This window comes from Canis aureus, chromosome 14, assembly GCF_053574225.1.
Source record: "Canis aureus isolate CA01 chromosome 14, VMU_Caureus_v.1.0, whole genome shotgun sequence".
NCBI lineage: Eukaryota > Metazoa > Chordata > Mammalia > Carnivora > Canidae > Canis > Canis aureus.
The window spans coordinates 40,045,517-40,269,150 of record NC_135624.1 but is presented as its reverse complement, the minus strand read 5'-3'; the positions used below and the strand labels follow the sequence as shown (position 1 = coordinate 40,269,150).

The following is a 223,634-nucleotide window of genomic DNA, read 5'->3' as shown; positions in this document are numbered from 1 at the left end:
CCTCCACCTCCTCCACCTCCTCCACCTCCTCCTCCTCCTCCACCTCCTCACCTCCACCAACTTCTATCATCACCGTCACCACCACCTCTACCATCACCAGCACGAGCACCTCTGCCACATCACCACCACTACCATCATTGTCACCACCACACCCACCCCTGATCATCAATGCATAATTTATCAGTGCTTACTGTGATGCAGCGTCTTGGTAGATTCATGATCATCTAGTTGGAAGACAAGACAAGACCTCTGGAGTTTCTGAGAAAAATTAAGTACCAAATTAACTATTTTTTCCATAGCACAGTATTAAACAGGGAGGTATCCCTGGAGGCTGGGATGGCCGAGGGCCTGGCCACTACGGCTGACAGTCTGGAAGAGCACTTAATGAATTGAAAGGCATGGCCAGAGAGGTCAGAGAGCACCCAGGACAGGAGCACTCTAGATAACCTGCAGCCCAGGGCAGAGGCTGCAGGGGGAAGCAGACTCACACAGGCCTGCTCCAGAATCCAAGAGAAAAGGACGAGGGTAAAGGCGTGGCCTCTGCTCTGGGGGAATCCGGGCCATGCACCCAATCTGCCTGGGACGAAGTACCTGCAGTCTGAGGACAAGGCAGGTTCAGGTAGAAACTGGGAGGCTAGAGTGGAGTGGGGAGGACTCAACCCCGGAGACCTGGGGGGGACTGGCCTGAGAATGTGGACGCACCCCCCACCCAGGGCTGAGGGTCTCCCCGTCCCACTGCCGATGGCCAGGGTCTTTTCATGTGTCTTTTCTGGTCAATAAACCTTGGCTCCTGGGGAGCCTGGGTGTGGGGGCTGATGGCGCCGCCCTGCCCCCACCAACGCCACTCTGTCATAATTAAGTACGCGCAGCCTAATTAATTGAGTGGTCAGGATGCTAATTAGCAGCTTGATTGAGACTGAAGGAGGGTGAAGGGCACCCTTGCCAGCGAGCACACCTCCTGGTGGGGTCTGCACTCTGGGTCCCGCCCTCAGCGCATCTCCCCTGCCTCTGCCTCCTCCCCACCCCCTCCTGCTCCCTGGGCCCTCTTCAGTCACCTTCCTGGCCTTCTCTGCACCTGCCAGCCTGGCCCCGCCTTGCCCTCCAGCCAGCCCCTGTCTGTAGGGCCCTGCCCCCGGGCCCATGGCCTCTCTTGTCCCCCTCTGATGACTCAGGGCAGGACGCCTTGGCCGCTCGGTCTCCTGCTCAGCATCCCTCCCTATGGCATGGCCAGTGTGACGTGCGCCGGCCCAGTGACAGCCCTCTTCTCAGGCCGCCATCTCCGCAAGGCTGTGTCTTGGAACCCCTGGCCACCCCTACCCGGGCCTGGCCCACCGGTGACCACCCAGGCTCCTCTGGGCTTTGGATCCCCTTGCCCCACTCAGGTAGCCACAGACCCATGAGGCACCTGGACACAGCGGCGGGACAGGTGTGGTCGGGCCCAACACCCTGGGCCATCCCCTCGGCGCCGCCCCTCCCCCACATCCGGGAGCTGGAGCGGTAAGAGGGGGTAGGAGGGCGGGGGGGATGAGAGGGAGGCTGGTGGCGGGGAAGGTCCCACAATTCCCCTACTGTATCCTCACACCTCCTCCTCCTCCTCCTCCCGGCTCAAGAAGCCAAGGGGCTGTGCGAGCCCTGCACGGGACAGCGCTTTCCTGGGGAAGTGGGTGCTGGTGACCCGCAGGGCGGGGGGATGGGAGCAGAGCTGGCGGGACTCAGGCCCCTCAGGGTTCTGCTGAGCCTGATTCTGTGGTGAGGACCAAGGGGGCGGGCTGGCAGGGAGCCCCACAAGCAGCTGGGCACAGGGCCCCCAGCCTGACGCTGGCACCCCAGCCCTGGGGTGCCTTGCCCTACGAGGGGCTGCGGGCTCGGGGAGGGGGGTGGGGGGTCCAGAGGCCCCGGGGTGCAAACTGGAGGTGAAAGGCCTCAGGCCCCCCAGGAGCCTGGTAGCACGGGGGTGGGGCACGCAAACGCAGGGGCCGGGGGACAAGCTGCACCGAGCGGTGCAGGAGGCCCCAGGAAGCCGGGGAGGAGCGGCGGCTGCGGGGTGGGGGGGCGCCCCTCTCCCCACCCGCCCTCCTGCCGCCCCTAGACGGCTCCACGGTCAGGCCCAGCGGCGGGGCCAGGCCTGCGGACTCGGGGCGGCTGGGGACGCTCGGGGTCCTGGCCCTGGCCAGGCCGACAGATGGCGCGGGCGGGTGGGGCCGGCGGGCGTCGGGGCGTCAGATGGCTCGGCCCGGGGACCCCCGCCCGCCGCCGAGGAGGCGCGCTGGGCCCCGGGCTCTGCGCATCTGGAGCGGCCGCGTGCCCGCTGCGCCGTGCGGGTGGCACGGAGGTGACACGCCGCCGAGCTGCCACCGCCGGTGCCCGGGGCGGTTGCGGGCGGGACGAGGTGGGAAGGGCGCGGGCGGCGCAGCTGTCTCCCCGCATCTGCGGCCCCGAGGCCAGTGCGCACGCGCGGCGGGGGGCGCGGCGGGGCGGGGTGGGGGGGGAGGGCGGCCCTGGAGGAGCGCTGGCGTCCCCTCCCCACCTCCCGGGCCCCTCAGCGCCCCCAGCCCGTGGCACCCCTCCCCCCGCCGCTCTGGGGGCCCCCCATCAGCTGCACTGTCTGCCCAGGGGAGGGGGCCACTGCCCGCCAGGCCTCAAGCAAGGACCCAGTGGGGGTGGTGTACGGATTTGAGAGAATGCTTCGGAAACCCAAAGGATAGGACAGTGGAGATTCTTAGACATAAAACAGAAAATGCAGGCCCAGGAGGGCAGAGTAGAGCGGGTGTTCAGGGGAGTGGAGGGGCGTCCTGGCGCGGCTCCAGGAGGACCTCCCCTCCCTCTCTGGCTCAGCTTCCCGCCGCCCAACTGACCTGTCACCCTCCCTGTCACCCTCTCTGTCACAAGTGGAAAACACACCCATTTTCCTGGGGGCTGTGTCCCCACCAACACTCCACACCAAGGATGGCGCTGGAAAGACACCCCATAGGGAAACTCGATGTGCGGGGTGGCCTCCACCATGTCCCATGGAAGCTTCCCGAAGGTCCAGCTGAGCCCAGCTGGAAGTTGCTGCAGGAGAGCTCCCTGGACAGGGCGTCAGCGGGCAGCTCAGCGGCCATCCTCCGGGCAGGAAGGAGAGGGCTCAGGCCTGCCTCGAGTACCAGGCCCCGCCTCAGGTCCCTGAGGACCCATGAAGTGAGCCACTCCACCAGCCCCGTCCTCACCATGGGGGCGGGGGGCGGGGGCTGCTATGTCTCCTCCAGGGCGTGGAAGTTGGGCCTGCCAGCTGCGCCCAGGGTGGTGGGAGGGGTGTATGAGGGACGCAGGGGCCGGGGATGCGCAGCTTCTAGCGCAGGGCTGCGGGGACACCATGGGACAGGGAGGGAGTCCCAGATCGGTGGCTTTGCTCCTGTGTCGTGGCTCCGGGGTCCAGCAGAAGCAGCCCCCCGCCAGCCTGGGCAAGGCCGTGTCTGTGAGCACCCGGAGGCCCTGGGTGGGGCGGCGGGCCGGGCGGCAGCAGGGCAGAGCTGGGGCTGGGTTTCCCTGAGCACAGAGCCTGCCTCCTGAGGCCTCACCTCCTGCCTCCTGCGCCCCTGGCCGTGTGCTGAGGGGGCTTCCCGGAGGGAGTCGGGGGCACAGGAGCCGGGGAGGGAGAGGCGGGGGTGCGGAGGGGTCAGTGTGCAGGGCCCCAGGGCAGAGCTGCCAGGGAGGCCAGGCCAGCCCCAGGACCCCAGGCTGAGTGGACCCACCCCTACCCTGCTGGCTGCTGTGGGGGGGCCCTGTGCTGCTGAGGAGGGGGGCGCTCGTGCCAGGGCCTGGGGGCCGGGGACTCCCAGAGGGGTGGCTTCCTACCAGGGCCTGGACGAGATGTTGGCAGCGTCTGCTGCGGGGAGCACTTTGAGTGGGTGTGGCCTGAGGGGAGCAGGCCAGGTGGGTGCTATGGGCAGCTGGGGTCAGGCTGGTCTCGGGCCTCATCCTGTGCCTCCTGAGCAGCATCGGGGGTCCCTGGCTGTGATGAGGACGTCTCGACAAGGCTCCTGGAAGGAGAGCCCGGGGACAGATTAGCCACTTACTTGAGTGCCGGGGGTCGGGTCACAGGGTGACACGCTTGGACGCACGTGGCTGGTGTGCGGCCAGGAGCTGCAGAAGAGGGCACCTGGGAGGGGCTCTGGAGTGAGGCCTTCTTTCAAAAACCACTTGCGAGGGCCGCCTAGGGGCTCAGCGGTTGAGCATCTGCCTTTGGCTCAGGCTGTGACCCCGGGGTCCCGGGGTCCCGGGATCGAGTCCCGCATTGGGCTCCCCGCAGGGAGCCTGCTTCTCCCTGTGCCTGTGTCTCTGCCTCTCTCTCTCTCTGTGTCTCTCATGAATAAAAATAAAATCTTAAAAAAAAAAAAAAACATGGGGATCCCTGGGTGGCTCAGCGGTTGGCGCCTGCCTTTGGCCCAGGGCGCGATCCTGGAGTCCCGGATCGAGTCCCGCGTCGGGCTCCCGGGCTAGAGCCTGCTTCTCCCTCCTCCTCTGCCTCTCTCTCTCTCTCTCTCTATGTCTATTATAAATAAATAAATATTTAAAAAAACATTTGCACCAATACATTTTTATTAAAACAAATAGAATTTAATTTTAACACACATTTACTCTGTTTTCTCAAAGCAATGAAATTCAGCTCAATAGGTTTCCCCAATCCAATCCATTTGACCACAGTGGAATATATTTATCACACGTAACACGGTTTGGGGAGGGTGGCAGCGAGCAGGGGTCCTCAAAGCTTAGAGGGGCTGCAGGAGGCAGTGCGGGGAGCCAAGGCTGCAGCCAGGTCTCCTGGCTGTAGGTTCCGACCCTGCCAGATGCAGTGGTTCCGTGGGGCCTGGATCCACAGGGTGGCTGGGTGGGTCCCCAGAGCCTCCACAGCAGTGCCCGGCCTCGCCTGCAGCCGGAAGGTACAGGACTTTGAAACACCCCAGGGCAGCCCGGTGGCGCAGCAGTTTAGCGCCACCTGCAGCCCGGGACGTGATCCTGGAGACCTGGGATCGAGTCCCGCGTCCAGCTCCCCGCAGGGAAACTGCTTCTCCCTCTGCCTGTGTCTCTGCTCTCTCTCGCTCTCTCTGAATGAATAAATAAATAAATCTTTAAAAAAAAACAAACACCCCAGAGATCCTGCTCCCCACTCTGCTGGGGACACCGGGCTTCAGGCCTGGCACGCAGGCCAGTCCTCGGGGTAGGGTGGTCTTGCTGGGGTGGGCATCCGTGGGTGTTCCCAAGCAGGGGTGCCTCGTGTGGTGGAGCAGGCCAGCTGCGAGGGATCTGCCCCAAGTGTGCCCTTGGGGGTGTGGAGAGGGAGGTTCAGAGGCCGGGCTGAGCACATGGCGAGAGCGCGAGGGACGGGAGGGTGGAGGGCCAGGGGCCAAGAAGGAGGGCTTCCAGGGGATGGGCATCTGGAGTGACCTCACAGGTGACCACAGACAGGGCAGAGCAGCTGGAGGCCAGCCTCCCGTGGAGGGAGAGCGCAGAACCCTGGCTGGGTGACACCGCGCAGTGTTCCCCACCCCCCAGCCCTGTCCCATTGTTTCCGACCTCACCTTCGCCTGCCTCACCTTCCCTCCCTGTGGAGGGAACCGGAGCTTCAGGGTTGGGTTTCAGGCCGCTCTGCTGGCCATGAGTAATGCAGCTGGCCGAGATTGGAAGGTGACCTCAGCCCGGGGGTGGGGGACACCCCCAGAGCCTCCTGCCTGCCCCAGCCTCCCCGCTGCTAACCCAGACACTGGGGTTCCCAGCCCCCAGCCTTGCTGAGGATCCAACCAGTTGCCCACTTCTGCCCTGGCCTCCCTCCGCCACCAGCCAGGTGCCCCGGAGGCGTGTGGCCAACAGCAGGGGGCAGGACCAGGCAGCTGGGGGCGGTGGGGCCCCACTTTGCATGGAGAGGTTGGGGCCTCTCCAGTGGGCCCACAGCTGGTCCTCCAGACAGCCAGGAGGATCTGGGCCCACTTCCGCTGAGGCCACACGTTGGAGCTAGAAGATCCTAAAAGCTTGGGGGTGGGGGCAGGCCCCATTCTAGAAGACAATGAGAAAGGGAGGCCCCAGGAGGCAGCGGAGGGGCCTGAAGGGCGGATCTGCCACCAGAATGCGGGGAAATGACACTTTAGGGCATGAAAATCTCCCCAAAGATCCACCTTCCATGTGTCTTTTCTGAGCAAGTTGGAAGACAGGAAAGGTGACAGCCTGGAAGGAGAAGGACAAGGCTTGCAGGGAGGATAGAGGATAGAGGTCACCCTGTGAGAGGGGCCAGTTGCACACAGCAGGGCTTGGGAAGACCTGGGGCGGGGGCGCAGACACCAAGTGTGGCGTGGCCAGGACACGCGTGAGCCTCAGGAGGGGCTGGGGCAAGGGAGGGGCGGCTCCGGAAGGCACCGCGAAGCCTAGGGTGACGCTGGGGACCCTCTGTGCAGTCCCAGTGACTCAGCCAACCGGAGGCGGTGCTTGACCACGGATGGCAGAGAGGGGGGATGGGACGGGGAGCCAGCGTGAGGGACTAAGGCCCCGCTCCGGGGAGAAGGCGGAGGGGCTGGGGAGGGGCTGCGGCTGGGAAATCAAGAAAGAGCCACACCCACAGATTATTCAGAAATATAGAGAAAACAGCCCACGCCAGGCGCGGGAGGGGGGACGCCAAGCAGCAGGGGCGCGAGCCTGGGCACTGGCACACAGACGCCCCCCACTCCAAGGCTTTGCAGTTTCTTGCTCTTTGCATAAGACCTAGGAATCGTGCTCCCTGGGACTCCCCAGCTTGCGTCCACACAGCCCCTGCACGCAGTGTTTAGAGCAGCTCTGTTCACGATCGCCCGGAAGCAGCCAAACGCCCGTGGGCAGGTGGACAGATGACCGCGGGCCGACCCAAAGCGCTCAGAGGACAGGAGCTCGCGCGGGGACCACGTGGGGAGGCTCGGCTCGTGTCAGGGGGTCACAGAAGCCCGCCTGTGTGACTCCGGGTCCGCGACGTTCTGGGGATGGCGACACTGTGGAGGCAGATGAGGGGTCGAGGGGCTGGGGGAGGGCAGTCAGCACGGAGGGTCCAGGGCCTTGAAACCATCTGTGTGACCCCCCAGTGCCAGGACACGTGCAGACCCACAGAGGCCCGGCCCCCGGGGGAGCCCTCGGGAGCGGGGCGCTTCCTGAGCGCCAGCACTACCCACCTGAGCTTCCAGTCCTACCCCAGGGCACCTGGAAGCAGCTTTCTCCTCACTTGCGTAGCAAGGGCTGCTCCAGAACGCCTGACTCCCGAGCAGGGGCTCTGGGGGCTGCGCTCTGCTTACCCCAAACCCACCCACCTGACACCCATCCCTTCTGATCCCCAAGTCACAGGAGGGGAAACCGCCAGGGGAGGCCTGGGGGTGGACTGGCCTCGCCGCTCCCCCCCCGACCCCCCCACTCCCCCCGCTCATTCGTGTCTGCGGGATGGTCTAACTTGGGTGCAGGCCTCATTCAGCAAGGCCGCCCGGCCACTGGACGCCCCGCCCACTGATGAGCCACGGATGAGCCCACAAGGGGCCCTGCCCCCAGCTCTGGTGGCCTCTCAGTGGGTGTCGGCCTGGGAAGGCCCAGGGATGCCTCGGCCCACAGGTAGAGCCCAGGGGGGACTCGTCCAGCCGAAGCAGCACCCCATCAGCACCCTCACCCCACCTTGGGCTGCCTCCTTGTCTTGGACGTGCTCAGACGGCCGCCCTTCCTCCCCCAGCCACCGGGCCCCCGGTCGCCCCCCCTTCATACACCCTGGATCCTCCCTTGCCTTCCTGCCGTGGCCCTGCCCCTCACCCCTGCCGGGCCCCCCTTGCACACCCCCGGCGATGGCGATCACAGAGCTGCGCCCAGGGCCCACTGAGCGCCCCCCTGGTGCCCCCTCCTGCCCAGAAGGTCCCGCTCTGTGTGTAGCCCTGGGAGGGTCTTCGAAGATGGAGGGAGGGAGGAAACCACCCTGACCCCCTGGGGCTCCAACGAGGCCCCTCCGTCCGCCCCCTGTGGGCCGGCCTGGTGGCTCAGGGGTCCCGGAGGCCAGTGCTCATGCCACCCGTCTCGGCAGTACCTGGTCGGGTCCTCACTCAGGCTGACACGGGCCTCTCCTCCAGCTGTCCACACGGCCCAGTGTCGTGTCGGAGGTGGGCAGCCTGGTCTCGGGCTTTCCCGGGGCCCTGCCCGGAGGTGGGGGTGGGGCACCCTGTCTGCAGGGCCCTGAGGCCCTCCTCACCCCCTCCCCTGGCACAGAGCTGCCCTGGTCCCTGGGGTCCCTGGGGAGGCAGGCTGCCCACCCCCAGCACTGAGTGGCTGCCCAGCCAGCCTGTGGTCCCACATCTCCCAGGGCCCCCATCTCCCTGCACCTCTGGCCTCCTCTGCCCGAGTCAGACCCCTGGCCTGGGGGCAAAGCCTCCCCGGCCGTGAGGAAGGGTGCGGCTGCTTCCAGGGGCCACAGTGATGGTGGGGTGCGCGCTGAAACCCAGCCCCTCCTGGGGAGCCCGGCCCCAACAGAGGGGCAGGCCCAAGGTCAGTGGCCTTCCTGTGGACAGCATCCCCCTACCTCAGGGCCGCTGGGGTCGGAGGGAGGGATTCGGCTCCCACAAGGACATCTTGTGAGACAGTAAATTTGGCCACTGCCCGGCAAGCAGACATCGCTACATGAACGGCTAATATGAACATTGTCCTTCTCCAATTAATCCGGGCCGCGGGGGGCGGGGGGCACAGGGCGGGAGGGAGGTTGAAACCGGAGGAGGAAGCAGGACAGGCCTGCATCGCAGCAGGGCAGCCAGCCGGGCTGCCTCTCCTGGGCTCCCAGCAGGTGCTGGCAGGTGCTGCCCCGGTTCCGGTTCCGAGGGCAGCCAGATTGCACAAGTAAAAACCCAGGAGGCAGTTAGATTCTAGACATCTAGGTTTCAGATCAACAACGAAACGTCCTCATTATAAATATTTCCCATGCTCGGGGTGGGGGTGGGGGGGGTGGGCGGTACCTATGCTAACGATTACTCACAGCCCCAAGAAGCTCATGCCCTGCCTGGCGTGCACTTTCTCTGGTCACCCAGCACCGAGGAGTCTTGTGACTGTAGGGCCTGAGAGGCTCCAGCACCCGCCCCCCCGGAGTGCTGGGAGCAGGGCCAGGCCGTGGGCTCCCCATTGACGTGACTGTGGGGAGCACCGTGGTGACTCGACTCCCCTAAATAGCCCTCACTCGTGTGGCTCCGCTTCCCCACCCACAGGGAGGAGAGGGCACCCCAGGGACCACTTCCCAGGGTGCTGGACATCAGCCACCTTGGTGGTGAGTGTGCCCCTCTTCGGTGGGGCCTCGAGCGTCTCAAGGGCTTAGCACCCACCTCCCTTGCCTCTCCGGCCTGGAGTTCCTAGTCTGAGTCTGGGCACCACCCAGCAAGAGCCCTATAAATAAATAAACTCTGTTGTATAAATAAACCACAGCCTGCTGGGCAGTCCTGACCCGGGGCAGCTGCTGCGCCTGGCTAGGCCGGCTCTTGTGCCCACGGCTTGCCCGTGGCCTCCGGGAAGAGTGCGGGAGCTGCCAGCCCCTTCTGGCCCGCACCCCACAGCCAGCGGCAGCTAAGCCCAGTGAGGTTGGTGGCTGGACCCTGTCCCGGGCACCCTGGGGCCTGGCCGGCCTCCCAGGCTCCCTCCAGGCCGGCAATGGGCATACAGGCCCAGAGCCCAGCAGGGGCGGCCCCAGGCCCCTCCTGTGGGTGGGCCATGAGGCCTGAGGTGGCCAGCCAGCCTGACCCCGGCTCCCATGGCCCAGGCACCTGCTCCCGCAGCCCGCCCGCCCGCCCGCCCACCAGCGCTGGGGGAAGGCCTTGTGGCTGCCCCTCCCTGCTCAGGAAGCCACCTCCCTCGGGCATGTTCCGAGTCCGAAATGACATCCTTCCCAAACAGTCCTCCTGGGGACCCATGGGGGGGCTGCCCTCAGAGGCCCCCAGCCCAGAGCAGGGTGGAGGAGCCTGCAGACCCAGGGCCCGTGATTGATGGAGACCTGGGGGGCTCAGCACGCACTAAGCTGGGCAGACGAGAAGCAGCTGTCAGCACCTAATGGGCCCTTGACAAATAGGACGGGGTGCCGAGGGAGCTTCCTATCCGGCCCTGCCCCCGGCAGGGCCCCAAGGGCAGGCGGTTCCAGCCCGGCGAGAAGGGGTCCGCACGGGGTTCGCCCTGGACTGGACACCACGGGACGGGGCCCCACACCCCCTCCCCAGTTCTCTGCCGGGTTCTAGAGGTCCTGGGGGGAGGCGGGGGGCTGGGAGCAGAGGGCTAGGTGCCTCCCCACCCCCAGCCTCACAGGGGGATGCTGAGCTCAGCGCTGGCTGACCTAGGGCTTTAGGGACCATTAAAAACGCTCTGGGCTGCTGGCCGCCCGGAGACATCAATTTGCTGCCGCCACCCGCCGCCCAATAGTTCCCGGGGCCCCTCCTCTGCCTTCCCCACCCTGTCCCCCTGCCCTCTGGGCCTGACCCGCAGGCCTGAGCCGGACACCTGCCGCCTCCCTGTGGCCCAGGGCAGGTGGCAGGTGCCCACTCCGGCAATTGCTGTGGCCCCGGGGCGGGGTGGGGTCGCCGTTGAACACTGGGAAGATGGGAAAGTTCTGGAGCTGGACAGGGATGAAGCTCGTAGGGCCCTGTGAGTGCGCTGAGTGCCCTTGCGCTGTGCACTTAAAAAAGCTTAAGACAGGGGACAGGGGGTCCCTGGGAGCTCAGCGGTGGAGCGTCTGCCTTCAGCCCACGGCGTGACCCCGGGGTTCCAGGATCGAGTCCCGCCTCGGGCTCCCCGCAGGGACCCTGCTTCTCCCTCTGCCTCTGCTTCTCTCTCTGTGTCTCTCATGAATAAATAAATAAAATCTTAAAAAAAAATCTGCCGTCCTGTGTCTCACCCCCTCCAGGCCCTCCCAGGCCCAAGGCCCCCGGACAGGCAGGACCGGCCCCACGGGGGGCTCCTTAGGGGACCGCATCCGCCCACAAGCGTGAGACTCTGGGGTCCTGGGGGGCGGTGCTCAGGCCTGGGCGGACCTGGGCCGAGGATTTGGGACTGAGCAGGAGAAACTCCGTCCCAGGCTGGCCCCCCTTTCAGGGTCGCAGCTCTCGGTCCCGACGGCAGGATGCCACCAGCCTGCGGAGGGTGTCCAGGCCCGTGCCTGGAGCCATCACAGCCCGGCGGCTCTTCCAGGGTCTACGAAGCTGCTTGTTGTCCCAGGTAGGACGACAGCCACGTTCCGGGGTAACTGACCTGCCTCCTTAGGAATATTCACAACACTGGTGCCAAGGACAGGTGAATCCCAGTCCGCGCGTCACATCAGCCAGGTGGTCGCAGCTGCACACAGCTCCCGCACGGCCTCCCTCCTTCACAGGGGCACCGTCCTGCCTCTCCTCTCAAGCCCGCCATGCACCTGGGGATCACCCAGGGCAGGGGATGTGGAGGCAGAGGCTGGGCCTGCCAACCCCCCCCGGACACGGATTCCAGTCAAACCCCAACAAATTGCCCCAAATGGGCCCACAAGTGAGTGTCTAATGTACCAAGCCCTGCCCAAATGCTGTGTGACCCTGGGCAGATCTCTGAACCTCTCCAGCACTAAAGCAGAGCCTAAGGCTGCCCCACAGACCTGAGAGGCCGGGCCAAGGTTCCGGAACACCTCCCGGCTGCCCCTTCAACCTACAACCGACACAGCAGCCTTGCTGGGCCTTCTGAGGCCGCCAGGAGCCAGCTGGCCCCCCTGAACCACCTCTCCCCTGCCTTCTCCCACACCAGCCTGTTTCAAGCTTCTTCATTCAGCGCACAGAACTCTTCTTTGTTGTTTTTTTTTCAATAGGCTCCACACCCAGCACAGAGTCCAACATGGGCTTGAACCCAACATGGGGTTTGAACCCATGACCCTGAGATCAAGCCCTGAGCTGAGATCAAGAGTCTGAGACTCAACCAGCGGAGCCGCCGGGGCGCCCAGCCTACAGAGCTCCTACTCATTCTTCCAAACCCTTTGTGGCGCCTCTCCCAGGCCTCCCGTTCAGGTCACCCATCCTGCCGCGTGCTGGTCCCTGGGCAGCTCCTGTGTCCCCGGCCTGTAGAGCAGGGCGCTTGCTGACGGCCGCCCAGAAGCCCGGGCTCTCCTGTGGGGGCCAAACGTGTCCCTTGTTAGTTCATTTATTACCAGTACCCATTGCATGGATGACGGTCCACCTGGTGGCCGCGCCTCTGCTTTGGGGCGACCCTGCCTGTCCCCGGGCAAAATGGCCAGGCCAGCTTGGGGCTTGGGGCAGACATGGGGGCTTCTCCATCAGGGTGCCCTCCTCAGGATCCGGGAAGTGCCTGAGATGCCCCCGGGGAGTCAGGTCAGGCAGGGGGAGGGGCGGCACACGGGGTGGGGAGGGGCCCCTGGGCCCTGTCCCCCATCCCCCAGCGCATGAGAAACGCTGGGGGCTCAGTGGGGGCCAGCGCAGCAGGCCAGAGGGGACGGAGGCGGGGTGTGGGCCTCCGGAGGCGGGGGGCGGTGGCCTACACCCTACAGCTGCCCATGGCTCTAACCGTGACCCCATTCCTCACTGGCGGTGGGCCTTTGGGGGCCTGTGGGGAGGCCGAGGGCTTTGGCCGCAGCCGCCCGCCCGGGGTGGCGCCTGGCCGGTAGCCTCGATGCAAGGCTAGCCAATCTCTTCTCGGGGTGCTCCCTGTCCTTGGGTGGAAGGCCCCACCTGCGCGGCCAGGGCTGCTCCCTGGAAGGCAGGGATGTTGTGCACACGCTGTGTGTGGAGCTCTGTCCTCTTGGGGACTGTGGGCATTGGGCCTTGCCCAGGCCGGGCTGGGTGCTATCAGGGCCATTTGGTCTCCTTGGGGACAGCCCTGTCCATGGGGGAGCTCACCCCTGCATGTCCCCACGTTATCTGGGGTGGCCTTGCTGGTTGGAACTCTCTCCAACCCGAGACGGATCAGGCCTGGGAACCCCTTTTGGGCCTGTGGGATGCTGGGGCTCGCCGTCCCTCCCACCGCAGGGTGATGCCTCAGTGGCCGGCGGTCAGCAGTCCCAAGGGAACGCAGGAGTTCTGGGAGTGAGGCCCATCGGAGGCCCCCGGGCAGCCTTGGGGTGCCCACCCTGCCAGGCCGTTGGAGGCCACCTGCGAGGTGGGTGGGGTGGTGAGGCTGGGAGCCTCCAGCTGACGCCCGCTCTGCTCCCAGGGCCGAGACCCCCGGTGGCTGCAGGGCCAGCAGCTGTCATGCCGGGCTCCCCAGGGGGCTGAGGACAGCACGCCGGATGACCCGCTATTGATGAGGCAGGGACAGGATGGGGCAGGCGGCCTGGGTCAGCAGATCTGCCCCGGCTCAGGATGTGCCCGGCCATTGATCGGATGGACGTGGGCCTGGCTGGGACCTGAGGGAGGTGGGGGCCGCCCGTGTGGCATTATCAGCGGGTGAGTACAGATGTAGAGATGACGCCCCGAGCCCCAGCCCCCACCATGTTCCACGGGGCCCACCGTGAGGGCCGGGGACGGGTCCCTGATGCTGCCCTGGCTCCATCCCGGTGGGGAGAGCTGAGGCCTGTCTGGCACTGGGAAGCCAGTGTTCCTCTGGCTGCAGTGGCCCAGCTCCCAGGCCTGGCGGGAGCCCCAGATGCCCCGGAGCACTGTCTCTGCCGGGCGGGGGGTACCCCCACCCCAGGCAAGGAATGGGACTGTGACCTCTGCACCCAGCAGCCACACTGCTGGCCTGTTCTGAGGGGCCCCCTGAGCTGGAGGGCCTGACACCCTGCATGGGCGGCTTTGGGCACCCAAGACCCCTGAGGTATCAGAAAGTACAGGCAGGACACCCGGTGGGAGCCAGAGGGAAGGGGACCCGGCTGGGGCAGCGGGAGTGCGTGCACCCAGGAGACAGCCACAGGCCACGGAGAGGGCGGAGCAGGGAGTGGAGAACCCGGGGTGGGGGGGACCCAGAGAAAGCAGGGGCCAGCAGGAGGGCAGCAGGGAGAGGGTGGGGGTGGCTTGGCCCCCACCGCTCTCAGGTGCCCCTCGGAGGTGGGACCAGGCTCAGGTCACCTTGGGCCAGCTCCCCGCTGGCCCCTCTCGAGCCGCCTGCCTTCCGCCAGCCCCAGTGATTCATGGTTGGCGCGTCGTCCACCAGATTGATCATCTGAGGCAGGTTCGCTTGATGGGGCCTGGGAGCCTCTGGAGCCAGGTGGCCAGGCCACCCGGAAAACCGCAGACGGGGCCTCGGCCCCCTGCCCACACCCACCCTCCCGCCCCCACCTATGCCACTAATGAATTGGGATTTGGTCCACAAAACCGCAGCCCGCCGAAACCGAGACTGTCTGGCTCCAGCAGGGCCGGGGAGCCGTGCCGCGGAGCCCCCTGGGCGGACTGTGCCCCCTGCCAGGCCACGGTGCCACGTGCTCACGGCTCAGTGCAGTGTCACCCTTCTGGTCTGCGGCTCTTCACGCCACCCCGTGGGAGGGCCCCTGGGTGAGCCCCCCTCCCGGCACCCGGGCTCCGAGCGGGCGGTCTCCTGCACTGAGACCCCAGCTGGCGGGTGAGCTCGGGGGTCCGTGGGGTCCCTCCAGCTGTCTCAGCCTCCCAGGACCTGGGGCCCCAACACTACCCTCCACCTGCGTCCCCAGGCCCTAAGCCCGGCTACCACACCTGCTGCAAACCCACCCGTCAGCTGTGGCCACTCTGCCCCCCACCCCGGGAGTCCGCCTGCCCCCAAGGGCCCTGCCTCTTACCTGCCAGGGGCCAGCAGCCCACCCGCTCACGGGGGCAGGGGCCAGGACTCGGCCCCCTGGGCTGCTGGCCCCCCGCAGGGCAGGACCAGGAGACAGGATGAATGAGGGCATGAGGTGGGAAGAGACATACCCAGCATGGGAGAGCAGCACCCCAGGAGCCCCAGAGAAGAGGAGCTCCTTGTAAACTGCGGGACGGGAGGTGGGGGGGGACGGTAGACCAGAGGCCGCGTAGCTGGGACTGGGGCGAGCTGGGGCAGGGAGCCCCTAGGAGAGGGACCCGGGGGGGGCTGCCTGCCCCTCCCCGCCCTGCCCGAGATCAGGCCCGAGGGAGGTGGGCGCCAGGGGACAGGATGGGTCAGGGTGGGAGGGCAGCTGACGGATGCAGCTGTCAGGGAGGCAGTTTCAAGGCAGGATTCCAGGAGAAAAAGAGAGAGATTTGCCAATTTAATGGAAAATCGATCGAGCGTCCGGCCGGCACACACCCTGCTCCAGGCAGAGGGGCTCCGCAGCTCACCCTGGGGCCTGCCCCTGCCTCCTAGTGGGGACGGGGTGCTCGCCAGCACCCGCCTCTGTCCCAGCCCCCAGCCCCGGCCCCACGGCCTCCGCAGAGTGACAGCGCCCAGGGCCTGCCCGCCGCTAGGCTGTGCCCAGGTCGAGGTGCCCGGGCCCGACGACCTGCTGCCCACCTGCATGTGGGGACATCAGCAGCCAGCACGGCCACCAGCCCCGTGACCACCGCCTGTACCCACCGCCTGAAACCCAGACCCTCGGGGCTGGCGCCCCTCAGCCCTGTGGCCGCCAGCATCCCTCGTACCCCGCCCGCCAGCACCCTGCTGCCATCTGTACCGCCTTCAGCACCTGGGTGAAGGGCCCCTGGGCCTGTGCGTGGGGAACCCACGGTTGAGGCAGCCTTGGCCCGGGCTGGGGCCTCCCGGGGGCTCTGGGTAGAGAGCCCTGGGCCAGCGGGGCCTGGGTGCCCGGGGCGGGGGCGGCAGGTGTCCTCTCAGAAGTAAGCGGGGGTAATGAATAATGGGGGGGGGCGGTAGTTAACGGCAGCCATCGGATTGCGTGGCTCAGCCTGTAACCGGCACATTATGAAGCCTAATGGATTTTTGAGGCCAGATTGATTTTTCATTAATTTGGTAAAAATCTTTTTCCTCTCCCCTATAATTCTGTCTTCAAACGCTCCTCCTGACAGCTCGATAAGTCACTCGGCCTTAATGCACGTCTGGCTCGTGGTCCGTGGGGGAGCGGGGGAGCCCAGGAGGCTGGGGGGCTGCCAATCACCTCCAGGTAAATACTGCATTATGTATGGCCCCGGAGCCGCCGCCACCCCGCGGAGCCCGCCCCCAGGGTGGGCCTTGGCGTAGGAGCTGCCGGGCCGCAGGGTGCTGACAGCACAGCCACCTGGGGCGGGGCCTGGGGTTCAGGGAGAACGCGAGAAAGCGAAACCCCACTCCCAGAGGGGGAGGCCTGCTGGCCTCAGAGGGCCCTACCGCCGCTGGGGTCTGCCCAGGACTCTGGCCCAGCCCCCGCCCACCCGCCTGGCCCTGGGCAGCCTGAGACCAGGGCCCGGCCCCGAGACCCGCACCTATCGCCATCCTCCGGAGGGGCCTGGGGCCACAGCTGAGGGCCCAGCTGACCGCTTCCTCCCACTAACCCCTCCTCTCCTCCCACCGGCTCCCCCCTCCCTCGGCAGCTCCTGTGTCCTCCCTCCGGTCAGTGCCCCTGCCCCCTCCTGCCCCCAGGTCTCCAGGTTGCTCCTGACCATCTCCCAGGGCTCCAGGTGACCCTCCCGCCCCGGGGGGCCGTGCCCAGCAGCCGGCTCCTGACTGGAGCTGACCCCATTTCAAATGCGCCTGACCTCCTGCAATCACGGTCCCAGACCTGGCCCAGGCACCCCAGAGCCTCGGCCAGCTCCTGGGGCTGATTCTTGAGGTGTGGGGGTACAGCGGAGGCGGTGGGGGGATGGAGGCCATGGGGGTGCAGAGGGTGTGTGGGGGGGTGGAGGCCCACCTGTCCGCTGGCCCTGGTGCGGCCTGCACGGCTGGGGGGACAGGGCAGTGGGGGGGTCCCTCCCACTCCCTGGAGCTGACCGAGTCTGCGTGCCGTCTGTCCATCAGGTGTGCAGGCTCTGACGCGGGGTCTGTGGGGCTGATGGGCAGGCTGACTCCCGGGCATGAGGGGGGCTCGGGAGGAGCCTGTCTCCTCACGAGGAATTCAGGGCATCCCCTGCAGCAGAGCTCCCATCAGCCCCTTGTCAGTTGGAGCTCAGGCAGGGAAACTGAGGCCCAGACACACACTCCCAGGTGCTTTCTCAATGGGGAGAGGGCGCCCTCCGTTCCGGGACAGGCTGTCACAGCAGAACCCTGGGCTCCAGGTGGGTGCCCCCCTCCACCAGGGGCCACCTGCCCTTGGCCTCCCACATCCCGCCTGCACTCCCCTGGGTGCAGGTGAGGAGGAGGCCCCCGCCGCAGGCCTGCTCCTCGGGCAGAGGGGAGCCAGGTGCCAGTGGGAGTCCTGGCTCCCTGGAGGGGGAGGCTGGGAAGGTGGAGGCTGAAAGGCAGGGAGAGAGCGGGAACGGCTAGGGACAGTCTCAGGCGGGGCACGGCTGGCATCTGGTCCCCCACGGTCACTGGCGTAGGAGGCAGGCTTCGGGTCAGAGGCATGGAGCTGATGGCCCCTGGGCCTGGCCTGGAAGGGGCGCGCTCCTCCGGGGATGGGAGGGAGCGGCCTCAGGGGTCAAAGATCTTCCCCAACCGGTCGGAGCTCTGGGTGCGCCTTGGTCAGCGAGAACCCGGGCAAGTCCCTGTCCTCGCCACCCTCCCGGCTGGACTGGGAGCCAAGGTGCCCCGGCCCCAGGAGCCTCTCAGCGCCCCCCAAGCAGAGGTGCGGCCGGGGTCGGCCGGGGGTTACAGGAGCACGGATGGCACGGGCGGTTCTGCTGCAGCGGACACAGGGGGGCGGCGGTCCTCTGCTGTCCCCAGGGGACTGTGGCTTCCCAGGGCCCTGAGGTGTGTGTCAGGGCGGCGGCCCGGGGCTGTCGCCTCTTCCTGCACCAGGAGGCAGATGGCCACGCAGCCAGCAGCGGGCTGGGGGACACTGGGAGGCTCTGGGCGGCCCCCCACCTGCCTCCTCGGGCTGGGAACGGTGGCAGTCTCTGGCCCATGCACTCTGTGCCCTGGCAGGGCCACCCTCACCCCGCGGGGACAGCAGCATTGAGCTGGCACCTCCCCGATGGGCCTCCGGACGTGTCCCTGTCCTTTACCCCCCAGCTGTGGCCACACAGACAGACGGACAGAGGCAAACTCTGATCCGCCCTGGGAGCCCCTGGACCACCTGGCCGTTCTGGCTGGGCCCTTGGGGCTCCCTCCACCCACACGGGCCACCCCCCTGCCCCTCAGGGTCTGGGGCTCGCTGAGCTCCATCCCTTGCTGGCGGGCTCCGCCTTCGGGCCCAGCCCAGCCCCTCCAGCACCCAGAGAGCCCCGCGATCACCGCTACCTCCACCCAGGCCCGGGCCGTCAGCACCCCCGCTCCGCTTCCTCGGATGGTCCCACTGGGTCCGTGAGCCCACAGGGAGTTTGGGGAAGTCCACTCAGCTGTGCGCCGGGCGAGCGCACAGACCCTCGGCCTTCGGCAAGCAAGGACCTGGCCGCAGGGCTGGGGTGGGGGCAGTGGGCCGGGCAGCCCTGCGGGCCTCATGCCCCCCGCACGGCCAGGGGGTTGGGGGCTGTTCTGAGGCCCTGATGTGGCTCCACATAGGCCACAAGTGACTGCACAGTCCTGGGCCGAGGCCTCCCCGGCCACCCAGCCCCGGCCCCTCTGTGCCTGTCTCAGTCTACCCCTGATCCCCTAAGAGGTGGGGTTGGCCCAGGAGCCTCCAGCTGGGCCCGAATGAAGGCCACCCCCTGCCTGAAGGAACCCCGATGTGCCGTGACCTGCTCCCTGCCCTCGCCCCACGGACACCAGCCCTGTGCTGAGGCCACAGGAAGCACTTTGGGGACGCAGGGTGGTGTGCAAGGCAGGGAGCTGCCCGCAGCCCCGCAGCCTCCTGGAGGCGCTCCGAGGCCGCGGGGGCGGGCGGTGGGAGGCCCGCGGCCATTTCACCGCTCGGTCACTCTAGCTGGACGCCCCCAGATGTGGGTGCTCCGGCCACGCAGCCCAGCGCGCCTGCAGATGCCGGGTGTGTGTGTCTGGGGCCGCCGGGGCTGAGCCCACCCCACCCCCCGTGGGTTGCAGCCTATTCCACAGGACACACTGAGGCCCAGACATGAGGACGTGCGTGAGGCTTCTACCAAACGACCATAAACCGAGAGGCTTTAAACAACAGACCTGTCTGGGCCCCAGAAGTCCGAGGTCAGTGTCTGCAGGGCCACGCGGCCCTCGGGGGCTCCCTCCTGTCCCCTCCAGCTTCTGGTGGCCGCAGCCCTGCAGCCTCTACCCTCTTCTTCGCATGGCTCCCCTCTTCTGCCTCCTGAGGGACACCAGTATTCAGGACGATATCATCCGCCTACACTTGCTCTCCCAGGCACAGGGTTGGCACTGCTGCGTCTCCTACTTACCACCTCCCACACACCTCACTCTGGGTCCCCTGGGGCCTGGGGACTACCCTGTGGTGCTGTGTGAGCTCAGGGCATTTCACCCCCCTGTGGACTCGTGGTGTGTTCCCGGAGTGCCACCTCCCATGGCCTCAGCCCCGGGGTCAGGGTCCAAGGGAGGAGGGTGTGAGGCCACCCTCTTATCGGGGTCCCTTCAGGCTGGGCAGTGGCATCGATCTAGGCCCAGCAAGGAGGCTCCTGGACCAACCCCGCCTCTTAGGTCTTAGGGCATCAGGGGCGGGCCGGGCTGCAGTGGAAGCACCCCAGCTGAGCCAGGCGGGGACCGGAGGAGAGTGAGTGCCGCCCCCCTCCCCCCCTCCTCTAGGGCCCCGCCCCCAGCCGTGTCCATTGGCCTCCCCTGCTGCCAGGGCTCCCTTCCACCAGCCTCTGCTCACATTAATCTCCGCGAGGCTCACTGCTGACCCAAGCGAAACTGAGTTTGCCTTTCCCCCTCTCGGCAGTTTTCTGTTGGCAAAGCAAAAAGGATCACGGCGCACACTCACCCCGACCTCCCTGCCCGGGGGGACCCGCTCTGGAAAATGAGATGTCCCTGCATGGAGCATGGTGGCGCACGGACGTGTCCCTGCACATGGGCCCTGCGCGGTGCTGGGCGCCAGGGAGGCGGGGGCTGCTACTCCGGGAAGTGCCCCGAGTGCTGACCCACCCTCCTCAGGGGGCACACGCGGGACCCTCCCGGGCATTCAGCCACTGAGCCCCCCGTGGCGTGTCTGTGACACACACATAGGTGGTACGCTTGACCTAGAACTGGGGGTCGGGTGGGGAGCCCAGAGCCCCGGCCATGAGGAAGGCTGGGGGGCTCCAGCAGGACCAGAAAGCTGGAGAGCACAGGCGCCCCACACACCTCACAGCAGGCGGACCGGCAGGTGCACCAGGCTCACACCTGGGCACACCTGTCGGGGCACGGGCAGCACGAGCCAGCCCCACTCAGGACAGCCGCTCACTGGAGGAAGGCCTTGGTCCCGGTGGGCTCTCCCGCTCATGGCCACCCCTGCCAGCACACCCAGCAAAGCCCCAGGGCCTCCCGGGGCACGGAGCCACCACCCGCCCCTTGAGGCCAGTACCAAGGCCACTCGGGGTGGGGTGCGGCCACCACTGACCAGCGGGGCCAAGCTGCGGGCCCGTCGGGTCCCCGAGCGCATTCCCGAGGCTCCCGGAGCTGCTCTGGGACGCCGCTCCTAGGGTAGCCTCGGGGAAATGCTGGGTGGCGGCCAGGGGCCCTGGCCCTGTGAGCTGGACGCGGGGGGGGGGGGGGCGGGGGGGGGCATCCCCTCAGGGCCCAGGACACACCGGCAGGCCTCTCGCCCGGCTGGACTGGGCCCCTCGCTCCCCAGCCCGCCACCCACCTCCCTCCCTGGGAAAGGGGTCCTGGCTACGAGAGGCAATCAGGGGCCCTCAGAACCCCCAACCCAGGGGCAGAGCCTGGCAGCAGGACCTCAGAGACCCCCTTGGGGAGCTCCCGACCACAAGGATCATTGACATGGACAGGGGTGGGGGGGAATGGAACGGGGCCCACCCGCCGCAGCCCCCAGCCCCTGCACCCTCGTAGCTCCCCCCAGCCCCTCCAGCCCCCCCATCCCCGCCCCCCCAGCTGAGGAGTCCCAGGCACGAGGCCTGTGGTGCCCGCGTCCTCCTCTTGGGTCCAGACTCCTGTCAGAGGTAGGGGGTGGCAGCATCCTCCTGGATGAGACCTGCCACCCCGTCATCCCTGATTAGCAGGTAATGGCCTCCTTGACGCGCAGTTTTATTAATCGAATTAGTAAGCACAGAGGTGACCTTGGCTGGTGGCACTGAGGGGGGCGTCCTCCCAGGAGGGCAGGTGGGTCGGAAGGAACGCACCTGGCCGCCCTCGCTTGGTTCAGTCAGGGGAGCCCTGCCCCCCACTCAGAGCCCCCCCCCTTACCACCAGAGGGGGCCGGGGGGGGGGGGGGGGTGGTGGTGGTGGCAGGGAGGAGGCTGCCCCAGCAGGTGGCGGCGCGCTGCAGGCCCCGGCCCGCCCCTCCCCAAACGCTGCCTCCAGCGGGACAGCGGTCGCCCCCTGGTGGCCACGCGGACTCCGGGCCAGCCGGTCCTTCACCCTGACGCCCGAGGCCTGCTGGACTTGGGGCTCGCGGGGTGGGGGTCAGGCCCAGCAGGAGGCTTGGAGGAGGCCCAGACGGCAGTGGTGGGGCGGTTCAAGGTCCGTGCCTGGCGCTGAGGCATGACCGGGGTGCAGAGCAGAAGCAGAGGCCTGCGCCCGGTGGGGACGCTGCCCACAGGGCGGGTGGTGCAGCAGGCGCCCAGAGCCCTGGCTGGCCGCTGGGGTGCCGTGGGGCTGGGTCAGTGGCGGGGTCGCTGGAGGGTCACAGCGCCGGCCCCAAGGTAGGATGTGGCCAGGGTACGGTCTGTCCAGGGGCGGGGGGACGGGGCACTGAGCATCTGGGCTTCAGGGACCCACCGCGACACATTACCTGACCTGCCCCACCTCTCCAGGACAGCCCTCCTCCATCCGGGAGGCTGCTCTCCTCGGTGGGGGGGGGGGGGCACTTGGGGGATGCGTGAGGACAGGGCAGCCAGTGGCAGCGTTCTGGCATCTGGACTCCACGCCCAGAGGAATGGTGACACTCCCCGTGGCGGGTGCAGCGCCCGGCCACCACCACTGGGCTCACACACACTGTACCTGACATTGTCTTTAATGGGCAGCTCCAGCCACTGGGATGGAGGAGGGCATAGGGGCAGGGGAGCTGGCCCCTCACTGCCGCCCTGGGCACCCCCAGGGGGTGGGCGGCCCGCGGCTCAGGGCTGTGGGGACAGCCTCCCTCTGCTCTTGCCCCTCTTGGCCTTGCGACTCCAGCCAAGGAAGGGCCTGGGGCTGGCTCGTGCAGGAGCTGGCGTCCCACCCCCACACTCCTTCTGGCTCCGCAGAAGCCCCCCCAGGGCTGGCCGGTGGTGTCCCTGCAGTCGAGATAGAAAGGATTAAGTGAGCACCCCTGCTTGCCTGCCTGTGGCCAGCCCGGGGAGTGTGACCGGGGAGACGGCTGGTGGCCGTCTGGACAAGCTGGGGTCATGAGGGCGACAGCGCAGCAGCGCCCCCGCTGTGGGCCACGCTGGGCTGGGCGAAGGCAGCTCCAGCAGTGAGAGCGTGGGCACACCAAGCCACAGAGGGCAGGAAACGGCACTGGGTGGAGGCCAGAGCACAGGTGGTGCTGCCCACAAAGCCACCCAGTGAGGGTGAGGGTCACCCGCATGCAGCCTCCTCTTCCCAGGGCCCTCCTGGCATCTGGGGATGTTGGGGCCCAGGGGAGGACCCTCCCAGGCTCACCGTGCCGGGTGGCTCTGCCCGGGGCAGCAGCGTCACCACCTGCAGGCTCACACCCTCGTCGCCCACACCCTTCAGCTGTGCCACCACCTCGGCGTGCTTCCACCACTTGCACGGCTGCCCATTCAAGGACACGATGTAGTCGCCCTCCTGCAGGCCGGCTGCCTGCGGGGAGACGGGGGTCTGGGAGTGGGCACCCGCCACCTCCGGCCACAGTCCCATCTGCCCGCTCCAGGCCAGGGGCCTCAGCTCTGGGGGTGGGGCAGGGGCCTTACCGCGGCTGGGCCCCCCGGGATGACAGCGGCAATGAGGACGGGCGCGTCTCCTCGCAGCGTGAGGCCAAAGCCAGCCTCTCCCCGGGTCATGTGGACAGGCCCCACCAGCCGCCAGCAGTTCTTGGCTGAAAACACGGACAGGGGTCCCTGGGGGTGGGCGACGGGGCGTCAGCGGCCTGGCCGGGCCCCACAACACCTGCCACCCCATCTCTACATCTTGGGTCAGAAACCAGGTGCAGCAAAGGGCGGGGGCAGGCTTGGCCACCACCAGGCCCAGGGTCCTCCCCCAGGGCAGGGCCACCTGCCTGAGCCCCTGCTGAAGGAGAGGGGTGGCCCGGGCAGGGGACGCTCACCAGCCGGTGGAAGATGTCGGTCACCTTCACGCTGGAGAAGCTGGGCGCCCTGATCTCTGGCTTCTGCTGTGTTTTGGCTGAAATGACAAAGGTAAGGCGATGTCAGGGCTAAGCCTGAACTCGCGGACCCTCAGGCTCCTGGGCCGCAGCCAGGACTCGGGTCAGCCGGAGCCGAGCAGGTGTCCTGAGGAGCCATGCCGCAGGCACAAGGGATTCCTGGGTCCGCGGCTCCCCCCAGCCCGGTGGTGGCGGGGTGTCGCCGCCCTCTGGCCATCCAGCCGGCTCCCGTGGAGCAGGTGCTGCCCCGTGCAGGTCTGCCTCCCAGGCCGCAGCTTGCAGCCTCCCGGGGGCAGGAACCAGCGGCGGCGGGGATGGCGAGGCCCCCCAAGAGCGAGGGAGTGTGCCCACATGGGCTCCCCGCCAGGGCTCAGCCCCCCGCCGTCGTCCCGACGGGCCGGGCTGCTCACGCTGGATGTCAGGAGCTTCGCTGGTCTCCAAGAAGTCGTCCTCGCGGTCGAGCTCCGAGTACTTGGCCAGTGAGCAGCGCAGCGCCCGGGCCAGCACGGCTTGCAGCAGGTCCACTCTGCGCAGGGCCCGGCACACGGCGTGTAGCCGCAGAGCCTCCTCCTGGCCCAGGATGGCCCGCTTCAGGTGCGCCTTGCCTGCGGGGACACAGCGGGCCGTGCCCGTAGGTGCCGTGGCCAGAGGGCAGGTGAGGGGTCTGGGTCCATCCCGAAGGCCCGCCAGCCGCTCCGGGACGGGCTGCCCCCCGCAAGCACCCGCACAAGCCTGGCCTTCCCGCCCCGCCTGGGCCACGCAGGGGACATCCCAAAGGTGAGCTGGTGACTGTTCCCACCGGTGCTGGGATACCAGGCGTGCCCGTGACAGGCGACTCGTGAAGGCTGGGTCACTCAGTCCCCTCCGCACCCCCCTCACCAAGCTTCCTGCGCTCCTCTGGCTCCTCAGGCCATGCGGAGCCCCAGGGCTGGGACGTGGCTGGGGGCCTGCGGAGGGGCTGCTGGAGCGCCGGGAACCCCGCCTGGGCCGCTGCAGGGGTCAGAGACGGAGAGGGCCGTGAGCCCGCGCACTGGGGCCTGTGCGGCACACAGATGCGGGGCCAGGGCACTCACGGGGGCTGTCGCAGAGGGCCACGGCCGCGTGGTAGTGGGCCAGGGCGCAGAAGTGCTCAGCCTTGACGTGCACCAGGGCAGTCCAGGGGAAGGGCACGTAGTCTCGGACAGGAGGCTGGGCCATGGTCTGGTGCACCAGCCTGTACTCAGCGGCCACCTGCCGGCACGTCATGTGACACTGGGGTTTCATCTCGGGCTCCGGGAGGAGCCCAGCAGCCTCAGCCCCTGCCCCTCACCACCCTGGGGCCTGGCCCCTACCTGCCCCACAGCCCGAGCTGAGCCAAGCTCAGGGGTCTGGCCCCAGTTTCCACTCTGCTCAGTGTTGCCCCAGGGGCAAGGACTCAGGGCACTGGGGTCCTGCCTAGCCCCAGAGACCAGGCCAACAGGAGACACAGCCATGGTACCTCGCACCCCTGCAGGGACCCTCGGTCCAGGCCCTCCTGCTCGTGCAGCCACCACACTTGTGGGATGAGGGCTCCCTGTTCTCACCTGGGCAGCCTCCTGGGCCAGGCAGAGCTGGGCCACACCATCCTGGGGGGTCGCAAGTGGCGGCAGCAATAGGCCCTCAAAGATGCACTCCTGGGCCTGGGCCATCATGAGTTGCTCCAGCATGGAGAGCGAGGCGGGGCTCATGTCCGGGCTGGGCGCTTGGGAAAAGTTCTCCCGCAGGAGACTGAAGGCCCCTGCGGAGGGGCGCTCACAGCAGGCGGCCAGGGCTGCCGGTGCCCCCACTAGGCCTGCATCCCCCAGGAAGGGGCTGTGTGCGCACCTGACCCCCTGCACTCGGGGCCACCCCCGCCAGCTCTGGTCCCGGGGAAGGGGCTCTTCTACTTGCAGATGCACACCTCCCCCCAGCTGTGGCTATGGGGTCCGGGGTCTGGGCTGCCCTCACCAGCAGCCCTCTGAAAGGCCTTGATGGCGCGCCTGGTGCCCTCAGGGCAGGAGCGGTCCTGGCGAGCCCCAATCTGGGTGTGGAGAGCCCCAATGTTGAAAAGCACGCTGCCCTTCTCGAAGGCGAGGGCCCGCTGCTGGGCCGGGACCCCCGTGAGCGAGTCATACCTGTGGGTGGGGCAGGCTGGCTGTGGTTCCCATGGCAGGCAGCCGCAGCCGAGAGTTTCAGAAGGGCCTCGGGGCAGTTGGTGGTGGTGGGGACCCCCAATGGGTCTCCCATCCTACCAATGGAAGAGTAGCCCGAGGCTCCCGGCAGGGGCAACGAAGCGTGTGTCCAGGAAGCAGAGCTGGTTGTAGTAGGCCATGAGCAGCTCCAGGCCCGCCTCGCTACGGCTGGGCGTCCGAATGGCCTGCGGGGTAGGCAGCAGCTGGCCCCAGCACCCGGGCCCAGCCCAGGGCACCCACACCACCCGGCAAAGTCCCTCAGATGTCACAGCCCCGTGGGAGCACTCCAGGGTCCGGGGGGGGGGGTGCACAAGGTCACACTGAGGCACACCTGTCTTCTCTGGGGCTGCTGGGGCCCCACCCTGGGGATGGAGAACACAAGGGAGAGGCCCGGGCAGGGTCCCCAGGAGGAGACAGCCACAGGGAAGCCGTTCCTAAAGGGCCAGCAGCGTGTGGTGAGGACAGGACCTCCCTGGTATGCAAGGAGCATACCGTTTGTGTGCCCCGGGTGTGCACCTGTCTCTGCGCTGTCCCCAGAGCTGCCCCAGCCAGGGACCCCTGCACTGTGTGTGAATGCCTATACCGAGCTCCTCTTCCTGAGCTTCAGTTTCCCTTGTGAGCTGGGAGTAACTGGTCTCCGGGGAGGGGAGAGGGGGAGAGTATGGGAGGGGAAGGGGGAGTATGGGGGGGAGGAGGGATGGAGAGAGGGGAGTGGAGGGAAGGAGAGGAAAGGGGAGGGAAGGGGGAGGAGGGAGGAGGGAAGGGGGAAGAGGAAGAATGGAGGGGAGGGGAGGGGAGGGGAGGGGAGGGGAAGCGGGAGGGGAGGAGGGGAGAGCCCAGGCACCTGCCGCAGGTCTTCCAGCTCCCTGATCTCGGCCCCGTAGGAGGCACCGTCCTCTCCGAAGTGCCCAGAGATCAGCTCCTGGGAGGGGAGGGGCAGGTGCTGGCCTCTGGTCACCCAGCGCAAGGCGGGCAGTCAGCAGTGGAAGGAAGCCCTGGGCCCTGGGGCAGGGTGTGTAGGGCCGTGGGTCCCCTCCCTGGCCCTGGGGCTCCTGCCCCACAGACACAGGGTGCAGAGGCGCAGTCCCTTATGCCCCCGAGGCCGTGCGATCTGCCGAGGCTCCTGGTCTGAGGCTCCTGGTCCGGCTAGCGCCCACTCTGACTGCAGGCCCAGCCCCCAGGCACCGGGCTCTCGGCGACAGAGGGATGACCCGCGCTGCCCAGCCCACCGGGGTGCTCCTCTCCAAAGCCCAGCCAACTGGAATCCCCCCCAGCCTGGGCAGCTGGGTGGCCCCGGGCCACTCTTCCTCCCTCTGGCTGGACCGGGAAGCCTCCCGGACCCCTCGGACGCCAGGGCAGCCCCGTCCGCCAGCCCCAGGGCCCCAGTCAGCACTTACCTTCAGGGCCGTGGACCAGTCCAGCTCCTTGGTCTCCTTCAGCCCCAGGGGGATCATCGGGACTGTGATACCTTGGCTGCAGCCAGAGGAGCAGAGCCGCGGGGTGCTCGCGAAGGCTGGACAACACCCCTCACCCCCGCCCTGACCGGGGCCACGTGGTCCCACGCGCACCTCCCGGGCCCGTCAGCCTCCACGCTGCCGTTGAGCTCCTCCAGCTCCTCCTTCAGCAGCTGCAGGCTGGAGTTGACGTAGCTCAGCTCCAGGACCACCGTCTCCCTGACCTGGGCGTTGCTGGTGGCCCTGTGGGAGGCACGGGGTAGGGCTCTGCAGGGGGACGCGTGCCCCGGGCCGCCCCACCCCCCGTGCTCACAGCCCCAGCGCCCCCCCCACCTCCCTCTTCTCCTGAGTCCCCCTGCAGTTTGGGGGACTCCCGTGCACGCATACATATGGCGCCTCTGGCCCGGGCACATCAGCTCACACCCAGGCCACCCAGGGCACAGGCTCTCGCCTCCCACCACCTCTCCCCCGGAGGCAGGCCCCGGGGCACCCTCCACAGCGACACAAAACCAACCTCCCTGGAAGGCTGGGGTCAGACCCTCTCTGTGCCTATATCGGAGCACCTGACAGAAGGGGCGGGGAGTCCCCGGAAGGCCAGGCTGACAGCAGGGACGGGCTGCCAGGGTGGCAAAGGGTTGGAGGACCCCTTGCACCCAGCAGACCCTCACCCCGGAACCTGTCGGCTGGCCCTGCACACACCGGCTGTGGCTCTACAGGTTGGACCACGTCCCTGGGCCATCGCCCATAGAGTGGGCTCCTGGAGACACGGGTGAAGGTCTGAGCAGACGTGCAGCTCACTGTTCCAAGGGGGACGCACCTCTTTGGCCTAGAGGACACTTTCCCGGGGCCACAATGTTGGGGCATGTGTCACAGCTCAGCCTAAACACTCCCTCTGCCAAGAAACCCCTGCTGTCTCCACGCACAAATCAGGGGCTCCCACACCACACCCCAGCCACCTCCGGCCCCACGTGGAACTTGGCTGACCCTGAGCTGACCCTCGCCAGTGAGGCCCACCAAGGCAGGAGCCCAGGTGGTCTGTGAGGGTTTCAGTTGTGCAATATGGCTGCCCCAGACTCCAGGGGGAGGCCCAGCCTCTCCTCCTGAGCCTGCAGCGGCCACAGTCACCTGCTCACGTGTCCATCTCCCAAACCAGACCACAGGAGCGGGCACCCAGCTGGGCCACTGCCTTGTGTTCAGCACAGGCTGGTTTGCAGAGGGCCTCAGGGAGCAGCGCCACCACCCTCCTGAGGGATGGGGATGGCCACCGGCACTCACCTGTAGAGGTTCTCGGCACCTGTTCGCATCCGTAGCTCCTTGGTGATCTGCTGGTGGACCCGAGCCCTGCGGCTCTGCAGGCGGCCGGGCGCTGTCTGGGCCAGGGGGTCACAGCCCTGTGGAGAGGCTGCAGGTCACAGGGGCCAGGCCAGGCCTCTGCCAGCAGCTCCCAAGGGCCAGAGGACTCTTGCAGGCAGGGAAGGGGGCGGTCACCACAGGTGAGTGTGAGCCAGCTCCACGGACAGCAGCAGGCAGGCCTGGCGGAGGTGCATGAGCACAGAAGCTGGGCACAGCGCGTGATGCCAGAAAGGAGGGGCGTGAGGGCAGTCAGGCCAGAAAGGACAGAGTGGGGGGGACAGGGCTGGGACTGGGGCCCCAAGAAGCAGCTGGGCCTGTACTGTGGGGCCAGCACCAGTGCAACGGGGCTCTGGGAGCCCCTGGCAGGAAGTGGCCAATTGCTCACCATACAGCCTTCTGCACTTCTTTTTTTAAAGATTTATTTATTGGGGCACCTAGTGGCTCAGTCAGTCAAGCGTCTGCCTTCAGCTCAGGTCATGATCCCAGGGTCCTGGGATTGAGTCCCATGCCAGGCTCCCTACTCAGTGGGGAGTCTGCTTTTCCCTCTGCCCCTCCCCCTGCTTGTGTGCACACGCATGTGTGCTCTCTCTCTCAGATAATTATTTTTTTAAAAAAATATTTTATTTATCTACTCATGAGAGACACAGGCAGAGGGAGATGCAGGCTGCATGCAGGGAGCCCGACATGGGACTTGATCCCAGGTCTCCAGGATCATGCCCTGGGCTGAAGGTGGTGCTAAACCTCAGAGTCACCCAGACTGCCCTCTCTCAGATAATTAAAATAAAAAAAAAGATTTATTAATTTTAGAGAGAGGTAGGTAGTGTGCTCGCACACACACGGTGGGGTAAGGGGCCAAGGGAGAGAATCTCAAGCTGACTCCTCTCTGACCATGGAACCCCATGTGGGGCTTGATCTCACAACTCTGTGACTGGAGAATGGGGGTGGGGCAGGGAAGGTCAGGGGCTTCCATAAGACCCAGGATGGGGAGTTGGAGCAGCTCGCAGGGCCCAGGCCACCACGTCTCCTCCTGGCCAGTTAGGAACCTTCTGTTTGGGACAGTCACCAGCCCTGGAGCTCAGAACTTCTCAGGATGCACCTTCCCTGAGCTAAGTCCCCAAATATGGTCACATGGCCCCTGAACACAGTGGGGATGAAGACGGTGCCTCCCAGGACCCTGCCCTGATGCAGCGACAGCCTCCTTGGTGTCTATCATCTTCCACATGCTGCAGGAAATGGGGCCTATTTTCCTTGGTGTGCACCCCCCAGTCAGGCACAGGGCAGTTTCAGACGCTTTGGGGGCTATATCTTGTTCTACTCCCTCGAAGAGGGCATCCTAAAGAAAGCCTCCCACCCTCCCACGCTGAAGGCTCCTGGCACATGGCCACCTTGGATTATGCTCAACACCTCGCCCCCACTCCAACATTCTCAAGAGAGATCACCAAGGAAGCCCTCCCGGGCTGTCTCCCCTCCAGGAGGCCTGAGACCCTGGAGGGGCGGGGGGGGGGGGGGGGTTGCAGGCCAGAGCCAAAGCTCCATCCTTCCCCTTCTGAAGGTGCGACCGCAAAGCTGCAGCAGGTTCTAGAGGTTTGGGGCCAGCAGCCATGTCCATCTGCCCAGGGAGGGGGTGGTCCATGTGCTGGGCAGAGGCCATCAGCTCAGGAGGGCTGTCTTCATCAACACTGTTCACCTGGTCTCAGATGTCGAGTGCTCCTGGAGATGTGCTGGAAGGGGGGGGGACCTGCAGCCTGGGAGCCAGAAGCTACTCTGAGCCCTGTAGTGCCCCGCATGGGCCTGGTAGGGACACTGGGATAGCCTCTCGTGGCCCCCAGGGAACGCCTAGGCTCCAGGCCCCAGACAGGCAGCCCCCTCCCTCTCAGCACTCCCATCCCCTTGCAGAGATTCCCCAGTACTCCCGGGAATGGCCCGCAGTCCTAGTCAGCGCCCCAGGATTAGGGACCTCAGACCGGGGGGGGGGGGGGGGGGGGGGTGCACGGTGAGGAGGAAAGGACAAACTGCCCAGCTGTGAGGTCCTCCTGCCACTTCCTGTCCCCGGGAGGCTCCCGCTGCGGGCGCGGAAAGTTTCGGTCAAGACAGAGCCAGGCGCCCGGGGCAAGGCTGAGCAGCCCCGGCGAGAGGGAGGGAGAAGCTAGGGAAGGAGTGACGGGCACGGGGAGCTGGCACGGGGCCGCGGCCTCAGACCCGAGCCCAACACCTGCCGAGCGGGGCCGCGGCGTCCCCGAGCGGCGGAGAGGCGCTGAACTCTGCTGAGCCGCACAGGCTGTGCCCCGGACGGGATGAGGGGCGCCCAGCGCAGGCAGGCGGGCGGGGCCGGCCTGTGCGCCGTGCCTCAGTTTCCCCGGAGGGCAGCCTCCGGAGGGGGGGCGGGGGGTGGGGGGAGGCTGCCACAAGTCTTGCAGCGCACAGACCTGAGAAGCCGCGCCGACCCCGCAGCCCCGCGCCCGCCGGCGGCAGGTGGCAGCCAAGGTGGGCTGGGGTCCCCGACCTCCCCTCCGGCCCCCGGCCCCGCGGACGCGCCCACCTTTCGAACGCTGCCTGCTGCCTGCAGCCTCGTGCTGTCCTCGCCGGCGCCCGGGCCGCCCGGCCTCTCCTCGGGGATCATCGCCGCCCACCGCCCGGGCCGCGCCCGCCTGGAGGCCGAGGCTCGCGCAGGTCCCTCCCGGGGCCGCGCGGGGTCCCCCAGCGTCCTCCCCTCCCGGGTGGCTGGCGCGGGCCGGCGGGGGGGGCGTGGCCCCGAGCCGAGCGTGCGAACTTGCCTTTGCCCAATCGGCGGCCGCGACGACGCCAACGAGCAGCGGCCTCAGCCAATCAGAGCGCGAGGGAGGCGGGCCCGCTCGGCCTGTCCCCGCCCGCGCGGGCGCGGAGTCCCGGGAGAATGCGGTCGCCCCTGACAACCGCCCGGCCGGTCGCCCCGCGGCCGGGCGGGGCGTGGACTGCGCATGCGCCGCAGCGTCCGCTCAGAGTGCGGAAAAGTTAGAGTAAGAGGAAAAAAGACAACTCCTAAACTCAGCCGGCCCGCCCTGCCCGGCGCCCCTGCCCGGCGCCTCTGCTCGGCCTCCGGAGCCGCTCCACCGGCTTGCACTGTGCTTTCTCGAGAATGCACGAGCTTGCACGCGCGGTTTGGTCCCGCCCCAGGGAAATATAACGGCGGTGTTAGAGCTGGTGCGGATCCTTCCTCTCCGCTCGCTCGCAGACGCCGGCTCGGTCCGCTGTCACGGCGGCAGAACCCGCTTCCAGAACCTTCCTTCGAACCCCTCCCTGGAACCCGACCCGGCAACCTGCTTGTAGAATTGTCTTCCGCAAACACCTTCTAGAACCAACTTGGCCTCCAGGACCAGCCCGGCCTGCAGAACTGGCCTGCTTCCAGGATCAGACTATGTCCAGAGCCTGCGCTCCCTGCAGGGTTGTCCCAGCAATGTCACTCCATAACTTCCCTGAGGCCCTGGTGGCCCCGGAACACACGCAGATTCTCTGTGAGGCTCGCCCCACCTAACGGCACGCCTTTTGTAGGGCAGAAACACCAGGGCACAAGCAGTAAGCAGTGGTCATAAGGCCCTCTGACGGGGCAGGCTTTCCAACCTACCCATCGGCTGGGTCCTGCAGGGCTGCGCCCCCGGGCTCCTCTCCCGCCCCCGCACGCGGGCTCGCAGGCTAAGCCCTGCACACTAAGCTGCTTGGCCGGCCCTGGCCATCTGACACAACAATAGCAACAAAATAAGACAGTGACGACTAGGAGGAAAATAAAAAGTAATCACAAAATACTACCTGAGTCAGCTGTGCATTCCTTTCCATTGCCTTAATAATGTAATCAGACATCCTCCTGGCATCTTGACCCCAGGGCAATTAGAACTTGAGTCTATTAGGAGGAGGGGAGAGGTGAAGGGGGAGGAAGACAGGGCACGGTGGAGGGAGAGATGCTGACACTTCATCCTCCTGAGCCTAAGTCAATGAGAAGCCACAATTAAGAAACAGCGCTGCAGAAGCATGTTGTTCAGAATTGTGGGACTCAGTCCCAACTCACCAACTCCAGGAGTCACAGGGGTTGTACCTGGGGAGGGGCAGCGGGGCGCAGGGGGATGCTGCTGTTTCGCTAAGCAGTTCTTGCAGAACTATGTGGTTGGTGAAACTGTGCTCCTCCAACAATAAAGCAACTCCAAAGCTTGTTTTTAGAAAGTAAATGTTTAGAAGATGGCAATAAAAAACATCCAATGGAAAACATAACCATTCTAAGTGAGGAGATCTTTTGTTTTTTTTAAGAGTTTATCTACTTATTTATTCATGAGCAACATGGAGAGAGAGGCAGAGACACAGACAAAGGGAGAAGCAGCCTCCCCAGGGGGAACATGATGTGGGACTTGATCCCAGAACCCCGGGATCACGACCTGAGCAGAAGGCAGATGCTCAACCACTGAGCTACCCAGGTGCCCCAAGGAGATATTTCTAAAAAAGGTTTGAATTGAAAGAAAGTTACAACACAACTGCATGTTACCTAAAATGTGACTAGACGGTAAATGACATTATATAAAATGTATGGAATAGACCAAAGGAAATTCTGCAAACCTAGGTAACTTTACTGCCTATACACAGGTGTGTGTGTATATACATATATGTGTATATGTGTGTATATATGACATCAATTCACCAAATCAAAAGAAAATACAAAGAGGAAATTACTAAAGATTAAAAGTTGACATCAGTCATATAGCAAAAAAGCTGAGCATTTGGGAAAAAACAAAGATGACAAATCCTTGGGGGCCCGTCAGTGAAAAAAGAGACGGACAGATCAAGGAGGATTGGCCTCTGACCGCATGGGATTGGGACACAGTTGTGTCTACAGGGAGTGAGATGTTTATGATTTGTCCCCAGACCACCATTCAGAGTGTGTGGCAGAGGCACGGGGTGAGACCCAGGGTACTCACTCCCAGGCTCCTGTCCTGTGCTTTCCATCTCGTGAGAGAGATCAGATATTCCTCCTCAGGCCTCATTTCTGTGTTTTCAGGAAGGAAAAAGAGAAAAGAAGTGTCAAAAAGGAAAGCAAGGGGATCCCTGGGTGGCGCAGCGGTTTAGCGCCTGCCTTTGGCCCAGGGCGCGATCTTGGAGACCCGGGATCGAATCCCACGTCAGGCTCCCGGTGCATGGAGCCTGCTTCTCCCTCTGCCTATGTCTCTGCCTCTCTCTCTCTCTCTCTCTCTGTGTGACTATCATAAATAAATGAAAAAAAAAAAAAAAAGGAAAGCAAAACATGTCCCCAGCTCCCCATGACTTTGTCACTTTGTTAAACACGGCCACACACGGTGCAGGGGAGGCCAGGAGTTGCAGCTGGCGCCTTGCTGTTTCAAACAGAGTCAGGTCCTGTGGATCAGGAAGACAAGAATGGCTCTGGGGTGACTGTGAGTCGTGCCTTGGAGGGAAAACACAAATACACCCCGCATGAAGAGAGGGAAAAGAGCACCATCCAAGCCACAGGGGGGATTTTACAAACTAAGAAAACATCATAAATGTGAACTGGAAGATCTAGAGAAAATGTAAGAGTCTGTATCAAGACTTCAATGGTCAAAGTTGACCCAAGAAAGCAGAGAGAAGAGGAGTAGACCAGTAGCCATGGACTAAACTGCTAAGACGGGATCTGGACTCTGACAGGCATGCGGCGGGTCTACCCACCCAGGCAGCCCAGAACACGGGCTTTCTCCACTCCTCGAACTGAGCCCCATTACCCAAGGGATGCTGCCCACCTCCCCCCAACAGCTTGCCAGCCTAAAACCCCAGGTCTGATGAAGAGAGGGCACAAGGCACTGTGGATCACTCTCATCAACAAACATAAGCTGCCGGCTTTGTCGGTGGTCTGGCCCACTTGCCTCGCCCCTGTCATTAGAGTTTTGTTTGGCTTGTGTGACCACTTCCTTAGTGAAGCCACATGCTCTAGGGAAGGATGGCCAGTCTCAGTCCCCGGAGGGGGACCACAGCCGTATAACCAGAGGGTGTTGGAACCATGGGGTGGGGGCACTGTCAGAAGCTGGGGCTGTGAAGTGGCCTGTGATGCCTGGGCACACAGGTATAGGCTCACTGTCCCAGATGCCAGCAGGACATAGTGACCCAAAGAAGTCACCTTGGGCCTTGTACCACTGATGGATCTGCATCCAGAGGCTCAGGATGCAGTTGGTCAAGAGGGGAGTCTTCAGAGTACCCCTGGAAGGGTCCCACAGGAGGAGGCCGTGTCTCCCTGCCTCTGGACACTGTCATTACATTAGGTGTAATGCCAAGCACCGTGTGGTCACCTTGCACCTTGGGTGGGAGCCACAGATATACTGAGGGTGGCAGAGAACCCAGGCCCTGCTCCTCTTCTCCTGAGATAACCAATCTCCTTCCCATCCCAGTCCCTTCAAGTAGGGCTTTCTGATACTTGAAGCCAAATGTGTCCCAACACAATGTATATATACACCTTGAATATAAATAACAGCAAATGAGATCCAGCAGTGAGCTCATGCACGACCTGCCCTGACCAAGTAGATCCCATGTCAGGAACCCACCAGCCAAAGCGATCTCACCAACAGGTTCACAGAGGAATCTGCCATGCGGTAACCGGCATAGGGCCCCCGAAACATCTGAACAATTCAGCCGCTCTTCTATACAAAAGTCCAAGTACAACAGAAATGGAAGGGACTCCTTAAATTTGATAAAGACAATGTATCAAGTGCTGACAATGAGTATATTACATATTGAAATCTTAAATCCATTCATGTTTATTTATTTTATTTTTTTAAAGATTTTATTTATTTAATCATGAGAGACACAGGCAGAGGGAGAAGCAGGCTCCATGCAGGGAGCCCGATGTGGGACTCGATCCCTGGACTCCAGGACCATGCCCTGGGCCAAAGGCAGATGCTTAACCACTGAGCCATCCAGGGATCCTCTGCCTCGTCAGAAGAGACTCAGAGCTGGCTGGCTCTCTCCAGCAGGCCAGCCCAGGCGAGAAGGCGGCCATCCGCAAACCAGGGAGACGGCCCTCGCCCAGAGCTGAAGCAGCGGGCTCCTTGATCTTGGCCTCAGCCTCAAGAACGGTGAGAAAATTAATTTCTGCTGTTGTAAGCCGTGCTGCCTGTGGGATCCTGTTGCAGCAGCCTGAGCTGATTAAGACACTATATAGAGACCAACTGTTTAACACACACACACACACACACACACACACACACACACGACTACAAATAGAAAAACAGAAATCAGGAATACCTTGTCACACATGTGACAAGTCTATAGGATGTCTAGAAGAAACTTAGTAAGAAATATACCATCTATGAGATGTGTACCCTTTTACTCAGCACCTTAAAGCCAGACTTGAATTGTGGTTGCACGTACCGTGCACCTTGGTGAAAACATGGACCTGCTGTAAAAATGTCAACTCTCCCAAGAGGTGGCTTAAAGATTCCCGTGTAAGCAAGCAGACTGCCAACGATGTGACAAGAAAAAGGAGATCATTTGAATGAACCCAGGGTTGAAGGAACACTTTATATCGAAACAGAAAATCTGGATGCTGTTGAAAAAGTTGTATGATATAAAGATTTAATATTTCTATACACCAAAAGACATCAGGAAAAAGTCAAAAGCCAAAGAAGACAGAGGAGAAAATTGCAACACATGCAATAAAGGAGTGAGCGCCCCTAATAACAGCCTCTAAAACTGATTCCAGAATAGTCCAAGGTGAGCACAGACAAGGTGAGGAAGGTGGTGTCAGTCTGCGTGGAGCCGGGAGAGCACACACCACCCCAGCTGTTTCAAAAAGAGGAGACTGAGCCCAGCACGGGTGCGGGGTTATGGGACAGCGCCCAAGGGTGGTGGTGGCCGGCGGGACGCCCCAGGGCCCCGGGGGGCGGGAGCCAGCGCTGCTGCAGCTGCAGGCGGCCGTGACCTCCCTCCCTCCGTCCCGAGGTCGCCGGGCAAGGCGGACTCCAGCTGTGGCCTCCGTGCGGTACAGGTAGGTGGAGGGTGGCCGGCGTGGGGCCGGGACCAACGGGTGACATCCCACCCAGGATACAAACACAAAATACACACGAAAACATGCTCTCCTGCGCCAGGGGTCAGGGCAGGGCGAGCCGGAGCAGCGGGACGCAGGGCTTTTCCATGGGCTCGTCAGACACGGGGAGGGCGGTCAGGGGCTGCTGGCATCGGGAAGGCAGGCCCAGCCGTGAAGAGGTAACGCCTTCCAGGTAAGTCGTCTTGAAGGAGCTACTGACGTCTAGAATATGCACACTCTGCTTCCACGAACCTGCTTTTAGAAATCACACTTTTTGTTTTTTGGTTTAAGATTTTATTTGAGAGAGCCAGCACGAGCAGTGGGGAGGGTCAGAGACAGAAGCAGGCTCCCCTCTGAGTGTGGACCCCGACGTCATCACCTGAGCTGAAGGCAGATGCTTCATCCACTGAGCCCCCCAGGTGCCCCCAGGAATCACATCTTCTGAAGTAAAAATGTCAGAATACAAAAGTAAAACAAACTGCAGAATACCATCTGTATGGGAAAAAAAATCCCACTTATTTTAAAAAGAAAGACCTGAGTGGCCGAGTGGGTGAGCACCCACCTTTGGCCCAGGTCATGACCCTGGGGTCCTGGGATTGAGCCCCGCATCACACTCCCTGCTCAGTGGGGCACCTGCTTCTCCCTCTCCCCCGGCACCCCCCTCGTGCTAATAAATAATAAAATCTTTAGAAGACAGACAAGGACGATGACTCCCAATACGCCTCTGTTTGTGTAACTGGCAGCACCGCCCGCCCAGTTTGGCTACACACCCTTCTGTGTTATGGGGCTTGTTACAGCAACAATGCACTACTGTACCTCTGAAGTTAAAAAAAAAAATAAGAGGAGAAAACGAGAGAATGGGAAATGAGGACGTGGAGAATTTGGTTAGAAAAGGCAGAGGGGATGGCGGGCCGGCAGCTGGAGGGGAGGAGGCCACCACGGAGGTTTCCGCAGGTGGAAGCCGTGCTGGGGAGTCCGCCTCATGCCTGCACACAGATCAGTACTTCACAAACCCGCACCCAAGAGGCTCTTGACGGGAACGTGAACACTCAGCCCGCCAAGCCAGGAGGAAACTCCGGCTCCTTTCTGAGCCTCTGCAATTCCCATGAGAGGACCTGGTGGCGGCAATTCAGAGACTTGCCCGAAGCAGCCCGGCAGCCACGTGGCAGGAAACTGAAACCTGGATCCCTGCCGGGTCCAGCACCTGCTACCCGCACCAGCCCCCCTCCTGGTAGGGACCGGCTGTGGGAAAGGCCGCTGGAGAACCGTGGTCGGGGGCCACTGGTGTAGATAGAGAAATTCAGGTGAAAGCAGCCGATTCCGGGCAGCCCCGGTGGCTCCGCGGTTTAGCGCTGCCTTCAGCCCAGGGCATGATCCTGGCGGCCCGGGATCGAATCCACGTCGGGCTCCCTGTATGGAGCCTGTTTCTGCCTCTCTCTCTCTCTCTAATAAATAAAAATCTTAAAAAAAAAAAAAAAAAAGAAAGAAAGCAGCCGATTCCAGAAAAATCCTCCCAGTGCCTGGGTTGGGCCACTTCCAGGACTATCCCCAGAGGTGCTAAGAGATTCGGGTTTGGGTGTTTCGGCTCAATCTTGAATGTCAAGGAAGTGGTGGCCCTTCAGTGACCTTCTCTCCTCCCGAGTCTCCATCAGGCGATGGTGCCGACCCTGTTCATTTACACTAGCATTTCTTCTGAGTGGGAGGCAGGGGAGGCAGGCTTGGGAGACACAGGATCGGGGGAAAGCCAGATAATTTAATTACACATGTGTTTGTTTACAGTGTGGCGCGCTCAGACTCTGGAGTTTCGCTGTGCACCTGTACTTAGAGGGTACACGACACAAATTGAAAAACAAATAATGGTGAAGCACGAAGAGGACATGATGTACTGCAGCGTGCGAGCCACTTGTCTGTGACAAATGGAGTAGCGGGCTCCGCAGGACCACAGGAAGCCTTAATCAATGGCAGTAATCGCCCCCGATGCATCAGCACTGGGGGTGTCATGGAGGGACGCTGGAAGAGAATCAACAGAACGTGAAAAATGAATTGTTTGTAAATACTATCAACAATTTTGTGTTTGTGAGCGAGCCATTCATCATTCGGAGACCGCCTTCAGTAAAAGATGCACCTGGCTTCCTGGTGAGACGGCGCAATCAATCCCACCCAAGTCAGGGGGCCAGCTCGGGGCTGTCAAAGGCCCCAGAGGACAGACACACATATTTATTCTTATTTGAAGACGAGCTGAGAGTCATTTGGAGGGGAGCAGGAAGAGCCACTGGGAAGAATGGCTTGCTGTGGGCAAGACGTAAACAGCCGTTTGGGGGTGCCTGGAGGGCTGTCGGTTGTGTGTCTTTGTCTCGGGTCATGATCTTGGGGTCCTGGGATCCAGCCCCACGTCGGGCTCCCTGGTTGTCCCTCTGCCTCCCCTCACTCATACTGTCTCTCAAATAAATAAATAAAATCTTAATTTTATTTATTTATTTATTTATGAAAGTCACAGAGAGAGAGAGAGGCAGAGACACAGGCAGAGGGAGAAGCAGGCTCCATGCACCAGGAGCCCAATGTGGGACTCGATCCTGGGTCTCCGGGATCGCGCCCTGGGCCAAAGGCAGGTGCCAAACCACTGCGCCACCCAGGGATCCCTAAATAAAATCTTAAAAAAAAAAAAAAGTCATTTGGGAACACAGAGAAGTCCTTAAAGCCCCCTTCCCAGGGTGTGTACCCAGGGCCCCGGTGGGAGTGGGGTCTGTGGGCGCTGAAAGCCCACCACACTCTAGAATCTTCTCTCCTGGATATAAAGGTGCAGGGTGTTGCATGGGAAGGAGGGAGGAGTCCTGCTCCGGGCGAGGAAGTTGGCTTGCCTGCTGACTTCTGGGGAAATGGCACTTTTCGGGATTGAGGTCTGAGGACATAGGGAGTGGGGGAGAATGATTGTCCAAGTGGCTGGGCCCCATGGGCACTTTTCTGGCCACTGTGGGGAACTGGTTCCATCCTTAGTACAGCACAAGGCTGAGCACTGGTGTCAGTGGTTGGCATTTACTGGTCTGACCACAAGCCAACAGCTGGTCGGCTTCCACCACTGAGCCCTGCAGCAGATCCTACTGCTGAGGAACCACCTTGGGCTGGAGGAGGCAGGGAGCTCTGGAGGGGCAGCGGATGGGTACGGAACAGGGTGCTGAGCTGGAGCCTGGGTGAGGGTGCGGGCAGAGCCACATGCGGCTATCTGTGCTGTGTAGCCATCAGAGAACACTCAGGGACAGGTGGCGGGTGAGCTCACCACAGTGGTCAGGAGGAGGAAGGGCAGCCTGGAGCAGCAGGGACCAAGGCAGATGGTACCCAGAAACCTGTGGAGGGACGAAGTCCGAGGAGAGCCAGTGACTGCTGCCTCGTGTCATGCTGCTGGCGGGTACGGGGATGAGACCAGGAATGTGCTGGAGACTTCTCAGGGGAGTGTGCACAAAAGGCTGCTCTGATCACGATCAAAAGCGAGCTGGAGAGGAAGTGGACACAGGCAGTGAAGACGTGTCTGGGGAGTTCTGCTCTTGCGGGAGCACAGAACTAGTGACCCCAGGCCATGGGGTCAGGGAGGGCCACATGGCCGGCTGGCCTTTAACGGAAGTCCTAGCAGTCCACCCACAGAACAGAAGGCAGTGGAAAGGGGGATGCGGGCACAGCGCACGTGGGTTGGGAGGGTGCAGGGGCCCTGTGGACTGTTTCTATGTGCTGGTGGCACAGGAAGCAAGGTCCCCACTGACAGAGGGCTTCGGAGGGACAGGGGAGGTGGTAGGAGGGTGGTGCTCTGTGGGGAGCGAAAGGGCACGGGCCAGCCAGATGATGCCTTGGACAGTGACTGCACCCTACTGATAGCTCGTGACACGGAGGAAAGAAACCCCTCAATTTCAAAAAACCATGATTCATTTGCAACCTAAGCCAGAAAGACTCAGATTCCACAGGGAGGGAACTCTGACGTCACCACCGCATACCTTGTTGTCAGATAGTTTGGGACACGATTTATAACATGTCTTTGACGTCTGCCCAGCCAGTCACCTGAGAACAAGGCTTTTACCTTACCATGTCCCAAATCTGGGACCACCTAGACATAGCCACCCGCAAAAACATATATCATCAGAAAATATGCATCATTCATCTACCGAGCAAAAAAGGGGGCATTATTCAGTGGAACCAAAGCTTCCTTCTCTCTGAAAACCTGTTTCTATTTTCCACGTATGACTAATTTTTAATCTTAGTGACTGAGCGGTAATGCCATTGTCACTGATGCTGACAAGGGGGTTTTTTAAGAAGCATATGATAGATGTTGCCTTCACGGTACCCTTTTTTGGTTATTGCTCCCGTGGCGTCCTGAATACAATGAGTTCAGGCTCCGCGGGGCTCTAGCAAATGCAGGCACAATTGCAGATTAGATGCCATCTTCATGCAAAGCGCTGGCGGCACCGCTGGCAGGCGGTGTGAAGCCCCGGCCCGGCCGGACAGAAGGCCTCCGTTCGGCCACTGCTCACCAAGGCAGGAAAACAGCTACGTACTGAACGTCCATTTGTTCGGAAGGCAGGAAAACGGGGTCTTTAATAACCTCACAAAAGGCACTAGAGCGTATGAAACACTCCAGCTGCAATGCGGGGAACGAGTGCGGGCCTCCTCCGTCGTGTCAGGAGGCTCTCCTGGGGGGGGCAGGGGGCAGCCGCCGGCCACCCTCGCGGACTGGCACCTGCTGCGCTCCTGGCCCCGGCGCCTCCGCCCTCACTTCTGCGTCCCGTTGACCGGGCTTCCAGCTTCCCGCGGGCCTCCCGGCCCCAGGAGCGCCGCCCAGGAGGGCCCAGGAAGGGAGGGGGACGGGCTTCTGTTCCCTGGGTGCTGCCCGGGGCACCGAGCTCCCAGCACACGCGCACGCGCACTCACACGCAGCTCGGCCGACGCTCCCAGCACCCTGGCCACGGTCCCCACGCGCTCCCCCTCCCTGTGCAGGCACCTGTGACCTTCACGGGGACCTCAGCCCGAGTCGGGGCCCCAGCCCAGGGCACCCAGCGGCCCTGGGCCTCGCCGGCCCTCTGTCTGGGGCCCTGCTCCCTTACCCGCGCTTCCCGGGCCCACCTCCCCAGGAAAGTACTTGCACAGACAGCGTGCGGCCGAGGGACCGCAGCGTCACCTGCGCCCGCCATGCCCGCGGCTCCGCCCGCACCCGCACGCCGCCTGCCAGGAGCCCACTCCGCCCCCCAGACTCAGTAGGCGTCGCCTCTCCCGACTGTCCCAGGGCTCGGGCCTCGGGGACCCTGAGGAGCAGCGGTTGGCCTCACCCGTGCACCCCCCCCTGCTCCGCGCCCCTGGGGAGCACCCTGCACGCCCGGCCAGGGGGGCTCGGCCTCCGACCCCTCCGTGTGGCCCCGCCTCGCCTGCGCATGCGCCAGCCCGCCACTTTCCCAGAGGCCTCCGCGGCAGCCGGAGGCGCAGCACGTGGCGGGGGAGGCTGCGCAAGCGCAGAACTGGCGGCAAGGCCAGGCCGGCTGCGGGAGGTGGGCTCACGTGGCGGGTGGGCGGCGCCCCGAGCGGGTGGGGCCGGGCCGAGGGGGCGGGGGCGGCGAGGGGCACCGGGGGGCCTAGGCCTGTGCCCGGCGCTGACCTCATCCCTCTCGGTGGCCCCGCCGTGCCCGCCGCCCCCCGGGGTGCCTCCTGCTCCGAGCCCTCCCCTCCTCTGCACCCTGTCGCGACCTTGTGCTCTGCCCTGGCAACAGCCCCTCCCCCCAGCCCTGCCCCCCAGCTCCAGGTGGGGGTCCCCTCCCAGGGACGCTGACTCCCCCGCCCAGCCGCGCCGCCCCCCGACTGCTAGGGAGCTGGTGTTCCCCGTGGGCCCCTCCCTGACGCCCACCGGCCTCCCTCCTCTTCCGGGCCTTGCTGGTCACGCCCTGTAACCCTGCAGCACCCTGACTTTACAGGCGTTTTTCCCCTTTTCTCTTGATCTGACGCTTCTAAAGCCGCAAGTACTCAGCTCGGGTTGGCAGATGGGCTCCTTTCAGGGCCGCCTGCCTGCATTCCCATACTTGCTTGTAGGGATTAAAGACACAGGTGTGCTAACCTAGAAAACCCGGGAAGATGCTCAGGACGCATCCACGGAACCGTCCTTAGGTAAGGAGATCGCGGGGGTCAGGGGTAAAGGCCCCCTGTGGACACCGTCGGGGCCTGCGGCCCTCCCGGCCCCTGCGCCTTGGCTGTCCTCGGGCTGCGGCCGAGAGCTGTGGCCGTGTTGGGGCGGGACCCAGCTGGCTGCGCCCTCAGCTCCCGCGGGACAGGCCGTGGCGGGTGGGCCACGTGGGGCCCGGCTCCCCTGGGAGCTGGCCGGCGCTTGCCCTGGCGTCTTCCAGGCTGCGCAGCCCGTGTGTCGTCTTACAGTCGGGGATACGCAGTGACAGGCCAGGAGGGGCCGTGGGACAGGCTCAGGTGTCGGATTTGAAGCCGCTCTTGGCGGATAATAAAGTTGCTCTCCTGAGGTAACAGGACACGTGGGGAAGCAGAGTGGCCTTTGCCGGGTGGTGGTGGATTTTGCTCGCCAGCTGTCGGGCTCTCGCAGGGCCCTAGGCTAAGGAGCCCTGCCTGCAGCGGGGGGCGGGGGACGGGGGGCCTCAGGTGCGCCACGAAGTGACCTTATCACTTCTCCTTGCAGTTTGTGTTTCTTCCCCCCAAAGACACTGTTCCAGCCTTGGCTTTGCGTTTCTCCCCTTGGGAGTCACGTTGAAACGTTTCTTTGATTAGAGGAAGAAGAGAATACTGAGGGGATGAAGCTAGAAACTCAAAGAAATAGAAAGGGAAGCAGCCAAACAGGAAACCCGGGAAGATGTGGGAAACACCAGGTCTGGGTCTGTTACCCGCGCTCAGTGTTTCATCCCGAAAGCCACAGTCTTCCGTGCGTTGCATTCTTCTTTTTTTTTTTTTTTTTTAAGCTCTGAGCCTTTCTTAGTTTACAGGTCATCTTGTTAATTTAAAAATAAGTACTTTGTGTTCGTGTAAGGTACATTTATTTCAAATTTCAGAAGGTGTGCTGCCGCTGTGCTGTATGCGGGGCAGGATCAGGCCTCGGAGGGGTGGGTGTGGTTGCCCGCTGGCCGGATGCTGGGGGGGTGGGCAGCCACGGGCAGGGGGTCAGGGTGACCTGGACCGCGTCTCACATCTCAGGGGCCACATCAGTGGTGGCCTTTTTGGTGTTTTCACAGAAGTTCTAACCACTGATGGTGACGGGAACATGCTCATGGGGAATGGATGCCCGGTCATCTTGGGGCTTGCAGCGGTGCTTGAAAGTACATCCTCCATCTCAAAAGAGAATCCGGGCCAGGATAATCTTGTTATCAGGTAGGGTTTGTTCACAGCCCTCTTTCTCTGGAGGAGGGGGGGTAAGGCCGGAGAGGACGAGGTGAGTGCTGGGAGGGTCCTCCGCCGTGGGGCTGGGACCTGCACCCCTGTGTTTAGACTTTGCTTTGACTCTAGCAGAAGCAAGAATCCAGGGCAGCCCGGGTGGCTCAGCAGTTTAGCGACGCCTTTGGCCCAGGGCGTGACCCTGGAGACCCGGGATCCCTGCATGGAGCCTGCTTCTCCCTCTGCCCCTCTCTTTACCTGTGTCTTTTGTGAAAAAATAAAATAAAATCTTTAAAAAAAAAAAAAAGAAGAAGGAAGACTCCAGTCCAACTAGAATGTAGACAGAAGCCTAAAGGCCTGCCCTCTCTCAGCTGCCATTGGTCCCTTTTTGGCTTTGTTTTTGTTTGAAATAAATGATTTTGCGAGAAACAATTGTAAAGTTGGTAACAGTAGGTGTAAGCACGTGTTTTCCAAAGAATAAAACCAAACGTGGTTAACACAGCAGGAGGTACCGTGTTGTCCCTGACCCTTCTCTCCCTCTCCTGTTTGTTCTCTGCCTCCTTCTTGTATCAGGTGATAGCCTGAAAAGCTCCTTTTGTCCAGGGAGACAAAGAGGAAGCCTGATGGCGAGCCTGAGGTGGAGTCTCCTTTGAACCGTCTGGTGCTGTGAGCTGTGAGCCAGGCCGGCGCAGGGCTCGCCTCGCGCTGACTGGGATGTGCGCTTTAGAATCCGGTAGCTTGACTTACGTCGCTCTGAGTGTATTTCATGTGTTTCATATTCATTTTGAATGAGGCGCCTGGCCTTGAACTAGGGGACTTGTTTAATTTGATGTGTTCTCAGAGCTATGTCAAGTTGAGTTTACTAGTTTTCTATAGTTTCCGAGGAGAGGCCGGGGAGGTGGGCTGAGGCCTCCCGCAGGCACCCTGCGTGTCCCCGCTGGGAGGTGTGTGCTCACCTCCGCGTGGGCATGTGTGCATCAAGGCTCACACCCTCCAGGTTGCTGATTTGTGCAGGTGGCAGAAATGCGGTTGTAAGGAGGACATGATCCAAACGGTGAACACTGCTGACATTTTACGGAGCTGCTTGGTCCGCCGGATGGAAACACGTGTGCCGTGGATTCGGCTCCTGGGCCAACTGTGTTCAGCCTCATGCTGGGGCGGAGGCTCGGTTTCCCTCTGTGCCTGATGTTCCGTTCCAGCTCTCTTTTTCTCTCATGGAAAATGTCAGAAAGTTCCAGAAGCCTTTATTTTGTGTTTCTTTTAATTGTGATAAAACGGGATCCCTGGGTGGCTCAGTGGTTGAGCGTCTGCCTTCAGCTCAGGGCATGACCCCAGGTTCCTGGGATCGAGTCCCGCATCAGGCTCCCTGCGTGGAGCCTGCTTCTCCCTCTGCCTGTGTCTCTGCCTCTCTCTGTGTCTCTCATGAATAAATAAATAAAATCTTAAAAAAAATAAAAATAGAAGTTCCTTTTGAAGGACCATGTTTCTAAATTGACGTTATCTGGTTCTCCTGAAGCCCCAGGAGGTCGGCTGTGGGCCGGCCAGAGATGCTCCTGCAGCTTCCTGCTCCTTTCTGCTTTGACTAGAGTTGTGCTCTTCACAGATTTGCTGTCTCTTTACCAAACCTATTTATAAAAACAGAAAAAAGCCTGTTGAAAAGACTGCAGACTTCTAGAAGATTTTGAATCTTTCCCTGTTCCTAAAATGACAGCCTTTCACGTGAGCAGCAGGTTTATGTATTTATGTACAAATTTGTGTTTTAGATCTGCATAGGTCACTGAGCTAATGTAGATGAATAACCATGAAAAGCCATCCAAGAAAAAAAAAAACGCCATGAAAGCATCTTAAAGTGTGGTTCTCATGACCAACTTTATAAACACTCACAGGGGCATGAGGTTTATTTTTCCAAATACGGGAAGGGAGTGCGTGAACCTAGTGCCTAACTTTCTAGCGGGGATTTTCTGTGAAGTACGTGGGTGGAGGCTGGGTGGCAAATGGGGGTTTGGGCCTGCGGGGGAGCCTGGGGTGGGGGGTCCAGGCCGCGGGTGTGTCCCAAGTCTGCCGCGCCGCCCGGACCCAGGGGTTCCCCGCCCTGAGAACCACGCTGCACCTGCTGGTTCGTGCGCCCCTCTGACAGGGGCGCTGTGGGGGGGCGGCAGGTACCATGGGGCCCAGCGCTCCTGGGAGCTCCCACTGGAGGCTCCGCCGCTGCATCGTCCCCCTCGCAGAGTGTTCTCCTGCTCTGGGGACCCACGAGGTGAGGATGGCCCTTGGTGGACCTGAGGGGTGCCTGATGACGGGGCCTGCAGACAGGCCGGGAGGGACCGGCCCCGGGAGACAGAAGCTCGGGTGGGAAGCTCCTGAAGACAGAGGACCACGTTAAGTTGTTCTTTCTTTTCTCATTAAAAAAATTGAGTTCTGGGGGATCCCTGGGTGGCTCAGCGGTTTAGCGTCTGCCTTTGGTCGAGGGCGCTGTCCTGGAGTCCCGGGATCGAGTCCCACGTCGGGCTCCCGGCATGGGCCTGTTTCTCCCTCCTCCTGTGTCTCTGCCTCTCTCTCTCTCTCTCTATGTCTATCATAAATAAATCAATCTTTTTGAAAAAAATGGAGTTCCACGTGCACCCGCGGGACCTCCCTGGAGCAGGGCGCCCGGCCCGCTGCTGCCCTGTGCGCTGCGAACCCGCTTCCATCTGTCTGTCCGGTGATGGTGCTTGGGGAGGGCGGCTGCGGGCGCTGAGCCCTGCGTGTGCACCGTGCGGGAAGGAGCAGACGTCTCCGCGGGGAGGCCTGTGGGACCCCAGGCTTGCAGGGGGGGCTGCTCCTGGCGGGGGGGGGGCACCGGGCGCCTCTGCTCAGCCCCACCTGCCCCTGGGGCACGTCTCCACCAGCACCCCCTGCACCCGCTGTGTTCAGCCGGAGGTGGGGAGAACGGCTGCTGGCCTCGTGGCCAGGTATTTCTCATGGGCTTGATTTGCATTTCCCCGATGGGCATCTTTTCTGAGCTGATTGGCCGTTTGTCGGTCTTCTTTGCAGAAATATCTGTTCTGAATCTTTTAACATTTTTTTAATTCATGAGAGACACAGAGAGAGACAGACACAGGCAAAGGGAGAAGCAGGCTCCCTGCGGGACTCGATCCCAGGACCCCGGGGTCACGTCCCCGGCCAGAGGCAGATGCTCCACTGCTGAGCCACCCGGGCGCCCCTCTTTAAAGATTCTTTCAGCCGTTCAGGGTCCCTTGAAATTCCACTGAATCTGAGGGTTCCGCGAGCTGGGTTCTGTTAGGGAACCCCTGGGGTATCTTTCAAGATATTTATTTCTTTTAAAATTTCTTTCAACAAATTTTTGGAGTATAAGTTCTGTACCTTTTTTGGGTTAGATTTGTTTGTTAAGTATTCTGTCTTTGGTGCTTTTTTTTATTTTTATTTTTTTATTTATGATAGTCACACACACAGAGAGAGAGAGAGGCAGAGACTCAGAGGGAGAAGCAGGCTCCATGCAGGGAGCCCGACGTGGGACTCGATCCCAGGTCTCCAGGATCGCGCCCTGGGCTAAAGGCAGGTGCCAAACCGCTGCGTCACCCAGGGATCCCGGTGCTTTTTTTTTTTAAAGTTTTATTTTATTTATTCATTCATTCATTCATGAGAGACACAGGGAGAGAGAGGCAGAGACACAGGCAGAGGGAGAAGCAGGCTCCATGCAGGGAGCCCGATGTGGGACTCGATCCCGGGACCCCAGGATCACACCCTGGGCTGGGGGCATGTGCCAAACCTCTGAGCCACCAGGGCTGCCCTTTGCTGCTGTTTTAAGTGGAATTTCCTTGACTTCATTTTTTGGGTGTTTGGCTGTGAGCTCTGCGGCGTCCCCAAGACCACCCCAGTTCTCCCAGGACCTGGCACCACTAAGGTTGCTTCCGGGGAAAGGGCAAAGGCACGAAGCTCGAGAAGCCAGGTGTGAACTTCCAGGGTCGACCTTTTGTCTGGATTCTGTGCACCGGGGACGAAAGCCTCTCCACGAGTATTCCCAGGGATGGGCAGGACAGACGCTGAGTCCCCACGGTTCACAATGGCATTCTGTCAAATGTGTGTGCGTCTCTCTTCTGATGACCCAGGAGCTGTGGAGATAAGCTCAGCTGCATGTGACAGTCACCGCCCCCTGGGTGTGCGCGGCACCAGCGCTGCCTCCACCCCTGCGGATGGTACTTACCTGGAAAGTGTTAGGTGGAGGGGGAGACGCGGGGCGGGGGGGGTGCCCACCTGCAGGACTCATGCAGGGACATGCTCAGTGTCCATGTCTGTCCACATGGCTCATCGCACACACCTGATTTCTGTTGCCCCGGCCCCCCCATGGGCATCTGCAGGTGCTCCTGCCCGTCCAGCTGTGTGGGGTTTAGCTCCCCTGGAGGGTTGTCCCCAGTCTGCACAGTCCCCTGGGCCTGAGGCCTGCCCTGCGGCGCCGACATCCCACAGCTGACAGTGCTGGCTCTGTGCCCGGGAGCTGGTCCAGACCAGGTCTGTGCGTTGGGGATTCCAGGGAGACCCGGGGCTCCCCTTGCGCAGCGCACAGCAGACACCTCGCAGCCTTCCCCTCCCTGGTGGGCGCGTCTGCCCGGAGGCCAGAGCCTGACCTGCTCCTTCTGCCCCGAGAGCCCAGCTCCAGCAGCTCGGGACTCCAGGGGCTCTCTAGCTGGGCACAGGGCCTGTTTCCCCAGAGACTCCGGTCGGCGACAGCCTGCTAAAAAGCCATCATTTGGGGACTGAGAGTTTCAGTTCTGACCCTCCACTGGCTGCGCCAAGCAAGGCTGTGGCGTTCCACTAGGTGTTCTCTTGGTGCTTTTTCTGGTTGGGATGATCCCTCTAGCGTTGATGAAATTATAAGCATTTAACATTTTATATCCATTTTATGCTATATTCGGGGGTGCAGCACCCACAAAATAAAATGTCATCACAAACACCCCATGTTCTCTTGCTGCAGGTGTACTCACACCCCGACAGTTACGGTCTCCCGGGGATTTTGGCAGTTGCTTTTTCTGCATCTCTTGGGATGATCCTGTGTTTGTCTCTCCTATCGACAGGGGGTCTCACGTTGGGAGCCCTGCCTGCGCCCCTGCACCACTTGGTCGCGGTGTAGGATCTTTGCTGTGTATTGTGGGATTTGGTTTACTAGGGTGGGGTGGGGGACTTCGGCTTCTGTACTTAAGTGGAGACCAGTCTGTGGCTTTCTTGTGATGTCTTTGGTTTTAGTATCAGGGTAATGGTGGTCTCAGACTTGGGAAGAGCTGCCTGCTTTTGTTTCCTTTTTATTTATTTAATTTTTTTTTTAAGATTTATTCATGAGAGACGCAGAGAGAGAGGCGGAGACACAGGCAGAGGGAGAAGCAGGCTCCCTGCATGGAGCCTGATGAGGGACTCTATCCTGGGACCCCCAGGGTCACACCCTGAGCTGGAGGCAGGCACTCAACCGCTGAGCCCCCCAGGTGCCCTGAGAGTTTTCATTTAAAAATTTTTTTCGGGATCCCTGGGTGGTGCAGCGGTTTAGCGCCTGCCTTTGGCTCAAGGCGTAATCCTAGAGACCCGGGATCGAATCCCACATCGGGCTCCCGGTGCATGGAGCCTGCTTCTCCCTCTGCCTGTGTCTCTGCCTCTCTGTGTGTGTGTGTGTGTGTGTGTGTGACTATCATAAATAAATAAAAATTAGAAAATAAAAGGAATCAGCTTTATAAAAAAATTTTTTTAAATAAATAAAATTTTTTTCAAGGTTTATTTATTTATTTCAGGGGAGGGGGAGGAGCAGAGGGAGAGAATCTCAGCAGACTGTCCGCTGAGCACGGAGCCAACGCGGGGCGCGATCCCACGACCCTGAGACCATGACCTGAGCCGACAACAAGAGGCTGACGCTCAAGCGCCAGGTCACCCAAGCGCCCCGGAGGGGAGCTCTTAGTCTGGGGCGTGTGTAAGGAAGGTCAGAATCAGAGCAAAGACTGTTCGTATTCAGTGGTGAACAGGCTGCAGCCACCCCGCCCTCCGGTCCCCCACCTGCTCCCTCCGCCCTCATCCTCTCCTCCCTGTGAATAGCAGCCCTGGGTCCCTCGCTGTTTTGTGCCCAGAGCTCTCGTGGCCTGACCGTGGCCTGACCATGGCCTGACCGGTTGGGACAGACGACCAGTCCACTGCGGTGGCTCCTGGGGCTGCGCTGGCCTCAGCGGCAGCGCGTCACATCCACTGTGCAGTCAGGCGGAGCTCCTGGGGGAGGATGGGCCGCAGCCCATGCACGGCCTGCCCTGTCTCTGCCCCTGCCCTGGCCTCTGCCTCTGCCCCTGCCCCCACCCTGGCCCCTGCCCCTGGCCCCGCACTGGCCCCTGACCTAGCCCTTGTCCTCTGTCCCTGCCCCTGTTCCTGCCCCCTGCACCCTGTCCCTGTTCCTGCCCTGGCCCCTGCCCCTGGCCCTACTCCCTGTCCCTATCCCCTGCCCCCTGGCCCTGTCCCCTGGCCTTGTCCCCTGCCCCCTGGCCCTGTCCCCTGGCCTTGTCCCCTGCCCCCTGGCCCTGTTCCCTGCCCCCTGGCCCTGTCCCCTGCCCCCTGGCCCTGCCCCTGCCCTCACCCTGGCCCCTGCCCCTGTCCCTCCCCCTGCCTCGGCCTCTGCCTCACCAGTCACCACCAGGAAAGCAGCCTTGGTTTTGAGACATTTGGTTTTCTTTTAAAAGGTGGAACCAAAAAATAAATAAATAAGTAAATACATAAAAAGATGGAACAGAGGGACGCCTGGGTGGCTCAGCGGTTGAGCATGTGCCTTCCGCCCAGGGCTTGACTCCGGGGTCCTGGGATCGAGTCCCACATCAGGCTCCCTGTGTGGAACCTGCTTCTCCCTCTGCCTGGGTCTCTGCCTCTGTCTCTCTGTTTCTCTCATGAATAAATGAATAAAATCTTTTAAAAATGAAATAAAAAAGGTGGAACAGAGGGCAGCCCTCTCAGGTCCCCTCCCCGCGGGGCTTTGTCCACCACTCACTATGGCTCAGCGAACCTCCCCCTGCTGCCCACCACATGCGAGACAAAACAAAAGGGGAACGTTGCTGAGCACCTGGGCTCGGGAGGGCTCTTCTGTTTGCTCCTTTTCTCTCTGGATGTGGCCTTCACCTGTCGTGTGGCCAATGGCCACACTCTCCCGCCTGTGATGTCTGGTGCAGGATGAGGCCTCCACCCCGCTGAGGGGCCCTGTCCCCCTCCTAGTTCGGGAAGCGTGGCCTCCCTGCGTTTGCCAGGTTCCTGGAGACGCGGCAGGGGCCGCTGCTGACATGGAGCACGCGGGCTGCAGGCAGAGGACAGCGAGTGCGCGGCCCCGGCCACATCCATGCTCAGCTGCCTGGAGCCCCGCTCAGCGTCCCCTGCTTCGTGGGCCGCACAGGTGCCCCCAACTGGCATGCCTCCAACGCCATGCCTGTCATCGGACCTCCCTCCCGCAAAGCCTTGGGAACCTGCGCATCGGGGGTGGCACCCCCGCCAGGAGGTGGCCGCGGGCCTGGCCGACCCGGGGAGGCTGGTCCCCAGGCCCCTGTGCAGCCCTGGTGTGTGGCTGTGCCCCGGGGCCGGAGGAGTGGGTCCTGCCGCCCTGGGGTCCTGCCCTGTGTCCTGGGCTCTCCCCGAGAACCTGGGTCTTCTCGGCAGGTTTTGGGGGCTTGGGTGTCCATGGAGAAGACGGACGGGATTGGAGGGGACGTTGGCGTGGCCCCCTGACGGACGCCGCAAGCAAACACCTTGCATTCTAAGTGCCCGGCTCTGCTCAGTAGGACGTCCTTTGTGTTTTCCTCACTGTGGAAGCAGCACTGGGGACCGTGTACAACGAACTGCTTGTTGCCATCACGCGGGGGGTCGCCGACCCCGTGCTGTGTCCTTTGCGGCGTGTCCCCTCCACCGAGCTGCCTCTCGGGCTCTCTTCACAGAGGGACCGGGGGAGGCTGTGCCCGATGGGCTGCCTGGCCAGGAGCCAGGCCGTGCTCCCATCGGTTCCCACACAGGGAACCTGCCCGGGACCAACAGAGGGCGTCCCCAGTGAGGGTGGACCCCAAGCCCTTGACTCGGGGGACAGTGTGACGGTCCGTGCGAGGCCTGTGTGCCACCCCTCCCCCCATCCCACTGTGGGCAGGGCCCCCCAGACAGGCGGGCAGGAGGGCCCCGGGGCAGGGCTGCCACGCACCCACCGCCAGGCTCTCCCTCCAGGTTCTGTAGCTCCAGGGGGGCAAGGGATGGGAGGTTTTTAAAATCCAGTTGCAGGGGGATCCCCGGGTGGCTCAGCGGTTTGGCATCTGCCTTCAGCCCAGGGCGTGATCCCAGGGTCCTGGGATCGAGTCCCACGTCGGGCTCCTTGCGTGGAGCCTGCTTCTCCCTCTGCCTGTGTCTCTACTTCTTTCTCTCTCTGTGTCTCTCACGAATAAATAAATAAAATCTTTAAAAAAAAAAATCCAATTGCTGAAGGTCAGATACTTTTTCTTTGTAGTTTATAGGTCTGTCTTAAGAGGCATCTCCTCTACCTCCAGACCTGATGGAAATCATGAGACTCGATTAGCCTTGGTGCCTGATATGGCAGCTGGGTGGGACTTTTGGTGCCATAAAAGGGGTAGGTGTCGGGGCGCCTGGGGGCTCCATCTGTGAAGCATCAGCCTTTGGCTCCGGTCATGATCTCAGGGTCCTGGGATCGAGCCCCGTGTCAGGCTCCACGCTCAGCGGGAAACCCACTTCTGCTTCTGCTTCCATCCCCCACTGGCTTGTGCTCTTTCTCTCTGATAAATAAGTAAAAATCTTAAAGAAAGGGGGGAATCCCTGGGTCGCTCAACGGTTTGGCGCCTGCCTTGGGCCAAGGCGCGATCCTGGAGTCCCAGAATCGAGTCCCACATCAGGCTCCTGGCATGGGGCCTGCTTCTTCCTCCTCCTGTGTCTCTGCCTCTCTCTCTCTATCATAAGTAAATAAAAAAATATTTAGAAAAAAAAATCTTAAAGAAAGGGGGGTAAGTGTGTTCTGCATGTGGAAGGACAGTAAATAACAGTGCCTGCAAGTGAGCTTGGCAACCAGACCTGGCCCCCGACCTCTGCTTTTGCTCCCGCCACCCTGGGGCCATCCTCCACCACCTGTGGAGCCCTGCTCCCTGGAGCCCCCTCGCTCCTCTCGCACAGGTCCTCCGTGTTCTGGAGATCTTCTCGCGGCGCCTCCTGGAAAGATGTTTCACAAGAAGTCATGACACATTTTTTGGTCAATTTGCAGACTGGAAAATAACGTTTAACCACCAGCATCACGAGTACGCGGCAGCTTTTAGGCTACAGGTTATTTTCACGTGTAATGTGTTTTTTTTTTTTAATTTTTATTTATTTATGATAGTCACACACGGAGAGAAAGAGGGAGGCAGAGACATAGGCAGAGGGAGAAGCAGGCTCCATGCACCGGGAGCCCGACGTGGGATTCGATCCTGGAGACCCGGGTCTCCAGGATCGCGCCCTGGGCTGAAGGCAGATGCCAAACCACTGCGCCACCCAGGGATCCCCATTCACGTGTAATGTTTAAAGCCTCCGTCCACTGCCTTCTATCTGCACAGTGTGAGGTCCCCCAGGGGTTGCCCCGAGTGTGCTTCTAGGCCTCTGCACGTAGCCGCCGGCCCTGCAGTGCCGTGCTGCTTACTCACAGGGGTGCCGGCAGGTGCTCCCACCGCAGCGACACGGGTCGTCCGTCCTGGGGAGGATCGCAGGAGGTCCCTGGACATCCCACTCCCACCACCTTCTGTTTTTTCCTGGAATTCTCGCTGGTCATAATCTGTCTGCCTCCTCACTGGCCTCTTTGCCTTTTCCCTTTTGTAATATTTTTTAAAGATCTTAGTTTATTTGCGAGAAGAGAGAGCAAGCAAGCATGAGCAAAGGGAGAAGCATATGCCCCCCTGAGCAGCGAGCCTGATGTGGGCTCGACCCCCGGACCCCAGAATCATGACCTGAGCCAAAGCAGGCGCTCCAGCAATGGAGCTGCCCGGGCACGCCCTCCCTCTGGATTAATTTCTCACTTGCACGTCAGAACGTTGCTTGGATGCCTGGGACGCTGGCTCCCCACCACGCAGGAGCGAAGGTGGTCAGCAGTCCGCGGGCACAGGCGACGCTCACTGGCCACGAGCCCCCGGTACAGGCACAGCAGCTCCCGGCCCGTCTCTGGGCGGCTCGCGGTCTCCCGTGAAGGACCCGGACTCCAGGTGTCGTCAGGCACCGCCCGCTTCCCGCTGCAGCCTAGCTCGTCATCCGTACGGCCGCCTGCGTGCGACATCGCTCCCTTGGTGGCCTCACGCCTCCGTCTGCTCCTGCCTTCACATACACTGTGGTCCTGTATCTCAGCCGACATTGCTCTTATATACGGAGTGTTTGGATGGAGTCCACTTGGTCATTTTGTTTGCTCCCCGTTCTGTCTCCTATCAAGGACCATCACCTGCGATCATTTTCCCTCTTTGCTGTATAAACTTCAGAGGTTGTTTCAGTGAAAGTTCCTTACTGATAAACGATCTTGTATTTCATGTATCTATGAATGTCTGTTTCCATCTTCTTTACGAAAAATAATGTTGCAGGGCGTGCAGTTCTAGGTTGGCAAGTGTTTCCTCCCAACACATCGAAGAGGCCGAGCCAAATGCCACTTCTGTGTTGCTCACAGAAGTTTGCTGATGGTGTGACTGTGGCTCCTTTGTGGGTGATCAAAGCCTTTCTCTCGGACGTGAACATCTCTTCTAGTCTGTGCTCTCACCATGCTGTGTCTGGGTGTGGATTTCTCGTTTTCTTGCTTCAAATACATTATGCTTCCCAGATCTGTGAATTTATGTTTTTCATTAAATAAGGAAAAGCCTGTAGGAACACTATAAACAGGGGCCCAGAATAATTCTGTCCTGTAAAATGCAGAATCTTGTCCTTGTGAGGAATGAAATGAGCCTGTACAGATGCCAGGCCCCTCCAGGCACTCTGAGCTGAAGACTGGCACTATTTGTTTGCAGTTGTCCTCTGTGACTCACATGTTGAAGGTGGTGGTTCCGGGTCTGGAGGAGGGCTGGAACTTCCAGTGTACTGGTAACGAGTTCAGTGTCCTCTCCTTTCATGATTTGGTTTCCGGATTATGGGGAGACTGGGCCAGTTAACACTGTGATGCAAACACTCATCTTCCCCAGGTGGAGCTCGCTGCTGTCTCGCTGCCTGACCTCACCTTCAGCTCCATTCTCAACCCTGCACAGTATGAGAACTTGAGCCTGGATGGAGAATGGGACGGGGTGGGCTGTGGTAGCCAGGAGCTAATAAAGTTGGGATTTGCATCATCATGGGGTGCATCATCGCAGGGCCTCACCTGTGTCCTCTCCTTCACTCTCTCCTCCTGGGGCTCCTATCAGCTCCACGTTGAGCCTTATTCTGTTTTACAAATCCTGTCACATTCTCTCTGGATTTTTCCTCTCCTTGTCTGTGTGGTATTCGATTTCCTTGGATAGATCTTCCCCCACACTAATGCCCTCTTCAGCAGCGTCTAATCCATTATTTAACCCACCCCACTGAGTTCTAGTCCAGCAATTGTATTTTTCATCTTTAAAAAGTTCTTTAAAAACTGCCTGTTCGGGATCCCTGGGTGGCGCAGCAGTTTAGCGCCTGCCTTTGGCCCAGGGCGCAATCCTGGAGACCCGGGATCGAATCCCACGTCGGGCTCCCAGTGCATGGAGCCTGCTTCTCCCTCTGCCTATGTCTCTGCCTCTCTCTCTCTCTCTCTCTATCATAAATAAATAAAAATTAAAAAAAAAAAAAACAAAAAAACTGCCTGTTCATGCCTGATAGTCCCTCATTGTTTTCTCACTGCTGTGACTGTCTTATTCCTGTACACACGTCATACATAACTATTCTCTTGCCTACGTTACTGGCAATGTCATTATCTGCAGTTCTTTGAGGTTTATGTCTGTTTGCTATTTTGTTGACCCTCATTCAGTGAGACCTTCCTGGGTGCTGGGTGCTCTCTGAGGTCATTGCTTGACCTTCTCAACAGGAATACAGCAGGTCTAAGTAGCACAAGCTCTCCTCCAGAGTGACTGCTTTGATTTCTACTGGTATCTGAGAGGAACCATGAACCTGGGACCCTTCAGCCTATCTGAATATTTTGGCTCAGTGTGGGAGTCCTGGGCTGTTTCTACCTCACCCTTGGCCCAAGAGTCAGCAGCCCAATGTCTGTGGTGTCACTGAATCCAATCTGAGGGCAACTCTGCATAACCCTGGGCCTAAGCCCACATCTGAAAAAGAAATCGATGCCCACAAGAGCCCTAGACTTGTACTGCTATTTTGGAGGTCCCAGCCAGTTACAGGACCCACAGTAACTCACAATCAGTGGTTAAGTTAGAGCAGATAATAACCATGAAGTAGCATCAAACCATAGCCTGACCACGGCAGACTGGGATCATGAAGCTGGACCCTAGGACGCATGGCCAGGTGACTGCTCAGATTGATCTTAGTGGTTACAGTAAACTTTCAACAAAATGACCTCATCCAATTCATTACGGCAGAGTTCTAGAATGTTCAACGAAGACACTTTGCCCCTCCTGACAAATAACAAATATCCGTATCCACGACCCTGTCATGATGTGATGTAAAATGTTAAGTTATGAATAATGAATTCACTTAAATTTTACTTTCTGGTTTCTCCGCAGATTCCAAGGTTCCCTGAGTGAGCACATTTCTCATACCCTTTCACACCCCCAGCACACCCTGACCTCTGCTTCATACAAAACATTTAGTCCATCTGTTGATTAAATATTCTGAAGAACCGGCTCAGGAATCACCACTCCTGGGAGCTCATCCCAATTTCTTTCCCCGGCCCTGATCATCTGTGTGCATATCCTATGTTTACTTCCCTGGAGGTACTCCTGTTACTGGGCATTTTATTGGGCATGACACGCATGGCTTTCCTCATCTCTTTCACTCTCTAACCTGTAGAGTCCCTGAATGCACGTGTCATGGTGGTTTTGTCTCAGAACAGTGGTAGAGAGCCTGGGCAATTAAGTGCTTAGGAAACATTTATTGAAAGTACAAATATCTTTTCCTTTCTTTTTTCTTTTTTATCTCTTTCTAGAGCATACTAGCAGGGTGGGGCAGAGCGACAGAGAGAGGGAAAGAATCCCAAGCAGACTCTCTGCTGAGCATGGAGCCAACACGGGCCTTGATCTCATGATCCTGAGATCACACCTCATGATCCTGAGATCAGACCTGAGCCCAAAACAAGGTTCAGACATTCAACCATCTGAGACACCCAGGCAGCCAGAAGTTACAAATATTGAATTACTGAATTCTACTTCAGAAACCAGTGCTATACTGTATGTTAAGTAAAATATAAAAAAAAGGACAAATTTTAAATCTTAAACTTCCTTTTCTTGTACTGCCTTTATGAGGCTGAGCAGAGTTCTTCAAGCTACATACTTGGTGTGAAAACACAGCAGATCTGTGTTCTTGCCTCCTCTGCTCAAGCTCGCTGTCTCCTCTGTAAGCATCTTTCACATACTCCCCTACATATTTCACCAACACCCTTTGGTGGAAGGTATTCTGCTTTGGCATACTCTGTATGGAGGGCTGTGTTAAAAATCATTCTGGTTGGGGGATCCTTGGGTGGCTCAGCAGTTTGGTGCCTGCCTTTGGCCTGGGGCATGATCCTGGAGTCCCGGGATGGAGTCCTGCATCGGGCTCCCTGCATGGAGCCTGCTTCTCCCTCTGCCTGTGTCTCTGCCTCTCTCTCTCTCTGTGTCTCTCATGAATGAATAAATAAAATATTAAAAAAAAAATAGGGCAGCCTGGGTGGCTCAGTGGTTTAGCACCACCTTCAGCCCAGGGCCTGATCCTGGAGACCTGGGATGGAGTCCCAACGTCAGGCTCCCTGCATGGGGCCTGCTTTTCCCTCTGCCTGTGTCTCTGCCTCTCTCTCTGTCTCTCATAAATAAAATCTTTAAAAAAATAAAATAAAATAAAAATCATTCTGGCTACAGGAGCTCCTACCTTGACAAGACACACAGATACAAACACAGAGCTTTGATACAAAGTAGAAAGTGACTCTTGCCTTTTAAAAAGTGCTATGGAACTAAGAAAAACAAAAAAACAAAAACCAAAAACCCCAGCAACCAGCAACAAAACCCAAAGCAAACAACTCCTGATAGATAAGTCTCAAAAACGTTAAACAGCGGGAAAGAAGTCAGTCGGAAAAGTAGATGTTGAATCATTCTATTTAAGTTCTAGAATGAGCAGAAAGAGTGACAGAAAGATCACTGGTTGCCTTGGAGGCTAAGGGGGTTTGGTTTGAAGGTGGGATGGAGACCTCACGGCAGTTCTCAAGGTCAAAACAGGCTATAGTTGTCATATCTCATAAAACCCGGCCTTCAGCTCTATGCACTTCACCCTATGTGAATTGCACGTCAGCAAGAAGTGTTAAAGAGGTGAAATTCGTTTTGGTGGACACCTCTTCCTCCTGCGGGGAACTCCGCATTCCCCGCCCAGGAAAGCAGCCTTCCCTGGGCCTCCTCCTGGCCCGACCGCTGGGCCGGGGCAGCAGATGCCCCGGGGGGCTCCCCATGGGCCAGACCTCGGGGCACTGGCTCCCTCCCCCTCCACCCGCGGGTAGGACGAGGGCCACTGCCCCCCCCCGGGCATGCAGGGTCCAGGGCCTGCTCCCCGTCCCCCCGGGGGAGGGGGGGGTGCTCACTCCGCACCGTGGATGTGCTGGTGCTGGATCAGGTGCGAGCTCAGGCGGAAGGCGCGGCCGCACTGGGCGCACTGGAAGGGCTTCTCGCCCGTGTGGACGCGCCGGTGCCGGAAGAAGCCGGACAGGGCCCGGAACGCGCGTCCGCACTCGCCGCACGCGTAGGGCTTCTCACCCGTGTGGATGCGCCGGTGCTCGCTGAGGAAGGAGCTGCGGCTGAAGGCGCGGCCGCACTCGGGGCAGGCGTACGGCTTCTCGCCCGTGTGCACTCGCCGGTGCTGTAGGAGGTTGGAGCTCTGGCTGAAGGCCTGGCCACACTCCTGACATTCATAGGGGCTGTCGCCGCGGTGTGTGCGCTGGTGACGCACCACGTTGGAGCTGTGCAGGAAGGCCTTGCCGCACTCGCTGCAGGCGTACGGCCGCTCGCCCGTGTGCGTCCTCTGGTGCTTGGCGGCGTCGGAGCGCTGCCCGAAGGCCTTGCCGCACTCGGCACAGCCATACGGCTTCTCGCCTGTGTGAGTCCGCTGGTGCCGCACCAGGTTGAAGCTCTGGCTGAAGGCCCGCCCGCACTCCTTGCACACATAGGGCTTCTCCCCGTGGTGCGTGCGCTGGTGGCGGACCACGTGTGAGCTGTGGATGAAGGCCTTCCCGCAGTCGCTGCAGGAGTATGGCTTCTCCCCGGAGTGAATGCTCTGATGCTTCGCCGCATCCGAATAGCATTTGAAGCTACGGTCGCAGGTGCTGCACTGGTAAGGCCGCCCCCTCCCAGGGCCTCTTCCGCCCGTGTCCGGCAGAGCTCTCAGGGCGGCCTCTGACCCTGGCGGCGCACTGCTCTCATGGCCAGTATCCCCTCCGGGTGTCTCAGAAACCTCTGGAACCCTAGGGGAACCTCTGGGGCTGTCTCTGGCCCCCTCGTTCCCACAGCGGTCCGGGGGCTCATGTGTCCAGGGAGGCCCCTGTGTGCTCTCTCCATGCCATGTCCCTTCTTCCTCCAAAGCCTCCTGCCTTACCGTCAGCTCTGCGCTCTGCGCCTGCGCCCCACGCTCGGCCACTGAAGCGGCACAGCCAGAAGCCTGGCTGTCACCTGATGCCGGTGCCAGGGAAGCTGGAAGAGAGGGTCAGACAGGTATGACTGGGGGCCTAAAGAAGCTCTGATGGTACGCAGCCACGTGGACTGGTGGTGGCCATCTGGGTAAGACGCCGCTGACAGTAAGGGTGGGCGGGCGGGCGGCAGACACCTGTAGTGCCAGCCCATCCCTGCCCAGTTCTCCCCAGCACCGGATGCCCATGGTCCCAGGAGTGGGCAAGGGCAGGAAGCTAATCAATCAGGACCCTCCGCTGGGACTCTACGGTAGCCTGAGCCTCTACCCTCAGGCTCAGGAGAGCAGGAGACAGAAACCCAGAAGGCTCTGGGTGCCCCTGCTTCTGCTGTACGGCCTGGAAGGCAAAGACAACTGGCAGCAAAGCAGGGGTCCTGGGTGGCACACATTCCGGCCCCAGAAGCTCACTTCTGCAACCCTGGACTTCCCAAGACAACTCTGTCCCTGACAGCTCCCCACAGCCCAGCACAAAGGGCCTCTGGTCCACACAAGAGAATCCTTACTCAGAGGTCAGTGCCGAGAGTAAGCGACAGCCAGCGACAGGAGACAGAGCCGGCTGGGCTGAGGGGCACCCGTCCTGGCTGAGCACAGCCTGGCCCCACTGGCTCCTGGGCACAGACCGCGCGCCCATTTAAATAAATGACTTTAGGGGTGTGGTCGCCAAACACTGGGCAGTTCTTGCCACCTTTGCTGCACCTACAGGGGCACCTGGGAGGTGAGACAAGGATGCCGCCTTGCACTTGGCTCAAGGAGGGCACCCCCCAGGGCAAGCCCATTGACCTCAAGAGCAGCTTTCCACAGGGGCCATGCCCACACCGCAGCCACACTTCTCAAGGGCTGCGGCAGCCCAGGGGGTAGAGGCCTCTGCAGGGCAGGGACAGGGGCAAGGCCAGTGGTCCCCGGGGCAGCTTAGCACAGGCAGGCACCCACAGCCACTTTCCATGGATTCCCTAATGCAGGGGCTGTCCCACTGAGCACCTGGAGATGGGGAGAGGCCCCAGGCACAGGCCGAGGCAGGAGGCCTCTGGGAGCCCCCCCCGCCCCCGTGTCTGGTCTTGTGGTTTGGCACACTTAGATGTTCCAGAAATTGACCCCTAGCACTGAAGCAGGAGTTATTCAGAGTTAAAATGGGGGGAGGGGCACACACACCCTTTCCAGCTCCTGTGGGTCAGGCTTCAGGTCCCTGAACTGCCTGCCCCGAGGCCATCCCAGGCACCAGCAAGGGGGGGGGGTGGGTAGGGGAAGGGCATTCTTACAGTGACAACCTCCCAGGGGGCACCGAGGAGCCCTAAACCTGGAGCCCTCATTCTCAACTGGGGCAGTTTGGCTACATCGGAAAATATCTTTGGTTGTCCCAGCTGGGAGGGGGCGTTACTGGAATCCTGTGGGCAGAGGCCAGGAACGCTAAGTATCCCATGATGCACAACACACCCTGACAACGAGGAGTCTTCCATCCCAGAATGTCCACTGCCAAGGCTGAGAAACCCTGACGGAGGGAAGTCTTCCCAAAAGGTTACAACGTGGTTTCTAATTAAGAAATTCAGTCCCCTGGCCAAGAAGCCAGTCTCCAGAGTGACGCACACCAGACCTGTCAGGCCCACCACTGGCCTCACACTTGCTTCTATTCCACTTCCAGGCCACGGATCCTGTGGCAGGTGCGAGGAGCCAGCAACCAAGAAGGGTGCTCTTTATTCCCTTTAAAACTCTGTGTTTGGTTGTAACCTGTTTCTCTTCCACCTCTCTGGGTAAGTTGATATTTGCTACATTATTATTTAGTCTCAAACCGCAGGGTTGTGGAGAAGCGCGCCTGGGCCGGGCCAGGATTAAGGTCAGAGGAGGGAGGCAGGGAGGGAGAGGCACAGCCTAGATGTCCAGGACTGGAAGGGCAGCTCCAAGGCAAAACCCAAAGTAGGGGTGAGTGCTGTTCGTGGACACAGGTTAGCTGAATCACGGGACACAGGGGTTCTCTGACTTCAAAGGAGAACAGGTACAGGTGTGTGGGGGGTGTGCAGTGTGTTCTAGGAGCCATGGCCGTACTCCACGCAGGCTCCCACTGCCGAACCCGACACATCAGAGTATGACAGTGAAGAGCCTGAGGCAGTGCGGGCATCCGTGCGCAGGGGAGGACATTGTTGTCCTGAGCACTGGTTGTCTCACGGTGTAGTAACACCAACAACAATAAACTGGATAGGAGTCCTCAGCTCCGACGACCCATAAACATGGCCTTAAACCTTCAGAATAGAGAGGGGCCTGGGTTTTCACTCATCACACTCTTCAGGGTCACCTAGTCTGAGGCTGGCCGAGAAACAGGGCCAGAACTGATAATCTCATTCTAAGAAATCTCCAGGCAGGGGGGCCAGAGAAGAGACAGGGGTGCAGACGTTGGTCAGGGGAGCAAAGGGATGGAACAGGGAGTGCTGAGGCCAGCAGGCTGAAGGGGTGGGAGCTGTGCCAGGCAAAGAAGGGGACAGGGAGGTGCTGCCCAAGCCCAGCTACATCCCCTAGCAGCCAGGCAGGTGGGCTCTGGAGCCCCTATTCCTAAGCTGTCCCCTCCTCCCTGACCCCACCTGGCTGTCCACCCCTCACCTGCATGTGTGTCCACCAGGGTAGCCCTGTCCATGGTGTTCTGGAGACCCAGGCCTGCGGGCTCTCCTTGCTGTGCCTTGCAGAAGCACCAGGAGTGGGGACACCTGCCTGAGTAAGAAAGAAGACAGGGGAGAAAGTGATGGGAAGTGAAGGGAAAAAAGTCCCTTCTCCTGGGGACTCCACTGGGCCTGTTCTGTAGCCAGAAATCAAAGTCATGACTAAACAGACTCCCCAGTTAGTAGTGTTCCATAAGGTACCCTCTGGGAATGCTGTCCTGACTAGGCTGGCCCCCTGGGCCCACCCAGGCAGGTGCAGAGCACAGGTCTAGCCGCCTGCTCTGGTCCTGCCCCACATCTCTGGTCAGTCCTCAGATGTCTGGAGACATAGCTAGGGATTTAAAATGCTTCTTGATAATTACAGAGGTTTGAATATAAAAATATGAAACCAAAAAAATAAAAATTTTAGTAGTGCAGTTTTGGATTGTGGAATGTTTTTTGCTGTGATTAACACCAAAGGTAAAGTCTGACAGATTTAACTACACAAGGAAATTTAATGTAAAAAAACAAAGAAATGAAAAAAGAAAACCCGAGGGACAAGGTATATTTATAACATAAAGATTCATGTACTTAATACATAAGGACCACTACGTATTAATGAGAAAACAAGAAAAATCAGTAAGGGTCAAGTAATCCACACAAAAAAGCTGACAAAAGGCCACTGTATTTTTAAATATAACTCCCTCATTTGTAATTCAGAAAGGTAACATAACTATCACTTTGTACTTTAAAGGTAGCAGAGGGGATCCCTGGGTGGCGCAGCGGTTTGGCGCCTGCCTTTGGCCCAGGATGCGATCCTGGAGACCCGGGATCGAATCCCACGTCAGGCTCCCAGTGCATGGAGCCTGCTTCTCCCTCTGCCTGTGTCTCTGCCTCTCTCTCTCTCTCTCTGTGACTATCATAAATAAATTTTAAAAATATTTAAAAATAAAGGTAGCAGAGACTTCAGGATGGCCAACACCTGCAGAGCAAGGAGATGCGGGAGACACCCAGCAGCTGACGACCCACGGGGCCTCCAGGCACCCTGACGTCTCGCTGGTGGGGAGCTACCGCACAGAGATCACAGGTGCTCACTGTATGACACTGCACCTCTGACTTGCTTTGGAACAAACCTTGGAAGCAACGTAATCTTAACTAAAAAATAGGGCAGGTTAAAGTGTGCAAACAACTGGGAATGAAGCAACCCCTGGTGACCGTCACAAATATCAGGTGAGGCTGTCCCAGAGGTTGCTGCACTGGTCAAGGGGAGGAGGTGTAGGGGTCCTCAGGATGGTCGGGGGAGGAGGTCGGGGTCCCTCAGGATGGTCAGGGGGAGGAGGTGCAGGGGTCCTCAGGATGGTCAGGGGGAGGAGGTCGGGGTCCCTCAGGATGTTCGGGGGGAGGAGGTGCAGGGACCCTCAGGATGGTCGGGGGGAGGAGGTCAGGGGTCCTCAACTGTCAGGGGGAGGAGGTCGGGGTCCCTCAGGATGGTCAGGGGGAGAAGGTCGGGGTACTTCAGGATGGTCAGGGGGAGGTCGGGGTCCCTCAGGATGGTCAGGGGGAGGAGGTTGGGGTCCCTCAGGATGGTCAGGGGGAGGAGATCTGGGGCCCTCATAGTGGTCAGGGGGAGGAGGTCCGAGGCCCTCAGAGTGGTCAGGGGGAGGAGGTGCAGGGTCCCTCAGGGTGGTCGGGGAAGGAGGTCTGGGGCTCTCAGGATGGTCAGGGGGAGGAGGTTGGGGTCCCTCAGGATGGTCGGGGGGAGGAGGTGCAGGGTCCCTCAGGATGGTCGGGGAAGGAGGTCCGGGGCTCTCAGTATGGTCAGGGGGAGGAGGTCGGGGTCCCTCAGGATAGTCAGGGGTAGGAGGTCTGGGGCCCTCAGGATGGTCAGAGGGAGGAGGTGCAGGGTCCCTCAGGATGGTCGGGGGAGGAGGTTGGGGACCCTCAGGATGGTCAGCGGGAGGAGGTCCGGGGCCCTCAGGATGGTCAGGGGAGGAGGTCGGGGTCCCTCAGGATGGTCAGGGGGAGGAGGTGCAGGGTCCCTCAGGATGGTCAGGGGGAGGAGGTGCAGGGTCCCTCAGGATGGTCAGGGGGAGGAGGTCCGGGGCCCTCAGGATGGTCAGGGGAGGAGGTCGGGGTCCCTCAGGATGGTCAGGGGGAGGAGGTCCGGGGCCCTCAGGATGGTCAGGGGAGGAGGTCGGGGTCCCTCAGGATGGTCAGGGGGAGGAGGTCCGGGTCCCTCAGGATGGTCGGGGGAGGAGGTCGGGGTCCCTCAGGATGGTCGGGGGAGGAGGTCGGGTCCCTAGGATGGTCGGGGGGAGGAGGTGCAGAGTCCCTCAGGATGGTCAGGGGGAGGAGGTACAAGGGCCCTCAGGATGGTCAGGGGGAGGAGGTGCAGGGTCCCTCAGGATGGTCGGGGGAGGAGGTCGGGGTCCCTCAGGATGGTCGGGGGAGGAGGTGCAGGGTCCCTCAGGATGGTCAGGGGGAGGAGGTGCAGGGTCCCTCAGGATGGTCAGGGGGAGGAGGTCCGGGGCCCTCAGGATGGTCAGGGGAGGAGGTCCGGGGCCCTCAGGATGGTCAGGGGGAGGAGGTGCAGGGTCCCTCAGGATGGTCAGGGGAGGAGGTCGGGGTCCCTCAGGATGGTCGGGGGAGGAGGTGCAGGGGCCCTCAGGATGGTCGGGGGAGGAGGTCCGGGGCCCTCAGGATGGTCGGGGGAGGAGGTCCGGGGCCCTCAGGATGGTCGGGGGAGGAGGTGCAGGGGCCCTCAGGATGGTCGGGGGAGGAGGTGCAGAGTCCCTCAGGATGGTCGGGGGAGGAGGTACAAGGGCCCTCAGGATGGTCAGGGGGAGGAGGTCGGGGTCCCTCAGGATGGTCGGGGGAGGAGGTCGGGGTCCCTCAGGATGGTCGGGGGAGGAGGTCGGGGCCGCCGCGCTGGTCAGGCGGGGACTCCCCTGAGGCTCTCACTCCGCACGGCGCACGTGCAGCTCTTTCGAAGCGAGAGCCCCGCATCAGCACACGGACCCGCGCCCGGGCCCCGGGTTCCCGCTCCGGCACCGCCCGCAGCACCTCAGCGACACTCACCTCCAGCCCCACCGTTCGCCGGAAGCGCTCGATCCCCAGCGCGGCGGCGCGGCACTTCCGGTTACGCTCTAGGCCGCGGGAGGCCGTGCACTCGGCTGCTCCCCGCGCGGGCTCCGCATCAGGCGCGCTGGTCCTTCCTCCCGCGCGGGTCTTAGCCGGGACCCCCCGCTCCCGCCCGCCGGCCTCCAGCCAGGCCCGGGTGCGGTGACCGAGTGGGCGAGGCGGTGCGGGTGGAGAAAGGTGGAGGCGCCCCCGGCGGGGGTGGGGTGGCGGGACTGGGGAAGGGAAGCCCCCGCGAGGGACCCGGGCCGCGAGGGTCCACGGACAGGACGGAGCACCGCAGCGGCCCCTTCTCCGAGGACCGCGCTCCCTCCTGGCGCGCGGACCCTGCTCGGCTGCGGAGAGCCCCCCTGCACCCTGCACCCCCCACCTGCACCCGGCACCCTCCCCACCTGCACCTGGCACCCCCCATCTGCACCCTGCACCCTCCCCACCTGCGCCTGGCACCCCCCACCTGCGCCTGAAACTCGCCACCTCCACCCGGCACCCCCCACCTGCACCCAGGCCCGGCCACCACTGGCCTTCACTGCCTGTCCAGTCAGGGCCCGAGGACCTGGGGGCGGCCCCAGGACCAGCCGAGAGGGCTCTAGGCCTCTCACAAGCCAAAGGCAGACGCGAGCCAGAGCAGGTGGGGCGGCTTCCTGCCGGGTGTGGGTGACAGAGAAGAGCTTGCACAGCTTCTGGGAGACCCCGGGGCGGGGCGGCCGTCGTCCCTTGGGGCCCGGGTGCTGTTCCTTCGGGACTCCAGGGTACGGTCCCGACAGAGGTGGTGTCAGGGGACAACAGGTGTTCTTTCATCAATCATCAGGGGTTGTGATGATGCCAGCGGGCGGGTGGGTTTTCAGCTCTTGTCCTGGGCCCCATGTGGGATCTGGTACCGGGTTTGGGGCCAGGACAACCTCAGAGAATGGTTAGCTTTCCTGCGGCCCCCTCGGAGTGGGGACAGGGCTCCTTTGGTTTATTTAGAGGCAAATACGGATCATGGGCCTAGCAGAAAGGCAGCAGAGAGATCATGGGTCCCTTGGCGGGCCAGCCGCTTAGGCTCCGGATGGTGAGCCTCTGAGCCCCGCATGGGCCCCTGCTCAGCGGGACATCGGCTTCTCCCTCTGCCCCTACCCCAGCCTCGCCAGGCCTGTGCTGGGGTCTCCCCCAGGGCCCAGTGAAGGTGTGGGTGGGGGCTGGGGCCTCCTGAGGCTCCTGGGGGAGCCCCTGTTCATAAGCTCACTCGGTTGTTCCTTTTCCTCGTCACTGGACAGGGTCCGGCGTCTGCAGAGGGGATACCGCAGAGAGGTGCCCACAGCACCCCATGCGGAGGCCCACCGTGTCCATCAGCTCTTCACTGGCGAGTGATCGTTGTGACATGTGGTCAGATGTCGCCTGTTGTCTTCCCTCCTCAACCAGTAAGCCATCCTGGAGGAGGAAGGCCGAGGGAGCGCGGCCAGGGCAGGGTATGACGCCAGGAAGGACACTGCCGGTGACCCCAGTGGACACGGTCCACGAGGCAGAACTGGAGGCTGTGCTGGGCTCAAGGGTTGGATCCGTGCGCCTGAATTTGGTGACTGTCCTGTGGTTTCGTAAGAGAACACCCTTGAGAATCGGGAGCGCACAAAGGCACTGCGAGGCCGAGGGTTCCCAAACCGTTCTACAAAGGGTTGGGAGAGGGACGCCCGGGAGGCTCAGCGGTTGAGCATCTGCCTTGGTTGAGCATCTGCCTTCGGCTCAGGGCGTGACCCCGGGGTCCTGGGATCGAGTCCCTTCTCAGGCTCCCTGCATGGAACCTGCTCCTCCCTCTGCCTCTCTCTCTCTCTCTCTCTGTCTCTCATGAACAAATAAATAAAACCTTTAAAAATAATAATAGGGAAAAATGGGTTTGGGTTCCCCTCCTGGCTTGCATGAACTACTCTGACAACCAGGGGCCAGAAGAGGGCTTTTTTGTTGCCGGCCACAGCCGTGACTCCATCCTGACGTTATTTTCTGGCAGGTTCCAGGGTGTGTGTGTGAGGGGGCCACTGTTTGCATCTGCTTGGGACCCTCTGGTTGGAGCAGCCCTTTCCTCCCGGGCAGTGGTCCCCTCCCTCTGTTCCCCGAGGTCATTTGGAGTCTGAGGCCACACAGGTCCGGGCCTGCAGGGGAGAGGAGAGGTGACTGCCAGGAACCCCGCCTGCCCAGCGTTGCTGAAGCAGCTCCTCACCCTGTGGGCTGCCCCCCAGCTTCCAAGTCGGTGTGCGCCCCGGACGGTGCCAAGGACTTGCTGCTGCTCATGCTGCTGCTTTGGCGGGGGTCCTGGACAGTAAGGGCCCGGCCCTGGGTCAGTAGGGCCTGGCGGGGCTGAAGGCCAAACACACCGACTGGCCTGTGCCCCAGCCACGCATGGGGTCTGTCCCTCTGCTAGCGCAGCCCGTCTGTACCCCGTCACTGCGTCAGTCGCCTCTCCTCATATTAAGAACCCTGAGGGGGAGAGAGAGATGGACGGGGGTGGGGGTGGGGGTGGGGGGTTACCTTGCAGACGTGGAAGAGGGGATTTCGAGAGGAAGGACCTGGCACAGGGAAAACGGAGGTGGCCCTCCCTGGGTCAGGATATCTTATTTTGTGCCCACAGACGCTCCCAGTCTCCGTGGCTGGAAACCACAGAGGCTGGCGCTCAGGCCCCGTGGGCGGGCTCTGCCCGGGCGCCCGCCTCATTCTGGGGCCGGGCCGGGAACAGGCGCCGTGGGAACCTGGGAGAAGGCCCGCGGCCCTCCCAGTCCCCTATTGGGCAACGCCAGCACAGCCGGGCCCCAGGGAGGTGAGGTGTGTGCAAGCCCCCCGGGGCCAAGGGAAAGGGTGGTCCAGACCCCGGAGGACGCCTGGCAGGCGGAATGAGCCCCGGTCTGAGGCCCCACCCCCGCCAGGGCAGTGCCCATTCCCAGGATGTCCGAGAAGGGGGCAGGACGGGGGCGGCTCCGGAAGCCTCCTCAGCACCTGCAGCACCTGCGGCCTCCCGCACCGCCTGGGCCGGCCCTGCAGCCTCTCCTCCTCCTGCCCCCAAGGGCCGCCTGCAGGCACCCCCCCCAACCCTGCATCTTCCCGGCAGGTGGCACCCGGAAACCCCCACCGCGCTCTGCAGTGTTTCTTTCTCATTAATTATTAAAAGACACAGAAAATAAAACATTAGGGACGCCTGGGGGCTCAGCGGTTGAGCACCTGCCTCTGGCTCAGGGTGTGACACCAGGGTCCCCGCAGGGAGTCTGCTTCTCCCTCTGCCTGGGTCTCTGCCTCTCTCTGTGCCTCTCAAGAATAAATACACACAATCCTAAAACAAAAACAAAAATTTAAAAGGATGATCTCGAAGAAGTGAAGGTTTCCCTCCACATTCCGGTGGATCACCTCGGGTATTCCAGAAGGCCACTCCTCCCCCGTCCCCCCTCCCACTGGCCAGTCCCCCCTCCACCCCGCCTCCGCCTCCGTCGCACGGGGCCCAGACAGGTTAGCGACCCTGCCTCCTCCCACCCCCGATGGGCCCGGGCAAGCTGCGCGGGGGCCAGTGTCAGGCTGGGGCAGGACGGGACCCTGGGGCACACACGTTCTGCAAGGGGTGGGACAGCACAGGCGGGTGGCATCGCAGCCTTTGTCATAACCCTCGGAAAACCCGAGGCTGAGGGTACCCAAGGGGGGGCAGGGATCCTGCGCCCCCTGGGTGCCTGTGCGCGGCTGGCCGCCGGGTCCTCATGGGTGGAGGGCAAGCCGCGGCGGTGGGCGGCTGGGCTCCAAAGCTTGTCCGCACTGCCCCACCCGTGGGAGCCGCTGCCCCAGGGAAGCTGCGGAGCTGGGCTCCCCGCACCTGCCAGTCCCGAGTGGCCCGTCCAGGCTTCCGGGGCGGTGGGGGGGAGCACCAGGTGAGACTCACGGGGAGGCTGTCCCCCTCCCCCGGCTCACGGTCGTGGCTGCATCCAACCTGGGGCCCCAAGGCCTTCTGCAGGACCCAGCAGGTGCTTAGCCTGCTGGCCCCCCCACGCCCTACACCGCGGGGCTGTCTCCTCCAGGGTTTCCCACAGAACAATGGGCTCCTCACTCTGGGGTGCCGGGTCCGGGTCTGAAAGCCGAAAGGGAGGAGGTAAACTTCACCAGACTCAGCCTCAGCTGGAGCGGCTTTGGGGACAGCAGTGTCTCCTCTGGGCCGGGGGAGGGAGTAGGAGGCAAGGACAGACCCGGGGTAGGAGGGGCGGGTGTGGGGGGAGGAGGCCAGGCCAGAGGCAGGATGGAGAAGAGCCGGGGCAGGTGGCACCCGGAATGCTAAGGGCCTGCGCCCGCCTGCGAGGCTCCTGCTATGACGGGAGCAGGGCTGGCAGGTGCAGGTGCGGCAGCCCCCGAAGCAGCCAAAGCAGCCGGGGAAGCGGAGAAGCCCGCGGGCCCCAGAGCCCAGGTCTGCCCCCCCCACCCCCCTCCCGGCACCGAGCAGGGCCGCCAGGTGTGCCACGGCTGTTGGTCTGCCTCCTGCCCTCCGCGCCGACGTGACAAGGCAGGCTCTCTGAAAACATCTAAGATCTGCTTCCTTCTCTTAAAAATAAACCAGGACTGCTGCTCAGAGAGAACCGCGTGCCGGCCTTTCCCTCACTTTCCCCCCAGAAAACACAAAGCGATCACACAGAATGGAGGCATGAGGCGAGCCTGAGAGGCCCCCCTGCCACTGCTGGCTCAACCGGTGGGCTCCAGGCACTGCCCCCGGGCTGCGGGCCTCGGACGGGGACCCCATGCGTCTGCGGGGGTGCGCCCACCTGTGCAGCGGTGAGGAGGGAGGCCGCCGCCCCCGGGGACCTGGCCGGCTGGCGACAGGGGCAGGCACTGAGCCGGCGCCATGGCTCCACACGCGACCATGACATCACAATTGGTGCTACTGACAAAAACGAGGATCTCAGACAAAGGAACCCCACGATGCAGAGGACCCTGAGTCAGCAGGACGCGCAGAAGAAATGGACAGAGAGGCATTCGGGTCTCCGGGAGGAGAACCCCGGGATCAGCCCCACAGCGGCAGGGCCTGGGGTGCTTCCTGCGCCCCAGAGGACAGCGGCCAGCCACAGGCCGCAGTGGGCCCACCCAGTGAGGGGAAACCACCTGGAAACGTGCAGCGGCGCCCCGAGCACACGTGTCCTTGTTGAGAAGCTATTTAGAATTTTTAAAATCCTCTTTGAAACACAAGTTAGAATAGTTTGCTAGGATTTCACTGTATGTTCATTTCCCGGTGATGCTTCCTTAAGCTAGTTTTGTGAAAAAGGAAAATGTATTTAATGGTTAGATTTGATGAATGTTTATTCCTAGAAGACGAAAAGGCATCAGAAGTAAAACCCACATTAGACGCGACAGGACGTTGAATGACTGTAAAGGAGCCTCACACAGTGACGCAGAGGTGGGGGACGTCCTCGGGCCTGCGGGACCGAGTCGCGGAGGGGCGTCGGCCACGGGGTCCGACTTGAAGCTCGGGGAGAGCGCCCGCCCAGGGTGTTGAGGGCCGGGTCTGCAGCGCCCCGGGCGGCAGGTGCTCCCCCCACCACCACCCCGACCCCCACCCCGACCCCGTCGCCCGGCCCCTGCGCAGATGCCTCACGGCGGGAGCCCGGGGGCCGCTCGTCCGAGAAAACCGAAGTCCGGTCTTGCAGGAGCAGATTTTAGCGGTTTGGGAGTTCGTTAATCCTTGAGAGGCAGTCACGCCCTTTCCAGACGCTTGGACCCTGGGGAGGAACGGAACACGCCCGCAGCCCCCGTGCGCCTTGCGCCCCCAGCACCCTGACCTCCAGGCGGGAAACTGGCTCAGAGAGGACCGCGCAGCCTGGGTGCGCTCCCACCTGCGCCCCACCTGCGCCGGGTGCCAGGCCCCAGGTGTGAGGTGGAAAGCCCTGGCCCCTGCCCGGGGGGAAGCCACACAGCCCCGGGGCTCAGGGCAGCTAACGGGACAGGTGTGCACAGGTGCCCACGGCCGGTAACTCAGGACTGCCCGCCCTGTCCTAGGTCTCAGGCAGGTGAAGTCATCTGTCCAAACTATGCAGCTAGTAGCTGCCCTTGCCAGCATCTGACCCAGGTTCCCTTACTGCCACCTTGCATTCTGAGAGCAGCACCACGGCAAGGCCGCCGCCCCTCCACGCCTGACCCTCAGGCTGCCCCATGGGACGAGGTACCCCCTGGCGTGGGGCAGCAACCAGTCACCGAACGGTGGACAGTGAACCACGGCTGGGAACGAGACTGAGTGATCTGTGGGCACAGGGGGCAGATTGCTTCCTGTCCCCGATCCACTTGTCCACCCAGCAGGTCCGTCTGCCACCACCTGCCTGGGAGAGGGCACCATGGCATGGAGCAAGAGGAGACTTCATTTAAGCCTCGAAAGCTCTAGAACATTCTCCATGGTCCTTACACTTGACGGGCAGCTCAGGTGCCTGTAACATTCTTGGGGCGTGTTTGTGGTCTGGGGTTTTTCCTCGCAGGTGTCTCCTGAGCTTGTCCCATGTCATCACTCTTTCCTTGCCCCTGAACTTGAGCGTCATCAGCTCCGTGGGACACTATTGACTCTTCCTGAGATGTACTGCTTAATATTTTTATTTTTTTAATTTTTAAAAAATATTTTATTTATTTATTCATGAGAGATACAGAGAGAGGCAGAGGGAGAAGCAGGTTCCACGTGGGGAGCCCCACGTGGGACTCGATCCCAAGACCCAGGGATCTCACCCTGGGCTGAAGGTGGCACTAAACTGCTGAGCCACCAGGGCTGCCCATGCTTAATATTTTTAAATGTTTTTTATTAGGATATAATTTGACATATTTAAAACTCCCACAACTTAAGTGTCCTGCTTGACTCTATCTACGTTTCTTCTTCCTGTAAAGCCACTCAGGTCAAGACAGAACTTTCCAGAACCTCCTGGGCAGTCAGTACTCCCAAGGTGACGGCTATTGGAGCTGGAGCTTCAGGTGAATGGGATGGTGGCAGGTGCCCAGCATGGTGCCGGACTGCTTGTTCAGCCGGGTGCTCTGGAGGCTCCAGCGGCGGGTCTCCCTTGCGGCCCACCGCCACCCCCCTGCTGCCCCAGCTTTACTCGGCATTCAAGGCCTGGGTCAGGTCGTCCGCCATCCACCTCTTCAAGTCTTCCAGCCGCTGTTCTCCGCCGCCCCGAGCCCCGAGCCCGCAGAGCAGAGCCGCAGGTGCACCCGAGCCCACGGGAGGCCCCGCCCCGCCTGCACTTCCGCGCGGCCTGGGGCGCCGGAGCGCCCGAGGGCGACTGCGCATGCCCGGAGCTGTCCGAGGTGTAGGGTGGCCCGCGGCCGTGGAGCCTCTGAGAAATGGTCGGGGACGCGGAGACCCGGAGCGAATGGGCAAGGGGACCGGGCAGGCAGGGCCCTGAAGGCTGCAGGAAGGAGGCAAGCAGGGGCCCCAGCGGGCGTCTGGCTCTAGAAGGGCCCCCGGTATGTGGCTGGGAAGGAGCCCCGGTGGTTGCAGTGCTCTGGGGGGGAGGGCGGGGGCCGCGCATCCTGCAGCCTGGGCTCGGCGGGGGGGGGGGGGGGGGGGGGGCGCATCGCTGTCCACCGCTGCGGCCTGCTGAAGATGCTGAGTGCTTGGGAAGGAGCCTCGGCTGCAACAGCTGGACGTAAGCACAGCCTCTGGCCCAAGCCCAGCTGAGCGTCCAGCAGTTCCAGGGCCTGGCCGGTGGTATCCGGGCTCCTGTGCAGGTGCTCCTCCTTTCAGGGCAGGTGAGACCAGAGGTCCCCAGACCTGGAACGCCGTCACTATCACTGGGGGGTGTTGTAAGTAAACCCAGATTCCCCACTCGACCTGGGCCTGTCCCCCCACCCCCCACCCCCTGGCATCTAGCAGGCCCTCCAGGTGAAGTAACCGTGTGGCACCTCAGTGGGTGCTCACATCCCTGAAAAAAGATCCTAGAAAATGCGAGCCAAGGGGCCTTATGGGAGGCCAGTGCCTCGTGAGAATTCGTTGAGCTCAGCATGAGATCTCCAAAGCCAAGATAGGGGGTGCGTGGGGCTGCTCCAAGGAAGAGGCCCAGCCTGGACAAAAGGGAGGGCAGGCTGCAAAAGGTGGTTGGACATGTACCCAGGGTGTGAGAAGACTGTAGACAAGCCTCCCTCTCTCGGGCTGGTTGGTGGGACCTGTCGCAGTGGCCTGACAGCTCTCTGCTTCCTGCAAGTGAGGGTAGCTGCACTGGGTGTGGGAATGAGGTCACAGCCCTTTGGGGTCTCCACTCTTGTTCTTGAGTGTCCCCAGTGGGCTCCCAGCATCCAATGTACAATAGACAGGCCAAGTGTGGTGATCTCTGCAGTCCTGTCAACTGGCAGTGCGCGCCCACCATGCCTCAGAAATCACCCGGTCTCCACGGAACACGCGCCTTTCTAGACCACCACCTGATGCAGCGCTCCGGCCTGCAGGCCTTTCTCCCACAGGCTTGCTTTGGAAGGAGTGCTCTGGCCATGGCATTGGCGTGACCACGAGGGAAGGAGAGCTTCACCCCCAGCTGCTTCCCTGCAGAAGGTGCCGCTGTTTCGGGGCTCTGCCTGAAGGCGTTGCCGTGGCCCCGCACCGTGGGGGGCGGGGGCGCGTCCTCCCAGTGACACTTAGATGCTAAAGCTGCTCAGTGACGGTTTTGTCCTGCATGGTGGCAGTGATGAGGTTCCCTCCAGCACAGCCTACCAGAGCCTGTGTAGCCGCGCACCTGCACGCTCCCCGCGCCCAGCTCCGCTGTGAGCCAGCCCCCTTTCCCACAAGCACAGCATTCACAGGGTCTCTGTCCACGTGAACCCTGGGCCCCCACAGCCTGAGCCCCACCAGAGGCTCCGCCAGGTCCTGGTCACTCACTGGTTTCTTTCCAGTGTGGATTCTCTGATGTGGAGCCGGCAGAGGCGAGCACGCTGGACCCCTGGCACGTCAGTGACGTTGGTGAGGCCCTCGCCCCCCGACTCTCCAGGGCGTCGCTGCAGCTGCTGGCCGACTAAGGCTCCGTCCCCCTAGGCGGCGGGCGCAGGGCTCCTCTGTGCCCAGAGGTCTCTGGCGCCGCCCAGCCGCCCAGCGGCCCGTGCCCCCGCGGTCACCACGGCCGCCTGGACTGTCGAGCGCACCTCGGTCTCCAGCTCCACCGGGCGCCCGGCCGCCGCGGCGTCCCGTGTGGTGTCCCCGGGCCTTCGGGGCCGCGCGCTGGCTGCAGGCGGGCCCGGTCTCCTGCACGTCGCCCGCGGCCGCCCGCCCGCGCAGTGACCCCGCTGTGCCTGCAGCACGCACCGCGGGGGTCGCTTAGATGCAGCGAGCGCCCGGCCTGGGATGTTGTCGCTCAGCGCCCCCCCCCGCCCCCTCCGCGGCCCGGGCCGCCCGCCCGGCGAGGATCCGCCGCTGGGGGCGCCAGAGGGGCGGGCGGCGGGCGAGGGGGGAGGGGCCGCGCTCCTGCCGCCGCACTCCCGGCCGCCTCGCCGCTTCCGGGTCGCTGGCGGCCGGGCCGCGCTCCTCCCCGCTCGGGCGCTGCCCTCCGCACCTGCGGACCAGGATGCAGCTTCTCCGCCGTCGCAGCTAGTACAGTCGCGCCCCCGAGACCCGGCCCCGGCCTCACCCCTCCGGGGGTCAGGGTCCAGCTCAGACCCCACTCAGACATTCCTCCACAGGGATCTCTGGGAAGGGCAGCGTGCCTGGTTCCCACGGGCTTGGAAAAACCCCGCCGGACCTGGTTTAGCGGAGAGCCTTGGGCGTAACAGTTAAAGCGGGGGATCCGAGCACTGATGGCCTGGGTGACCCCTAGTGAGTGCTTGTGGTGCAGCAGAGGCACAGAGCACCAGCCCGGGGGCCCTGAGGCCCGCGTGGGGTGAGACCTGCTGTGGGGACGCCCAGCCCAGTGCGGGTGCTCAGGAAGGGCTTATTGAGCGGGTGAGCCAGGAATGCGTAGACCTAATAAACGATCTTGGGAAAGATGTAATTCCAGGTGGAGGCCATGCACGCTAGGAGCTCCTGCTGTTACCTCCTGACTGGCCTGTGCTCTGCTGCTTCACCTAATCCCGTGGAGCGCTCACACAAACACGAGGTGGAGAATCATGCCCAGACCAGCGCAGGCGCAGGGTGTGTACCCTGCCCACGACGGCACGGAGGCGAGTGGCAGGGCGGGGCCACCACGCAGCCTGAATGTCCTAGGAGCTGGATGCAGGGCCGGGGCTCCCGCCTGCCTGGGGCACATCACACAGCAGGTGATCCCGTGCGCCTGGCGCCAGTTTCCACTTCTGCGCTCGCACTCATCAATCAGGGTCCCAAGGACAAATCCTGGGGGAGCCCAGTGTGGAAATCAACTGAAGACCAGCGTCTGGAGGACACTTGGTTCAGTCCACAGATCCCGGCCAGCCCAGCTGGCAGGCGGGGTGACGGGAAGTCGGGCTGCGCAGCAGTCAGTAAGCCCAGCTCCCCGGGTCACAGCCCCTGGCCCAGGGGTGGATGGTGGAGCCCATGCCCCTCTCGTGGCTGAACTAGAAAGACGTTCATCTGGGGCTGTGTCATGGTGAGAGCACACCTATAGCAGGAGAAACTAGGCCAACATTGCGGCCTCAGTAGAATTCTCATCCGTGCTTGTGGAGGTGAATATTATGTGCCCACTTGACTGAGCCCTGGGGTGCTTAGATATCTGGCCAAACCGTTCTGGGTGGGACGCCCGGGTGGCTCAGCAGTTGCGTGCCTGACTTCGGCTCACCGCGTGACTCCGGGATCCCAGATCGAGTCCCATGTCGGGCTCCCTGCGTGGAGCCTGTTTCTCCCTCTGCCTGTGTCTCTGCCTCTCTCTCTCATGAATAAGTAAATAAAATCTTAAAACAACAACAACAACAACAAAAAAACCCAAACCATTCTGGGTATGTCTGTGAAGCTGTTCCTGGATGAGATTAACATTTCCGTGAGTAGACTGAAACAGGCCGCTCTGTCCTATGTGGGTGGGCCCCACGCAATCAGTTGAAGGGCTGAATAGCATAAAAGGTCCCCTCCTACCCATGCAGGCCCTGCCCCGCCCCATCCTTCTAGACAGGTGCACGGGGCACAGGCGTCTGTGGAACGGTCTAGGGCCAAGTGGAGGACCTCCAGGCCCTGCCCTGGGTGGCCGCCGACCGGGTTGGGTGGTGGTGCTGGCATCTGCGTGCAGCCAGGCTCCTGGGCTCCCTGTGAAGCCCAGCGGCTGGGGGAGCAGCTATGGGGCGGAAGGAGCCAGAAGGCGGCTTTTCCGCCTCTTTCAGGCCACAGTGCACCAACAAAGGCGCCTGAGCAGCTGCCTTGAGCCCCGGAGCTGATGTCCAGAGACTGCCTGATGTCTGCTCCTGTCCCCCATGGCTGCTCCCACCGTGAGTGGGGGCGCACGATGGGGGTGTGGCCCAGAGAGGTGGGCAGCTCAACCACGGAGCCCTGGGGACGGAGTCCCAGCCCGAAGTCTTGAGAACTGGGGAGGGGAGGCTCGGAGTTGCGGCCGCAGGAGCTGGGCAGCTCCTCAATGTGGGCGCGGGTGGGGTCCCAGAGTGTTCAGGAGGGGGCAGGTGGGGCGGGAAGGCACAGGCTCCCCCACCCAGCCAGGCCTGCGCTGTGTTGGGCTGACGTCCCAGAGCTCAGGGCAGATCTACGGTCTAAGCCAAGGCCTGGCTGCAGCCGCCTGCACCTGTCCGGAGGCGGAAGCCCGGCGTGTTCCCAGGGGCTGGAAGCAGCTGCCAAGCCTGGGCAACTCCTCACGTGGCTCGGGTAGTGGAGGGGCACCTTGCCTTGGGCGGCCACCAGCTGACCCCACCTGCCCCTCCTCGGCTCTCTGCATCGGGAAACACCTGGCTGCGCGTCCAGGGAAGTCAGGGGGGCTCCAGGCCTCAGGCGGGTCAGTGAGGACCCAAGGTCGGCCGCTCCTCTGTAGAGACAGGCAGGGGCGACCCCTATTTCCATCCATGAAAAAGCATTTATTTGGGCGGGGGGCGCGGGGCTGGCGGTGCGGAGGGGCCGGGGGAGGCGGGGGCCCGCCGCCTGCCGCCCGCTACTCCCGGTAGTGGACCCTCTGGTGCTGGATGAGCTGCGAGCTCTGGCCGAAGGCCTTGCCGCAGGCGCCGCAGGCGAAGGGCTTCTCGCCCGTGTGCGTCCGCAGGTGCCGGAAGAAGTGCGAGCGGCCGCGGAAGGCCTTGCCGCAGTCGCCGCACTCGTAGGGCTTCTCGCCGGTGTGGATGCGCTGGTGCTCGATGAGCACGGAGCTCCAGATGAAGGCCTTGCCGCACTGGCTGCAGGCGTACGGCTTCTCGCCCGTGTGCAGCCGCTGGTGCCGCACCAGGTTGGAGCTCTGGCTGAAGGCCTGGCCGCACTCGCCGCACTTGTAGGGCTTCTCGCCGTTGTGGATGCGCAGGTGCTGCGTGAAGTGCGAGCTGTGGCTGAAGGCGCGGCCGCACTGGCCGCACTCGTACGGCTTCTCGCCCGTGTGGATGCGGTGGTGCTGGATGAAGCCCGACCAGCCGCGGAAGCGCTTCCCGCACTCGTGGCACGCGTACGGCTTCTCGCCCGTGTGGATGCGCTGGTGCTTGAGCAGCAGCGACTTGTACTTGAAGCTCTTGCCGCAGGCCTCGCAGCGGTGTGGCTTCCCGCCCCGCGGGCCCCCCTGCCGCGCCCCGGGCCCCGCGTCCCGGCCGCCCCCCAGCTCCGCGGCCCGCGCGGGCTCCCCCGCCATCCCGGAGGCCCCGGGGGCGCGCAGCGTCGTGCACCAGGGGCCGCTCTGCTGGGGGCGGGGCGCCGGGCCCGGAGGCTGGTGGCCTGCGGGCCGCTCCAGGCTGGCCTCCTGCCCAAAGCGGTCCCCACACTTGGGTCTACGGGGCAGGCTCCTCAGAAGGGTCCTCAGGGCCCCCCCGGCCTGGTCCACCTGGTCCTCGGGGCGGCGGGGGCGGGGAGACGACGCGGCCTGCGCGGGTTCTGCCTCCGAGTCTGAAACGATACACGGAGGGGCGGGTGGATCCCCGGCGTCGGCCTCTCCCTCCGCCGGGGGGTGCCGGGACTAGCGGGGAGCGCAGACCTAGGTGGGCAAGGCCCCCACCGACCTGGACCCAGAGGGAGACAGCAAAGCCCTCTGCTCCCAGAGGTGCCACCCAGGCTCCTGGCAGGGATGTGGGGTGGGTTGCCCCTCTCCTGAGGTTCTGCAGCCTAGGCCGCAACAGGGCACTTCCAGGAACCAAGTCTAGGTGGCAACTGTCCCCTGCCCCCCCCCGCCCCTCCCCTGCGCTGCTCACCTCCAGACACCGGCAGGGTCTGCTTCCAGGGCCCTGACCTGACACCTCTAGGATCTCCCGGTTAGGGGAGGCAGAGCCCAAGGGCTTCCCTGGGGGGGGGGCGGGTGCCGCAAGGGGCTGTGGGGAAAAGGGGACGCAGACCAGATCCTAGCAGAGGACTAGTGCAGGCGGAGGGCTCGGCCGGGGGAAGGGCCCGTGCCTCCGGGGCTGCCAAAGGGCTACAGCTCGGGCTCAGCGGCAGACCGCGATTGAACAGGGCAGGGGCCCTCGGGGACAGAGCGAGACACTGTCCTGGCGACGGTGCCCAGCACCCAGGGCACTGCGCGGAGCCTGGCATGTGGCAGCACAGGTAGGTCCACCTGGGCAGGGATGGGGAGGACTCCGCTCACTCACCTGGCCAGCAGGTATCTCTGCCAATCTGGACCTCCTCCACATCTTGGAGATCCAGGTCGGACAGCTCCTCCTCCTGCAGTGGCTGGGAGGGCACCTCAGGGCTGCAGCCAGGGGAGTCTGGGGGCACAGGGGACGGGGGCTCATCTCCCCCTCCTCCCAATCTAGCCCGGGCCTCGTTCAGCTGCCTGTAGAACGCCACCTGCTCCTCACACCACGCACCTCCTCGCCCTCCTGCTGGTCCCATGCGTCCCAAGGGTCGAGGCACTTGGGAGATGGGGGTGCAGCCATGGGACAGCCTTCCCTGAGGGGCCCCAGGGCACCGCTTGGCTGCTCTGGACTGGGGGTGGGGGTGTGTCCCAGCAAGAGCCACCAGAGCCTTCCAAACGCTCCCAGCACCTCCCCAGGGTCGGGCAGTCCCAAGAACGTGAGCTTTCTGGCTGCGACATCCACACGTTCCTCTCCCTGGCCCCCCCATCGGTTGCCACCATCTCTGAAAACCCTGGGTGCTGGCTGGGCTGTCCCCCACACCTGCTCTTGGGGTGCCATCCTGAGGCACCCACCCACTGTGTCCCCCAACCCTGGGCACCTCCAGGGAGGCTGGGACGCAGCACGGGATAGGCTTGCTGTGCCTCAGGGGAGGCCCCCAGCCTGGGCCGCTCCTGGACACCACGCTGCTGGGGCGGGCCTTCCAGGGGGTGTTGTTCTGGGGCCATGAGGGCGGGGGGGGGGGGACTTTTCTGGCTGGAAGAGGTGCTCTTTGTAGGTGAAAATGGCAGAGAAAGTGCATGCTTGGACGTGGACACGGGGACAGAGTTCAGGTCTCAGGTGCCAAGGCCAGGCACGCAGCTCCTCCCCACCCCAGGAGCTGCACATCCTTCTCCATCATTGCTCCTGCCCAGACTGCCCCTCCTGCTGCAGGGTTTCAGACCATACCTTCCAGAACTTGCTCTGGAAGCACAAGCTATGGCGGGCACAGCATTGCGCCAGGCCCCTCGGCCAGCCCAGCACAGCCCTGGCTCCCAAAGTCTGTCCTGTTCCACAGCCCACCTGCCTAACTCCCTGCTCTGGAGGTCCGGAGCGAGGTGGCCTTAAGCTCTTTGCTGCGTCACCTCACCCGCTCCATGCCCGCCCCATCCCCAGGGCCCAGGCCAAGTGCCCTGTGCTGCTCCCTGCTCCAGGATGCCCTCTGCCCCCGACGCCCTCCAGCATTGTGCCCAGCTAGAGACTTAGAAACTGGCTCTCATGTGAGGTGGATGTGGGAGACGATGGGACCCTGACCGGGGAGGGACCCCAGGCTTCACAGGGTAGACCCCACCTCACCCACTCTGGTGTGGGAGCCGGAGGCTGGGGCTCCAGGGGGCCTGGCCTCACCAGCTGGAGGGCCTGGGGCAGGCTCCTGAGATGCTGGGGTCTTTCCTCTGAGGGGGTCTGTGGACCCAAGCACCAAGGAACCCACCAGTGGAGGAAACGAGGTCCAGAGGCAGCGAGGGGTAGCCTCTGTCCTGGAGAAGGGCTTGGTCCTGGGGCCCAGCTCTCCACGCTGGGCTGGTCTCCACGAGGACGGGATGAAGGCACCCTCCACTCCTCCCTCTGGCCCTCCTGCAAAGCCTGCTGGAGGCCCCACGGTCTCTTCCTCAGGGCTATCCTGGTTTTCCTTGCAGACGCAACCCCCTTCCCCCCCCTTTTCTGATCAGCACAAGGAGTGCTGAAGCTGCTGGCTGCAGCCCCCACTCCCTCTCACTGGGCAGGGCCCCTGGGCACTTGAGGGCGCTTGGCTGTGACCCAAGGACAAAGCCTGGCCGTCCAGGCTCTTGCTGGATCAGGGGCAGCTCCAGTCTGCACTGGGTGAGGACCTGTGTCCCGGGCACCAGTCTTCTTCTCCAGCAGAACTGGCCGGGTCAGCGGGTCTTCCAGACAGCCCCTCCCCGCTTCTGTTTGCTGGGCGCACTGGGGGAGGGGGGGGGGTTCAGGAGCCAGACTTGAGCCAGACTGATGTGTTCTGAATCCCACTGGCATCCACAGGCTCCTGTCTGGGCTTCCATGTCCCTGTCAGGAACACAGGAATAGGAGGTCCTGCCTTGCCAGGCTGCTGTGAGGGGCGGCATGAGAACCCAGAGCTGAAGAGCGGGCCCCGGAATCCTGACTGCGTGGGGACGGAGGGCACAGCCTCGGGGATGGGGGGGAGCCCTGGGCAAAGCCCTGAAACCGCCCTGCAGGGAGAGGCCTCTCTGCCAGCGAAGGCCTGCAGAGTATGTGCTGCTCCTGGGCAGCGCCCAGCTCCATGCCCACCCCACATCCCCAGTGTGGCCCACCACAGGGCTGGGCAGGAGGCTGGGAGCTGCTCCTGTTCGGATCCTGGACTGAGCCATGTGCAACCTGTGAGCCTCACCGTCCTCATCTGTTAACGCCCTGACAGGGTGGTCACTGGGATTCAGGATAACCTGCGCAGAGCCCCTGGCACAGAGCCCTCGGCCCAGAGCTAGCACGTCTCAGCTGTCATCACATCACTGTGTCACGCCAGCACTCACCAAGGGTGAGAACCCCGCACGCAGAGCGAGCCCTGCCCCCTGGGCTAGCTCTTTAGGATGCCCAGACTCTTGACCTGTTGTCACTGGCTCATCTGTGTCGTCAGCTGTGAGGAGTGAGGCCTGGGCTCCTGTGGCACGTGTGGCATGGTTAGAGCCCTGGGACTTCCTGATGGCTGAAGTGAGCAAGACCCACCCATGAGCATCAACCAGGCACTGGCTACTTCCATGGTTTTGACATCCTGAGACCCTGTCAGGAGAGTGGGACAGGCTGGCAGCTCCACCCCTGCAGATCCCTGGGGGCCCCAATCCAGACCAGCCTGCCCAGAACTCTGGGTGCTATTTTCTGGGGCAGGGGCAAAGGCTCACAAAGGGAGATGGGAGTACACAGGGCCCTGCACGGGGGCTGCTCTTCCCTGAACCCCAAACACAGCCCTGGGGGACCACGGGGAGCCATTGCTCACAAGGCTCGGTCTGCAGCCTCAACCACTGCTGCCCGCGGCCCGACCCCAGTGCAAGGGTGCAGGAGCCCCAGTGGCCAGCGAGCTGCCTCTAGTCCAGCCTGCAGTGCCGGTGGTGGGTGGCGGTGGAGGGAGTGCAGCGCAGGGTGAGTACCGTGTTGACGACCGTGCAGGTGAAGCCGGGCCTCGCTGTGGTGGGGTCCAGGTGTCCCTGGTGATGCAAGATTGACAGGGGACGGGACACGGGGGGGCTCCTGACCGTCCCCCAGGGTCGCCATCTTCCCTGGGGCCTGCTGAAGGTGTGCACACCTGGGACCTGGGGAAACGAAAACCATGGCAGGCTGAGGGGGGCCAGGGCAAGGCCAGCTGCCCATCAGCCCCAGGGGAGCGGGGAGAGGGCCAAGGATGCCAGGGTGCCGTGTGGGACCTGGGGTGGCAGCCGGGCCACACGGGCGGCACCAGCGCCGCTGCGGGGCCAGGCCAGGCCCCGTAGGAGCGGGTGTGCGGGGCCCCAGCCCAGAGCCTGGAGCAGGCGGGGACTCCGGGGAAGGGGCCCTGGAGGGTCGGGAGGTGCGGGGCGCGGGGCTCCTGGCCGCAACGCCGACGGAGCGCTGGGGAGGCAGCGCCTCTCTGACCCCGCGCCGCGGGCCCCGGTGCCCCGAGCCGCCCGGTCCCCTGCTCCAGCTCGGTCGCAACAGTGGTCCGGTCCGACGTGACAAGGGTTTTCCCTGGCGCTGTGGTGACGCGGGGCTCCCCGTGGGGCGGAGAAGGACGCCGCTAGCGGGCACGGGGCGCCGCGGGCAAGCTGCACCGGCCTCGGGGGGCGGGGGCGGTCCCGGCCACCCGGAGGGCACCGGCGCCGCGCGGCGGGGCTGCGGGAGGGACCGGCCCCCCGCAGGGACGGACTCGGGGCGCCGGCCGGCCCGCACATGGACCCCGCCGCGGCCCGCCCCACCGAGGCCTCGTCTGCGCCCCGGGGTGCCCACCCGCGACCCCCGGCCGGGCCCGGGCCGAGGTCGCGGCGGCGCGGGGGCGCGGGGGCGAGGCGGCGGCCGCGGTGGGGCCGGGGGGACGACGCGCGAGCGCGGGCGGGCCGAGCATCCCCGCCGCCGCCGCCGCCCGGCGCCCACTCACCTTCCGAGCGGGAGGCGGCCGCCCGCGCGCCGGCCGGAAGTGCGCCCGCGCCCGGCCCCCCGCACGCACTTCCGGGACGCTCTGGGCGCCGGAGGACCCCGCCTCGGTGGCGCGGGGCGGGGCCCGGGCCCGCGGCTGCGGGCTCCACGGCCAAGTGCCCCAGGGCAGCGGCCTCGGTGCCGCCCTTCTCCCCTCGCGGGGTTGCTGCCGCCGGCCGGCAGTCGCTGGAGAGCTTGCGGGGAACGAACTCTTCCTTCCGGGGGGCGCCAAACACCCCTCCCGGCGGCCCCCCGAGTTCCCGAGGCGTGGCCGGCCGAACATCCCCGAGCCCGCCGCGGGGTCCCCCGGAGCCGGAGTCTCCCCGCCGGCCTGTTCTGACGACCCTGAGCCCCGAGCCCGGCCGGCGGGCAGCACAGGGCAGCCAGGGCAGCCAGGGCCGCGGGGCGCGCGGCGCGGGGCCAGGCGGGAGAGAAGCTGGGTGGTCGGGGCGAGGAGGGCCCGGTGACCGCGGGCAGGCGCCGCCTCCGCCTCCGTGGGTGGGACGCGGCCGAAGCCCTGCGCGGCCGCTTCCCCCCGGGCAGCCCCGCGCCCGCCGGACCGCGCTGCTCCCCACCGCCGACCTAATGCCCGGCCCAGGCCAGCAGCCGGGGTGCCGCTGGGAGCAGGGCAGGTCCCCGCCGCAGTGGAGCCCACGTTCCTAGTGTGCGGGGTGCGGGAGAAAGCACACAACAAACGGGAACACGGCCGCACCCACGCCGGCGTAAGCGCCCCAAGGAAGCACGCAGGGAAGCGCCTAGTGGTCCGACGAGGGCTCCCTAAGCAAGCAACACGAGAGGAGAGGGAGGAGAGTAGGGCAAGCTAGTCACTAGAGGGAGGAGATTCAAAGCAGGAGGAAGAGCATGTGCCAGGGTCCTGAGGCATGAGTGTCCCCAAGGGTTTGGAGGAGAACAAGCAAGCGGGGGCGGGGGTGAGGGAAGGAGAATGGGACATGGGGGGCAAGCTGTCTTGAAGCCGTGATTAGGAGCCCGGATTTGATCTGCACCAGGAGCCACTGAGGGTCCTGAGCAGGGGAGTGACGCCTGATGCACATTTTAAGATCTGTTTAGGGAGGCAGGAGGAGGCAGGTGGTTTAGAGTGTGGGCTGGGTAGGGCCGTGCTGGGGACCAAACTGACATTACCTGCTGTTTGCTGGGATGTGGGGCACGACAACCTGGCGTTTGGGCTGGAGTGTGGCAGCTGGCCCACTTTCTGGGATGGGGCAATGGCCACAGCCGAGTTCTGTTCTGGACACATGGCCCCCAACGAACGCACAGAGGTGGCTGGGGCTCGCCTCTCCCACCCCCTCCTCAGTCTCCCCTCACCCCCTCCTGTGTGGCCCTTTAGTGGGGTGCCAGATGCCTTGGAGGCTCGGCTCCCGCTCTTCAGCCTCAACAGGCCTCCTGTCAAGTGTCTGGGTCTCTGCAGAAAGCTGCCTGGCCCCTGGTTTTGCCACCCAAAGCCCTGGCCCACAGTGCTGCTCCTCTGTCTGCCCTCGGGCGTCTCCCCATCACCTGACTGTGCGGGGACTTTGCAGTCCCATCCTTGGCCTGGTCCTTGCCCCCAGGCATACTGTGCTCTGCAGGGTCTGGTGGCCCCTCCCCTCAGCGGAGACAACCAAGAATGTCTCCAGGTATTCCTGTGTACCCTTCTGGGGGGCAGGGCTGCCCTCAAGAGGACAGCTCTTCCTTGGAAGGCAAACGAGCAAGGGTATGGGACAGGGGCCCAACCTAGGCTCTTCAGCACTCAGTGCTTGCAGGGCATCATCCCAGGGTCTCACGAGGTCGGGGTCTCCCAGACCCCCTCCAGGGTTATGACCGCAGGCATCAGGCAACCAAGGAACCTCTAGTCCCCCAGAACCTGGGGCCGGGACAGCTGTGTCTACAGAGGGACACAGTATTTTGTCCCACAGGAGTCACTCTCATCCTAAGTCAGTGGATTCCTTCTCCGATTATGTCAGTCTCTTACAAGTTTGGTTACCTTGAGGCAGTGGCCAGTTGGGTGTCTGGCTCTGCAGGCCTGAGGCCAGACCCAGCACCTCCCTGGGGGGTCCTGACTGCACCCCCAAACTGCAGGGAGATGACTGGACCCAGTGAACAGAGCAGACTTTTTTTTTTTTTTTTTTTTTTTTTTAGAGCAGACTTTTATTACAGAAGAAAATCTTATCCATGAGCAGCAGCACAAGGGACACGTTCTGGGATGAGTGCTGGGGAGGCAGCCAGAAACGAACCAGTGCAACACTCACCTGGATTAAGAAAGCACCACGTGAAAGGTGAACCACAGAAACCACAGAACGAGGACAACACGTCCCCCAGACGTGCAACATACTCGCTTTCTAAAGACTGAAGAAGTGAAGAGATTATAACGTCAAAGTTCATCTGACGTGCTTGGAAAGTCATGTCTCCCGTGTGCACGACCACCAGCGGAGTGAGAGCATCTAGCCCCGCAGCCACCTCCACCTGCCAGGTGTGCGGGGTGTGAGAATCCCACGACGCCCAGTGCTCAAGCTGACAAGTAAACAAGTGCGTGATAAAACCAGATTGCCCCGGGCTGCTGCAGGGACCTGGGGCGCACAATGGGACAGGGCGCTCTTGTGGACCCCAGTCCGGGGGCGACGTGTGCGCTGGGGCCGAGGGACCCTGGGTGCTCACCCTACAGGCCTCGGAAGCCCACGCCTCCGGAAGCTGCAGACAACCACGGGCAGCAGCGTCCACCTGCCCCCGTGGGCCAGCCTGGATCCCGGCAGGACTCTGGTCAAGAGGGCCACTGGCGCTGTGGGCTGTGGAACAGGCAGTTGTGAGGCGGACGCGGGAGACACAATTGCTAAGCTCAGCGCAGAGGTCCCTGGAGGCTCGGAGCAGAGCTGTGTCCTCAGGCAGGAGACACGGAGCCTGCCCATCATCTTTGTGGCTGCTCCCACCCTGCGCTGGCCCTCAGCCCACTCCCTTTCCGGTCCCAGCGCTGCTCCCTTGGCCCTTGGGGACACCTCCTTTACCTGGCTGCGAACCTGCCCTCACTTGTCCTGCTCCAGAGAAAATGTCCATGTGTCCCCAGTGTCACAGGCGTCTGTCATGAGCACCAGGACTCGGGCGCCCTGGGCTGTCCTCCCTGGAACCGAGGCCGCAAGGCTGCGCTCAGTCCAGCCGTCCTCCGCAGCGTGTCTTGGGGAAAGGAATGGTCACAAGTCTTGGTGTCCGGACTCGGGATGGACATGAGAGGTCACTAGAAATCAAGCCCAGGTGACACCCTGGTGCCTACAGCTCCCCAGGAATGCAGAGGACCTGGCAAGGGTGACCAGAGGTCAGCCCCCCAGTCTGTAGGGAGGGGAGGAAGCAGAGCCCCACTTGCGATGTGGACTCACTGCCCAGTCTCCCACAGCGCTGGCTCCCACCTTCCCTCAGATCGAGGTCGGCATGAGGCCCGTAGGAACAGATCCCAGCGTGAAGGGCGATCTACGGCACGTCCCTGGGACATCTGCTGGCGTCCCCGTGTCCATTCCATTCGAGGTCCTCCGTGGCTCCCCGCCAACCCAGCGCCCTCCATGTGGGCCAGGTGCCGAGGTGCTCCGTGGATGCTGCTGTAACTGCCCTCTGGCAACAAGAACCATGCTCAGCGGGGGGCACCCCAAAGGTTCTCATGTGGAAGAAGCATTTCTCTGGGACATTCCCAGGACTCCAGGGAAGCCGCTGACTTTGCTGGTGGGGTCCCTCCCAGGCTGGGCAGGCTCAGGATTACCCCTCCTGGGTGGGCGGGGCCAGAGGTGTGCCGGCAGCGCCGGCAGCGGTGCAAGGTGAGCAAGGTGGATATGGTGGCCTTTGGAGCGGCTGAGAAGCAGCGAAGGCCCCTGGGGGGTTCAGCGCCTTCACGGGGCTCTGGGAGGAGGTGGGAGGCAGACGGGGCCCACCTGCAGCACCCCCGCCCCCCGTGGACTTCCTGGCCGGGCCCCGATCCCACCGCCCTCGGGCGTTGCCTTTCTGCTCACCCAGGGGCCTCCTGGCCGCCTCCTCAGTGGCCTGGGCGCCTCTTCGGGGCTCAGGACTGGGGAACCTTGTTAGCTGGGAGGTTCCCTTCTATGCACGCTTCATCGGGAACTTCTTGACAGGTGAGCTGCTCTCACGGAAACACCTTCTGAACAAAGAAACGCAGTTATCACCTGGCTGGCAGCAGGGAAGCTGCGAGCACACAGGTGGGGAGGGCTGGAGAGGCCTGGAGGCGGGACTGGCCGGGGCTCCACCCACGCACCCCAGGCCTGGGCCCGGACAGACCCGGGAGGAGAGCGCTCGTTTCTGCAAAGTTAAAGTTAGAACAGGAGTGTTGCAGACGCACGTAGCCCTTGGGTGAACGGGACACACCGGAGGCCACCGAAGCCGGGCGCCCAGTCCCCGCGGGCCGCTGCTCCACCCCGTTGGCTTCTGCGCTTCATCAGCAGCATCTTGGGCGACCGACTTCCTTTGTTCTGAGCCACAGACATGGACGGGCATCTGCTTGCTTCGCTGCTGACGTACATGTGGGTTATTTCCAATTTTCCTGACATCCCACACGCGCTCTACAGATCGCTGCACGGACTCTGGGCGCACATACCAGAGTGCCCCCACGGGATTTTGATGACCCAAGTTTCTGGGCTAGCACCCTATGGCACATCCTTAACTTGCCAAAAAAAGCTACTTTTGTTGCTAAAAATAGATTGATAGCTTTTTATTTTTTAAAGGTTTTATTCATTCATAGAGACAGAGAGAGAGAGAGAGAGGCAGAGACACAGGGAGAAGGAGAAGCAGGCTCCACGTGGGGAGCCTGACGTGGGACTCAATCCCAGGTCTCCAGGATCAGGCCCTGGGGTACAGGCGGCGCTAAACCGCTGCGCCACCGGGGCTGCCCGATCCATAGCTTTTTAAAACTGCATTTTGCTAACAGCACAGCAGATTCATTAGCTGTTTCCGCTGTGGGGAATACACGTTCTGTTCATTGTTTTAGTGAACACAGCAGCAGCAGCAGCAAGTGCAATGCTGGGCACCCCCCGCGCCGACACCGACACCCGCAGCCTCTGTATTGTTCCCAACAGAAACCCTGCGTCCGTCCCCCTGCACTGTCCGCCCAGGAGTCTCTCCTATGCTGCTGTGCGCGGCGCTCTGGGCCCTCCAAGCCCGGGCCACACCAGCCGGCTTCTTGCGCTCGGCAGCAGCTCGTCACCAGCTCGTCACCATCTGGGCCTCATTCCCTGTCCAGGCCGATGCTGTCCCCGCGTCTGGGCTCCGCGCACCGTGTGTCCGTTCGTCCAGGGGGTACCACAGGCCACGGCGCCTGGGGGCTCCTGCTTCGCTGCTTCTGCACCTGGGCCTCTGGGAATTCGGATTCTGACCTTTGCCCTGGCAAGCCTGCTAAGCCCTTACTAATCTCCGTACTTGGAGTCGATTTTCAGATTCTAGTAGACGTGGTATCATCTGCTGATAACACACTAAGGGTTTTCCATTATAATCTCAGGTGTGCCTCTTCGTCCTCGTGTGGCCCCTGGGCAGCGCGAGCGGGGGGTGCGGGGGGAGCCCCGAGGGTGGGTCTCTTGGCTCCTGCGCTCGAAGGGGACACAGATACCCGGGACCCCAGGCTGCAGTGCTGTCCCAGGTTCTGATAGATGTTCTCTACCAGGTTTAGACAATTCTAGGATGGTGCATTTTGGGACATAGTTTCACAACATTTAAGATGATAATATGGGGGGGTGCCTGGGTGGCTCAGCGGTAGAGCGTCTGCCTTCAGCTCGGGGCGTGATCCCGGGGTTCTGGGATCGAGTCCCACATTAGGCTCCCCGCAGGGAGCCTGCTTCTCCCTCTGCCTCTCTGTGTGTATCTCATGAATAAATAAAATCTTTAAAAACATAAAAGATGATAATATGCCCCTCCCTCAATCTGTTGATGTGACACATCAGTTTTGAGCCTGACTTGCCTTCCTGACAGAACCTCTGGCCCCATTCCACCATCCCTTCCTGCCGCGTTGGAGGCAGTTTCCAGCTCTGGGCTTGAAACTCGCACACACTCGCGGCTGTCCCAGCTCATAAAGTAAGGGGAGGTGTCTCCGCTTTTCAATCTCTGAGCCCGAAGGAGACTGGAATAGGTGCCTGAACTCAACTTGTGCGCCATCTGGACTCGCATCCTTGCGCGGCGGGGGGGGGGGGGGGGGGGGGAATTAAGCTCCGGACACTCGTGTGCAGCGCTTACAGGTCTTTGGGCCACTGGCTCTCGGGCGGCCTCCGCAGCTCATCTGTGCTCACATTCCCTGGCGCGGAGTTTTGTCTTTTCTGATCTCTGACGCCCCTGCTGTCACTTCTCAGCATTTGCGGTGGCGCGTTTGCTCCCGTGGCCTCCTGGCCCCACACTGGACTGCCGGCCAGGACGGGGCCCCCCTGTTTCCTTCCCACGACAGCCTCCGACACACTGGTTTTGCTACTCTGTCACTCTGCATTTATTCCGCTGTGTTTTTTATAACTTCTCAAGCCAGAGGCTCAGCTTCTGGTCTCTAGCTGCTCTGCTGATGAGTCCTGAGTGCTTAGGGCTGCATGTCCCCACGTGGCTTTAACGGCTCCTGGGGAAGCTCTGGCCAATCCTGTTTCAGTGTCAGCAAGGTCTCAGTATTTTAGAGCCTTCGCTATGTCTTTTCGTTTGAGTCTCATTATTGGGAGGGTTTTCCTTTTCCTAGGATAGGAGCTTCATTTGAACTGAGAAACCCTCAAAACAGATTCACGGGGAAGATCTGACTTCGGTGTGTGGTGGCGGGATGCGGTGGCGGGGAGCGCAGGAGACACCCCCTGCCTTGCCAGAGCCGTGCCAAGGCAAACAAGACCACCAACTGATCTGAGTTTGATTTCGTGATTTTTCTCATGACTGTAAGACTTCCAAGTCTCATTTTAAAAGAAGTATTTTCCCATTGCTCTTTTTTCCTGCTGATGCAGGTGAAGTCAGCTGTGGTTTTCCTGGAGGAGGCGCCAAGGGCTGTCGGCGGGCATGGCCACCTCCCATGCCTCGCTACGAACATGAACACCCGGCAAGAAGCCCCACGCCCACTGTGGGACTTGAACTCACAACCCGGAGATCAAGAGTCGCAGGTTCCACCCACAGAGCCTGCCGGGCGCCCCCAGAGCCACCATCCTTAAAACAGTTGGGGTGAAGCAGCAGTGCCCTGAGGACTTCACGTGAGTCACCGAGTCAGGTTAAGCACCGTCAGCATCCCACGTCATGCCTGCGGAAACTGAGGCAGCACGAGGTTAAGAGAGGCCCAGGTCCCACCTGGGCAAGGTCACTAACCCCTGTGTTCTTCACCACCCACCTCCTCTCCAGAGAGCAAAGCCATATTGGGTGGGAGTCTATTTCTTTGTCTCCTAACAAACTGGCACGGACGAAAACGCACCTGCCTGCCGCTGGAGAGGAGGGCAAACCCGCTGTCTGTGCGCTGCCGGGGCGCCAACCGCCACAGCCCGGAGAAGGGTGCCGGCCAGGCTCATCTCCACCGTCGTACCACGTCTGGAGACCCATCCTGCTGCCCTGAATACAGAAAAGGTATTTATCTCCACACTATTTGTAACGCCCTGAACCAGAGAGAGCCCACATGCCCCCCATAGGAGACCTTTCTCTTGGGTTCACCGCGAGGCCGTGGTGCCCAGGAAGCTGGCGGCCGGGAACATGCTGCAACACGTGACCCATGTCACACAGCACATGCATCCTGGGACGGGCTAAGGCAAAGCGGATGCCCCTGGGTCCGGACGCCCACCCAGGGTGAGCGTCCCCACCCCGTCCTCCGGCACCCTGGGATGAGCACCCAGCCCCCGCAGCCCCCCCAACCCCGGTCTCTTTCCACAGGCCTCCAGCACAACCTGGAGGGGGGACTCTGACCCTCATGCACCCTTCACCTAGAGCGGCCCCCTCTGGCCACCACCCGTCTCTGTGAATGAAGCTTTTCTGGCACACGGCCACACTCGCTCACTTCTGTGTCATTGGGGACTGTGGCCCCAGGTCACAGTGGAGAGGAGTGGTGACAGGCATCAGGGCCGTGGAGCTGACAAGTTGCCACCTGGGCCTTTACAGAAAGCGTCTGCCAACTGTGCTCTGGACGCAGGAGCCGCTGACACCCAAGCAGTGTGCTTCCTCGCACCCGGTGCTCATACACGTCTCCTTACTGTCTCTGCCGAACATCTGAGAGTAAATTGCAGACCTCGTGCCCGTGTCCTTGGAAAGCTTAGTGTGCGTCTCTGACAACCAGGATGAGGCCCGGGATGACCACAGGCCACAAGCCAAGCACGGAGTGCGGAGACAGATGCAGCCCTGCCACCCAGTGGACAGCATGGACATAAGGTTTGCCAAAGGTCCCAGGAAGGTCCCTGACAGCTATGCTCCCATCCGGGGTCACACACTGTGGCCCCCACCCCCCGGGATCTCCTGCCCCACCTGGGGCGATCTGAGTCGGGTGTGGGAGGGCCTGCTGTGCCCGGGGGCTGGGGGACAGGGGTGCCCAGCTCAGGTGTCATACAGCACAGCTTTTAGAAAGGACATGAGTGGGCAGCCTGGGTGGCTCAGCGGTTGAGGGTCTGCCTTCAGCTCAGGGCGTGATCCCAGGTCCCGGGATCGAGTTCAGCATCGGGCTCCCTGCAAGGAGCCTGCTTCTCCCTCTGCCTGTGGCTCCTCTCTGTGTCTCTCATGAGAAAATAAGTAAAATCTTAAAAAAAAAAAAAAAAAAGAAAAGAAAGAACAGGAGCAAACACCTACCAACCTGGAGAAGCATTTCCGCTGAGAGCATCTGCCCTTTGGCGTCTGTGACCTGATGGAGAAACGTCTCTCTTGATTCAGGACCTTCCTGCAGGATATATTCCCCAAAGACCAAGGCCATTCTGGGGCTCCAAACAGCTGAAGTGCATCATTTCCCTAGTAAAAGCCCTGTTGCCTCCTAAGTGACTGTCACATCACCCTCCTCACACCGTTGGAAACTCTGGGACCCCTGGCAGCTCTCTGCAGAGCGAGGAGCCCCATGTGGATCACTCCTGGAGGGCAGCCTAGGGTGGGCACGGAGTGGGGACTCGCCCGGGGGAGATGGGGCCTGGGGACCAGGTGAGAAGACGTGAAACTGACCTGGACGCTGACCCCTGGGGGGCAGGGCGCACTGGCTCCCTTCTGGACACCCCCGTGGCAGATGCAGGCTGGCCTGAGCTGCCCTCACATCCTTGGGGCCCCCACATGTCCAGGGCAGGAATTGCCCGCGATGGCAGCCCGTAGATCCTGGGTGATCCACACGGCGCGTCAGGCCACTCACCGTGGCAGGGGCTGGGCTGGGTGGAGGCAGGAGGGGCCAGTTCCCAGGGACACGGGGTGAGGGCAGGGGTTCCAGGGCTGGTGCTGCACGGCTGGAGGGGGGAAGCCGGGGCACAAACCGCAGGACTGTCACCACGGCCAGCCTCGCAGGGACAGCAGGTGGGTGGCGTGGCACCAGGGCACGACCGCGGAGCACCGCTGTCTAGCTCAGCGCTGCAGGCTCCTGCCTGGTGCACAGGGATGGGCTCGGGGCCTGGCAGGTCCACAGTCTGCAGACTGGAGTCCCCCCAAGGAGCAGGTGAGAGGGCGGAAAGCAGAGCAGACGCCACGGGCAGAGGCTGCAGGTGCTGGGCCGCTCCCCGGAAGCCGCGGCCTCCGGGCACAGACAGCGGGGGATACCCCGTCTCTGGTGCCGCGGCCACAGGTGCCTCCCGCGTTATCACGGGATCTTGATCCAGGGCTGCTTCGCACCGGAGAGGTCTGTACCACGCTCGGGCACTTGCTTACTGTGCAGGCTGACTTTCCTGATGACGGCGGGGCGGCGCGCAGGTGCACGGGGCTCGGGGCCGCCCGGCACCCATCGGGCACTCAGGAGGGACAGCGGGCGCGCGGCCCCCACGGGCCCCATCGGCACAGGCAGTGGCTCGGCAGCTTCCTACACTCAGTGCTTCTTCCGCGGGTGACGCTTCCGATGGCGGATGAGGCAGGAGCTGTAGGCAAAGGTCTTCCCGCATTCCTGGCACTCGTACGGCTTCTCCCCGGTGTGCGTCTTCCGATGTTTCAGGAGGTTGGAGCCGCAGTTGAAGGCCTTCCCGCATTCGCTGCATTTGAAGGGCTTTTCTCCAGTATGGATTCTGTGGTGCTTGGTGACGTCGGAGCTGTGGCGGAACGTCTTCCCACACGCGTCGCACGGGAAGGGCTTCTCTCCTGTGTGTACCCGCTGGTGGCGGAGGTGGTCTGTCTTGTGCTTAAAGACGCGGCCGCACTCCCCGCACTCGTAGGGCTTCTTTCTCTGGAAAGGAGTGAACACAGGGACCCCCTCAAAGTCATCTTTAAACGAAGCATCGAAGGCGTCAAATAAATGTTCTTCATCCTCGGGGCTCAGGCTGGCTTCCTTGCTGTGCTTCCTCGCCACAGAGGACCTCCTGGGCTTTTTCCCCCCAGACACATTCTCTTCTTTGGGAGCGTCCTTCAGCACCTCTACTTCTTCCTTTGGGGTCTGTGCCTTCTTTTTGCCCGTGGGCTTCTCCATCTTTCTCTGTTCCCAGCAGAGAGGAAGGACCACCGGAAGCCAGGAAGGGCTAGGGAGAAAGGCCAGGGCCTGGACTCCCCACTTCTTCGGAAAGCTCTCCCATTAGACACAGCTCTTCGTTTTCCCGAGCTTGTAACGAGAGCTCCGGAGCAGAAAGCTTGCACCAGAGAGGGGACGCCACCAATCCTTGTGCTGCCGGAGAAGCCAAACCATGAAGGTTAGATTACAGGCGTGTGTGGGGAGGACATAGCTGTGGGCTCTTGCGGTACGGAGGAGCTCAGGGACGGATGACGGGGGCCACCGGGGACCTTGGCCCCTTCCCTGTCCGTGTGTTCCCTTGGACATGAGCCTTTCACACTGGACGTGACCAAACAGAACACTCGCCCTAACCCTCTCCTGGGGGACGGGGTCTCCATGCCTGTGTCCAGGGGACCAACAACTCTGTGTGGTCCCCACATTGGAGGTTTCCCCTCATTTCCCCCCTCCTCCTCCACTTCGTGTATTTGGGACCAGATGATGTGCTTCTGGAGCCACAGGCTGCAGGATGCACCTGCGTCCCCCCTTTGGGAGCTGCCCTCCTGTCACTTAGAGCCTGGAGTCTGAGATGGACCAAACTTGGGGCTGGCTCCCTAGGGGCGCCCCTGCCCTCCTCCCATGGCCTGTCTCCGTACGGCGGCCGCAAACCCCCACCATGTACCTGCCCCGGTCCCCAGGGGCGGTCCCCAGGGGCCTCCCTCATACTGAAGAGCCCTATACCCTGACCTGGCCTGCTCTCTGGCGCTGCCCCGCCTCCACCCCCCCCCCCCCGGGTGCCCAGTTCCGCTACAAATTCAAGTGGGATCCAACAGCCCCCCGGGGTTCGCAGGAGCATCACCCGCAGGGCTCCTATTTCCTTGGTTGGGATCTCTCGTCTGTTTTGTTTCTGCATCATCCCTGAGCTCCTGAGCTGCATCTTCTCCGTGCTAACGGAACCCCAGCATGGCCTCCGCACACTTCAGACTCTCCACGTGCTCGTGGAAGGCATCTCCAGGAGACTGAGAAAAACCGTTTTTTTTTTTTTTTTTTTAAAGCTCCACAGGCCGGTCCTGTTCTGATCCTCCGAACATTCCTTGCAAACAGGGTTCTCAGCAAGGGCACCGTGGCCTGTGTGATGCCCTAGTAACACTCCCGGTGATGTAGATTCACCTTTTTAATCTGCGTCTATCCAACTGCTGTGCGTGAAAACACCATTGCTTTTTTTTTTTTTTTTTAAAGTAAGCTCTATGGCCAACATAGGGCTCGACCTCAAGACCCTAAGGTCAAGAGTCACAGGCTCCACGGATTGAGCCAGCCCGGCGCCCCCTAGTGATGTTTTAAGGAATAGATGCTTTGAATCGTCAAAGCCACCGGGGAGGTGCCTGGGCTTCCCTCGTCTCCCGCAGGCAAAGGCAGGGAGCCCAGGACGTCGGGACAGGGGGGTGGGAGGCTGGCCTCGGGCCACGTCGCCCGCAGGCCCTGCTGCAGGCCGGCTCCGGGAGGCTGCGGTGCCCACCAGGCGGGAGCCGGAGCTGAGGGCACCGGAGGCCCAGGGGCTGGGGAGCGTGCAGAAGTAGGGGCCCTCCGCGGCACCCGATCGACCCCCCGGAGGCCGGTGTCCGGTCGGCAGGGAGACAGCCAAGCGCAGAGCCGCCGCGGAGACGCCTCACGCCGTACCCACCGCTGCCGGCCGGCTCCTCCGCGCTCCCGGCTCCTGCAGGCGGGACCCCGAGGGACGGCGGGCGGCGGCCCGGGGCCTCGGCCGTGTCAGCCCCGCACCCCTAGCTAGGGGCCGGCGCCCGCACGGCTGCTGCTCGGGCATCGTCCTAGATACTCGTCCGGTCGGCCCCGTTCAAGCTGCCCGGTGCCCGGCGCCAGGAGGACGCCCAGCAATGGGACCGTCGACGCCGCAGCCGCCCCGCGGGGCCCGGGACGAACCGGCGGCTCCCCCGGCTGGATGCCAGGGGTCCGGGAACCGGCGACCCCCGCGCCCCGCCCCGCCGCAGCCCCGCCGCAGCGCCGCCGCAGCCTGGACCCCCGCGCCAGCCGCCCGGCACGGCGCCCCCGGAAGGACCCGCCCCTTCCGGCGCCGCTCTAGGGGGCCCCGCCCCTTCCGGCGCCGCTCTAGGAGGGGCCCCGCCCGGCTTCTCGGTGGTACGCCGCGGACGGCTCCGCCCTCCAGCTCGCCGCCTCCTTTCCGTTTCTGCCAGGACCGCCCCCGAGGCCCCGCCCCTCCGCCCCGCCCCTCGCTCCCCCCACCCCCCCCTCCGCACAGCAGGTGCCCCGGCGTCCCCGCCGCGTCTGCCCCGCACCCTCGTGCCGCCCGCCTGCTCCCTCAGCTCCTCCGAGCCCAGGGACCACCCCACGTGTACTCGTTTCCTGGTTCCCTGGAACTGCGCCGCTCACAACGCTTGTTGATCCCCCGTTCGCGGGGGACGGGTGTCCAGGCTCGGCTGCCCTCCCCTGGCCGCGCCAGGGCTGCCGTCTCAGCGGGAGGCTCGAGTGTCGCCTCCCCCGGTGGTTGACAGGACAGGACCCATCTCCTGGGGGCCGCGCCGCCGAGGGCCTGCTTCTCATTGGCTGTTGGCTGGCTGAGGTGGGCCCTGGCCCCCCCCCACCGGGCCCTGCCATGCGGCCCCCTCCCAGCGTGGCTGTTCGCGGGGAGGGGGAGTCTTGTAGAACATAGTGCGAGTGACTGCTCGTGACCGTCCTTATACAACAACATAACTACAGGAGTGACCTCCGGTCACCATCATACAACACCACCCCACTGCAGGAGTGACATCTTGTCTGTCCCGCCGCCATACTCTGGCTCAGAAGCAAGTCGCAGGTGCCGCCCGCACTTGGGGAGGGCAGCAGGCTCTAGACACCACAGCCTCCCCAGCCTCCACACTCCCCCACCCCGCCCTGCAATTTTTTCAGAGCACATTCCAGTGTGTGACATACCCTGTCCTCTCCTGGTTAGCGGGTTTCCCAGGCCCAGGCCCACCAGGAGCGTGGGGCAGGTGGCGCTGCAGACCTGCGCAGTGAGGGCGGCCACGCGAATGATTGGTCCCCGGGGAATCAGGGTCGTGTTCACACTGAACTCTAGTCCGTGAAGCCTGCGGCTGCAAAAACACGATGTCCACGCCCTGGTCCCAGAAGGCGCCCTCTGGTTGACACCGGCCACGGTCACCTGAGCTATTAGGGAGCCCGCCCTCCTGCTGCTGGAGGCTCTGCACAAGCTGGGTGGGGAGCAAGTTCTTGAAATACGGCAGAATGAGGTTCCCACGTCCACGGCCGCTTCCTTTCATGAACGCTGTCTCTGTGGCGAGTGATGCTGTTTGACAGCATCTCACTCTGGACCGCGGTAAAACGGTCACTTAGAATCATCTTAGAGTCCTTTAAAAAACCTTTTTTGCAGGTGCCCTGTAAGAGCGGGTGAAGTCTGCCCCGGGGCCGTGGAGGCCCCCGGTGGCCACCGCAGTCGGTGAGCAGGCCCCATGGAGCAGGTGTGCTGGTCAGGCCGTCTCTGAAACCCCCGCAGAGCTCCAGGTGCTACCGATGCCACCTCCAGAGGTCCCAAGTGGCACTGGTATAACTTGAGAGCGCTCCAGATGGTTCTACTGAGCAGCCAGCATCCAGAACCGCTGTCCCGACACAGGCCGGGATGCAAGCAGGGGCTCAGTGACACCTCGGCCGCCGAGCAGGGGGAGACCCAGGAGTGGCGCCCTCAGGTTTCGTATTCTTCCAAGAAACATTGGTCCCTCACCTGGGGGCACGTTCTTCCACTATGGGTCACACCCGTTTACACAGAAAAGCTAACCCGTTTACCCCTCGAGCCTACACTTTAGGACAAGCCGAGTGGGAAGGATGCTCCTCCAATTACACGATCCTCCCCGTGTTCATCGGCTGACAGGCTTAACATTCATTCGTTCATTCACTCACTCATTCATTCATTCATCACTAGGATCCACACCCAGCACGGAGCCCAACCCGGGACCTGAACTCATCACCCTGAGATCAGGACCCGAGATGAGATCAGGAGCCCGATGCTCACCCATCTGCACCATGTGGGCACCCCACTGACAGGCTCACAGGGAGGGGCATTATGAGGGTGTTGGCAGGGTGGCAGCAGGCCAGGGGGCGTTGCCCACTTCCCTCCAGTGGGGACTCCCAGTTCCCGGTCAGGCCCGCCCTGGGCCCAGAGGCCTGGTGGCGCCTGCGCGGCTTCCCTTTCTCCGTGACTGTGGGGCTGTGTGACCATGTGGCCGGCAGCCATCTGGCACGGAAGGCTTTCCTGCAGCCGTCGTCTCCACAGCTGGCTCATCAGAGAATGCTCCCAGGTCAGGGTTTAGGGGACTGGGCCCCTCAGGGGCGTCCCCTGAGGCGGGGAGGAGAGCTGAGTCTTGGCACAGGCCGGCCGTGTTCACTGCTCATCTTGGGCTCTTTCTGGGAGGATGTGGGGTGAGGGGAGCCATGCAGAGACTTCCCCCCAACCCTTGCCCCCTGTTCTCTGAGACCCTGCAGCCAGCCACCAGCGCCCCACCAGCCCCCCACAGAGCCCTGTGCACCCTCCCTGGTGCGCCCTCAGGCAGGACACGCGTCTGAGCTGCGAGCCTCCCCGGAGGCCCAAAGGCCTGAGTGTCAGGCAACATGGAGCCACACGGGAGGTGGGAGGCTCCAGGTGGGCCCGGGGTCCATCAGCTCCTGCAAACCCGGTGGTCACCAGAGGGCCAGCGTTCAGTAAGCTGCATCCTCAGGGACGTCCTGCTTTGGGATCAACACCTCATCCTTGGTTCTCATAGGGGGAACAAGGACAGGAAATGCACCGTGGCCACCTGCTTCCTGTTTTGGGAGAAAGGAAGTCCTGAGACCACCCCAGGTGGCGGTGAGGGGGGTGCGTGGACAATGGCAGCTGACCCAAGGGAGCCAAGGGTGGGCCGGAGAGGGGAGGAGTCCCAGCGACCCCTGGGGAGGATGGAGGCTGCAGGGGCAGAGTGCCCAGGGAGTGTCTGCGCCCCTTGTTCCAGCTGACAGGTCCTGGGCTTGCTCCGGGGGACAGGACTGGATGGGGGCACACAGGGCCCTGAGGTGGCCCCAGGGGTGGTGAGACAGCTTGGGTAGGGGCCCCTCAGCCCAGTGTGCTTGTTTGTCCTCTCCAGGTCAGGGGCCATTGTAGGGGAGCAGAAGGGAGGGGGGTGACCGGATGGACTCAATGCTGGGAGGGGCAAGAGTGTGAGAGCCTGGACCCCCTGCCCCCTCCCAGGAACAGCTCCAGGGGTCAGAGCAGGGACCACCACATCACCCCTGGCACTAGAGCACCAGAGCCTGGCTGCTGGTACCTTTGGCAGCCTCCACGGGGATCCCAGAAGATGGGTCCTGCTTTCCTCCAGTTTTGTGGGAAAGGGCACTGAGCCCAGAGAGGCTATGTGGCTTGCCGAGATCACCCAGCTGGGAAGTGGCCTGTTCCGACGTGAGGCCTGGCCAGCATGTGAGCCCTGGGGCTGCACGGGCTCCTTATTGTCTTAGCAGCTCCCAGGAAGATTCTCGACAGCATCCAAGCCGCAGGGCAGAGCCTTGACCCATGCCATCTACTCCAGAAGTTTCCAGCATTAGGCCCTTAAGGAGCACCCTCGGGGGTTCAAGGACCTGCACGTGTCCTGGGGTGAAGGGCAGGCTCTGGAGGCTCACCAGGTGGGCCAAGGCCCTGCGGCCTCTCCCTGTCCTGTGCTACCAGCCTGTGGTACACAGGTGTCCTTCCTCGTCCACGGGTAGGCAGGGCTCTTGGAAGGGGTGCCTCGTGCCCCCAGCTCTCAGTCTAGACAAGAGGATCTGACGCAGGTGCCTGCGGTCACCCACTGCAGCACCAGCACCGGGCACGCTTTGCCCAGGAGGCCTGTCCAGACCAGGGGCTCTGGCGTCTGGAGGACAGACTACTTTGGGCGTAGCCGCGGGGTCAGGGGTGTGCCGATGGAGGCTGAACATCCTTGCTGCTTTGAGGAGGGAAAGTGCGGGGCTCCAGCACCCACGGCTGCCACGACCTTCCTAGGGGGGTGGGGCGGGGCGGGAGTGCCGTGATGCTGATTCCAGGGCAGAGGCGGGGCCTCTGCATGATTCCAGCTTAAAAGTAAAATTTCCAGGGACACCTGGGTGGCTCAACGGTTGAGCCCTTCCCTTGGGCTCAGGGCGTGATCCTGGGGTCCGGGGATCAAGTCCCACATCGGGCTCCCTGCATGGAGCCTGCTTCTCCCTCTGCCTATGTCTCTGCCTCTCTCTCTATGTCCCTCATTAATAAATAAAATCTTAAAAAAAAAAATAAATAAAATAAATAAATAAAATCTTTAAAATAAAAATAAATAAAAATAAAAAATAAAATACATTTTCCAGTTATTTTACCAGTAAAAATGTTTTGTTTTGTTTTGTTTTGTTTTATTTTGTTTTGTTTTGTTTTTTCAGGAATGGCAGAGAACTGCAAGCCAAAGCCAGCAAAACCACAGGCAGGTGTGCCCCGCAAAGGATGAAGTGGAGCGCCGAGGGGCTGCTGTCAACTGAAAGCCCATTGGACTAAACTGGGAGCTGGATGTGTGACGGCTTCTCATTGGCTGGGCTGTTGCCAGGGGAGGAGGAAACCTTCCTTCCTCCCGCCCTGAGGTGAGGGAGCAGGAACGCAGTAGCGTGGGGAGGGCCGCTCCATTCCCATCGGATTTGTGGTTCGGATTTGTGGTTCGGATTTGTGGTTGGTGAGGGTGGGAGGGCATGAGAGCTCCCCCTGCCCAAACTCCCGACTTCCCTTTTAGTGAGGTTTCCTTTTACGAATTTTCTCAGTAGGCCTGGGGTGCGGTGGGAAAGACCCCGGTAGGAAAGTCGTTCTGGCCGGGAGGGGCCCCTGTGGGGCAAGCACTGGGGTCCGCAGGCACACGGCAGCACAGCCCCTGCAGCTGGAGCCAGCCCAGTCACCGTAGAGACCACCGACTCTGCAGGGGGGGCACCCTGGGGAATCCTGGTGGTGGGGGTAGGGTTGCTGGGGGTCTGAAGTGGGGGCTATAGGTAGGACAAGCAGCCGTGACAGGTCACTGGGCACCCTGATAGACAGGTGGACAGTACTGAGGAGGCCAGCAGGAGGCCTTGGGTAGGGCCTGGTGCTTGCGAGCTGAATTCCTGTGCTCCGGCCCCCCATCTCTGTGCAGGTCCCCACCTGGGCCAGGCCATCACCACTAGGCCCCATCTCCCCCATCCTGGCAATCACCACCCTAAGCTCAGCTCAGGCCTGACGCCACTCTGTGCGCCCTCATGGAGCTAGCTCTGTCTCAGGCCCTCCTTAGGGGCTGGATTGTGTCCCCCAAATCCATCTGCTGAGTCCTGGTCTCAGGACTTCAGAGGGTGACTGTGCTGCAGGAGGTGATCAAGGTAGAGGAAGTCACTGAGAGCCCTGATCCACGCCCACTGGTGTCCTTACAAGAAGAGACCAGGATGCAGACAAGCACCGTGGGATGACCCTGTGAGGCCACAGGGACAAGACGGTGTCTACACACTGAGGAGAGAGCCCTCAGGAGGGACCGGTACCGCTGGCACCTTGATCCTAGCCTTCTTCCTCCAGGACTGTGGGATGGGACGTTTCTGTCATTTCAGCCCCCAGGGTCTGGTGCTCCCGGCAGCCGGAGCTGACTAGTGTACCCCTCAACCCTGGAGTTTCCTTCTTCAGCCTCCGGCAGGGCAGGGTACCCCCTGACACTCCGGTGACACAGGGCCCCACATGCAGCAGTGCCGTCTGCATACCCGGGAGAGGCGTGGTCTGAATCAGTGCCCCTCGGGGGGTCATGGTCCCCTGGGGCTGCCCCCCACCAGTGCCAGCCTGAGCCTGAGGTCTGGTTGATGGAGGGCAGCTGCAGCCCAGGGTAAGGTCTCGGGCCAGGAGCGGGGTCCCTGGAGGAGCCGACTCCGTGGATTCTGAGTGAGGATCCGGGCCCCGGGGTGAATCCCCGGACCTGGAAGCCGGGCCCTGGAATACCCAGGGCCTGAGGCGAAGAGCTCCGCGGCCCGGGCTCCCAGGTCCAGGCTGGGCTGGAGTTTGCCTCCACGGCGGCCACGAAGACCACACGCTTGCTCAGGAGATGGAGTCCACCCAGAGCGTTCCCCTGCTGAGTCCCGGGGGTACCCCGGTGCTTGGGCTCCTGGGCTCCATGCTCCCAGGACGGGGGTCCTTCCGGGTGCAATTAGATGGGTCTCCTGCTCCTCAAAGCTGACGGCACTGGGGACTGTCCCAGTCCGCAGACTAGGGGAGCCAAGGCGTCCTCTTGGGTGAGCACAGAGCCTGAGGTCCAGAAGGCCCTTGCTGGGGCCCAGACCTCAGGGGCGGGCACGGGCGGGGCGGGGCGTGGAGAGGGCGGGCACGGGCATGGCGTGGCGTGGGGAAGGCGGGCACGGGTTGGGGGGAGGGCGGCATGGGCGGGGCGGGACCGTGGGGAGCGTGGGCACAGGTGGGGTGGTGCCACCTGTGTTTTTCCTCTTCCTTCATCTTGCTTCTCCGCGGGAATGTGGAGATGGGCCCGGGCTCCTGGGGCTACAGCCTAGGACCCCTTGCCTCCATGCCCCCTGAGCCAGTCCCTGCAGCCACCGACCACCCGCACGTGCCCTGTGCGCCCCACAGGCCCGCCTCTCTGGGGAGGCCTATGCACGCTGAGGTCAGTGAGTTAGAGACAACCCGCAGGTGTGGCCAGCCCCATTCCCCAGACTTGCGCTCCAAGGGAGGGTGAGCGCTGGGGTAACCTTGGCAGCCCCAGTGCCCGAAGGGGAGTGCCTTCAGGGGGGGCCTGTCACCCTCTGGCTCTGTCACTGTCTCCCCTGCACCCCTGGGACCTGCCTGCGCCAGGCACCCTCCCCACCCCCACCCCCGCCCTGGGGCCCTGCATCCTCAGTGGCATCTTCCTTGGGGGTGTTAGATACCCACGGTCCCCAGGTGGTCAGAGCTCCGGGGAGGGAGGTGTGGTTAGGGTTGGTCCCACGAGTTGGCCTCAGGCACCACACCCAGCTCAGCGACAGCCAGCGCTGGGGGTGGGCGCTGGCGCACCAGGTGGAGGGAAGGGTGTGTGCGAATTGGGGGACTGCCTCTTGGAGACACGCGAACCCCGGCAACTCTGCCACCACAGGCGGAGGGTGACACAGGGGGGCCATGCCCCGGGGGCAGGGTGGGGGAGCCTGTCCCTCCCCTGGATGGTTTGTCTCCCCTCCCCCACCGACCCATCGTATATTCAACCTGGAAAATCCTGGTTCTCTAGAAGCTGAATCTAGCAACAGGCAAGGCAAGGGTAGCTGAGGCGCGTCCGGACGGCAGGAGATCTGCTAGGGGCCACCCGCGGCTGAGACTTCGGGCTGTGGCCCCTGTGACCAGGTGAGCCCTTCTGCAGGCCCTGGGCCTGGGCTTTACCCGCCGTGGGCCCGAGGCCCAGCACACAGCCAGCGCGGCAGGTGTCCGGTGGGGCGTCTGCTGTTGGGGGGTGCGGAGTCCGTAATGACTGGCTGACACCCGCGTTCTAGTCCCCGCAGACTGGGAGTGTGGGCTCTCGGGCAACGGGCAACGGGACTTTGCAGCTGTGATGCAGATGTGGTCTCTTGGGATGAGAGATTGTCCTGGATTAGGTCATCACAGAGGCCTTCAGGATGGGGGTGGAGGGAGATTTGAGGGAGAAGGAGTGAGGGGTGGGAGGGTGGAGGAAGTGCTGGGAGCTGCGGGTCAGGCGGCCAGGAGGGAAGGCCGGAGGCCCTGCTCCCCTAGAGCGAGGTGCGCAGCTCCCCAGAGAGGCGGGCCTGTGGGGCGTGCAGGGCAGGTGTGGGTGGTCGGTGGCCGCAGGACTGGCTCAGGGGGCGTGGAGGCGAGGGGTCCCAGGTTGTAGCCCCAGGAGCGTGGGTACTGGCCCAGCTGGAGCCTGGAGGCCTCAGAAGTGGGAGCCGCGGGGTCTGGGGCAGCTCCAGAGGGTGGAGTTGCCCTTTCCAGCTTTTTGTTCCATTTGGGCCTCAGTGGGTTGGGTGAGGCCCACCCGCGTGGGCAGGGGCCCTCTTTTTACTCAGACTCTAATGTCTTCTGGAAAGCTGTCCCAGACACGCTGATTCACGGGCCTCCCTCCACCCAGGGAGGCTAGTGCATGAGGTGGACCCTCAAAGACCCCGAGAGGAACATGGCCCTTCATTTCAGACCTCTGACCTCCAGAGCCCTAGGGAGCGCGCTGGGCCCCTGGGTTCGCGCTCACAGCGATGGCAGTTCTGGGACACGGATGTGGCGACCCAGCAGGACGTGCTCCCAGGCCGGGAGGATGCGGCTGGCTGGGAGGCAGTGGCCCCACGAACCACCTCCTGACCTGCGGCCGGCAGTTCCTTCCTGGGCCTAAATGTCGTGCTGGGGACAGTGCACTGGGGCCTCGGGCTGGACCTGGCCTGGGATCCAGCTGCGTCCTGGCCCTCGTCTGGCCCCACCCCTGTGTCGGGCTTGCTGGGGCGCCACCGACCTGCCACCTAGCAGACAAGGAGACCCAGCTGGGGCAGTGGGGGCGTAGGGAGGTGAAGGGGTTCGTCTGGGTCACGGCGCAGGCGGGCACGGCTCACCCAGGTGGGGGGGCGTGGGGCGTGGCCTTAACGAACATTTAAACCAGACAGGGTGACCCCCGAGCTGTGCTTTATCTGCTGTGCTTTAGTGGGCACTGTGTGGGTGAGCGTGTGTCGGTGAGTGTGCGCCCTGGCGGAGGGAACACGAGAGTGTAGGTACCTGCAGGAGTGCGTGTGTGACAGTGTGCAAGGAGGCAATGGCAGAGACGTGACTGGCTTCAACCCCACAGCCATTGGTTTCCCTCCCAGGGAGAGGGGTCCCAGGGTAGGCAGTGTGGGGCTCCTGGTCACCAGCGATCTCCACCCCTTCCTCCATGCTGCCCCACCAGCCTCTTGTGCTGCCTCATGGTGCAAAGTGGCTGCGGAGCCCCAGCCAGCATTCCAAGCAGCAGGAGGGAGGAAGGAGAGGAAAAACACCCCTGTCTCCTCCACCCCAGGGATTTGCCCCCAGGGAGGCCTTGAGCTTTTCATTAATAAGGAAAGAAGAAAGCGGAGAGTGGGAGGCTTCTCCACCTGCCGGAGCTACCTGATGTGCAGGGCAGGCCTCGGGGCTTCCCTCCCCAGGGGCTGCTGAGTTGGTGGGGATCGAGGGGTCCTGTAAGCCTGTTCAATACTGCTCTGATGGGGAAACTGAGGCCCAGACCCAGGCCTCCTCCCTCCTATCCCAGGGTCCTGTTGGGCACCGGTCAAGGAAGGCCACGAGCCCAGCAGCCAGTGGTGGCCGCCTGGCTAGAGAGGGCACTGGGCACCCCCACCCCCCGCCCAGTCCTCATCTTAGGAACCCTGGCAACAGTCGTGGGTGGAGGTGTTTCAGGGGTGGGAGGAGAATGTGGCCGCCTTCCTCGGCATAGGATGCGTATTTTCTGCACCCGGGCTATATGGACCTGCCCTGGGAGCCCCCGAGGCCTGGCCCTGGCCCCTCACCCTGCCCCCGGCAGTGGTAGGGGGGGAGGAGGAGGAGGAGTGGCCGGGAGGCCAGAGGGGCAGGAAATAGGAAACGCCGAGGGGCTGAGCAGAACCAGGGCTGGCGGGACCGTGCACGATGCTCCGAGTTTATTCACCACAGCTGGGGTGGGGGCCGGGTGGGTGAGGCACTGGACAACCCTGTGGTTGAACCCGTCCAGGGTGTGAGCCAGGCCGTGGTGGGGGTATGGGTGGGGGTGGGGGTGGGTCCCCCTTCAGGACCCCACGGCCTGGAGGCCGGGGAGAAGGCTGAGCAGCAGAGCAGTGGCCACCATTGCAGTGTCGCCCTGGGGGCTACCCGCCCCGCGGCCCAGGGGGTCCTGCCAGGGTGGGAGGTTGCAGAGGGCCGACTGGCAGCAGGTCAGGGTCATCAGGGTCCCCTCCAGCGTCTTGGTGATGGGCTTACAGGCGTCCGCACACCACGCCGAGTAAGTGGTCAGAGGGCCCGACTCTGGGAGGGATGGAGTGGGGCGACAAAGGCGCCGTCAGGCTGGACGGCTGGGCATGGGGAGCAGGTCCTCCCGGGGTGCAAGGCCTTCTGGGTGGGGGTGGGGGTGGGGGACGGGCTCACCCGTGTTCCCGTGGGAGATGACGGCTTTGCAGAAGCTGTGGCTGCGGATGCAGTTCTGAATTCGCCCGCAGCTCTCCCCGCTGTGCAGGGACTGGCACGAGTAGCACCGCAGCAGCGCTGGGGGCACAGGGTGGGGGCGGGGGGGGTCAGGCCCAGGCCCAGGCCCTCCTGCTCCCCTCCTCAGGACTGGCCTGTCCCCCCTCCCCTCCCCGCCCTGCCCACCAGCCCGGAGCCTCGAGGGTGGGGGGGGGTCACCCGTGCTGGGCCTCCCTGCGCCCGTCTCTGCCCCGGGAACTCCTGCTCAGCCTCCCTGCCCAGAAGCCACCCCTGCTCCGGGCTCCCTGCTCTGGGTGGCAGCTGAGGGTCACAGCTGGTGCGCGCCGTTAGGGCTCTTCTCTCCTCTCCCCTGCCCTCCGGCCCCCAAGCCAAGGTCACAGGCGGAGGCTCGGTCGGTGTTGCCAAAGAGGGGTGGGCGCCTGAGCCCTGGGGGGGTGGGCACCTTGGCCCCTGCCGCCGGCGTTCACACTGGCTGCCTCCTCCTCCTCGTCGTCGTCGTCATCGTCGTAGCCGTCCAGCCCAAAGTCTGCGTCGTCGTCCTCTTCCTCCTTGTCCTGCGCCCGCCCTGTGTGGTGCCACACAGGGACGCCCGTAAACCCCCACGGCTGGCCCGGGGCCCAGTGCTGCGTCCCCGCCTGCCCTGCCCGGCGCCCCCTCCGCCGCCTCCTCCCCACTCTGTCCTCCCCGTGGGCTCCCAGCTGGTGGCCCTGCCAATTCTGCCGGTCACTGGCTGTGGGGGCCTGTCCCTTCCAGCACCTGTTCCCCCCCCGCCGTAAACCCTGCTTGTTTGACAGAAAAGGACACTGAGGGGGGACAGGCAGGGAACCCTGAAGCCTGCCTTTCAAAGAGGTGGGGTCTGGGGACCCACGTCCACCTCCCTCTGGCCTCAGACTCCAGCCTCGCCCCCTTCTCCCCATGCCGCGTCCTGCCCCCAGGCCGGGTACCCCGAGGCCCCCGCTGGCCGCACTGAGCTGTCCCCTCTCGCCGCAGGGGTGGCCCTGCCCGGTACCTGGCCGTCCGCACAGCAGCAGGGCCAGCAGGACAGTCGGGAGCGCCGTCATCCCGCCGGGCGCTGCGGGGTCTGCGCGGTCCGGCTCTCGCTCGGGCTCTGAATCTGTGGGAAGTGGGACAGAGGCCATCTCAGGGGCTTCCCGGAGGCCCCCCCCAGCTCCAGCCTCAAACAATGGGCCTGACACTGACCCCAGTGCCAGGCAGCAGGCCAGGGACGGCCATTTCCCCCCTGACTTCAGGGCCCTGGGGGACAGGAAGCCATCGCGGGGGGCGTCCTGCCCCCCTGCATGCTCGGCCGGCCCGGCCTCTGCTGGGGGGGCACGGCCAGCAAACCTGGACCCGTGGGAACCAGGCCCTGGCTACGTGGTCACCGGACCTTGCCCTCCTGGACCCTCTGGTTGCACATCACTCACCCGTCCCCTGAGACTCAGTCAGCCTCACCCACTGTCCAGGGATGCATGAAATGAAATGAAAACACAGGGGGTGTCCTCCCTGTGCCTCTGCTGTCCCCTGTCCCCTGTCCCCTCACCCCTCACCCCTGCCTGGAGGGCTAGATCCCCATGGCTCATCCCCTCACCTGCTTACACGTCACTTCCCAGACTCCTTCCAGCCATCACCCATCCCCTGCCCTGTCCCTGCCACCTTAGGGTGCCCCTGCCCTGGGGAGCTCTCTCCGTGCTGCTTGCTGGCTGGAGCAGGTGGTGGAGGGGTGAAGCTGCCTGCGAGTGAGTGCACCCCGGGCCTGCCTTCCCGGCGCCTTGGCCCCTGCCAGCTCTCTCTCTGCGGGCACAGGCCTGAAGGCGTCCTGAGAGCCGCTTCCCCCCACTGGGGGCAATGGAAAAGTGGGGCTGGGTTATCGGGGAGCCGCCTGGGGCTTGGTGCCTCAGCGCCTGGCCCTCCCGGCTCCCCTGGGGCCACTGTCCCGGTCAGCAGGCGGGTGGACACTCTGTGCGGCCACCTATAGCAGGGCTGAGGCCAGCTGGCCCTGGGGCCTGGCTCCTTCCCCCTGAGCCTGGGACCGCCCCCTGGTCCCCTGGTCCTCAGGGTCGGCAGAGGATGTCTCGGCCCTGGGAGCGGTGCCCGTGGGCCTGTAGCACAGCGCCTGCCTCCATCCCTCAGGACACTTCTCTGAAGTCTTGGCTTCCCCGAGGTGTTGTCCCTCCTTGAGTCCTCGGGAGCTAAGCCCTCTAGCTGTCCCCAGAGCCACCTCAGTTTCTGGAGGAAGCCGCCCCCAGTCCATCCTCACACCGGGACCGAGGACACTCCCCAGCCAGGGTCCCATCTGTTGGGGGTCACGGCTCTGTACCCCCCGTCTTCATTCCTCAAGGGGAGGCTGCGCCCCCTGCCCCTGGGCTGTTCCCAGGAAGGCCCAGGGGGTTCCCCTGCCCCCGGTGTCCCTGGTGCCCCCGGTGCCCCTGCCCCCCAACAGGCCAGCACTTGTGAGGAGCCTGCAGGGATCATAACAATCCCGCCTACTTCACTGATTAAAATGAACTGCTGTTGGGGCTGAAGGGGCTGTAGGGTTCAGGCCCAGCTACCCCCCTGGCCCCCGTTCAGCCCCGCCCCCTGCAGGTACTCTGGTGCCCCCTGCCCCATCCAGGGTAGGAGCAGGTCCAGTTCTGCCCATGCAGATGCAGCAGGTGGCCAGGGCTTTTGGCCCATGTGTGTGCACGAGGTCCGTCGAGGCTGGGGGAGCTAGGGCCCCTACCCGACACCCTGATGGCAGACACCTGGCATCCTTGGGACCCCAGGCCCCCAGGTCGGGGTGTGTGTGCACCCATCCCTCTCCCGACCCAGGCTTCTTCAGACGTTCTGGTCCAAAAACATGCCTGATAGGGGCCCCTCCCTGATCCCAGGCTTCTGGGGCAGGGGCACCTCCTGCAGACCCTCAACGCAGGGACTCGGCTCCTGAGACACTCCCAGAGTCAGGACTCTGGGCTGGTGGCCCCACGGGCAGCTGAGGCCCATGTTAGAGCCCACATGCTGACTGGCCTGGGCCCTGGGCTCAGAGCCCTTGTCCCTTAGCCAAGCCCACATCCAGAGGCAGCCCCAGGGCCCCAGACCCTGCCCACAGAGCCCTGCACAGTGTGGACCCGGCCCTGCCCCTTCCGCCCAGCTTGGCAGACCTGGCTCTAGGGGGCGGCCTTGTGGATGTTGCTGGTCTGGGGCTCCCCCGCCCCCCAGGCCTGCTGTCCTCCAGCCGAGAGAAGCCCGCGGGTCACCCTGCTCTCCCTGGCAGCAGCAGCCTTGGCTCAGACCTCAGTGTCACCGTGGGCAGGGCATGCCGGCCAGCCGTACTTGCTCTTGGCCTGGCAGAGGAGATGGGGGGCGTGGGCCCTGCTTTCCTCAGGGATACGGTGCTGCTCTGTCTCAAGCTCTGAGTCCCTATTCTGTACCTCCTCAGCCTCCCCACGTTGAATCAGACCCAGACCCGGAGAAGGGTGAACAATGTTTCTGACGGAAGGGCAAAGGTCTAGCAGCTGTGTGGACAGGAGGGGCACCTGGCTGGCTACTGTGCACAGACACGGGGGAATGGGGCTTTGGGGGGCCGTGTGGGCTGCAACTGCCCCGGGGAGGAGCTCCCCACCCTCTCTGCAGATAATGCTCTCGGTCCCCAGGAGCAGAGGAAGAGGCTTCCTTCTTGGAGCAGAGGCCAGAGCCTGTCACCCAGGTGGGCAGGGGGCCGTGAGGGGTCTCTCCTGGGGGGTCTCTCTCATCCAGGCAGGCCGCTCCTGGGGTTTGTAAAGCGGCACAAGCCCCCTTCTTCCCGGGAACCCAGGCCTGAGAGACAAGCAGCCGTGGGGGGCGACCCAGGGACAGGCCACACCAGGAGCCTGTGAGCGGACTCTCCGGGTCTCAGAAGCTCAGCCATCGGTTCCCTCGGGCTTGCAGTTGTTCATTCGGTCAGCCTGTGTCCCCGACCCCCCTGGCACACATCCGCACCCCAGTTGTCTCTAGTCCTCGCCCCCCCGGGCCCCCCATATCAACCCCGGGACTCCCAGCTCCCCGTTCCCTGTGAGCCCCACGTGGAGGGGGTCCGGGGGTCCCTGGTGTCTGGCACCAGCTCTGCAGGGCTGCCCACGGCCCCCGGCGGCTCCTGTCAGCGCTCCCGTTGCCCCACCTTCCCCACCATCCACCTCTGGAACTTTCTATCGTTCCAGACCGATGCTCTGCCCGGGAAACACTAGCTCCCTTTGCAGCTCCGGGCAGCACCGTCTCCCTGCGGTCTCTGAACCTGGTGACTCGCAGCCTTGTGGAAGTGAAACCGGGAATGTGTGTCCTCTTGTCACTCGGCGTCATGCCTTCAGGTGCACCCGGGTCGGAGCATGGGGCAAATTTCCCCTCCTCTTTAACGCTGATAATACTCCATTTGATGGATCCACTGCATTTTGTAGTGGAAGTGCTGGGACCCTGGCTGGCTTTGGCTGCGGTGACTCGCTGTGCGGACCTGACCCGGGACCCCGTCAGGACCCTGGCTTCACTTCCTGAGGGGGCAGTCGGGGTGCAGCTGCTGGGGTAGACGGCGAGCTATGGCTAACTGGTTCTTCTCCTCCCACGTGTAAGCACGCCTGCGGGTCTCGTGAAACCGCACTGAGCACAGGCCTCCATCAGAGCATCCTGCCCACCGGCCGCCCCGCTGCTCCTGGGGCGCTGGAGGGACCCCGGGCTCTGCCTCCCCGAGACCTGCTCCCCACCCCCCACCCCTGCGGAGGGGCTCTTTGGCAGCCCCCAGACGCCTGGGGTGCCAGTGCTTTACATTGGGGTTCCCTTGGGAAAATCTAAGGTCGGGGGCACGTGGAGCGTGTTGTTTACGTTGTCTCGATAGAAATCAATCTCCCTCATGCTGACATGACAGAAAAACTGAAAAGAAGGATCCCTGGGTGGCTCAGCGGTTTGGAGCCTGCCTTTGGCTCAGGGCGTGATCCTGGAGTCATAGGATCGGGTCCTGCGTCGGGCTCCCTGCATGGAGCCTGCTCCTCCCTCTGCCTGTGTCTGTGCCTCTCTCTCTGTGTTTCTCATGAATAAATGAATAAAATCTTAAAAAAGAAAAAAAGAAAGAAAGAAAAACTGAAAAGAATGTGGCAGGGGTTCTCTGCAGCCACATGAAGGCACGAAGAAGCTCTTTGTATCCTGAGTCAGGAAAGTATTACCTGCATACAGCAGGCGCTGAGGAGCACGCGCACGTGCTACTGTTTGGATGAAGGGGGAGGAACAGGAGGCCGTGCAGGACTCCCAGCACCCTGCACCCAGGTCTCCCAGCTGCCGTCTTCCATTCGAGTTACCCCCCTGGGCCTGTGCACCGCCTGCAAAGGAAGGAGTGTGTGTGTGCCTGTGCAAGCCCTGGGGGCCTGGAAGACGGACACTGATGGTGGAGCTCCAGGTAGGGGTCTGCACGTGGCGGGGGTCACGGAGCCAGGGAAGCCCCAGGCTGAGCACGAGCTCCCTCCTAGGGCTCCGGGCTGGGGCCGGACCGCAGGCCTAGCGGGTTGCCCAGCTCCTCCCAGCAGCAGAGCAGCTGCACTGCCCCCAGGGGGGTGACACTGCCCCCAGGGGGGTGACCGGGCCCGGAGAGGTCCCATGTGGATTCGTGGCAGCCACGGTGGCAGGTCTTCACCTGCATGGTGTGCAAATTAATAAAAGGAGCCTCCCCCTGAGAGTGGAGCCTGGAGGCCAGCAGGGGTGCCTCAGCCCTACTTCTCTCCTCAACTGCAGGCCCAGCACCGAGAGGTGCACCTCACGGGCAGTGAGTGCTGAACCACCCCACACAGGGAGGGGTCCTCCTCCCAAACCCCACGAGAGACTGTCACGGCTCAGCTGATGAGGGGCCACTATGCTTCCTGCCAGCCTGCCCCTCTCCCTATGGAAGAGCCTCCCCTGCTTTGTTCTGTGGAGGTGCCTCCTGCTGGCCCCTAATAACTGGTGGTTTTATTTTTAAGTGTTAAATACAATTCGATGGAGTAAATGTGAAGATCTAGCTGGCTTGATTAAGCGATGTGTGATTCAGGCACCATCCCATCGTCTAGCAAGTAGAGGGAAGCAGGGAGAAGTTGTGCACGACGGAGGGTTCTTGCAGGAAGGAGGGTGAGGTGGGAAAGTTGTAAGCTATTAGCCTTAAAAAACAAGGTTTTATCTGAAACCTGTTTGTTTAATTAGAGGCCGACCGCAGGTGCCCTTTCGTGTTTGGACTTTACCGCGGTCTGGCTTGGGAGGTGCATCCACATTGTGGAGCTTAGACGTCCTTCTTTTTTTTTTTTTTTTTTTTTTTTATTTTTATTTTTTTTAAATTTTTATTTATTTATGATAGTCACAGAGAGAGAAAGAGAGAGAGGCAGAGACACAGGCAGAGGGAGAAGCAGGCTCCCTGTGGGGAGCCCGACGTGGGACTCGATCCTGGGACCCCAGGATCATGCCCTGGGCTGAAGACAGACACTCAACCACTGAGCCACCCAGGAGTCCCAATGTCCTTCGTTTCATTTCAGTGCTGGACACTGCTGTGTCCTGGGAACACATCATGGTTTTTATATCCACCCTACAGCTGCTGAGCTGCGGGCAGCTTTTGGTTTTTGTCTGTGAACATTCTAGCACATGTCTTTTTGTTACATGAAAAAGATTGTGATAAAATGTTCATACAGCTAAGTGTGCAAACAGTAAGTGTACATGTTGATGAAAACACATGTATATACAGTAACAACCACTCATACCAAAACACAGAGCATTCTAGAACCCAGAAGGGTCCCTCGGTCAGTGTCCAGCACTGAAGGTAACCACTGCTCTGACCCCGAATACTATATGTTGGTTCTGTTTCCAAACTTCATGTAAATGGCCTCGTACAGTATCAGCTGCTTCGTGTCTGACCACTTCCACCAACCCTGGGGCCACGTGTGTCCGAGGTTTGTCCACATGCATTTTTGTTGCCAGGGGGTGTTACGCGGTGCGGGAACTCCAGGCTGGTGTTTGATCTAATGTGGGTGCACTGGGCTTGTTTCCAGTCTGGGGCTTTTATGAAGCAGGCTGTTCTGCACACACGGCACACGTGCTTTGGTGTAGACAAGCCCTCATGTCCACTGGGTGAACACGGGGCTGAGACTTGCAGGTGCCAGCTGTGTTATGGACTGCCTTTCACCTCCCACCACTGCTGCAGGATTCTCACCCACTGTCTCCACTGCTGCTGTAGTTCTTACCTATTGTCTCCACTGGTGTCATAGGAGTTCTTAGCCACTGTCTCCACCCATGTTGTAGGAGTTCTTACCCATTGTCTCCACTGATGTTGTGGGAGTTCTTACCCACTGTCTCCGTCACTGCTGTAGGAGTTCTTATCCACTGTCTCCCCTGGTGTTGTAGGAGTTCTTACCCATTGTCTCCACCCATATTGTAGGAATTTTTACCACTGTCTCCACCCCATGTTGTAGGATTCTTACCCATTGTTGTAAGAGTTGTAGGAGTTCTGGTGTTGTAGTTCTTACTCACTGTCTCCACCTGTGTTGTAGGAGTTCTTACTCTTGTCTCCACTGATGTTGTAGGAACAATCTTACCCACTGTCTCCACTGGTGCTGTAGGAGTTCTTACCCACTGTCTCCACCCCTGTTGTAGGAGTTCTTATTCATTGTCGCCACTGGTGTTGTAGAGACGATCTTACCCACTGTGTCCACTGGTGCTGTAGGAGAGCTCCAGTTGCTCCACAACTTTACCAACACTCGTATTGTCAATTTTTAAACTTGTAGCCATTCCAGCGGGTGTAGTAGTGCTTCACAGTGCTTTTAACTTCTCGTGTGTGGAAACTGATAAGCAGATTCCAAAATTTATATGAGACCAACCATACATTGGAGTCCTCTCAACTCTCTAACTTTGCCTGCTTGTTTCTTTGTCACCCAGGGGTGGCCTCGGCTTTAACTGAGGTTTGACCTTGACCAAGGTCAAATCCTCAAGGTATCAGCAATCACAAGGCATCATGCACTCGGGAGACTGGCTGTTTAGAGGGTTGGTCTGCAGATCTGCTGTGTCTGGATTTTCATTCCTCTTGTCTTTATTATTTCCCTAGTTCTCTAGAGTTTAAACAAGATGGTTTCTGTGATTTATCTGGCTCTTCTGGAGTCAGTGGGAGCATTAGCCACTGCAATGACTTTACCTTGAGAAGTCAGCCATCAGGGAAGCAAGGGGGTGGTGTGGTGCTCATTGCCAATGTCCAGTCAGAATGATGCTGGCGTGCATGACCTCTAGGGCAAGGTTGGGGGTGCAGTTCCATGCCAGGAGCTGGGGGTGTAGGGAAGAATCATGTAAGTGTTTATGAAGCTAGGCATTCTACCAAGATTTCTACCTGCACCTGCTCACTTAGTGCAGGTACTGACCCTGTGCATGTTTCCCATCTTCACATGGGAAAGCCAAGGGAGCAGGCTCAAGGTCACACAGCTGGTAAGCAGAACCACTGGGACCTGAACACTGGTCCTTCTACATCAGTTTTATAAAATGTAAAGGTTCTTTTGATGGTGGGACACAGGAGGGTGACACTGGGAAAGATGGAAGTCAGATCTCTGTGACTTATAGGGGCACCACCAGGGGCTGTGCCAGCCAGGAGGCTGCAGGAGTGGCTACTGAATGGCCATCAGGGCTGGGTAGCTGGGTTTTACACGATCCCTGCAGACTGGCTTGTTCAATAATTTTGGCATCTCTAGGCACTGGGGCAGATCCTGGTTGTCTGGTACCCAGCCCTGGGACCAGAGTCTGAAGTGTGGAAGCCTGATGAGAGATGTGTTTGGGATGTGCCCATGAGAGGGAACTGACAGCCGGGACTCAACACTGGGTCAAAACTGCATAATAAACACTATTACAGCCGAGCGGGGCCCTGGGATCAAGCTCTTCTGTGCCCCATGTTCCTGTTTTCCCATGACTGGTCCCAGAATCCCCTTTCTGGTGTCTGGGACTCTGTGTACTAACTTTAAAGAAAACAGATTCAGTTAGTGACAGAAGTTTAGGTAACTTGTTTTTTTACTTTCCTCATGCAGTCGAGGAGATGCATGGGGACAAGGTCTAGCCCTGCTCCACATGTAAACGTTTCGTTATGAAAATCTCCAAGAGTCACAGTAGTAGAGCATTGTGGTATTGTGATTTGTAACAAGAAATACCGACAGGAACACCTTGTTTTATTGGGCTTTGTAGATACTGTGGTTTTTGTTTTTTTTTTTTTTTTTTTTACAAATGAGTTTGTGGCAACCTTGCCAGCAAGTCTATTCACACTTTATCCGATAGCATTTGCTCACTTTGTGATTCTGTGTCATATTTTGGTATTGAAAGTAGGCCAGTTAATAATCCTACGATAACCCCTCGTGCTCCAGGGAAAGGAGAAGTCACATATCTCATTTAAGTCAAAAGCTAGAAATGACCAAGCTTAGTGAGAAGGCATGTGGAAAGCCCAGACGGGTGGAGAGCCAGCCCTCTTTTCTTACACCACACGGCCACACTGTGAACACACAGGAGACGTTCTTAAAGGAAATCACAAGTGCTTCTCTAGTGAACACATGAAGGATAAGAAAACCAGCCTTATTGCCGATAGGAAGAAAGTCTTCCTGGTCTGGATAGAAGATCACATCAGGTACAGCATTTCCTTGAACCAAAGCCTAACCCAGAGCAAGGCCCTCACTCTCTTCAATTCCAAGAGGGCTGGGAGAGATGAGGAGCCTGCAGGGGAAAGCTGTAAGCTAGCAGAGGTTCTCGAGGTTGAAGGAGAGAAGTGAGAAGTTGTCTCCAAACAGGCAAGTACAAGACAAACCAGCAGTGCTGACATCGGAGCTGCAACCAGTTCTCCAGAAGATCAGGCTCAGATAATTACTGAGGGTGCTGCACTAAGCAACAGATTATGTACTGGAAGGAGGTGCCGTCTAGGACCGGCGTGGTTGGAGAGGAGACGTCACTGCCTGGCTTTAAAGCTGCCGCTACAAGCCGACTCCCTTGTTAGGGGCTAATGCAGCTGGTGACCCTCAGTGAAGCCAGTGCTCACTGACCATTCTGAAAGTCCTAGGGCCCTGTCAATGGAACAAGAAAGCCGCGATGAGTGTCATCTGTTTACAGCATGGTTTACTGAAATTTTTAAAAGATTTTACTTATTTATTCATGAGACACACACATACACGCAGGGGCAGAGACACAGGCAGAGGGAGAAGCAGGCTCCATGCAGGGAGCCTGACACGGGACTCGATCCCAGGACCCTGGGGTCATGACCTGAACCAAAGGCAGACGCTCAACCCCAGAGCCTCCCAGGCATCCCTCTATTTTTGTTTTTGTTAGGACGTCAGTCCTGGTCAGGGTGTCCTTGGGCTGAGTTCTCATATGTTCAGGGTGCTCGTGCTTGACAGGTTGGCACATTATTTTACTCGTGGTTCCTCCCAGGATTCAATGTGTTTTTCTGAGTCTGATGCCTGGTCATGTTAGCCACTGGAAACGGGCCTGGGGTGACCCAGGCTGGCCATGGACAGTGCCTCCTGAATGCATATGTCAGAGCCGACTGCCCAACAGGGAGGAGGGTGCACCGCAGTGTCCCTGTGGGGCAGCCCCGTGTGACTTAGGGTGTCTGCCCACAGCGATGAGCTGAGGGGCTCACCCTCTCTGGCACAAGGTGGATCCCAGGGTGAGACTGGGGTGGGGACCCCAGAGGGGGTGGGCTGGGCCCCAATCCCAGAGTTGATGCAACCGTCCACACACTCCTGTTCTGGGACCTGGGGCTTGAGTGCGAGAGGAGGCTGGCAGTTCCAAGGGGCTGAAAAAAGGACTGTGATTGGAGCTGAGGCAGTGGGTTCAGCCCTGCAGCCCTGTGGGCCCCGCAGGGAACTTTGGACTTTATCTTGACAACAGTCGGGAGTCCCCAAAATGTTTAAACAGGGATATTTGCCGAAGCCGCTCTGGCCTCCCCTAGAGAATGGGTCGGCGTGGGTGGGAGTGAGTACAAGGAGCCCAGGTGAGGCCCAGTTAGGGGTCCAGGTGAGGGATGCTTGAGTCCCCACCAGGTGAGGCCTGGGGAGGATGACAGATGGATGGAGAGCTCCCAGAATACTGCTGGGCCAGCAGGCAGATGGAGCTGGCTCGGTCTCCCCTCTGGGCCTCGACCCCTGCCCCCATCTCTCCCTTCAGCTGGGGCCACCCTCCCACCGTCCCACACCGGGGGGTGTTCCCCAAAGATGTGGGCTTTTCTAGTCTTTGGGGACAAGTGCCTGACTCCGTGCATGTGTTTGCATGTGTGTGTGTTTGCACATGTGCGTGCAGGGTTCTTCAGAGGGTGTCCTAGGGTCTCCTGCCCTCCCCACACCGCTCTTGGAGCACCTCGTTCAGGGAGCAAGAATCCTCAACATCAATTGTCCCTCCACTGAACCCCCTGGGACATTCAGGGGGGCTGAGGCCCTGCAGCCGGGCCCGTGTGCTGGCTTTCTGCACGGTGGACCGGGGAGTGGAGAGCAGGGGACACGCTCCTCTGCCTGGGGTCCCTGCTGGGGTCCCTACATGGACCCCGGGGGAGCTCAGCGCCAGCTCCTCCCAGGGGCGGGGGCAGGGAAAGGTCAGGCCTGGTGGGGGGACCCCATGGGAAAGCCAGGGGGTAGGGCTGCAGCGGAGGTGGGGGCAGAGGAGCTGGAGGGCTCTGAGAGTGGCCCGCCCTCTCCCCATGCCAAGTGAGTGTCGCTCTGGTAGGGGACTGGAGGCCATGTTAGGTGGGCAGAGCTGGCTGGCTGGGGTTGTGCCCTGGGGGCGGCCCTGCGGGTCCCGGGGGGCCTGGGGGGAGCCCCCCCACCCAGAGCTGGAGCCCTGCTTCTTTCCCACGTGGAGGCTCTGCTGTCTGCCCTCCTTCCAACGCCCCTCACCCCAGCTGGGGCCTGGCCAGGACCTCACTCTGTTGTTTGTCTGGCCTGGAGGCGTCCCTGCGCCTCACCTCATGCAGCCCCTCAGACCCTGAGTCTGTTTCCCGCAGCAAATCACAGTCGTGGGGCCTGAAAACCGCAAAGACGCGCCAAGTCTTTCCTGCTCCTTCAGGCACCTGGTGGCTCCAGGCGGTGGGCGGCCCATGGCCACAGCCCTCCTGAGAACGTGTCACCCTTCCCGTGTGTTTATGCCTCAACTCTCTCCTTTCCTGGCCAAGGGCGCCAGGTGCTGGGGGCAGGGCCCACCCTAAATCCGGGGGGACCTCATCTCCAGGTCCTTAACTTACTCTCCTTCACAAAAGACCTTCCCACAGAAGTTCACATTCTGGGGGTCAGGATTTGACATCTTTTTGGGGCCACCATTCAGCCCAGCACACAGCGTGCCCCCACTCTTCTGGGGGGCTCCTGGGGTCAGCAGCCTTCTCCCTCCCTGAGGCTGGATGGCCTCGGGAAAGGCTTGACGTGTGGCACACGTGTCCCTGCCGCCCCTTGGCAGAGAGGCTGGCCCTCCCCATGAGGCAGGGCAGTCTTTGGGGAACTGCAGCCATGTCGCCCACCGTGGCTGGCTGGGAGGGCTTCTGACAGGGTTGGCCAAAACACAAGGCGGCTCTGGGAGCCTGTCTCAGGCAGGACCCCAGCATCGGCCCCTCCTGCGGGGCCTGGCCCAGTGGCCTGTCCTGCTGCCTCTGTGGCCTTAGGGGCTCCGGTGCCTCCTGACGCTGTCCCTGGTCCTGACCTGGGAGCTGCCTCTGCTGTGGGACGGCCCACTGGCATCACCCTGGCCCTGAGGGTAAGCTGGGGATTGGGCTGCCCGGCAGGGGGAGCGCCTCGGCTCCTCCCCAGGATCCGGGGGCTGGGGGGGGGGTGCGGCTGGGAGGACAGAGATCAGAGCCTCCCCAGCTCCAGAGGGCAGGGCCAGCGGCACAGGGACTCCTCGGCACGCTTACCCGGCGCTTACTCAAGGCTTCTTCCAAGAAAGCCCTCTCTAATCAGCTGCTAATCAGGACTGATTATTATTCTTTGTTTGCAAAGATCCTGATAGGGTGAAGCTGACCCACATGCACTGGGAGGAAGCTGAGCAGCTTGGAAACTGGGTTAGGAACCAGCATCTCCCTGGCAACCAAGCCCACCCAGCTCGGGAGGGCGAGGGCAACGGCTGTGCTCTCTGGGGAACGGCCCAGAGCCGCACCCAGGCCTTGGCGCCAGCCTCCAGAGCACCAGTCCTCAGACACCTACATCTGCTCCCTCACGTCATGCCCACGTCAGGCCCTACCCGCCCGTGCTATCCTTTGCTACATTTCAACTTACCCCAAAATTCAGGGGCTTAAGACAATACGGTTCGTGCTCCTGGGTGGGTGTCTGAGGGCCAGGAATCCAGGCCCGGCCTCGCTGGGCCCTCAGGATGCTGCTGTCCGCTGTTGTCAGGGCTGTGGTCTCATCCGAGGGGGCCCTGGGCGGGGGTCAGCATCCAGCCCCCTTGGGGGGTCGTTGGGGAGCCTCACTCCCTCCGCAGGGCAGCTGGCTTCCCCAGGGTGAGTGGTCCAGGAGTGGGAGGGAGCCTGCGTCAGTCTTGTTATAATCCTGTCTCATAGTGACGTCTGTCCCTCTGTCTCTCTGTCCCCTCTTCACTAGGAGCAAATGGCTGAGTACAGCCCATGCCCCAGGGCAGTGCCCCAGGACAGGGCAGTGGGGCCCTCTTCCCTCCCCCCTCCACCCGTCCTGCCCCTCCCTTCTCCTCCCTCCCCTTAAATCACTTGGCTCCTCTCCGGAACACTCCTGCTCTCCCATCTCTGGGAGCTCCTGGCAGCCCCATCCCCCCAGGCCCTGGCTCAGTGTCTCCTTCCAAGGCCTTGTCCCCGCCCCCAATGGCTCCCAGAACTGCTCCCAGGGCTCCACAGCCACCTTTCTGTCTGCCCAGTCATCCCCGCCTCCACGGGGCAGGGGCCCCACTGTCTCTGGTGCAGCGGGAACGGATGACCATGTTGGGTGCTGACCTCCCAGGGCCTGGGCCAGACGCCCAGTGAGCACTCCCCTGCGGCATTGTGTGCGATCCCTGCCACACTTCCAGACGGTGACCAGCGCTGCCCCACCCGCAGACGAGGGACCGAGGCTCAGGAGAGCACACGGCCTGCCCAGAGCCCAGAGCAGCACACACTGGCCGTGGTCGCCTGCCATCTGCGCCCGGGGCCTGGCGCTCCCCACTGCTCTGCTCTGCCTCCTAGAAAGGTCCCCGGCCAGGCCAGCTACAATGACACGGTGACACGGTGACACATGAGCCGCCCATGAGAGTACAGAGCCCTGTGCAGTGTCGGGAGCCAGAGGGCTCACCCCCCGGGAGCGAGGTCTCAGCGTGTGAGTGAGCGTGTGTGTGCCAGTGCAGGAGAGGCAGTGGAAAGGCATCGGTGTGCACACGAGAGTGCGTGCGTTGCGTGTGGGCGCATGTGTGCATGAGTGCAGGCAGCAGGGGAGCTGTGAGGAGCCCTGAGTGCACCTGCCTTCCCTGCCATAGTCTGGGCCCCCCTGGGAGCCATTTCCCATCCTGGACCCTGGGGCCCCGAGGGCTTCTTGCAGCTGTTTCCTCGGTGCAGCTGCTCCCAGGAGCTTCTCAGGTGTGGGAAGGGGTTGTTTGGAGCAGACCTGAGCATCCAGAAAGTTCAGGTGTCTTTGAGGAGACTCTACGTGCTGAGATTTGGCCTTGGGCACGACAACCATGGAGCCCTGGCACGGGGGACAGGGTCACCCAGCTGCTCCGCGCCGGGATGAGGGCAGGGGCAGGCTCCTAGAGATGCAGTGCCTTTGGAGGAGGGGATGGGAGGACCTATGATTGGTCCAGGGCCACCGGATGGTCCATCTCGGGAAGGGGCCCAGAACCGTTTACGGCAAAAAGAAAGCGCGGGGTGGGAGGGCCTCGGTGTCCCCGGTGTGAGGTATCAGGATGGGTGTTCCAGGTGAGGAGCGAGCAAGGGCTGAGAGGAAGGAAAGCGCAGGAGCACAGCCATCTGAGGCTTTGCTGGTGCACCTCCCCCTGCAGGAATGTTCCTCAGATCGTCTGGACCCTTGGCACGGGGAGGGTGCAGAGGAGGGTGGCAGGTGGCGCCGTGCAGGTGCTGGATGCTGGTGGCAGAAACGCCCCTAGGACGCCAGCCTGGAAGGGGCCGATTGTGCCGCGGTGAGGGGGGATGACCACCCCTGTGCGAGATGCAGATGCAGACCTGGGCAGGGGTGGGGGCGCGTGGGGTGCATTTCAGCTGTGAGGAGGGCTGAGGAGGAACGGGAGGGGGAGGGTGGCGTGGGGCCAAGGAGTCTCCCAAAGCTGGGAGGACACCGGGGCTTTGCTGGGAGTCCCGCGGGCACAGCGGGGGCACAGGTGGCTCGGGGGGACTTGGAGGTGTGGGGCATAGCCTGGGGGGGACTGGCTCCGCAGAACAGTGGCACCAGAGTGGGGAAAGGCCCTTGCTGGGACTTGAGCCAAAGTGGTACTGGTTGCCTCGAGAGGAGAACAGATGGAAACACAGCTCCTGGACTCAGGGTTGCTGGGAGTCGGGCAACAAGGCCGTGCGGTGAGGCGCTCATCCACCCGAGGAACGCCAGGCGCTTGTGCGGCGACTTGGCGTGACCTCAGGGGCTTGGGGTAGCCCTGCCCTCCCCCCACCTTCTCACCTGGTGATCCACCTGCTCCCTTGGGACCAGCTGGACATCTCCACCCCAGACCCTCCTCTGAGCCCCGCAGGCACTTGAGAAGCATCCTGCCCTGGGCCCACCTGCTTCCCGAGCCAGAGCCGAGGGCAGCATCCTGGCCCCACCAGGTCTTGGGAACCCGTACCCCTGCTCCGTGTCTGTGCCGCCCCTCTGTCTGAGCCACAATCCTCACTGGCCCCCTCGTTCTGATCTAGAATCTTCCAGGCCACGCTCAACTCAGCAGCCAGAGGGATCGGATTGTCCAAAGTGTCAGCTGATGTGTGTGCCCGGCCTCAGCCCTTCCCGGCCCTGCTCCTGCCACACTGCTGACCACTGCACTCGAAGCCATCCCAGCTCCCTTTCAGGAGGGCTGGGGCGTCAGGGGAAAGGGACAGAGCCCCCGGGGAGCTTGGGCCCAACAGCCCTTACTTCCCAGGCGTAAGTCGCGCCCTGTAATGGCCAGGGTTCTCCAGAGAAGCAGGACCAGTGGGATGTGTATATTTATACAGACAGATTTATTTTGAGGAGTTGGCTCATGTGCGTCAACTTGGAGTCTGGCAAGTCCTAAATCTGCAGGACAGGCCAACAGGCAGGAGAGTCAGGAAGAGCCAGTGTTTCAGTTCAAGTTCAAAGGCCATCCACGGGCGGAATTCCCTCTTGCTCAGAGGAAGTCAGTTTTTTTGTTCTATTTGGGCCTTCAACTGATTGGACGAGGCCCACCCACACCATGGAGAGCAATTTGCGTCACTCGAAGTCTACTGATACAAATGTTCATTTCGTCTAAAGACAGCCTCACAGCAACACGCACAATGATGTTTGACGAGATATCTGGGCTCAATGAACCAGCCAAGCAGACACACAACTGACCATCCCACTCACGGATGGGTATCATGCGACGTGTACCTCGGAGACTTCCCACTACGGTGCTTGGGACACGGTCCACGATCCGTAACAGGATTCCAAAGCCACGGAGGGTCCCTCCGGTCCCCCGGGTCACTGGTTGCCAGACACACCGACCTTGTTTCCGTGCCCAGTCTTTGCACAAGTAGGATTCCCACAGGAGACGCTGCACCCCAGCCCTTCTGCTGGTCCCATGGAAACTTTCCCTGCATCCTCAACGTCTGAGCACGACCTAGAGCTCCCTGTGAGCCGCGCCATGTCTCAGACAGCGCAAGGGGCTCAGGACCCTGAGACTCAGTCCTGCTGCCCGCCCCACATGCTGTCGCTCCCGGTTCAGTCTTCCAACTTCACAGAGCTCCTGCTGTCCTAGACGACGAGGCTGACTCAGTTTCCCCCTTGTAAGCCAGTGTCTTGCACACGGTTCCTTCTTGTAGCTGGCCCTTCCTTCTGGGGTATTTTTTCCTCCTGTAGTACATTCTTTAAAAGTTCCTGCTAGGGGGATTCCTAGGTGGCTCAGTGGTTTAGCGCCTGCCATGGGCCCAGGGCATGATCCTGGAGACATGGTATTGAGTCCTGCATGGAGCCTGCTTCCCCCCTAGCCCTTGTCTCTGCCCCTCTCTCTCTCTCCCTCTGTGTCTCTTATGAATAAATAAATAAAATCTTTAAAAAATAATAAAAAAATAAAAGTTCTTGCTAGTGGCAAACTCTCTCAACGTCTCCAAAATTTTATCTGAAAAAAATTTGTCTGGGCTGTTAACTATCTGAAAATTTTATTTTGCACTTTTTTTTTTTTTTTTTTGAAAACAGTGTGAAAAGTTCTCAATGGACCGTTACTGTCCTCTGAGCACCTTATGGGGACTCACCTCACTGTCTTGGTTTCCACTGCTGCTCGAGTCCTGCTGCCTGCCTAGCTGCTGTTTCTTTTTGTTTTTTTAAGGATTGTATATATTTATTCCTGAGAGACACAGAGAGAGAGAGGCAGGGACACAAGAGGAGGGAAAAGCAGGCTCCATGCAGGGAGCCCGATGCTCTTTCACCAGTTCTTTTCCTCTTTTTAAGAGAGAGAGAGAGAGAGAGAGAGAGAGATACGTGAGCTGGAGGGGCAGAGAGGGCAGGAGAGACACTCAAGCAGGCTCCCCCGCTGAGTGTGCAGCCCGACGGGGGCCCATCCGGAGCAGAAATCCAGAGTCAGATGCTTGACCCCTGAGCCACCAGGCCCCCTGTCACCGGCTCTGAGGCAGAGGGTCTTCAAACACTGGCTCTCTCTCCTCTGTGCTGCCTGCCGTGTGCCCCCTCTCCTTCCGTGTCCCCCTCCGCGCCCCTCGCACCGTGTTCTTGATCATTTCTGTGGACTCACATTCCAGTTCGCAAGCTCCTTCCTCGCTTGCGCCTATGCCGCCTCCTGCATTTGCTGTTTGTTGTTTTTTACACGACAGCTTTACTGAAACGTAACTCGCCTGCTGTAAAATTCACCCTTTTAAGGTTTCTAATTCAGGGGGTTTTAGTACATCCACGTGTTGCATGACTTCCATCACTTGAAAAGCAACCCCTTGACCATTAGCTGGGAGCCCCGGTTCCTTCCTCCCGCCAGTGGAGGCAACCACATGTCTACTTTCTCTCTTTTTTGGATTTTTCCATTCTGGGCGTCTCATACAAATGAAGCCACACCATGTATGTTTTTCAAAAGGATTTTATTTTCATTTAGCATTAATCAAAGTTTCTGATGACCTTTTAATTTCAGTGAAAAGTTTCTCGTTTCCAGAGGCTCTCCGTTTTTCAGCTAAGCACTGTCAGTTTTGATATTCCTTGTTCTTTCCCTTAATATATCCTAAACCCACAAGGCAGGTTAATTTTATATTCTATATTTAACACTTTCAGATTAGAAAATTTGTGGAGACTTAAACCTGTTCCTCATTGCTTCTGTGGTGTCTTTGGTGTCTGTGGTGTCTTAAACCTGTTCCTCATTGCTTCTGTGGTGTCTTAAACCTGTGAGGACTTAAACCTGTCCTCATTGCTTCTGTGGTGTCTTTGGAGGCCTCTTTCTTTGGATGTTTGCTGATTTTGACTTTGAACTCATATTGGAATGGAACCCTCGGGAACCACAGGCTCCCAGGTGGGGTTGCCTGTCTGTGTCCTTTGCCTCTGCTCCCCCGGAGCCCCGGCGGGGCACGAGGCGCACAGGTTCTGAGGCCAAGCTGCTCCAGTTCCAACCTGGGCTGTGTCACCTGCTCAGTGTGTGACCTTGGGCAGGGAGCTCAAACTCTGTGCTTTGGTCTCCTCCTTATAAGGTGGGGATGTCAATAATAGTTCGCAGCAGGGGGGGTGGTGAGGCTGTGAGGACACAGTACCTGCGTCTGGAACAGAAGACACACTAGGTGCTCCGCCAACAGTACGACGACACCTCACAAGGGCACATCTGTGATAATCGTTTGTGTAAAGCAAGACTGGGGAAGGGGGCAGAAGCCTCCCCACTGCGCCGGCCCAGGCCCAGGGCAGCGGCGGGCGGGCTCACGGGGCTCCTCCATGAGTGCTTGCCGGCCGGAGGAAGGCAGGACAGAAAGGAACGACCCCAACCCTTGCACAGCAGCCGGGGCTTAGTGCTCAGCAGACACAGATTCCAGGCACGGGGACAGCAAGGACAAGGGCGCAGGGCTTAACAGCTTTGTGGGGCGGGAAGGCGAGAGACAAAGCTGAGCAACTTGCTGAGCCGGCGGCGGAGGGCCTTGAACGCCGCGACCAGCACTCGGGACTCGGCCCTGGAAGGCGGGCGCGGTTGGGGCCCGCAGGCCCCGGCAGCGGGGCTGGGGCGGGGGCGCGGAGCCCCGAGGCCGGACCACGGCGCTGGGGGGTGCTCCAGGTACGCGCGCCGCGGCCGAGGCCCTGCGCCAACCACCTTGGCGCCTCCCCCCCTCCGCGTCCCCGCACGTTCCGCTCGCTTCCTTTCGCAGTAAACGTTCTTCCGAGCAATTCCGAGGGGACGTCGGCCGGGCGGAGGGGGAAGGGCGGCCGCCGGGGCGGGGCGCGCGGGGCGGCGGCGGCGGACACCCGAGGGGCGGACGCGCGGCCCGGGCGCCGGCTGTCGAGGGGCGCGCACCGCCCGGGACCACGACCCGCCGCGCCCCGCGCCCCGCCCCGCCCGCGCCTCTCCCGCCGCCCCCGCCCCCGCGCGCCCCCGCCCCGGCTCCGCTCCGCCCCTCGCGCGGGGTCCGCGTCTGCGGCTGCGTTCCCCGAAAGACGAGGCTGCGCCCGGGTTCCGGTCCGCAGGGAGACCGAAGGGCGCCGCTCCCCGCGCCTCCCGCAGCCCGTGCGCCCCCCGGGATGTGAGTGCGCTCCGGCCGAGGCCCGCGCTCTACGCCCCGACCCGCGGTGAGCGCCCGGGCGCGCGCAGGAGGCGGGGGGGGGGCGGCGCGGGGTTCCCGGGCCCCCAGCCCAGGGGTGGCGGGGGGGGGGGGCCGCGGCGGCGCCCCTCCCCCACCGGCAGGTACCGCGCGCTCGCACCTGGCCGTGCCCCTTTCTCTCCGGACGCGCCTCCCGCTCCCCAGGGAGGAGGAGACGCGCCCTCCCCCCGCACCCACAGGTGCCAGGAGCGGCTTGGGGCCGTTCGAGCTGTCACCCCGCCCGAGGCGGCGGACCTCTCCCCGGAGGGAGGCGGTGATGGTGGGCGCTGTGGGGAGGGGCTGGGGGAGGGGCCTTGCGATCCCGAGGGGGCGCTCGGGGGCCGCGGGGGGGCTTGGCCGGGCGCCTGGGCTCCTGACCGCGGCTTCTCCTTGCCAGGCCCGCGCCCCAGGACCTGCGCCAGCAAGCCCGCGCCCTCCCGAGCCCGCCTGGAGCATGCTGCCCGCGGCCGTGAAGGGCCTCGGCCTGGTGCTGCTGGCCACCCTCCTGTGCTCGGCGCCCGGTGAGTCTGGGGGTGGCCCGCGGGGCTGCTGGGCCACCGGCCTCCGACGGGGCCGTCACATGCACACCTGCGCCCGGACCCCAGCGACCGCAGCCGCCCCGCGCCGGTCGCCTTCACTCGTGATGCTCCAGCACCCGCCCAGGCCACGCGGGGCCCTCCTGGCTCCAAAGGGCACTGAGCGAGCAAGCGATTTCCAGCGACTTCCCTCGGGGGCTCCCCGCGCCGCCGGTCCTGCCGGGCGCCCCTTCCCTCCCTGGCTTCTGGAGCCCCAGCTGGCCTCCCATCAAGTCCTGCCTCGTCCTTTCTAGCTTGGAACCACCTGAACTCTGCAGGAGGGGTGGGGGGTGGGGGTGTGCCGGAGAGCACCGCAGGTGTGAGCTGCGTGGCTGGCATGTGTGTGCGTGTGTGCGTGTGCGTGGGGCCACAGAGGGTGCCGGGGCTCCCAGAATTCCAGCTGTGGGCTCCTCCCCCCAAACCGCCTGGAAGGCAGAGGTTCTCCCAAGGCCTGACCTCCAGGTGCCAGTCTGGCCTGGTCACTCCTGGCCAGGGGCCTGGTTGTCCTAGCAGTGCCTGCAGCAGGCGGGTGGAAGGGGGCAAGAGGGACGGCTGGTCCCCAGTTCCTCTGGTCATGCTCATCTTTGTGCCCTGCCCAGCTCATGGCTTGTGGTGCCAGGACTGCACACTGACCACCAACTCAAGCCATTGCACCCCAAAGCAGTGCCAGCCATCGGACACAGTGTGTGCCAGCGTCCGGATCACCGATCCCAGTAGCAGTGAGTCAGGACCTGGGCCTGGGTGGGGAGAGGTTGGGGGTATATCTGAGCCCCTCTGTCCTTGGCCAAGAGCACAGGTCTGTGCGCAGGACACTGCCCTGCTGTGTGAAGGTGAGCAGGTGCCTGTCCTGCCTGGGCCCCTGTGTGGCCCTTTCTGTATAGTTGAGATGGCATGGGTGGGTTGGAAAACATGGCTCTGCTGTTCAGGGGTCCTGAGCTGGGTCCTGGGCTGGGCCCTGAGGCCGAGAGGGCTCCGGTGTGGGTCCCGCCGTCTCAGCTCTGCTACCTCTTCCCCAGGCAGGAAGGACCATTCCGTGAACAAGATGTGTGCCTCGTCCTGTGACTTCGTTAAGCGGCACTTCTTCTCAGACTATCTGATGGGCTTCATTAACTCGGGGATCTTAAAAGTGGATGTGGACTGTTGCGGGGGAGACTTGTGCAACGGCGGCCCGGGGGCGGGGGGCAGCCCCTGGGCCCTGGCTGGGGGGCTCCTGCTCAGCCTGGGGCCTGCCCTCCTCGGGGCTGGGCCCTGAGGCCCTCCCCCTCACCCCCCTGCCCCAGCAGGGCTCCGAGCTTACTGGCCCTGGCCCCTCCCTGAGACGGGAGGCCTCCCTCTCTCCACCAGCTCTGAGTCCCGGCCAGTAGGATGCCTCCAGGGAACCCAGTGTCTGCAGGAGGCCCCAGGGGAGCGGGCTGGGGGCTGGGACCCCCAGGTCTCTGAGGGGAAGCCAGGCAGATCCAGGCTGAGCCCAACAGCTTGGCTGCAAGGGCATCTTCCGCAGAGAAATAAACTCACTTTTGGTCCAGAGACCCGGGTCTGAGCCTGGGTGTGGGGTGGGGCTCTGAGGAAGCCCAGGCTGCGGGCTGGAGGTGCGGGGTGCTGGGACTGGGGGTTTGTGGGTGTGCGGGGCTGCCTGGGGTGCCTCGGACCTGGCAGGCGGTGGGGAGGCGGAGGGGGTTAGAGTGGACGGAATCATGGGGCCGAGATAGGAGGTGAGGCCATGCACATAGACAGCAGATGTGCAGATATGCACACTTGCACGTGCACAGATCCACATGCTCGCTCCTGCAGACTCCGCCCGTGTGGACACTAAAACAGGGACATCACAGCAGCTCCTGAACTGGCATGCCCCCACATGAACACATCTGTGTGCACACTACTCTTGGCCCTCGGTGTCCTGCACTTTCAGGAGCACACATGCACCCACACTTTGCGTGTCCTGCTCTCACCTGCTCTTTCGTACAGCCCTGGGGTGATCGAATTCGGGGGCCAGCTCCCCAGAGTGTTGGGAGCGCTCTTGTGCCCAGACTCTGCCTCTTAACGGGATTCCCCTGCCTCCCCCACACAAGGGCGCCTCCTTGGCAGGCCCTGGAGGCGGGCCCTGTGGGGAAGCGCAGAGGGACTGGGTGCTTCGGGTGGGGGAGGCAGGGGAGGATACACAGGTAAATCTTAGGGTGCCCCTCTGGCCTCTCCTGCTCCAGCGGTGGGTCTCTGGAGTTGTCCCTACGGCCCTGGGTGCAGCCCAGTCACCGCACTCCACGGCCACGTGGGTCGTCTCTGGCCCAGGCTCACAGTGAGGTCAGCAGCCCCTCCAGGCCTCTCTGGGGTCTGGTCTTTGGCCAGCTCTTCCTTGTCCTCCTGTGGCTGACCCAGACCGTGGTCGCTCCTGGGTCCTGGACTCCTGGGCAAGGCCAGTGGCTTCGCTGAAGAGCCGGCCTTGGCGTTCCCAGTGGGGCTCCTCTGCTGACACCCGGGGTGAACAGAGAGGAGAGGGGTCGCTGGAGACCGCGTCCTCTCCCCGCTGGTGGAAACGGCTGGGGACTTGTCCCCCCTGACATTTCAAGTTTGCTCTGCGATGTACCCCGTCGCCGCCCCACCCCGACCTCTGTAAAGTGCGCTGCCCACCGCTTGTGTCTGCCGTTTGGGGAGCGTAGGGACCGGGCACTGTCACCTAAGGCAAGGGCGAAGAGCGGCTTGAGGATTCAGAGGCGGGAAGCTGGCGCCAGCGAGGATGCGGCGCAGTGGAGGCCCCGGGGGGTCCCTGAGGACGAGGGGCCACCCACGGGCACCAGCTTCAAACCAACTTCTAGGTCCCCCCGTGTGTGCTGAATTTATTATTTGAGAGAAATGTATAAAACAAACCGGGAGCTCTCCCAGCCGTGGGATCGAGGTGAAGAGGGCCCGGGGGGGGCAGCGAGGCCGGGAGAGCCTGCCCTGACCTCCGCGCTCTGCTCCCCAGCTGCCTCATCTCCCCCGAAGCGCGGTCATTGGCGGCGGCGCCCCACCGTGCGTGCGGCCTTCGGGGTCCGGCTGGCGCATGGACAGTGCGAATAAACCGTGTGCCGCTGGGTTATTTCCCGGAAGTAGCCTCCAAGGGCATCCTTCCTGGTCCACATGGACCTTTTGTTTTTCAGCGTCTGCTTGTTATTCTCCTGAGCGAGCCAACCGCGCTTTTCCTAATCACCTCTCACCTGAGGGCACAGGGGTCCCCCTGCGTCTCTGGTCACACGCTGCCGTGACCACCCTCGTCCTCGTGTCCTTATGGGCTCAAGTGCTTCTCCATCTCCGGCGGGCTTGGGGAGCGTGCGGCTGAGCCAGGAGGATGTCCCCTCAGCAGGAGCAGATGTCCCCGAAGGACGGCCGCGGCTGGTCCCTCCCCGGCTCCCCCTGGCTTTGCTGTGGGCACGGGGGCTTCCGTCAGCCTGGCACACAAGGGTAGAACCTTCTCCCGACCTCCATTGGGAAATGTAGCATGAGATCAGACATGGCACGAGTGTGTCACGACTAGGAGTGTGTCTTCTGTAATTGCAGGTCCCACCCTTGGCTCGAATTGCCGTCGTGGCTTTTGTCTTTTCTTGCAGATGCGAGCGAGGCTTCCTGGGGCCCCTGCTTGCCACGCAGCTGCAGCTTCGTGCTTGGCATTTCCCTGGTACGTACGTGCGCGTCCTCAAGTCCGCGGGCTTGAGTCCCAGTGTTCTTTTACATTTCTGGGTTTCAGATCTTAGGAGAACCTCCCCTGCCCTTATCTTAGGAAACAATCTTGTATTCTAATCCGGTTACAGATGTGGCTACGACCTCAGGTGTCCGGTCCACCCGGAGCCCGTTCGTCACGTGGGCAGGTGTCAGAACCTCCTTGCGCCATTCATGACGTCACCCGCCCTTCCTGGTGACTCCAAGATCTGCCTTGGAAACGGAGTGCTCCGCGTGCGAGGCTGCGTGTGCCCCTGGGTGTGCCTCCAGCAGCGTCCGTGCAGGTTCACCAGCCGGTGAGGCCAGGCCCCCCTGCGCGTCTGTAAAAGCTGACCACCACTTCTTGAGATTTATTCTGACAGATGGATGTTGGAATCCATTTGTCCAGTTGCAGAATAACACCTGGTGTGTTGACCGCAATTCCGCGCATCTGGGTGTGACACTGGGGACAGAGGCTGGCTCAGCCGTGCCAGGGCTTCCCACGCGACAGCACTGCGCACCTCCCGGTCCGCCCGGGGCCCTGATAGCGCCCCGTGCCATCTCATCTCCCTCCTGCGGGGCCTGTACTTCCGTGGGCGTCTCAGTGCTGGGTCACGTGTGGTTTTGCTGGTTGTAATTGGGACTTTCTCCTTTTCTTTAAACGAAAGTAGGGTCGTGAGGTGATGCTTTTCGTTTTCTTCGTGCCCTTCCCTCCAGGAGCACCCACCCCCACTTGGCCTTTGCCTAAGCAGGACGGGGTGGGGGGCAGACAAGCCGCGGGGCCCGTGGGTCACTGGCCTCCATGTCTGCAGGGGCCCCACCCACGGTGTGCGGGCCTCTCTGAGACAGAAGCGCGTCTGCAGAGAAGCCGGTGGACACTTCAGGACAGGGAGGGGGTGAGGGCCCGTCCTCAAACCAGGCAGACGTGCCCCTGGCTGAGAGGGCAGGGGGCTGGAAGGAGCGGGGTGGGATGGGCCCGGAGCGAGGCTCCCGGGGCAGGACGTCCGCGTGGTAGCAGCTGGCAGTGTGTGGGGAGGGGGTTGCCCACACCTGGCACCTCCATGCTGCACATGGCCTGCGCACGAGGGGCTGGGCAAGGCCACGGGGACTGAGTGAGGCTGTCTCGGCACAGCCTGTGTGCGCCCTGGGGCGGTGCAGGGTCGGAGTGTCGGGGGTGAGGGTGAGGCGGTGGGCCCCTCACGGCTCGAAGCCCTAGGGCTGTGCTCCCACGCGTCAGGGCGCCAGCCCTGCGGCCCCAGAGCCCAAGGAGGGCTTTCAGGGGGGATCTCTGCTGCCAGGGCCATGGGGGGGCCGCCCCGGGCGCCAGAGAGCAGCCTCTCGCCCCCCCCCCCCAGCCCTTCTCGGTGGGGCCCCTGGCAGAAGCAGTCACCTAGGGACACCCAGGGGCTGGGAGGCTGCCGAGTGGCTCCTGAACTCCAGAAAAGGGGCTCACAGCCGCGCGGGTGCAGAGGGCATTGGGGTGACGTGGGGCAGCCGTGGGAGCACAGGCGCGGAAGAGCTACCGTCCAGCCCCGCACCCCATGAATTCCCTTGTTGGCACCATCTCCTAGCTTTTCAGGCTTTACAAGCGGGCAGTCTGCGAGTGGGGACAGCTCCAGCCTGCTTTCCTGGTACTTCAGGGCTTATTCTGGTTGTTTCCGTCGCGTTAGCTGGGCCCCGCGAGGTGCTGAGCGGTGACCAGGGCCCTGGGCGTGTCTGTGTTCACGAGGGTGTTCCCTGCGGTGCCTTGAATTGACACCGGGCCTTGGAGTTGAAAATGGGTCTTTATTCACGTACACCTTTCACTTATTCACATTTCCATTAGATTTTTTTCATGACGAACGGCTGATGAATTTGAGAGAAATACCCTTTCACTACGTGCTGATCCTCGACGTAGCCCCTCGTTTAATTACTAGTTGCTGCGGCGGGTTCTCTTGTGCCGTCTCCTGGTGGTGACAAACCCGGTGGGTCGCGGCGTGTCCCGCAGCGCCGCCAGACCCCGGGGCCGCTGTTGGGTCAGCACAGCCGCATCAGAGGACTCAGGCATCCGCTTCACAGTGAGATGGGTCTCTGGTCCTTCGGTGTCCTCGCTGGAGGTGAGCTCGGGATTGTGGCGGCCTGACAGGGTGTTGGGCACCCCCTGGAGTAGTCTGGCCCTTGGGGGGTCTGGAGGGCTCAGGAAGCTGCAGGATCAGTGGGTGGGGACGCCCTACTGATCTGCACGCCCCCCACCTCCTTGCCCGGTGGGTGCTGGGCACCCTCCCGTGGGGCTGGGGCCTGTCCCTCTCCGAGCATCTGCCCATCTCCTCGTTTGCACCTGACCTCCGCCCGGTTAGAGGTCTTATTGTGCCCACTTGACCCCTAAGAAGCAGACCTGGAAAAGAGAAGACCTTGACGCTCTGAGATCTTTACTGTGTTTGCAGGAAACGCCTGGACCCCAATGTCTTGCTGTTTGATCGTGACCCAGCTCTGCGTCCCCTGGATACACGCAGCTCAAGGGGGCATGGTGGGCAGGGCTTGCAGGCAGAGGAACCCGGTTCCAGCGGCCCGGCAATGACTTGGTGGAAGGCAGTGGGGAGGGGGTGGTTAGGGGGTGGGAGGGTGGACGCCTTTCCTTTCTCGGGGCTTGAGGCTTGCCCTCCAGCCATCCTCCCAGACTCTGGCACAGCATCTCCTGGGGCACCTTCCCTGGGGTCTTTCTCCCCCCTTCCCCGGGGCTTGTGTCCCCAGCCCTCCGGGATGCCCCTGTCTGATCCCGTCTGTGTCTGGCATCTCTCCACACCTCCAGCCCTGCCCCCCACTCCCTCAGCCCCAGCTGCTTCCATCTCCTCCTTGTGGGGCGGGGGGGGGGGGGGGGGCCCTGCACACGACGCAGGTCATGGTAACGGCAGGTGGGTGGAGCCGAGCTGGACAAAGGTCCTCCCGGCACCCGGCTTCCTCAGGTTCTATAGAAAGGACATGTACGTGGATGCCTCAGGGATCTCCCACCTTCACCCAACATCCACACGCTAGAGACCCACAGGCCCTTGAGTTTTGCAGGAAAGTGGACGTTTCCCTGACGCAAGTGAGGGAGTCGCTGCTCCCTGCTAGCTCCTCGGTGGCTGAGAGGTCCCAGCAGATGAGGGCTTGAGTGCATAGGCCCAGGCCCTGCACCCGGATCCCGATTCAGAGGGTGCGGTCTGGGCTCCAGAATCTGCACCGCTCACAGCCCATGGCAAGCAGAGGGTGGCCACCAGGAGAGATGGGAAGAGCAAGCTCATGATTTTATGTGCTATGGATTCATTTTCCACTTTCTAGAAGCTAAGTGCTAGGCTCCAGGTCCTGGGGATGGAGCACTGGGCAGGCAGGTGAGGGTACCAGGAGAGGCCAGACCTTCTTCCCCCCCTGGGCTTCTGGAGGGGGCTGCTGGGGCAGGGGTGCAGGGACCCCAGGTCTGGGAAGTAGCTGAGGGACTTCTCCATTTTCTTTTAACTGTTCAAAGACTGGCGCCACATTCCCGTCGGGTGAAGTGAGAAGAGCGCCTCCCGCCCTAGCCCCACCACCACCCGGCCGGGGCCCCTGTACTCAGGGTGTCTGCAGGAACCGGGAGATGCAGGTCTGTCCACAATGGTGCAGAGGGGCTTCCCATCCTCTCACTGTCCAGTTCGGGTTCTCAGGCTCTACTCCCTGCGTGTTGGGGCTGCTTCACTGTCCCGTGCGTCGCCCAGCAGGTGATCTGGGGAACAAGTGCCCTGACTGGCCTTGCTGAGCCACAGGATCTGGTGCATCCCGGTCCCCGCAGGGATGTGCGAGACATCCAGGCTCTCAGAAGGAGCAGTGGGTCACTAGGTGGAGGCGAGGGAGGGCCTGGAGGGTCGGGGCCTGGGGCATGCGACAGGGTGGCTGGTGCCTGTCAAGGGCAGGAGAACTCAGGATGCTGGGAGAGCACGGCTGGGTGGTGTTGAGGGCTGGTGGCCTGGCGGAGGGTCGCCCTGGTGAAGGCACAGGTGAGGAGCAGTTTGGGGTGGGTGGAACCGGTGACAAGCTCAGGGCTGTATGGGGTGAGCACGGGACACCAAGAGGGACATCCTGGAGGATGGAGAGACAGAGGATGGGTCCTTGTGTAGAGACGAGGCGGAGAGACTGTGGCCAAGGTGGTGTCGTATCACCTGCCTTTCCTGCCCTTCCAGAATCCCCAGGCTGGAGGCACGTCTCCCCCCTTTACCTTCCCCCAAGTCCCCCTGTCTCACACTCTCCAGGCGCTGGTCGGTTGGCTGGGAGCAGCCCGGGAGTGTCCGCTGGGCGAGGGCTGGGGGAGGGTTTGGAAAGACCTGTCGATTGTCTGTCCGGTCAGGCGACTCAGTGACTGTGTGGGAGGGTCTGGAGGCAGAAGCGAGGCTGGGGGCTGCTCTGCCCTGGGAGCTGTCTGGCTCGTGTGGGGGGCGGGGGTCGAGGTGGGCAGGGTGTCAGGGTCAGGCTCCACCCCGCCTCCCTCACCCCTTCCTCCCAGGTGGGGAGGTTGTTGGGAGGTTGCTCATCTGGAGCCGAGAACCCCGGGCCTTCCCTGGACAGAGACCCCCGGAACTCGCCTCCAAGGCCAGCTGCCTGGCGGGCAGTTGGCAATTTTGCTGAATGAATGAACAAGTGAAATAAAAGATGAATGAGTGAGGGGTGGAGAACAGCAGTTGGGTAAGTCTTGAGTCCTGGGTTACTGAGGAGGGGGCTGGCGGGGAGGTGCATGTCCACGCAGCTGTGAAGGCTGGAGCCCCCAGAGTTAGCACTGCCCTTGGCCCCGGCTCCCTTCAACTGACTGTCTCCCCAAGTCTCCTGTTCTGAAGGGAAAACCTGGGGCCCCTGATCCAACCCCTGTAGAGCACTGGCCTTTGTCCCCTAACCTGGGACCAGGCAACACGTGGGCCCAGTCGGGCAAGGAGACGCACAGAGGGTCAGAAAGACAAGCGTTCATCTTCCTGAGGCAACACGATGGGGGGTCCTGATCCGGGGAGGCCTTGGCAGGGAGAGCTGGTCTACCTAGGAGCGTAGCTGGAAAGACCTAAAGATTAGCTGATCAGAAATGAGATCATTCCTTGGAGAGTGTCCCATGCAGTGATCACCATGGTTACCATGCCTTCAAATCCTCTGGGTTTCCTTGAGCCCTCCTGCTCAAGCCAAGACTCATGCCTACTCTGTGGAGGTTTAGTAGAGCCCAGGGGACCCCCCGGAACCTGCGGGGGAATGCGCAGTGTGTCATGGAGCGTGCACGCGGCAGCGGAGTGTCCACATTCGCTAGTTACCAGGGAAATGCGAGTCACGAGCAGAGTCAGCCGTACCCGTAGGTTAGCAAACGTTCACAAGTCCGATGAGGCCACGTCATGGAGACCACGTGCAACGCCAGGGCCTCTCGCACCCTGCACCTTGGCCCCGCCATGGTACAGCCGCCTGGTGGAACAGGTGGGATGTGGGGTGCTCTCTGATAGTTTGTTCCCCATGACCAAGCGGTCTCTCCCTGGCACACCATCCAGTGAAACGTGTCACATGCGTATACAGGAGACGTGTGTGAGGATGTGTATGGCTGCACTGTCTGAAAGCAGCCAAAACGACCATCATGGGTTAATGAGAGGTGTGCAGTCACGGGGCGGAGGGCTCGGTAGCAGCTGCAGTGAGTGAGCTGGTCACGAAACAGCACGGACGAAGGCTGGGAGCACGAGACTGGGAAGGTGAGTCCCAACAAATGACGGAAGCACCTACCATACACTGTTGTGTCTGATGGGACAATGAAGCTCTGTGTCATCTGTGTGTGTGTGTCACCTAACATCTGTCTGTCCATCTGCCTGTCTGTGTGTCCACCCATCTGTCCATCTGCCCACCCATCCCTCCATCCATCCATCTGTCCGTCCATCCAAAGACACTTAGCTTCTTTCCACGTCTTGGCTGTTGTGCGTACTCCCTCATGGGTGCAGCCACCTCTTCACGGTCCTCTTCTCATTTCTGTGGATGTGTACCCAGACGGAATCGGTGGATCATACGGTAGTTCTGTATTTAATTTTGGGGGTCACCGTGCATACTGTTCTCCACAGCGGCTGCAGCAGTTTACATTCCCACCAACAACGCACGAGGCTCCCCCTTCTCCACACGCTCTCTCGCCAACACTTATTAGCTCCTGTCTTTTTGGTACTAGCCAACCTGACAGGTGTGAGGTGGTGTCTCACTGGGTTTTCATTTGCATTTCATTTCCCTGATGACGGGGGTACTGGGCACCTTTTCATGTAGTAGCTGTTAGCTATTTGCTTAGTTTTGGGAAAATGTCTGTAACTGGATGATTTGGTTTTTTTTGCTTTTGAGTTGTAGGAGTTCTCTATACTAGGTGCGGGGTTTGCACAGATTTACTTGTTGGTTGGTTGATGAAAACACGCAGCCAGGGGCTTGCGGGGAGCCTAACTCTGCGCTTCCCCTCAGAGCAGTGTTGAGCGTTGGCTAAGTCAGTGTTTGCCGTGACGCCGTGGAACAAAACCATCTCGGATAATGAGAACTGACTCTATTTGCGGCCTAGGAGGGTCGTTGGAAACATCGCCTTAGGTGATCGGGGCTCAAGACCGGGATGGAGGGTTCGGGGTTTGTGCAGGCCCCCCATTGCCTGCCCCTTAGTTGGAGCCTCGAGCAGCTAGATGTTACTTTCTTCCGTGGCCAGGAGGGGACACTTCAAGAGATTCCTCTGTTTTGTAACAGTTGCCCAAAGATGATCAGAACTTCCAGTGAGAAATGGAATATTTAGTAGGGGAGAGTTCCTGCCACTATCACTGACGGTGTGAGCGTGTGGGCATTGTTCTGTTCCAGCTCCGGTTGGGGAGGCGGGTTCAGGGAGGCGGTTTGGGGAGTCCCTGAGAAGCCAGAGGGGAGCAAAGGGACTGGTTCCTTCCTGCGGGCACAGGGGAGGGAGCGGGGCTGGGGCTCAGGCCAGGTCTGCCCCCCCCCCACCGCCCCGCTCCATCCCACTACGTCCTCTGCCTCAACACCACCCTGAACGTTTTCTCCTCCTGGCATCATGGTTGGCATCTGCCTGCTTTTTTTTCTTTTTAATTTAATTCTATCAGTATATTTATAAGCCCTTTGTTATTCCACACGCCTGTGGCAGAGGAATGAAAATGATGTCTGCTACATGACACTTGAAAGTACAGCATCATTTCCTGTTCCTTCGTGGCAGGAGTGATCTTCGCTCACGTTCCAGCTCCCAGGATGTGGGAGCTGCCGAGAGGTGGTCATTCAGCAGCACAGATGTTTGCAGGTTCAGGCTTCCAGCTGTCGTTATGCAATGGTGGACGGTGACACCTGCCCTTCGCGGGGAGGGGCCATGCTCCGCCCAGCCGGCTGAGCGGTAACAGAGTCCGGCTTCTGTTTAGGTTGTGGCCCACGCTGACCAGCAACGTCCTCCCGTGACTCAGCCTTGCTGTAGTCTCCTACGAGACCTCCTGCCCCGACCCCTGCCCGGCCACTGACCGTTAGAGGCATCAGGGGTCCCAGAGGTTAGAGCGCCCTGCACGCCCTCCTGGGTGGGGAAGGAGGCAAGCCCCCTCCTCAGGGTGCCGATGGGGTGACCATTTGCTGATGGCCCCTGGTGGCCTCCCCCGCTAATTTCCAGCCAAGGTCCTCTTGGTCATGAGGAGCTTCTAGGGTCATTTTCGCTGGACTCAGTAGCCTCAACACCACATCCTAAAACCCCACAGGACTTCCGGCAGGACGGGGTCAGCACACGTGTTTCTGCCATCGAATATGGTGGAGTCAGCTCAGTTTGGGAAGCTGGCATACTTCCAAAGCTGTGTTGTCCGTGAGGGTAAACCGAGTTGGGCATGCTCTACCCCTGGCCTCACCTGCCAGAGGCTCCCGCACAGGCCCGGCCGTCCCTGCAGCGGCAGGAGGGGGGGCCTGTCCGTGCCATCGGACCACCGAAGCCATGCATCCTCGGAGTTCATCCACACCCGCAGCTGGCACACTCGGGGGACGGGATTTGCTCCCACACTGCAGGGGAGGCAGCAACCCGGCCCACCTCCCCCAGGCAGCTGCCAGGCCACTGGAGGCCGCCCCGAGGGCACGCAGGTCATCTGCAAAAATAAGCATATGGTCAGTACCGCCAGGGAGGGTGGGCAGCCAGCAGGGGCACCGAGGACGTGCTGTCTCCCTTGCGCTCTAGGGTGACTCCGGGGTGCTGCGAGGCGGCGGGACTCCTATCCTCCCTGGCCACCACCTCAGGGAGAGGTAGGAGGGTGTTACTGGGGTGCTGGGGGCTCGGGGATGCAGCAGGCTGCTCCCTCCCAAGGATCGTGGCCCCTGCCTCAGCATCACGGCAGGGACATCAGGGCCTGGGGGACCAGGGCCCGGGACAAGGTATGGGGTGTGTACCGCCCCCCACCCCCCGCAATCCTGGAGGTGCCCCCGGGCCCCCACCTGCCTCATCCTCCGCTCATACCAGTAACTGGCTCGGCCACCCTCTCCCACCTCCACCCCGGTGTCCGTGGGAGCCCTGCTGGGATTGGGGTGCTCCTGGACCCCTGTGGCCCCTGCAGGCAGTGATGGGCGTGCCTGCGTCAGAAGAGACACGTCGGGGTTGCCGAACCGGCAGAGAATCGTGTTCTGCACGGTTGCTTGTCGCCCAGGAGCGACTCAGCACAGCACCAGCTCCTGCTCAGGCTCACTTAGCTCCGGGGCTTCTGCTGGGGCAGAGGGGCCCTGCCTGCAGTGGCCCTGCCACCCGGAGCCCTGTCTCTCCCCACCGGGCGGCCTCATTGGCACCCACCTGCTGGCTCGTCCGGGGCCCCCGGGGCTCCGACCAAGGTACCAGGCTGGCCCCCGAGATGCCGGTGGTGGTCTTCGGTGGGCGGGCGTCCATGAGGGGCAGGTGGGCTCTTCCCCTGCGGCCTCCGGGGACTTACATGCTTTACTGTCCCATCGTCAGGGACCCACCTGCCCGACTACCCTGTGGTGCTAATGCAACGGCCAGAGCTGTAAAACCCAAACAGCCCCCGAGCATACACACCTCCCTCGTTTTTCACCGAGAAAACCCCCGGATCTCAGAGTAAACCTGGGGCAAATTCGCTGCCAGCTATGTCCCCGCGGCCTTCGCTGCCCGCCTGCTGTCCTGAAGCAGACGTACACTCTGGCACCTGCCTCTGCTGGGAGGAAACCGCAGGATCCGGCCACACCGCACAGGCCGGGACTCCTCAGAGGCCACCATCAGGTCGGGGCTCCCGGGGCCCTGCCACCTGCCGAGCGACGCACGGTGACACACATCCAGTGGGGAAGCTGGCAGCTGCTCCCTCTCTGGTCTCGGGTCCATGGCCTCTGTCGTCACCCAAGACGTGGTCAGCATTTTGCTCCCAGAATTATCTGATGCCTTCCACCGTCAGGGTGGTGGTGTGCAGAACTCACAGCCCCCCACCAAGATTCTTTTTTTTTTTTTCTAAAGATTTTAAGTAATCTCTGCACCCAGTGTGGGGCTTGAACTCACAAACCTGAGATCAATAGTCATGTACTGAAAAAAAAAGAGAGAGTCATGTGCTTCACAGACAGAGCCAGCCAGGCGCCCCCAAGTCCCTCCAAGATTCTTGTCCCCATTGCTGAGCTGGCACTTACTCAGGTGCTGCTGTGCAGGGATTTGCAGATGAGCAGCCGAGGCCCTTGGATCCCGGGTGTGGGCAAGCGGGGCAGGAGGGCAGGGAGACTGAGGCCCGAGGAGGACTTGCTCAGGAGAGGGAATGGGGGTCCTCTAGGGCAGAGAGGGGGTGCCAGCTGGGCCCCCACCTACGACAAGCCCTCAGCCCCACAAGAATTCTGCTCCGGGTTGGAGGATCCCCGGGGCCCTGGCGGGGAGCCCAGCCTGGCCGGCACCTCGACTGCAGTCTGTGGGGACAGGCCTCCCAGGCCTCCGAGGGGCTGATGGTGCGGCAGCTCCAGGGGTTGGGTGGGTGGCGGTGCGCAGGCAGCCGTGGGTGGCCCCCAAGTGGCCTCACGGGCCCAGCCAGTGGGGTCTCCGGGGCACTGGCGGCAGGCGGGGGGCAGTGTCCTCTGCCGAGGGGACCGCAGGACCACACCCCCTGCGAATCCTCACACTCGTGTCTGCAACGGCCGTTCAGGTTCTGGCCTCTTCCTGCCGACCGGGCCCAGGGGTCACGGCGTTCCTGGGTGAGGGCTGTGACTTCCCGCAAACCCGAGAGTCTCCCACGTTGTGGCGAGGTTGGTGGCAGTGCAAAGACAGAAGTCCCAGCCGCATGTGAAGGGGATGCTTCAGGTAAAGAGAGGTTCTAGCCACACAGAGGGGCGAAGTGGGCCCTGCAGGGAACAGGCCCTACTACTCCCGGGGGCGGCAAGTGAGCCCCCCGGGACCGGGGGCCGCCGCTGGGGGCACAGCTAGATGGCGGGCAGGTGCACACGGAGCCACGTCTGCCTGCCTCTAACTCCCCCTCCTCATAACTGGGGGAAAGCAGCCAGATGGGGCCCCTCCGAGGGGCGATGGGCCCGCACAGGCCCCTGATGCCCGGACAGTGATGCTACGTGAGCAGCGCCCTGGGGCCGGCCGGCCCGGGGCCCCACCTTCCATCCTGTTCCTTAGCAGGTAGCGGGCAATCGACCTGGTTTTAGCCCCCATGTTCCATCCTCTGCCCGTCACCCCCCTTCAGTCAGCACGGGCCCTTCCCACCGCGGCCCCCAGGACTGGGGCCGGCAAGTGACCAGAAGGGGAAGCCTCTGCCCCAGCGCCTGCCACACGCCCCCGGGAGGCCATGTGCCCCGGCCATCCCGCTGTGGCAGGAGCGCGCCATTTGCGGGTCGGGCGCCAGCGACAGCAAGTTGGCCGTCAAATGTTGGGAAGCATCCGCTTGGGGTGGGTCAGGGACCCGCAGCCATAGGACCCCCTCCAAGTAGTCGCTTCCTGTCGCAGGACCTACGAGGGGTGCACCCGCCGTCTCAGGGCTGGTTTAAGAACCCACGCAAAAAACAAGTCCTCCGACTCCTGCTGCCCCCGAGGCAGCCCAGCTCCCCGACCCAGCCCTCTGGGGCTCCGCGCCTCCCTGGCTCGGTCCTCAGCCGCCAGCATCGGCTTCTGTGTAATCAATGTTCTTAATTGAGTGACTTTCCAAGTGACTGTAGCATCTGTTTAATTGGTCACAGGAGAAAGAAGACTTTCCCCCGAGCGGAGAAACGGACTTCTCCTCGTTATCCCAGCTGCTCCCGAAGCCCTGGCTCCTTCCTGGGCCGTCCCTGCGCAGCCGAAGGATGAGCCCCGTTTCCTAGCACCTCACCCCGCGGGCCCTGCTGCCCACCCCCACCCACCACCACCCCCCAGTCCCCGGGGTCCAGGCCCACCCTCTTCTCAAGGCTTTCACGGTCTCACGTGGAGGGCGGGGAGACAGGTGCCCTGGCACCCGAGCCCCAGGTTTGCCTTGGCTCCTTCCTCTCGCCCCAGAGTCACAGTCCTTAGAAAGAAAGCAGCGCGGCTCCCGCACAAGTGATGCACAGGGAGCTGCGACCGCCCAGCCGGGTGCCCCCGCGGCCCCTCCTCCGACACCGCACACGCCCTGGGAGCCACGTGTAGGGAGAAAGCCCCCAGTGTGCACGAGGCCATCGCTTCCCGAAGAGGTGTTGCCATCATAAGACACGCTCCTCCTCAACTCCCAGGAATCACTTGGGAGACGCTGGGGTTTGCCAGGGGCCGCGCCCTGTGAACCCTGGTATATTTGTGATGAGCCTACGCAGGCCAAGGTGAGAGCACCTCTTTCTCTGTCCCCAGGAGATACCAACTGGTTACAAGTTGACGAGGAAATGTGCCTGGTACCTTTGCCATTCTCCTTATTTTTCTCTCTCCAAGGGCATCCCCGGGGGAGGCAGGAGGAGCTGTGTCAGCTGCTGCCCTGTCCTTTCCAGGTGCATGTGAGTGTGTGTGTCGTGGTTGCATGTGTGTGACTGTGTGCTGGTGACAGTGAGTTTGTGCCTGTGTGTGTGTCTGTACACCCACATACGGTATCCTTTTTTTTTTTTTAAGATTTTATGTATTTATTCATGAGACACAGAGAGAGGCAGAGACCCAGGCAGAGGGAGAAGCAGGCTCCCTGCGGGGAGTCCGAGGCAGGACTCGATCTCAGGACCCAGGGTCACGCCCTGAGCCAAAGGCAGATGCTGGATCGCTGAGCCCCCCGGGGCCCCGTACTGTATTTCTCACATGGGTCGTGGCTGTGGACTGTCCACTCACTGGCTTACAGGACCGAACTCAACTCATTTTCCTGAAGGGACTTCCGGATCAACCCAGGTCGCCGAGGCGGGCGCAGCGTGACATCACTGTTGCCAACTGCCAGTCCATAAGGTAAACAAGCACAGAAGACGCAGTGGACCTCTGGTCGCTCAGATGGGCCACCCATGATGTCACGAGGCCTGTGCTGTGTGGGTCAGGACGGAGCCCTGCCTCTTGGCACCGTCTCCTCAGTGAGGACCCTGGGTTGGAACTTGGCCACCTGGGGACCTCGCTCGGCTTCACTGACAGGTGGGAGGAGGGTGCACCTGCCCTGTTTTCTCACACTGGACTCCGGTGGCCGTCCCCAGCATTCCCGCAAAGGGCCCACGAGGGCCTTGTGTTCGTCCCTGCATCACGCATGGATGTCACACCTTTGGCTGCTTCCCCCGTCCGTGTCTCCCTCCAAGGCCTGGAGTGTCTGACGACCCGCTTCCGCAGCCCTCCACGCTGGGTCTGCACCAGAGGTGTTGGGGGCCTGGCCCTCCACCGCCCCACCTCGGGAGCCCCGCGCATGGCAGCTCCTGCGAACCCTGCCCCAGCTCTGCCTCTGCTTCCCAATCCATCGAACGTCTCTCTCCGAGTCCTTTCAGCTCTCTGGGGATGAAACAAAGAATAAACTTAGGTACGGATGGATCCCAGGGTTGATTCGACACCCAGGCAGTGGTGAGCACGCTCGAGCGCCGTGGGAAGGTCCCAAACGCTCCCGCGCCACGGGCACAGCCTCGACATGTCACCAGCTTCCGGGGCTCGGGGGCCGTCGATGTCTTCCCCGGACTCTCGAGGACCGCAGTTTAGTCTTCCAACTTCCTGTCTCACAAATGACAGGGTCGGTGTCTCTTCCTCACCCCCTGCCCTCGGCAAAATTAATGCATCTCAAGACAGGAACAAGTGGGCATTTGCTGCGGAGCCTTAAACACTACATTTGAAAACGTAAATTTCATCCTCAAGGTCCGAATTTCCCCTAAGGCTCTTGTTTATCACAACGGCCACACTCTCCAGTCACCACCCACCTAAGCTAAGTGTTAATACAAGCAAGTAAGTACAAATTTATTTGTGCTAGTAAATTTAAGCTCTTCTTCTGATATATTTGTGGATTAAAAATAAAATCACAATGACAACGCAAAACTATCTTCACATACTAATGAAAAAACTAGGAGAGGAGGGAAGGGGGATGGGGTGACTGGATGACGGGCACTAAGGAGGACACTGGATGGGATGAGCACCGGGGGTTATACTATAAGTTGGCAAATTGAATTTAAATAAAATATTTTTTAAAAAGTAAAAAGCAAACCCCCAGAAAAGAAAAGAAAAAACTACATATCAAAAATTTGAAGTTGCAAGGAAGTGGTGATTTCTATCCTTAACCACTTACAACAGAGAATAAGAGAAGCTAAAATGGTCCAACTTTGAACTTAAAAAATGAACAACGCAGTGAGGATGTGTCCTGGGAGGCTCAGTGGTTGAGCATCTGGCCTCGGCTCATGTCCCGGGATCCAGGGATCGAGTCCCACATCGGGCTCCCTGCTCCACAGGGAATCTGCTCCTCCCTCTGCCTCTGCCTCTCCCCACTACTGGTGACCTCTCTCTCTCTCTTGCAAATGAATGCATAAAAAAGTCTTAAAAAAATAATTCAAGATGACCAAGGTAGGTTTAATGCAGGATTGCAAAGAATGCTTGAAATTAGAAAATGTATTAAAAGAGTATCACTTTAGGAACAGATGAAATGGGAAAATCACCTGATTATTTCAAGAAAAAAGCTTTTGAAAAAAATTTAACACAAATTCATGAAAAACTTCTCATAAGTAGGGCTAGAAGAGGATTAGCTTAACCTGGTAACGATTGTCTGTAAAAAACCTACCGCGCATTGAAAGAGGGCAACATTCGCATTCCCTATAACATCAGAAACAATATATAGATATTGACTTTCACCTTTTATTCAATGATGGAATAAGACATACTTATTTTTTTTTAATTTTTTAAAAATTTATTCACAATAAACATAGACACAGAGAGAGAGGCAAAGACACAGGCAGAGGGAGAAGCAGGCTCCATGCGGGGAACCCAATGCAGGACTCGATCCCAGGACCCCGGGGCAGATGCTCAGCCACTGAGCACCCAAGGTCCCCACAACTCTCCTTTTTCCCAGAGTATTTCTAACTGGTCTTGAGAAGTTTTTGTTTATGTATATTTCAACTTGTCCAGTTTAGGAAGAAAACCAGTCATAATTGTTATGGAAATAACATTAAATTGAAAAATCTATGTTAGAACAGACATTTCAATGCTGTTTAGAGTCGTCACGTCTGAGAACGAGAGGTGTCTTTACAATTGTTCGGGGTTGCTGTTGTGTCTCTCAGAAGCGTACTAAGTTTTCGTCCTTTAGATTTTGCACATTTGGGGGCAGATTTAATTCCAAGGATAAGTCTTCTTTCCCCCAATCGTACGTGAGGTTTTCTGTCCCATTATGCCCTCTAGGTGGCTCTTGCTTGTTTATAAAAGGCTGTGGGTTTTCATGTGAGTGTTTTAGCAGACACTCAACCTTGTTTTGATTTCATATTCTACAGCCTTACTCAACGATTTTATTGATTTTTCTAGCTTTAACATTGATCCCTTAGGGTCTCTGAAACACACTGCGAGGTTGGCTGCACATGGGATTGTATTTTCTTTAATTCTCAGGCCTCCAATTGTTTTCTCTTGCTCGCGCCTGCAGGACGATGCCGGGAAGCAGCGGGCCAGGCTGCTCCCTCCCTTCCCGTGGGCCGGGGGCTTCCTGCAGCAGGTCCCCCGCGCCCGCAGGGTGTCAGGCGACGGGCCACGGATTGGGGTTTGCAATATTCTGAGGTTGCACCGAAGCACAGAAACACTAGAACCGCCCTCCCTGCGTCATCACCAGCATCAGCTGGAGAACGGGTCCAGCCCAAGGCCCTTGTCGCGCTTGCTTTGTAGAAGAAACCTGGAAATTTGACTTCTGGGGTTAAATGGAGTAAGCTGTGTTTTTACCAGGAAAGACTCCGTTTCCTCTGAATTTTCGACCTTATTCCATAGAGGTTTGCAAAGAATCTCTTGTGATAGTTCAGTGGACTTTGCTGGAGTGTGACTTACACGCAGTCCAAGGAGCGCCCTTTGTAAGCGGACGGTGAGTGACGGGTTTACACAGCTCACGACTACGTCAGAGCAGATTCAGAGCAGCCGCTAGGCCAGTAAGTGCCCGGCTCCCGGATCCGAAGCCCCAGAGCCCTGGCCACATGGACGCCTGCGCAGGATTAAACACACGGCTTACTGATTTCAGCCCCCACCCCTTCCTGTGAGGCCTCAGTTTACCTTTTCCTCAAAAAGCCACTCTCGTGTTAAAATGTAAATTTGCACTGATCTCTATTCCTGTTCAGTGCAAGGAACTAAAGAGTGCTGATGGCTTCTTCTTCAACAGATGAACTGATGGAAGTGCGATCATCCGGTTTTCAAATATTTGGGATGTTCAACTTTACCTTCCTTGTATTTCCATTTAGTTTGGTCGGAGAATGGCCCCCGGGATAATTTATTGTTCAGTGAGAAAATCTGGACACGGAGGGCAAAGTGGGGACACTGGCCACCGTGCTCCAGGCTCAGCGGGGCCGACCCGCGGGTGGGGGCCACAAGGGCCCGGAGCCTGCAGAGGCCACTGGACGTGTCGATTCCCCGGCACGTGAAGTGGGCATGTGAGCCAGTGCACGGCCCGAGACGGCACACACGGCGGCCTTGGCCTGTGGATGTTTGGGTCCCCTCTCCACACTGGGCCACCCTCACCGGCCGCTTTTCCATCCTGGATCCACAAACCCGTGCTGCCCCCGCGCCGCTTGGCAAGCATCTCCTGAGAGCCCCTCGTCACGCAGGACGTCCGGGCGGAGACAGCCGAGGCCCGTCGGTGCCATCAAGACCCACTACCGACAGGGACTCCCCGGGTAGCGCCCTGCGCACAGCACCAAGGACCGCCGTCGAAAAGAGAGAGATTATGATCGCTGAGTCCCCAAATCCGTTTCATAGTTAGAGCTATGGGGGTGCAAAGCAGAATCAGAAACTCAGTTATTTGTGAAGGAGGTGGGTGGAAGACCAGCATGGACGGGGGCGGGCGGTGGGCCACCCCGGCGTCCCCACAAGGGAAGGTGGGCTCTCGCCAGGGTTGGAGTTTTCCAGCCTCGAGTGTCGGGGAAGTGGCCCCTGGAGAGTCGACAGCTAAACTTCCGGCACTCGTGCACGACTAGCACGCTCACCGCCCCCCCCCCCCCCCCCCCCGTCACCCTGCACTTGCCCCCCGTGGGCTGGGTCGGAGGGCGGCCGTCCCCTCGCCACCGGGTGCCCCTGCTGAGGGCCCTGAGCCCCCGGCTGGGCCTCCAGCCTTGCTAAACGCTTGTCACCACTCTCCCTGTCCGCTCCTCTCACTAATTCTTTAGTGACTCATTTGCCCATTTATTCAACAAAAGTTCTGATTTCCAGTTGAGACGCTACCCTGAGGTCCTGCGACCCCTGTTCCCCTGTCCAGAGGAGGGAGCAGAGCCCCCAGTTCCAGAGGCTCCCATCTTCATGGAGAGGGAAGCACGGTGGCCCCTGACCCGATCGCACACACACTTCCTAGCTAAATGCAGCTCTGCAGGAGGACCTCTGACCCTTTGCACCCGTGGCCATTTCCCCTCTGCATGTGCTTTCCAGCTGGCCCAGAGCTCAGGGAACCAGACACTCTTGATGCCCCCACGTGCCGGGGCCCCCGCATGGGGAGATTCAGGCCATAGATGGTGACAGGCCTGCCCGGACGGCCCAGGTTATGAGGTGAGGCTCAAATCCAGCAGGAAAACTCACAAGCACAGTGAAAGGGAGGTCTTGCTCCAGGCTGGGAATCCCAGGGCATCTTACCTGAGATGCAGCTTAACTCCAGTGGCCTCCAGAGGTGAGCCAGGGCCCAGGGTTGTCCTGAACCTGCAAAGGTCCTGGGACACCAAGGAGCAGCCAAGTCCACCTGAGCCCACAGGGGAAATGACAAGTAGTTGGAGATTGGGGGTACGTGTGCCATGGAAGGCAGGTGTAAGGACCTAGAGCCAGGCTGGTGCAGACCCTGCTGAGGTGTGAATATGAGGGGAGTGGAGAGCAACTAGAGGGGCATGGGGGGTGGAGGTGTGCAGACTTGGGCCCGGGCAGGCCTGAGGAGCTGGGCATGGGGGCAGGTGCGTGGATTCAGCACTCTCCCGTGTTCTGGGAGATGTGCTGCCTGTTGATGCCACCCTTGCCCACATGCCCTCCTCCTCTTCCTCCACTACACAAGGGCCCTACTCTCAGCCCCGTCCTCCAGGACGTCCCTGGGGTGTCCTGTGGTGCCCCAGCTCAGCCTGCACAGCCCTGAGCTTCTCATTGGTTCTCCTCATCTCTAAGTGCTCCTCACCTGTGCCCCCACCTTGCGGGGGGCTGTCCTAGGCACCTCCAGCCCTTCCACCAGCCCTCCTGTCTCCAACCCAGCTGCCCACCACACATGGGTTTCGACGGCCCCACTGCCCAGCCGTCCCTTCCCAGCGTCTCTGCACACCAGTGCCTCGCATGGGCACCACCCACATTCCCCAGGCTCCGACCCTCCAGGGTCTCCCCCATGTCCACACAGTGGCCTACTGGCCTCCTGCTAACCCAGCGTTAGGCCCAGAACCCAGGGGCCACCCAGGAGCCATCCTGGGCTTGGCTGGCCCAGCTGGATGGTTTTGTCCAGATCTGACCACTCCTGTCCTGGACAGTGCCCAGCCACACGGGTAGAGAAGGAGGCTGGAGGGACGTGGTCCGGGGGTGACAGGCGGAAGCAGCTGAAGGAACAGGGGCACAGTGCGATCAGGCAATGAGTTTATTGTCTCCAGAAGGAGTGATGGCTGTGGTCTCCATGCACAGGTGGGCACCCACAGCATGACTCCACCTGGGCTCCTGTGGACAGATGGGGCCAGGCCAGGGGGAGGGGATGGGCCACATCAGAACCAGAGCAAGGCAGGGCCAGAGTCAGGGCTGCAGCCACCCTCTGGCCTTGCCCAGACTCTTCCTGCCCCCTTCGGGGCCCTGGACAGTGTGTTCAGGGCAAGCAATCTTATATTGGAAGCCGAGTCGTTACCCCATACTGGGAAATGCCCTTTCTCCTTCAGTGGGATGGGGCTGCATTCTCCGGGCTGTCTGAGCAAGGGGCCCATGACAGCGATGGGAGAAGCAGCCAGGGCCGGGCGGAGGCAATGGCATTTTCCTACCACCTCAGAGGGCGGTGGTCCCACCCAGTGTCTTGAAAGGGATGGAGGCAGGGCAGAGGCAGGAGGGGGAGGATACAGTGGGTCTGGGGGGCAGGAAGGCAGGTGCTCACAGCAGGACCCAGAGGAGGCCCACTCCAAGCAGGAACCCCCTTGGAAGGGCCCAGGGACCCTCCAGTGTGGCAGGCGCCCTGTTGCAGAGACATCCAGAGCAGCACTGCCTGATGATGCTGCCAAGTATCCTGGGTCCCAATATCCAGTCATACTTCATGTTGGTGTTGGGACACCTGGGGGCACAGCGCTTGCTGAGCATAGTTGTCACCTTTGTTTCTGCAAAACAGAGGAGGTGGCAGGTGGCCGCCAGCCTGCAGGGAGCAAGGCGGGTGGTCACAGGAGGAGGCATGGAGGCAGGGGAGGGGTGCTTCCCAGTGACGGCAAAAGCCCGAAGTTAGCCTGAGAATCAGAGAATGTGTGGGTCCCACAAGGGCTACCAGGACCCCCCGCCACAGGCCCCGCAGGGCAGTGGGAACGTGGCTCCCCAGGGTCACCTTCGAGGTCACAACAAAATCAGAGTTGGGGACCGCTGCCCCGGGGGTGGGGGGCTCTTCCTCGGACCACGCAGGGCCTGGACCCCCCCCGGGGCCACTCTCGGGGTGTGCAGGGGAGCATCTCAGGGAAAGCAGGAGAGGCTGGCCTGGGCTGTGCCGGCGGCTATTTGCTCTGTCCCGGCCTCAGCCCTGTGCTCCAGAGGCTCAGGCTCCTGGAGACATGCGGCAGAAGCCTGGGAAGGGACCATCGGAAGGAAGGAAAACACTCGAAACAACTCCAGCTGCAGAGGAGGAGACCCCCCCCTTTATTACGGGGTAGTACGTTATGTTGTGGGTCGTGCTGAGTTGTGCTGGTTTCATCGTGTTGAATTCTGTGAGGTTCTATGAGTGACGATGGTGTGACATCGTGTCAGGGCAGGTGGTGGGCTGCCCGAATGCTGCTGGGGCTCCCTGGTTAGGGGTACCTGATGGTGGGCAACAGGCCTCCTCCCCCTCCCGGAGTCCCCAGCGCTCTCTCCCCACTGCTCAGGTGGAGGTGTGGGGGCAAAGGGGCCCCTGAGGAGAGCCCAGAGAGATGGTCCAGTTCCTGCAGGGAGGGCCACTAACAGGCCGCCCCCCTCCAGGCCACAAAACCAGAAGCAGAAGCCCAGGGAGGAGCCCAGGTCAAGGAAACTGCTTAGGGAAAATGAAAACCAGTGGAAGAGGTTCCAACAACGCGCAGTCACAGTACTGATGTCCTCCGCAAGCGCACATTCCCGCCCTCGATAAGGAAACGCTAGGCCGGACAGGGCACAGCCAGGGCCACAGGGGGCACAGCCAGGGCCAGGGGGCACAGCCAGGCCCGGAGGGGGTGCAGCCAGGCCCGGGGGGGTGCAGCCAGGCCCAGAGGGGGTGCAGCCAGGCCCGGAGGGGGTGCAGCCAGAACAAGGGGGTGCAGCTTGGGCAAGGCACTCTGTGCTCCTGCCCAGGTGCCAGAAGCACAGGCAGCGGCTGGGTCTGTCTTGAAATGTTATTTTAAGCCTTCTAGGAGGTGAAGGTGAAAGGAACCAAGGGCCTTAATGCTGGTCCCCCAAGGTCCCAGTGGTCCCCCAAGGGCCCAACACCAGCCACATGCCTGTGCCTCTCACCCGCTCAGCCCAGTTGTGCAACATGGATTTTCTTGCATCGTTACTGGAAAGGCCAGCAACAAGACACCTCCTGCGGTTCATTATGGGGAGCTGAGCACCGCTGCTCCAGGCAGGCCCAAGGCCTGGAACCGGAGTGGGGGGTGGGGCTCCGTTGGTGTTGGCAGGTGCCCAGGGATCTGGAACCTTCTGGCCGGAATCCGCAGCCACCCGCTGGCTTTCTCAGGAGAACAGATGGGTCTCCCCACGTCCAGTTCTCTCTGGGTATTTTTATAATTTTATAAAGGAGTATTTCTGGTGGTTTGCTCTGTGACATTTCAGGAGGGCAGGGAGGGTGTTCCCGTCCCACTTTATAGTCTCCTCTAAAGCTGGTTTTGAAAGCCGCCCAGCAGCCGGGGGCGACGCTGGGGGGCGGCGGCGGGCAGCGCCTTCCCGGCTCACCCTCCCCCGCTCGGCCTAGCTCCGCGCAGTCAGCCGTCTGGGCGACCGGCCTCCCTCCGCGGTCCATCGCGCCGGCGCCCCTGCCCGCGGACAGTCCCCGGGGGAGCAGCGTGGAGGCGCCGCTGCCGCGGGGGGAGGGGAACACCGGGGCGTGTGCACCCCCAGGCCCGGGGAAGCGGAGAGCCGGGCGCTGCCGGGACGCCCGCCCGCTCCGGGCCCGGGACCTACGGCTGCGGAGGATCACCGCGTGCGACACGCACACCCGGTCCGCGGGGTGGCAGGCGGCGGGCGCGCAGCGGGCCGGGCCGGAGACCTTGAAGCACTGGTAGCAGCTCAGGTTCCCGCCTGCCCGCAGCCCGGGCGGCGCGGGGGGGGCGGCTGCGCTCGGGCCCGCGCCCCCGCCCCCCGCCCCCCTACTCCGCGGCTGCTCGCCGCCGCCGAGCCCCGCGGACAGCAGCAGCGCCCACAGCACCGCCGCCCGGGTCCGCATGGCGCCCACCCTCCGCCTCGCCCAGGCCCGGCCTCCCCGGCCCCGCGCTCCGTGGCCCCACCCCCGCCCCGCCCCGCCCCGCCCCGCCCCGCCCCTGTCTCCCGCCCCTCCCCCTCCGTGCCCCGGCCTCCCCCGCCCCGCGCTCCGTGCCCCCCCACGCCCTGCCCGGCCCCGCCCCGGCCCTGCCCCGGCCCTGTCCTCCCCCAGCCCCACCCCTCCGTGCCCCCGGCACCGCCCCCCACCCCGCGCTCCGCGCCCCCAGCCCTGCCCGGCCCCGCCCCGGCCCCGCCCCTTGTCCTCCTCCCCCCGCCCCCGTGCCTTCCGCCCCCCTCGACCCCTCCCCCACCTGCCCCCGTTCCCCCCGCCCCCCTCTGTGTCCCCCGACCCTCCCCCGCCCCTGTTCCCCCCGTCCCTCCTCCGCGCCCGCCCCCCCTTCCCCGCGTCAGGCCGCGCCGCCCCCCCATCGCGGCCCAGCACCCTCCCGGCACCCCGTCCAGCACGCGGCAGGTTGCTGGCCTTTGGAGGACGGGCGCTGGGTGGGGGGCCGTGGGGACCCGCCAGCCCCTCTTGGGCAGCAGGGCCCGCCCGCCCAGGGAGGGCCTCCCCGTCCCAAGGACCGCAGCCTCCGCTGCTGAGCAGGAGGGGGGCCGGCGGGGTGTCCCCTGCTGTCCATGCCACGGGGACCTCAGCCCCATCGTCCTTCCGTCTGTCAGTCCGCTGGCTCCGGGAGCAGGGCCTCAGGGCCTCGGGCCCACTGGGTCCCTGTCCCCCACCCCGGGGTGTCACAGGCCCAGGGGGAGGTGGAGGCTGCGCCTGGGGAGGGAAGGGGGAGGGAGAAGAGGGGGGGGGAGACCGGAGAGGACCAGACACAGGCTCCAAGTCTAACTTCTCCTTGGAGTGCTGTGAGGGGGGCCTGGGGGCAGGGAGGGGAGGGGGGCTGTCAGGTCCCAGCACCCAGAGCCTGAGGCCACCTCCCCAGGGCCCAGGGCCAGCGCTGCCCCCACCCCCACCCCCACCCCTAAAGCCCCGGCTGCAGCCACTGGAGCCTGTGAGAGCCAGAGCAGGGGTCTCTCCAGGGAGGGGTGAGGCAAAGTGCGTCCCCGCAGAGCAGGACTGACCGGTGCTGTCCTGGCTGCACAGTGAGCCCGTGAGCAGCAGGTGGCCATCTCCAGGGCGGCTGTTTCCTCTCAATCGCTGGGCAAGGGCGGTCAGGGTGGGGCCAAGAGCTGCCATCGCTGACCGTCAGCTGCCCTCCTGGCCGCCGGTCTGATCCCGGGGGAAGGGGTTTCTGGGAGGCAGCAGTGGCTGGGGGACACAAAGAAGGCAAAGGCAGACGTGAGAGAAGAGCCAGGAGGCCAGCCTGCCATCAGCAGGACCCTTTCCACGACCTCAGTTCCTAGTTGCCCTTGCTTCCCTGCGGGGGGTGCAGGAGCGCTGGTCGCCTTCCACAGAGAGCCCTGTTTTGGGGGGACACAGGGGAGGGCCCCGAGGCCCAGATCTCTTGGCTTTCAGAAGCCAAGAGCCGGAGTGGGGCCTACAGCCCTTGGTCACCAGGAGGCTCAGGAGGCCCTGCTGAGGTTCAGGTGCAGCAGGAGGGAAAGAGAATTCTGCTTCTGGGACCTCCTAGCCGCCGCGGCGCTGCTCCCCCCACAGGACGTGTCACTGACGCTGGTGTGCTGTCCTGCACACCTGCCAGCCTTTGCCCGGGCCCCCCAAGGATTGCTCAGGTAGGGCCGCCCCTGGGGGCACTTATAGGGCTCCCGACTCATGGGCTGTGAGTGGGCCCCTGGCCAGCTCCACGCTGGCCTACACCAAGCCCCACCCCCCGTGGGGACAGGCATTGGGCTCACAAGCAATTCTCCCAATAAGCATTTTGTGACTATGTGGCCGCCCACTGGAGAGGCCCGTCCACAACCCTCATTTGTCAGCTGAACACAGAGAAAAAGTGTCCTCCATCCCAGAGCAGGTGCCCAGCGGGTCACCTCCTGCTCCCCCAGAGGATGGCCCGTGGCAATTCAGACACCATCCCAGGCTGGACGTTGTGTGCACTATGTCCCTCCAGGGTGGAAACCACAGGGCCGACCCCACCAAGGCACTGAGCTGAGGGGCAGAGGGTGCCTCTGGGGGGATCCCACGGGCGTCTTGCCCCTTGTCCGTTGGACCCTGGCTGCCTTGATACTCTGTCTAGGTTCAGCCCAGTGTGTCCTGCTGCCCCGGGCCACACTCTCTGGGGCCTCCGTGCCTGTGTTTGGTTTCTGCTCAGGTTCCAGCACAGCAGTGGGGTGCAGCCAATCGGGCCCAGTCCTAGGGCAGGTGAGGGGCTCCCGGGCTCCTTGTCTCCCCAGGCCACAGTGCGGACTGAGCATGCTAATGGACAGGTGGGGGACAGGCTGAGGCAGCTGATGGGAGGGGACAAGATAGCCCCAGAGGGACCACACGTCTGGAGCAGCAGTCTGGGGTCTCGATGCACCAGGTCCCAGAAAGGCGCTTCCCACTGACCCTCGGCCCAGCGGTACGCACTGCTTTGCCATGAATGAGCTGCCATCTGCACGGGGGACCCCTTGAGGGCCCCCCACCCTTATGCCCCTGTCTGAAGGCTCCTATAAACTGGTTGCTGAGCAACCTCTATAAACCTATTTTAAAATAGTGAAAAATCCAGGACCTGTGCTCACCAACTCCTGAATGTTTTTCCGTAATAATACTTTTGTCCCTCTTGTATCCAATGGCGCCAGACTAAAGTTCTAGGTGAAAATGGGGAATAATTTTTCTTTTAATGTAAATTTTGGTTACTGAACAGGACATGCAGATGACAGCAGTCGACACAGAGGACCTGACCCCGGGAGAGGCCTGGGCCAGGGGACCGTTGTTCCTAGTTGGTGATCTCCATTTCCCAGACTTGCTCCAGAAAGCTTTTTTCTCCCCCTAAACAAAACAAAGCAAAACAAAGACAGAATCTTCTGGGTGCTGTCTTTCGAAGCGACAGTGAGTGACAGTGATCCTGGGTCACACCCGACATGGCAGAGGGAGTCAGCTCCTGGCCGGAGTGCGCAGAAGCCCTCCTGATGTGGCCCAGCCTGTGGGGGGTACTTGATGTCGTGGACAAGCAGAGCGGAGCACCTCGAAGTACCGCAGAGCCCCAGGGCTGCACGGAGCCCCCCAACTGGACGGGAGACCCCAGGACAGAGGCCACACTGGGGGCCCATTATCCTCACGGACCTTGAGCCGCTTACACGTGCCCTGACCGTCGTGACACTGCCCCAGCCCCGCAAGGCTCCAGTGAGCTTCGGGGTACCGGCCAGGGCTGTGGGTGCCCGAGCCGCTGCCAGGTCTCTGCCACCCTCAGGAGGAAGCTTCCCGGGCCTCTCGTGTACACCCGCTACGCTGAGGCGTCACCTCCGCTCGGCAAGCCACAGCCTCCCCGCCAGGCCACCCGGCACCACCCCGGGCAGTGCTCGGGTCCATGATGGGGCAGCCCACGGTTCTCCCCCAGGTCCCCAGGAGAGCCAGCTCCTGGCTGAAACCTCAAGTGTGGTCAGCCCCCCGCAGGCCGGGACCAGGCTCCCCGCGCCCGCCTCGTGGGGCACCGCCTGTGCTCCGCAGCCCGGGGTCCCTGCCCTTACACAGTCCCGAGTCCAGCCCAGGTGCCTCTAGCTTTCTCACCGGGACCCCCTGGTGCTCCCCCTCCCCCTCTCTGATCCCCGGGTCGTCAACCGCACCACCCAAGCCTCATCAGTGAGGCTGGCCCCTGGGCCCTGACAGGCACACGTCCCACAGAGGCAAAGGGAACAGGGCCGGTGGCACTTTGTCCTGGTGTTAGCCCTTTGCTCACGGCGTTGGGGGAGAGGACGGGTAGCAGGGCTCCTTCCACCGTGGCTCTTGCTCCAAGCAGCTGCTCTGACCCCTGGCAGCTCAGCAGGGCTCCTGGCATCTCACAGCTCTAATGGGGGCTAGGGGGTGCTTTGGGGCTCTGGGCAGGAATGTCACCTCCCGACCTGCATCCCACACCTCTTGAGATGTCTGGGTATGCCCTTGCCCCACCGACACCTCACTTGATGGAATGGTAAATGGTACAGCCACCCTGGAAAGAGTTTGAAATATCGTATAAAACCAGATATGAAATTGCCGTGGAATCCGGCAACTGCACTGTTGGCCGTTTATCTCAGAGCAGTGGAAATGTGTGTGTAGACAGAAAACCCGCGTGTGCATGTGCGTGCTTACAGCAGCTTCAGTTGTGATGGCAAGAACGGCAACAGCCCAGATGTCCTTCAACAGGTGAAACTGTGGCCCGTGCACACCTGAACACTCCTTGACAGTCAACGGAGCCCACTGTGGATACGCACAACTTGGATGAATCTGCAGGGAGTTAAGTGGAGTCAAACAAACCAATACCAGAAAGAAACATAGTGTACGACTCCACTTCCGTAAAATTTTTGAAATGACAAATTTCTAGAAATGGAGAGCAGGTTAGCGGTTGCCAGAGGTTAGGGAGGAAGGGGTGAGAGGCAGGGAGGTAGTGCAGTTGTAGAGGGTCAGGAGGGAGGTGCTGGTGATGATGGGCATCCTGACCATGGTGGTGGACACAGGAATCCTCCCAGGTGCTAAGATCGTAGCACTAACACACACAAGGGAGTGCCTGGGGAGTGGGCCTGGGGGACTGCATCCGTGTAGGCATCTTAGTTGTGATATTACATCCAGTTTTGCAAACGTAACCATCAGCAGACAGTGGTAAAATGTACACGGATCACTCTGTTATTTCTTAAAACTCCATGTGAATCTACAATTACTCCAATAAAAAATTTTTAAATTAAATTACAAAAGGGACGCCTGGGGGGCTTAGTGGCTGAGTGCCTTTGGCTCAGGTCATGACCCTGGGGTTCTGGGATCAAGTCCTGCATCGGGAACCCCGCAGGGAGCCTGCTTCTCCCTCTTCCTGTGTCTCTGCTTCTCTCTGTGTCTCTCATGAATAAATAAATAAAATCTTTTAAAAGGGGGGGCACCTAGGTGGCTCAGTCGGTTGAGCAACCAACTCTTTTTTTTTTTTTTTTTGAGCAACCAACTCTTGATTTTGGCTGAGGGTCATGAGATCAAGCCCTGCTTTGCGCTGAGTGTGAAATCTGTTTAAGAGTCTCTCTCTCTGGGGCAGCCCTGGTGGCGCAGTGGTTTGGCGCCGCCTGCAGCCTGGGGTGTGATCCTGGGGACCCTGGATCGAGTCCCACATCGGGCTCCCTGCACGGAGCCTGCTTCTCCCTCTGCCTGTGTCTCTGCCTCTCTCACTCTGTGTCTATGAATAAATAAATAAAATATTTAAAAAAAAAAGAGTCTCTCTCTCTCTCGCGCTCCCTCTGTGTCTCTAATCCACTCCCCCATGCACACGTGCTCTCTCTCAAAAAAAAATCATTACAAAATATTTTAAAAATCAATGTCATTCAGAATATCATCAAAACATGACATACTTAGCAATAAATTCAACAAAATATGTCAGAAGAAATTAAAGAAGACTCAAAAAAAATGAAAAAAAAAATAAAGAGGACTTGAATGTAGGGAGATCTCTTGTGAGCTCCAAACCTCCCCAGACTGGTCTGGTGCTCCATGCAACCTCAGTCAGCCCCCAGCTGGCTTCTGGGAGAGACGAATAGAAAAATTACATGAAAATGTAAAGTAGCTACAGCAGCCAAAAACACTTTGAAAAGGAAGAACAACATTACCTGGCTTTAAGTCAGACTGGAAGACTACAGTAATTAAGAAAGTTTTGCTTTAGGCCTCAGGGTGGACACATGGATCAATGAAATAGAACAGCACGTTCAGAAATAAACCCACACATATATGGTCAATTGATTTTTATAAAGTCATCAAGGTAATTCAGTGGGGGAAAGGGCTGTGTCTCCAGTCAGCGGCGCTGGAAGAGTTAGACTTCCACATGACAAAAGTGAATCTGAACCACATCTCTAGCCGTGGTTACTCAAGCACTGGGTGCAATTATCGGTCATTTATCTATGGGATGGCACTAATATGTAAACAAAAGAGCTTACACTTCTAGAAACAAGTGCAGGAGGTAATTTGTGTGACTTTGGCTGGATAAAGGTTTCTTAGGCAACGGCCTGATCTGTAAAGGGAAAAACATAAATTAGACTTCATCAGAATTAAAACTTCTGCTTTTAGAAAGGTGCTTTTGATGCAGGAAAAGACATTAGGGTTCGAAGCCAACGGCCAAGAAAGAACTCTTGAAACGTCTTTGGTGCAAAAAGGTGATTAAAAAAAATTTTTTTTTAAGTTTATTTGAGAGACAGAGACAGCATGAGCCAGGGGGAGGGGCAGAAAGAGAAGGAGAAGCAGACTCTTCACTGAGCAGGGACCCTGATGTGGGGCTCGATCCCAGGACTCTGGGATCATGACCTGAGCTGAAGGCAGATGCTTAACTGACTGAGCACCAGGTGTCCCAGTAAAGTGGTTTTATTAAAGCGCAGAAGCAGGACCCAAGGGCGGAAAGGGCTGCTCCGGGGTCCCCGGAGCGCCCATCACGGACTCTCAGGCTGGGGCGGGGTGAGGGCCAGCACAGGCTTCCCAGGTGCTTTGGAAGCAAGGTCTCCGGGCCCGAGGGGGCTGCCTGTTGTTGGGAGAAGCTCTGTTAGCCTGAGTCAGGAGACCCTTCGGGTGTGTATCTGTGGTACCTCAGGGTTTAGAGATAGAAGTTTCCAAAGGAATTTTTATATGTTCAAGTAGACTCCTAGGGGCCTGGGGTCAGGCTGGAATTACCGGCGGCCCTCGCAGGGTGCTACCACTGAGGCAGCTGAGCTCCGAGGGGAAGGTCCCTGCCTGTTTCAGGGACGTGCGGATGGGCTGTGAGTTGAAAGGAAATTTATTTTATATTTTTATTTTTAAAAAATCTTTTATTTATTCATGAGACACACACAGAGAGAGAGGCAGAGAGAGGCAGAGACACAGGTAGAGGGAGAAGCAGGCTCCATGCAGGGAGCCCGACGTGGGACTCGATCCCAGGACTCCAGCATCACGCCCTGGGCCGAAGGCAGGTGCTAAACCCCTGAGCCACCCAGGGATTCCCCTTGAAAGGAAATTTGACAATTTTCCTTCTGTCTTTGTTTTCCACATCACTTTAAGGAAATAAAATTGAAATCCAAAGACAGGAGTAAATATTTGTGTATATTAAAGTAGTGCATATGATGAAATAAAAAAAAAAAACAACTCTATGATAAATGGGCAAAAAAGGGTCTGAACTGACACTTCACCCAAGAAGGAGTTCAGATGGCAAAGAGCTGAGGACAAGACGTTCAGCCTCTTTAGCCATTAGAACGTCCTTTGAGACCACACCGACGGCAGCGCCAGCGCCGGGGAGCAACCGGAGCCCACTCGTGGCCAGAGCTGCTGTTTGGGAAAATGTTTGGCAGCTTCTTATAAAGTCTAACATACCCCTAGCTCGTGACCCAGCAGTCCCGCTCCTGGGCTTTTACCCCAAGGGGATAAGAAGACAGGTCCAAACGGACCTGGATGCACGCGTTCACAGAGGCTCGTCCATGCGTCTGCACAGCCACCTGGCAAGGTGCTCCATGCGAGACGACAGCCCCCATGGGGTCTCCAGGCCCAGCCCCGGGCACCAACCCCTGCTGGCAGCTCTCCTGGCAGTGGAAGCTTAAACCAGTCAGTCTGGAATTACCTGCTCCGCACCTGGGAGCTGATCTGCCTGGGGCACCCCTGGCGAGCACCCCCACTGCCTGCGGGAAGGGGACTGCTGGCTTCTCCCACTGCCTTTTGCCCGGAAAGGTCTTGTATTTCATGAAGCTCCACAGGACCCTTCTATCAGCTGGATGGGATGCTGACTCATGAGTTGGTGAATAAAGCCAAAAAAATATTTAGATTTACTCAGTGGAACTTTGTTTTCCAACAAATGTAAAGGGATAAACTACAGATGGATGCAGTGACAGGAATGAGTCTCAAAAGCATTATGCTAAGAGGGAAGACAGAAAAAATCATACACACACGGTGATTCTGATGAGGGAGCAGAAGGCCAGCTGAGGCCCAGGCCACCATGCCCACCCCCACCCCCACTCCCACCCCCACCCCGCCGGTGGGGTGTGTGGGTCGTGCCTCAGACTCCTGGCTGCCCTAAAGCTAAGGGAGGGAAAAACAAATATTAACTTCTAGAGGGCACAGTCCTGCAAGAACGGAGTCTCCCTCAGTTTACAAATGTCTTACTGATTTCCAAGAGCAAAGCATACTTATCAATAACAAGTAACTTCCAGAAGGAAATGTAGGTACGATCAAATGTCCTTATAGCCTGCAGCCCACTGACAGATACTCGGGGTGGGCCGAGTACAGCGCTCCTCCAGGACGCCCCCAACTGTCTTCACGCTCGTGCTACAGGGAGAAACAACCTTGGTCTGACACTAGCAAGGCCTCCAGTATCCTGTGGGTCTTGTCAGCCGCTGAAAGTCCTATAGAAACTTCCCTTATCTCTAGTTCACCCAACCCCAGGTATATAATCAGCCACCACTCACTGTCCCAGGCCAGCAGCTCTTCCTGCCCTCAGGTCCTGTCCCAGGGTTTTAATAAAACCACCATTTTGGGGACGCCTGGGTGGCTCAGCGGTTGAACGTCTGCCTTTGGCCCAGAGCGTGATCCTGGGGTCCTGGGATCGAGTCCCACGTCGGGCTCCCTGCATGGCGCCTGCTTCTCCCTCTGCCTGTGTCTCTGCCTCTCTCTCTCTCTCTCTCTCTGTGTCTTTCATGAATAAATAAATAAAAATTTAAAAAATAAAAGTATTTAAGAAAAATATTATCTGGGATGCCTGGGTGGCTCAGCTTCCTATAATCTCCCAAAGTCATCGTCTTACATTATAGTATATGTGCTGCTGAAGCGAGCACATCGTCTTACATTGTAAGAAAAATACCAGAAGTGTTCCCATCACAATCTGGCATGCAATCAGAAGTACCCACTGAGGCAATTAGCAACTACTGAAAAATAATAGGCATTAGAATGGAAAGAAGGGGCGCCTGCGGGGTTCATTCGGTTGAGCATTAGACTCTTTTTATTTCTGTTCAGGTCATGATCTCAGGGTCATGAGATGCAGCCCCGTGCTGGGCGTGGAGCCTGCTTGAGATTCTCTCTCCTTCTACCTTTATTTCTCCCCCCCCCACACACACTCTCTCTCAAATAAATGTTTAAGAAAAAAAAAAAAGAATAGAAGTAAAATCAGTTCCATTGGTAGATGATAGAGTACCCGGAAATCCCAGAGAATAAGTAATAAAAACCGCCAACGTGGAAAATAATCCCAATGAATCGGGATGCAGAGCAAACCCACAACAGCAGAGCCATCAGCCTCCCCTGTGTGAGAGGAGGGAGACCAGGCCCTCAAATGCTTCCGCTGGACCACGGAGAAAAAGCCAGGCGGACTGCAAACGTGGTATTTAAAACATGCTGGAGAGCTGTGGCAGGAGCGAGGGCTGAGGGGCCCGGGAACCAGTGGAGGGAAGCCCGCCCAGGGCGCCTGATGCAGGGGCCCTTCCCTTCCCATGGCCATGTGCCACCTCCAGGCACCAGGGGACGCGTGTGGTCCACACGGCCTCGGCTCTGGGCAAGGGAAACGTGTGCAGATCTTACCACCAGTTCTACAAGCGCATTCTCCCACTTGGAATGCATGCAGAGTTGTGGGTGCAAGAGACCGAGCCCTAGAAGGGACAGCTGCAAGAAGTGTGACACCTCCAGGGGTCTCCTAACTGCAAGGCAGCAAAGCCCCACAGAGGAAGAGGCCTGCTTCAGTCCCATGTCTGAACATGCTCTGAACGGTGTTGTCAGATTGGTAAACCATACGGGAGGGTGGCAGGGCATAAAGACGCCCGTGAGTGGGGAGGGTGGGATCTCTCACACCATCCAGGGCCAGGGAGACAGGCCACCGAAGCCTCAGCCAGAGGCAGGGGGGTCAATAGGAGGTCATGTGCGTCTTTCTCAAACTGCAGTCCAGCCACAACCAAGCTCAGCTTGTGATGGAGTTGGTGTGACTAGTACCTCACACCCACTGATCTGGTAAGGAGGACACGCGGGACCCCGCCCTGTGGATGTATGGATATACGCAGCCTCTATGGTTCGGGTTTGTACAATGCCCAGCACACGATAAAAAGTTCGTAGATCTCGGGAGGCAGGGAAATGCAACCAGTAACAATAGGGGGGAAAGACACACACAGACCAATGGATGGGCCACATAATGGAGTTAGCAGGAAAGGATTTTATTTGTGTGTGTGTGTGTGTGTGTGTGTGTGTTTAACATTTTATTTCTTTATTTGAGAGAAAGAGAGCACCAGCAGGGGGAGCAGCAGAGGAAGAGAAAGAAGCAGGCTCCCCGCAGGACAGGGAGCGGGGAATGGGGCTCCATCCCAGGACCCTGAGATCATGACCTGAGCCAAAGGCAGAGACTTCACAGACTGAGCCACCCAGGTGGCCCTGGAAAAGGATTTAAAAATAACAATGACAACTGTGTTCAGTAAAATAGAGGAAAGGAAGAAAAAAAAATTTAAAGACAGAGTTTTGATGGAGAATGGGATGCTATAAAACAAATTAAATGGATATTCTGTGTATTAGTTAGGATTCTCTAGAGAAACAGAACCAACACAATGTTTCTACATACAGACCAAGATTTCTTAGAAGGGCCTGACTATGGAGGCCGGCAGGTCCAGTCTTCAGGGAAGAGCCAACGTCCTGGAGGCTGTTTGCTCCTCTCACCTGGGGGAGGTCCGTCTTTTGTGCTATTCAGACCTTCAGCTGATTGGAGAGCCCCCAATTCCCCACATTCCAGAGGGCAACCTGCTTCACTAAAGTGTCACCAGTTGAAATGTTAATCTTATTAACAAACACCCTCCCAGAAACATCCAACAGTGTTGGGCCATATATCAGGGTACCGGGGCCCAGTGCAGACAACACATCGCATTAACCACTATATTCTGGAATTGAAAAATAAAATATCTGGGACGCCTGGGTGGCTCAGTGGTTGAGCATCTGCCTTTGTTTTTTTTAATTTTTTTTTTAATTTTTATTTATTTATGATAGTCACAGAGAGAGAGAGAGAGAGAGAGAGGCAGAGACACAGGCAGAGGGAGAAGCAGGCTCCATGCACCAGGAGCCCGACGTGGGACTCGATCCCGGGTCTCCAGGATCGCGCCCTGGGCCAAAGGCAAGCGCCAAACCGCTGCGCCACCCAGGGATCCCTAGCATCTGCCTTTGGCTCAGCGTGTGATCCTGGGATCTGGGATCGAGTCCTGCATCCAGCTCCCCGCATGGAGCCTGCTTCTCCCTCTGCCTGTGTCTCTGCTTCTGTGTGTGTGTGTGTGTGTGTGTCTCACGAATACATAAAACATTTAAAAGAAAAAATATCTGGGACGCCTGCGTGGCTCAGCGGTTGGGTGTCTGCCTTTGGCTCGGGTCGTGATCCTGGGACCCAGGATCGAGTCCCGCATCAATCTCTCTCTGCCTGTGTCTCTGCCTCTCTCAGTCTGTGTCTCTCATGAATAAATCAGTAAATCTTCAAAAGAAAAAAGAAAAGAAAAAAATATCTGAAGAATTCATTTGGGAGAATTCAAGAAGACAATATGAAAGGAGGGAGGGGCAGGACAGCACAAATAGCCAAAGCAAAGCTTTCAGAGAACAAAATGCTAGAAAGAACAACTCAGCACCAGCGCCCAGGAGGCACAGCCAAAGGGTCGAACTCACGGGAGCCTGGAATAGCAGGAAGAGGGGCGGAGGATGGTGGGAAAGAAATACTTGAAGAGGCAACATTTTTCAAAACGATGAAAGGTAAACCACAGATTCGCGAATCCCAAAAACTCTAAGCAGAATAAATGCAAAGGACGTCGCCGCGCGAGCCCGCTGTACTCGACAGGCTGGGAACAAGACACTTCCGTTAGCAGACAGGGAAGGGACATGGCCAAGGAAAAGCAACTAGGGTCTAAAGCTGACTTTTCACAAAGATTATGGAAGCCGTCCGAAAATGAAACTGCATCTTTAAAAGGATAAATGACAAAATCTGGCGACCCTGAATTCTGTGCCAAGCAAAGGTAGTATTCAGAGACACAGAAAACAAAAGTTTTTATACAGAAGGGCAGCTAATTCCTTGCCAGCAGACTTAGATGACAAGAAATAAAAAAGGGAGTTCTTCAAGGTAAATAAAATGACCACACATGGGAGTAAGAAGCTTTAGGAAGAAGGTCAGAGGAGCAGAAGTGAGAGGTATTTGGATTCAACACAAAGGTGGGTTTACGGTGTGCGTGGTGCGGTCAGTAACACGGAGCAGTGAATAGTAAGATAAATGGACGGTGTAGACCAAGTCCTCCTGTGACCGCGCCTGAGCTCTGGGGGCTGGGGCGGCCGCGCGGAGTCAAGGCCAACTACAGTATGGCAAAGACGCGTGCTGTCACCTCGGAAGGATCGTATATGAAATATGTCTATAAAAGAGAAAAGGAAATATGGAAAATATTTCATAAACCCAGAAGGATGCAGGACAAAGAGAAGAGACACTTGGGAAGAATGAAAGCACGAGGCACAGGCCTTCAAGCTGACAGCACGTCGTGCGAGCCTGCTGTGCGTGGACCGACCCTCCCCATGAAAAGGCCAAAACGTGCAGGCCGGGTAAAAAATAATAAACTGGTTATAACCGTCATTTAAAAAATAAGGGCACGGAGCAGCCAAAAGACAAAGAATGGAAGTGGATGCCCCACGGTGAGAGGAACCCGGAGACATCCCAGGGACCGCATAAGGGGTGCGTCCTACACCTGGTCACATCTCATACCAGCTCCGAGTGTTTAAGGAAACACAGCAGGTCTGAGATTTGAAGCAAGTCCAAATCACACTTAGATATTTTTTCCTTATTAAAAAAAATATTTTACATATTTATTTGACACAGAGAGTGAGCACAAGTGGGGGAGCGGCAGGCAGAGGCAGAGGGAGAAGCAGGCTCCCCGAGGACCAGGGAGCCCTCTGCGGGACTCGGTCCCAGGACCCTGGGATCACACCCTGGGCCACAGACAGACGCTCAGCCGCTGAGCTCCCCAGGCGCCCCCCCACCCCCCCCCCCCACAATCAGGGCCCTTAATGCACCTGCCCAGTCACTTCACCTTCTCTGTGTTCGGTGGGAAGCAAGTCTCACTGTCACTCACACGGAGGGGGACACGTGGGCTCACACGGAGGTGGTCTTCCAATTTTCATCTCTAATGGCTGGGGCCAGGATGGACTTTGTCACAGGACAGCCAGGCGGGGTTTGGGGACTGGGAGAATCAGATCTCTCACTAGTCACGAGAACACGCGGCGGGTGGATCGGGACGCAGACCTGAAGGTCTGAAATAGGGCAGCTCCAGGGAAAGTGGGGGCCGCGCTTTTTTTTTTTTTTAAAGATTTTATTTATTTATTTGAGAGAGAGAGAGAGAGAGAGAGAAGCAGGCTCCCTGCTGAACAGAAAGCCTGATGTGGGGCTCGATCACAGGACCCCAGGATCACGACCTGAGCGGAAGACAGGCGCTAACTGACTGAGCCACTCAGGGACCCCTGGCAAGACTTTCTAACTAGGACTCAAAATCCACATACGCGGAAGATCGATGAGGCTGAGGGCGGTAAAATACAAATTAAACTTTCTGAATGCCGACGTGTTCCAAAAACAAAATGAGAAGCCACCAACAAACTGAGACAGTATTTGCTACATGAATACAGCTGGACGGCTAATCTCCTAAATGCATCGAGAGAGATCTCCAAGACGGGAGGACAAAGCAACATGGGGGGTGCGGGACAGCTCCCAGGGCCCGCTCCTTGGCAGAAACACGGGGAGAACTGATGGAAACACCGTCAGGGCCAACGTTTCTGAACTCTGAACAATAGCCAAAGGTGACCAGCAAGCAAGCAAAGGCCTCATTAAGAAAAAGGATTTGAGGGACACCTGGTGGCTCAGCGGTGGAGTGTCTGCCTTCGGCTCAGGTCGTGACCCTGGGGTCCCAGGATGGAGTCCGGCATCGGGCTCCCTACAGGGAGCCTGCTTCTCCTTCTGCCTGTGTCTCTGCCTCTCTCTGTGTGTCTAAAAAACAAAACAAAACAAAACAAAAAAAAACAAAAAAAAACAAAAAAACAAAAAAAAAACAAAGAAAGAATGAAAAGATTTGAATCCAGTATCAGCTTTGGGATTTTCTTATCTCACCCTGGCCCGGAGCCCCTTTAGGAGTTGGTGGGAGTTTTTGTTTTGTTCTGTTGAGAGAGAGCACGCAGGAGCAGGGGGAGAGGGGGGCAGATCTCCAAGCAGACTCCCCACCCAGCGTGGGGCCCAATGTGGGGCTCGAGCTCACGACCGACCCTGAGACTGAGAGCTGAGACGAAATCGGGGGCGGATGCTCCACCGACAGAACCCCCAGGCGCCCCCAGGAGCGTCCTCCTGTTCCTGCTGTGGGCTCCTCATGCCGGAGGAGCAGAGAGAGATCGTTCTCATGGAATGGTGGTCGTTTTAATCCATCGAGTGGCTCCCCAAAACACTAGCACAAAAGGGTTGCCTTTATGCGGGCTAAGTCACGACCCTGTGCCCAAAGCCAGGAAGGGCCCCGGTCTCCCTGGGGGTCCTGCAGGCCTGTACTCAGGCTGAGACACCCCTCCTGTCCCCGGGTACAAAGGGCCCACGACCTGGGGGGTCCGTCACCCCAAGATGATTCCTTGCAGCAGGTAAGGGGACAGGAGAGAGCCCTCGGAGCACGGAGTCATTTCGGGGTGAGAGTGGGAAGCTTTTATTGGCTGTGCTGGGAGCAGGGGCAAGGACCCGAACACCTTAAGGAACATGCACATAGCTTGGTCACTTGCACGGAACCTGCTGCGTCCAGTATGTCAGTGTGCTGGCACATCCACTGTCGGCCCCCCGCATGGGGGAGACCTTGGCATCACGTGAGCACAGGCACCCGCCCTCCCCGGCCCCACCCTCTCCACCACCCCACGGGGGTGGCTTCTCCAAAGCCAGCAAGAGGGAGCATCTACCTCTGGGTGGGGCTTCGGTCTGTGGAGCATCATCACACACAAGCCGTCACCTCCACCACGTTAACAGTTGGAAGCAGGCCTCAGGCCCGCCTGCTGTCCGGGAGGGTGCAAGGAGCAGGGAGCAGGACCATGGGCCGCCTCGGAGTCTGTGTCCCACATAAGGCACCGGCAGCTCCTCTCTGCCAAAGCCTCCTGCCCCAGTCCTAGGAAGGGCTCCACAGCTGCAAGCCGGAGTCAGGGGTTGGGAGAAACTGGAGGATCGGGGGTGGGGGTGGGCAGCCCGGGCAGTCCCGACCAAAGGTGGAGAGGCTCCGGGGCCCCTCTGTCGGCCCTGGGGGCTCTGTTAGTTGTGGGGTATGGATGGACAGCATCCCAAGTCCAGGTCAACCTAAGGTCTCTGCTCCCAGAACCCCAGAGCTGATGATGTAGGCAAGGCGCGGGTTCAGGAGCGGACAGTCAAGGAAGAACTCTTGAGACGTCTCGGGTGCAAAAAGGTGGTTTTATTAAAGCGCAGAAGCAGGACCCGAGGGCGGGAAGGGCTGCCCCGGGGTCCCCAGAGCGCCCATCACAGACTCTCAGGCTGGGGCGGGGTGAGGGCCAGCACAGGCCTCCCAGGTGCTTTGGAAGCAAGGTCTCCGGACCTTGAGGGGGCTGCCTATTGTTGGGAGAAGTTCTTTGTTAGTCTGAGTCAGGAGACCCTTGGGGTATGTATCTGCCGTACTGGGGGCGGGGGGGGGGGGGTGACACAGAGAAGTTTCCAAAGGAATTTTTATTTTTTTAATTTTTATTTATTTATATTTTTTTTCCAAAGGAATTTTTATATGTTCAAGTAGACTCCCAGGGGCCTGGGGTCGGGCTGGAATTGCCGGCGGCCCTCGCAGGGTGCTACCACCAAGGCAGCTGAGCTCCGAGGGTAAGGTCCCTGCCTGTTTTGGGGACGAGTCAGTGTGCTGGAGGCGGTGAGGACATTTCATTGCTCTTCTGCCTTTGTTTCCCACATCATTCTCCCCTGAACAGCTTTGACCCTTAAATCTTTGAGCTTGCCGAGGCTGGAAGGTCTGGTCTTCTGTAACTTCCGCTCCTGCACGGGGTCGTCCGGGGGGGGCCCATCTGTGGTCAAGGCGGGGCAGCAGGGCCCACACCTGTACGAGTGGCGAGAGGCCGGGGAGACCACATGTGTGGTCCAAAGGAACCTGCGTTGACTGGAAGTCCTGGCAGCAAAAGGCGTCTCCAGGGGGTGGGACCTGCGAGAAGACAGCAAAACGTGAGGAGAATAACAAAAAGGAAAACCCAAGTAAGCATCCTCTGGTAGTTGCCAAAAATCCTCTTCCAGTCCAGGACTTTAACCAGTGAAGGAAAGAGAGGGGTCTTCTAAAGCGCCGGGTGAGCATTCATGCCAGCTGGAAACCCAGAGATGACTTTGCGGAAGCCTGGGGCGTGGCCACAGCATGGCATGCGGAGACGGAGAGGACAGAGAGGACGGAGAGGACGGAGAGCATGGAGAGCGTAGAGAGTGGGGAGAGGACTGAGAGGATGGACAGCGCAGAGAGGACGGAGAGCGCGGAGAGCATGGAGAACACGCAGAGGACGGAGAGCACAGAGAGTGCAGAGAGCACGGAGAGGACGGAGAGGATGGAGAGGATGGAGAGGATGGAGAGCGCGGAGAGTGGGGAGAGGACTGAGAGGATGGACAGTGCAGAGAGGACAGAGAGGACGGAGAGCGCGGAGAGCGCGGAGAGGACAGAGAGCATGGAGAGCATGGAGAGCACCCGAGCCCGGTAGCCGGCCCGGCCCCAGGGCCTTCCTGGCTGGCAACCCGCTTCGCGCCTTTGTGTTACTGCAGCACCTCGGAGAGAACTGCTCTTCGGGGGTCACTTTGGGCTTTGACTGGACCCTTCAGAGCGGCCACGTGCCAGACCACATCCCCCAAAGAGGGAGCAGAGGTGGGTGCGGGTGGTCGCGGCCGGAGACGCACAACGTGCCCACCCTTGTTTTACGTTTGGAAGGTTGGCTGGGCAGGCAGTGGCTTAGTGCCGAGTCCGTGCGCAGCCAAGAAGCTGGGTCCCACGGCCGCTCCAGCCCGGGGGGCCGTGGACGTGGTGACAGCCTCGCAGCCCCGGTCCTGTCAGCAGCCAGTTGTGGGATTCCGGGCGTCCTGGGCCCGTAGCCGGCGTGTCCCGGGCCACCTGGCCTTGGAGGGCCCACTTGTGCATGTGTGGGTGACAGCGCGAAGGCTTAGTGAAGGGCGGTCGCCCTGTGCTTGGCAGAAGTCCCTACTTGCAGGGGACTTCTAGCATAAATACGACTGAGGAATAAAAGCATCCAGAAGCCCTCTTTGTTCGAGGTCCAGCCTGGACTGTATCCTAGTTAGGAGGAATCGTCCAAGGCAATCATAAAGAGAGTGGGGTCCTCCCTGTCTCTACAAGCCCCATGGGGGGGTATGCTCCGGCTTTGGAGGAGGGCCGCTGTCATCCCAGCCATGCAGGGTCGGTCGGGGTGCTAGCCGGGTTACACCACTGTTGGGGAATCAATCCCATTTTCCAGCTGTTTCACCACATGCCCATGGGGTCTTGGTATGACCCCCACAGGGTAACAAGCAAGACTGTACGTGAGCTGCTGTGGTCATTTCTCTGCAGTTTACCTCCAGTTTTCTGCTCAGGCAAACAACATTCAAAGACAATCAGAACTGGAATTTAGGGCAGCCCGGGAGGGGGGGGCTCAGCGATTGAGCATCTGCCTTGGGCTCAGGGCGTGATCCTGGAGACCCGGGATCGAGTCCTGCATCGGGCTCCCTGCATGGAGTCTGCTTCTCCTTCTGCCTGTGTTTCTGTGTCTGTCATGAATAAATAAATAAAATCTTGAAAGAAAGAAAGAAAGAAAGAAGAAAGAAAGAAAGAAAGAAAGAAAGAAAGAAAGAAAGAAAGAAAGGGAATTTAACATCTGTGAAGGTGGGTTATTGAAAACAATTTTCTCACAAAAATCACCCTTATTTCAGAGATAGCCAAATCAAGACTAATTTGTTTGTAAAATAAGTTCAATTGTTAGCAAACTAGGCCTATTATTTATATAAGCCCCATAACAACGGTGATGGGCCATATAGATCTTGTAAAACGTACTTTGCTGGAAACTTGTATAAGGACTCTCTAGATTGAACTCTGAGTAGCCTCTCCGGGCTAGAAGCCAAGCCAAGTGCTTACCATCAGACTTGCCTGTAATACCTGTGGATTTGGGGGAGTTCCTTTTCACGAGGTCCCCAAAGCGTCCTGAGTTTCCTGCACCTGCCAAGAAGTGACAGTCTTTACTCACTGGTGAGGCTGCTGGGAACTCTAACCAGGCATCGGGCCAGCAGTTCCAAGGGGCTTTGTGGCGGCAGGTTTCATAAGTCAGCCTTAGTCCTTACAGCTGTTAGGTCATATCTGAGTTTCATAAATCCAACCTTATTTCCTCAAAGCTGTTTGGCCATATCCGAGTTTCATAAATCCAACCTTAGTTCCTCAAAGGTGTTTGGTCATATCTGAGTTTCACAAATTCAACCTTAGTCCTTAGAGCGGTTTGGTCATACCTGAATCTATGCATGTCCCTCAAATACGACTTTCCACTCAAAGTCTTTCCACTCAAAGACTTTTACTCAAAGTCTTGGTAAAATAACCAATGTTTCCAGTGATGTCCTGTCACAAGGAGAACAGATTCTTACTAAACTTATCCAAATGACCATGGTTGCCATGGAAGAAAGAATACTCTTGGACACCTCTTGAATTTCAGAGGATCCAGGTACGGAGAATAGTGAAATGTGTCAGTTTGTTCAGTTTGTTCACAAATGCATATTTTATCATGTTTCTGTAAAGTCATAGATATCGTAAGAGAAATTTCCTTAATCTGGGAAAGCAAACAGAGCAATGTATCAGGTAAGAGTCATAAAAACTATAATCAATAATCATCTTCTTCAGTTCATTGAGTCCCATGTTACTAATTCTTGTTCCCTGGGGATCCCGGGTGGCTCAGTGGTTTGGCGCCTGCCTTCGGCCTAGGGCATGATCCCGAGGTCCTGGGATCGAGTCCCACATCGGGCTCCCCGCATGGAGCCTGCTTCTCCCTCCTCCTGTGTCTCTGCCTCTCTCATGAATAAATGAATAAAATCTTTAAAAAAGCCCATCTAATTCTTGTTCCCTTTGAATGCAGCTTTGTAGCTAGTTCTGGAAATTCATACCCATTTGAGCTTTATAACCTAAAGATATCAAATACCTTTATTTGTCCTAAAACTCCTTCTTTACGAATCTCCTTGAAGATGAAACTTGTTTCACAAGAGAATAAGAACGACTAGAAATGACAAAAACTCAGAAAAGGACCTTCTAACAGTGTGACACGAGCGCTCATTATGATGTAATTGACAAGTAAATTCAGTTATTTCTGTGACACATAACACTTCAATAATCAGTATATCCAGTGGTGACATTATACCAGAACACAACATACCATATAAACAAGACTAATGAGTCAAAGAGGCTTTGTTTACAATTTAAATCTCAAGGAAGTCTGGTAGAACGTTAGAAAGTTCTACAGCACATGCCTAAGTAGGATTACGGATCATTAAAGACCTGCTAAAGACACAATGTAGAAACCGGTTTTCCTGGACAAAGGAAAGAGAAAGCAATTTTGTTTATATTTTCTTATCAAGAGCAGACCAACAATCCAAGAAAAGTTTGTCATTTAACAGAGAGAAAACACACTTTCAATTTTATAGCAGTGTACTTTTATTTTTTTTAAAGATTTTATTTATTTATCCATGAGACACACACACAGAGAAGCAGAGACCCAGGCAGAGGGAGAAGCAGACTCCATGCGGGGGAGCCCTGGAAGGCAGACCCTCCACCACTGAGTCCCTGGGGGTCCCCCTAATGGTGTACTTTTAAAATCCACTCCATCCTGACCATGCATAGAATTGCTTTCCAAAGATTTCCCTTCACAAACTTTCTACCACTTTCTTTTTCCTTCAACAAAAATGTATTCCCATTTCTTAGGTCTTTCTTACACATACTGAGATAGTTCCCTTTTTCCCATCAGTCTTCATTATATATATATATATATATATAATTTTTTTAAAGATTCATTCATTTATTTTTATTTATGATAGACACACAGAGAGAGAGAAAGAGGCAGAGACACAGGAGGAGGGAGAAGCAGGCTCCATGCACTGGGAGCCCGACGTGGGACTCGATCCCGGGACTCCAGGATCGCGCCCTGGGCCAAAGGCAGGTGCCAAACCGCTGAGCCACCCAGGGATCCCCCAGTCTTCATTATATTTAGCAGGATTTTAACTCTTAGAAACCTTAGTCTCCAGTGAGAACTAACTAGTAGTAACCACTGGTGAACTGTCACACCAGAATTCTTTGGACGGCATATTTATGAATCTATTTAGCACAAAGCACGTTTTCCGACAGACCCAAATATCCTTAGTTTCTTTGCAGTAAGAAGTCAAAGGTGCAAACCTATGTTCAGTGGCACTTTATCTTATTTGGAAAAGTCCTAGACGTCCAATGAATTCAATCCCAATTTGTCATCGGAGTAAGATTTTAAAGTTTCAGGTCACCAAAGACTTTGAAAGCTATTTTAACAATTACCCGTGAAAAACTGAGGCAGACAAAATTAACCATCCTTTTAAGTCATCTTTTTGCTAACAAATTGCAACAGAGGTCATGAGGTTATTTGACCTTTAGCAAATCTTGGTAGAATAATAACGAAGGATTGCCCGAAGAAAGGCAGGCAGGGACACGGGGCTCTGTCCCAAGTGCAAAACTACCCTTAAATGGGGAAAATGGGAAAAGACCCCATCCTGTTATTCTAGGCTTTACTCAGGGAGGACCTACAATTGTATGTAAGATTTGTATGATAGAAAGGAAGGGTGTCCTAACCCAGGCCAGGGGTGCGGGGCAGCTCAACAGCCAGTGAGATTTGTAAACAAAGAGCTTGAGCTGGTGGCCTGTGGCTGGCAGGCATGCCTTAGGGCGGCGGCCCTCTGGATCCCCGAGGCTGGGAACACCACCCTGGAAGGAGCCTCCCACCCTTTCCCACATGAATAACTACCCAATATGATAGATGAGCAGTGGATGGAAAACCTGATTGTGTGGCAGGTGTAGGGAGGGTTCATCATATTAAAACAGCCCACTTAGAAGTCCATCAATTTGTTCCTCACTGTCAATTTTTTCCTTGGACCCTGGCAGGGAAATCGAGTGGGTGGTGTTAAGTCCAGGGGGTGCTCTTCTTAGCTCCTTCACAGCGAGGGGTGGGGGAGGAGCCACAGAGCGCTGCAGAGGAGGCCCCAGGATGGTCTAGGAACCAGTTATGCAGGCCTTGCCTGGGTGGTGCAGAGGCAGGAGGTGGAGGGGGCTAGGGTGGGGGCCAAAGCGGTGAGGTACCACCAGAAGGCAGAGAAAAAGGGTTCTTGGTTCTAAACCTCCTTGGCAAAAATAAATAAATAAACAAACAAACAAACAAACAAACAAACCTCCTTGGCTCAGACAGATGGACAGATACCACCTTGATTTTTTTCCACAAGAGTGGAAATATGCAGTCCATGTCCCGGGGCTAGAGAAGACAGGAACCTTCCCTGAAACAAAGGAACTTTCCGCAGCTGTTTGGGATTATTCCTTAAAGTTCCCGCCACGCCCAACCCAATCAGTTGGCTCTGATTATAGCCATTCAGCCCCCACATCTATTATTAGGAGTAACAGCGAGAGTGTCGAGAGTGTCGAGTGTCAGGGTCCCCTCCGTCAGGGATGGCCTGTGTTTCCTCCAATAACCTGGATTCTATCAGGAGGAGGCCCATTTAGTTAATTATCATCCTTTCTGTCAGGAAGGAGTTTACTGGCCTGGTTACTGACCAGACACGTTGTGCAAGAGGCCTCTTAGGCCCAGGTCCTAATTTAGAGTCCCCGAAGGCCTGGATGGACCTACGGTACCTCCATCTATTTGCCCTGCTTCCTGCTCCAGAGATGTAACTGGCAGTTCCCCCTGAGGCCAGGTAGTGTTGCAGGAGCTCAGTCATTTCCTAGATTTTGCAAGTTGAATTGTTTCCTGTGGGTTAAAAGGCATCCCAAGGGGGAGTCCTTGGGAACTGAAGGAGAGGGAGAAGGTCCTTCACCAAGAAAATCCCAACCCACCACCCCAGGACTCCTGGGTAGTGTCCCAGGGGGGATATGTTTCTGGTGTCAAAGCAGCTCCAGGGGTCCCTGAAAAAAATCGCTATGGTCACCGCAGCTGTTGAAGGCCCTGGAGGAGGGATGCTACAGTCCCCCCATCCCCCGCTTCCCCATCGCATTCTATTATTTTTTAAAGATTCATGAGAGACACATACACAGAGAGAGACAGACAGAGACACAGGCAGAGGGAGAAGCAGGCTCCATGCAGGGAGCCGGATGCGGGACTCGATCCTGGGACTCCAGGCAGGTGCTAAACCTGAGCCACCCAGGCGTCCCTCCCCATTGCATTCTAGACCGCAAATGCGCACTGGCGTATAGACCAGGATACTTTGCCTTGTCCTGCCTTGCCGCACCGTGAAGAACCGACTGTTTTCAACCCTTGGAAAACACTAGAAAAGTTTTACAGAGGGGGATTACCCAATTTTGTAGTTTAAGTAGTTAGAGGACATTGACAGAAACCAGTGAAGACAGCAATTCATCCTGCTCTAAGCCACATTGCCACACGTGTGGTCCTTAGGGCCAACCTCCTAGCAAACGGTCCTGCGTTGGGTTTTGATTCCATCGGGCACTGGTTTTGGCCGGCTCTCAGTGGAGGCCCCACCACCAGAAGCGGCTGGACCAGGGATGGAGGGGATCACCTTAGAATAACTGGAGGGAAGCTCACACAGGCGGCTTAGATCACCAGATGAGTCACCTGGTGACTCAGATGGCTATCCCGTGCCCAAGACAGACAACTTGGTACAAGGACAGGATACAGGGATCCCTGGGTGGTGCAGCGGTTTGGCGCCTGCCTTTGGCCCAGGGCGTGATCCTGGAGACCCGGGATCGAATCCCACGTTGGGCTCCCGGTGCATGGAGCCTGCTTCTCCCTCTGCCTGTGTCTCTGCCTCTCTCTCTGTGTGACTATCATAAATAAATAAAAATTAAAAAAAAAAAAAAAAAAAAGGACAGGATACAGAGAGGGCATTGAGTTTCTGGACTTTACTACCATCCCGGCCACGGTACTAACTTCCAGCCCAAAGGCACGCTTTCTGCATCCCACGGATTAGCCCCGGGGTTGGGGGATTGCAGCTTGAACAACCAGCAGGAAAGTGTTCCAGTAAGACCACACTCCTTCAGAAGCCTCTGCAATGAGCGTGAAGGAAGAGGAGAGAAAGTTCTCACCAAGTTTGTACTGCAGCTCAGAGTCCAGATGGAGAGATTCAAAACCCCACTTTGGGCACCAAGGGATGTAGTTTTGGAATGTTGCTGAGGTCCAGAGCCCACGGCCCAAGAAAGAATTCTTGAGACATCTTGGGTGTAAAAAGGTGGTCTTATTAAGGTAGGGGGACAGGACCCGAGGGCGGGAAGGGCTGCCCCGGGGTCCCCGGAGTGCCCATCACGGACTCTCAGGCTGGGGTAGGGTGAGGGTCAGCACAGGCCTCCCAGGTGCTTTGGAAGCAAGGTGTCCAGGGCCCTGAGGGGGCTGCCTGTTGTTGGGAGAAGCTCTGTTAGCCTGAGTCAGGAGACCCTTGGGGTGTGTATCCGTGGGCCGAGTGCCTAACCCTAACCCTAAACCTAACCCTAACCCTAACCCCTAACCCCTAACCTTAACCCTAACCCCTAACCCTAACCCTAACCCCTAACCATAACCCTAACCAACCCGTATCTTGGGGTTTAGAGATAGAGGAAGTTTCCAAAGGAATTTTTGGGGATCCCTGGGGGGCTCAGTGGTTGACCCCCTGCCTTCGGCCCAGGGCATGATCCTGGGGTCCTGGGATCGAGTCCCAGATTGGGTTCCCTGCAGGGAGCCTGCTTCTCCCTCTGCCTGTGTCTCTGCCTCCGTGTGTGTGTCTCTCATGAATAAATAATTTTTTAAAAATTAAAAAACAAAATAATTTTTATACATTCAAGTAGACTCACAGGGTCCTGGGGGTCGGGCTGCATAGCCTGTTGCCCTCAGCACAGTGCTAACACCGAGGCAGCTAAGCTCTAGGGGAACAGGGAACATCACTCGGTCCGTTTCCAGGACGCGTCTGCCAATGGGCTGTAAGTAGCAAAGAGATTTTTTTAAAAAGATTTTATTTATTCATGAGAGACACATGGAGAGAGGCAGAGACGCCCCTGAGCCACCCAGGCATCCCAATAGCAAAGAGATTTAGTTTTTCTTTTGCTTTTGTCTCCCTCATCAGCTGAGGCCCATCAGCTACTTCCAGTTGGCCCCCCTGAACCCAGGCCAGCCAGGGCAGGCTGCTGGGTCATTGGGTTTCCAGGGTCCAGCTCTGCTCTACTCCCCAAGAACTCTCGGAGGAGAGGGTCAGTTTATCCTCTGCCTGGGGACAGGGTCAAAGGGGTGCCAGGCAGCCTGAGTCCCTCCCGGCCATGAGCCTCGGGCCCGGCTCAGCCAAATATCCGGCGGAGAACAGATGGCACATCCCAGTCAGAAACGTGGGAAGAGAGGGGCCTGAGGTGCTCTTCGGAGAGGGGTGGGCAGGCTCAGGGAAGCCACACAGGGCCCCCCCAGGGCGAGAGGGTAGCATTTTAGGAGAAGTGACCAGCCGGTCCCAGGAGAGCCTGCAGGAGGCAGCTCAAGGGATCCTGTGGAGGCCGAGAAAATTGAGGCCATTCCACTCTAAGTTCAGCGTTAGCACAGGTCCAACCATCCCAGGCCCCTGGGAATTAGGGCTGAGATTTACCTTACTTCAGTTACAGGAAGAAAACAGCTTACAGCTTAACGCCCTAGAAAGCCCCATATTAGAATAAAAACAGAGCCCAAACCGGTGGCAGGAAGCCACCGTATTAGAATGAGAACAGAGCTCAATGCCCTTGAAGGCCCCATATCAAAATGTAAACAGAACTTGAGGAATTGCTCCGCCCCTCCTGGAGGTCCCCGAGACCAGCCCTTAAAACTCAGCTGAAACCCCAAGCTCGAGCTTGTAAATAAACCCTCGTGTTTGCATCGGTGTCTTGCATCGGTGTCGGCTCCTCGGTGGTTTCTCGGATTCGCGATCTTGGGCGCAACAATCGACACCCACCTGGGCTCCTGGTGGTCACCCCCAACGTGAGAACCCTTGGTGGGTGTAGGGGTCAAGCAGGCTGCAGTGAGGGGGTGTCCACAGCCACCCGCAAGCTTGCCGGCACTCCCCAGCCCCTCTTGGGTGCCTCCCCCGTCCCCCTGAATCCGTTTCTTCTGCCTTTTCCTGAGAGGCTCCCATCTTCCCATCTCACCCCCTCCCAACGAGCGCAGCTAAGGGGCCTCCAGAAAAACAGAACAAGGTGAAAACCTGGGGCCCCTCCCCTGAGGAAGACAGGGTTCTCGGCCCTTTCCAACGAGCGCCCGTGGGGACACTAGGCAGGCTCTGTCCACAGGAGACATCCTCACAGGCTGAGCACAGCAGAGGAGCCCCCCGACAGCCGGCCTGCCCCCAAGGCCCCTCTGCCCCAGCGTCCGGGGCTGCGGGGTGACAGCCCGGGGGCGGGGGAGGGGGGGTGCAGCTCTCTGCGGGCCTGAGTCCTGCCCGCAGCTGCCTTGTTGGCCCTAGGTCTTCCGTTCATCTGTGTTCTGCTCACTTATCAGCTCTCCTCCATCCCACCCGGGTCGCCGCCTGCTGGCGAGCAGGAGCAGGGCAATGTGGCCTGATGCCAAGGGCTGGGGAGGAGGAGGCGCCACGCCCGCCACGCCCGCCACGCCTGGCCTGCGCCTCGGGCACCACGGGAGGAGCACCTGGAGGAGTGCCCTGCCAGGACCCCAGACCTGGGGCGGGATGGCTTCCCCCTCCCCGGCCCGTGGGACCCCGGCAGACCCAGCAGCCTGGGAGGCGCAGGCCAGGGGCAGGGGCCCCCCACGCCCACTCCCTCCCCAGAGGGAGACCCCCTCCGCGGGTGGAGGCCGGGAGACCCGGGCCAGGACGCAGAGCTGACTTTGGCCACTGAGAAAGGCAGTGGCACCCGGGCACCTGGCGCTGAGACCGGGGTCCTGACCTAGGGTGCCTGGCCCCTCAGCAGCCTGGGCAGGGGCCAGGGCGGAGCCAGAGTCTGGGGGCTAAGGCCCCTTCCGCCCGCCCCGCCAGGCCCCTTCCACCCGCCCCACCGCCCGCCCAGCCGCACCTGTGCTCGCCCAAGCTGCAGGAAATGGAAACTCAGGGCCCTGGGCTCCTCCTCCTCCCCCTCCGCCCCCCCTCTCCAGCTCCACCCAGCCTCCCTCTGCCCCCGGGGGCAGCCTGCACCCTCCCCTGGCCTCCCTGGAGGCAGACGCTCAACCACTGAGCCACCCAGGTGCCCTCTTCTTATTTAAAAAATTATTTATTTGGGGACAGCCTGGGTGGTTCAGTGGTTGAGCGTCTGCCTCCGGCCCAGGGCGTGATCCTGGAGACCTGGGATCCAGTCCCACGTTGGGCTCCCTGCAGGGAGCCTGTTTCCCCTCTGCCTGGGTCTCTGCCTCTCTCTCTCTGGGTCTCATGAATAAATAAATAAAATCTTTAAAAAAATATTTATTTTTTAAGTGATCTTTGCACCCAACATGGGGCTCGAACTTACAACTCTGAGATCAAGAGTCCCATGCTCCACTGACCGATCCAGCTGAGTGCCCCTTCTTTTGTTTTAATGCTGGTCTGACCCACTCGGGTGAATCACATGCTTACTGCTCACCGAGTCTCAATGAGGCTGCTGTGATATGTTTCTGGATCCTTCCACAAGGCACTGGTTGGGCCTGGGTCTCCTTCTTCTGTTGCACTATTGGAGACCAATAGAGCCTCCCTTGGGCTCAATCACTGCATTGTCACCTGGTTATGTGTGTTGGCTGGCTGTCCCCCTCTCGTGGCTGTGACGGTAAGGACCCCACATTTCCGTGCTTCAGTGCCCACGTCTGACCTGGACATCCCTGGACATGGGTCGGGACCCTGAGCCCCACACTGATCACCGTCCCATCCTGCTGGCCAATGCTCCTTGGGACTCTGGACATGGGCACGTAGAGCCTCAGGCCAGCCGGGGTGTGTGAGGCAGAGAAGAGGAACCGCACTTTGCACAGGCTCCGTCTCCGGTCTCTGCCATTTTCCTGCTTGGTCCCGGGGACTCGGGCTCCGGAGCTCCCTGTGCCTCTGAGTCAACCAAAGAAGCTCCTTTTCCGCTCCAGTGGGGAGGCAAGAAAATTAACCACTGTGAGTTCCTCCTAAGCTCCTAAACAGCTGGTAACATCTGAAAGAACAGGATCCCAAACATGTTCAGGGCATTAGCTTCCAATAACCTGGGCCAACGCTGGCGTCAACATCCCCACCTTCCATGAATCACCGACAAACATCCATTGTTCACCTGATTCTTGCCTTCGATGGGACTCTACCTGAGGTTTTTTTTTTTTTTTTTTTTTTAAGACTTTTTATTTACTCCTTTGAGAGAGAGAGAGAGCAGGAGGGGCAGAGGGAGAGGGAGAAGCAGGCTCCCTGAGGATCAGGGTGCCCCATGCAGAACTCGATCTCACGACTCTGGGATCATGACCTGAGCCGAAGGCAGAAACTCAATCCTCCGAACCACACCGGGTGCCCCACTATCCTGGATTCCTGAAACAACAGTACGCCAGACTTCTATCCAATAGGACTCCTAACCCCAAGTGACGGGGAGTCAATCAGACCCTCCACCTGCTATACTCGATCACTTACACTATTCTGGCTCGTTTTTCTATCCTGCACGAAGCCATCCATGGCCCCTCTTGGCTGGTCCTTAGGGGGCCCCTCTAGGTCCACAGACCTGGCCTGCCAGCATCTAGTGGACACGGACAGCCACACCTTCCAGGCCCTGACGCGTGGTAGGGCCCTCATTCACGGCTCCTCTTCTGGCAGCCCCACAGCCCGGGGCTGTGGACACAGAGCCTTCCCCGGCAGCAGCCCCTGCAGACCGCCTCCTTGGTCACCATGGACACCATGTGGCTTGCAGAGGGGAAGTGGGCACAGGGCAGGGATGGCCCCCTCCTCTCCAGCCAGGGTCAAAGGCCCTCTCCAGGGGAAATCCCACTTGTTCCTGCCTCAGGCCCAGGGGGCAGGTGTCTCGCTCACCCATTCACTGGGCCCCGGCCTGTCCAGTCAGGCTTTCCTATATCCCCTCAGCTTTCCAGGCCCTGGCATCCCATTCTCGGGTCCCAGAGCCCACCCCACGTGTGCTCCAGCAGGCCCTCGACCTTCTCCCCAGTCTAAACCCATTCCTCTCCCTGCAGGGTGCTGCCTTCCCCCCAGAAGCAGACTGACCTCCCTCTCTGCTTCCTGTCCTGTCCTGCCCTGCCCTGCCCCCTGTGGCCTGTGGCAGGAGCAAGTGGGGCTTGCTCCTTGGGCTCCTGTGAGGCAGGAGCAAGCCTGGCACAGGAAACGGGGTGGGAGTTTCCTTCTAGCCTCAGGGGGCCCCCCTCCCCCGTGTGGGCCTCAGCAGAGTCCCCCCAACATTAGGCCCCTGCTGGGAGGGGGCTCCCCCACGAGCAGCCACAGGCCATCACACCCAGAGCAGGAGGGTTGGGAACATGTGTTTATTTGAGGCACCAAAGCAGCAGGCCGACTCTGATGCGGGGGAGGGGTGGGGGCGGCAGCTGGGGGGTGGCTGACTCCTGGGTCCAGCAGTCCGAACCCAGATGCAGTGGAACCCCGTCTTCCAAAAGGGGTTTGTGAGTGAGCGTGGGCCGCATGAATGCCAGGGAAGAGCAGCTTTGTTGTTGGGGCCCCGGGAGCTCAGCCGCTGCCGACGTAGGTCTCCTGACGCCCGCGCTCTGGCTCCCACACGGCCGGACACTTGCACAGGCACTTGCACAGGGGCACACAGACACCCTGTCCACACAGCTGAGCTACACCACTGCCTGCGACAGCAGCATGCCGTCCTTCTGGGACATAGTGGCCGTCAGCACGTTTCCACCCCACCTGAGGGCCAGACCTGGGGGCCCATGGCCCCTCCCGGTGTGTCCCCAGGCCTTGGCTCTGACTCGGGGACCCTCGGCCCTTCCCGGGTTCCCTGAGGAAGCTCACATCACTGCCTGAGAAGGGAGGGTGGTGGCGGGGCCGGGGGCCGGCGTGACTGTGGGGACCAGGGGCGGAAGGGCCGGGATCGAGCAGGGTGACGGGTCGCAGGAAAAGGCTTCCGTCTGGTGTTGGGGTCGGGGAGGGGCCGGCCTCCCTTCCCGAGCTGCGGGAGTGGGCGCCCCGTCAGGGCCGGAGCCGCGGCAGGGCAGACAGCAGGCTGAGCAGGAGCCCGAGGCCCAGCAGCGCAGCGCTGGCCCGCAGCCCCCGGCCCGCCGTGCTGATGTTGCACAGGAAGCTCTGGCAGCAGTAGGTGCCCACGGACGCCACGCCGAGGTTGACGCTGGGGCTGGGGCAGATCGGGGAGCAGCCCTTGTTCAGGGTGTGGCCGAAGTCCACCAGGTTCCCTGCAGGGGGCACAGGGCAGTGAGGGCAGTGAGGGCGGGGCGGGCGGGCCCCGGGGGGGCAGGCGGGTGCTCATCGGGAGAGGCGGGTGCTCACCGATGCCGGCGGATGCGGACACCGTCACACAGTAGTTGTCCGAGTCGGAGCAGACGGTCGGCTTCAGGCAGTAGAAGTTGCTGTTCTGATTCGTACATGAGAAGCACACCAGGCAGTGGGCTGCAGAACAAGGGGACACCTGTCTCAGGGCCCGGGAACCTTCAGGGGTGACCCCTCCGCCGCTCCTCCCCTTCCGGCCCCCCCTCACTTCCCAATCATCTGCAGATGTTAATGGAGCAATTATCATGCCCCAGGACTTGGCCCTGGAGGAGGAACTCCCGTGACATCCAAATGCACAGGGATAAGTGTGCCAGGGGCAGAACTGGGGCCTCCAGTGGGAGCAGGAAGGAGTGACCCGCTTTGCTGGGGGAGAGGACCTGTAGGGCCGTACAGAACAGTCACCCGGGAACAGGCCTGAAGGGCCCCGGGCACAGCTAGGGAGAAGGGAGAGAGAGAGTCCAGGAGGACAGCGGCTCACCCCACAGCCAGGGACCTCCGGGCCATCTCACCTTGCTCCGCGCCCAGAAGGGCCGCCAGCAGCACAGGGAGAAACACCTTCATTCTGGACGAGGCAGGGCCTGGTCCGGGGTCTCACAAAGCCAGAGATGCTGGTCCTGCTTGGAGAACACTCACTGGAGGACCGCGCTGCTGCCCCGCATCCCCCTCCTCCCAGTGGGAGCCCAGCTGCCTCCGTTTCACAGCCTGCACACACAGGGCCCTCCTGCTCCACCTCTGAACCTGCCCCTCGCTGGGGGCACACTCCTCCTCGGGAGGCCCCTCCCCAAGCCTGTGGTGCCAGCTGTTGTGGCTGGGTGAGGGAGCCCATTAAAGGTCTCAGGATCACACAGGGAGGGAGGCCAAGACAGTGGCCCTTCCTGGTGGTCTGAGGGGCCGGGGGGAATAGTGACCAGTGATATAAGCTGGCCAGCATCCAGAACTTTCCATGAGCCAGCTCCATTCCTGACAAGACTCAGGGGCTGGGCTGGGTGCACGAGGCACATCTAGCTGAGCACCCGCCTCCAGCAGCTTCTGTGCTGTGGAGACAAGGGGTGCTTCCCATTCTGTATGTTATTCAATGCTGACGACAGCGAGCCTATAAATATCTGCCATTCCCCCATTTTGTGCCTGAAAAAGAGGTTCGGTGAGCCTCGGCTAGGAAGATACGAGTCTATGGGGGCTGCCTGGTTCCCTACCCCAGGACCCTCTCCCGGGCAGAGACCCAGACCAGGGAGGTGAGTGCAGAAAGCACTCTGAGGTGACCAGCTGGGTTCCACCTCCCTGTTCAGGAGGCACGGTGTGGGAGGAGCAGTCTGGTGCCTTCTGCTGGGGACAGCCACGAGTGGGGGAAGGGCATCCCGGGCTGTGGAGCACGTTCCCAGACTCTGGGAAGAAGAATGCCAGGGAGAGAACAGGCTTTCCCCACCCTGGGCCTGGGCTGACCTCTTGGGGGCAGGGGCAGGAGCTGTAGATGCCCAAGAATGGTGCCCAGCCCAGGAGGAGCCTGCACACCAGATCCAGGTAGTTCAGGAAGAAAGGAGCCTCAGTTTCCTCCTCTGTAAAGTGAGGCTTGGGCATGGAGAAGCCCTGAGCGTCCTCAAGGAAGCTCTGGGATGCCCGATCACCAGTCACAGATGGTGTCGTCGTCGTCGTCGTCGTCCCCCCCCCCCCCCCCCCGCCAGGCACCCAACCAAACAGCCCCCACTGGGCTGGGCTGAGCTGAGGCACTGGATGGGTCAGGCAAAGGGAGCCCTGAGGGGACCCAGTGGGCCTGGGGACACTGCTGTTTGGGACCCAGAGGCCCACTCCTCCCCCAGGCTCCCGGGGCTGATTTCTGACAAAGCCAGGCATCTGCTGACTGAGGGCCAATGGAGAGGTAGGAGCCTGGTCCTTGTCCCGGAAGATGGGAAGCAGCCAGGTGGCTCCGCAGGGGGTAGGGCGAGGGGGCCTTGGGAGGAGGGCCCCGGCACCGCCGCTTGCATAATCCTTGGCAAACAAGGACCTCTCGCCCCCTCCCGGGTAGGCTCGTCCCCAGGGCGGCCCACCAGGGCTGATTCTTCCCACCCTGCGGGCCCCTCAAGATGCCAGCTCCGTTCTGAAGTCAGCAAGGCTGCCCCTCGCCCCACGGGAGACGCGACGGGGAGCCCAGAGCTGGGTGGTGGGCCCCACGCCCGCGCGGCTCTGGGTCACCCGGCCGGGGAGCGCGCCGCTCCGGCCCGGTCCTGGGAAATACTGGCACAGGCCGGGAGGCCGGGGGTGGGGGTGAGGCTCAGCCCGGGGCCGGGCCCACCCGCCAGGCCCGAGCCTCCCCGCCCCCTCGCGTCCCCCCGCACCGCGCGCGCACCCCTCCGCCCTGCCCCGCTGCCCGCCCGCCCCCCGCCCGCGACTCACGCGGGGCGACGCGTCCACGGCCTCGCCGAGCTGCCCAAGCCTGGCGCCCGAGCGCACGACAGCCCGGGACTCCCGGCAGCCGAGGGGGCGGGGGCGGCGGGCGGAGTCGGCGCTCCGCTGGGGGGGCGGGGGCGGAGTCGGCGCCCCGGGGTTGGGGGGCGCTGGGGCGAGCTGGGGGCGGGGCGGAGTCGGAATGCCGAGACCCGGGCGGGGCTGGCGGCAGCCCCAGGGAGGTGTCGGTGCCTGTCCGGCCGGTCCTTCTCGTCCCCCCGCGGGCCTGCGCGACATCACGGGGCAGCCCGGCGGCCGTGGCGAGGTGTGGCGGCGGGGGCGGCCCTACAGAGCGAGCTGGGGGCCTCGCGTCCCTTCCGCCTAGTGGGGTGCAGTGGGAGCATCTCTGACACGTGGGCCGGGCCCTCGGCTGGGCCAGGCCGCCGCCTCTGCCCGGGGCCCTCTGTGATCCTGCAGGTCCTGGTCCGGGGTCTGAGCCGTTGGACCCCCTGTGCGGGGGGGCGGGGGGGGAAGGGGGGGAGGGGTGTCGCAGGGGCAGGGGTCGTGGCCTCGGGGGATCCCCAGCGGGAGGTCCACCTTTGCTGGTTCTGGACCCCTTTTTACTCTGGGGTCCCTGTTACGTGGCTGCCCCACCTGGCCCAGTGCCTTGGCAGGATGCTCCCAGGCCCCCAGCTCAGGGCAGCCAGGGGATCCTTCCCAGAGCCAGGGGTTTGGGCACCTCCCAGGGCAGAGTCTGGAGGCCTCACAATAAAGCCAGCGTCCCCAGTCTGGAGGCAAGAGTTCCGGCCTCTCCCCAGTAGCCCTGCCTGGACCCGCCCCACCCGCCGTGGGCAGAGAGGCCGCCCTGGGCTGTGGGCAGAGGGGAGGCCAGCGGCGCCCCATGCCCTGCATCCTGCTTCTCATTGGCCAGGACCGGAGAGCAAAATGGAGAGCAATGCAGCCTCGGAGCTGGAGGGGGAGCTGGAGGGGGAGCTGGAGGGGGAGAGGGGGCTGCGTGGCCCTTCCTCCCTTCTCTCATTTCCAGGTTTCCTCCTCCTCCTGTGGGAACTCATGCAGTTCAGCTGAGTGTGAGCCACCTGCTTGTGTTGGAAATACACTTCACAGTTTCACATCACGCTTCCTGTGGGGAGCTGCGGCACCTGACCTTTTCTCTCAGCCTTTCTGGGTGGCACCTGCAGTGACAGTGGTGGCAGGTGCCAGGGGAAGTGGCTTCTTACCTCTTACAGTGGGGTAGGACAGGCAAGGGGGAGGGAGCTGAGGCGGAATGGCAGGGAGGGAGCTGTATGGGAAGAGGGACCCTGTAAAGGACCAGCCACGTGGGAAAGGACTAGGGGTATCCGAGGAGCCATGTGAGTGTGCAGGGGTATGAGTGAGTGTGTTTGGTGTGTATGGGTATGCTCGTGTCTTCACAGTTTTGGGATCAGGGTCACACGTTGCATGGTTTTCTTTGATATTCGGATAATGGGGGGACGCATCAACTTGGGAAGGCTTTGAGGACTCTTTCCTTGGAGGTTGAAGGTGGGGCTCTGCCCCTGTCCCAAATTCCCCAGCCAGGAGTGGTGGTATCTGTGGGGTGCCACACTTCCCTGGGGGACCGGCCGTGGGCCCCAGTCCTTGGTTAGCCCTCTGGATCTGACCTGTGGAGGGCAGGATGGGCGTCTGGTGGGGCTGCTTGACCCTATCCCCACGCAGCACCTCGCTGCTATCTTAGTCTGAGCTTTGGGCTTAGCCTGGAAGAGGGGAGTGTGAAGCTCCTTTGGCAAGTGGAGCCCCTTGCCCGCCTGCCTGGAAGGGGCTTGGGTGAATTTTGGTCCCCATCAGAGGCATGCACTTCATCTTGGGCCTGCCCGTGAGTTCCGGTGTGGGCTGCTTTCTTGTTGATTCTGTCCAGCAGGTCAGGCCTCGAAGACCAGGGATTCCACGTGGGAACCCTCTGGCCTGTGGTGGGCGCTCAGCAAGCATTTGTGGGTGAAAGCATAAGTGGGCTCTGACCCACTCAAAACCTGACCCTGTGATTCAGAGGGCTCTTGTGATCTTCAACAACCAACTCACAACATGTCCCCAAGGTCACCGCCGCGGAGCAGCCATCAGACTCCAATGTCCTTTGAAAATGTATCTGCACATGCGTGGCCAAGCCAGGGGTTTGTGCAAGGCCTGATGACATGATCTGTGGGGTCCTTCTGAAAACCAAGGCGGGGAGGCTGGGCCGGCTCCCTCCAGGCTTGCTCTCGGGCTAACATGAACGACTGTCCGATGAACATCCTTGTAGACGTAGCTTTGGTTGAGGATTTCTCTGTGACCGATTCCTAGAAGTAGGAAGACTGGATCTCGGGCTCGTTTCTGTGAGGTGTTTCAAGGTACAGGAAAGATGGTAGGCAAGTCCTGACAGGCGAGTTGAAGGGGTGGCTGTTGCGGCTGGGTTAGAGGGTCATGCCCTCCACCTGTTCCTCCTGAAGGAGGCCTCACATCCAGGGGCTTGGCATAACCAGCCACATGTGCCCCCTGGGACTCAGGTGATGCCAGGGGGCTCCTGTATGAGGCCCGCCCACCCCAGGTGGACCCACTCACGCTGCCCCCCTCAACCCTGAACTCTGGGAACCTCCTTCGTGCGTGCCGGACACCTCCTGGAATGGCCAGGTAAGAGTCCACCTGGTGGAGGGTCTGGTTGTGTCTGCAGACACCCCTGCCTCTGCTTCTGCGTCCCTTTCTGGGCTCGCCGAGTTCTTTGGGCTGTGCACACTACCTGCTGATTTCCTGGGTCAGCTCCCCACCCGGGCGGCGGGGGTGCGGGCACCGAATGCTTTTTTGTTCCGCGCCCCAGTCTGCCCACCACTTTTGGGCAGACCCTGTCCTGAGGAGGGCCTCGGGGGGTAGACAGAGGGGGGTGCAGCCTAGGCGAAATGTCCCTCCACACGTCCCTCCACACGGGCACTCCCTGTGAGCTGGTGCTCCCTGCCCCAAGGGCAGCTCGGCCTGGGCCCAGCACCCCCACCCCACCTCGGGCCACCACCAGCCGGCCAGGTGGGTCCAGAAGGCCCTGCTGATAACGGCCAAGTGAGCCGGGGAGTGGACGGCGGGCCGGGGCTGGCCTTCCCGCACCGAGACCAAATGGTGGTGCGCCTAAGCAGGTGACCCGGCCTCCTGCCACTGAGGCAGGTTGGCCTCTCCAGCCTTGGTTCCTGCTTCCTGGGAAGGAAGGCGAGTGAGCGCAGGGAGCAGCTTGGAGGTGGGGGAGGGAAGCTGCCCACAGAGGTGCCTCCCCCAGGGTGTATGCAAACCTTTGGTCCTGCTTCTGGGGACTTCTCTCCCGGCAGAGACTGCTGGAGTTTGGGTTGCCAGCCCTTTGAGTTTTAGGGGGGGCGCATCTGGGCTGCCTCCCAGTCCTGTCCAGGGTCTGCCTCCAGGCGTGCCGTGGTCAGACAGGTCTCGAACTGGGAGAGATGGGTGCCTGCTGCCCTCAGTCTGCAGAAGGGGGGGATGGTCAGTGAGACGGAGGAGCTAATTAGGAGCCCTGCTCAGGGGAGCCGAGCTGACGGGAGCCTGGCACCGGGTGCTGAGGCCAGAGAGGAGGCCCAGGAGTGCAGGCAGGGCCATCGCCCTAGTCTGGCATTCGGGTCTCTCATCCTGTACGGGAAGTACACGCCTGGCCACCGGGTGGGTCAGCCCCCAGCAGCCATCTGCCTGTGGGGGGAGGGTGTTCAGGTGCTGCTGGCAGGTGCTCCCCGCCTCCTCGGGCTCCGGCATCAGTGTCCCGGTGGCCCTGTCTCTTCCCCCTGGAGCTGCAGGTCTCTGCTTAGGGGTCCTGTGGGGAAGTGTGCAGACCCTGGCCCTCCTCTCCTGCTGCCGTGTCTCGGGGCTGGGACCCTGGGGCCAGCCCCTGAGGCCCTGGCTGGGATGGGCCAAGGCCTTGTCTGCCAGTGGGAGCTCAGTGTGCGAGGAGAGCCGCCCAAGGGGTCGGGGGCTGCTGGCGAGGTCACATGGTATGGCTCTGTACCCGCTGCCTTACCTCTGGGCCCAGCCCCACATCTCCAGGTGGAGCCTCAGCCTCTCAGGCTGGCTCCTGCTCCTCCCAGAGAACACAGCAAAGTGCTGCTGTGATTGCAGAGCCGCAGGCTCAGCTCACTGTCTGACATGCTCCCACCCCAGGGCCTTTGCATAGCTGTTCCCCAATCTGGAACAGGAAGTCCACTCCAGACCTCCTTGGCCTGCACCTTGCTTCTCTGCTCCAGTGCCTGGATCAGAGAGCTCTGTGTCTTCCTGCCTGGGACGCAGCCGGCACTTCTCCTTGATATAGAACACTGCTCGGCAAGTATTAGGTGCTCGATTAATAGCAGGATGAATACATTTGAAGGGAAATACAGCTTGAGAGCTGATGTTGTGGGCTAGAAAGCCGCACTGAGAATTTAGAAGTGTGAGATTTACTATAAATAAATAAATAAATAAATAAAATAAAATAAAAAAATGTGTGATGCTTGCGAGCAGGGCACTGCAGGGGGCCTAGTCGGCAGGAGGGGGTGTGGGGCCACCGTCCCCGGCCCCTTCACACACCGGCCTCTTCACACACAGGACCACAGGCTCCTGTAGACACAACCTGGGAGCCACCTTAAGTGGTCCGGTAGCCAGCTAGGCGAAGCCCTTGTGGCCAAGTCCGCAGGCTGAGGTCCTGCGGTGACCTGTTGGAATCCATCACAGGACTCGTCGCAGAGCGCTGCGGAGACCCCTGCCCTTGTGAGTGTCCTGGGGGGGCCAGAACAGTCAGGATCTGGTCTGAGGAGATAATCCTTTAAGTGTTTTCAGGCTCAGGACACAGGAAGCAGCAGTGAGGAAGCTGCTGAGAGGCCACCTGGGTCTGGGGGTGCTGACACTGGCTGCGGGCTGAGGGGGCACAGAGGGCAGGGGCCTCCCTTGCAACGATGCCCATGGAGGTCCCTACCCGAGTGTGGCTGGAGCGGACACCACCTCTCCCCTCACAGTGCCCCTTCCCTCCGCCCTGATTGAGCAGTGCACCTGCTGCAGGCCATGAGGCTGGTCCACCCCAGAGGCCGTGGTCACTCTGGTCCAGCCGGCGCTCCATTTTCCTGGACAGCCTATGGATTTGCTTCTCCTTTCCCCGCCATCCCTGCCCTGGGCCCTGGTCAGGACCCCTCAGGCTGGCCCAGCAGATCTCCCCAGCTTGAGCAGCAGACCCCAAGGAGAGTGGCAGGTTCAGGAGAGGGATACTCAGGGACTCTGCAAGCGCGATGAGGGAGGGGGGAGTGGGCGAGATGGCAGGGCCTGGCTCGGAGGTGCGGTGCTGGTGGGAAGGCCTGGTGCCTCAATCACCAGATGGAGGGACCTGCCTGGGTGCCACGCAGGGGACGATGGGAAGCGTTGGAAAACGGGGCTTTGTTATAAGGACATTTATCTGTCGTGTGCCCTGTGGGTCTCTGAACCGTCCACGTGTCTCCTGACTGTGGGTCTGGCCAGGGACAGGGGTTCCCGGGCTCCCCAACACCCCCAGGGCCGGGTGTGAGCTGGGCCGGGGCTGGGGGGATTCTCTGTGGGCCGTGGGGATAGGGTTCAGGCTGGGGGTGCTCAGGCACACTCCTGCCCCTTCTTGGGGGGTCACCAGCCTCTCCCACCCTCCAGGAGGCTCATGCGTTAGTGAGAACACTTCTCCACATTTTTGACCCAAATTCACCGTAAAAAACACATCTGACCTTCTGATCAGTGTATATAAATCCTTACTGTGGTACTCGGGGATTTCTATGCCATCCACTCGTGTCTCGCTCCATTCTACGTTTTACAAGATTTCATTTGAGAGCAGCAGGGTGTGCACGTGCAAGTGGGAGCAGGGCAGAGGGAGACCCCGCTGAGCAGGGAGCCCCACTCGGGGCTCAGCCCCGGGACCCCGAGATTATAGCCCAGCTGAAAGCAGCTTAGCTTGACCCACTGAGCCACCCAGGCACCCCCTCCACTCTATTTTTTATTTAAAAAATCTAATCAGCAGCCACTATGCTGTCTTCACCAGCAGTCGGGGGCACCAGAAAGCCCCTAGTGACCCACACTTAATTTTCAGAGGGTTTATTAGGATTTTCTTACAGAAAATAATTACCTAAGTAATTATTTAATAATAATTAATTTTAAAAATAATTATTATTTAATAATAATTACCTAAGTAACAAAACCATGTTCAGGAAAGAAATGGAATGTTAAATGCAGATGAACTTGGTTTGAGCTGTGGGAGCGATGCCTGTCACCCCCTCACCCTGGCCTGTGAAGTGAGGGTGCCCTCACTGATCCCCCACAGCCTGATGGGGGGGTCCGCAGGCACCACCCACCCCCGGGCACCCTCCCGTGTTCACCACTGTGCCCTGGAGCAAGGAGGGTGGTCACAGAGCACCCGGGGTGGGGGTGGGGGTGGGGGTGTAGCAGGGAGCCCCTGCGACACCCCGAGCCTCAGCCCTCCCCAGCTCCCGGCCAGCAGGAGACTGTCGCCCCCCTAGGGGAGCCCAGAGCACTGCTGGCGCACTGACCAGTGTCCACCCAAGATAGGCAGCTGGGGGGTCAGCTCTGGCCAAGAGCGGTCCAGGTCTGCGGCAGGTTGGGGTGGGGAGCCTCATGGAGGGGCGCAGTGAGGCGGGCAGAGGCGAATCCAGGAGGAAGGGGAGTCCAGTGGTGCTGGGGTTGTCCCCCCAGGCAGCAGACCCTGCGGAGTGCGGGGGCAGGGGTGGCTGGGCAGCAGGTGCCTGGAGCCGCTGGTAGGGTCTGGCCAGAGGAGCTGGTGACCTGGGGACTGCGGGTGTGCCGCTCCACCCCCCCCCCAGCGGCCAAGGACAGAGTATCCATCTGGCCCCCCGCCCCTGAGCCTGCATACTGCCCAGGGACAGGGACCCTGCACTTTGCCGTCAACCCCCACCCCGGGCCTGCCGTGGGTGGGGCGCCCAGGACCCTTTGGCCCTGAGCCGTGGGGTGGCCTGCACCCTGGGCAGCGCTCGCGGGGCGGCCTTCTGGGTGGGCCACAGGATTTGGTTCCATGTTTCCCAGGGTGGCTGTTGACCTGGGGGCTGGGTGAGAGCTGTGCGGGAGGCACTAACCTCGGTTCCTGGGGGTCCGGCTCCTACACACGCGCTGGCACCTTCTCCCCGCCCCCCCCCCCCCCCCCCCCCGTGCCCCGGGGCCCCGTCCTGCCTGAGTCCGGAGGCCTCTCCTGGGGGAGCCTGGTGCCCCTGTGGGGTCCAGGCCCAGTGTTCTCCGGCTGCCAGAGGGGACGTTGGGGGTGGGGGGAGCTTCATCAACCCCCCCTCCCTGCCCTCAGCCTTAGGCCGGGCAGGGGCAGCTCATTCAGGAAGGGTGGGCTCCGGCCAGGCCCCCCAAGACCTTGAGGGCTGAGTTCCTGCATTGTTCCTGCAGGGGCTCTCCGGTCCTGGCAGAGATTTTATCTCCTGGCTGGGAAGCCTCCTCCCTGGTGGTGGCGGGAATGGCCAGGGAGGCGGGGGAGGCCTTTAGCCTCTTGGGGTGGGAGCCTGGGGGGCCACCCCTCTGCACGTAGGACGCCCAGCTCCTCGTCCTGCTGCCTTCCCGCTGTAGGGGCCCAGAGTGGGTGTGGACAGGGGATTCCTGCCTCATTCCTCCAGGAAGCTGTCAAGTCGATGCCTCGCTGGAGAGAAAAACAACCTTAGCTTGACAATGGCCGGCCTCCGCCTCCTGGCCTCCTGTGAATCTTCTTTAGCAGGAAAGTCCTTTTAAAACCCACCCTTGTTCTTACTTCCCCAACCCCCACCCCTCACGGTCCTGGGGCAGCTGCTCTTCCTGCCCTCAAGTCCTGTCCCCGTGCTTTAATAAAACCAGCATTTTGCACCAAAGACATCTCAAGAATTCTTTCTGGGTCGTTGGGTCCGGACCTCACCCCAGCAAACCTCGCCTAGATTCCAAAGCTACGTCATGACCAGCGGCTGGGCCAGGGAGGCCCGTGAGCCCACCCGCCCATTGCACAGAAAGGGGCGCAGGTGCCAGAAGCGCACCTGTTCTTAATTGTTCAGGAAGTCCAGGCAGGACAGACACAGATTCCAGACAGACAGATGCACTTTGACCCAAGTCAGCCGGCTTTCCTGGGGCCCCTGCCATGCGAGCCCATGCCGCTGGCCTCCCTCCTGCTGGGAACATGCCCCCGTGCACGGGAGGGTGGAGTGGGTGGGGGGCAATGGGGTCGGACCGTGACCTCAGTCTGTGCGGCACCCAGAGGCCCTGGGCATTTCCAGGTCGCACACAGGCAGGGAAGGCCATGTCCGTGTTGACGAGAGCAGGACTAGTTATGATTTATTAAGGTCTCAGATGGAGCTGGAGGGAACACCCTGGAAGTGACCAGGAAAGGCAGGGGAGCGGCCCAGGGCGCGGGCTCCAGGACTAGCCTCTGGCCCCAGAGAGTCCATGTGCTGTCCGCGGCGTGGGCCTTGGCACGGGGGCCGCAGTGCAGATCTGGGAGCGTCGGCACCAACGCTGATTTCCTGCCTTTGACCTTGGTTATGTAAGAAGTTAATGTGGGGTGACGCCGAGTGGAGGGAATAGAGGAACTCGGTGCTATTTTTGAAACTTCTTTGTAAGTGTGAACTGATTTCAGAATGAAGAGCTGAAATGTTTTCAAAGCAGCATGGAGTAGGCTCAGTGGGAGATAAGTGAGTGTGGGGAGCTGCCCCCCCTTTGTCCGCCGCTCCCACCAGCCCTGCCGCAGGTGTTGGGGTGACCCAGGGGCGCAGGGGGCCTGTGGAGTCAGAGAAGGATGAATTCTGCCCCAGACTGTGTTTGGTCTTTGGGTCAGGGGCTGGGGTGTCATGAAGAAAATATTTCCGATGGATCAAAACTCAAATTGGAGGATGTAGGCAGCCTGGGTGGCTCAGCGGTTGAGCGTCTGCCTTGGGCCCGGGGCATGACCCCGGGGTCCCGGGATCGAGTCCCCACAGGGAGCCTACTTCTCCCTCTGCCTGTGTCTCTGCCCCTCTCTGTGCCTCTCATGAATAAATAAATAAAATCTTTAAAAAAAAAAGGAAATGGAGGACTTAGCAATTTTAAGAAGAATATAAGAAAATCTCTTCATATGTTGACAGAAAATATGTTTAGGTAACCCACTAGGACATTTAAGAATATTAACAATGAAAAGAAGTTTGCCCGTTACCATGTTACGATACAGCAATCAAAAAGATAAGACACATGCTAGTGTACCTCAGAGCCTCGTACCGCTCCCCAACATGGGCGGACTATGAAGCCCAAGGAGACGAGTGGCGGTGCGACCCGGGCCGGTGGCTCTGGCTGCTGCCTAGAGCGGCCGCGGGTGGACAGGACCCGCGGAACCCCTTTGGCCTGTGGCCTGCGCACTCGGGAGGGCCTGGTCACCACACAGCGAATTCGCCGGGCAGGCCAGCGGACGTGGGCCCTAGCCCGGGTCCCCCGGGAGCCAGCATGCTGAGGTCAGGAGGCGGGGGACTGGCCTACCAGCCATGGTTCTTCAAACCCCTGTGCCCACCAAGCCCCCTGCCCCCCCCACATACCCTCACCCTCCAGGAGCCCTCCCCCACACAGGGCATAGTTGGGGTGTGTAGAGTCAGGATGCATGGGATGCACTGCACGAGGGGGGGGGCGAGTTGGGAGATGCTGGGAGGAGGGGTGGTGGGAAGAGGCTTCGGATTTCCAGACCTCAGAGGCCCTGCTCTGCCCCGGGGCCCTGTCCCTGTGGGCCCCACCTCCCTTCCCCAGGCCCTGTGCTTCCTCCAGCACCCCCAGCCTGGTGAACGGCCACCCCCTTGTTTGGGGGTGAAGCTGGATCTGCCAGTCCTTTCCGCTCGGTAGGTAGTGAGAGGACTCAAGGGAGAACTCACTGGGTCTGCTCCGTGGAGGTGGAAGTCACATGTGAGCCAGTCAACTAACTGATGGGCCAGGGCACCACTTCTGGCTCTCTGTCTTTGCCACAGACTGGCATGAGGCTCCCGGTGCCTCAGTTTCCTTGCTTGTGAAGGGAAGACCCTACCCTGAGAGTCCCGTGGAGTCCTGGAGCCACACTCAGGGGGTTGCTGCACCAGGCAGGGAAGGAGGGGGCTTTTCTTCCTGAAGATGTGACTGGGGGCAACTAGGCAGGAGATGAAGCTCTGGGCTCCATGCCAGGGGGAGGAGCGGGGTCCTGTGGGCTGGGGATCCTGGGGTCGCCTGGGGCGCGGGGGCTCAGAGGGGAAGAATGCATGAAAGATGAACTGGCCCAGCCCCCGTCTTCCACTGCTGCGGGCCTCTGCTGAAGCCCCCCACCCAGCACATCAGCCACCTACAGAGGGTGCAGGGCTGGCTCCCGGGAGGGACTTGGGGAGCAGGGAGTGTGCTCCGGGGGATATGCTTCATGGGGACGAGGGGGAGCTACCACCCTACTGTGCCTCGCGGGAGGGGGGGGCTCCAGAATTGACCACTGCTCCTAGACCCTGGGGCCATGGGCGCCCCCCCTGGCTGAGGGAAAACCAAGAGGTAGGGAAGTCCCCCTCCCAGGCAGGCCCCAGGCGCCACCCACCCTCCCCTCGTGGGGCAGAACTGCAAGCCAAGAACAGGACGATGTCGAAAGTGTTTATTCTCTCCGGTCCCGGCTGGCACAGTGTTGGCCGTCCCCGGGCTGGGCTGTGGGCTTTGCTGTCCTAGAGGTCACGTCTGGTCAGGGCCAGGGCGCGACAGGCTCTGCATCTTGGGTCAGTGGTTAACTGATGGTGTCTGCAAAGGGGGACAGGCCTGTTGGCCTAGCAGGGCACTGGGTGCCAGGGAGGTTGGGCGGGAGCGGCTGAGGGTCTACAGGGTCTGCAGTGTCCGCGTGTGCGCTTGCGAGTGCGTGAGTGTGCGGGGCAGCGAGCTTGCTTCGTGTGCACGCTGCGTGGAAGTCTGCCCTCTGTGCTGGGGTCAGGGCTGCTCACAGCAGGGCCCAGAGGGAGGCGGGTGCTAGGCTGAGCAGCAGCCCCCCGCAGGGGCCCAGGGCCTGCGCCCCCCTATTACAGAGGTCCTTTTCACAGCACGTCAAACTCTGCAGTTCAGACTTGGGTAGGCTGGGGTCCATCTGGTCCAGCTGGTCCAGGCTACTCATCCGGAAAATCCACTGCAGGGTCTCCTTAGCTTCCTTGCAGGAGGGAGCACACCCCTTGTACTTTGACCTCACCTGCATTCCTGTGGGCAAGGAGCCCCGGTGTGAGAGGTGCCCTCCCACCCTCCTGGAGTCATCCTGGGTCACCCACTCCCTGGGGCGCATGGCCCCCCAATCCTCTGTGCAGTCCCATCGGCTCCCCAGGAAGGCCAGCCCCTCTCTGCGTGGATGGGGACACTGAGGCAGGCGGGACCCTAGCCCCTGCCAAACCCACACTCCTCTGATTGGCTGGGGGAGCCTCAAGCACAGCTCCCCGAGCCGCCCCCGGGCTCTGGGTGCTGGGGACTCACCACCGCTCGAGGTCGTGGTTATGTTACTGTCGAAGCAGATGCCAGGCCTCAGGCACTGGGTGGGCGGGCACAGGCTGTCGCTGGGCGCCCCGGGGCAGGTGTAGCACAGCAGGCTCCGCGCTGGGCCGTGGGGAGGGCTGCAGTTAGAGGAGGCCGAAGCCCGCCCCCCCCCCCCCTGCACAGGTCCCGGCTCACCTCGCTGCTGGCACAGCAGGACGGCCAGCCACAGGACAGGCGCGGCTCTCATGGCTCCTGGGGATGGTGGCCCTGCGGGGTGCCCCAGCCTCAGTCTCTGGCCTGCCCTCCCCAGCCCCTGCCCTCTGAGGCCGACCCCTTTGGTGCCTCCCCGGCCTGGTCCCCCCTCACTCACCCACTAGCGTCAGGTTTCCCTCAGCGAGGTGACATCTGGAGCCACTAACCCCGTGGCCACCAGATTCTCCCCCTGCATCCTGTGACCACCGGGCGGGCGGGGGGAGCTGGGGCCGGGCTCTTCTGGCTCCACCCTTTTCCGGGAGTTCTGGCTGTCAGACCCTCAGTGGGATCCTGAATCCCAGGCCCGGAGGGGGGGTCACCTCGCCATCCAGCAGTGGCTTTGGGGAAATGTCAGGAGGAAGCTGGGCGCCCCCAGGTCCTGGCTCCCCCGCGGAGGTCTCTCTGAGGCTGTGGGGCCCTCCCCAGCTGTAGAGCTGAGCCCTGTCAATCTGCTTCCTCCCCTCCTGGCCCCCAGCGCAGTCCCATAAGCCTGTCCTATCCTCCATGCCTTCTCTCCAAAAAGTACCCTCCAACAAGCACAAAAAACAGAAAAAAAAATTTTTTTTGAATGTCAAGTTCATCGTTTTTCTGCTGCACTTGACATAAGTAGTCATGAGTACTGAGCAGTAGACTTCTATGGCATCTTCACCTTGTACACCTTCTCAGGCTGAATTTATAGCTTTTATAATCTTAGACATCCGGTAGACGTAACAGTGGCTTATTTGAGTTTGACTAACAAACTCAAATATAATAAAGATGTGTGCTCTGATTATACTTAATGCTGATAACTCAGGAGACACAGTTGTTTTTATTAAAGCAACAGTTTTTAAAAAAGATTTTATTCATTTATTCATGAGACACAGAGAGAGAGAGAGAGAGAGAGGCAGAGACACAGGAAGTGGGAGAAGCAGGTGCCTCGCAGGAAGCCTGATGCGGGACTCGATCCCAGAGCCCTGGATCACCGCCTGGGCTGAAGGCAGACACTCATGCGCTGTGCCACTCATGTGTCCCTAAACCAACAATATTAAACTAGGCTTATTTACCAAAGATTTACCCAAGTCAAATAAACTGGAACAGCATTTGGTTAACTTCTATATTTGTAAGAGTGTTAGGGATATTTTACGTGAGCACTGATTTATGGGTAAGCAAATCAGAACAGTCTTCTCTATGGGATTTTATAAGTTGATTTGATAATATTAGCCAGAGGTAGGAGAATGTCCTATATACATAGCTTGGTGCATACACGAACTCCAGAAGGGTCCATGTAGGTACCCTGTAGTTTTATTCCAAAATCCTAGCCGGAGGCAGGCAGAAACTTGGTAATACAAAATTCCCTAGTTTATAGAAACCAGTTGGTTCTCACTTTTGCCCCACTTTCTATTTTTATCTGAATTTTTCCTGCAGATAAGGCCATGTGACATCACCTGCTGTGCAGGAGGGTGAATGCTTCCCCTCACTGTTTATGGGGGAGACCGCAGGCTCTTCTCTTGCCCTGGTGTGTAGCCTCATGGGGGCTGTGCACCAAGGTCCGGTTGGGGTGCCAGGGTGCGGCCCGCAGCCATCTGGGTGGAAGCTCACCTGAGTGGACAAAACAATGTTTCCAGTGAGCCTCTCGGCCTCAGGGGTGGCTGCCAGGGTCCCCATGTCCCTGGGACGCCGGCCACCGCCAGAAGCAGGAGAGGCAGGGCCTGAGCCCCTCGCAGGTTCCACCTGGAGCACAGCTGTGCTGACGTTGATTTTGGATTCAGAGGGATTAAGTCTGGGCTCCCCCCTCCTCGCTCCCTCCAGAGAAGCCCTGAGGCAGGGTTTACCAGGGCCCTGCAAGTTCGGGGCCCAGGTGTGGCAGAGCCGTGGGACTCCTGCACCAGCCCACCCACAGGTAAGCTCCACAAGATGGGACCCGGAGCGTGCCAGTGTGTACACTCGTGGGGGAGTGGAGGCAGAGGCCCCAGAAGGCGGCCCAGTCCTGCGGGCTCCGGAAGGTGGAGGGGGTCCGTGCCGGAGAGCGGCTTCTCCACCCCCCAACCCCTGCACCTGCTAGGTGGGAGGCCAGCTGCTGGGGGCAGAGGGGAGGGGCTGGGCAGGAGAAAGAGGCCTGGGATTAGGGGAGAGCCAACTGCCCCTTGCCCCTCCAAGAGAACCCCTGTGTGCAAGGTGGGTTGGGGGGGTGAGGGACAGCGTTGCCCAGGGCGGGGGTTGGGGGGTGGTTTCGCTGTCCTCCTGGGACTTCTATAATTAAAATGGGCAAGGAGGGAGAGGGAGGGTATCCTTCAAGCTCAGTAGTGACAATATAAAGGAATTTGAAAAAAAGAAAAGAGTAACAGAAACTAGAAAAATCTGCCTCTCGTAGCCCCAGTAATTACAATCCAGGGATGTTACCTTGGGCGGGTCGCCTCTGCACACCCCATTCGTGCACTTCCTGTTTATTTAGCGCCTGTTCCTAACATGCTGTGCCAGCTACTGGCAGTGCATCAGCGAAAAAAGAATCATTTTATTTATTTATTTATTTGAGAGAGAGAGAGAGAGAGAGAGAGAGAGACAGGCAGCAGGAGAAGTAGGCTCCATGCAGGGAGCTCCATGCGGGGAGTCCAACCTGGGATTCGATCCCAGGACCCTGGGATCATGCCCCAGGCCAAGGCAGGCTCTAAGCCGCTGGGCCACCCGGGGGTCCTGAAAAAAGAAATGTCTTTGCCTTAATGAAACTTGGATTATCATGCACAGTAAGAAGTGACTTGCCGGGCCTTAAGGTTGCTGGACAGGAAGGGCATCCTGGGGCGGGGACTTTAGTCTGGAGCAATTTTAATTTGGCAGGTTCAAGCTGGAAAAGGCGAGATTTAAGCAAAGACAGAAAAGGGAGAGAGAGCAGTTAGTGGGCCGGCGCCTGGAGTGCTCCGGGAACAGGGAACAGCCCGGGGAGGCGGCGAGGAGGGGCGCAGGCCAGGGTCTGGGGGAGGTAGCCGTGAGCCGAGCAGAGGTCTGCTCTGGGGGCAGAACCCGTGGGATTTCTTTGTGAACAACCGAGAAACTTTGTGAAGGAGGAACAGGACTTCACTGGGGAAGTTCTCAGTTGTACAAACAATGGACTATTTTGCACTGGATAAATTATGTGAGAGGTGGTTCCCACTGAGGGGATGAAGTCTCTGCCCTACTCCGTGGGGAGAGTCCTTAGTGCACACACCCGCGTGTCTGTGATGGTGAGACTTTGCAGGTCCGTTTCCCTTGGGGGCTTAGTATTTTTTTCTTTTCTTTTTTTTTTTTTTTAAAATATTTTATTTATTCATGAGAGACACAGAGAGAGAGGCAGAGACACAGGCAGAGGGAGAAGCAGGCTTCCTGCGGGGAGCCCAAGGTGGGACTCGATCCTAGGACCCTGGGCTCAAGGCAGGTGCTCAGCCACTGAGCCACCCAGGGATCCCCCCTTTTTCTTTTAAGGTTTTTATTTATATATGTAATTTCCACGCCCAGGGAGAGACTTGAACTCACAACCCTGAGACCAAGAATCTTGAGCTGCACGGACTGAGCTCCAGTGTGTGTGGGGCAGTACCTATGAGGGTTAGCTTTTTTTTTTTTTTTTTTTAAATTTTTATTTATTTATGATAGTCACACAGAGAGAGAGAGAAGCAGAGACACAGGCAGAGGGAGAAGCAGGCTCCACGCACTGGGAGCCCGACGTGGGATTCGATCCTGGGTCTCCAGGATCACGCCCCGGGCCAAAGGCAGGCGCTAAACCGCTGCGCCACCCAGGGATCCCGAGGGTTAGCTTTTTGAGTCCTCCTGATTGCTGCAGGGTTTGGGGTCTTTCACTCCCTCCAGGGTGACTGAGCCCCCTGCCCGGGAGGAGCCCAGGTGCCCTTAGGTGGGGGAGGGAACTTCCTCTCCAGCTTCCAACTGTAACCGGCCCTAGGGACAGGTGAAGCTCCAGCTGGAGTGGATGCATCATCCCTGGAGGGTAAGGAGGGCTATAGGCCTGCAAAGCCAGGGTCAGGAAACCTTACCTCACCTGGAGACGCTGGGAGCCTGCGACACAAATTGAACAAACCTTTTAGAATCTCTAAAAGTAGGAAAGAGTTTTATTCGAGCCCAAGTTAGGACAACTGCCCTGTAACGTGCTGTTCACAGGGAAGAAAGTGTGATGGTGGGAGACAAAGGCAAGAGAACAATTATTAAATTATTAATAAGTATAAAACTCCCTCCAGCCCACTGATGTCCTGGAAACAGAGTGACCTTCCCCTAGGTTCTCAGCTGCCTCGGTGTTAACACTGCGCGATGGCAACAGGCAATTCCAGCCCGACCCCAGGACCCTGGGGGTCTACTTGAACATACAAAAATTCTTTTAAAAATTTCCTCTAGTCACGCCTGGGGGCTCAGCAGTAGAGCATCTACCTTCGGCCCAGGGCGTGATCCGGGGTCCTGGGATCTCATGTTGGGCTCCCCGCAGGGAGCCTGCTTCTCCCTCTGCCTGTGTCTCTGTCTCTTTCTGTGTCTCTCAGGAATAAATAAATAAAATCTTTTAAAAAAATGAATAAAATATTTTAAAAAAAAGAAACTTCCTTTATCTCTAAACCCCAAGATACGTGTTGGTGATCCTCCCCCAGCACACGGCCCACGGATACACACCCCAAGGGTCTCCTGACTCAGGCTAACAAAGAGCTTCTCCCAACAACAGGCAGCCCCCTCGGGGCCGGAGACCTTGCTTCCAAAGCACCTGGGAGGCCTGTGCTGGCCCTCACCCCGCCCCAGCCTGAGAGTCCGTGATGGGCGCTCCGGGGACCCCCGGAGCAGCCCTTCCCGCCCTCGGGTCCTGCTTCTGCGCTTTAATAAAACCATCTTTTTGCACCAAAGACGCCTCATGAATTTTTTGAGGGGCCTTGGGCTCTGGACCTCACCAACAGTTCAAAACTACAAATGCTCTGGAAAGTGAGCAGTTTTTACAGGGTTTTATATTTTTTTACATCTTGTAAAAGCCCAAAAGATGATAGATTAACATATAGGCAGGAATCATAAGTTTAATGTCAAGGAATGCAGGCAATAGAATTGGTCCATATGTTAAGGACAAGGTGGTTTTACTTTATTTTTTTTTTAAGATTTTATTTATTGATTCATGAGAGACACAGAGAGAGGCAGAGACCCAGGCAGAAGGAGAAGCAGGCTCCCTGCGGGGAGCCCGATGTGGGACTCGATCCCAGGACCCCGGGGATCACACCCTGAGCTGAAGGCAGACGCTCAACCACTGAGCCACCCGGGCGTCCCCAAGATGATGTTACTTTAGACAACTCATTGACAAAGCAGGCGCCCAATGTATGTTTGGTGAGCCATAAATCAGGCATTTGGTTTAAATAAAATTTCTTTATGGTCATACTTGAGTGAGCAGAAGGCCAGCTGAGGACCAAGCAGGAGCTGACACACACCCAACCCCACCTCCACCTCCACCTCCACCTCCACTGTGCCAGGTTGGGTGTGTGGGACGTGCCTCAGACTCCTGGCTGCCCTAAAGTTAAGGGAGGGAAAAACAAATATTAACTTAGGTCACAGTTCTGCAAGAACGGAGTCTCCCTCAGTTTACAAATGTCTTTGTGATTTACAAGAGCAAAACATTCTTATCAATAATTTAGCTTCGGGCAGCCCGGGTGGGTGGCTCGGTGGTTTAGCGCCGCCTTCAGCCCGGGATCCTGGAGACACAGGATGGAGTCCCACGTCGGGCTCCCTGCATGGAGCCTGCTCCTCCCTCTGCCTGTGTGTCTGCCCCACTCTCTGTGTGTCTCTCATGAATAAATAAATAAATAAAATCTTAAAAAAAACCCAAAACAATAACTTAGCTTCCCCAAGGAAATGTAGATGCAATTAAATTTCCCTACAACCTGCAGCCCACAGACAGAAATCCTCCTCCAGGAAGCTCCCTACTGTGCTAACTTTCAGGCCTGACTAGAGGGAAAAACAGCCTTACCCTGACAATGGCAAGGCCTCCAGCATCCTGCGAGTCTCCTTTAGCAGGAAAGTCCTTCTGAAAGCCTCGGTTTTCCTTACGTCCCCCAGCTCTCAGGTCACCCCTCACTGTGAGCAGGTCTTCCTGCCCTCGGGTCCTGCTCCCAGGCTTTTTTAAAAAAAGTTTATTTATTCATGAGAGACACGGAGAGGGAGAGACACAGGCAGAGGGAGAAGCAGGCTCCCAGCGGGGAGCCCGAGGTGGAACCCCAGGACCCTGGGGTCACGCCCTGGGCGGAAGGCAGACGCCAAACCGCTAAGCCACCCAGGCGTCCCCTCTCCCCTGGTCGGTCTCTTTAATAAAACCACTATTTTTCACCAAAGACATCTCAAGAATTCTTTTTTGGTGTCAGCTGCGGACCTTACCTATATTCCAAGACTACATCAATACTGACTTGGGAAGTATTGTAAAGTGGCCTCCTTGCATCCCGGGTCTTTAGAGAGCTGCTTTCACCAGCGTCCCAGGCAGGGGCCGCAGCAGTGGGGGACCCTCTGGCACCCAACGCTCTATTCCTGCTGGTAGTAACCCAGGCATCCTCGAGCACCTGCGCTCTCCAGGTGACAGTGCTGCGTCCTTACCCTCCTACACCTACACTCCGACGCGTAACGCTTATCCCCGAGCCGGGCCTTGGCGCCACTCGCCCAGCGCTCCCCCTGCTCCGGGTGGGAGGGCCGAGTGCCCGGAGCCCTGGGCTGGAGGCTGGCGGCCCCCGGCAGATGGGAGGCGGGGAGGCCGGGGGAGGGTGCAGGCTGCGCCCCGGGGCAGAGGGAGGCTGGGTGGGGCTGGGGAGAGGGGGGCGGAGGGGGAGGAGGAGGAGCCCAGGGCCCTGAGTTTCCATTTCCTGCGGCGTGGGGGAGCGCAGGTGCGGCGGGGCGGGCGGAAGGGGCCTGGCCGGGGCTGCGCCCCCAGACTCTGGCTCCGCCCTGGCACCTGCCCAGGCTGCCGAGGGGCCAGGCCCCCTAGGTCAGGAGCCCGGACTCCCCGGTCTCAGCGCCAGGTGCCCGGGTGCTGTCGCCTTTCTCAGTGGCCAAAGTCAGCTCTGCGTCCTGGCTCGGGTCTCCGGCCTCCACCCGCGGAGGGGGTCTCCCTCTGGGGAGGGAGTGGGCGTGGGGGGCCCCTGCCCCTGGCCTGCGCCTCCCAGGCTGCTGGGTCTGCCGGGGTCCCGCGGGCCGGGGAGGGAGAAGCCATCCCGCCCCAGGTCTGGGGTCCTGGCAGGGCACTCCTCCAGGTGCTCCTCCCGGTGTCGGGGTGCTCCTCCCGTGGTGCCCGAGGCGCAGGCCGGGCGGGGCCGGCGGGGCTTCGCGTCTCATCCTGGTCCAGAGGAAAAGATCAACTAAGGAGTGACACTGAGGAACACGTGGCTTCTTGACTGCAACTAGGGAAGTTAAGGAAGAAAAAGTAGATAAGGACCTGGAGCCCTCAGTGCAGCCTCGAAAGTATCAGAATAGAATGGCCCGTGGACCCTCCTCCGACAACAGCCCTGAGGGCTCCTCCCCGCTCCGCGCTTTAGCAAAGTGGGAAGTGCTCCTCAGCCAGAAGGAAGTTGATACCCCTTGGGCGTGAGGGATCCAGGAATGAAGAAAGTACAGGAATACGTGGTAAATCGAAAAGCGCACTGATTTTATAAGAGGATTAGTGTGTCTTGTGGGAGGCGCCTTTATAGAGCGAGAATTGAAATTCCGGGCACAGAGCTGAACCCGGATCCAGCCCCGGGTTGCGCCCTGCGGGGCGGGGGCGGGGGCGGGGGCGGGGGCGGGGGGGGGGTTGCTCCCAGCCCGCGACATCTCCGCCTGCCCCATCCCTCTCCGCAGCAGCCCCGCTGGCGTCCAAAGAGAGTCTCAACTTTCAATCTAGTAGAGGGAATGGTGAAAAATACTCAAAATCACCAAGAAAGGGGGCAAGGAGAGAAAGAGAAAGAAGGATCATAGATGCATCAGAGATAGACCATAAATAAAAAATCATAGTTATATGGTAGCTTAAAACCCAAGTGTATCCCTGTAATTTTATTAAATGTAAATGGATTTAATGTTCCAATTAAAGATCAAAGTGTGTCTGAGCAGTTTTTAAATACTGGGTAGATGCTGTTCACAGAGATACACTGAACCGTAAGACTAAGTAAAGTTTGAAGCAGAAACAATGGAACGTGGCAGGCCATGAAATCTTCAAAAAAATCTATCTTATGTAATTACATTGTTAACAGACAAATCAGAAATCATACAATGTAGCTTCTCCAATCACCATGCAAATATCTAGAAACTATTAACAAAAATGTAGAAAACTGTCCTCTATTTGGAAATAAAGGAACATTTTTACAAAGGACTCTTAGGTCACAGGAGAAATTAAAATGGGAATCAAAAAAAATTAAAGAAAAATAAAATGGGAATCAGCGGGCGTGCCAACTAAATGATCACAGATGTTGGATGTATCAGGACACATGCAAACATGCGAGCGCACCTGGCGTGAGCTCTCTGGTTTTACCTTCCTACACCAAAAACAAGAAAAGATCCAACATTAGTGAATGAAACATACGTGAAAAGTAGTTATAGAACGAAGGGCAAAATGAGTCTCCAACAAATAGAAGAAAAGAGGAAGAAAAGAAAGGAGAAGGAAAACTAATAAAAGAGCAGAAATTAACCGCAGAGAAGCCGAGCCTGCGGTCGCCGGATTGCCGAGAACAGCGAGTTGTTTGGAAACACTGATGTCAAGGATGGGGGGGGGCTGGGCCTGGGGAGGCTGGTCAGGACCCAAAGGGGGGATCTCGCAGACTCTGAAATGGGAAGAACCGCTGTGCCGCCGTCCAGTCCTGCCCCGCAGCCTGACCCTCGCTGTCATCCGAGTCCTGAGCTGACTCGAGAATGGGCCTAGAGTCCTGAGCTGACTCGAGAATGGGCCTAGAGTCCTTACACAGCCTAGGACAGCATCAACGGGGGTTTAAAACATGACATAGCATTTTTTTTTAAAGATTTATTTATTTATTCATTCAGAGAGAGCGAGAGAGAGGCAGAGACACAGGCAGAGGGAGAAGCAGGCTCCCTGCAGGGAGCCCGATGTGGGCAACTCGATCCTGGGTCTCCAGGGTCACACCCCGGGCTGCAGGCGGCGCTAAACCGCTGAGCCACCTGGGCCGCCCGACACAGCATTTCACTAACACCTTTAACACACACACACACACAATTGGAAAATTTAAGTGAATGAGGTAAATAAATTATTCAAAACTAATAAAACCATTATAAGAAACAACAGAACACAAAAAGCTTAGAAACGTCTTTTTAACATTTTACTTAGACAGAACTGTGCACCCACAGGAGGCTGCAGAGCGGCAGGAGGCGGGGGCCCTGGGCTCAGGCGCCCGCAGTGGCCCAGCCCTGGGAGGGAGGGCGTGCGGCCGGGCGTGGGGGGCGCGGGGGACACCGGGGCTGGTGCAGCTCTGGCCTCCTCCGTGCCCCGCTGCACCAGGACCCCTGCGGCCCCGGGTAGGGGCTCCCACTGCGCCCCACAGGACTAAGCTCTCTGCTCGCCCCCATCCAGCTCCCGCAGCTGCTCAGCGGCTCCCTGCCCTGCAAATAGGTCACTCTGAGAGGGGTGCTTGGTGCACCCTCATGTGTTTTGCTCTCCTGCGGTTCCATGGAGACGTGACCCACGTGCAGAGGGGGCCAAGCCAGCGTTGGGTGGGCCGTGAGCTGACCTCGTCATGTCCGTGGGAACCCACGGCCTCGGCAGGCTCTCGACAGGTGCGCGAGAAGTGTCTTCTCCTCCTCGCTGTCGCCGTGAGAACTCAGGAGCTACTCTCTGGTCGACACCCAGAGGAGCCTCCCAGGCGGGAAGACTGTCCTTGGGACGCCTCTCCCTCCCCCCACCTCCCAACTTCTGGAAAACCCAGATTTGGTCTCTTTTTCCATGAGTATACTTTTTGTTTCTTCTTTTTTCTTGAGTATACTTTCTTTTTGTTTTCTTCTTCCTCTTTTTTTAGGTTCCACATATAAGTGAGATCATAGTGTCTTTGGCAGCCTCTGTCTTTGACTTCTCTCACCAGGTCCATCCACGGTTCCGCGTGGCAGCATTTCCTTCTTCTTCCCTGGGAGTAAGGCTCCGCTGTGTGTACGCCCCGTGTCCTTCATCCACTCGTCCATCCGTGGACACTGAGGTTGCTTCTGGGTCTTGGCTACTGCGATGACACTGCTATGAACGTGGGTGCAGGACGACGTTAGTTAACAAAAGCTGCAGAGCATCATGTCTTGGGGAACCCAGAGGTCGTTCTCCTGAGCCCTTCCTGATGTGGGTTCATCACGAACTGTAACCCTCGGCGAGGGGCAGCTGGATTGTTGCCACTTTTGGGGGTGCTATAGACAAAGCTGCCACCGAACAATCATGAACCGCATTTCCCTCCTCCTGTGTCACAGGACTGTGTCCCCAAATTCACCTGTTGGAGTCCTGACACCCATTACCCTCGAGGGCGACTGTGCTTGGAGATGGGTCCTTGCAGAGGTGATTAGGGTAGAGGAGGTCCCTGGGGGCCCTGGTCCACGCAGACATGCACACCGAGATGCCCACGTGAGGACATGGGGAGGGGACGGTCATCCACAGGCCGGGAGGACCAGCTCTCCCCATGGCTGGAGCCCAGACTTCCAGCCTCCAGGACCAGGAGACAAGGGGTCTCTGTTGCTTGAGCTGCCCCATCTGTGGAGTTGGTTATGGCGATGCTGGCAAACAGCCCAGCCCCAGTGACAAGTGGGGGTCCCACTTCTCTGCGACCTGTCACGGATGCCTGCTGGGTGAGGGGAGGGGTGGAGGAGGATGAGTGTGAGGGGCCCGGGGGTAGGGGGGCCCAGGCAGCTGCGGGCACTCGGGGAGCAGGGGGGTTCCTTGCTTTGACCACACCTCAGGGGATGAGGCACCTGGGATGGGGAATCGGGAGCGAGGAGGGCTCTAACTGCCCACCCCGGTCACAACTGGATGGAGGCCCTGATTTGGGCCAAGCTTGCCTGCCCACCCGTGTCTGCTCCTGCTGGCTTGGCCAGCTGAGCCGTTGGACGTCCTTGCTCTGGGTCCCCTGGGGTTCCTGGCTGCCCTCTTGGGGCTGCGGGCTGACCTGCTGAAGGGGTCCCTTGCTGCCCAGAGGGGGCAGCGAGGGCACAGAAAGGAAAGGACTTGCGGGAGGCCGCACATCCAATGCAGCAGGCACCCCAGCTCTGCTTCTAGCGCCGACACCCCTACACCCTTCTGCCTGTCTCTAATTCATCCAGAGGTGTCGCTGGGCCGACTGGTGCTTTTGCAGCCCCTGGGGAGTCGCCCTCCATCAGGCTAGCTGCCGTCCCCAGAGATACTGGGAGGGGCCTCCGCCCGCTTAGACTCCCCCTTGGGGGTTTGTGGAACCCTCCCAGGAAGCAGCCACAGACTCTGCAACTCAGTGGCTTCCTGCTTTGAGCCTATGGGTGCGTCCCTGGGAGGCGATGCTCACATGGTCCCCTGCAGGGGGGCGGGAGATGGTCTGGCCGCCCGGTGCTTCCCGGGGAGGGGGAGTCGGTGTGGGCGGCTGCGGCTGAGGAAGGGAGGCAGGCTGGGTAGGGAGAGAGAGGCAGGGGGCTCTGGGATCAGAAATCCCAGAATGCGGAGAGGTAAGGAAACCACAGATAGGGGAACAAACTGGAACACTTGCCCTCGGTGTGGGTGGGGAGGGTTTTTTTTTTTTTTATGACCGTCTCCTGTGACCAACAAACAATAACCAGACCCAAAAGGGAGCCGTTAAAGATGTTCTCACCAGTTCTCACTCAAACCAAGACGTCACGAGAAGGCCGCAGGTCAGGGGTCAGGTCCGTGGAGCCCGCGTGGGCAGCCCTGTCCAGCCCCTCGCACTCCTGAGAGCTTCTCCGTCTCCTCACTTAATAAAACACTATTGCTTCACTCACTCACTTGCAACGGCAGATTCATCCTTCCCCTCCAGGAGGCAAGAACCTTGCTCTCCCGCTTCCTGCCAGGCTCAGGCCAGGCCCTTGTAAGCCACGGGGTCAGAGGGCAGGGCGGGAGCCGCGCTTGACTCTGGCCGTGTCCTCAGCCCCGGAGCTGAGGTATTATGAGCGCTCCTGGGTGACCAGTGTGGCACTTCCAGCCCACATCTTGCAGAGAGAACGCCTCGGCGGGGGCGCCTGGGTGGCACAGTCTGTGAAGCGGGCTGTGGGCCTGGAGGCGGATGGGGGCCTTCGGCTCAGCTCATGATCCTGGGGTCCTGGGATCGAGCTCTGCATCGAGCTCCCTGCTCCGCGAGGAGCCTGCTTCTCCCTCTGCCTCTGCCTCTCGTCCCGCTCATGCACTCCCTCCCATGCCCTCTCTCTCAAATAAATAAAATCTTAAAAAAAAAAAAAGAGAGAGAGTGAGAGAATGACAGAGAGAGAGAACACCTGGTCCCCAGACCACATGGACCAGTGAGCACTGCCCCGGTGGAGGGTAAGTAGGCTGGGCGGTGCGGGGTGGAGCACACAGGTCCTCCCGCAGGAGGCTGTGGAGCGGCTGGTGACATTAGAAGAGTCTTTCTTTGCTTTCTTACATTTCTTCCTTCCTTTCTTTCTTCTTCTTCTTCTTTTTTTTAAGCAATCTCTACACCCAAGGTGGGGTTCAACCTTGCAACCTTGAGGTCAAGAGTTGCAGCTTCCCCCGACTGAGCCAGCCTGCACCCTAAGAAGACCGGTTCCTAATCCAAGTACACGTTTGCCAGGCAAACGGTGTAACTGCTCTAGTCCTCAACCTTTGCTTTCCAAAATGGGAATGAGGCTGCTGTCTCCATCCCAAGGCCCCTAGGATGACTGAAGGAGATGGTCCACGTGGGACACTTCACACAGCATGTAGCACAGGATGTGCTCAGTTTATAAGATATTATTAATTATTGAACAGAGGGTACAGGCTGCACATAAAGGAAGAAGGAGAAGTATGGGGGAGTAGGTGTAAGACTTGACCCTGGTCACCCCTGGGCCCTGACCCTGGTCACACCCTGACCGCTGACCCTGGTCACACCCTGAGCCCTGACCCTGGTCACACCCTGAGTCCTGATCCTGGCCACACTCTGAGCCCTGACCCTGGTCACACCCTGAGCCTTGACCCTGGTCACACCCTTAGCCCTGACCCTGGTCATACTCTGAGCCCTGATCCTGGTCACTCTCTGGGTCCTGACCCTGGTCACTCTCTGGGTCCTGACCCTGGTCACACTCTGATCCCTGACCCTGGTCACACTCTGAGCCCTGATCCTGGTCACACCCTGAGCCCTGATCCTGGTCACACCCTGAGCCCTGATCTTGGTCACACACTGAGCCCTGACCCTGGTCACACTCTGAACCCTGATCCTGGTCACACCCTGAGCCCTGATCCTGGTCACACCCTGAGCCCTGACCCTGGTCACATTCTGATCCCTGACCCTGGTCACACACTGAGCCCTGATCCTGGTCACACTCTGACCCCTGATCCTGGTCACACCCTGACCCTGGTCACACTCTGATCCCTGATCCTGGTCACACACTGAGCCCTGACCCTGGTCACACCCTGAGCCCTGACCCTGGTCACACTCTGATCCCTGACCCTGGTCACACACTGAGCCCTGACCCTGGTCACACTCTGAGCCCTGACCCTGGTCACACTCTGACCCCTGACCCTGGTCACACCCTGAGCCTTGACCCTGGTCACACTCTGACCCCTGATCCTGGTCACACCCTGACCCTGGTCACACTCTGATCCCTGATCCTGGTCACACCCTGAGCCTTGACCCTGGTCACACTCTGACCCCTGATCCTGGTCACACCCTGACCCTGGTCACACTCTGATCCCTGATCCTGGTCACACACTGAGCCCTGACCCTGGTCACACCCTGAGCCCTGATCCTGGTCATACTCTGAGCTCTGACCCTGGGTGCATGCAGAGCCATGACTTCATCTGCCTTTTCCTGTGCATTCCCATAGAATGGGACAGTAATCTGGAAGGGTCAGAACAGGCCATTGGGAGGCCTGGGTTTACTCAGGGGGGTGAGGAGTACGTGCCACGGGTCTCAATCAATAGCCCTCTGTCCTGTGTGTCCCAGGTTCCCCAGGCCAGGAAATGATAGCCATAAAATCATGTACTTCCACCTGCCCTGGATTCAAGAGTCTGGTTTTCTCCAAGGCCTCCCATTGGAACACAGCTCTCTGCAACAGTACGCTGAGCTGTAGCAGCAGCGGGGACGGCTGGCCCTGTGCCCTAGCGTGCACCTCAATAGCTAAGCAGTGGGGCCAGCCTCAGGAATGCTCTAGAGAGGGGCACCTGGGTGGCTCAGTGGCTGAGCATCTGCCTTTTGCTCAGGGCGTGACCCCGGGGTCCTGGGATCAAGTCCCACGTCGGGCTCCCTGCGTGGAGCCTGCTTCTCCCTCTGCTTCTCTCTCTGTGTCTCTGCCTCCCTCTCTGTGTCTCTCATGAATAAATATATAAATAAAATCTTTAAAAAAAAAAAAAGGAGTGCTCAACGAGATGCAATAGTAGGAGTCTGGAGCCATTCCCGTTGTATAGCTGACATGCTGTGTGACCTCAGGCATGACACTCCCTGTCTCAGGGCCCCACCTGCGTGCCCAGTTCCTGGCCTGCCCCTGTGTCACCCAGCCCGGCACCTCCATCCTTCAGATTCCAAGAGAGAATGGACACAAACGTGGGACATTACAGGCACCTGTGTGTGTCTGTGTGGGGTCTTTGCTGCTGTCCAGGGTGCGGCCCGGGAACTTGGCCACCGCTGGCCTCCCAGGGCTCCTGTGCTGAGGCCCCCATCCGCCTCCAGGCCCACAGCCCGCGTCAGTCTCCCAATCCTCTGAGAAATGGTTGCCTCTTCTCTGTCCCGCCCTACTCTCTTGTGCTGATTCCTTCCTGCCTTTTCAGATATGAATAATACAGTCATAAACACACATCACATTTTTTATTATTGCCTTTCAATAACTTTCTTAAATTGGGGTGACGAAGTCAGAGGCTGGGAACCATCTGAAGCTTTGGGCACAGATTAGCCTACTTACCACCTTCTGGAAGAAACCACAGCTGTGTGCAGTCTTCCTCAGGGCTCGCTCCTAACTCTGCATCACACTGGGTTTTATGATTGAAAATCAAATAAAACAGCGGAAGCCATGGGCTGAGTGAGACAGGGCCTCATTGTGTGACATTTTTACTGCCAGTGAGGCTGAGCGTTGGCTTCGGTCCCTTTGCTTGGGAGTCGCCAGCCCCTCCTTCCTGTTGTTGGCCTGCACCGCAATTTTAACCATTGCTGATGAATTCAAGATAAAAATCTGTTGTGCATTTTTCACAGCTTTCTATATACTTTCAGTTTCTGTTTGTGCATAAGATGGACATTTTCTATCACGGAAACTCTAAAACCTTCCCGTTGTGGCTCAGGACGTCTCTCCCACCACAAAGGCAGAGCTCTCTGAATTGAGTAGTTTCCTCTGAACTTTGATCGGTTTGGGGCCCAATGACATTTGGCACAGGGCCAGTTGTGACAGAGTGAGGGGCCTCCTCTGGGCCCACAGGCAGCGGGGAGGCGAGTGGAAGGCCACAGAATGCGTGGAGTGTCGGGTTTCCCTGCTGTGGACAGGGCTTCTCTGACTTGGAATCCCCTCCTTCCTCTATGCTCCTGATGCTCGGTGAGGGGGTGACAGGGACCCTGGCCCTGCAGCTCACAGACGGAGGCAGGTCCACACTTTCCTTTATTTTTGTTTTTTAAATTTCTATCTATCTATCTATCTATCTATCTATCTATTTATTTATTTATAGGCCCTCACTTTCCAATCAGCAGCTTGATGCACCTTGCATGTGACATGAAATTGGAAAGATGGGTCCTTATTTATTATTATTTTTATTTTTTAAAGATTTTATTTATTTATTCATGAGAGAGAGAGAAGCAGAGACAGAGGCAGAGGGAGAATCAGCCTCCAAGCAGGGACCCTGATGTGGGACTCGATCCCAGGACCCTGGGATCATGCCCTGAGCCGAAGGCAGACGCTAAACTGCTGAGCCACCCAGGAATCCCCAGGACAGATGAGTCCCTAGAACAAAAGGCTAGAACATGTGAACAGGTACCGACGTAAAAGGATGTGCTCTTGGCACGAACCCTGACTATTCTTTTTTTTTTTTTTTTAAAGATTTTATTTTTTTATTTATTCATGAGAGGCACACAGAGAGAAAGAGAGGCAGAGACACAAGCAGGCTCCATGCAGGGAGCTCGACGTGGGACTCGATCCCGGGTCTCCAGGATCACACCCTGGGCTGAAGGCGGCACTAAACTGCTGAGCCACCAGGGCTGCCCGAACCTTGACTATTCTGATTGCTGTAAATTTGGTTTAAGTTCTTTTTTTTTTTTTTAAAGATTTTATTTATTTATTCATGAGACACACAGAGAGAGAGAGAGAGAGAGAGAGAGGCAGAGACACAGGCAGAGGGAGAAGCAGGCTCCCTGCAGGGAGCCCGATGCGGGGTTCGATCCCAGGACCCTGGGGTCATGCTCAGGGCCTGAGGCAGACCCTCAACCACTGAGCCACCCAGGTGCTCCCTGATTGCTGTAGATTTGGCAAGCTGGATTTTTCCAATCAATCCACCATCATTTCCTTTCCTAGAACCTGACCGCCAGCCCTACCTGCTGGTGGACCGGAAGGACAGGACCACTCTGCCCTTGGGAACAGGCACAAGTGGAGGTTGAAGACGTGCCCAGTTTCTGCCCCTGCCCCGACCGGCAGACCTACTTCCACCCGTTCGCACGTTACTCAGTGAAGTCAATGGGGTTGCGATGTGCCTTGATTTTAAAAATTAACAACACGGCTTAGAGGTGCTTTAATTTCAGGACCAAAAATACATCCGGTTCTTTAAAGGTTGTGACCGGGACTGCGGCTCATCTGCTTCTCCCTCAGTTGGTATTTAACGTGCTGCCAGCTTTTTGTCATCACAGCTCAATGGATCGTCTACACACCCCTTCGCTCCCAAATCAGCATTTCTGTTGGATGATTCCTAAGAGAGCAATTTCTGGAAAAAGGAGAAATGCCTGCATGTTTGAAATTTCGGTTCTACTAACGAATTGCTGCCTTCCCCTTCTCCCAAAGGTTGCATCAGCTCATATGGTGGCATAAGCTCATTTCTCCACAAACACAAGCTTTCAGCCAGCATGGACATCTTTGCCACTTTCCAGAATATTCTGGAGATGAGCGGCTTTTCACTCACTCAGTGGTCAGATGCGTTTTCTCACCTGTAAACTGCCTCCTCATGTCCTTTGCTCTTTTATATGTTAGGATGTGTCTATTTCATATTAATTTGAGGACATTATAGATCCTAGATATTAACTGTTGCTTGTTACACTATTGTAAATATTTCCTCCTTTTTATCATTTGCTGTTTTTACGTTTTATTCTCAGTTCATGTTTGCTATGCAAATATTTTTACTTTCAAAGAATTTAAGATCTATAAATATTTGTCCAAGCCAGCCTATTCTAAGGGTACCTACAAGAACCTCTTATCTTCTCTAAATTGTTTTAAAATTTCTTTCTCTTGCCCCGCTCTCGGGTCCACCTGCCTCTGTGTGGCTCTCTCTGCCTGTCCCTGCGGATCCCTCTCTTCATGTTCCAAATGGGTAAGATATTGTCCCCACGCTGCAGATTTGGGGCACTGGCTTGAAACCTCATACTTATCCTTGCATTACATCCACACACACACTGGCATCTGTCTTCTGTTTGTCTGTTTGTCCTGCTGCCGGCACTACAAGGTGGAAGTATCTCCAGCATTACTCTAGTTTGGATGCCTGCCGAAGTTCCTTGCTTATTTTCCTTTTCTCTTTTTCCCCTAGGATTACACATTTAATCATCCAGGTGAGTGGGGCCTGCACATAAATCCTGCTGGGAAAGTATTTGGAATGTCTTTCAATTCAAAGGCTGGGGACACGGACAAGTCTGCTGCCAAAAGAACACGCTTGTCATGCAGAAGCTTGAGTGATCGCTTGTTTTTATTTGTCAGGCTCTTCATTAAATGTCATAACGAGTTATTCTAAATAAATCACAACTATTTCTAGCATGACTGGGATTTAAAAATCTTAGTGTTCAAGTGCTTATTGCTGGTCAGAGGAAAGCTTGGGATTTTTGTTTGCTGTTCCTACTAAGTGAACATGAGGTATACGTTTGGATGACTCTACACCTGTGCGGGTGTCCGGATGCAGATAAGTGCATACGTAGGAATGCACACACGTATGTCTGTGTGTATGCGTGTTTCTGAACAGGAGAGGCTCGGGCACGTTTGCAAGTCAGTGGGAGTTCTCCAGCCCCAGAGGCCAGGGTTAAGTGCACGGGGCATGTTTGCAGCTGTGGAGACCCCGGGAGGCCACACGGCAGGGCAACCTTGCGTCCTTGCGGGCCAGATGGGACTTGGGCTGAATTGTAGGGTTTGCGGGATTCCAATGGCTACGTCTCACTTACAGAGAGTGTTTCTTGGACTCTTTAATTTTTCAGAGTTCATTGTTCAGAGTTGTAGGTCAGGTAATTAATTTTCAGCTCCCTGAGGGCAAGGTCCACGAGGGAATGAGGCCGTCAGTGGGCTCAGGGCTCTGGAGTGGGATGGGACACTCTCCACTTCCTTTGTTATTACTTTTACATTCCATTCAGTCTCCAGGTGCATGGTGACAGGCATTCTCCATCTTACTGGCCCTTCACATCCATCTAAGGGAGGTGGACACTAGCTTTATTGCACTATGAAGTTAGGAAGCAGTGCCCGAGACCCCTTGGGGCTCGCTGATTCTCTAGAAGGGCCCCCGGAGCTCACGGAGCCGTCGTGCTCAGGGTGACGACGTACCGCAGGGAGAGGACCCAGACCCCCAGCACCCAGGGGAAGGGCGCCCCGGGGAGAGCTCTGCAGGGTCCGGACCGCCCTCTCCCCGCGGAGTCGTGGGCAGCTTGGGCTCCCCTGGCGGCGCGGTGGCAGTGCGCACCAGTGTGGCCACCCGGGGAGCCCCCAGCCCTGGTGTCCCAGGTCTTTGTGGGGCTTCCCTCGCGTGGACCTGGTCGGCTGCCTGCGTGGCTGACCTCAGCGTCCAGCCCCTCGGGAGGCCGAGCCCATGTCGTGCAGCCCAGAGCCCCAGGAAAGCAAGGACACCGGACTCAGGGTGTTCACGGGCTCGGCGGTGACCCCCCCGCAGCCGAGGGCAGAGGCCGGGCCTCCCTGGGACAAGATTAATTTTTTTACTCGCAGGACTGGGCCTTCCTGCTCCTGCCGAGCATAAGCAGCCCCTCGTCCTCATTCTGGCACAGGTGCCCATGAGAACCTGGCAAGTCTTCGCTTGGAGTTCATTGAGACCGTCACTCCTCCTGTATGACGGCCTGGATGTGTCCTTCCCAAATTCAGATACCGAAGTACTAACCCTCAGGACGTCAGAAGCTGACTGTATTTGGAGATGGGCCTTTAAAGAGATGATTACGGTAACTGGGGTCCTATGGGTGGCCCAAACCTATATAATTGGTGTCCTTACAAGAAGGGAAAATGAAAGCACAGACACAGCCAGGAGGACGGCCACATGAGGACATGGGAGGAGACACCAGCCACACATGAGGGAGAGGCCTCGGGGTGCCTCGGACTTTCAGCCTCCAGAACCAGGAGACCATAAATCCGTGTGCAAGCTGCCTGGTCGGCGGTGCTTTGTCACAGCAGCCTGAGCAGACCAGCACTCAGACTCTCCCCGGGTCCCTTCAGCACACAGGACAGTAACAGCGGTGGCTGATTTGCAGAGGCTGTTCCAGGATCAAAGGAGAAAAGGAGGCGAGACCTCCCCTTCCCCATCCCCTGGCCGAGTGACTTCTCCCCCCATGGTTAGTAAGGTCCCTGGGAAGAGCCCCGGCTCTCCTTGCTGTGCAGGGGGCCGTGAAGGATATCCTCCTGCCTCCACAGCCACCCTCTCTGCCGGCCCGACTCTGGGGCCTGGGGACGCAATGTGCCTGGGATTGCAGGTGCTCCCACTGGCCGCCAAGAAACTGCAGCCAAAGCCCTGGGACTTCACCCCCACTGGCTCGAAAGGAGGAGGAGGAGGAGAAGGAGGAGGAGGAGGAGGAGGAGGAGGAGGAGGAGGAGGCGGCTACCAGGCCACTGGGCTCTGGCTGGCCCAAATCCTGGCTCCCTGGACCGTGGCCTTCTTGTCTCCAGAGGGTACCCATGTCACTCCTGGATGAGCCTCCCAAGCACTTCCTGTCTGCCTGCCTTGGTACCACACAAATTGCACACTTTTTGGTTTTGTTTAATGGTTTCATAAGGCGGAAGGAGTTACCCGCCCAGAGACCTTGGAACCCCAGCACAGAAGACACTTCTCCTCCTGTGCTCCGAGGTCGTGGTGGGGCCCGCAGCTGGGTTTCAGGTTTGGTTCCCTTGAAGCAGACGCTGAGGCAGGACTGACATGCATGAACTTTATTCCAGAGCTACTCCTGGGGAAGCGGGGGGCGTGGGCAGGGGGTCAGACAGGGATAAGCAGTGCCGCAGGAAGGGGACGCTGCGGGTGGAGCCCCAGCCTGGACAGTGGCTCTGGGCTGGAAGACAGGCCTTGGGTTCACACTCCACCCAGGGTGACGGAAAGTCTCTGCACAGCTGGGGGAGCAGCTCCCTGAGGACCGTGGTAGGTCTGGCACCGATGGCTGAAGGCCCCGGGCAGGATACCCAGAAAAAGCCAAAGACTCCAGGAGGTTCTCTGCGTCGGTGTGCTGGGGTGGGGTGCCTCTGTTGGCCTTGAAGATCTGGGGCAAATGGGCGTGGTCCTCTGTGACCACCCCACCAGGCCCTCCACCTTCTCTGTACTCTGTCCTCAATTTACGAGCTCACAGACGGCCTGATGGGGACAGGGGCTTAGGGGTCTGGGTGTCCTGGGTTGTGCTGCCTCACTCATGTCCCGCACCTCTGGGTCACAGGGAGGCCCCTAAGAGGGTGACAAGGACACTGGCCACAAGCATCAGGCCCACGGTGGTGGCCCCTGGCCCTTGGCCCCCAGCTCGGTTACACAGGTTGGTGCTGCAACAGTAGATGGAGGCATGTAGATCGCCGACTGAAGCTCTGGATGAAGCACGGGATGGCATGGGATTGAGGGTCTCGCACGATTGCACACAGGTCTTGGCTGCCAGGGCCACCGTCTGGTCTGGCAGTTTGATATCTGTCACATGGAAGAAACATCCAGAAGCTGTGGGTCACTGACTGTGACTGGAACCTTCCTCCTGACCCCAGAATGGGCTTATCTTAGAGTCCTGAGAGCCCATGGACCTCTCCGCCTTGGCATCTACCCCAGCAGTGCCCAGGGAACCGTGCTGGCTGCAGCGCCCCTGGCTGGAGCCCTTGTGGCCAGGGTCTGGCTCACACTGTGAAGCCACACTTGGATTCACAGGAAATCCCCCTGGGGATTTTTTCTAACTTCAGGCTTTTTGTGTAGAGTGAGACTTGTCACACCTCTTGGGCTGTGGTAGTAGCCCACCCTGTCCTTTGCCCCCACCCCTGCCGAGGTCTTCGAGTCCCACTGCACCCTCTTAACTTCTAGGAAGACAGAGCCTGGACTCACTCAGCACTTGTGAAGCGCAGGCGTTCGCGTAGCTGGGGCAGTCTACAGGTCCTGAGCAGGTGTTCCCGTTAGCGTTCGTGCAGTTGTGGCATCTTATGGCCCAGGCTGGGGAGGGTAAGAGGTCTGCGTCAGCCCCCGAGTGTGCCGAAGCCCCAGGGCCAGGCCGTGGCAGGAAGGGAGGCAGGTCCCAATCTGCCGTTCGGGGCCCGGGAGCCAGGAGACACTTGGGTGCAGAATCAAGGTGCTCCAGGGAGGAGGGGCAGGTGAGGGAGAGCCAGGGAGGTCAGGAGAGGCCCCTGGAGGAGGAAATTGGGTGGGCCAAGGAAGCGGTCAGAAAGTGAAGCAGAAGACACACGGCAGGGGGTGGGAAAGACAAGGCCGGGAAGAGGTGTGCCCCCCGGCCCCCCGGGTCTCACCTCCACCTGAGCACAGCAGTACCACCAGCAGAGCAGCAGCCTTCATCCTGGCACCTGGCACCTCCCAGAGAGCACCGGGCTGGGCTGGGCTGGCCCTTATGTAGCTGGCACTCTCCTCAGTGGGCTCCAGCCCGCCTCCCCCTCCCCCGGCCAGTCAGTCACCTCTGTCCTGGACACGCCTCCCAGCTCCCCCTGCCAGCTGCACCCACACCCGAGGAGGCTCAGACAAGTCATGTAGGGAGCACCCGGCGGGCCCCTCAAGTCTCCCACCAAGGGCAGAGGCAAGGGGGCCTGGACTCACTAGGTCCTTCTGGGGTCTTTGGGGCAAAGGTGGTTGAGAGGAGGCAGCAGCCCCGAGCGCCTCTCAGAACGTGGAGGGCGCGAAGTCTCCGTGTTGATCTTACCCCGACAGTCCCACGTCTGTCCAAGAGAAGCACCTGCCGTAGAGCGGGCTCGAGTACGGGTGCTCAGAGAGGTTGCACCCCGCTCTTCGGTGGCTTCGGAGACCAGGGCCACTTAGGCAGACACCCCGGAGCTCTTGAGGAGCAGAGGCGCCCACGGGGCCTGGGCGCGGAGCTGCCAAGGGGACAGGGCGGAGTGAGGGGGCAGGACCCTCAGGGACGTGGGGCTTCTGGCCCGTAGGCAAATGGAGGGAGCAGCAAGGGGAAGCCGCAGAATGGCAGGCGGCTGCGCGGGGAGAGACGAGCATGCGGAGCATGCGCACCCGCTGGGACGACAGCCGAAGGGGATTGAGAGTGACCCTGGGCCCCCGGCAGGGGGCCAGGCTGGAGGTGAGAGCAGCAGAGCAGAGGGACCCCAGGAGAGGCGATTGGGGTAGATTGGCTGATTTTTTTGGCTTAAGAGCCATGAGAGGAAAAAGTGGAGGGGCCACCGTGGGGGCCGCAGGCCAGAGGGCTTTGTTCAAGGACACCTGTGTAATAAGGCCATAACTTGTGTTTATGGAGGCCTCACCTCTGAATATCCTCCTTGTATCTTAAAAAAAAATCATGCTAAAATATACAGGGCGCTTGGGTGGCTCCGCCCACGAAGTGTCTGCCTTGGACTCAGGTCATATGACCCCAGGGTCCTGGGATTGAGGCGCAATCCGGGCTCCTGGCGGGTGGGAGCCTGCTCCTCCCTCCTGCTCTCCCTGTGTCCACAGCTCCCCCTGCTGGTGCTTGCTTGCTCTCTTTCTCTCTCTGTCAAATTAATAAATAAAATCTTTTAAAAAATCGTGTTAAAATACACATAACGTAAAATTGACCATTTTAAGCATTTTGAAGTATGTGGTCTCGGGGCACTAAGCCCATTCACACTGCCGAGCGCCCTTTTCCCTGGCACACCTCCGGACCCTCCCGTCTTGGGCACTGTCCCTCTGTCTCCCTCAAGCACGAACTCCTTGCCCCCCACCCCCAGCCCCTGGCTCCCCTCGTCCACTTTCTGTCCGCCTCTGTGAACGGGACGACAGCTGGTGCTTCATGGAGTGGACTCCTGGAGGATTTGTTTTGTGGTGGATGGCTTATTTTCATTTATTTTTTCAAGGTTCATTCATGTTGAGGCAGGTGTCAGCGTTTCCTTCCTTTATTTAAAAAAATATTTTATTTACTTATCCATGAAAGACACGGGGAGACAGGCAGAGACACAGACAGAGGGAGAAGCAGGCTCCCTGCGGGGAGCCCGATGCGGGACTCGATCCGGGATCATGGGATCAGGACCTGAGCCCAAGACAGATGCCCAACCGCTGAGCCACCCAGGTGTCCTTCCACTTCCTTCCTTTTTAAGGCTGAAGAGTGTCTACGAAATGCACAGACCCCATTTTGCTCCACCATCCGTAGGCCCTGGGGTTGCTTCCGTGTTCGGCTAGGCCGTCGGTGTGCAAATCTCTCTTGGAGACCCCGCTTTCGGCTGTTTCGGGTATGTGCCTGGAAGAGGAATTACTGCAACCTAAGGTCATTCTGTGTCTGATTTTCTTTTCATTTCTTTTATTTTTGTGTGTGTGTGTGTGCGTGTGTCTAGTTTTCTTGAGGAGCCTCCATAGGGTTGTCCACAGCTGCGGGATGGTTTCTCATCCCCACCAGCCCCGCCCTTGGGGCCTGGTTTCTCCACATCCTCGCCAGCACTTGTTATTTTATTTAAGGGCAGCCATCCCAATGGGTGTGGCCGGTCCCTCTTCCTAGCTTGACAGCTCTCCACGCTGTGGGGCGCCTTGTCCCGTGGACTTTAGAAAACTACACTTCCCAGTCCCCCTGCTGCGGTGGGTGGCCAGGTGACCCTGTTCCACTAGTCAGAAGTGCCGGGTGGGACCTGGACGGAGACGGGGCACCCAAGCCAGCTCCAGGCTGGCTCCAGACGAGAGTGGCGTGCGGCTTTGTCCGAGAGCCCCAAGGGCGCCTGCACATTGTTTCTTGAGACCCCCCCCGAAGAGCAGCACGGTGACGCAGCCGCACTGAATTTCCTTTGAAAGCAGCCCACGCAGGTTAACCGTGTGCAGTGAAAGGCCGCGGTCTGCGCGCGTTTGTCCCGGAGCGGCGCTCAGACCTCCGGGGCCGCCTCTGCTCCCCTCTCCTTCCTGGCTGTGCCGTGTCGCCTCTGGGGACAGGGACAGGCCTGGCTCCCTGTTTTCACAGCTGGCCTCGCGGGCGGTGGAAGTGGGACGCCGTGGCTCCGTGTTGGCCGCGGAGGATGAGCCCTCGCTGCCTCTGCCCCCCTGCGCGGCTTCAGAGCTGTCCCAGCAGGAAGTGTGTGCTGGGCTGGGCCTTACCGTCAGCTTCCACTCCATTCCGGAACCTTTCCAGGTGTGTTATATAAAATGACACCTAATTAAGGCTTAATTACCTCATTCTTCTGTACCCGAGGGTGTAGATGTAGATGAGGCCAGTGACTTGCTCAAGATATAAAACCTAATGGTGATAAAGGATTGAACTTTGGGACAATGGCTGACTCATTAACCCCCCCCCCCAGGTGAGGTGTGGGTGGGGTCGGGTCTGGAAGGTCAGTCAGGATCCGGTAGGGAGAAAACAATAAAACAAGACAAAACCCAGGGGGCCCAAAGGCTGAACGTGGCTCTGTGGGTGGCATGGGGTGGGGGGCCTAGAGAGATGACGGGGCTTCCTGAGGGCAAGTGGGGTTTGGGGTTTGGGAGAAAAAGATCGGCAGATGGCAGGTTCCCAGATGAGGTCTCCGGACGGGGTTGCTGGATCCCAGCGGAGGGGAGACCATCAGATGAGGTCAGGACCTGGGTGGTGGGGGCCGAGGCTCCCGGGGAAGAGCGATCAGGTGGGAACGCAGTGCACGTGTAGGATGGCACATGCAGGAGCTTCCGGGCGACGGCTGCCCGTGAGGAGCCTGTCACACGCCTGTATGGACAGCAGCGCGTGACTCCTGTGCCACTGCCTCACTGTGTCAGCCGGAAGCAAAGCACCATCCCACGGGCTCTCGGGCCCCCCAGCTCCTCCCACTGCCCACTAGCCAGATGGCTCCCGTAGAAGTCCCAGAAGCCGAGGGAGTCCCTGAAGCTCCACTCTTCCGGGTTTCCCTGTCCTTGAGGCCCTGAGGGAGGGTGGGTGGGGTGCCCGCCAGGGCTGGTCAGGCAGGCAGGGCCCTTGCCAGCTCTGAGAAGCGAAGTTCTTGCTCCCTCACAAAGGCCGTGCCACAAAGGTCACTGATTATGCCCCGCCCCCCGTTGCTCCAGGTGGGACCCGTGGCCAGCTTCCCACTCCCCACCAGCACCCGGCCCCTCTCGTCTGCCCAAGGACGCTTCTGGAATCTCTCCTCTCTCTCCTGCACCGGCAGCTGCCCCCTTGGTAGAGCATTGCCCCCACTGGCGGATCAACGTGCTGGATGACGCCCTTCTTTTCCTGATCTTTCATATCCTGTCCAGCTATCCCTCCACCCGCCCGTTTGTCTACTTCCTTTTAGAGCAAAATGCCAGAGAATCTTCTCTACTGTTGCTACATCTTCTCCTCTTGAAGCTGCTCTAGAAGAGTTTGCAGCCCATCATGGTTCATGTTCGCCTGTGACTTCCCAGGGGTCCATTTCAAGTCTCAGTCCCCACTGCGCTTCCTTCCTAACCTCACTCAGTGCCCCATCCCTCCCTCCTTCTTGGAGACCCCCTCCCACCTCCCCACCCCCGCTCTGAGTGCCCCTTGGCTTGGTTTACGGGCCCTCCATCATCTGTCACTGAATTCCTGGGTGGCTCCTCTGTCTGTGGCTTCACGTGTCTTTGTAAAAATATATTTCCATCTCCTGCTTCCTTGTTAAGGAAAAAAAAATCAAAACTTGGAAATTGAGTGAGAAGATGGTGACTTGATCTGGGAGAGGCTCGTTGACATCCTCAGCTGAGCTAGCGCGCCCTGTGCTCCCGGGCGCCACACGGCCCTCGGCGCACGCACCCCCGGACGCATCCCTTGCCCGGTCATCAGTGTGCTGGCGCTCTGACTAGCACGTAACTCCATGCAGAAAAGGTCTGCTTCGGAATCTGCTCTGTACCCAAACCTACAGGAATACTTGGTGAATGGTAGGTGCTCAGTAAATGCATATTCAGTGCTGAGATGAGCTGCTTTTTGTGCAGCTTCTAAAACACCATCAGTGGTGACGTCCTTTGGAGAGTAGCGTGTGCAAGAGGCCTCAGACAGAGTCAGCAGGAAACTCAACAGAGCAGCTGAGCTGAGGCTCCTTGGGCCTGGTGCTGCTGATCTCGTGGGTCCAAGGCATTGTCCCGTATTGGCTCTTGTCTCCATAAAGAAAAAGTAACAATGAATTTAATTAATTTTTTTAAACCAAGGCTCAGGGACTTTCGCTTATTATTATTATTTTTAAAGATTTTATTTATGTGACAGAGAGAGCAAGAGGGAGAGCATGAGCAGGGGCAGCGGCAGAGGCGGAGGGAGAAGCCGACTCCCCCCTGATCAGGGAGCCCAGGGTGGGACTGGATCCCAGGACCCCAGGATCATGACCTGAGCCAAAGGTAGATGCTCCACTGACTGAGCCACCCCCACCCCCACCCCCACACTGCTTGTTTTATGACTGCAACACTACTGCAGGTTGGATTTATTACATTTGCGTGATATATTGCATGACATAATATAATAATACGTTATTATATGTATTATTATATTTACCTTATTATTACAACTCTTTGTCATTAAAAAATTAAAATGAAAACATTTCATTCAAATGAAAACATTGGATCCCAAAAGGTAACTCAGAGCATGGACCTCATGCCTCCTTTACCTGCTGGAGAAGTCGTCCTGGGGATGCTGGACTCCAGAAGCATGATTGAGCGGTTCAGATGAAGACCAGGGGACAGGGGAGGAGTGGGGCGGGTGCTGTGTGCGGCCGCAGGGCAAGGAGGTCGCCTGGGTGCTCAGTCCTCCTCTGTCCTCTGGGATCAGCCAAGGGGGCGCTCCCACAGCTGAGCTCCTCTGCGAGGGTGGGGTCTGTGTTCATGGAGGGCACCCAGCTCTCCACTCTGCGTCTGCTGCCTCCTTGCCCAGCCAGCAGCCCCCTCGGCCTTGCGGGCCCAGCCCTGTGGAGGTCAGGCCAGGTGTGGCACAGTGGACCCGTGCTTTCTCTGGTGGCCAAGGATGTGAGCCTGGGCTCCCTCCTCGAACCGCAGGTCCCTCCATGGCTGCCTGTGTCAGGCGAGTGGCATCACTCTGAGCCCAGGATGCCCCCTCCTAAACTGGAGACAGGTGGTGCTTCTGAAGAGGGATGAGTCGGACTCTGCAACCCGCTCAAAGCCACCTCTGGCACAGCAGGCATGTCTGTGCATCTCCTGACCGGTCAGTGAGAAGCTAAGTGTCTGGCTAGGGAAGGCTCTCCTGTCAGGGCCTGGTGTGGGGTGAGAGGGACACACTTTGAGACTTTCAGCGTCTTTGCTGCCCTGGATCCTAACCCAAAGTACACAGAGTGGTGTCCGGCAGGGGTGAGGTCCCCAGAAGCTCCTATGGAACCTCTCCTGTCATGCCTGATGCCTGGCTCAGTGGGAACAAGCCCTTTCTGTCTTCCCCCAGATATGGGTCATTTCCTGGAAGACTGTGGGACATCCTGCCGTCCTGGGGAGTGAGACCTGTACCCGGTGTGGGCCACTCTGGAACCCCAGGGCTTCCTGTGATTGGGCTCACTGCTGCGCAGATGGACCCCTGACTTAAGAGTGCCATTCCCTCTTGCCTCTTAAGGAACCAGCCTTACTCCTGCTGGGGTCTTTGGTGGTGCCCAGGTGACCGTAGGCACATCACCCCAGCAGAGACCAGGCCAGTGGCTCCCTTCGTCGCATCTGCCACAAGGGATTGTGCACACCCTCCCGGAGCCTTGAGCCTTCCAGGGTGTACTGGCTGGCTTCCTGTAAATGCCGAGCCTTCCAGGCAGCCCTCGCCTTCTGTGCTGGCGGCTCTCCCAGATCTCACCTGGAAGGAGGGACAGAGGTACTCCTCCCTTATCTTCATAAGGATATAGAGCCTCTGAGCGGAAACAGATAAGGATTTTGTTTAAATAAGGGAAAGGCAATCTCACCTGATAGCAGTTAGGAGAAGGGGGGCCGTAAAGTTTGCATGCCTGAGCACCAGACCCTGGACCTTTGGAGGCTCCACCTGGGTGAGAAGCCACGGGGACACCAGAAGGTGGGAGGGCCTGAGTGCCCTCTCTGTTACAGCTCCGCCCGGACAGAGCCCGGCCACCCTGGGGGCGTGTGTAGGGCCTGAACGCAGCTCTCCCCACGTCGTGGGTACCCGGTGGCGTCCCTCTATGGGAAGCTGTGCTAGCCTAGTCTGCTGGGGGCGAGGGGGCTGCATGATTCCTATTTAACTGCTGAGGCATGGAGGGAATGCAGGACCCCGGGCCTCGCAGACCCCACTGAATGCTGGAGCTGGTTCCAGGGGGACCTGGAGTGCTTTGGGCCGCCCAGCTGGGGTCCGCGTCCCCGGAGCGGCTCGGCTTCATGCCCCCTGCCCCCTGCCCCCTGCTGGCAGGGACACCTCCCGCTGCCTGGCTTTGTGGAGGCGGACCC

At 60.2% G+C, this 223,634-nt stretch overlaps 11 protein-coding genes and 9 long non-coding RNA genes across 73 annotated transcripts; 7 read left to right on the top strand and 13 right to left on the bottom strand.

Moving 5' to 3' along the window:
- Positions 1-18,985: 18,985 nt before the first annotated feature.
- On the bottom strand, positions 18,986-20,823 carry LOC144283445 (uncharacterized). The gene is made up of 2 exons (XR_013352034.1): positions 19,703-20,823; positions 18,986-19,183 (listed from the first exon to the last, which is right to left on the bottom strand). It is a non-coding gene; the product is annotated as an uncharacterized LOC144283445 (long non-coding RNA).
- A 1,158-nt stretch (positions 20,824-21,981) lies between these two features.
- On the bottom strand, positions 21,982-31,812 carry RHPN1 (rhophilin Rho GTPase binding protein 1). Of its 2 annotated transcripts, none has more exons than XM_077847537.1 (15): positions 31,601-31,812; positions 28,227-28,342; positions 27,066-27,194; positions 26,895-26,970; positions 26,342-26,419; positions 25,558-25,682; positions 25,274-25,440; positions 24,871-25,064; positions 24,382-24,538; positions 24,188-24,298; positions 23,719-23,913; positions 23,252-23,328; positions 22,899-23,045; positions 22,627-22,788; positions 21,982-22,259 (listed from the first exon to the last, which is right to left on the bottom strand). In XM_077847537.1, the coding sequence occupies exons 2-15, from the start codon at positions 28,253-28,255 to the stop codon at positions 22,101-22,103; spliced, it is 1,806 nt and encodes a 601-aa protein (XP_077703663.1). In that variant the 5' UTR covers positions 28,256-28,342; positions 31,601-31,812; the 3' UTR covers positions 21,982-22,100. The 2 variants fall into 2 exon arrangements, with proteins under 2 accessions (XP_077703663.1, XP_077703662.1); XM_077847536.1 differs by lacking the exon at positions 31,601-31,812 and adding an exon at positions 30,844-31,035.
- A 4,433-nt stretch (positions 31,813-36,245) lies between these two features.
- On the bottom strand, positions 36,246-41,595 carry LOC144283443 (uncharacterized). Its single transcript, XR_013352033.1, has 3 exons — positions 40,658-41,595; positions 39,605-39,817; positions 36,246-38,340 (listed from the first exon to the last, which is right to left on the bottom strand). It is a non-coding gene; the product is annotated as an uncharacterized LOC144283443 (long non-coding RNA).
- A 299-nt stretch (positions 41,596-41,894) lies between these two features.
- LOC144283438 (uncharacterized) lies at positions 41,895-44,030 on the top strand. The gene is made up of 6 exons (XR_013352026.1): positions 41,895-42,103; positions 42,388-42,462; positions 42,727-42,824; positions 43,087-43,237; positions 43,519-43,680; positions 43,816-44,030. It is a non-coding gene; the product is annotated as an uncharacterized LOC144283438 (long non-coding RNA).
- Positions 42,171-65,330, bottom strand: ZNF696 (zinc finger protein 696). Of its 3 annotated transcripts, none has more exons than XM_077847522.1 (4): positions 65,196-65,330; positions 62,083-62,190; positions 58,572-59,501; positions 42,171-45,308 (listed from the first exon to the last, which is right to left on the bottom strand). In XM_077847522.1, the coding sequence occupies exons 2-4, from the start codon at positions 62,114-62,116 to the stop codon at positions 45,181-45,183; spliced, it is 1,092 nt and encodes a 363-aa protein (XP_077703648.1). In that variant the 5' UTR covers positions 62,117-62,190; positions 65,196-65,330; the 3' UTR covers positions 42,171-45,180. The 3 variants fall into 3 exon arrangements, with proteins under 3 accessions (XP_077703648.1, XP_077703645.1, XP_077703646.1); XM_077847519.1 differs by lacking the exon at positions 42,171-45,308 and adding an exon at positions 57,906-58,096 and having other exon boundaries at positions 58,400-59,501; XM_077847520.1 differs by lacking the exon at positions 42,171-45,308 and adding an exon at positions 57,906-58,096 and having other exon boundaries at positions 58,407-59,501.
- Positions 65,331-65,716: 386 nt separating this feature from the next.
- LOC144283441 (uncharacterized) lies at positions 65,717-70,102 on the bottom strand. 2 transcript variants are annotated; one of them, XR_013352031.1, is made up of 5 exons: positions 70,010-70,102; positions 69,076-69,327; positions 68,439-68,547; positions 67,447-67,703; positions 65,717-66,819 (listed from the first exon to the last, which is right to left on the bottom strand). It is a non-coding gene; the product is annotated as an uncharacterized LOC144283441 (long non-coding RNA). The 2 variants fall into 2 exon arrangements; XR_013352030.1 differs by having other exon boundaries at positions 65,718-66,819; positions 68,443-68,547; positions 70,010-70,101.
- A 696-nt stretch (positions 70,103-70,798) lies between these two features.
- Positions 70,799-72,442, top strand: LOC144283442 (uncharacterized). The gene is made up of 3 exons (XR_013352032.1): positions 70,799-71,108; positions 71,238-71,655; positions 72,105-72,442. It is a non-coding gene; the product is annotated as an uncharacterized LOC144283442 (long non-coding RNA).
- Positions 72,443-72,460: 18 nt separating this feature from the next.
- Positions 72,461-76,091, top strand: LOC144283439 (uncharacterized). The gene is made up of 2 exons (XR_013352027.1): positions 72,461-72,680; positions 73,656-76,091. It is a non-coding gene; the product is annotated as an uncharacterized LOC144283439 (long non-coding RNA).
- Positions 76,092-77,153: 1,062 nt separating this feature from the next.
- On the bottom strand, positions 77,154-82,153 carry GLI4 (GLI family zinc finger 4). Of its 5 annotated transcripts, XM_077847517.1 has the most exons (4): positions 81,862-82,153; positions 81,475-81,647; positions 78,873-78,989; positions 77,154-78,177 (listed from the first exon to the last, which is right to left on the bottom strand). In XM_077847517.1, exons 1-4 carry the CDS (start codon positions 82,134-82,136, stop codon positions 77,249-77,251), a joined length of 1,494 nt encoding a protein of 497 aa, XP_077703643.1. In that variant the 5' UTR covers positions 82,137-82,153; the 3' UTR covers positions 77,154-77,248. The 5 variants fall into 5 exon arrangements, with proteins under 5 accessions (XP_077703643.1, XP_077703641.1, XP_077703642.1 ...); XM_077847515.1 differs by having other exon boundaries at positions 78,873-80,918; positions 81,475-82,153; XM_077847516.1 differs by lacking the exon at positions 81,475-81,647 and having other exon boundaries at positions 78,873-80,918; positions 82,013-82,152.
- A 1,357-nt stretch (positions 82,154-83,510) lies between these two features.
- LOC144283440 (uncharacterized) lies at positions 83,511-93,406 on the top strand. 2 transcript variants are annotated; one of them, XR_013352028.1, is made up of 5 exons: positions 83,511-83,752; positions 85,164-86,818; positions 89,966-90,569; positions 91,095-91,361; positions 91,854-93,406. It is a non-coding gene; the product is annotated as an uncharacterized LOC144283440 (long non-coding RNA). The 2 variants fall into 2 exon arrangements; XR_013352029.1 differs by lacking the exon at positions 83,511-83,752 and adding an exon at positions 83,761-84,661.
- Positions 85,132-96,681, bottom strand: ZFP41 (ZFP41 zinc finger protein). Of its 34 annotated transcripts, XM_077847531.1 has the most exons (8): positions 95,261-95,579; positions 91,773-93,756; positions 90,421-90,554; positions 89,235-90,261; positions 87,011-87,521; positions 86,024-86,611; positions 85,680-85,807; positions 85,133-85,535 (listed from the first exon to the last, which is right to left on the bottom strand). In XM_077847531.1, exon 2 carries the CDS (start codon positions 93,562-93,564, stop codon positions 92,974-92,976), a length of 591 nt encoding a protein of 196 aa, XP_077703657.1. In that variant the 5' UTR covers positions 93,565-93,756; positions 95,261-95,579; the 3' UTR covers positions 85,133-85,535; positions 85,680-85,807; positions 86,024-86,611; positions 87,011-87,521; positions 89,235-90,261; positions 90,421-90,554; positions 91,773-92,973. The 34 variants fall into 34 exon arrangements, 6 of the variants coding, with proteins under 6 accessions (XP_077703657.1, XP_077703656.1, XP_077703654.1 ...); XR_013352023.1 differs by lacking the exon at positions 95,261-95,579 and adding an exon at positions 90,994-91,191 and having other exon boundaries at positions 85,132-86,611; positions 91,773-91,860; positions 92,133-92,974; XR_013352022.1 differs by lacking the exon at positions 95,261-95,579 and adding an exon at positions 90,994-91,202 and having other exon boundaries at positions 85,132-86,611; positions 91,777-91,860; positions 92,133-92,974.
- A 627-nt stretch (positions 96,682-97,308) lies between these two features.
- On the top strand, positions 97,309-124,075 carry LOC144283431 (uncharacterized). Of its 7 annotated transcripts, XM_077847523.1 has the most exons (10): positions 97,311-97,904; positions 100,018-101,120; positions 102,102-102,242; positions 102,837-102,949; positions 109,378-109,430; positions 109,539-109,662; positions 109,921-110,067; positions 110,155-110,318; positions 110,586-111,140; positions 111,473-111,821. In XM_077847523.1, the coding sequence occupies exons 3-8, from the start codon at positions 102,102-102,104 to the stop codon at positions 110,246-110,248; spliced, it is 672 nt and encodes a 223-aa protein (XP_077703649.1). In that variant the 5' UTR covers positions 97,311-97,904; positions 100,018-101,120; the 3' UTR covers positions 110,249-110,318; positions 110,586-111,140; positions 111,473-111,821. The 7 variants fall into 7 exon arrangements, 2 of the variants coding, with proteins under 2 accessions (XP_077703649.1, XP_077703650.1); XM_077847524.1 differs by lacking the exon at positions 109,539-109,662 and having other exon boundaries at positions 97,312-97,904; XR_013351994.1 differs by having other exon boundaries at positions 97,309-97,904; positions 100,018-100,271; positions 100,957-101,120; positions 109,378-110,318.
- Positions 105,190-106,912, bottom strand: GPIHBP1 (glycosylphosphatidylinositol anchored high density lipoprotein binding protein 1). The gene is made up of 4 exons (XM_077847525.1): positions 106,758-106,912; positions 106,191-106,313; positions 105,692-105,808; positions 105,190-105,571 (listed from the first exon to the last, which is right to left on the bottom strand). Exons 1-4 carry the CDS (start codon positions 106,885-106,887, stop codon positions 105,336-105,338), a joined length of 606 nt encoding a protein of 201 aa, XP_077703651.1. The 5' UTR covers positions 106,888-106,912; the 3' UTR covers positions 105,190-105,335.
- Positions 124,076-125,417: 1,342 nt separating the features above from the next.
- Positions 125,418-127,714, top strand: LY6H (lymphocyte antigen 6 family member H). The gene is made up of 4 exons (XM_077847534.1): positions 125,418-125,601; positions 126,010-126,133; positions 126,787-126,906; positions 127,204-127,714. The coding sequence occupies exons 2-4, from the start codon at positions 126,067-126,069 to the stop codon at positions 127,437-127,439; spliced, it is 423 nt and encodes a 140-aa protein (XP_077703660.1). The 5' UTR covers positions 125,418-125,601; positions 126,010-126,066; the 3' UTR covers positions 127,440-127,714.
- Positions 127,715-132,757: 5,043 nt separating this feature from the next.
- Positions 132,758-146,265, top strand: LOC144283427 (uncharacterized). Of its 3 annotated transcripts, none has more exons than XR_013351991.1 (5): positions 132,758-135,552; positions 139,960-140,114; positions 140,993-141,583; positions 141,690-141,745; positions 141,864-144,772. It is a non-coding gene; the product is annotated as an uncharacterized LOC144283427 (long non-coding RNA). The 3 variants fall into 3 exon arrangements; XR_013351992.1 differs by lacking the exon at positions 132,758-135,552 and adding an exon at positions 144,817-146,265 and having other exon boundaries at positions 135,570-140,114; positions 141,864-143,144; XR_013351990.1 differs by lacking the exon at positions 132,758-135,552 and having other exon boundaries at positions 135,570-140,114.
- Positions 146,266-147,937: 1,672 nt separating this feature from the next.
- On the bottom strand, positions 147,938-150,945 carry LY6L (lymphocyte antigen 6 family member L). Its single transcript, XM_077846650.1, has 2 exons — positions 150,684-150,945; positions 147,938-148,672 (listed from the first exon to the last, which is right to left on the bottom strand). Exons 1-2 carry the CDS (start codon positions 150,943-150,945, stop codon positions 148,452-148,454), a joined length of 483 nt encoding a protein of 160 aa, XP_077702776.1. The 3' UTR covers positions 147,938-148,451.
- Positions 150,946-166,708: 15,763 nt separating this feature from the next.
- Positions 166,709-170,133, bottom strand: LOC144283426 (uncharacterized). The gene is made up of 2 exons (XR_013351989.1): positions 169,140-170,133; positions 166,709-167,186 (listed from the first exon to the last, which is right to left on the bottom strand). It is a non-coding gene; the product is annotated as an uncharacterized LOC144283426 (long non-coding RNA).
- A 9,475-nt stretch (positions 170,134-179,608) lies between these two features.
- Positions 179,609-183,127, bottom strand: LY6E (lymphocyte antigen 6 family member E). 2 transcript variants are annotated; one of them, XM_077847512.1, is made up of 4 exons: positions 182,993-183,127; positions 181,114-181,218; positions 180,605-180,724; positions 179,609-180,510 (listed from the first exon to the last, which is right to left on the bottom strand). In XM_077847512.1, exons 2-4 carry the CDS (start codon positions 181,163-181,165, stop codon positions 180,290-180,292), a joined length of 393 nt encoding a protein of 130 aa, XP_077703638.1. In that variant the 5' UTR covers positions 181,166-181,218; positions 182,993-183,127; the 3' UTR covers positions 179,609-180,289. The 2 variants fall into 2 exon arrangements, with proteins under 2 accessions (XP_077703638.1, XP_077703639.1); XM_077847513.1 differs by having other exon boundaries at positions 181,114-181,306; positions 182,993-183,088.
- A 10,441-nt stretch (positions 183,128-193,568) lies between these two features.
- LOC144283424 (lymphocyte antigen 6H-like) lies at positions 193,569-209,803 on the bottom strand. 3 transcript variants are annotated; one of them, XR_013351988.1, is made up of 6 exons: positions 209,681-209,803; positions 196,111-196,264; positions 194,805-195,696; positions 194,630-194,701; positions 194,435-194,554; positions 193,569-193,723 (listed from the first exon to the last, which is right to left on the bottom strand). XR_013351988.1 is itself a non-coding variant. In XM_077847511.1 (4 exons), exons 2-4 carry the CDS (start codon positions 194,679-194,681, stop codon positions 193,917-193,919), a joined length of 423 nt encoding a protein of 140 aa, XP_077703637.1. In that variant the 5' UTR covers positions 194,682-194,686; positions 194,805-195,337; the 3' UTR covers positions 193,569-193,916. The 3 variants fall into 3 exon arrangements, 2 of the variants coding, with proteins under 2 accessions (XP_077703637.1, XP_077703635.1); XM_077847511.1 differs by lacking the exons at positions 196,111-196,264; positions 209,681-209,803 and having other exon boundaries at positions 193,569-194,167; positions 194,630-194,686; positions 194,805-195,337; XM_077847509.1 differs by lacking the exons at positions 196,111-196,264; positions 209,681-209,803 and having other exon boundaries at positions 193,569-194,167; positions 194,805-195,336.
- A 5,262-nt stretch (positions 209,804-215,065) lies between these two features.
- Positions 215,066-216,788, bottom strand: LOC144283423 (lymphocyte antigen 6B-like). The gene is made up of 3 exons (XM_077847508.1): positions 216,629-216,788; positions 216,213-216,317; positions 215,066-215,813 (listed from the first exon to the last, which is right to left on the bottom strand). The coding sequence occupies exons 1-3, from the start codon at positions 216,672-216,674 to the stop codon at positions 215,569-215,571; spliced, it is 396 nt and encodes a 131-aa protein (XP_077703634.1). The 5' UTR covers positions 216,675-216,788; the 3' UTR covers positions 215,066-215,568.
- Positions 216,789-223,634: the final 6,846 nt, after the last annotated feature.

Excerpts from the sequence above, each read along its gene's own strand:
- ZNF696 (XM_077847519.1), bottom strand. The coding sequence starts at position 62,116 with ATGGACAGGGCTACCCTGGTGGACACACATGCAG. Across the intron at positions 59,502-62,082 it reads CCTGGTGGACACACATGCAG|CTTCCCTGGCACCGGCATCA; the intron begins GTGAGGGGTGGA and ends CCTCTCTTCCAG. Across the intron at positions 58,097-58,399 it reads CAGCACATCCACGGTGCGGA|GGTGAAGTGCATAGAGCTGA; the intron begins GTGAGCACCCCC and ends CAATTCACATAG.
- LY6E (XM_077847512.1), bottom strand. The coding sequence starts at position 181,165 with ATGAAGGTGTTTCTCCCTGTGCTGCTGGCGGCCCTTCTGGGCGCGGAG. Across the intron at positions 180,725-181,113 it reads CCTTCTGGGCGCGGAGCAAG|CCCACTGCCTGGTGTGCTTC; the intron begins GTGAGATGGCCC and ends CTTGTTCTGCAG. Across the intron at positions 180,511-180,604 it reads GTCCGCATCCGCCGGCATCG|GGAACCTGGTGGACTTCGGC; the intron begins GTGAGCACCCGC and ends TGCCCCCTGCAG.
- LY6H (XM_077847534.1), top strand. The coding sequence starts at position 126,067 with ATGCTGCCCGCGGCCGTGAAGGGCCTCGGCCTGGTGCTGCTGGCCACC. Across the intron at positions 126,134-126,786 it reads CCTCCTGTGCTCGGCGCCCG|CTCATGGCTTGTGGTGCCAG; the intron begins GTGAGTCTGGGG and ends TGCCCTGCCCAG. Across the intron at positions 126,907-127,203 it reads GATCACCGATCCCAGTAGCA|GCAGGAAGGACCATTCCGTG; the intron begins GTGAGTCAGGAC and ends CCTCTTCCCCAG.
- RHPN1 (XM_077847536.1), bottom strand. The coding sequence starts at position 30,924 with ATGATCCCCGAGGAGAGGCCGGGCGGCCCGGGCGCCGGCGAGGACAGC. Across the intron at positions 25,441-25,557 it reads CTCGGGCTACTCTTCCATTG|GTATGACTCGCTCACGGGGG; the intron begins GTAGGATGGGAG and ends CCCCACCCACAG. Across the intron at positions 23,329-23,718 it reads CGAAGCTCCTGACATCCAGC|CCAAAACACAGCAGAAGCCA; the intron begins GTGAGCAGCCCG and ends TTGTCATTTCAG.
- LOC144283431 (XM_077847523.1), top strand. The coding sequence starts at position 102,102 with ATGGGCCCGGGCTCCTGGGGCTACAGCCTAGGACCCCTTGCCTCCATG. Across the intron at positions 109,431-109,538 it reads GGCCAGAGCCTGTCACCCAG|GCCTGAGAGACAAGCAGCCG; the intron begins GTGGGCAGGGGG and ends CCGGGAACCCAG. Across the intron at positions 110,068-110,154 it reads ACTCGGCGTCATGCCTTCAG|TGGAAGTGCTGGGACCCTGG; the intron begins GTGCACCCGGGT and ends TGCATTTTGTAG.
- LOC144283423 (XM_077847508.1), bottom strand. The coding sequence starts at position 216,674 with ATGAAGGCTGCTGCTCTGCTGGTGGTACTGCTGTGCTCAGGTGGAG. Across the intron at positions 216,318-216,628 it reads ACTGCTGTGCTCAGGTGGAG|CCTGGGCCATAAGATGCCAC; the intron begins GTGAGACCCGGG and ends TACCCTCCCCAG. Across the intron at positions 215,814-216,212 it reads CTGCGCTTCACAAGTGCTGA|ATATCAAACTGCCAGACCAG; the intron begins GTGAGTCCAGGC and ends TCCATGTGACAG.
- GLI4 (XM_077847514.1), bottom strand. The coding sequence starts at position 79,659 with ATGCACTTTCTCTGCCATTTTCACCTACAAAGAGCACCTCTTCCAGCC. Across the intron at positions 78,178-78,872 it reads CAGAGATACCTGCTGGCCAG|ACTCGGAGGCAGAACCCGCG; the intron begins GTGAGTGAGCGG and ends GTATCGTTTCAG.
- GPIHBP1 (XM_077847525.1), bottom strand. The coding sequence starts at position 106,887 with ATGGCCTCTGTCCCACTTCCCACAGATTCAGAGCCCGAGCGAGAGCCG. Across the intron at positions 105,809-106,190 it reads CGCCGGCGGCAGGGGCCAAG|CGCTGCTGCGGTGCTACTCG; the intron begins GTGCCCACCCCC and ends CTGTGCCCCCAG. Across the intron at positions 105,572-105,691 it reads CATCTCCCACGGGAACACGG|AGTCGGGCCCTCTGACCACT; the intron begins GTGAGCCCGTCC and ends CATCCCTCCCAG.
- ZFP41 (XM_077847528.1), bottom strand. The coding sequence starts at position 93,564 with ATGGAGAAGCCCACGGGCAAAAAGAAGGCACAGACCCCAAAGGAAGAA.
- LY6L (XM_077846650.1), bottom strand. The coding sequence starts at position 150,945 with ATGCGGACCCGGGCGGCGGTGCTGTGGGCGCTGCTGCTGTCCGCGGGG. Across the intron at positions 148,673-150,683 it reads CGCGGTGATCCTCCGCAGCC|AAACAAAGGTGACAACTATG; the intron begins GTAGGTCCCGGG and ends TCTGTTTTGCAG.
- LOC144283424 (XM_077847511.1), bottom strand. The coding sequence starts at position 194,681 with ATGAGAGCCGCGCCTGTCCTGTGGCTGGCCGTCCTGCTGTGCCAGCAG. Across the intron at positions 194,555-194,629 it reads CCTGCTGTGCCAGCAGCGAG|CGCGGAGCCTGCTGTGCTAC; the intron begins GTGAGCCGGGAC and ends CCCACGGCCCAG. Across the intron at positions 194,168-194,434 it reads AACCACGACCTCGAGCGGTG|GAATGCAGGTGAGGTCAAAG; the intron begins GTGAGTCCCCAG and ends CCTTGCCCACAG.